At 46.7% G+C, this 285,340-nt stretch overlaps 2 protein-coding genes across 3 annotated transcripts; both read left to right on the plus strand.

The window, feature by feature from the left end:
• Nucleotides 1-479: 479 nt before the first annotated feature.
• GPC3 (glypican 3) lies at nt 480-142,628 on the plus strand. 2 transcript variants are annotated; one of them, XM_071442299.1, is made up of 8 exons: nt 480-799; nt 9,450-9,611; nt 66,170-66,864; nt 86,745-86,878; nt 89,550-89,675; nt 100,295-100,415; nt 116,566-116,719; nt 141,456-142,628. In XM_071442299.1, the coding sequence occupies exons 1-8, from the start codon at nt 637-639 to the stop codon at nt 141,629-141,631; spliced, it is 1,731 nt and encodes a 576-aa protein (XP_071298400.1). In that variant the 5' UTR covers nt 480-636; the 3' UTR covers nt 141,632-142,628. The 2 variants fall into 2 exon arrangements, with proteins under 2 accessions (XP_071298400.1, XP_071298401.1); XM_071442300.1 differs by lacking the exon at nt 480-799 and adding an exon at nt 6,506-6,651.
• Nucleotides 142,629-157,789: 15,161 nt separating this feature from the next.
• Nucleotides 157,790-225,610, plus strand: GPC4 (glypican 4). The gene is made up of 9 exons (XM_071442301.1): nt 157,790-158,268; nt 188,008-188,166; nt 202,215-202,606; nt 213,198-213,363; nt 219,113-219,243; nt 219,448-219,594; nt 219,994-220,130; nt 222,337-222,512; nt 223,425-225,610. Exons 1-9 carry the CDS (start codon nt 157,908-157,910, stop codon nt 223,634-223,636), a joined length of 1,881 nt encoding a protein of 626 aa, XP_071298402.1. The 5' UTR covers nt 157,790-157,907; the 3' UTR covers nt 223,637-225,610.
• The last annotated feature ends 59,730 nt before the right edge of the window (nt 225,611-285,340 follow it).

A 285,340-nucleotide genomic window follows, 5' to 3' on the forward strand; every position in this document is an offset into this window, starting at 1 on the left:
CTCAAGAGACGCTCAATTCACTCTCGGTGCAGCCCTGTGAACTCACGCCACCCGTGCAAACCGGGCACCGCGCACCCCACCTCCCACGGCAGGTGCACGCGTGGGGCTACGCAGGGTGGGCACCGCACAGGCACCGAGCGAGGGGGCACCGGGAGCGGCGCTGCGAGCGGGGTGAGCCCGCGGCTGTGCCGGTGCTGGGATCAGGGTTCGGTGTCGGGATCAGGGTTCGGTGTCGGGATCAGGGTCAGTGTCGGGATCAGGGTCGGTGTCGGTGCCAGGATCAGGATCGGTGCCGGAATCAAGGTCGGGGTCGGTGCCGGTACCGGTACCGGGCGGGAGGGCGCGCACAGGTGCGGCGCGGGGCGTGGCGGGCGTGGCTCGGGGTGGGCGGGGCAGCCCCGCGGGGCCCAATGAGCGCCGGGGCGGTGCCGCGCGCGGGGCGAGTTTCCCGCGGGCGGGGGGCGGGCGCCAATCAGGGCCGGGGCGGGGCAGCGCGCGGGGCCGGGACCGGCGCCCCGGGAGCGCCGCGCGAGGCGCGGGCCGAGCTCCGCTCGCTGCTCCCGGTCCCGGCGCGTCCCGGCACGGCGGGCATGCCCGCTGGCAGCGCCTAGAGGAGCGCCCCGCTGGCCCGGGAGGATGTCGGGGAGCGGCGGAGTGCTGCTGCCGCTGCTGGCGGCCGCGCTGCTCGGTGCCCCGGGGGCCGCGCAGCCGGCCGGGGAAGCCGCCTGCCGCCCGGTCCGCGCCGCCTTCCAGGCGCTGCAGCCCGGAGCCAAGTGGGTGCCCGAGAGCCCCGTGCCAGGTGAGAGCGCCTTCCCCGTGGTGTCCGGCCGGCCGTCGTTGTCTCACCGGGGCCGTTCGGGTGCGGGGCGAAGCGGCTGCAGCGCCTGGAGCCGGGGCCGCGGGCGGGGGTCGCCGTGCGGCTGCGGGACGCTGCGGAGCCCGGTGCGGGCTGCCCGCTCTCCCGCGGGGAGCTGCCTTCCCCCGGCGGCAGCGGCTGCCGGGTTCGGCGCCTCGGATGTGCGGATAACACGGAGCCGGTGATTACGTCGCGGCAATGGGAGCCCGCTGGAGAACGGGTCTTTATTGCGCTCGGTTTGTTCCGGAGGGTTTTTCACCCCGGGTGGCCGAGGTGAGCTCGGGCTGTCGGGCAGAGCCGCGGCGCTGCCGGAGGGACCAGCCCGCCCCGTCCTCGCTTGCCGCTGTCGGGGTCCGGTGCGCGGTCCCCGGCAGCTCGCGGTGTCCCCGCCGGCCAGCGGAGGCTCCGTGCGCCCGTCACGGCTCTGCAGGTCCCGGTTCCCCAGAGCCGCTTTCCTCTGCCCGAGGTGTGCCGGGGTCCGAGGCAATCCCGCCCTGTAGGGCTGCTCCGACAGCATCCAAACCCTCATCCCTCAACCCGCAGCTGCGGAGGATGGGGCTGGAGGGAGGCAGCGCGGCGCTCCTCGGGCTGTGCGGGAACCGTGCGGGGTGCGAGCCTGACGGGTCTGGGAGCGATGTTACTCTGCTCTGCAGTTCCCGTTACAGGTGGCTGCCGGGTGGTACCGCACCAAACCTCACCACCTACCCCCTGCGAGGCTGCTTTCTCTACATATGCCTCGTTCCTATTTTAAAATGTAAGCGGAATACTTCAATTCTTTGCTTTTTAAAGGTTCTTTGCAGCTTTTTGGGGGCTAAGGAGTGTCGGTGGGCGGCTGTGTGCTGGTAGTGTGTGCACACAGACGGATCGGGTTGATGGCTGCGTTCCGGAGCCGCCTGAGAGCTCGGTGCTGCTGTGTTGGGCTCAACACGCAGCCGAGAACGCCTGCCCTGAAAAGCTTGTGATCAAAGTATGAAAAGGAAGAGATAACAGGCAAACGTGACAGGCAGGGGAGGTGCAATGAGATCATCGCCAGCGGTGCCTGCTTTTAATAACGATGTGTTGAGTTTGGTTTCTTGCATTCGGTGTCGCACAGGGGGTCCTTCAGCCGTGAGCTGCTGCAGCTCTGGAGAGGGAGCGAGGGGGAAATGGGGTGCCCAGAGCTGGCACTGCGAGGTGCTGTGGCTGCTGTAAATCCCAAGTCTTTTGGTCTGTAGGACTGTAGCAATGCCTCAGCTTATCACGAGCTGTGAGAGATATGAGGGGAGTTTAGCTGTAAGTCCTGGTGAGAGTGTACCTTTCCTATCCCTCCCTGTCCTTACATTCTCTTCTCATGTAAATTTCAACACTTAATGCTCCTTTCAGACCAGTGCAGGAGCAACATCTCTTCTCTCTCTGTCCCACACGGCCTCAGTCTCCTGGTTAGTAAGGAAGTGGCACTGGAAATGCTTTCCAGTGAAATGTTTGCATGAGGAGTTGCAGGAAAGAGCTGCTCTTATCACCACTGAATTGACAAATTCTGTTTGTCAGAAGGAAGTTGTTTCTTTGAAAGCCAGTGAGATTCTTGCTTTGATTCCTAAGTAACTTTGCTGAGTGTGTTTTTGCACACTCCAGGGAGATGATGGAGGGGTGGGCAGGTTCCTGGAGAATGGCTCCCATTGTATTGAGGGGCTGCCGTGCTGCAATGGGATCAATCCTTCCCCAGAAAGCAGCAGGATGCCCCAGCCTGGCCTGGCTGTGATTGCAGTGGGTGTTTTTGCCCCGGTATCCTCCCTTCCCAGCAGGGTTCAGGTTGCTGGGGTTCCTCAGGTTCTCCCTGCCCTGTGAGCCCCAGGTGCATCCCTGATAGCCAGGAGGAGTAAGGAGCCCTGTGCTCTCTGCAGAGCCTGTGGGCAGCTGGATCAATACCTCCTAACAGGGCTGGTGTTTCAAGTGAATGCTTCCAGCTTGTTACAATGATAAAGTTCCCACATATCAAATCGAAAGTGGATTTTACATTTGCCTAAGTACATAAACTTGATCATAATTAAAGCAATGACTGCTTGTTTATACCTTGGATCTGGCCCATCTTGCATGACTCTGTGTGGTAATTACACTTCAGAGCACTTGCTTCTCCTAGTAGCAGCTGCATAAATCTCTGTAATAGGGAAACATCACTCAAGGATTTTTTTCCAGGCATCTGTTTATTACTTTTTTTTCCTTTCATACATCTGTCAATTAAAAAAAGTTTTGGAGTTCCCAGCCACAAATCACCATGGAATCAATTCTGAGAACCTTTCCCAATGGATCACACCACCCTGGAGAAACTATAGTTAAACAACTTATTTAAAAAGTGGATTTTCTTTTTTTTGACGTAATTGTTTCTGGAAGTCCCATTTTGCATTATGAGCAGTTGTTGCTGAAGGAGTAAGTAGTGGAAATGCTGCTGAGTTGCAGCACACTCAGGAGAAATGTCCCACGGCTCAGTTTTACTGCATCAGCAGTGCGTGGGCTGAGGGACATGGGCACAGCAAGCTCCGTAGGAGAGCTCTGAAATAGACAGAGACCACACTTCTAATTTAAAAAAAAAATCCAAAAAAAGGCAATTCTGTTAAATGGGAGGGAAGTGTGGTGCTCTTTCGTGAGCAGTGGTGATGTTCTGGGAGTAGCTGTGGGTGTGCACCAGGCACTGAGAAGCTCCTCTGGTCCTGCAGCGTGGGGACCAGGATTGTGTCACTCTGGAGTGTGCTTTGGCCAGCTCAGAGGTGGGGAACAGCAAAGCCTGACTGCTGTCAGCTGTGGCTGGCTGTTCTGAGGAGTGGGAGGGTGTAATTCGTGGCACCACCTTGACTGGACCTGGATCAGAGATCTTGTGCTGGAGAGAGTGAAGGCAGGGTGATGGGAGAGTGCTTGTCCTGGGCTTTGATGAAGATGAGACTGAATGCCAGCTCCTGAGCCAGCCTGTGGTTCTGTGCTGGGGTAGCTTCGTGCTCAGTAATAATTAAATTCTCTTTTTGCTATGTTGCCTGTCTTGGTTTTCTTCCTCCATTTGTCTTTTCTCTGCATAATTTCTCCTATCTGTAAACAGCACCTTGAATTTCCATTTCTGCTGCTCTGTTTTTCTCTCCTCTCTGCCATTTGGGTTTCTCTGTATTGGTGGTGACAGGTAATTGGGCTTGGGGCCTTGGGTAGAGGGGAAGGGGTGAGCTGGTGCCTTGGCAGGATGGGGACAGGGGATGGGCGCCTCTGCTCTGGAACAGTGGAAAACTGAGGAATATTTATCTTGACAGAAATATCTGCTGGCAGGTCTGTTTTCCTTCTCCTGCAGCAAAGTGTTATTTCCAGCTTTTTGTTCATTTTCTTTGATGGAAGTAAATATGGATTCACCCTAAGAAAATAGGAGATTAACCTTTTGGAGTTGAGGTGTAATGCTTTACAAGTGGCTGGCTGAGCATGTCAAGCTTTCTTCTCTTTTTTTTTTTTTGGCAGCTGGTGTGTGCCAATGTGCAGTTTAAAAATTAAAAATCCCAACTCTTCCTGCTGATATCAACGTGCCTTTGCTCATGAGCTGGTTCCCTTTGTACTCCTGCTCTTTTATTCTGTTTTTCCTGAGTGGGACTAATGATGCTCCTCCCTGTGCAGCCTTTCCATTTAGCTTAGCACGGTGGTTTAAAAGCTTAGTTTACTAGATAATTGAGTTTTCTGTTCTTAATTATTTCAGGCCTGCAAGTTGCTCTCTTGATAGTTGAGAGCAGGAGCAGAACCCTAAAATTTAGTAACCTCCCCAGGCAGTGGTTTTATAGTGAGATCATTAATTTTATTTTTTTTTCCCAGGGGTTAACTTTAACAACATCCTGAACAGTGTTCTTCCTGGTCTTTGGAATGGCTGTGGGATGTGTGCATGTGACTGTAACAAATCTGTGTGGGGGGAGTGGGTGCCCAAAGTTAACTCCATTGATGACAGTGTTTGTACATTTGTTAGGAGGAAACTTTTACTCTGTAAAACCTATTTTTCACTGTAATGTCTTCTTTTAAAAGATGTGGTTTTATAGGGGGTTAGATTTGCATGAGAATCATCTGGCCAACATTTTAAGACCAGGGGAGGAATCCAGAGTCAGATGGTCTTGTGAAACACAAGATGGAATAGAAAATAAAGGATAATTAAGCAGTAATAAATATCCCATGTACTATGCATACTGTTCCAACTTAAATCACCTATTGAATGAGTTGGTTTATAATTTATATCTCTTTAATTAGGTTTATAAAGATCAGCATTAAATCTGGGTTCTAAACAGTTGCATTTCCTTTTCCTCCCCCTAGATGCCGAGCATTAAAAGGCACTGACAGATGTACAACCCCCTAATCACGTAATTTAAAAGGTTCTTAATAAAAAAGTATTGAAAAAGCTGGGGGAAAATCCACTATATTTAAATGTTGAGTCACTGCTTTTATCTATTTAAAGCATGACGCTGGTTGTAAAACAATTGGAGGAGGCAAATTGACCCAAACCAGCATATTTCTTGTGGGTAATAGTACCAAACTGGTGAGTGAAGAGGGTGGGAGGAACTCCTCTGACACTTGCAGACTGCAGAAGGCGAAGGTGCCGCTGCATGGAGTAGCAGAGCCCCCTCACGTGGGGAGGAGGCTGCAGGAATGTGGCCTTAAGCAGGGACAGGTTCTTATTTTGGCAATGCCTGGGGTAAGTTTGGGGGGAATGTTAATCTGATTTAAGCTGCCATTGGATCTGGGTGGGAAGGCAGCGTGCACAGCTTGCCTGCCTGTATCTGATGACAGGGCTGAAGCTATCCTGGGATGCTTAAAATCAAAGGAAAATCCTTCAGCCTTGTGAAGGAGTGCACAACTCCCCGTAGATCTTGAGGGTTTTTATTTTTGACATTTAATCCACTGAAATGATTTTCACTTCTGCTGTACTCACCACCTATCTGCGGGAATAATTGTACATCAAAGTCAAATGTAATGGTTTAAATTCGCTGCCACTAAAAATTCCCTGTCGGGAGGAGGAAGAGGCAGGGTGCTACTGAAATTAGTGCTGCTTTGGAGTTTATTTCTGTCAGCTGGGAGCCTATGCAAAATTGCTGGAGCATTTACACTGCTGCTCCCCAAGATGGCATAAATGGCTCGGCTCTGATGGAGCCTGATGCTCCTGCACCCATGGAAGGGGCTGCAGCCAGTGCCTGCTCAGCCGTGGGAGTTGGGTGTCAGAGGGTCAGGCTGCTGTGCTTGGCATCTCATCATCTCACTAATCTTGCCAAGATTGGTATGAGAGCATCCAAATGCAATTTAATAAAACGGTTGCAGTAATTTGAGGGACACTTTCTTTCTGAAAATGAGTTTGTAGTGATTTATAGCAAGGTTGTTTGCAAGGGCTGAGACTGGCATTACAAGGTGTAATGACTTGAAACTTTAAGAAAAAGGGGTTGTGTAGGTTGGGAGATAAAAACGGTCTTAACAGTGAAGGGCCATTAGGCAGTGGAATGGGCTTTGCTATCTCACAAGCCGGAGTAGGCTGGAGGTGTTTGTGTTAGATAAAATGCTCAGAGAGGGTGGATTGGGAGGCTGAGGTAGGATTTGATGACTCACAGGACCTTTTCCCGTGCATTTTTTTGGAGGCAGGAACGTGTGGCACCCTAATTCCTTTGCTGCTGGTGTCTGCTCCGTGGGCTTGCTGAGCGTTCCCAGGCATCCCCGCATCCTTCGCGCGTGGCCTGCGAGCCCCTGGGGCTCCTGGGGGGCTACAGCTGAGTGCAGGAGAGGCTCCTTCGAGCAATGGCATGAGTAAACCCCAAATAGATTTGCAGGTCAAAAGCTTTGTCTCTGTTCCATCTGTGTCTGTGGGGCTGGGGTCGGCGGGGTGGGTTAGCGGCTCCTGGGGGACTGGCATTGAAACCTCCCGTCCCTGCTGCTGCTGGGGGATTTGGGGATGGAGTGTGTGAGCCAGCTCGCCATCTGGGAGAGACATACACAGAAAAGAGCTGGCAGATGGGAGCCAGGCCCCCATTCCCTGTCCCTCTGTAGCAGCACTGTGCCAAGAAGGAGCTTGTCCCTGGTACCTTCCAAGAGCCTGCCCTGCCTGTGTTGTCCTGTTGTGTTTACCATGACGTTTCTTACTGTGTTAGTTGGCTCTCTCTGTAAAACCTTTGGAGCTGAGTTAATTCCCAGGCTTTTTCCTCCTCCTCTGTGATTGCTCTGATACAGCATGTGCCTGTCTTTTTACTGCACAAAAATAAAGATCCATTTAAAGGGAGAAGTTGGCTTAATTGGCTAAAAAGAAGGATGGGATGTGAGTAGATGACCTTGCTGCTTCCTATCCTTGGCTTTAACTTGCAGAGACCTCTTAATTGCCAACTCTCAGATTTTCTATATTGGTATTTCCATTAATCATGGAAGGATTTTTATTTCATAATTTGAAATGTGTCCTAATATAATAAATGTAGGAGGAAATAAGCTTTGTATTAAAAAGAAATTTATGGGCGTACTGTAGTGTTAAAGAGACCATGCTAAGCCTTCTCGTGGTGTAAATTGAGTTGGGTTTGACTTTAAAAAACCTCTTAAACCTCTTTTAACTTGCTGTTATACAACTGCTTCTCTCATTAATGCAGTATCTTGCTGTTACGTGGTTTTATGGTCCCTTTTATTTTTTCAATGCATGAAATACCTGTCGCTGTGCTCCTCTGGAGTGGGTGAGTTCACAAATCACTGAGGCTTGAGCTTGAGATGTTGGTGGTGCTGGTTCTGTGCCAGAGGGCTTGAGGAAGGAACTTGTTGGGCATCCTGCTTTGCAGAAGGGGAAACTGAGGCAGCGGGGAGTGATGGAGCCAGGATGGGGGTGTGGACCCTCTCTCCCTCTTTGCATGAGTTTTTTTTTTGCAGCAGCAGGGTCTGCACTGGTTAAATCTCCTTCCCCCACATGCAATGCATGTTGTAGATGAAGTGTTTCATGTTCCTTTTCCCATGCTGTGCCAGGGAAGGGATGGGGCTGGAGGGAGGAGGATTTCTGCAGTCGCTGCTCCTGAGCCCTGACTGGTTTTCCCTTGGCACTGTGCATGGCTCTTCTTCAGGAGGCACATGATTGAACTGACATTAATATTAATCCTGTTCTTCTAGACTACACTTGCAAAAGTGACTTTTGACACTTTCTAGTAATTAGGGAGGGAGTGGATGTGGTAAAAGACTCTTGTGAAGGAGAAAAGACAGGAACCTGAAAGGAAGCATAATCCTTCCAGAGCAAAGATGTAAATTACCAAAGTAGCTTTTACTGAGGAAAAACCCTCTATAACCAGCAGGAAGGCAGAGTGAGAGGTGTGAGGAGCCTTCACTCTCTCAGGGCTGTTGGTCACTGGCCTGGGACTGCTTCCCAGTCCAGGTTCCTGGCAGAGCTGAACCTAGCAGGGAACTGCTTTTTTTGGGCATGATGCAGTTTGGGTGGCAGACAGAAAAATGTGGGTGCAGGCTCTTCTCTGACCCTGGATAGCCATTTTTAATGGCTGGTTTTTGCTGTTTGAGTTTCTAAGAGCAGCATCAGATTAGATGTGTTTTGCATAAGGAGAGCTGTTTGCTTTGATACGAGCTTGTTGCTCTGCTTGTGTGTTTGGGGCCTTTTTGCTCTTAAAAGTTGATGGAAGATGGGGCCTTTTATTGCTGCTACTTCCAGCTCTTCTGTTTCATCTTCTCTTGTCTGAGCCTAGAAAGATTTCTATTTTCTTCCCCAGGTTTTATTTTTTTTTTAGCTAACAACACTTCTCTTGAAGTTGTCTACTTTCCCTATGAATAAATGCTTTGGGAATGTCAAAAAAAGAAGTTGAGTATCACTGAGCAGTGCTGGAGATGCCAGAGCAAGTGGTGTCCCTCTGGCCTTTGTCCCTTGGCTATTGTCCCATCCTGCTGAATGAGTGAAGGTGCTGCTGAAGAGGCTCTTGCCTTGTGCAGTGCTCAGAGCATCCCTCAGGATCTGTCCCTCTGCACTGGGACAGCCACCAGTGAAGCAATTTGTGCTTTGCCTGTTGCAATGGAGGAAGGATGGCATGGGAACATTGGTTGAACAATTTAAAAGTAAGCTAAAAAGCCAAGTAAATCATTATAGTTGTGTCCTTCTGCTATTACTGTTGTTGCTGGGGATACAATAGGGTAGAAATTGCAGGCAAATAGCACAGTTACTTCCAAATTACTTCAAGTCTTTATGCAAATCACAAGCCTATCCTCCTTGATGTACTCCATCCATTGCTCTATTCACTGTAAATCCACAGCCTCAAATCCTGTCTCTGTTTTACAGCTCCCACTCCACCTTTCCTGCCCTCACTGACTCCTCCCTGCAGTGGGCAGACAGGGGACAGCAGGGTGAGGCTGGGATCGCCCTGCTTGGCACTGGCACATCAGTGCTTGGGGTGTGTGGGAGCTGGAGCAGGCACAGCTCTCAGGAGCCACTGCTCAGCAGTCTGGGCTCTGCCTTACCCACCCTTCCCTTTGGCCAAGCTGCTTGCTCAGGACAAATGCCAGAAGTGCCATCAATTTGCCCGAGCAGTAATTGCTGGCCACGGTGATGCTTGGAGTCGGTTTCCTCTCCTAATGTGAATTGTCTGTTTCTCCTGTGCCTCTGCAGGGACTGATCTGCAGGTCTGTGTCCCCAAGGGCTCCACGTGCTGCACGAGGAAGATGGAGGAGAAGTACCAGGCAGCTGCACGGCTGAACATGGAGCAGCTGCTGCAGTCTGCCAGCATGGAGCTGAAATTCCTGGTCATCCAGAATGCTGCTGTCTTCCAAGGTGAGCTCTGGTATTTTTGGGGTCCCCAGGACAAAGCAGGAATTGATGGATCTGACTCCATGTTCTTAGAAGGCTAATTTATTATTATACATTACTATATTATATTAAAAAATGCTGTACTAAAACTATACTGAAGAATGGAGAAAGGATGCAGCAGAAGGCTTAACAAGATACTAATAAAAAACTGGTGACCAACTTCTGAGTCTGACACCTGATGGTGATTGGTCATTAAGTAAAAGCAATTCACATGAAGCCAATCAAACGTGCACCTGTTGGTAAACAATCTCCAGACCACATTCCAAAGCAGCAAAACACAGGAGGAGCAAATCAGATAATTATTGTTTTCATTTTTCTCTGAGGCCTCTCAGCTTCCCAGGAGAAGAAATCCTGGTGAAGGGGTTTTTCAGAAAATATGACAGTGAGCATTGGGGGTGCTCCAGTCCCCTGCAGGAGGAGGCAGCATTTCTGCTCCTCTTCCTCAGCACTGGGCAATTGGAAGTGCAAGTGGCTGGGAGCTTTCTGTTTGCTTGTTTTCATGTGTTTGTAGATATTGTATATGCTTGTTTATGATTAGGAATATACCTGGTTTGCTGTATGTTGCTCTGCAGGGCTTGTCTTAAATATTCCTGCAGCTTTAAGAATGAATGGAAATTTAAAGGCTAAACTTCTTGAGGTACAAATTAAAAAAAAAAAAACAAAACAACAAACCCCAAAAATCCCACCTTTCCAAGCATTAAAATTTCTGTGCAAGTATTGAAGTATTGTCTGGTCTGACTCTGTCAGTCCCAAAATATGGGCTGCAGTGAGGTGATCTGGTTGTCAGGTCAGTGTAATGCTTGGTGAGATCTGCCTCAGCTGTGTGTATTTTTCTTGTTATCCACTGCACAACAAAGTTGGTTATTCTGTGGGAAAGGTGGCAGAGGCTGCTGGTTCCCAAATGTGCTCCCTGCTGCCCCATGGGGTATTTGAGTATTGGTGCCCCTGTGCTCTGCTGTCTGGGGCAGCTCTCTTTCTAGTGATAATATGATGGTTTTGTTTGTTTGCTTGGGTTTTTTTTGCAAAATGGATCTTTAGATATTTTTTTTAGTGTTGATACACACTAGTTTGTGCCACTTAAATCTGCAATAATTTTTTTAGGGCCTCATGGTTAATGTGCAGTGAAATGATTGCTTATTTGTTGAGTGCTGTCCTATTGAGGTTCCATCATTCTGTATTAATGGTGTTTTTGCCTGTATTTAAAAAAGAAGTCATGGGCAACCAAGCGTTTTTTCCTTCATGATGATATTTTTGCAGAATAATTGATTTATTTTTGTTTATGCCTCACTAATAGCAAGACCCAAGACCTGCTGAAGCCTGTGAGATCAGGGCAGAGTTCTGTTCTGGGCCACAACGGACTGATGAAGTTTAATATGTTGTTTTTCTCAATGTAAGATCAAATGAATTGCTGAGGAGATAACAGCACATTTTTCCCCCCCAGTAATTCTTAATGCAGTTACCATTAAGATCCAATTCTAATAACCTGAATGGAGTAAAAGTAATGAAAGATTGGTTTCCTAGGCATTGGAGATGTGGACCAGCTTCAGAAATGGTGAATAACCTGGGTGGAATACAGACTAAACTGTGCCTCCTTCCTTCCCATTTGACAGAAACTGCAGCATTAGTTTTTATTAGTTTTTATTGTTATTTTTTAGTTATTTATTTATATTGTTATTTATTAGTTTTTATTGTGTGTGGGAATGACACCCTGTGGAACTGCAGGTTGTGCCCAGCAGTTGGGTGCTCTGGCTCTGAACTTTCTGGAGAGAGTTGAATCCTTTGCTTAGATTTTATTATCCCCCCCCCCTTTTTTTTTTTTTTTTAACTGTTATTTCTACCCTGGCCCAGGGACCTGTGCAGGGGTTTTGAAGCTGAAGTTATTCTGAGAAACCCTGGCATATGGAATTGCCATTCTTGGTGGTGGGGAAGAAAAGCATTTAATTGAACATTTTCTGACCACTTCTGCTTATTAAAAAAGCTCTAAAGTGACTAAAAATAGTTTGCAATCCTGTTGCAGAGGAGGAATTCCTAGCTGGAACCATTGAGGAGCTCACTTTAATTATCTTGTATAAAGTGTTTTGGACTTGGAAGGACGATTCATTAGACTTTGAACACCATTTACTTTTGTTATCTTGAAAATTAGTCTGGAAGTTTGCAGAAGAGCACTTTTTAAAATAGGTTGGTCTTTTGATTGCTGCTTGCTTAAGAGCATTTTGATGGCTGCAATGCCAGAGGCTGTTCCAGCTGTAGGAATTGTGCAGGATGCCCCTGGCAGGGCACCACTGGGGGATGCTGGAGTGAGCAGGGAGGAGGAGCCCCAGTGGCCCCTGAGCATCTCCTGCAGGTCCTGGGGGCAGACTCCCTGTGGCTCTGGGAGAGCTGGAAGCAATGCCAACTCTGAGATGTGCTCTGGCAGGGAAAAGAGCTCCCAATGTGGCTTTGGGTCAGACCCCCAGTCTGGGGACCCAGTGCAGAGGATGGGTAATTGCATCTCTCTCCAGAGAGGGGAAATGTGTTGGTATGGAAACACAGCTCAACCACTCATATTAAAAACACAAATGTGAAATCCTTCAGAGTTAATTTCAATATCTTTACCCTGGCATCTAAAGGGACTGCTAGTCTGACAAGCAGAATCTCACCCAGATGTTATTATTTTGCACCAAATTTAATTTCTTCCTGCTGAAGGTAGAGCAGCATCTCTGGTGATAAAGATCAAGGGAAATTGTCTGGCATTTACAGGAAATCTCATCCAGGCCTATCTGTTACAATGTTCACTTAGGAAAGTTTATTAGATTATTAGTTTTGGACCCTTGGGCTTCTTCTTTATTGCAGTTAAGAAGGAAAAATCCCAACCAAAAAAATCCTCCCTTCACTAAATTTAAATGGTACAATTAGCTCCTGGTCTTATCTCGGAGGCATTTTTTAAAATTATGAAGATGATTTAAGTAGTGATTTAATCTTTTGGAAACTTGCTGTGTTTGACAGTGTTAAAGTGGATTGTGGCTGCCTCGACTGCAGTTAAATCTTACTCCAGGATTTTTTTTTTGTGGGCAGTTTTTTTGCTTTTCCTTGGTGTATCCATGCTGGTACCTCCTGGTTGGGGTTCTCAGCTCTGAAGCTGGGATGAACCCATCACCTCAGAACTGCTCGTGTTTTTGTCATGTGTATTGCTGAATGTTCTCATCCAAACTAACCAGTAGTTTGTGCAACTCAGCTGCTGGAGGGAATGGTGAGAACCTTGCCTTTGATTTGCTTTCCCCCTCTTTTTCTTCTGATGTTTCATCTTTGCTTTTTTCAGTGAGGGAATTTCTGGCCCTGCCACCATCTAGTCTTTTCCTATTGAAACAATGACAACAAAAAAACCACTTCAATGAATTCTTTTGATTTCCTAAACATTAGATTTGAATGGCTCAACTTTGTGAAAAGTAAACTTGAGCAGGAAAATACCAGTGTGGTGGTTCTTCATGTCCCCTTCCTCTCACTGAAGAGCTCTGTTCCCTGGGGCTGGCTTGTGTGTCTGTTTATCAGCCTGATTCCTCCTGCTTCCCAAGATTGGGAATTTGTTTTTGAATGGTCACTTGATTTCTTGCCCTGCATATTGGCCACATTGCTCTGTGGATAACAGAAACTTAAAGCTTTAGCAGCTGCTCACCTGCAGCTTTTGTGGTACATTCCTACCAGTGCTCTGTTCAAGAGAAAAGGTACTTGAAAAAGGGGGAAGATGGTAACACAATTTAGCAGAGAAGGACCTGTGAGAGAAGGGGAACATGTGCACCCATTCTTGGTGTCAGATTTCCTGGTAATCTCCCCTTCCATCGAGTGAGAACAGCAGCAGGAACAGGAGAGGAGCTGACTGTGAGGGGCTGCTTCTGCACAGAGAGCTCCTGGAGAGAGCTGTTCCAGTATTTTAAGTGATTGCTCAAATAAGTGAACAGCAGGATCTGGTGCTGCCTCTCTGCAGCCCCTTCTGCTGGTGCCAGCCCTATCCTGGAGGGATTTTCCACATGGTGCCAACACAGAGCTGCTGGGTATGTCAGTGGCTCTGGGATCCCCCAGCAGTGGTGTAAATCGTGAGACACAAATGTGGCTGTTCCTGACCCTGAACTGGGCTGCCCCAGTGCTTGTGTGGGGGCAGAATTTGCGTCCATCCACTTCCCAAAGAGCTCCTGTGGGGCTGCACTGCTGCTGGAGCTTTGGGAATGTGGTGGATGGGGGGAAGGTTAGGAGTGCAGTAACCCAAAATGGAAAACTTGCCTGGGATGCTGCAGTGGGGGCCCCCTTGGTGGAGACCTGGAGGGGTAAATGAAGATCTGGTCTGTTCCCTCAAAGCCAGGGGCATCTTCCCTTCTGCAGCTGGAAAATAACAAAAGCTGTGTCGGGGGAAACTTGCGGGGGCTACAGAGATTTGAGGGGCTTGTGGGATGTGTGCTTCACAGTGGTTTCTAGGAAGGCCATAATAAATCAACACCAAAAAACCTGCCTGTACATGTTTATTTTCTTATTCTTGGGAGAATCCTGTTCCTTTTCTCCTCTGGATAGGGCCCTTGGTAGTTCTGGCAGAGCAGCTGCTGTGGGGAGGGTGTCAATTCATCTCTCCTTGTGTGCTATGGTAGGATAAAGGCAGAGCTGTAACTCTTAGTCCTACCAGGCAGCTCTGAAGGCTGTAAATCCTCCATTAGGCATAAATGCAGCCATTTTGGTTATTTATAGTTATTTACACTGTCCATTCATATCTGTCAGGAATGAAGGCAGTTCTGACATTGCAAGCTTCTATCAGGTTATCCTTAATCAGTTTAGAGGCACCTAAGCCACAAATATATCAAATAGCCAATCCTAATGTTGGAGTCCTCTAAAGTATGACTGAATTATTTATTTTGTTATGATGAAAATGTCTGGGCTTTATTGGGTTTTCTTTGAAGAACTTGATTCTGCTTGAAGTCTGGAAGATAAAAGATTAGCGATTGTCTCTCCAAGTTTCTTATTCCAAATCCTTCAAGGCTTTTCATTTTTCAAGAGCCTGTGTTACTATGTTAGAGTCAAGGTGAGGGAGCTGAGATTTCTTTTATTCTATTAAAGAGGTTTAAGTATATAAAGAATTTTATCTTTACTAATTATGCCTTGCACAGGTAAATCCAAGGTACACGTAGCAATTAGGTGAGAAGAGATTGGGCTGTGTGATGGGAGCTTTTGCACATTAAGCACCATTGATAACCAGCACTGCCCAGCAGAGCTTGTCTCATCATTTGGAATAGTTTAATACTCCAGGGTCTTTAAGCCAATTAAGTTTTGATAATTCAGGAAGGTCTTTCAGGTGTTGGTAGTAGGGAGAGCCTTGGGTGGACTTCAGCCCTGCATTGTTGCCCGTGGTGTGTTGGGGAGGGAGGAGGTGATATGGGGCAGGTGGGAGAAGTCTCTGCCTTGGAAAGTCAATAACTGTTTGTGAATGTGGAGGTGAGAGGTGCTGGGACTGGGGAGATGTGACCAGCAGGGTACAGCTGTGCTGTGAGGATGGGCTTGGCTGTTTAACCAGTGTGCAGGGCTGCTCAGCTTTCCTAAACAGGAGGAAAGTGATTGAAATTAACTGAATAAATGTATAAAGTGATGCTCAGCATGACTTGAAAGTATCCTGAGTGGGGTGGTTAGTTTAGTAGCTTCAGGTGAAAAGTGCATGTGAAAATGTCAACTCCTGCTTGTGGGCTTGTATAATACTAAGCTGACATTTTAGAGTGGACTCAAAAGAATGAATCCTTTTTTTGGAAGAGAATATTAAAGCTCTTATTAGACTTTACAAGTAAATAAGGTCAGAAAACAGATCTCTGTATCATCTTAGCATTCCTCTTTCTAATGAGTCCTCTGCTAACTGGAGTCTTGCTGGACCCTTCTGTGATGCACCTATCTCCACTGTGGCCCTTCTCTGGAAAAGCTTTTTAATTTGTTGTTGCTTTAATATTATCTTTTTTTAATAACTTGAATTTAAAATAGGAATTGTCTCGCTGGGTTAATTCAGGCTGGTGTTCTGCCTTTGGTGGAGCTTCCTGCCAGATGCTTTGGATGCACAAAGTTTGTAGTGGAAAACTGTGGTGATACATTTACCAGGTCAAAAATGATGCTCTAAACCAATGATTACGGGTAGGTGGAAATAATGTCTGCATAATGAGAGATCTCTGGTTGTCAGAATTGGTCTAGGGAGGTAATGTTTCCTTTCAAATAACCAGAACTTATTGTTCATAAATCACAGTTAATCTGTTTATTACACCAGCACACGAAGCTGGAAGTCTGGAGTGTGCCATAATGCTTAGCTTTAGGAGCAGAGCTGTAATAGTAGCAGCAATTTCAAATGATTTGAAATTGGGGGATCAGCAAAATGCAGGAGTTTGTGGAGGCTCTGGGCATTAAAAATGACTGCTGAGGATTGATGAGTTTCTTTAACAAATTGTAAAATCCATCATGCAGGAGTTAGGGCATGAAACTGCCCTCCTGAGCCACATAAACCATGGCTCTGGAAGAACTGCATGACAGTGCATGCTACCGGGAAGGGATATTTTGAAAGATGTTTGGTTTTGCTTTTGTTTCTTCCTCTCATTGCCTGAAGTTTCACTGCCAGCTCAGCACTGGCATGCAGCATATGGGGCTCTGGGGGTGCTGAATGGGTCCTCCCTCAGAGGAACCTCTCATGATGCCGAGCCTGAGGTGTGGGGCTCCCTCCTGCCTCAGCCCGTACCACAGTGCTCCCATTTCCCACGATTTCCCAAAATCCTGGTGCATCTTGGACAGCCTTGCTCATAGTGGAGAGCTTGGCATGTCTCTGGGGTGTCTCCTTGCAGGAGGGACCTCGTTGGCTTTGGCTGCTGTTTCCCTGCATCCCCCCTGAGCTGTGCAATGCATCCCCTCACCCATGGCCTCCCATGCTCCCACCTGCATTTCCGTGCATCTGTTTGTTGACTGCTGCAGGAAGATTCTGTGTTATGTCCTTTGCAGAGAGTTAGCAGCATGAGTTAGCATGCCCTCTGGCATGTCCACAGAACACCAAATTGTGTGGTAGGAGACACCCCTGGCCCCCCAGCCCTTGCTTTTGGTGCCTTCATGGCTTGAGGGGTGCAGCAGTGGGGAGCTGTGTGTGGTTGAGCTCCCTCCCTGCATCAGCCTCTGTTTCTGCCCTGCAATTAAACCCTGCTGACGTCCTTCCCCTCTTGGGTGAAATGAGGCTTGGAGGTTAATAAGGGGCTTTTTGTAACTGCCTGTGTGCTGCTTCAGCAGTTTTTAAGCATGGCACTTGGTGTCTGGGCCCAGGGCCCCCAGTTCAGGGTGTGTGGGGGAGCTCCTGGATGTTTGTGCCTTCTGCTGCTGGGGGCTGTCCCCTGCCAGCTCTGCTGCTGCTTTTGTGCTGTGGATGGGGCTGGTGCTTTCCTCCTTCTGGGGGGTGAGGGAGGAATTGGCTGTGTGCACCTGGGGCTGCTCCCTGCCATGAACGCTGCAGCCCCACAGGGAACGCAGACCTGGATGGGGAGGGTCTGGCCCTGCAGGAGGAGCTCGGCCTTGCTGGGGTACCCGTGGCACCTCATGCAGCTTCTCCACGTCCGTGTGGTGGTGCTGCCTCTGTCCCATCTCTGAACCATGCTGGCAGAGCACAGTGCTCTGCTGCACTCCCTGCCTGAGCTGTGAGACAGCAGGGAGAGAGGGCTCCCTGTTCCTCCCCATCTCCTGCTTCCACAAGTGGCTGTTTGCTGTAATTACCTTCTAAGCTCCAAGTTATCATCTTTTGATAGTTCAAGTACTAACGTTCTTTAAATGCCTCCCAACGCTATAAAGCAGTCAAAAGACATCTCTTTAGCTTGCAGTAAGGTGATATAAATGTCATGTTACCCTTGAATGTGGTATTTATAGAACTGCTTGGTGCTGTTGAATATTTGTGTTTTATCCTTTGTAGTTCCAGTACAGAAATGGGCACAGCAGCATCTTCCATCACTTGTCCTGCAAGGATATATAGAGGCATTCTCGTCCTGCAAAGTGCTTAAAATGCAAACAAGAGCTCGTTTGTGTTTGCTGGGGAGGAAAGGGGGAAGGAAGCCAGCACCTAGCAATAAAGACAGGGGCTGTCTCTGTAACGAAAACATTTTGCTAGATTGTCATCTGCTTCACTTTTAAAGCAGCAATAAGATACAGTGATAAAATGGCCAATGGTGCATTTCATCTGAGGGAAATGAACTCTTGCTGAGCCAATTAAACTGTCAATACACTGTGGTTTCACGTTCCCCTGAGCAGACTGGGTCACCTCAGGTGTGTTACTCACTCTGACTTCACCACTGATGTGAAATCAATTTTAGCAATTTATAATCTTTCATTCTACTGTGAAAGTATATTAATCTGTGAAAAACACCACTCAGACAGTGAGGACAGATGACAGCTTTCCTCAGGAGTGTGTGTGGCTGGAAATGCCTCTTGGATTATCTGGTGCATGCAAAAGTGTAACTTTTGGACACTCTGGAGGCACTGACAATCCAGTTTTCAAGTGTGGGTTTTATACTTAAAATGTTCAAAAAAATCATAGCAGTGCCTTGGTCAAACTTTCCACTACTCATGTGAAATTGAGTAGTTTGAAATTGGCATTATTCCCTTAGCCCAGAAGAGGCAGAGCTCTCCACATTGCTTTTGGTATCAAAGAGGTGCTTGTGGCAGATTTATTACTGCTCACTAGAAAGTAAAGCAGGTATGTCTGGCATGGATGGTGGAGAGATGCTGAGGGATGTGGGATCTTCTGTGTTTGTTTCTCAAACAGTATATTTGAGTTTAGGTTTTTCTCCTGCGGCTGTGAAGGGGATGCAGGCTGCACTGTGGAAAGCAGAATTACCTGGAGGAGTCCCTTCCATCCAGGCCCACTGGGACATGCAGTACCTGTTGCTGTGTGTACTTGCAGCCCTCAGAGTGCAGCTGTCATAGGAATCATGGAATCATTTAGGTTGGAAAAGACCTTTAAGCTCATTGAATCCAGCCCTTAAGCCAGCACTGCCAGGCCCACCACTAACCCTTGTCCCCAAGTGCCACATCCATGTGGATTTTGAACACTTCCAGAGAGTGCTGGATGGAATCTGTGATTGCTGGGGTGTGCCCAGTGGCTGGGCTTATTTAGGTGTTCTTGATGGGTGCTGGATTGTGTCCTGTGCCACACTGGCTGCTCAGAGAAGCACATCTGGGTTTGTGTGTGGCAGCCAGGGACGCACAGGAGATGAGGGATAGTTCTGATGTGTGAAAGTAAAGCCATTTCCATGAAGTATTGCATTTAGGAATTAATGCATCTTCTATGGCAGATTACATGTGGGAAGCACTGCATGTTTAATCTGCTACTATTTAAAAAAAAAAACCCAAAACTTAATTGGAAAGAAATCATCTGAATGTGTTCTTGGGAGAAAAAATCCCCACAAACCTGTTGGTTAGCAAGTGAAGATTAAAAAAACCAACCCTCTGAGACAAGGCAAAACAAAGAGCAGTGTAGATCAATTGCAAATGAATTCTTTTGCTGATTAGCTCTTCCCAAATTTGTCATCTTCAAGTAAAAAAATCTATGACTGAGTGCCATAAAGAAGCAATTTTAAAAGCAGTAGAGAACCGTAAGGCTGTGTCTCTAGGATTACAGCTCACAGCTTTGGCACTCACTCCTTTTGAAGGAAATTGGTGAGTAACAGATTGCAGTAATGCAGTGTATTTGTATTGGTCAAATTCCTATTATGATCACAGTGAAAAATGATGTTCCTTTTTCTAGGGAAAGGAAATTAAATAGGCCTACTAATCTATGTAAGGAGATTGGTTTACATTAAAAGGAGGAAAGAATGTGAAGACTAATCAGATCAATGCATACTCTCTAATCTATCTCATTAAAAAAATAAAATCAGATTGCTACTGAATTTCTGAGGAATTATATTGAAATGACACACATGCTTTTACTGCCTTTTAATTATGAAATTATTTCAATCTGCTTGAGTCTGCCATGAAAGTGGGCTATCAACTGTTCTTAAATATTGGCTCATAAATTCAAAATAGTTCTTTAAATGGAAGCAAATAGCATCCCTGGTCCTTCAGCTGAGAATGCCAGCCCAGATCATGACAGGGTCAGAGCTCCCATTTGTCCTGTGGAAATCTGTGCTGGTTGATTTAGGTGCACAGCTTCCCTCTGGATGAGGCTTTTAAGGTTGTTTTTTATGCTGTCAGGGGAGTGCTTGCTCTGCAGTGTCCAGCGGCACAGCCACGATCCCCCTCCTTGTGAGACCTGTGGGAATGGTGGGTGCTCACTGAGAGCTGGGTGCTGGCCTTGGGGATTGTCACCTGTGATTGTGTCAGGCATTGTCCCCCCTCAGCGGGGCTGGGGGGGCTCTGCAGCTAAGCCTCCTCTTGTGCAGATAAGACATTAAAAATACCCAAAAAAACAGAGTGTTGTCTAAAGAGAAAAATGACAAGAAGAGTGCTGAATCTCTTGCACAGCATTTCTGCTTCCAGCAAACACTTCAGTCACAGGGAGCTGGCCTCTGTTCAGGTGTCAGTGAGACACATTGAAAACTCGGACTTTGTTTTGGCTGAGGAAACCCAGGAGCCCAGCAGTGGACAGTGGATAGTTGTGCTCAGCTTCTTGTGGAGCAGGGGAGGGCTGGTGACCTTTCTGTCTCTGCAAAGGGCCTGTGGTGGCAGGATGGTGTTGGACTGGTGCAATATGACATGAAATGAACAACACTCACATGCTGAGATGTCCAAGGCAAAAAAGGCACATTTAATTGCTGATATTTACAGAATTCCAAAGGTGACCATGGACTGGAGGATGAAATTGCCACCTCTCCAACCACACTGGTCAAACCAACTGCCCATCAATTCTTTCCCACTGACTGCCCTCAGGGCAGTGTTATCTTTTTATGCTAAAAACTACGTGTACTTTATTTACAATAATTCTCCAATACCTATCATCCATGTTAGACAGTCTGTCTCTATTCCAAACCAATCCAGAAGTGCCACCATCACAGCAGAAGATGGAGGATGAGAAGGAGGAGGACAGAACACGCCCAGATTCCTCCATCTTGCCTCTTGAACCCCCATTCTAAAAACCCCCAAATTCTACTTTTCCACCCTGTTGTAAATTCACTATCATTCTATTCAAACCCTTGTGGCTTGTAACTCGTCACACAAAGTTGGTAATTGTTTCCATGGGTTAGAATGGAAGGCACAGGTGTCTTTGACTCCGTGCCAAGGTCTCTGAGCCCCCTGCCAGGGTCTCGAGTCCTCCAGGGCAGCCAGAGGAATGTCCTGGTTCTTACACTTGGTGAGCTGTGTGCTGGAATTCACCCTCTGTAGAAGTGAGGGACAGCAGGAGGGGGATGTGGGAGTGTTGGGACGGATGGAGATGAGACATCTCTGGAGCCAGGTTGTGGAACTTGGGGTTTATTGCCAAGGGCCTGGGTGCAGGGCCCTGCTGGGAGCTGCCAGCCACAGCTCAGAGCAGGCCTGAGAGAAGTAAAGACAGTGGTATACACAGAGGATGAGAGAGAGAGAGGGTAAGAGAGCAAGGTTCCCATTACAGCACAAAAAATCTTCTGCTGTGCTGAATATTCTAATTCTCACTAACCAATCTAGTACCATCTACAAATCCTATAGCATTTACGTACAGCCTGTAAGAATCATTACATTACCATACTGTGTTACATTTTAAACCCTGAAAACTCCTCTTTGGGCCCCTTCTTCTGAGCTAGTAGGGTCTGCTCTGACCCTTGGAGCTGTCTGCAGGCAGAGGGTATTGTTCCATCAAAAGGGGATCACCTTCAGCTGGCCATACCATTGTTTTCCAGTTTTTAAGGTATCTCAAAGCTTGCTTTCATTTCAATCTCGCTTATAGGTTCTATATTCTCAAAATCTTTTGCCAGGCAATCATATTTCTGTGTTTATGATATAAACATATGCTTATCTTTTGACAGGCAATAATATTTATATGTTTATCATATTTATATGTTTCACCTTGCCCAGCAGGGGGATGGTGGTGTGCTGCTGGGGCATGGCCTGAACTCTGTCAGGCCCTGCAGGAGCCTGCAGGAACAGCCCAGCACCTCCTGGCTTGCTGTGGGCTCACATCTGCCCAGCTGTGCTGGGTTCCTCGGGGGTGGCCCCCAGGATGGGGCTGAGGTGCTGCTGGCACTGCAGGGACCAGGGGGGGACACTGCTGCTGCAGCTCCTGTGAGGCTGCTGGGCTGCAAGGAAGGGGGTGCCTGCATTCAGGGGGGCAGCCTTGAGAAGGGGGAAGGATCTGCCTTGAAAAGCACCGACGGAGCCTTCGTTGTCCTTGGGAATGAGCTTTGTGGTTTCTGAAGGAAGACTAAAGGTGTGTTTCCATACTGAGCAGCTCTTCTGTGTTGGTTGAGAGATGGCACTTGTATGTTGGAATTTGCAGCAGCTTTAAAGCTGGAGGTGATAAGTTACTTTTTCCCCCTTCTTGCTTTGTTCATAGATTGTTTGTTTAGAGAATCATCTGGAAATTATATTGTTAACCTTGTACATCACATTTTGCTACCAGTGAGGAGTAAACAATGTGTTTGACATTTGAAGAAATGGTTCATTTTCTAAGGGATGTGATTCAGAATCTGCTTCTGGAAGTAATGGACAGTATAATGCTATTTTTTTACTAGGTTGCATAGATTTTTACCTTTAAGATGCTCTATAAAGTGCACTGCATTACCAGTGTTAAATAAAAGCAAATGCTTCACATCAAATGAGAAGGCAATGTTTGAACTGGAGAGAGGTTGGAACCTATTTCTTTGTCTAGCTTGTGATGCTTCACTGTGACATAAGCATGAAAAATAATTAGACTCACTAGTAGGTAAATATTTGGTCCTGAAATGCATCTGGAAGATGCAGAGCTGGAAGTAAGTAACCTCTCCAGATGCATGTTGATCCTCCTGGACTCATCTCACACCAACAGCTAGATCACAAAATTGTGTCCAGAAAACTGTATTGGGACATCATTGAGGGTGAAAAATTTATAGAGATTATGAACAAACCGGGCAATCTCTGCAACCTCAATTTGGTTTTTTGTGCACTGGAGTACAGCCTTTAATTATAGCTTCATGTGTTTTCCCATAAGCTTCTTCCCTTGTGTAAAGGCACTGGATGAATGTCCCTTAATGAGTTGTTTTCTTTCTCCTTGTTGTTTGATGTCTATTTTTGAATGCTTTAAAATGACACCTAAAGATAGAATTCTTCAAAATTTTCAGTTGCATGTGAGTCCTTTATTGTTGTGCTGCTTCATATGCTCACCACTGACCAGTAGCACATTTCTTTCACAGGTAGAAAAAATAGAATTCAGAAGGACCCTAATGAAGACCTTTTAAGTTTGTTTTCACTGTAGTGTAACAATGGATATTCAAGTTTTAGGTCTTGGATTCAGCTTCTTTGGCTAAAGCTGCCTTTTACAGCACACGCTTTTGGTCCTCTGAAACTGGCAAGGCAAAGAGCTGGAGGGGCAGTGTCCAGCTTTGAGTCCTTCCACTTGCTCTTCAACTTAATAAAGAGAAGCATTAATGCACCAGGCCCTGGGCTCTCTTTTAAAAAGTGGGAGCTTTCAAGGTTGTTAATAAAAAAAAAAATTCAACTCTTATTCTATCTCCCGCTCTCATGACAAAAATGATTTGCATCTGGGTGTGTTTCTGAAGATACAGCAAAAATGCACCAAACTTGACCACACCCCCAAATTGTGACCAAAAAGTTCATGTGTATACACACTTGAACAAAATCCTGTCAAAAGCTGGGCTCTGTTTCAAAGTCTGGGAAATGTTTTAGCTAATTAAAGAAAAGGTCAGCAGGATTTCTTACTGTAGGCAAAAAAAGGAAAGATAAATCTTTCTTCTCTGCCTTGTTCTTAGAAGCAGTTGAACTGTTTTGGCTGAAATTAAAATTTTCCTGAGGCAGACAAAAGGCACATGAAGTTGCAGTCCAGATGGTTAGGGTTTGGCAAAATTATAGGTAAGTAGGAATAGGGGCTAAAGATCAGAAGCATCAGGCAACTGTAATAAGCAGGGCTACCAGCTCTTCCTGTAATCAGTTATGATATCTAATCTAAATGTCTCTTGCAAGAAAGCTCTTATGCTGCTCTGAAGTGTGAGCATTCATTCAGGGATTTGGAAAGGACTCAAAGCTGCAGTTAAAGTGAGTTTGCTTGTGCAATGTGAGAGGTTTTTTATCCTCTGGATATGTCACTTCCTCTCAGCTGGGTCTGTGTGAGCTGTACCTGCTGTGGCCATGTAGACCTCAGGTGCCTGTGATGTGTTATTCATCCTGTAAGCAGTCTGTGTAAGAGATGAACAAAACAAAACCTTGATGATAAGCAAATCTTTCATAACTTTGAGTTTATTACTTATTTGCTGGTGCATTTGTAAAGAAAAGTTTTGTTCCAATCTTGTAAATAGCTCTGCCTCTTTTTTCATTTGTGTTTGTGATGCTCCAGGAGTCAGTATAAGCAAATTAAGGCATGTGTGGGTATTTTTCCATTCAATGCCATTTTCTAAACCCTTTGGGGACTAACCCAGCAAGGGAACTTAGTTTAAGGGCTGAAAAATAATCACCTGTTCAAGGACTTGACTCTAAACACTATGAATGTGCCAGAAAATGTTTAGAATTCCTTAGTGTGCTCAGAGGAGAGGAGAAATGGAGGAAGAAAAGAAAGAAAAGATGTGATTTTTTTTTCTGTAACAGGAGCTGCAGAGAAGATGCTGCAGTAGCCCAAGTGGAGCCCCATGTCACCCTGTTGTGGAGAAAGCACTGCTCAGTTCTGTCAGTAGTGTTGATGCTTGTGGTTCTTGGAACAATAAAAAGTGTAAGGATCCCCAGCAGGCTGGAGCAAAGCTTCATTTGGAGCAGGTGGCCCAGGGGAGTATTTGAGTCACTATCCCATGAGGGATTTAAAAATCATGTAGGTCTGGTGCTTGGGGACATGGTTTAGTGTGACTTGTCATTGCTGGCTCAGCAGTTGGACCTGATCTTAGGAGGGCTTTTCCAGCCTAAAGGTTCTGTGGTTCTTTGATTTTTAAGCAATACTAAAATGTTGAGTTGCTCTGGGTAAGAGGCAGTCTTGCCCTGTTTATACACATTTTGGTACTTCTGGCCATCAGCTACAACAAATGATGAAATTGGGTGATGACTGAGCCCTTGGATCTTTAGGGCTGTAAAACTCCAGTGGAAATGGGGTTGGTGTCCTGCACCTTCAATGCCCGTTGTGTCCCAGCCCTCCTGGGGAAGCAGAGATATTTTTCCTTTTGTGCCTCTGTAGAGGTCTGAGAGGGCCCATAAGTCACTGTGATGTGTTTGCAGGCTCCAGGCAGGGTGTTTGTGCTCGTGCTGGAGCTGAGGTCGCAGTAAAGCAGCAGCAGCTGAGCTCAGGGGTGGCAGGGGACAGAAATCAGCCCTGCTGTGTGTTTTTTCTGAAGATGACTCCCTGCCTTGTCTTGGGTGGGCACTGAGGGGAGGCTTCAGGGGTCCCTCTGAGACAAGCAGAGTTAACACAGCACTTTCCTTCATCCTCTCTGCAGACAGCTGTAATTTTGGGTTGCCACCTCTGCGTGCAGAAGCGTCAAAGAAGGAACTGAAGGCTGATTGAGCCCTGAGGATCAAGCCTTGCCACTCTGCTCTCCTCTGGGCTTTGCATGCCCTTTCTTCTGAGCAGCATGCAGCTTTTCAGCCTGCTCTCAAGGCAGAGGCATTTGGTTTGGTGCTCCTTGCATTTAATTTGTGTTTGCTTTTCTAACCAGCCAGTGGCTGACACTGCTTGGCTCCCTGGCCCCCTCCCGCTGTCTTCCCCTCCCAGAGTGAGGTGGCTGAGGAGGTCATGCAGTATTAATAGGGAAGCAGATCTCTGATTTTGTTTCTGCTTATGGACTCTGACATTTCTGACGTTTTCTGAAGTGTAAAACGTTTCTGAGAAAACAACAACTTGGCTTTTACTGAAAAATTAATTATGTTGGCACTTTGCCCGTTGTGGTGGGCTCCTGTCAGAAGACGTAAAGGGGCAAGGGTGAGGTGTGGAAGGACAGCAGGAACATCAGGGAGAGGAAATCTGCATTAAGGTAGAAAGATCTAATTAAGCATGGATTATCAGGGAGCAATGGAAACTCCTCAGAAGGCATTACCTTCTGTGCACTTATGGTATAGAGCTAACACACATCCAAGTTTATTTGCTTCATAAATTTGGTTTTTCTCTAATTACAGTTAACAGACTATGACTTTTTCTGCTCTTCTGTGATATTCTGTGTCTCTGTTCCCCTCCATGCAGAGATACACCATGTACAGCTCCTTGTGTGCTGCCCTGAGGAGTGTGTGTGAGTAAAATGGGGAAAACAGCTGGGTTTGGTGCTTGCATGCACTTCTTAAGAGTTAGAGACTCAGTAAAAAGCACAAGAGGAGGCAAAATACCAAAGGGCTGTGCTGTTAATCCTTTGTGACCTTTTCAGTGTTGGTTTTCCTTTTGTCCTTTGAAAGGAAGGGATCATCAGGGAGCTTTGCAGTAGGACTAAGGAAAGGATAATTCGAGTTCTTGCTGAAATCTGGGATTAGGGACAGCTTGTCCACATGAATTGCCATGAGGTAGCATTGGCTTATAAATACACACACAAGTGTTTCTACCCAGCCCCTATCTGGGGCAGTGGTGGTGGTGTCTGGTCATGCTTCTCTCTGGGGTTTGCAGTCCAGGTGTGAAGAGGTGACAGAGTTGAGTATGGACAAAACAGGGGATGCAAAGAAACAGGTGTGTGTTGATGAGCATGCAAAGAACTGTGGTCTCAGCATCACAGCAAAAAACAAAAAAAAATGTGGGAAGGAAGAACCTGAAGGTATAGGCATAAGTATCTTTGCCCATGGTTCTGGTGGCCCTTCAGGTGTAGTGGAGCATGGGAGAAAAAATTCTGAGACAGGATATTTAAATTTCCATTTTATTTCTTCAAGTGGTCTTCAAGAAGAAATGGAGATAAAATATGGGCTGATAACATGAACAGAAAAAAGGAATAGTTATTGTACTCAGAGCTTGCTTAGCCATTAGTATTCTATTAATTTTCCCCCTGCTTCTAATGATATGAGGAACACTGGATACACTTAAAAGGATGCATGTCATCAAAATGGTATCTGACAACAGTCTCTTCACTGCTTATGATGCTTTTGATTGTTAATGTAGCTAAAATGTAAATGATCAGAATATAAAAACTCCCTTTTGTCTTCCTAATGTTTTCATCTGCCTATTAAACAAATTACATGGGAAAGTGAGTAGTCTGTTACTTAGTACAGTGGTGTCACTTTGAAATGCTTTATGGTATAGAATGAAGTGTCCTTGCTTTGTGTATTTTCCTGGTAGTAATGAATGACATTCCAGGCTAAAGTCATACTTGCTCCTTCAAAATGCAGTTGCCTTGTCCATACTAGATAATTCTAGTTTTAATGCATTCTGGTACTGTCTTACAGAGTTTCATGTCAGGATTTTAATAAGAACAAGTGGTGAAGGTGTAGAGCTGAGTTGGGCTCTTTTTGCAGACAGCAGTTCAGAAAGAAAGACCAGAACACTTCACTGGAGAGTGGGATCTCCAAAAAGGGGAGCTTTGGCACCAACACGAGCAGCTGTGAGGCTGGTGCTTGGTCAGGGCTGAGGATGGGGCCGTTCTGGTGTCCCCCAGGGGCTGTTCTGGTGTCCCCCAGGGGCTGTTCTGGTGTCCCCAGGGGCCAGCTGGAAGGGTATTCCCTACCCTGCACAGGTACCTCCAGTGGATGTGGATGGGGAATGGGCTGGAGCTGTTTGCTTCCATGAGCAGTGTGGTAAACCTTGGTCACCCATGTCCTGCAGCTGGCATGCCACTGCATCAGGGCATTTCCTGGGCATTTGTGGCTGCCCTGGGGCCCTGCCAGGCTGGCACTGAGGTGGCTGCAGGTCCCCCAGGACCAGTGGTGAATAGCAGCATAGCCAGTGGTGAGGAGGCACTCCTGAGGTCTCCTTGCACAGAAAAGTGCCAGATGCCTCAAACTTGAAACTACTGACTTGAAAGTCAGCTCCCTGTCTCCCACAAGGTTTGATTTGCCCTTCTTGATGCAGTGATGTTGCACACAGATCCCTAAAGCATGCATGTTTTCTTTAAGGAAAGAGCAATACCATCTGTTGTTGCATCGTAATCAGTCTTGTGCAGATATAACTGGGAGATGGAAGGTCACTTCTTCTGCTTTCATTTGGTTTCTTCTTTCAGGAAAACTGCAGAGGTGTCCCTGGGTGCATGGGCAGCTTTCTGTATTCCCTTTCCATTTCAGTGAGGGTTACATCCAAAGGGAGCAAAGCATTTGCCATCCACCCTCTGCAGACCTCAACATTTCACACTTCCAAGCTGGAGTCTTCCTTGGAGAGCTGTGCTGGCCTAGATAAACAATAACTGTGAGCATTATCTTCCCTCTGAGGTTTGTTTAGGGTGTGTGGAGCCTGTGGGACCCTGCTTTGTGTTGACACAAGGTGCAGATGGTTGGAGCAGAGGTTGGTCTTCAGCTCTAGGGATGGGCTGGATGCTCTATGCAGGGAGGGAAACTTTGGGGTGGCCTCTGCTTATTTGCTTCATAGGTCCCAGCTCTTTGGGGCTCATCAGAAAGCTGAACAAGCATCTCCCCTTGACCAGTCACTGATGAACACACACTGCTGATTGCCATGCTGGAAAAAAGCAATTTTTCATAGTATTCTACACTGTAAGTATTTTTTTTAAGTACTTTTTTTGCTTTCCTGTAAAATGAGGTGAGCAATTGTTCTGTATTGACAGCTGGCTTGTAAATCAGCCACTCACCTGCCAGATGAGAATGTGGAAATGCCTTATAAGCACTTTCATGTTTTGTGATTGTTTTAATTCCAGAATATTTAGAACCTCTTTGCCTTGGTGCAAAGTAAAATAAAACATGGTCTCTGACAGGTGCCAAGACAAGCATGGGAGGAATCTCTCCTCTGAGGGTCTGAGAAAGGGATTTGCAGAGGAACTGCTGCAGCCCCCAGGGAAGGAGCAACATTGGCTTTTGGATGTTAATTTCATTGTTTAAGGTCAGATTATGTTGATCTAAATCATGCATCTCATTCCATCAACAAGCAAGACTATTTACATAGCTGAGGGAATTTAAGTGCTGCTTCTCCTGCATCTCTCCCTGGTTTTGTATTTAGGCTGCACCTGACAAAATAAACTGGTGTCCATGTTAGGAGTGAGTTTATTATGCTTACCTTGTTGGAGAGGTGTTGAGCTGGGTATTTCCCTTATGGCAACTTACTTTTTATTGGTGTTTTTATGGCCCTTGCTGTGGTTGCCATTCATCTTATTTGACTTCAGAGCTGGTTTTCCAGTTGCTCTGTTTCTTTTGCAGTGAAATGAAGCAGCTTCTTCTCCACATACAGAATTGCTTTCTTTTGACTTCTTTCCCCTGCTTGCCAAAGTCCTACCCAGAGTTAATTTTGATGTCTTTGTAAATATTTTCAGTGCATAATGCAGCAACAGTGGCACTGACTATGTAGAGAATTCAGAAAAAAAAAAAAACAAACAAAACAATTTGAGAGCTGGACAGGAAAATGCCTGCTAGCTAAAAACCTTGGTTTCAGAAAATACCCCAAATGTCACAGCTTCCATTTTCCATCAGCCCAAGCTGCTGCCTTTCAGCTACCATGAACCATGGAGGTCTGTGGATGGGTACCTGACTCATGAACAGTTTTCCACAGGATATCCAGTGGAGGGTTTCCATGGGAATGGCTGAGCCTTGTGCACATTTATTGTTTTCCCTTCTTGTTTATTGCAGGGTACCCTCTGGGCGTGGTGTGAAGGGGACAATAACTCCACAGGCAGTGGCAAGGCAGTGGTGCCCTCTGATGGCTCTTGCCTTTGGGGGTCAAAAACAGGTGCCTGGACTCTGGTGTGACTTTTAAGGGGGTTTGTGGCTTTGTACAAGACCAGCAGCATGTCAGAGGTCTGCATGTGGCAAAAATCTGGCAGTCAAAGAGGGGACCTGAAGAGGGATGGGACAGGACTGTGTTCATTTGTTGTGGTGCTGCAGCCAGGGGTCTCTTGGCATGCACAGGGTCAGCAGCTGCCCTGATGCATGAAAATGGACATGTTCACTTTAAAGCATAATGAGCAATTTGAATTTTGAATTTTTTTTTCTCCTCTCAGTTTTTTTAAATCACGCTTTCTTCCCTCTTTGCCTCCATGCAGAGCTCAGCACTGGTCCTGAAAGGGGCTCACTTTTCCCTTCTCTTTTACATTGCTCTCAAACTTGCCCTGTGGCCTGCACACCTCTGACTCTACACAACACAAACATTTCTCTCTCTGCTGCAACTGTTCTGTCTCCTCCTGACATGACTGGGTCCTTTCTACAACCTGGGGAAATATTAAATGAAGAATCTTAGGAGTTCTAAAGTTTGTCTCAAACTCTGTGCTGTGCTAGGAGTAGGGTCCATGACCAGATCTTCCACAGTCCTCAGATAAACTTGCATTGGGAGATGAATGGAGATAACATGATAGGGTCTGATCCTTTAATAAAGTGATGATTACAGTGCAGTAGACTTTTCTATTAGTAGAAATCTTCTTCATCTTCCTTTTTTTCATGTTCTAGTTAGAACAGTCTTCTTTTCTTGGTGCCTGCTTCTGTCTTTCCCTTCCTTTCCCCAAAAAGAAGGGGAAAAACACCCCACAAAATTTTGAAGCAGTAGTTTGGATTAGTTTCTTGTATCAAGGCATTCCCATCCCCTTGCATTTCAAGACTACCAAAGGAAAGCATCACCCTTGAGCAGGAGAGATGTGGCAGGAGACCTGGCTCCAGGAATTGGTTTTCCCATGACAAACTGGTCCCCTGCCCAAACCTGTGTTGCTGGAGCTGTGTGGGATCAGAGAATCACTGCTCTGCTCTGCTCTGTGCAGGGTGATGACATTTTCTTGCCTGTTTGGATTTCCAGATAGATAAGATGTTAAATGGAGCTAAACCAGCATTCTGCTCCTGAGAGCCAGGACTGGGTTTTTGTCTCAGCTGAGGCTGTTTTCTCTGGGATTGTCTTTCTGCTGGAGACCTGCTAAGTGTTTAATAGGTGCCCCAGCTTCTGGGATTACAAGCACTTTACTGGAACCCCTGTTTTGTGTACTGATATTCCCCATGGGAAAGCAATGCTCAAGTGTTAAGAGACTGGATTCTGTTTCACCCACCTCATATTATTGCCACAAATCATATTATTTTAATGGAACAGGGATCCATGTATTAGAGAATCTGTTGTGTTGGCAAAAAAATTAAAGATGCATAGGAATTGTGATCATGTTGCAATAATTGCCTCAGTGGTAACATTAATGCTTTTTCACTTCACTTGCTCCTGTTGATTGAACAACCCTTTTCTGTAGGCTATAAATCTCAATGGCTTTACTAATAAAGAGCTAAATAGTCTAATAATGTTTCTAAATGTAGCATGGCTTCAGTGTTTTAGGTGAGGGCGATCTTTTGTCCAAACCCCGGTCCAGCCTGGGGGGTGTGACTGTGTAGTAGCTTCACAGTGACTTACAGCAATGTCTCTGTTACTGAACTCCTCCTGTGGGAGGCAGGTTCAGAGTTTAAAAAGTGATGTAGTTACCAGTAACAGAGAGCTTTTGGTCATTTGAAATGGGAGATCAAGAACCCCAGTGAATTGCATCTGGTGATGGTGCCCTTCTTGCCATGTGTCCAGTGCAAATAATGAAATGCTGCCACATATTCATGGCTGGTTTGAAACCTGTGGTTTTTCATTATGTCTGAAGTTCTGTTTTGCACACCAACAGAGCAGTTTCACCACTTATTGCTCTGTTTGGGTGCTGCAGGCAGAGGCACTGGTTTGGATGGTGGAAGCTTGGGTAGGGTGGGTTTAGGGCAGGAGAGCCCTGGGCATGCAGGGAACTGAGATTTTGTCAGTCTTGTGCCCTTCTTCAAAGTAGAAAATAGAATATTCTTCTGAGCAGGGATGTCATCTGCCTGAGCCCTTGCTGGAGAGGTGCTTTTGTTCTGGAAATGCTGGTTATTCAAATTGGTGAGAAGAAACATTTAAAGGGTTCTTAACTGCAGTTTAAGATTTTATGAATGGCTTTTCTTGCAGCTATAGCTGAAGTAAAGCCCCAAAGTGTTAGATGGTGCTTTTTAGCTGTCACTTGAAGGGATCAGCAAGTGTTTAGTCATTTGGAATCGCCAAGTTTGTCAGATTGCTAAGGGATAGCTTCCTGGGGAGTCAGAGAAATGAGACACTTGAGCACACAGCTCTGGGTGCCATTTGTTTTCAACTCCAGTTGGCATCATTGCCCAGGAGCACTAAATACAGCCATATTTTTGGATTTCTTTAGGGGGTGGTGTTTGTCTAGAGCTTAAGTGTTTACCAGTCCAGCCACATACTAGAAATGCCTCAGGAGTTCAGCCTCTCAGGAAATGAGCAGGAGCTCACAGTGCTGCTGCTGCTGGGTTGGTGTTAGCAGGGGGATGCTGCTCCACAGCGCTCGTCTGCAGATTCAGCAAGACCTTTCTTTGATGAAGTCACTTTGCTGCCTGTGACTTCAGGCTGCCATAAATTATTGTTGCTGAATCTAGACTGCAGTGACCCTAAATAAAGCCTTTTGTAGAAAACATCCTGGGCTAAAAGACCAGGCAAAAAAAGTGTCCCCTCTATAGCAGGTGCTGCCTCTTCTGAAGTTTTTTTCTGCAGCCCTTCTTGCACATCTGCTGGGCTGGGGGCTGTGGTCTGTGCAAATCCCTCCCTTCCAGAATCAGTGCTGCACCTGCTGTGGAGCAGAAATCCTGGGCAGGTATGCAAAAACCTGTTTTATGCAGGGACTTGGGTAAATGGAATTATTTTCATACATTTTTCCATGTGTGATGAAGAGTCAGTTTGAAGCTGGTAGGGGGATGATTTGGGACCTGCTGGAAGATGGACTGGAAGTGACAGATGCAGAAGAACACTGTCATTGTATCTGATGATGGAATGGTGTTCTCAGATGGCATGGTGTGCTCTCCTTATGGCAGGCAGTGCTGCACTGAGTTAATGCTGCTCCATCCTCCTGGAGAAGGGCCCCAGCTGCGTTTTCCTGAACTCTCCTTAATCTATTGGGCTCCCAGCTCGTTAATGGACTGCAAAGCTCAGCTCCTGAATTCTTCCCAAGCCTGGATGTGACCTTTTGTGGCTTTTGCTGTGTGCCTCTAGGATGTAGCAGCTCTGTGCTGTGGCACACTAGGAGAGAGCCAGTGTTTTTCCAGGAAGGTTATTTGCAGGGTTATTAGCCCTGGAACATGGGCAGCGGGGAGATTCACGACAGGCCGACACCTTTGGTGGGCTTAGGGGGATTTTACACTCCCTGGAACATGTTTGTGCTGCAAAGGCAGAGCTCTGGCAATGGACTTCACCTCCCAAGCACAGAGAAGCAGGGAACAGACCAACTGCTGTAAAAATCTCCCTTTGGAGTGTTTTCTTAGCAACCCAGTAACTGTTCTGGCAATAGATGATAAACGAACGGGGCTTAACTTTTAAGAGATAATGTTAAGCTTCCACAGCTGGGCATTGTGCTGGGAGCAGCTCAGCACAGCGAGCTGTCGTGCCTACATAATAAGGTTTTTGATCTGACAAGTTTTGCTGTAACTTCAGAGCAGGCTGGCAGGAGCAGAGGCATCCAGGGGGAGGCTCGATGAAATCTGTGCCGAGGGGGTGCCAGGAGGCTGCCTGTGAGCAGCAAAGTCCTGCAGGGCACTTACAAAATGAGCAATTTATGCCTCATTCCTTTAGGGTTTTTTTTTTTTTCCATAGCTAGGTAAGCTGTTGCTGCAGTACTCTCAGAGGTCTCTACGTGCCTTTACCTGCTTACAGGTGAGGAGTGTGAGCATGTGAGAGCCACCAAGAGCATCCCCTCGCTCTCCTCCCCAGGCTGCCTGCAGAAGACAATTTGATGCTTTGCAGATGTACCCAACATGCCTGGATTTGAAAATTTTGTGAAAATTCTGTGAAGAAGCTCAGCCCTTGGTCCAGCAAGGGCTATCTGAGCAATGCCAAATGCTGAACCAGCTTTGATAGCTAAATTGCTTTAGCTGGCTTTAATGTTTTTATTGCTTAAAAGAGGCAGAGGATATGCTTTTTGATGTGCTGGTTTTAGAGGGGCTTTTTTGAGGAGGAAGGTGTTGGTTGATAAAGTGCACAGAGAAATAAATTTTTTGTATATATCTGAAAATCCTTATTTTGTCTGCATTCCACTTTCATCTTATGTTTCCTGTCAATTTATGTGCTTTCTGATAAATGCCACCTTTTGGTGTAAAACAGCTTGAATATTTAAAACATGGCATTTTGATTAGCTAAACTATAGATTTGCTTTGACATGTCATTTCTTTTGTTCTAAAATGCCCTGACAATTCATATCTGTGGCAGCCAAACAAGCAAATTTATGTACAAAGCTATTGTTCATTCCTGAAGTGTCACTGCTAAATGAGACGGAGTTTAAGCATTTGATTCCCCCCTCTTTGCATGATGGGAGGTCCATTTCTCAATAATGAAACCAGTTTTCTTGCAAAAATTCAATTAAATGAAATATCAAACATAAATCAGAATGGAGCTTGCTTTGAGTTCCCATATGTGCCTATTGCTGCAGTGATAACACTGGAAAAGGCATTCATTCTTCAAACTGTGCTTTTTGTCTCAGTGTTGTTTTTCTGGAGGAAAAAAAACTCACATAAAACAAAATGAAAAACAGAAGTTTCATGGGCTACAAAGCTGGTCTTGATGTTCTCAAGCTTGGAGGTGTGACAGCTTCTCCCAGAGCACAGTGGGACTCCTGTAAGCAGGAAAAATTTCTGGAAAATGCTGTTTTCCTATCCTCAGGGATGGCTCAGACCACAGTTGTTCTCCATGTGCTGGAGACTCATTGCCATGTCATGTCCATATCTTTCTAGAATCCTTGAAATTGAACTTTTTGTTTTCACACATAATTTCAAGCAGTGTTAATGCCTTTATTTAATCCATTTGTATGAAATAGGAGAGTAAAGCTTTCCCCTGAATTCTGGTTTCTGAAAATCTTTGCTGCCAGGACCAACGTGTTTTTTTTAAAAAGATTTTTGTTTTTAAAGTTTAAAACCTTCTGGTGAGCTCATAGTGTGAAAATACCTTTTTTTTTTCCTGTGTTAGAATAAGATTATATAAAAGGCTAATAGGGAAAGGTAGGTTAAAATACTTCAGATATATCTTGGAAAATCTATTTCAGTTATGTTCTGTGTGCTTTTAGTGGAGATGATAAATCCTAAAGAATTAAGAGAGCCATAAAGATAAGTGTTATAGGAGAGTACGTCTCACATTTCACCTTTGGAAATTAAAATATTTGCTGTGAAATCAGACGTTGTAAGGGTCACTGCTTTGCTTGTGGTCATTAATAGCAGGAGGTGGCTGTTGGAAGAGCTAAGGGAAGCCACTTCCCATAACATGGAAATTAAATGTGCATTTTACTGAGAATTCCCTTCCTTGTGAAATGGCTCTCTAATGCCAGGCTCTGAAGGCAACTTTGCTTTTTATTTCAAATTTGCATTTGGATGGACCATCTAAACTTTTATCTGCCTTGCATGAAATATTGATTATATTGGCATAACATGAGGTCACTTTTCTGTTTGTCCAGCGTAGCTGGGCAGTAAGGAGGACAAGTTGGGTGTTTCCAAGGTGTTAATGTTGTAAAAGTGAGAGCCCAAAGCTGCTCAGATCCCAGGTGCCCCTGGGCTGTACCTGTGTGTGCATCTCCAGGGGTGGCTGCTGCTGGTAATTCCACTCTGCTGCTGCCCAGAGGAAATTTGTATGACAAGTAACAATTACATTGGACAACGACTGGCACTGCACTCAAAACCACCCCCAGAGTTTATTGTAACAACATTTTCCACAGAAAGACAGTAAAACCAATGAGGCAGAGCCTGCCTGGCCTCCTCCTTGTGGCTATGGGAGAGTTGTTGCAATGTCATAAATGGCCTAATATGTCTAAATGTGAGCTGTGTAGCTGAGTTTGGGCTTTTGGCTGTGCCCTTTAGTGCTCATCTGCGTGTTACCATCCTGTGAAACTCTGGGTGCAGCTCTGGGTGCTCCTATGCTGATACTTTATTTTTTAACTCTTCTCTGCTTTTGCAGTGCCTTCATTTGTTCCAGTGCCTGGGCTGGGGTGGGTCGCAGTTCCTGGAGCAGGAGTGGCTCTTGCTCAGGGGTTTGTCAGCCACTCTGCACCAGTATATTGACCAGTATATGGATGAAATTCTCGCAATAACACTCAGCACAAGCTCCAGGGCTGGTGCTGTGGCTCAGATCCCCCAGCAGGGTGGGAGCACCACCATGTTTGGAGAGGCTCTGTAGAGCTCAGCCCCAAAGTGTGGTGGTGGTTGTTGTTTTGCTCTCCCAGGGAGCAACAATCAGCGTGTAAAGACAGAGCAAACATTGAGTTCTCATGGCTCACATGACAGCTTTCTGATAAGTTTTTATTTCTGAGACCCCAAGGAGTTGGCTGTGCTGGGGTGGGTTTTACATCCTGACCTTATTTTGCAAGGGCAGTGATATCCAGGAGCACATCAGGGTGTTCCAGGGGCTTCCCTGCCCTGAGTGAGGTGGTCCCTGGGGCTGCCAGGCAGCAGCTGGGCTGGCAGATGAGCATCTCAGTCCCAGGAGTCCCTCACTACCACTCTGCTCAGCAAACACAGCACTTGGGCATTGTGCTGGCAGTCCCAGGAGATGGAAATCTGTGCTTCAGCCTGCCCCTTGCTATGATCTTCCAGTGAGGAGGGGAATGAAGAGATGCAGGAATCACCTTTTTCACTTAAACCATCTTTTGCCTTTGCGTCTTGTGTGGTGTAAGCTACATACCAGAATTATTTCTTGTGGGTCTGTACTCATGGATGACTTGCTCATAGGCTGGTCTGTGGAAGACATGGCATTTTTTTGACTGGTGGGGTAGTCTGGCCTCAGAAGTGGTATTTGGGAGTTTTAAGGCTCTGGATTCCTCACCCCTTACATTCTTCCCCTCCATAATGACTATTAAAAACAAAGCTGCTCTAGATGAGTTGGTTGGAGAAGTTTGTTTTAGAGATGTGCTGCTGATCTGGGGTAAAGAGGCATCTATTTAACCTTGTTTAGAACTGCATCTCAACGAAAAGCCATGCAAGGGATGGGGTGAACCCTTCAAAGGCTTCAAACTACTTTTACTTTAGTCAAACTGAAATCTAGGATGAGCCCTACAGTTTTCTTCCAACACCAGCCCCTATTATTGTTGCTTTCCTCTGGATTTCTTGTAGTTGTCTTGCATCTTTAACATCTGGCACAGCAGAGTGGATTTGACATCCAGTTAATATTTCACCATTTGATGACACAGAGCAGAATCTCCTGTTTTATATGTGGCACTTGGCATCACACTCCTGCCTTCCTCTTCTTGCCCCTTGAGCAGCCTTGGCTGCTTTTCCTGCTGTGCTCCTGCCCATCCTGGTGTGTTTGTCCATGTGGCTCCTGGTGGAGGACATCTCTGGGCTCTTGGTTGAGCTGATTGAATCATCTCCCCAATTTATCAGAAGGTTTTGAACTGTAGTCTTGTTCCCCAGAAATTTGAGGGTGGTTTTTTGGTTGAATTTTTTAAATTTCCTCTCTAGTGAGGTCCTATTAGAGCTCCCTTTTCCATCAAAGGGCAGCAGGAGAGCTCCCAGCCAGCCTGGGGTGCTGTGCCCCTCCCCTAAGTAGCAGTGTCTCTTAAAACCACACATAGTTTGGGTGTCTGTTATGTATTAAGCAATAAGACCAGAGAGATGATTTGCAAAAAATCCTGGTTTATGCCCAGTTTGCTTTCTTTCTTTCCTTTAATGCTGTTAACTAAGGATGGCCTTTTCAATGTAGAGGGTAGTGACCCTCAGGTTTTGTGCTGTCCCCCCATCCCTGCCAGCCCAGTGGCACTGGGGGATGCTGTGCCAGCCCCGTGTCCTGCACCAGAGCATCTGCAGTGCTCACACCCTGCTTTGGGGTCCCCTCCCATGGGAAGGTGTCAGCCTTGCTGCCTCTTTCCAAGGCTTCCTGTGTGCCTCTGTTCATGTGTCAATAATGGCCAGGCTGCAGAAATGTCCCTGGATTTGTTCTGTCTAAAGCCATTTTAATATGCAGCCCCCATCCTGGGTGTGCTTCTGAAGGAGCTGTGAAACTAAAACCACTGGATTGTCACTTGGCATAAATTTGCTGCCCAGGTGCTGTGTGTGTGTTATTTTTTGGGATTTTTAGTGTGCAGAAACTGGAATGATGTGGGATGCTGGGAAGGGTTGTGCTTGGTCTTAGGGGTGGCCGTGCCCTGGCAGGACCTCTCTTTCATGTTTGCACATACAAATGAAACCTGTGATTCAAAGTGGCCCAACCTGGACTGGGCTTTATGAGTCAGTGGTGGGAGAGGCTGAAACATTCATGTGGTGAATATACAATGTCAAATGTGGGAGACAGTGCAAGAAATTCAGTTTGCTGAATCGCTGGTGGAGTACAGAGTTACTGAGTGCTCTGGGCCTCACTGGGCTTTCAACAGAGCTGTAGGAGGGAAAAAAATCTGCCCATTGGGAACCTGCTGGAGAGGCCTGACCTCTCCAGTCTGTTCCCTGAATAATTTAAGCTGGTAAGGATGTCTGGAGCTCATCTGGGCCGGGGTTGCAGTTTCCAAGTTAGCTCTGCAGCTCGGAGCACTGCCCCAGCCCAGGGGCTGCCATCTCCCAGTGAGCTTTGCCTGCGTTTGGCTCCCTTTCCCTGCTCATGGTCTCTCTGTTTATTAGTCCTGCTGTTTCTCTGCCTTGGTGTGTTGCTGTTTTCAAAGATGCCTTCTCCCTAAATTCTGATTCACACATGAGAGTTGCAGGGTTGATATGAAGAGGTGATTTGCTGTGGATTTACCTGGTGCTGTTCATGGGCATGAATTTTTCTCTTCATCCTGAATTAACTTGGGTCACTGAGTTTACAGGGGGCACCAGTTAAACCAATAGAACCAGCTTGAAATGATTTCCTGATGGCACGTGCAGAATACATGAGTTAACAAAAATGATTTAGGCCTCACGGAGCTCATGGGGTATAGTCATGTCCAACTGCACATAACTGTGAAATATTAAGCTTGGTCCTGGCATCGTTAAATGTGATGAATCTCTGTCTCTGACACCATCCTCCAGTGAGCAGTGCCTCCAACAGGCACGGTTCTAATGCAGAGCTGTTTGGTATTTGAGGTGAGGTATGAACATTTTGAATGTTGTCTGCTTTGTGGAGTGTGTCTCCTACCTCGGGACTGCCTGGAGTTCCCTCAAACACAGCCTCCTTGTGTTTGTTCTCAGCATTGGGATGTTTGTGTTTTCAGTTCCTCCTTCTTCATTAATGATGTACACAAGTGTCAGCAGAGCCTTCCTTTGTGCTTGTTACTCCTTGCAGTCATTGACACAGAGGCATGTGTGATAAAGACTCATCAAAGTCGTCATTACTCTGCACTTATCTGCACTGAACTGTCTGGTTTGTCTGTAAACCTCTCTTTGATCTGTGCCTGTTTCTGGCTCCATGCCTCATTATTTACTTTCCTGTAGCACTCCCTTCTGAAGAGCACACATCTCTTCTGTTTAATTCATGATGAGAATATATTGGTTTTCATATTTGTCTCCCTTTTTAGCCCAGGATACATAACAGTGACAAAACCCACCGAGCCTTCCAGTGCTGCTTCTTGTCTTGATCTCAGATTTGGGCCCCTCCAGCTCCAGTCTGCTCCCAGCCCCAAGGCAGCTGTTGTGGCAGGACTGTGGCTCTGTCTTGGCTTGTCAGGGACTTCAGTGACAGCCAGGAGTAAAACCTGGACTTGTGCTTGCCTCCTGGCATAGCTCTGAATCTGTGTAATGAAATTTATTTCACTGCATGAAATGTTGACAATGAAATTGTTGTGCTTTGCTGGGGAAAACTGACAAAGAAGTCAACACCAACTCCATTTGTCTCTTTCAGTTGTGCTGCAAGAATTATGTTAAAATAGATGTCTCTTTTGTTGGGAGGGAAGTAATAAGCTGGGAGTGAAAGGGGCACTCGTCCCTCTGTACTTAGCACTGGTGAGGCTGCACCTTTACTGCAGGTTCAGTTCTTGGCCCCTCACTACATGGAGGTGCTGCAGCAAGTCCAGAGGAGGGCAATGGAGCTGAAGAGGGTCTGGAGCAAAGTGTGATGGGGAATGGCTGAGGGATCTGGGGTTCTTTCGCCTGGAGGAGGTTCAGGAGTGACGTTACTGCTCTCTACAGCCACCTGACATGAGGCTGAAGGGTGGGTGTCAGGCTCTCCTCCCAGGTAACAAGTGACAGGATGAGAGGAGATGGCCTCAAGTGGCATCAGTGAAAGTTTAGATTGGATATTAGGAAGAATTTCTTCACTGGAAGGGTGGTCAGGCATTGGAACAGGCTGCTGAGGGAAGCAGTGGAACACCATTCCTGGAGGTGTTCAAAAGGCCTGTCAGTGTGGCATTTTGGGGACATGGTTTGGTGATGAATGTGGCAGTGCTGGGTTAGCAGATAAATTCAAATTACACTGTGATTCTGTCCTCTTGCTCAGGCAGATGTCCCACACCTGTCCATGTGTGGCCCCAGCATGGAGCAGCAAAGCTGGCACCCAGCCCTGTGTGATCCCAGGGCATTGTGCCCACAGCCTCCAGTGGGCTGGGGAGGTGACTCCACCCTAAAATATCTCTGAAACCCAATTCTGTGAAACAATTGCTGCTGCTGGGTGGAGGCAGGGGACGCTGCCCAGGGCCCTGGCTCCCAGCTCCCAAAATCTGTGCGTTCAGTGTCTCCATTGCAGCTGCCATCAGCACATCCATCCACGTTCTGAGTGTTGGTGTGGGGAGAGGAGGAGCTGGACAGAATTCCTGGAGGCACAAGAAGGTAACATTGATCATCCCCACCCAGAGATCCAGGCACTGTGTGTTCAGTGGTAGTTTGGCACTCCAGTAAGTTGGTTACACACCATTGTGAGTTTTCATTATTATTTTCTGCAATGAAAAGAAAAGCATTAAGGGATGTAGACCAGTATATGAATGAAATTCTATTAATAATGTAATGCCTGTTCTTGGTGGTCTGAGAGTTTGGTTGCTGGTATTTCTGTCCTCTCCTCTTTTATCTTGGCTTGCAGGTAGATGAAGGTCTGGTTGTTCTTTATACATATTGAAGGATTAAGACCCCAAAAATTTATGTTCTCTAATGTAAAGACTGCAAATAAACACACCAAGCAGTTGGGTGCTGTTGAATGCTGTGGTAATTACAGAGCATTAAATGACATTTGAGATAAAATCCCCTATGAACACACAATGGCTGTCAAGGTCAGGGTTTAACAAAGCTTGTCATTCCCATGCCTTAAAATGCAGATTGCACACCAAGTCCCAAATGGCCTCCTAACAGTGCAGGAGCTCTTTCCAGCCTGCAGTTGCACAGAAGTTTGAGCATTTCTCCTGAAATTAGTGAACCATGCATGAAGTCAGGTGCTGTTGTGAATTTAGCTGTTGAAGAGATTGTTTAATTCCATTTGGACACTTGAGAGTTTATTGGTTAACAGGAGTGATAGCTTTCTTACAGCACTTATTATGCTGTTAAGGGAAAGTTTGCTGCTCCCAGTTTTATACAATTAGCCAAGGAAGAGAGTTTGCTTTTTTTATGTTTTTTTTTCCCCAAACAAAGCTGAGCCTGGTTAACTGCAGGGAGAGGCTTGAAAACCCAGCCTGGTCTTGCCTTAAGAGTCTAAGATGTCAGGAGACAAATGAAATGAATCTGCCTTGTTTTTATTAAATGCCCTCTATTTTTAGCCTAATGACAACTTTTTATTGCTTTGGGTGGGCACAGAGTGAGCACAGGCTTTGGTGAGCACAAACCTTCTGCTGCAGAACAACGTGCCTGTCCCAAACTGGCTCTGCTCTGCTTTTCCTGCTGCTCCATTTGCCTTCATCTTGTCCCTGCTGATGGAGGTTTCAGCCTGCCTGGAGGAGCATCCCCTGTGTGTGCTGCTGGCCAGGGGCTCCAGCAGAGCTGGTGGGGGGCTCTGCTCTGAGGAGAACCCCAGATTCTCCCCTGCCTGTCCCTCACAGCTTCCTGAGCCTGCTGCCAGATTCCCTTGTGTGCATGGGATGTGGTGGCGCCTGGAGAGCGGAGGGATGGCAAGATGTGTGTCACTGTGTGCCCTTCCAAGTGCTGTGGCAGCTCCTGGGGACACTGCAGCTTCTCTTGCTGCCCTCTGGCTCCAGCCTTGCTGTGCAGGAGCTCTGGCTCAGCAGAGCCAGCAGTGCCAGGGAGCCACGTGCTTTGTAACTCGGTTTATCCAGGCTAAAGAGGATTGTGCTGCTTCTGCTGTCACTTTGACAGATGTTTGCACTTCACAGGCTGAATGGACTCGCTGTAGTTACATTTTGATGGAGGTATCACATAAAAAAAAGTAAAAAATAATAGGCAAATCCCACTAGCACAGGCTGCCAGGATTGGTAGGGCTGGTGAGGTGGGGGAAGGAATCAGCAGTTCTGGGCAGCATTTTCTCTCTGGATAGCCATTTCTAATTTTAACAGGGTCTGCAGGCACTCACTTTGCTGCTTCTGCTGTTGAAGTCGTGCTTCCTGAGCAGGCTCCTTAATTACAGTGATTTAGCTCAAGTCTGTTTGAAATTTTTTTTTGACTAGCGGGTATGAAATGGAATTGGATCTCTCTGAAGCATTGAGATTGGTCAGAGCAGAAAGAGTAAGAAGGGAAAGTTACTTTAAAGTGGTATTCTTGGGAATCTTGCATCGAGCTTTGCCTGGTTTTATACCCAAAATACCACTTATGCTGATGTTCATGTGGCTGGTGTAAGACAGCAGAGTGTAGCCTGTAATTTGTGCTGCAGCTATTCACAGGCCAGGCAGCACACTGAACCAGATGAAGCCAGATGCCAGCTAAATCAGCAGCATCCTCTTCCTCCCTTTTTTTTTTTTTTGCATTACAGAATTATATGTATGGGACTTGTTTGAATAATAGCTATTGAGAAGGGAGAACTTGCCCCACTAATCATGAGCTTAAAATAGAATATTTTCTTTCAAAGTTGTTGCTTATACTTTGCTTTGCATCTTCTGTCTTGTGCCCTGTGCTGTTCTGTGGCTTTGGGGCTGTGTTAGTCCAAAATCACAGTTCCCATTTTAAAAAAACCCAAACCCCTTATTTCAGTAAGATAAGATGAAGAAAGATTTAAAGCTTTTCAAACCAGAGAGCACATGTCATCCCTCTTGGGACTGCTGGTAAAAATTGATGCAAGAGACCAAAATTAGAGAGAGGAAATTATAAAATGCCTCTCCCCTGCTTTTTTTTTTTTTTTCTTTCCTGAGTGACTTTAAAATATTCCCTTCCTGCAGATGGCTTGCTGTGCTGGGATGCCCCATATGTGGCATCATGTGTGTGCAATTACACATTTAGTCTTGATAAGTTTGACGTGTTTCTGTGGCCGGCTGTTTGTCAGTCATCAGCTTCAGCCCCCCTCCAAAGAGCCAGGGCTCTTCTTCCTTAATAACATTTTAGATCCTTTTCCTTCTCAGCTGAATGACAGATATTAGCATATTCCTTTGGAAGGTGCTGCTGGGTGTTTGTACCAGTTGATGGGGTATTGGCAATCACAGATATTCTGTTTGTCGTTTAGCTCAGTGAGAAAAAAACGTGTCTGAATCTTTTAAAGGAGAACACAGAAGCAATGCTGGCAGCCAAATGTCTGCTTTAGCCCTAAATCACTTGTTTCCTAAAAGGAAAACAAATCTGAAGTGTGAAAATACCTTGGAGAGGTATTTTCCTGTCCGTGGGAACTCGCAGGTACTGATGAAAACTCAGCACATGGGGTTTATTGGGCTGAATGAGCTTACTGCTGGTTTGTGCATTATTTTTTTGTTTGTGAGTGAAGAAGGCATGCTGTCTCTCTGAATAACTCTTCCCCATGGATATCTATGACAGCTCTTCTGTCTTGCCTTGCTCTCCTGTCAGTGTTAGGGGTGGATCCTGGGGGTCTGTTGAAAGAAGCCTTGTAAAGGACAAGGTAGATTGCTGGGCTGGATTGAAATTCTTGTTGCTCCCAGTGTGGCAGATTCGGGTGACTAACTATCCTACAAACCCATCTGTTTGGGATTTAGAGGAAATACAGAAAAAGCAGGAAAATGCCTGCTCTGTCAGTAGTACAGCATTGGAACACACAGTGGGAACAGTTCTAGTCCATCAGCTGCAAAAATGATCTCCATCAGTAAATACCACTTTGCTGCACACAGGATCTGTTTCAATCTTCATGTGTGTGCCTGAATTAGAAATTATGCTATTAAACTGTGAGCAGAGTGGTGTGTGCAGATAGGAGTGAAGGCTGCTCATGCCTCTTTCTGTAAGGGATGCAAAGGGAGGACATTTCCTTCTCCCCATGCAGGGCCAGGTGACTCATTAGAGCATGTGCCTGTTGCTGTGTTAGGCTTTTGGGCTCAGTTGTCAGTTGGGACTACAAGCCAGAAATTAGTAGCCCTCATATAAAGGTTCCTCTTTAAAAGTACAGCTCTTTCTCAAAGCAGAGGAAACAATTACCAGTTGCAGTCACTGGTCACAGAGTTCTGCTGCTGGTCCTTCCCCTTGCCCTCCTCTGCCCTGTACCCACCCATTGCTGTCTTGCTCTTCTCTTGTCCTCACCTCTTTGATGAAGGCATCTTGGTGGCTCTTGTTCTGGTCCTTTGCTAACCTGAGGGTGTCCCAGGGGACAGCCAGAGGAACAGATGTGCTCTACAGCACAACAGTTCAGAAATAAAAAAAAAAAATTAAAATTGTCCCAGTGTTAGCAAGAACTGGCTAATAATTGCTGGCCTGTGGCTTTACCTTTCTCTGTTCAGCCCCTTGTGGGGGCTCTCTGATGTTGTTCCCTGTTTCTCTTGCTCTTACCAGCTGCAGGATGGAGGGTTTGGGACACAGCCCCTGCAGCTGGGACAGCTGACACATCCCCACGGCAGTTAAGTGCTGGATGTGAGGTGTTGGCTTATCTGCTTGAAGGTCCCTTTTGCAGCCAGAAGGGCATTAAAGACCTCTTGGTACAGCAACACTGAGGATCCCTTTGATCCATGAGCTCCTTGTGGAGAGCTCAGGAAGAGATTCTTACCAAGGCAGGTTTCCAGCATTCCTCTTAGCAGCTCATTAGCCTTGAGCATTCTTGGATAAAATCACCCTGGCATCTCTCCTGCAAGACTGCAAAACATTTATTTTCCAATGCAATAGATCTGCAGTTGCACCTGTAGTGTTGGGTCACTGTCCTGTTCAGGGAGTCCTAACAATAAAGCAGTGAAAGCCAACTGGATGAGTGGTGCCTGAGACCTGTATCAACACATGAGCCAGACTTCTTTTCCTCTTTTTTTTTTTTTTTTTACTAGAGCATAAAAGACACCTTTCTTATTCCTCATGGCAGAGTCTTCTGCATCGCTTCTGAATTGAGCCCTTGAGAGAGGTACAGAAACAGGGATGGGCAGAGAGGTGGGGGTGGTCTTGGGCAGGTGCACTTTGTTTTACCAGCACAGGGGAAGCAGGATGTGGAGAGGATGAGGATGCAACTGGGGCAGCATTGAGGAGATCTTCCTGCATGAGTCAGTGAGGAGGATTGGTGGCCTCTCCTGCCCTGATGCTGGCAGTCACAGGTGCCCTGTGATGGACGTGGTGGCTGCCTGGCTTGGAGCTGAGCTCTGAGTTTCATGGGCTGGCAGAGATATTGAGGATGTGTCTGAGACTTGGCTCAGCCCCAGGCAACTGTCCCAACCTGCACTTTGTGCCTTCCACACCAAGGGATTTTTATATCATCATCAGGCAGCCAGCACTCTTGCAATATGCTGTTAGTAGTTTTAATGCTATTTTATTCGTTAATAAATTCTTTTAGCTGTAACTTTAGTCTGTAATACTTTGGTGTAGGGTGCCTGGGGAGGAAAGCAAGGATCCAGAAATCCTGTGAAAGCTTTTAATAAACCATCATCCCTTCCTGCAGTGCAGTCCTGTGGGAATTAACTGCTCTGTGCACGAGTGAATTCTCTCCCAGCCTTCCATGGGTGGCATCATTTTGCCCTCAGCTGGCACAGCACATGCTTGACTGCTCTCTTGAGTGTAGTAAATGGGGCAGAACTTGTTTTCTTGGTGCTGGGGGACAGCAGTTCTGGAAAATGGACAAATCTTTTAAAAATAATGGGCTCAAGCATGTCACTAAACCCTTCCATGGTGCTGGGCTGGGCTCCTTCCTTGTCCAGGCAGTGATGACAGAGCCCTGCTGAGATGCCTGGTGCTGCTGTTCTTGTGCTGCTCAGCAGAGCTTTAACCACAAGCTGCATTGAGTTTGCAAGCAGTGGAGCCCAAACCAGTGTGCTCTGCATGAAAGGTGCCCCCACAAACCTGGGGCAGGCTCCCTGCAGGCCATTTGATGCAGCTGGCACCGTGGTGGCCCTTGCTCTGTGTCTCCACTGCTGTGTCTGTGGGATGTGTTTTGTCATTTTCCAGGGAAAGCTTTTATTTGAGGTTGAATTTTTTTTTTTTCTCTGATGGGGGAGAAATTAATTGCCTCCCTTGCTCCTCTCCTTACTGCCCTGAAGACCAGAAATAGTCAGGAACTTAATGTCCAAATGGCTTTAAAAACCAGTATCTCTAAATGTCAAGTTAATGTGCTCTGGGAACAATGTGACTCAAGGACCCCGTATGAGCATCAAATTGCATCTGCTGCCACAAGGACTTGTGGGATTCTCTGAGGCAAACACAGTGGGGAGATTGAGAGTTTATTTCAGCTTTTTTCAGTTCTTTCTTCTAAAAGTAAAGTTTTATTTTTCTCATGCCTGTCCTCACCACAAATGCAGCCTGAACCTGTCTGAGATGGCAGATTAAAAATGAAACCCTCATGAATGAGAAATGCAGCCTGCATTTTTTATGATGGCAGAAAAAGTAAACCCATTTTAAAATGTGCATATTTTTAAGAAAGTAAATGACTAAGTAGGTGAGATGTAGGTATCAATAAATATTTATTCCAAAGAAGTAATCTCTCAACAGAATTGGAAATTGTCTCATCCTTTTAGGCAATTAAAGATCAATGTTTGTTTTTCAGAGTGGAAGTAACATTTTTTCGGTTGCTTTTGGAGCGTGGCCACTGTTGAGTGAAAAGTTTCACAGCTACATGACATTTTTTTCAGAATAATTGCACTAAAAGGACAGGCTGATTTATAGGATGGATTGAAATGATCTTGAAATGCAGGGGAGGAAAAAACTCCCGGAGTGAGTGAAAACTCCCAAATGTGAAATTGTTCTCTGAAAAAGAAGTTGGAAATGGGGCTCTGTAGTCTCCAGGTGGGCAGATGGTGAGTGCTGAGGCTGGGTCACATCTACTCAACGTGTGAAATAGCCATGGAGTTTTATAAAATTGAGACAAATAATATATTCAAATAGACCAGATAAACCAATTAAATCTCTGGAAAAGATGTGAATACATATTCATGATCTCAAATACAGTTGGTCACTACATGAGTGGCTTAGGTACACCTGCTGCAAGAGCTTAAGGACCCGATCCTGGGATTTTGGGAAGAATGTTGGTGCCTCCTGAGCCTGTTTCCTGTTTGTCTTTGGAAGCCTTGGTGGTGCAGACAGTGGCATTGAGACAGCACAAGGAGCAGAGCAGTGATCACCGTGCTGAGCTGGGAAATGCTGGCTCTGACCTGCTGTGCTTGGGGGGCTTTGGTGTGGTGGGAACACCAGGTCCTTTGTGCTGAGGGGACTCTGCTGCACGAGTGGCCCTGTCCCCTTGGGCATCCTGGCCATGTCCCCCGGGTGCCCCAGGGCTGGTCCCCTCTGTGGCCAGCAGCTGGTCCTGCCTTCCTGCAGTGGTCACCCGTGCTGTTCACATGCCCCCCGAACAGAGAGAGATTCAGCTCTCTCAGGATTCTCCTGAGAGAAGCAGAGAAAAGAATGAGCAAAACAATTCTTATCTCATTTGCTGCTCCTGTGTTTGTGCCCATGTGGAACGTGTTCTGGAGATTGTTTACCCAAGGTGATTGATTGGATTCTGGTGGTGGTTTGGGTTCTTTGACCAATTGGCTCTACGTGTTTGTGTGTCAGGACTCTTGGGCAGAGTTATGGGTTTTTCTAGTTAGTTAGTGATAGTTCTTGCTAGTGTAATATAGTTATAGTATAATAAAGTAATTAATTAGCCCTCTGGTATCATGGAATTCTGGGCATCATTCTTCCTGCCCATCAGGCATTGTAGCCTGATAGTCAGCCCTGTGTGTGAGGTCACTGTGACCAAAAAATGCAGCACTTGGGTGAGGGTGGTTTCATTTTGTGGGGATAATCAGAGGGAAGAGTTTGATTTCCGCCCACCTACCTTTTACATTTGTGTCACCTCTCAAATTGTGTGCCTGTGCCTTGGCTCAATGGCTTTTTACACTGACTGCTCTAAATGCATTTTAAAGAGCTGAGGAATGCACACACAGCAAGGTCATATAAATTAATAATTATCTAAGTGCTTCTGCCCTTTTCTGCCTCCAGAAAGGAGGTGAGGAGGGGAAGAAACTTTTAACTGCCTTTTTTTTTTTTTTAAATCTCCCAAACTAGTTTCCAGGGCTGATCCTGGGCTCTGCTGTTTCAGCCACAGCCTTGGGCCCATTTGACTTCGTCACTTCACTGTCACATTGCCTGTGTTTGAGCCAGCACATGAATTTTCATTTCCAAACGTGTTTGGGTTTGTAATTCATACAGTGCAAATAGATTAATCATAAGCCATGCAGAACTTGTAATTATTAAAACTTGGAGTACAGAAGAGGTATAAATCATGACAGTGCTGCTTTCCAGCTGCCAATTAAAAATGGGAATTTAAGCTGCCTGAGCGTGGAGGGTTTAGATTGGGAAGTTTCTGTGTCTTGAAGAAGAGTTAATGAAGAAAGTGCTTGCTCATAACTTCTCATTAAGTAACAACTGGATTTATGAAATACTGGCACTAGTAGAATAATTAGGAGCTTTCTATTATTGATGAGTTGGACTCTTAAAGAGGGATGCATTATCTCAAAGAGTGCCAGCCCTGAAGCCTGTGCTGGTGCTCCAGCAGCAGCTGGAAGTGTGCCAGGACCACATGGAGCCTGCCTGGGCTGTGCTGGGTGCTGGCAAGAGGAGCACATCCTCAGCTGGGGTCCTGCTGCTGCCAGGCTGTGACCCAGTTGGGGTGGTGGGATCGGGCTGGCTGGGACAAAGTGTGGGATGGGATCCAATCCTGCTCTCCCTCAGTCACCCAGGAGTGATGCCAGGGGCAGGGCAGCACTTGCTGAGGGGTGGGAAGGTGGCACTGTGGACCATCACTGGGATACCCAGAGGAGAGGGGCCAGGAGGATACACCAGTGCCATTTTCTGCCCTTTTTTGCCCCATTCTTTGGTGATGTGTTAGTGGCACCCAGCACACCAGGGCCCCCATGGCAGCACCCTGGTGCTCTGGGCACTGCCAGAGCTGTGCCCGTGGAGCAGATATCAGGAACCACAACTGCTCCTGACTCTCAGTACCAGAGCAGAGCCCCTCTCCTTGCAGAGCCAGAGCTGGTCTCATTCTCCAGGGAAGCCTCAGCCTTCAGGCTCCACGATGGAGCTGGGCAGCCCAAGGTTCTCCATCATGGTTCCCAGGGACTGTGGGGACTTCAGGCAGCCTTGTAAGGCTGTTGTAATTTTAAAATGTTTTGATAATGTTCCCCTCAGCTTTAATGTTACACATCCCTGCCGATGTTCCTCAGTAATTGAAAGGGATATCGGGCAAATTTGATCTGTCTGCCTTTGACTTATGCTGTCCTTATCTTGGCCTTCGTGTCATTAAGAAAAAAATTGGTATTGATCTGAGACTATACCACTACATTGTGCTGCAATTTTTCTTCCTTGCTAGTAGAATATAAATCGATAAAAGGCAGCTGCTTGCAACGTGGGGCAGATATGATGCTGTCATTTATATATTGTAAATCCAATGATAGCTGATCAAATCAGTGCGTCTGCTGTTCCAAACCTGACATGATTGAATTGTCAATAAAAAGGATTTTACAGTAAAGGAAGTTCTGCTGGCGATGTAAATGCCTGGAAGCCTCACTAAGTTTGATACAAGATGAAGCAATAAGCCAAGCTATCATTATATAATTCCAACAGCCAAAATATTTGGATACTTGTGTTCTCACATGATAGTGGAGCTGGGAGGAAACCTTTTATTGAAACTTGTTTGAAGAGGAATTATTCTGAGACTGAGGAATATGGATGGCTCCTTCTGAAATGAAGGTATGTTGGTGAGGACTAAGAGAAATAGTGTGGGACTTGTTTGAACTGGAGATGTGCGGGTTCAGGTCATTAGCAGGAAGGTTATCAGTGTTTCTGTTTGCTTGGAAACAAATCTTGCAGGAAGGAATGTGATTGATTGGATGGTAAGAAGAGACTGGCTCTGCTCCTGTGTGGAGTCTTTGTGAACATGAAGCCACAATATGGTTCATGGTTTTGCCCTGGACTGCAGAGGAGACTGTTTTATGATAATCTGTTCAGGAGCCTTTTCTTGGGAGTTAGGCTGGAAGATGCTGCAGCCAGTGCAAGGTGGTGCCAAGCCATTTGAGAGCTGATGGAGTTGCTGCTGTAACTGCCCCGAGTTGATTCAATTTCTGCTACCCAAAGACCTCCCTGTACCCTGTCTCAGCCCAGCTGGAGAAGAAGTTCCAGCAGGGACAGAGGCTGCAATCTGCTCCCCTGCATCCCCCAGTGGAGTGTGCTGGAGTGGAGATGGAGGGGAAGAGGACTCAGAGAAACACATGGAAACATGCAGTAAAATCCAAGAAAAAACGTGCCTTGCCACGCTCCAGAAAGACCTTGCACATGAAACTCTTGGACACAGCCTCATGTAGTGTTTTTTTTGTGGCACCATTTGGTGAGATGTAGTGAGGTCGGATGAGGCTGTGAGATGATCCTGTAAAGTCTTGGCTGGATCCTGAGGGTATCCATGTGGATGGTCACCCATGGGAAGGGATCTGCATCCAGCAATGTGCTATTTTAAACTTGTTCATTCTCTTTGGATGCACTTTCCAAAGCTAAGTGGCCAGTAGTAATGTGAGCTTTCATTTCTCCAGATGAGCTTGGACCAGCTGCTGCCTTGTGCCAGGGTTTCCTGTGTTGGAGATGAGAGCTCAGTGTCCCTGCAGTGCTGGCTGCCCTCTGCAGCTCCTTGAGACTTTCCCCACAATCTGCTGCAGGAAACCCCATTCTCTGCCCTGCATTTCTGCTCCACTTTTTCCCTGCTTGGTAGTTACTCCTGGACCTTGCTGATGCCCGTAGCTTTTAAAGGATGTGCTAATTCAATTGCTTGTGATGGACTGTGTTCTTAATCTCTTTATTGTGTTTCACCAATTTAGCTAAATCCTAAATCCATTAGGTACTCTCAGATTGCTTTACAAGTGTCCAGAGGAGGTGTTTGCAATAAATCCAGCCTAATTCTCTCTGCAGACAGGGTTTAAAGACTTCAGACCTGGGCTGGAAGCAGAGTTTAAGACTTTCAGGCCTGGGCTGAAAGGATTGATGCAGGAGTGGTCTTGCATAGGAGCACAAAGGACAAGAAGCAATTCAGCTTCTGCTTCTTTACTTTTCTTTGGGGACTCCCAGTCCCCTTTCACAAAATACAGTGAGGAATCAAAATGTTCTGTTTGTTAAGTGAGGGTAGCAAAGCTCAGAGACAAACCCTCAACATTTCCTTTAAATGCTTTTTCTTTTTTTTTTCCTCTCCTGTGTGAGGGTCGATGTACTGGCATTGCTAAACACAAACCTGCCACTTGCAAACTCTTTTTTTGTTTTCCCCTGTTCAGTTTGTGTTGCTTTCATGCTGCTTAAGCCAACAGAAATGCTTTGTTGTAGGGCAGGAACTGTAGCTAATAATTCGTTCAGGAGCAAAGGAAATCAGCTTTTTCTCCCTACTTTTCCTTTCCCAGCTCTGGAGGCAAACCCTGGAATGTGGCTGGCTCTGGGGGTGCCATCACACCCCAGTGCTGGGGAGGGTGGGAGCCCCAGCCCCTGCAGGGGCCTGGCTCTGGTGCCACTCAGCCTGCGGGGAAAACACGCCTCAATTTCCAGGGCTGCATCTGGGAGGAATCATTTGTGGTTTGTGGCTGTTTGGAATGGCATCTTGTGCTTATATTCTGCTCATTAGGTCTGGGGATAAATGGCATGTCAGCCTGGGAAATGGGGAAGGGTAAGATGCCCATGTTTTAAAACTGGTTGGCTTTGTTAATATATAAAGGCTGGGACTCCAAGTCAGGGTAGGGTTAGACTGATGCTCTGGAAAGAAAAGGAGTAAAAATGCTCAGGGGTTTTATGGCACTGTACCTTAAGCCAGTCAGTCTTTGGGAGATTTGGGTATATTTTTGTTTTAGCAGGGAAGTAAAGATTAGGATGGAACATGAGCATCTTCATAGGAAAGATGAATTTGCAAAATGTTTTGCTGTCTCACTTGAGTGGAAGCATGTGGTTTTCAGTTCCCATAACCTCGAGGCATTACCAAATCATGATTAAAGCCCTAAGAACAATGTGATCGGCATTAAAATTGGTAAGTTTGAAAAATGATACACTGTGAGGTTTTCCTTAATTTACTTTCCTTGTCTGCCAGCACTACAGGTCACAGTTTCAAGCTTTTCCCACAGCAGCAAGGGCTAGATTGTTTTGGTTTTTAATTGTAAACTGAGGTCTTTATTTAATCTGCTCTGTCCAAAGCTGGGGCTGGCAGAAAACAACAGATTGTGCAAGCTCTGAGAGCAATTCCAGTGGTTGGGAATAGATTCAGCCTTTGTCAAAAGTGAAACTTTGCTACAAATGTCACTTATTGAAGTGGGGAGTGTGCCAGTTGAAACCCACGTGGTATTTATATCCCTTAAATGATAAGGTATGAAAATATTCACCTTGCAAAAGGCAGTTGTTCTCATTAAAGGTCGGTTTAATAGCTGTCTCTATTTGGTCATTTTGGGGAGGAAAAATACACTATTGACTGTATACACAAATTGGATGATAATTTAGGTAGTGCTTGATGATGGCAAATCAGGAGCTCAGCAGAGACGTAGATGACACTTGCAGCATTTTATATTGTTACCCTTTTTTTTTTAAGTGGTTGATTCATTCATGTGCAATTAAAAACGCCCATTGCAGACTTTATGGAGACTGCACATAAAATACAGAGGCTTAGTAGGGTATTAGAGATTCATCTGGGTGCCTGGAATACAGAGGATCTTTGCTTAGGCTTGTCTAAGTGGTCTTTGTTTAACTGATAGCTGCTAACTTTGTTTAACTGATAACACATGTTGTGCTGTTACTGGTGTTGACCTTTTCCCAGTTAAACAGGCTTAAAATGAAAGTGTTTATGGGGAGATTCTGCAGCCCTGGCGTCCATGGACTCTTTGTCTGGGCAGAGGGGGGTTGGTGTCTGGGGCAGTTCAGCAGAGAGCTGCATGTTTGCACATTTTAAAGGTTTTTAACACACTCCCTGCACAGCCACCCTGGGCAGGAGCTGCTTTTTCCATTGCCAGTTTGAGCTTTGCCACTGTGGTTTCATTACACTCTGGGTTTCTTGAGCACGTAAAACGCTGTCAAATTGGTAACAGGAGGAGGAGGAGGAGGGAGGTTTGCAGTTCAGCCCCGGGCTCAGCAGTAGCAGGGAAATCAAAGGAGTGTTTCCTGCCCCACTCTGGAGCCTTTAGAAAGGCTGGTCTGTGTCTGCTCTGAGCTGCTGCTCCTGCACGTCAGGAAGAGCTTTTCCAAAATCTATCACAGTGAATGGACTGAATTTCAAGAGAAATGTCAGCAGTGGAGTGAGTCTGTCCCATCTGATCGCTGGCAGCTTCTCACTGAGCCATGGACTGAGCCTCCATGAGCCTGCTGAGAGCCTGTCTCAGCTCTGTTCACCTGCTCTCAGCTGCCTTGGAGTTCCAGGGAATCTGTGAAGTGTTTGTGGTGGAAAAGCACATGGGGAGGGTATCCACGGTGTTGCAACGTGACTGTGCTTAAGGTTTTACCAGGAATGCTTTTTGGGATGCAGGGATGCTGTAGAGAATTGTTCCCTTCTGCTGCCTCCAGCTCCTTCCCAGCCTCCAAAGGTCCCTCTGTTGAGGGCTCAGGGTATTCCTGGATGGAAGGTCAGGGTATTCCTGACTGCCCATCAGCTGTGGCCAAACTGCCCTTGTGCTTTGCTCTTGTTGTCCTGGCTCAGGATAAGGCTGTTCTAGGGGACCTTCCAGGGTCTTTGGTGAAAAGCTGAAAACCTTGGAGAAGAGCAAGAATGTTTATAGAGTGCTGTTTATTTCAAATAGGAAAATGGATTTTGATATAAATGCAGGATACTGTCTGCAAAGAGGATGTTCACCTCTCTTTGCCCATGTTGAGAACTACATTTTTTTTCCTGATGCCAGACACAAGCATACAGGACTCCCTTCTCTCTTCCCAAGGATCTTTTCCATTCCATGGTGCTGCATGGTGCTGGAGCTCAGCTTGTCTTGGGCAAGGGAGGTTTGCACTCAGATCACAGAATCATTAAGGTCTGAAAAGACTTGAGGATCATTGAGCTCAGCTATGAACCCAACACCTCTGTGTCCATCACTAAACCACGTCCCCAGGTGAAATGTCCATGCATCTTTTGAACACTTCAGGGATGATGGCTCCACCACTTCCCACAAGCAGCAAATGCTCAATTCAGAGAGTGGAAAATGGGTTTGCTCTGCTTTTTCGTTTCTAGAGGCTGTTAAAACTCCCACTATTTTGTTATCAAAAGGGATCCATCTCTTATGTGCTTGAGCCGGTCAGTTAAGTGCAAACATCACAGGAAATGAAATTTTTGGTTCTTAACAAGAAGTGAAAGAAAAAATGGTTTTTCAAAGGGAAATGTTCTTCTGGCAGGAGCAGTGGTAGGCTTGGGGTAGGGGGTAGGTGGTTGTCTTTGGATCAGAATTCTCTGTATTTGAACCTGAGCTCTTTTCCCCCTTGGTTTTTCTCCATGAATATTAAAAAAAACCCAGGTGTTGATTCCCAAAGCTACTCAGTAATTATACCTAAATTGTTATAACCTCTCAAATAGGTCAGTGCTTCCACTGGAAGAGAAGGTTATGGATGGGAGGGGAAGCAATGTGAAGGTTTAGAAAAAGGAATAAGCATTTTCTTATTCAGTGGAGGATATCTGTAGAGGGAAGTGTGCAAGCAGTTACTCAAAGGCTCACTAAGACATTAAACACCTGCAGAGGGGCCATTTTGGACAGGCCATGCTGCAGTATGTCTTTGAAATGACCCTCATGGGCTCTGCCCTCCCTGTCCAGCAATAAACTAATTTTCAGGACTAATGGTAAAATTCTGCAAGGCATGAATTCCCAACTTAAATAGATTTACAGTGAGTTCATAGATCTTCCAGCATATCTCTTGCAACCTATTTGTGGTGGCATCATTTTAACACACACGGTAATTGAAAAAATTGTCAGGATTTACAGTCTTTTCTGACCTGTGTTTATCATACCCAGGAAAGACTCCATAATAGACATAACATTTGGGGTATGGACATAGACCTTGTGTGGAAGTGTTCACACAGAAGGTCTCTCTGCGTGGTAACTTCTCCTTGGGAAAAAGGGGATTTTGGAATAATGAGCAGCTAATACTTAACAAATTCCACCATCATGTGCCAAGAGTTGCAGAACAGACAAGTCAGAACAGTGTAATGATGAAGATGAACCTTCAGCTTTGGAGGCAATATATTCTATGTTGGTTTCCACGTGCAGCCTTTGAAACACCTGATCTTTATTTTGAGAGGACTGTGATGAAAGTATCCTTTGGAGAAGCTGTTTGTTCTTTTCCCAGGCATATTTGTCCTTGCTCCTTTTGTTATAATTATTTATAAATCAAAAGTTGTATTGATCTGGAGATTATGTGTTAAACCATGTCTGAGCACTGGTTGCTCTATTACTGAGAAAAGCAGCTGCCATAAAACTTTTGGTAAATTTATCGATCGATACTCTCCATGTTCCTCTGCAGAAAAAGAGCAAGCTGAATTTTAATTTACTGGGAATGCAGCTGAACACGTGGCCCCCGTGGGGCAAGGGATTTAAGCCTGTGAGGAACTTTCCAGAGATGAATAGTGCCATTACTTTGCAGGGGATTATTCATGTTCTTGAAGGAAAGCCTCTCTGGAGCAGGCAGTGGAGCCTCCGATCGATTCCTGGCAGCTGTGGTTGTGAGTCTTGCTCTTGAGAGCCAAATTATCATCTCGTGCTTCTGTTACAATGGTTGCCTTGCTCTCACAGGGGGGAATAAGGAGATGATAAAACATCTTCCTTGTAAAATGAGTGTTAATCAAACCAGGGCTTTGAGCCAGGACTAGCAGGATGCAGGAGCCACGTGGGATGCTGGGTATGGACCAGCCATGGGCTCAGCTGGTGCCACCAGGACATGATGTCCCCTCCTTCTGCTTCCTCCCTGGGCTGGGACCTGCCCATGCACCAACTTAGGAAACAAAATCAAAACCAATCAAACAAAGAGAACCCACAAAAAAACCACCCCAAACTGACAACCCCCTGAGAAAACCAAGCAAACAAGCCCTGCTCAAACAAACAAAGACAACCCACAAAAAACCCAACCCCGAAAATCCATCAAACACACAAAACAGTTTTCATCCAAACAACCTCCCCCCAGCAAAACCACCAGTGATTTGGGGGGCTCCACTCAAGGTACAACAGAGGAAGGAAGAGAAGAAGTGAGTCTGGTGTTTGGAAAGTGCTAAAGCTGGAAACTGGGGCAATCATTAGGTCTTCCTTTTTTTTTTTGGTTTTTTAAAGGATGGAAATAGTGCCTGGGGTTTGTGTGCCTGGCATGCCCTGGGTCCTGTTACAGGGGTGCTGCTGTGGCTGGGGTGTCCCGTGTCAGCCCCTGTGGTGTTTCAGACAGGAGAGAGGGGTGGGTACCCTGCTCCCTCTGGAGCAAGATGCTGCTAAAATATTCTGCATTTCCTCAGTGGTCAGGTGCTGCCAGGGAGCATTGGAGTGGATGGTTGTGCCTGTGCTCCTGAGGTGATCCACGGTCTTAGGACCATGTTGGAAACCTCTGTCTTTCTCTGAGGTGTCTTGAGACAAAACCAGCTTGAAAATCACTGAATTGCTTTTCAGAACTTGAACATTGTTCTGTGTCTTGAAAACTCCTTAGGGGGAAGACATAAACCGATGTTGGTTGCTGTATGTTACTGAGTAAATGGGTTTCCCAAGATCTGCCAGCACAGGTAGGAAACTGATAACAGAAATAAAGGGGCTGGAGTGACTAAAGAATGGTCAACAGGTGCCCTGATAGAAGTGCAAGTCCTATGTGTGACTGTAGGGATCAAGAACTGATCTTCTGCCATTTGCTTTTCATCAGACTGTTGAGATAACTTTAAAGAGAATTTGGCCAGGAGAGATTATTAAGGAAGGAATTTGCTGCTTAAATAAATAGTCTGCTCTCCATTGTTGGAGACTTAACAGGCTGATAAAAGCCCTCTGGAATGAAAGGGAGCCTGGAAAGCCAGTCTCAGATCTGCCTTGCTCTAAAGTTACTGAGACCAATGCACTTCCAAAGAATTTTTTTTACTTTTTGAGTACAAGCTCAGTTTGAGCTGGTGGCTTCCTTTATCTTCATGTATTCTGATGAATAAAGGAATTTGCTAGGTTTGCAATTTTTTTTCAGAAGTTGCTTATAACTTTTAGTTTAAAATAAATAGAAGAATTATGCAAACTAGTGTCCTGGTCTTTAGAAATGCTTGGATTATAAATTTGGGTGGGAGTGCATGAAATCATATGCCCTCTGCTTGATATGTGTGGTTTGTCATTCATCTTTGAAGAGGTATGCTGCTTTTTTGATATCCTGATAACCCCATTAGGTGGATGTTGCAGCCTCCAATTAGTAAAATAAGGCTGTATGGGTGACCAAGTGATGGGGTGTTATTGGTCTTTTTGTGGTTGTTGTTGTTTTGTTTGGTTTGTTTTGTTGGGGTATTTTTGTTTTTTGTTTGGTTTTGTGTGTTTTTATTTTGGTTTTGGGGGGAGGGAATGTGCTTTGTGTTTAAAAACAAAACCAAAACAATCCTAGATGTGCTTTTGCAGTGGTAAAATGCTTGGGTCTGTGATATCTGCTCAGTTACCCAGGGCAGAGAGGTCTTTTCCCCAAGGTTTTTGTAGCTATTCCTGCTGCACTAGGCTGTGCTCCCTGGCTGAGCACCTGCCTTGAAATCAGTGTTGTAGATATGGAGTCTGTTTGTCTCTGCAGCAAACTGGAGAGGTAAGAGAGACTAGGAGCAAAGAAATGAAGTATTTGGGATTAAACAACCAGGGAAGGTGAACTTGAACCCTGAGCCTTATGTGGGTTTCAGCATCAGGATGGAGGCATGGGTGGCATGGAGAGAAGTTTATCTTTCTCTCATCTGGCAGTTACAGCACAACCTTTACCTCCACCACAGAGACCTTTCAGCTGCAGAAGCCTCTTGCATCCTCCCCCTCAAATTTTCCAGCTTGTGCTCCCAGGGCTTGATTTGAGCTTGCTTCTCCTGCTTATTCCTCTTGCCCTTTGATTTTGATAAAGAATCATGTTCACCCACCGCTTGCACCAGCTTTGACTGTTTGCATTTTTAACTTTGTCTGTATTAAATTTTCAGGAATCTGTTAAGCGTTCGCACATCTGTCATGGCATGAAGCGTTATCTTTCTTGATGCTGGGGAAAACAAATTACACAATGGATGTGCAACCAATATTTAATGAAAAACTCCAGCAAACATGATGCCCCAGAAAAGATTTTACTGCAGAGTCATTCTTGTGAGGTGTTTGCTGTGAGATTTTTTTGGGGTGTTTTTTTAGCTTTCACTCAGAATGTGGGTTCCCTGTGTCGACTTGGGTACTCCCAAGGGATCTCTCAAAGCATCCTGGTGCCCCCTCAATAAAATATTATTTGTCTGTTGTCCATTCCAGCACCCTGACCCTGCCTTTTGCTGTCTTGCCTTGTGGATGGCAGTGTGGGGTACAGAGCAGGGTCTGGTCCAGGTGAGGGCTGGCTGGACATGGGGAGCTGTGGGCACCAGCATTTCTTGTTTCCTTGCTTCTGGGCTGGTAGCAGCTTGTGTTGGTGAGCTCTGCAGTTTGCATTAACAAAGTTTTTGTGTGCAGGATATAAATATTAAGTGGGAGAAGCACAGTGTGACTAATTGTGTAACAGTTGGACTGTTACCTGGACTGGAACAGGAGCGTTTTCAGGGCAGTTTGAGAGGGTATAATGAGATGGATTGTGCAGTATTTTTATTAGTAACTTCAGAGAGTCTATTTCAAACTGCCAGGGCACTATGTAAGCTGAACAATTAAACATAAATGGCTTTGGAGCCTAGTGGTTTGATAGAAAGACATAATTAGGAGAAGATGCTTTTCTGATAAAAGCATAAGGATTTAGCATTGGCTGGTGAGCAACACTGGCTTGGAAGCTTTGGCTCCTGTGGTAGTGAAGGCAGTGGGCATGGAGCTGGAAAAAGCCCTGTCTCATTTAAAGATGGGACCTTTGCCCTCTTGGGCTGGTGGTGATGGAGCAAAGGTAGAAAGTGCAAACCTTGATGGCTTAAAATTAAGACAGAATAACGGGATTGTTCTACTTTTTGTTACTAATGCTTTGAAGCTAATCTCATAAGCTTGGGAGCTCAAGACCATAATTTTTATGGTGACAATATTGTAAAAGTAATCAAAAAAGCTGTGTCGTAGTTGGAAAAAAAGCATTTCCTAAGCTTTATACCCAAATGTGCTCAGTGAAACAATCTCTGTAAGAGCAGCAGTGGCACCATCTGATGGGTTCTGTAATGCCATAGACAAAAGTAATTATACTGCTTAGAAGAGCTTTTGTCTCCAGATAATGTTGTTAAAAACTTGCAGTGTGGTGTAAATCATAACAGAACAAATCTGGAGGCTGCTCTTATTGCTGCCAGGGGAAATTCTCTTAGATTTTGTTTCCTTTCTGCTCAATATATTGCAAACCTTTTCCAAGTTGGTAAATAAATATTACCTGCTGTTTGAAAAATGACTTGGGGTTCATCTCACCAGTAGTGCCTGTGGCTGCCAGGCCATTATTGCAAACAGTTGTTCCTCTCTTGGTGAGCTCTGCTGTGTTTTGGGAACACAGGCTGTTGTGATGGGGCTGAAGTTGTCTGATTCATTGGAGATATTAAAGAAGCATTTCCTTTTTTTTAGAGCTCACTCACATGAGGATTCCTCCGGCTTCTTTTGCCACTTCTGAGCAGTGTCACAGCAAGAGCCAAGTCAGAAAATACTTGGTTGAGCTTACAATCACCCAAACTTTTAGCATTTCCTAAATGAACATTTGAATTCCAGTCCGTGAAGGCTGGTAGTGGTTTTAGGGGCTGAGCAGCTTTGGCTTTTAGAGGTAAGGGGTGTTTAGAGGTTTGGGAACCTTGGGCCTGCAGGAAATGCAGTGATTGCATTGGGAACAGATTAATGAACTGATTAATTTTCCAATGTCCTGCTTGGACACCAATGCTTTTGTCTCAGGGTGAAAATGATTCCTTGGGCTGAGAGATTCCAGTGCCAAGCTGGAAGTGTCCTGAGAAGCAAAGGGAGAAGTTTTGCCCTCAGCAGGGAAGTGCCAGAGATCAGGTGGAGCCAAGGCAGGAGAAGCCTGCCCAGACCAGAGGCTCTCTGACCCCTGCAGTCATTGCTGTGCCTTGTGCAGAGTTTGGTGTCAGGCCCTGTGAGCAGGGACCCTGCAGGGACAGGCCTGGGGAGCAAACCCAGGGTCATGAGGAGAGCCTTGAAGCCTAAAAGAGGGACTTCAGCAAATGCTCTGAGCTCCAGGAGCTGGGTCACTTGCTGTAGTTGCATCATGGATGAGGTTCATTGTGGGAGGAGGAGCACATTTGTACCTAAAAGGCATGTAAAGGGCATTTTGTGGAGCTGGTAAGATTTGAAAATGGTCCCATGTGCAGGACAGGGATTCACTGTGTGCCACATTTGCAGCCTGTAGTGCCCCAAGCAACAGCATCCTGGGGAATGTGCAGGAAATCACAAAATGTATCCTCATCTGTGGAGGGAAATTCAGCTGACTGCCAGTGATCCTTGTTGACCTCAAGGGAAGTTTCTGCTGCATGGAAATCAGTTTTCTGTTCATTTTACAGTTTGGAGTAGTGCAGAGGGTTCACCACTCTGCCACAAACTCCTGGAGGAGATGGCTCTGGAGTTTTCCGAGGGCATATGGTGACACCGTGACCTTGTCTAGAATTACCTGCCTGGTTTTCTTCCCTCAAAAAACCCTAAGCCTTGCTTTTACTGGCTCTTGGTAGTGGAATAACAAAGGTTGTAGTTCCTCTACTGTGAAGAGATATCTTGGTGGTCAAGATATGTGTGGGGAGACAAGTTTCTAAGCAAACAGTCCTTTGCAGAAGTGCAAATGGGAGTTGTGAGCTCAGCTCCCCAGACTCAGTGGGAGTAGCCATGGTGGGGGCCTCCCTGCTCAGAGAGAGTTCATGATTGCAGGATTCATGTGTCCAGATGTCAAGGAACAGGAGAATCAGTGTTGTAGGTGCAGTTCTAATGCCTTGGTACTCATGTGCTATGGGGTGCATGGGTCACAGAGTCCTGCACCTCCACCTTTGCTCCCTTCCCAGCTGCCCATGGACGGTGCAGCAGTTTTTGCTGTGCAGCCCCTTCACCTCTGCTGAGCCTTTGCCAAAGAGGACTTGATTGCAGTGCTGTGTGACACCCAGAGGAGGACAGCTGTCCCTGTTGGAAGCTTGTCTTTACAGCAAAACCAGAGCAGCACATTACTGGAGGAGCAGCATGAAGCCTGTGGCATGTCCTGGCGCCCAGCTGCCACAGTGGACCCTGCTGTCCCTCCTCCCAGAGGTCACAGTGCCATGTGGAGGTGGCTCTGCTGCTCTTTGGTGAGCTGGCATGGGAGCCAGAAGGAGGACAGACCTTGTTTCACCTTTCTAAACACCTTCAGCTGCCTGTGAAGCAGCACTTGCTGAGCTTGGAGTTGGAGGTGCATTGCTGTAGCTGCCCTCAGGTTTTGGCTCTCCCCTCTCCAGTGGGATGCTGGATGGGAATGGCTTGCTGGGGTCACCTGTACCGGCTCCTTGTGGCTCAGACAACTGCATCACATAATCTCTTAAATAAACCCATCAAGTGGCAGGCTGGGCTGGAGCTCCTGCAGCCTGGGGCAGCCAGCAGGTTAATCCAGAGCTCCTCCGACCCCGCCGCCGACCCCTTTGAAGTTTGCTGCAGCTTAAGAGCCAACGTGCTTTCTCAGGAAAGCTGGCATTTTTACTAAGCAGCAGACTCTTATTATCTGGGCTGAGAACACAGTGATTTCCTTCTCCTGCCAGTAATCCCCACTCAGGGCACTGTTATGCTCTTTTACAATTTATTTTCTCTAATTGCCGGTTTGCAGCGGCCACGCAGCTCTCCCTGGGCTGTGTTCTGGGGAATTTTTGCACTTTGAAAGGAGCTTAGTCCTTCCCTTCTGGCTGCTGGAATCAGGCAGCAATTCCTCTCCAGGTACTTCAGCAAGAGTCCAGCCTGAAAAATAAGTAATAGCCTGTGCTTTTCAACTAGTGTCTGATATCTGTGGTCTAGAGTAGGTTCTGCTGTTTCAGTCATCCTTTGGGAGTCCTGATAAACTGCCCTTGACCGAGGCAGTCAAGATGTGCAGCACCAGGGCACCAGAGCTGGGCTGGTGATGATGCTCTGGCTCCCATCCTGCAAGTGCTGCCTTGGTTTCTCTTTCCTGGACAGGTGTCTAAGCCACAAGCAGACAGTTTCTCCAAGAGAAATACTGTGGGAGACTGTGCCAAAGTCTTTGCTAAAGTTCAGGTAGACAACATCCCCAGCCTTTCTTTGATCCACCAAGCTGCTCACCTTATCATAGGAGGAGATGAGATTGGTCAAGCAGGACCATGACCCTGTGTGGACTGGGCCTGATGCCCTGGCTGTCTTGTACATGCCATGTGATGGCACTCAAGGTGATCCCACCCCCCCAGGTCCTGTCACATTTGCCAGCCCCAGTCACTTGGGACCTCTCTGGGTAACCAGGACTGCTGATAAATGATGGACAGTGACCTTGTGAGTTCTTCTGCCTGCTCCCTCAATACCCTTGGGTGGATCCCATCCAGCCCTGTTGGTGTGTATCTGAGTGGTGTAGCAGAGGCCTGACCATTTTCTCACAGATCATGGGGACTTTGTTGTACTCCCCATCCCTGTTTTCCAGCTCAGGGTGCTGGGTAGTTGGAGAACTGGATTTACTAAAGACTGAGGCCAAGAAGGTGTTAAGTACATCTGCCTTTTCCTCATCCTTTGTCCCTGTGTTTCTCCCTGCATCCACTAAAGGATGGAAATTATCCTGAGCCTTTCTTTTGTTGCTAATGTGTTTAAAGGAACATGTCTTATACTCTGCTGTGTGTGCATCTGTGTGTGTACTCTACACAGGGATGGAGATTGTAAAATGTGAGCCCTGCTCAGCTGTGCAGTGCTTTTGCCTGCTGAAGTTGGGGGCAAATCTGATGCTTTGCATTGTATTCACACTGCTTCAGCCAGACCTGCAAAACAGCTGCCTTAAATGGCAGCTTTTGAAAATATCCTTGGGAAAAAAAAATTGAAGAGAGAAAAGATTGAAACTCATTGCTGGAAGATAATTCAATAATGCCATGTTATGAGTGGGGCAGATTTTACCAGCAGCAAATCCAGGCTGTGGGTTTTTATGGGGGATCAGACGCCTGTGTCACGTCTATAATGCTCTGTCCCCCTGTGTCCCTGTGAGGTTCCCTCGTGGGAGCACAGGGGACTGACCCTCAAAGTTTCCCCCCCTTTGAAGTGCTCAGAGCCTGGCTGAGGGTCACTGCAGCTGCTGGCAGCTGGGGATTTAGAATTTCTGCAGCCAGCGCTTTCCGAGGAATATTTCAGAATAAGCAACTGCTGTGGGAGTTGGGTGGGAGAGATTTTGGATGTGTAAGACTTCTTTTTTACAAAGTTTTATTATTTCTTGCATCTATTAATAGGGCAGCAGGAGTCTCCATATGCCTTTATAGTCCCTGTTGTGCTTTCTAATGGATATATGCAAAAGCTCCCAGGCGCATAAAACAGACAGTCTCAGCCAGTTATTACGATAAAAATTATGTGCATGTCATGACCTTTAAAGCAGTGGGACTGTGTGTGCATGCTCTTCTGATGCACCACTGTTCTCCATTCCTTTCTGAAGCCCTTCTCGCCCTAGGAGGTTTGCATAGGAGCTTGGAATATTTTTCTAATCAGCGAAGAGTCTTTTGGCTCTGATGATAACTGGCAAAGCACAGAGGAGCGAGAAAATGGAAAAGTGGTGACTTTTTCTAAAGGGAACTAACAGAGAAGAGGGTAAAGGCGAATGGTGAGGCACAGCATGAAAATCCTGGCACCGTCTCCACTGCTGTCAAAAAAACCCCACTGGTCCAAAATGTTCTTTGTGCTTTTTGAGGCAAAAGCTATTTTGGTGTCCTTGAGAATAAAGAGGGGGGGAAAAAGTTTTGTAATCCATATGTCCCCTTTAAAAAGACTTTTTTTGTTGTTTTAAAACTTTTAATAGTAGAACCGGCATTTCATATAGTGCAATAGTGCAAGTGCTCTGCTTGCAGAGCCCAGTCTGTGTCACACTTGCTGCTGTGTTGCCTGGAGAGCTTTGCCATCCTCTGTCTGGGGGTGAGCAGCAGGATGCTGCTGTCATGGCAGGGAGAGAGGGGCTCTGTGTCCCTGCACCACTGCATCCCAAGCCTGTGCCTGTGCTGTGAGGAAGGAAGGATTGCTGTCCCCTGGGAACACAGATCTTGGCTTGCTGGGACAGTCCTGGTGTGAGTGTCTGGAGCTGTGGACAAAATGCTTCAGCACCATGCCTGGGAGCTGTGCAGGCACCACATGGGGTGGAGACACTGTTTGCAGAAGTGTATCAGTAATTTCCACTCTGATCACTGCTTACACCACAGCTTTCTGCATGCTGGGGTGGGTGCAGCACCTTGTCCTTCCAGGCATCCCTGAATAGGCTGCACCCAGGAAGAAAGAGCTGGAAGTCCTGGAGACGTGATGGTCTTGAAAGCTCTTGAGTAAGCCAGAGGTTATGCAGGACAAGCAGCAAGGCCCAGCATTGCTTGTGAGAGTGCTGATACTGAGCCCCTGTGGAGATGTGTCAGGCCATGCTCAGCTGCGTTCCGGCCTTAACAAATGGGGGAGATAACTCTTACGGCTTTAAAAATTAAACATTCCCTTTAATTATTGAACGTGAATAATTTTCATGCAAATTGAGCCAGGATGTGTGTTTCCAGAATGACAGAGTTGAGAGCAGTTACATGGTGGGGTGTCAGTGACCTGTGAACTGAAAGGCTGTTCATTAATTTTAGCATTTTATGAATAGTACCCTGGAGGGTGGGACACAGGCTGGTAGAGCAAAGCTGGCCAAAGGAAAAGACTTTTCTTTGCACTGATGGCCTCTCCTTCTGATGCTTTAAGATGCAAACTGTTGTGTGTGTCTTAGGTATGTTGTCCTTCTATAATGGAGCATGGATATTTGGGAAGCCTCCTGATGAGGAGGGCTATAATTAAAGGAATAACTGTGCAGTGACTGTGGGGGCTTCCCTGCTCACCTTGTGGAGGAGATGTGGGCTGAAAGTCCTAAAGTTTTTTTGAAGGTAGAGATGGGAAAATGTGTTGTGGTTTTTCCTAGCAAAATGACAGTCTCTGTCTAAACCTTGAGTTTTATGGGACAGCCTGATGTGTATGACAGTGTTCCTGGCTGGGCAGCCACAGGTGGACATGGCACCACTGGCTCTCAGCATCCTTTGGACAATGGAGCAGCTCCCATCCAGGGCAGATGAAACATTGGATCTGCAGCTGAAGTGAGCCTGGTGCATTTGGGAAAACTGCAGCACTGTGGGGGCTTTTCCAGTGGCTTTGAGGACACTTGGTGCAGGGTACCTGCTGGGGGGAGAGTCAGGATATTGTCTGTGATTAAACTCCTATAAATATTTTCCTTTTCATAATGGAATGTCAGCATTTACTGTTTCCTAATTTTAAGCACTGTACAGTTTGTCAAACATTTATCTCTGCCTTAAATTAAGTCTGGAGATAGAATTCCTGTTAATTTCAAATCAATATGAAAGGGGGGAGAGAAAGAAATTGCAGTCTAGCCCTTTTCTTGAATCAATATTTTCTTTAAAAGCTGAAATGTTAACTAGATCATAGGGGTTTTTTTTTGCCATTTTGAAATGTAGCTTCTGCTTAAAGAATTTATGCATTTCCCCTGGAAGTTGCTGATGCTGGTGTTTTGCAGCAGGCACGGCTGCCAGCAGGTGTTTGACCCAAGGCAGGCAGGATGGGGCCAGCCCTGGCAGCAGTGATGTGGTGGAACATTATCCTCCCTGTTTCTGGGCTCACCATCTCTTAGTAACATTTTGTTGTTGTTGTTATTGTTCTGTTTTGCAGAAGCCTTCGAAATTGTCGTGCGGCACGCAAGAAACTTCACCAACAGCATGTTCAGGACCTACTACCAGAGCATGGGGCCCAGGGCTCTTAAATTTGTTGGAGAACTTTTTACTGACATCTCGCTGTACATACTGGGCTCTGACATCAGTGTCAATGACATGATAAATGAATTTTTTGACAGTTTGTTCCCTTTGGTTTACTCTCACTTGATTAACCCCGGCTTCCCTGATCCCTCTGAGGAAATGACCGAGTGCCTGCGGGCGGCCAGGAGAGACCTCAAAGTCTTTGGGAACCACCCCAAAACGATGATGACGCAGGTGTCCAAGTCCCTGCAGGCCACACGAGTCTTTCTGCAGGCTCTGAACCTGGGCATCGAGGTGATAAACACCACTGACCACCTCAAGTTCAGCAAGGACTGCGGGCGGGCGCTGCTGAGGATGTGGTACTGCTCCCACTGCCAGGGGCTGCTCCTGGCCAAGCCCTGTGCCGGCTTCTGTGGGCTGGTGATGCAGGGGTGCCTGGCAGGTGTCCTGGAGATCCAGAACCTCTGGAAGGAGTACATCCAGGCTCTGGAGGGGCTGACCAGAGGCATGCATGGCATCTATGACATGGAGCACGTCCTGCTGAGCCTGTTCTCCGTGGTGCGCGACGCCGTCGTCCACGCGCAGAAGAACGAAGGGAAGCTCTCGACAGCTGTGAGTAGCTCTCTGCAGGTCCCCAGGCTCTCTTGTACACAAACTGTGTTGAAACCAAGCTGTTCCTTTCCTCCTGCCAGCAAACCCCAAATGGCTCCAATTACCAACCCCTTCTCATCCCTTTCTGATATTCCAGAAAACTTTTGGTAGCGTTTGAAGCTGGTGTTTGCAGGGCCTGGGTTTGCATTAAGGGCTTTGCCTCTTTTCAGGTTTGTCAGAGCAGAAGGGTCTGGACTTAGCCTAGGGTGTGAGGTTGGGAGCTGAGATGTCCCAGCATCTTCAGTTTTCTCTGAGTGCTGTGCTTGCCCTGGGTAGCTCTGAAAGGCTGGTCCTGCTCTCTAGGTGTCTCCTGCCTCCTTTAACATCACAAAAATGTTCCTCCAAATAGATGCCAGGCAAAGGCATGTGCTGTAGCATCCCCTGATTTACCAAAGAAGAGCTGATTCTCCATCTTTTAGTAACTCATTCCAGTTTTGGGCTGCATTTAATGAGATTACTTCTTATTTTTACTTGACTCTTTAAAAACACATTTCAAGAATTTCTCAGCCTCCTGAGAAGCTGAGGCTGTCTTGCTCTGAAAATCCTGCTGCTCCATTTGAACACCAAGGACAAATGTACTGTGATACTGTGATGCTTGTTCTGCAGAGATTTTTCTTGAGACACAACTGAGCTGCTCTGTGTAGGTGGGAAAGAGTTAGAGATGGGGCAAAGGTGTAGTAGTGTTGTAATAGTTTGCTTAAAACCAAAGATGATTAAAATCTGACACTGTTTCCCTGTTATCTGCTTGTTCCTGCCATTCTTGACTCCTGTTTACAAAAGAGCTGTGTTTATGTAGGTCACTGTACTACTTGCACTGTAAGTAACTCTTATCTTTTTTGGGGGGTACCATGGAAATGGATCAGCTTATGGGCTTTGAGCTGTGTGGCACTAAGCCAGCAGCACTCTGTGCTGGCTTTGCTCTGCCACCCCACTTGTGCAGGCTGTGGAACATCGTGGTGGCACTCGGGTGGGTTCCCAGCCCAGGAAGTTTGGCTCACATGGAGCAAGCTTTCTCCACTGCTTGGAAGGGGTTTAGGGACCAAATTACACTGAGCTGGATTGCTCTTGGCTTGCAGGGACCAGGAGGAGGCTGTGGCTGGGTGTTGGGCAGATGGCCCCAGACAGGACTTGTGGGCAGCATGTTAAGCTCGAGGGCACAGTGCAGGACATTGGTTTTAACCTGCCTTTCTGCAGAAAATCACTGTTTTACAGCAGCCTGGAAGCACTGCTTGTGCAGGGAGGCTCCAGCTGACAGTCAGGAGCAGCAGCTCTGCTGCCACAGAGCCAGGGGAAGATCTCCCATCAGCCAGAACCATCAGTCAACCCTCTCTGGAACAGCAAAGGAGCAGAGATGTAACTGTAGGTTTACCTTGAGTTCAGGTGAGGTGGAGAATTTGTGTTGCAGTTGATAATGAGAGAAAACCCAGCTCAGCTTTGAGCCCAGTTGGCATTTCCAGGGCAGTAAGAAACAAAACTTAATTCTATATGTAGAGTGAGCCTCTCAAAAGATTTATTGACATATTCAGCAGTGAGCAAAAGCATCCAGCATGTTTTCCACCAGTGAGCCCCCATGTGTGTAGGTGCTAAGGCAGAGCAGAAGCATTGTGCATGTGGGCTGTGTGCCAGGTTTTGTGGGCACAGACCTGGGCATTCTGTAGGGTCTGAAAGGATCAGTGTTTGTTCTCCCATGTCTTTCTTTTATTGGCACAACAACAAAAATGCACCTTTTCTTGGAGATGTCCATGAATGCAGTGAACAAACATGACTGTCCCTTATATGACTGAGTACTGACACCTTGATCTGGCTACAGACAATGAATTTGTGACAGGACAAATAGATGGAGCACCACTAAAGTCAACTCAAAGCAGCAGAGCTACAATCTGCCCTTCCTCTGCCAGACCAGATCATAAATTGACTTCCTTTACAATAAAAATTACTGGGCATTACAAAACCATTCAGTGCTTTTGTACTTGGTAAAGCTGTTGGAATTCATTAGTGCCATATGTAGCTAGGTACTTACTTAACCATAACTCCTCTTGATTATTTAATACTTCAGTGATTCGTTTCTTTGCTTTAGAGACATTTTTGCATTACTGGAGTGAAGGAGGAAAAAATCCAAGCCAAACAAGCCAGTTGCCTGGCAATTGTCACCAAAAAAGAATGGCCACTGGGTTTTTGAAGTTTGTTTTTAAATCACTGATGTTGCTCAGCTAAGGGTTTTATGTCAGACCTGAGCCCAGAGCAACTTTTTTTTTTTTTTACAAGTGAGGATATGAGCTGTTCAGTGGAGAAATAAGGCAATAATGGAAGCATACAGGATTGTACAGGGTCTAAGAGCTGAGCTGCATCAGGACCTGGGGTAATCTGGGGTAAATATCTTTGTAAGATATCACTTTGTAAATGATAGAATACAACGTTTTTTATTTAGCTGTGCTATGATGAAAGTTTCTCTGTTAAACTTATCAGCACATATTGAGTTTCAAAGAATATACCTGGAAGCAAACAGTTATATTTACTGTAATTCTGTAAATATGATTGTTTTTAGGCACTGTAGCCATACCAGAGTATGAAATGCCTCAGGGGTTTTCTTTCAAAATGTGGTTTTTACACTCACCCTGGCTTCTCATATTGACCTTTTTTATTACTGACCTTGGCCACCACTGCTTCTGTAGGCAAAGTCCAGTTCACCAGCATGGTATTAAGAATAATGACAGGTTATTTAATTGTCATTAAAATCCTCTGGAATTATGGAAAACTTATCTTCCATACCCATAGTGATTGTACCATGAATAACAACACTACTGCCCTTGCCTGTCCTTTGGGCTTCTTTTATTTTTCCCAGCATTGATGCAATTTCTGCAGCAGTGGTTTTCCCTCCTGGTATTTCAGATCCTTGGGTGTGTTTCCTGACTGAGCATCTTTTCTCCATGTGGTTGTTCCTTTTTCCCCTTTGCCACCCCCAGGCTGGGTGTGGGCATTCACACACAGACCTGGACCCCAAGGACTCGTGAGCTTGAGCTCCAGAGGTGTTGCAGAGTCTCCAGGTGGGTTTGTGAGGAGCTCTGCAGTCCCCAAGAGGAGGAAGTCATGCTGCTGTAAATCTGCTTTTGGAAGCTGTGTCTCCAGGCATGCATTTAAATGGGAGCCTGTGTGTTGTTGCAGGTCTGTAAACAGCAGTGGAGAACAGTGAATTCAGTAATGTGGCAGTAAACAGTTCCCATCCCAAGCCTTGCTTTAGTAGCTAATTTGTCAGCCGTGGTGTGTGTTAGGGCTTTATTATTTCTGCAATTTGTCTGCTTAAAAACTTCACCCCTAAAACCTGCTATTAAAATACTTTATCAAGGAGCCTGACTCTCAGGGCACACTGGGAAAAAATTGCTGTCTAGGCCTATATCTATATTAATTTTCTAATCTCCTACCTTTTCCCTGGTTGAAAATCTGCCTAGTGTGTCCACCTCTTGTAGATATTTTAATCATGAGTGTAGGGAAGAATGATTTTAGTCAGTCTCTTTGTGCTCTTTACCACAAAACCAAGACAACTGGGAGGGATGCAGTACAAATAAGTTTAATAAAATATTCAACCCAGCACCTCCAAAAGTTAATGCTTTCTCTGTTATGGAATGACAAGGGAGACAGTTGGGGGTTCTTGCATAGGTAAAAGTTGATCTCCTCTGAGGTTAGAATGGTGGAATGGTTTAGGTTGGAAGGGACCTTGAAGATCATCAGTCCTGACCCCCCTGCCATGGGCAGGGACACCCTTCCACTATCCCAGGTTGCTCCAAGCCCTGTCCACCCTGGCCTTGGACATTACCAGGGATGAGGCAGCCACAGCTTCTCTGTGCCTGTGCCTCACCACCCTCACAGCCAAGAATTTTTTCCTAACATGCAATCTGAACCTCTGCCAGTGAAAGCCCTTCCTCCTTGTCCTATCCCTCCATGCCCTTGCAGTAAGTCTCACTCCAGCTCTCCTGGAGCCCCATCAGGCCCTGGAAGGTGCAGGGAGGTCTCCTGGCAGCTTTCTCCTCTCCAGGCTGAACAGCCCTGCCTCTCTCAGCCTGTCCCCATAGCAGAGATGCTCCAATCAGCTTTGTCACCCTCACTCCAACAGGTCCATGTCCTTCTTGTCTTGGGGGGCCTTGGAGCTGCAGGAGATGCTCCAGGTGGGTCTCACTAGAGTGGAGTGGAGGGACAGAATCCCCTCCCTCCCCCTGCTGTATTTTTGATGCACCCCAGCTGCCCAGTGCCTGCTGCTCCCCTTGCAGTTGTTTGTGCAGCTCCACCTGCAGAGCATTGCCTAGAAAAGGAACAGCAGGGAGCTCAGCAGTGTCTTTGTTTTTTTTCCACTCAGAACTGATGACTGAGTTTCTAGAAAATCCTAATAAATTGCAAAATTAACCAGAGCTTTGTTCAACAACTTGCACTCGTCAGAAGGAGGGAAGCAGAAAGGTGCCAGTGCTGTATGGGAGCAGCATGCAATTCCCAGTGTGCTTGTCCTGTGGGCAGGTCCCTGCTGCTTTACTTTGCTGCAAACACCTTTAAAAGGCTGTTTAGGTGTGGGTTAACTGGGTTATACAGGTGTGCTGCTGGGGTGCTGTGGAGGTGATGCCATTGTGCAGGCTGGGTTTGATGTTATCCCAAAGCTGAAGTGCTCATCTCACCTGGCTCAGGGGGAGTGCTTGGTGTGAACCCAGCTCTGATGGCCTTGGGAAGCCTCAGAGGCAGGAGAACTGGACCCTTGCTTCCCTAGATTTTTAGGGAATCCTGGCAGGGAGTTCATGAGTATGTTGTAAAGGTAACTAGGTGCTTTGGTTGATTGTAGCACCACAGAAACATTGCTGCAGTGTGTGTTCAAAACAGCAGTTCCAGCAGATACACAGGGCTGAAAATCAAGAATATGCAAATAAAGGGACTTTTGGCACCCAGGAATGAAAATATCACCCATTGCCATACACACATTTAGTACATTTGTCAGCACAGTGATGCCAGGCTGGTTTCCCCCAAATACTGCCCAGGAGCTGCTTTTGGGGCCATCTCACCTGGTGACTTGCTGGAAGCTGCTTTGCTCAGCAGGTTGCACTGGCAGGGAGCTCTGGTGAGTTTTCCCATCTGCTAATGGATTTTTCTGTGTGTACTAGAGCTGGCAAGAGCTTTGTGGGGAAAGCTTTGAAATTACAGCGCTGTTTGCGAAGTCCTTCCCTCTGAGACGCCGAGATCGGTTTCTTTGTACTTTTAATGTGGGTTGCTTTTTGTTGGCATCTCTCCTGGGAGAGTCAGCTGGATGTACAGCCTCTGTATTTTCAAGTTCTTTATTGGCAAAGTTTAATCCTCAGGCTATTCTCTAATACTCTCTGGTAGCTAGCTCCATTTTTCACTTAAGGCTGGAAATACAGGAGAAGTTTTGGTTTTCAGTGATCCCAGACCCCCTCAGAACTATCCCAAGGTGTGTGTACTGTGTATTTTGTTATCCATTTTGTGATAGGCAGTGTAAGGTGCCTGATAAGCGTGTTAAAGCAAGCATCTGTTCCCCCTGCAGGATGAAAATAAAGCTTATTTGGAGGCCAGTATCAGCAGCATTCCCATTCCTGTGAAAACACCTTGGGAGTACTATGATTAGTTGTCTGAAGAGGTTTCAGGTAGTAAAGATTTTTCTGACACTTGGGGTAGCATATGGCAAAGCACTGAATTTCAAGGTGTTGATTTTGAGCTAGAAAGCTCCAGCTTGGTGGTTTGGCTGGTTGGTGCTCAGAGAATAAGGGCAAAAGTTATTAATGCCTGCACTTTTGTAACCCAGTATCAACGATTTTGATCCATCTATTTTGGCACTCTGCTGCAGGACTGGAATCTCTGGTTTAGTATGCAAATATGCAGTGGCAAATTAGGGGCCTCCATCTCATTCTTGGAAGGGACTTTGGCATGAATGCCCTTGACCATCACTTGCCTCTCTAGGGGAGTGAGACTCAGAGGTTATTCTCAGCCTAGTGAAAGTTTTACTTCTTGCCTGGCCTGGAGAGGGAGACCATTGATGTCACAATTAATTAATAATTCGTTCATTGCTAGCAAGAATTTTGCCTGTGAGGATGCAGGGTAGCACGTCTTTGGTCAGAGTTGTCCTTTTCCAGTGTGGGCAGAGTGGCATGCTGGTGTGCCCTCCTGCTTGCCCTGGTGGCATGGCAAGGCTTTGAGTCAATTTGTCACTGAATTGGGTCTGGATGAAGCAGACTGAGTGTGTGGGGCTCTGCAGAGCTGCTGGGTGGAAGCAGTGGCCAGGGGTGCTCAAACCTGTCACTGCAAAGCCAGAGGAGGTGGCACTGAACAGCAGCAAAGGTTTAATTTAAAAATAGCGTTTCATTTTGCTTCTATTTGGAAATTATTATATTATACTCTTCTTTTTGTTCTCCCTTTGTTCTTTTAACTGGATGTGTTCTGGCCTCTGAGATGTGCCATTTCAAGGAATTTGCAGTGAGGGTTTTTTAAAATAAAAAAGTAGAAGGCAGCTGCTGACAGTGCCCCTTCCTCCCTGCACGCACACACAGCAGCACGTGGAGCATCCTGTGACAGTGTTTGATGTCCAACCCAACTTTGCACTGAAGACCACAGGAATCTGTTTGTTGACTTCAGTCCTGAGACAGATCACTTGGCTGATGGCAACTTCATCCCCACTACTCTGCAGCTCAAAAAGAGCTTTTTAAGGCTGCTGCATTTTATGGGTGGGAATATCATAGAGCACCCACTGAGCCTGGCTTCATCTCCCTTCAGATGTGAGATGCACACAGGTCTGTGTGTGATGGGGTGTCTTGCATCTTTTCCAAGCTGAAGTCAGAACAAGCCTAAAGACCTCATGCAGTTTAATTACTGGTTCTGTGTAGCTGTCTGCTTGGACTGTGCCTTGGCGTGTTCCTTGTTTTAGTGGAGGAACTAATTTGTTGTTTTGCAACTGGCTCCTGAGTGTTTAAAAAGATATTTGGTTCTGAGATGCCCTGGCATCAGTACAAAGAGCTCTCAGAGTTAGTGGGGCAGGATACAGTCTTAACAGCTGGAAATGAGGGTGCACAGCTTTGCAATGTTTTGCAGCTTTTTTCACTGCACAGAACAGCTTCTTTTTTTCTCATCTCTTTTCTTTTTCCTGGCTCCCATCACAGCTGGGTTGGAAGCTGGACCTGGGATGCTTTGGGATGTAGGAGAGAGGAGGGAGCTGCTGGTCATGCCATGGAAAGCATTGAGGGAGGGGATATATGGGGTGCCTTCAAGCTTTGAAATTTCAGGCTGTCTGATTTTTAAATAATTTGTAATGGTCAAGGACATAATGGGAGGTCTCGAAATAGATTGGATTTAAGCAGGAAAAAAAAAAGAGTTTCATTCTGAGCCAAAGATCACAGCATCAGAAATTTCCCTCCTTGTGATCTGAGGCTTCGTCTTCATCAAAACTGTGGGAGAGGTTCTGGCCAGGGAGGAGCTGCCCCTCTGAAACGGGATGGCTGGGGCACAGCCCTTTCACTGGGGCTGTGTTTGCAAATGAGCTTTGCACCTGAACTTCCTTCAGTGTTAAACCAGCCTCATGCTCTGGGTCCTTGCTGAGATTTAGATTTGGTTTACCTGAAGGATGCTGTCAGCTGGTGCACGACAGAAGCAGGAGAGTGTTAGTGTGGGCTGATCCCCCTGGCTTCTGAGGGGCCTGCAGAGGAGTGATACCCATGGCATGACCTGCCTTTATTCTTACTTAACTCAGTCCCTCCAGACGTGCCATTGCCCTGGACACTTACTGTGGAATGGTGGAGCTGCCTGTGGAATTCTCTGTTAAAACTGCCCACACATCTTTCTTTTACCAGAGAGATCAAACCCCCCTGAGCATCAGCCCTGCAGACACGGCTCCCTTCTTGCTGCAGCCTCCTGCAACCCCTATTAACATAGATGCTTTATTAGCAAAATCCATTCTGGCCCATTTCCTTTCCTGAAGATTTCTATCCTTGCTTAGACCCGCAGCTTTGCCAGCCCAGAGTTGTGCTCACCAATATCCATCTCGCTGTGCTTTTTACGCTAAACCCTCTTTTGGCCTCATTATCCGTGACTGCCGTTTGCACTCAGGCCTCCGCCCGGGGTCATCCACCGGGCATCCTTCATCTGAACGGCGCTGAGTTTACTTCCAGTGACAGTAACCCCCGTGAGTGCTGCTGCCTTCAAACCAGAGCTATCTCTCCCATTAGCAATGCTGATGAATGAGCCAAGAACAAACCAGAAACTTGAAAGGGACCCTCTGCAAAGCAGGAGTGGTGCCCAGAGCTGCCCGGGCGGAGCAGCGGTGTTTTGTTTTGCGCTGCAGAGAATGAGGGGCTGGGTTGCAATGAGTGGTTTGGTTCATTTTGAATTCTCTGCCTGTGTGCGGTGCTGTGAATTATATCATTTTTGCATCTTATTGTAAAGTGGCTTTGAGGTACCAGGCATGAAAGATGCTAAATACATTTTGCTGGGGAAAAAAAATTTCAGCAAACAATTGAGGCGGATTTTTCATCCATCTGCTGCAGCAGCACACCCCTCATTGCTGGGTCCTCACTGCCCTATCAGGCCACTGCAAAAAGAATTGGTGGCCTTTTCCATCCCTACCTGTTGTCTTACCCCTCTAATGAGCCCCCGAGGGCACGGAGCCTGCTTTCAGTAGGTGAAATTTGCTGCTAACTGCATTATTTTCCAAAGATTTGTTTAAGGAAGAGCAGGCTGGCTGCAGAAAGCTGTGCTGATAGCCTACAGCTACTTGGGCAGAGTTATTTCTGTTTGAAAATAAAAAACAAGGCAGCTATTGGCAAATTTTGCAATTCTTTATGCAGGTGTATCTTTTTAACCTAATCAATTTTCACACCAAATTCTCTTCTGTGCTACTGGCAAAGGTTGAGATGATGCTCTGAGCCAGTGACCTGGAGAGAACCAGCTGGAGAGCTGGGTGGTTACTGAGGAAAACGTGGGGGTGACTGATGTGCTCTAAGTTATGTCTTTCTGATGCTTATTAACTCCTGGATTGCACATATTGGTCTGTATCACTGTAAAATCAACCTTGTGCTGCTGCTCTCCAGAGAGCAGAGTGCAGGTATTTCTGGAGATACCCAAGTGCCTGTGCTGATAGCTCAGTCATCCATCCTCTGTGTGCTCCCTGAGGGATGGCCCAAAAGCCGTGGGGCACAGGGAGGGGATGCTGGGGTGGCTCTGATGGGCAAAATGTCACCATGAGCTCAGTGCAGGTGGGCCCAAAAAGGTTTGCCCAGCAGAGACTAAAAAGCATCCAGGAAGGTCAGCTCTGAGCTTTGCTTCATGCAGTTCCCATTGTTTGCAGCCAGAAGGAAATGGAATAACTCCCTGCCTTTAGATTTTGGTGCAAAATGTTTATCTTCTCCATGAGTTGGGGAAATTCCCAGCTTGCAACTTGCAAGGTGAGTGGAAAGTAATGATGATAAACAAAAATGCATTACAAGTGTTTAGTCAATTTTTTTCCCATCTAATGATTCTCCTACCTAATTTTGGACTTGTTGTATATCAATGTATTGGAATTCACTTCTCATAATCAAATACTAGTCCTCTGTTTGATACTGTTAATAAAGGTGTTGTGATAAAGTTGGATTAATTTAATTTCTGTCTGCAAAAGGCTATTGTTGAATGAGTCTTTTTAATACATTAATCAGCCATACAGCATTGTAACAAGGTTAAAAGTGCACACCGATTTCCATTATAAAGATATTCTCAATCAGGCAGAAACTAATCTAATGTTGTAAGTCATTCTGTAATTCAATTGTTCTAACCACAGTACATGTAAAAACAAGATGTCTTCCAATAAAGTCTCAAAAAAGCCCTGCAGATATTTATCTCTTTATAGAAAGGAATGATTTACATTTTCAATAAGCCTTATTTGTCTTTGGGAAAAAACGTAATTCCTTTATTGAGCAAAAATCTAATGGGAGCCTTTTTACCTTGTTTGCCGTGTTTTGGGTATATTATCTTGGTGGTGACCTGTAATTGGATTAGGTTAGGCCTGACTGTCAGGGAGAAAAAATTGCTATGGATCTGGTAGCTTCAAAACTAAGAAAAAATCAACAGATGAAGTTAAAAAAAGGAAAGAAAAAAACCACAGGGCCCTCTCCTTTTGTTGGCCTTAAATGGATTAATTTTACCAGCAGCTAATCTCTGCTGCATGGAGCTATTTTTACTATTTTCCCTTAATGATAATTATTACGTTTTCTCTTTTAGACTTTCACTGGAGAGGTTCATGGCATGGCCATGGGGAAAGCCTCATGCCCATTGCCAGGAGCTGCATAACGTGTGAGGTTGTTCTGAGCTTTGCTGGAAAACAAATGCCTGTAATTTTTCTGCTGAAGAGATTCAGCAACGTCGCTGTTTAAATTATTTGGAGAGTTTTGGTGGCTCCAGCCTTGTTGTCTTGGCAGAGACTGGTGTTTGGAAAGAGAAAGGTGGATGGAGGGAGAAAAAAGTTGCTGCTGGGGTGATTATTTCTGTCTGAGGTTTAAAATAAGTAGGGTGATGGTAAAGGTGAGTGGAGAGGAATGGGGAGTGCCAAACCCTTTGGGTTAGGAAGGGTTTCCATGCACCATAGGAAGGGAGAAGGGCATTTTATAGCAAAAAGTACTTAGAGGTGTAAAAAACCTTTGGGATGGTTTCAGTACAAGCATTTATGGAAATATAAATCTGAAAAGCTGTGTGTACCTGTGAGCATGGTCTGTGCAGGCTGCAAAACTAGCATTGCCTTTTACCTTCTTGTTTTGATATCACCAGTTACAACAGATTTAGTAGTAAGCCCCGTGTGCTCTATTTTAAATAAATATTACACTTGCTATTGGATTGCTGAAAGAGAGAGAGAACTAATTAAGGAGATGGGATATAATCTGTAAATTTTTCTTCCCTGAGATTTTATGAGCAGTAATTTGAAAAGAGCCATATTAAAGTCATTCAGGAACAAGTTAATGCTGCGTTTCTGAGAATATTGCCCTTCTACTCAAAGATTATATTAAAGAATAAACAGTGTACAGTAGCTAATTGCTAGCTGACACATTATAATGGCTTTATACTTCCAAAATTGAATTGGTCTGGTTTAAGGGGAAAAAAAAAAAAGGGAAAAGTAATGCAGTAACTTTTTAATTATTTAACAAAGTATTTCTCAAAGAATAATTGAATCTGGGCTCATGGCTGCAGGGGGGAAGAGAGGCTGGTAGGTATTGACCACATTTGCAATCCAGCTGACACGGCTGCTGTTAAATACCCTGTTACAGGCTCTGACTCTGGCTTGTGTTCCAGACTGATGGCAGGTATCTGTTTTTCCTCTCTAAATTAGGCTGCTAGGAATTTATTTCTCTGGGATTGTTCCTTTCTGTAGTGCCGTAGGCACAAACACGGTGCAGCATTAAAACCCACAGAAATCTGCCAAGGAAACCGATGAACCCATGGAAGGAAAATAACAAGCATGTGGTGATTGCCTGGAGCTGTCCTGCTTCCTGGCTTTGCCCAGTGAGGGTTTTTTAAGATCTTGGTAAAAACTGGTGATCCCTCAAGCCAATTCCTTGTTTCCCAGCCTGTTGTGATGGGGTAGATTTAATTGCCTGCAATAGGAGCATGTTAGAGCATGCATGGAGTGCAGTTGCATAATTAAACTGTATTTAGCATCCTTAGCAGAAGTGGGCTCTGCTGCCTTGAGTCCTAATTTTCTGTCAGGTTAGATGAGTCAGTGCTAATGTTGAAATCAGCTGCTTGAATTTGGAGCATCTTCAGCTTCCTCGGGGAATCAGTCCCAGGGGCAGAGCAGCAGCCTGGGGTCAGGAGCAGCCGTGTCCCCCCTCTGCTGTGCTGCCTCCTCAGCCATGGAGCACCTTGGGGGCGTGGGGTTCCACCAGGAGATGGACTCTGGGCACTGCCACCTTCTGCTCCTGAGCCTGCCTTTAGCCAGTCTAACGTGTTCTGGGTTTCTCTGGATTTTGCTCCATCTTCCCTTTTGCTCTGCTGTAACCCTCCAGGCAAGGCTGGCTTCTCCTTCCAAGAATAAAGTCTTAGTTTGGTTGTCTAAGAAATATCAGATTGCGCAGATCTAAGTTAAAACCATACTGGTGCATTAGTATGCTGCAGGGCCCTGTTCCAGGAAATGTCTGCACATAGGAAAACTGCTTAAGTGTGTGCCAAAAATTAAGCAAATGCTTTTTTCTTGATTCTCCCAGTTGGTTGGCTGGGTTGGGTCTGAGCCCTGGCTGGGGCTGCAGCTACCCTCCCTGTGGTTTGCTGCTGAGGTCCAACCATCCAAACTGAAATACCAGATTCTGTGTGAAATATGGAATTAACAAAATGCTGGAGAGAAAGACTGACTTGAGAAGTTGTGCCTTAATTATATGTCATGGATTATAAAGACAGAAGGAACAACTGTGATCATTTAGTCTGACTTCCTCTCTACCTATAAATAACAATAAACAGGCTTTTGCTGAAACACAAAGCTGCTTTCTTTGGTGGATTAAACACTCCATGCTGGGGACGCCAGAAAGAAGAAACATCTTGTTTGCATTATTTTATGTAGGTTTGAAAGGGCTCAACTCAAGCTGAGGTCACGGTTCCTTTGAGAGAAAGGGCATCCTGTGCTGGGAGAAGCTGGGGCAGTGCAAGGGATGGGACATGGTGGGGACACTGTGGAGGTTCCTTGTGTGCTGCAGCACTTGTGTGTTGCATTGGCCATCACATCCTCCTGGGGACAGGGTGGTGTGTCCCACAAGGAGCTGCAGGGTTGTCTCTTTCCAATTTAAAGCATGTGAACCCTGACACAGCACAGGGATGTGCAGGTGGAAATCCTGCAGCTTCAGCAATTGGCACCAAGGATTGAAACCCATAAAAAGTCTCTTGTGCTTCCCACTGCTCTGCTGAGCTGGTGCACCCGCACTCTTGTGCAGTCTCTGGGGCAGAGTGATGGTGTAACCACGCCGTGTGTCAGACCTGCCAGCTGCTGTGTCACCTCTGTCACAATAACACAGGTGGCTGTGTGTGGAGCCCATCGTGCTCCCTGCCCTGAGAACCAGTCCCACCAGTTCCCTAGGGCCCCGTGTTTCTGCTGTGACAATGACCTTCTGCAGAGTATTTTGTGATCCTCTGTATGAAGGATGCCAGTCAGGATTTAGAACTAGATGATCTTTAAGGTCCCTTCCAACCCAAACCATTCTAGGAAAAACTAAGTTCTATTTGCTTTGAAAAATGCCTCTGTGGTTCTGTAGCAGTTTGAAGGAGCTGGTCTTCAAGCCAGGTGGTGATGGCCTTCAGCACAACCTGGTCTGGGGGCTGCAGGGGTCCCTGGGTGTTTGTAGCCCATGTCTGCAGCATGTGTTGGGTGTCACCGCAGGCACAGGTGTGACAGGCACTCTGTTATTTTAAGCATTAGTGTTTGTGTGCATTTTACACATTATAGCGTTGCATTATTTAAGGCTGATGCATTATTAAACGCTCTCCTCAGCACGGAGAGTGGGTCACTTCCTCTGATTCCTGTCTCTGCATGAGTGAGTTAGGATGCTGCCTCTTATGTAATCCTTGCAGTCTGAATAATGGAGATCGTGATACTACAGAGCTGATTAATAACATTTAGTACTCCATTAATGAGGAATTTTGTTGGAGTGTTCATTGAAGACATCTGTGTTACCATACTCAGTTTGTTCTTTCTGCTTGAGTGCCTGGAACCAGAAGAACAATCATTACTTAGTTAATAATGATGTGCTTCCTAAGATAAAGGCTTGTAAATTCATTTTTATGCCCATAATCACATTTTTCTGCTGTGAGAAGAGTGGGTGAGCTGGGAATTGTTTCTTTCCCATCTTCCTGACAAAATGTATCTAATGATTAGAAGCATATAATAAGAGTGTTTGTCCTAGCCAAATGTTTCTGCACTCCTGTTAATCAGCGTTGGTTTGAGAGCGCGGTGCCGTTTGTGGAAGGCGATGCAATCACTGGGGCAGTGTGGCAGATTTAAATCAGTAATAAAAGCCCTGGGGAAATTAACAAGACAAAACATTAACCACAGACTAAACATTAACATATATTAGCATTTTTATTACACCTGTAGAAATGGTAAATGTGCTTGGTTACTACTATTAAAAAGTTTATGTTCTATCCCACATCATCGCAATGTATATTTTTGGTTTAAGCCCTTTAGAATTTAATTAAGCGGAATTCTGTAGCAGCACTTGAGTAATAGACTTCAGGTTCACTTTTATGGTGACTTTGAAGATAAACAGGGCACAAATGCGATCTTTATAATGCTAATAAGACTTGTGATGTGTAGTGGAGCAGGTTGTTAAAAAGAATTGGGGAAGAGGCACCAATTCAAGCTGCTGCCTTACTGAGGCTTTCAGCCTCACTGGTCAAACTGGGATCCATCACTGAAGGATGCTTGGGGTTTAGTGGGCATCACTTGGTTCCTCCAAAGACAGCAAATCTGTGATCTCTTGATGTTCTGTGCATTCTGTAGCAAATTGCCCTTTCAGAAGCTGTGTTCAAATCAATTATAATAGTTAATCTCTTTTCAGTTTGATGTGTGGCTTCTCCCAAAGGAAACCCACGAATAAGTATAGAATGACTTCTGTGAACTCCAGAGAGCAAAAGAGATTGTGGGAGGAAATCTTCAAAAATGAGGCCATCCCCTTGAGGGGAAAAAAAATACTGCGTCTTCCTGGAGAATGAATCTATAAGCAGAAGAATTCATAGAAAAGACAAATGGAAACTCCATGTAAAGTTTAAGCAAAGGTCAAATAGAGCAAACTCTCCTTTAGAGCAGAGTGGAGCTCCTGGGCTGAATGAGAAGTGGCAGCAGCAGGTATCCAGCAGTGTCTAATGCAATCCCTTCTTCTCCAAGGAGAAGCTGATTAGCTCCTTTTTTGTGTCTTTTTTTTTTTTCTTCTTCTAAATCATCTAAAAAATTACCTTTAAAATGTTCTTACTCTTAAAAGCAAAGCTTAGATTGGCACTGAGGATCCCAGTGTGCTGCTTTCCAATCCTTTCACCCCTGGATTTCCTTGCTGATAAGGAAGATAAGATGTTTTTGCCCCATGTGGCCACGCTGCCTCGTGCCTTGGCAGCAGAGTCTTGGGTTCTGAGTTGCTGGAATGGCTCCCGAGGTATTAAAAAGTCTTTTTTCCCAGCCCCACGATCGAAGAAGAAGATGGGATTCCTTGGCTCTGGTTCTCAAGGTTGTTTATTTGCTCTTATCCAATACATTGTCTTTCTGACCCGCTGAGGTCTGTCTGGCAGGTCAGGTTGAGGCACACTGACTGCCCTCAGGGCGGTGTTATCTTTTTATACTAAAAACTCTATATACTTTTATACTTATATACTATATACTTTTATACTTTTATACTTTTTATACTAAAAACTATACTAAAAACTAAAATTATTTACAATAATTCTCCAATACCTATCACCTATGTTAGACAGTCTGTCTCTACTCTAAACCAATCCAGAAGTGCCAACATCACAGCAGAAGATGGAGGACAAGAAGGAGAAGGACAGAACACGCCCAGATTCCTCCATCTTGCCTCTTGAACCCCCATTCTAAAAACCCCCAAATTCTACTTTTCCACCCTGTGGTAAATTCACTACCATTCTATTCAAACCCTTGTGGCTTGTAACTCTTCACACAAAGTTGGTAATTGTTTCCATGGGCTAAAATGGAAGGCACAGGTGTCTGACTCAGTGCCAAGGTCTCTGAGCCCCCTGCCAGGGTCTCAGGGGAATATCCTGGGCTCTGACAGCAGAGCAGGTTCATCAGGAGCCTCAGTGGTGTCAGCAATGCCATCCTGCCATAGCCAGGCTGGAGGTGCCCTCCATCAGCTGCACGGGGGCTGTGATGCACAGAACCTGCTACTGTGGTCACTCTTTCTTTGGTAATTAACCCCAGTAATCCCAGTTTCCATGGGCTGGCAGGTACCCACGGGGATCAGTGCTGTGCTTTACACCCATCCATCAGCTCAGCTGTAGCAAATCTGATCCCTGCAGTCCTCAGGCATCTCTAATCTTAAATTAATGGGGAAGCCTTACAGTGTGCTGCTGGTGCTGCCCCATTAGCCTTGCTCCTCTCAGGTCAGGGTTCCCCCTGAAGCTGAGCCAGCACAGCGTGCAGCCCCCGGGCACTGCCCAGCCCGGCTCTGGTGCCTCCTGGGGCTGCAGTCAAGAACTGGAGCAGGGGGTTGTGGTCTCCTCAGAAGGCAAAGTGTTCCCCTCGTGGCCTGGGTCACACTCCTCATGGAGGAGGCTAATTAAATCGGGTAATTAGTGAGTTTGTTAATGAGCTGGGGCAGGGTAGTTTCGCTTGGGCTGTTAAAGTGTTGGTGGCTTTGGGGGTTTGTAAAAGCTCAGGGCTTTGGGAAGGTTTTTCTTGCCTGGTGTCCCCTTGCAGCAGTTTTTCAGTGGCCTGGCAGATAAAGTCCAACTCTTGTTGCCTAAAGAACACTCTGCATTTGATTTACTTAGTAATTTTTTTGTGGCTTAATATGTCAAACTTCAGCCTATTCTGCATTAAGGCAGAGCTCTTGCACTGACTGTACTTTAGATAAGGGCTGGTGTATATTTACCATCCCCCTGGTAGCATGGGGAGGAGAAGAGCCAGAGGTTCTGTTCTGTCAATTTGCTTTGAATTTCACATAACTGTGTGTTGGAAGGAAACCACTTGTTAAACACTATTGCTTGATACAAGTTTGGCAACTGGATTAGAGATGCTCCCTTCCTTTTGCTCTCCCTCTTGCAGACTCTCCACGGTGCTGGGGAGCTGACTGTCCTTGCTCCTGCCAGAGCAAGCAATACCTGGAGAGCTGAATCATCACACTTGTTTCTCCTCAAGGTCTGAGCTTGTATCTGTCCCTTCTCTGACTGCCCTATAGTGGCATTTTTCTTTTGTTTCTGGAGCCTGCTTTAAAATGGCAATGGTTAGGAAGAGACTGGGAAGCTGTGTTCATGTGTTCCTTAGCCTGCAGTGTGGACACAAAAACAGGGTAAGATTGAAACAGGATTTCTGAGCTGTTGTCCTAGGACTGCTTGTGGTCCAGCAGACTTTGGCAGATGGTTTGTGAAATCCTTCCCTCCCCCAAAAAGCATACATGATGCTGCCCCTGCAAATGAGCAGGCAATCTGTTACTTCTACTTTCGCTCACTTCATTTTAAAGTTCAAATCTCAGCCAGGTTTTTGTTTGACTAAAGGGTGACAACTATTTCACTGTGACTTCACAAGATGGGCTCCAGAGTTGGGCTTTTTTCCTGAGAAGGTTAGTCAGTGCTTGAATAAATAAATAAGTAAAAACTTGGTGGAAAGTTTGAGCTGTACACCCTTCTATCTGCAAAGATTTCATCTGCTGTCCAGTGTCACAGTTAACACAATCCTGTTTGTGGTTTCATCCCACACAAGAGGGATGGCTGGACTGGGTGATCAGTGATTTGGCTTGATGATCAACCATTGAACTCAATGATTGTAGAAGTCTTTTCCAGCCTTATTCATTCGATGAATGTTGGAGCCTTGGTACCCAGGTGCTGTGTGGGGCTGTGAGGATGCAGCTGAGCCACAGCTCCTGAGCAGGACTTGGGAGCAGAGGGGCTGAGCTCCCTCCAGTGCTGGGTGGCAGATGAAGCATCCCCACTTTGCTGGGTCCCCTTGCTGTTTGAAGCAGGCTCCTGGGTGCTGCCATTGTTCACGCTGTCACTCCGACCCTCCCCTCCCATTCAGTGCCTCTCTGCATCATTGGGAAAAAGCCTTGATCCTGGACTTGCTCTTCTCTCAGGGTTTGATAGGTTTTGCCAGCTGAAAACTGGGCTTTGGAAAGGGATTGGGGGGATTTTCACAGAGCTGGGGAGAATCAAAGGGAGTCATCACAAACAGCAGCTTCAAGTGTCCAACCTTTTCCCACTTCTCCACTCTACGTGTCCATTCAGAGCCTGGGTGCAGTGATGCTGCTTCCTGGCACTGCTTCCTCTGTACCCACTGTCCTGGAGCTTTTGTGTATCTTGTGTTTCCCTGGAGGAGGTTTCATGGCAGGTCTCATCTCTGACTTGGGCAGAGGAAAAGCCCACAGAGACCCCTGAGCATCCTGACACTGTCCTGCTGCTCTGCCCTTTGCAGGGACATGGCACCAGCCAGTATAGAGAGGGCCTGGGACATCCCCCATTCCACAGTGAGGGGGTCTCAGATCCCAAATGCCCTTCTCCAGGTCTCCTGCTGTCCTGTGATTTCCTCCTATTCCTGTCTGCTTGCATCAGGGCACTCCCTGTAAATGTTACGAGAGGGATGAATGCTAACAGAAAGCCCAAAAGGCAAAGAAAATAACCCAAAATGTGATCCATTTTCTGAATCCCTTCCTCCCTCTGTTTATGAAGCCTGCCAAGTGATTTAGACAGGGCAGTAGGGCTGATACATTCTTATGCAAAACTTGGTTTTGGCAATGCAGAGAGGAGGCACAGCCAAGGGAGGGCAGAAGAGGAGAAACCAGGTAAGATGCTGCAGAAACTGCTCCCCTGGCAGCTGCAGGAGCAACTGCTTTGGCAGAGGAAACTGCAGGTGCAGAGGGACTGGTGGCAGCATCTCTTCTCACCATGATGTGAACAGAAACTGCAGTGCCCAGCTCCCAGGAGGTTTCTGTTTTACTCTTTGTTGTACGGCAGCCTGAGCAAACAAACTGTGCTGCTCTTGATAATGAAAGAGGTGACATTACTAATTTATTTGCCCACCCAAATATAGGATGTAATAGAACAGAATTAATCTCCTCTCTTTACACATCAGATGCTTGTAGCTTTGGGTGGCAGGCATGCTTTTAACCTCTGGTGTGCAGCTCCCTGGGATTGCCTTGATTCCACGTGGTGTGGAGATAAATGAGGTGCTGCAAGGAATGGGCATTTCATGGGTGGGTGGTTGGTCCCAAGCCTGATGTGGGTGGTGGGATGAGGCTCAGAGGAAGTGAGGGTGGTGTTGGCTGTGGTGCCTTCATGGTCCCAGCAATCAGCCAAGCTCCCTTCACAGGCCAGCGTGGGTGAGTCCTGCAAGAGCAGCACGGGGTGGATCAAAAGGAGACTTAGACAGTGGCAGTGGTGCCACAGGGGGACAGATGTGCCTTGGCAGTGTCCCAGAGAAGGAAATGGTGGCAAACCCACCCACAGCAGGGACTGCATAGTGGCCACTGCTGGGTGAGTCTTGGGACAGTGGCCATGCAAGAGAGCTTGAATGAAGTGCTTTGGATTCCTTCCCTCGATGCTGCAGGCAGTTCCCAAATAATCTGTATGCTAATGAGCTAATTTGTGCCATTAGCAGAGCCCTGTTAATCAGGGCCTCCCACAACATGACTGGGCTGTGGCCCCAGTGCTTGCTGTATTTTGGGCCCTGGGTTTTTTAATTAGTAGTGATGTGTATGATGCCCATCCCTGGGCATCTGCAGTGCAGTCTGCAGATGCTGGGCTACCTCAAGGAGCAGAACCAGGGATTATCCTTCAGAGGTGAGGTGTTTCCTAAAGTCTGACTAGAGAGCTAGAGTGCAGAAGGAGCAGGGAACATCTCAGGCCCCCTCCTGCCAGCCTAAGTTTAACTTGACACAGGAAGATCACACCTGTAGCTCAGGGGTTTTGATAGCCAAAGGGGCACTTCAGTGTCCCAACATTTTGCCTGAACCTTCCTGCATTCCTGCATTTATACAAAAGCCAGGTTGTAACCTTAGGACAGAATTTTGCTTTCAGGTGCTTGCTGAGCTATGAGCAAGATGGGGATGACAGGAGGGCAGCAGCTCATGTGCAGGTGCCAGTGTGCATCTCAGCTGATGCCTGCAGCCCCAGCACTCCTCTCACTGCTGTGTTTGTGTTTCCAGATCAGCAGGATGTGTGGCCACGCTCAGCAGAGGCAGACTCGATCAGCTCATTATCCAGAAGACCTTTTCATTGACAGGAAAGTCCTGAAAGTGACTCACGTGGAGCAAGAGGAAACTTTGTCGAGCAGGAGGAGGTGAGAAAGCTCAGGCTGAGTGTGGTGCCTGCTAGATGGGCTGCAGGAGCAGCCACCAGATGGAATGGCCCTGTGGAAGCAGATGGAAAAGCTCCTTATTTCTCTTACTCATAAATCTGGCTCTGAGCATCAGAGCTGCTCTGTGGCGGGCTCTGAAGTGCAATGAGGTGTCCACGTGGGTTTTCTCACCTAGTGCACCCAGGTTAATACACCAAATGCCTTGTCTGGGTCTCTTGGGCTCTGTTATAGTGTCTGAAATACTCACAGGTGTAGTTATAGATAGAAATGGTCACTCCAGCCTGAATTGTTATGTGTTACACCATGTGTAGGTAAGAGGAATGCATTTCATGCTTTTTGTGTAGTGTTTTGTGGTAGTTCAGAGATGTTAACAGCCTTTCACTGAACATTTTCAAAGGAAGCAGGTGCCTCCACTGCTGGCACTGCACCCTGTGCTTCCTTCCCTGTGTAAGTAAAAGCTGTAATTAAGTGGGCTCACAGGGATGTGTCAGGGAGCAGCATCTCCCCTCTAGATCTGAAAACACACCCAGGGATACAGAGTGCCTTTCCTTCTCTCTTGAATAAAAGAAAAATCCCTGTGGAAGTGAAACAAGCAAGCTGGGCAATTTTTGAAGCGGGCAGTAGACTAAGTTGGGTGGATTTCTCTCTGAAGACTAACAGGGCCACATTCTTGACACTGTTCCCATGAGATACAGCACCAGGGCTTGCATTCCTCCCTTGTCTCAACACGTCGAGGTTACACAGCCCAGGCTCTGACAGAGATGTCCTTTGAAGACTCTGAAGGCTCATGAAATCTGCTGAGATGAATTACATGGGTTCATAGCTGCAGATATGGAGGGGTTCCTCCCTGCCCTGCAGGGAGCTCTGCTCCCCAGGAGCGTTTCCTTCTGCCTGCTCTCCCAGCTCTGCTGGGCTTTGTGGCACAGGGCAGTGCCTAGGGGCTGAGGAGCTGAGTGCCATGGGCAGTGAGGCTTCTGCTTGGGGTTTGCCATAACTGATGATCCAGGTCCCACCTCATTTTGGCTTTCCAGGTGGTGTAGGTTGGACCTCTGCCCGCTGTTAGTGCAGATGGAGGTAGGAGGTGGCTCACACAAGGGGTGACTGCCTGAAGCATCCCTTGGATTGTGCAGGGGCTGTAGGCTGAATTCCCACCCTTTGGAGGGGCTTTGGCTCATCACACAGACCCGTTCATTAGCCTGGGAAGTGACAGATGGGTGGGTGCATGGGATGGTGGGTGGACAGCAGCAGGGACCCCCTTGCTGCCCGGCTGTCCCTGCGGGCTGTGCCGGCCCCGCCGCAGCAGGAACGGGCTCCGAGGCAGCGAAAGGCAGCGCAGAGCACAGCCCAGAGCACGGCCCTGAGCCTTCCTTCTGCTGGTGTCGCCTGCCCCCAGCTGGCTGTCGCGGGCTCTGCCTGGAGAGGGAACCCACGGCATCCAAAGCATCCACACCCCCTGCCCACCAAACCGCCTTGGGCTGCAGGGCAGCTCCCCAGAGCTGGCAGGGCATGGATAAGCCCCTGTGCAGCACCCGGGGGATGTACAGAGTGCTCCCTGCCCCAGGTGCTAATTCCTCATCATTCCTCCCAGGGAGCAAGGAGGTGAGCAATACCCCCTTGCCAAAGGGGGAAATGTGCTGAAACCAAACAAGACAACTGCGAGGTCAAGCCTTACTGCCTCCAGTCCCTGATATTCATGTCATCTTTCTTTTGGTGCTATTTACCTAATTATATCTGCTACTATTCCCTGGTGACAGCTGCTGAGTGTCCCTGAGGGATCAGACCTGGGCTGGGGGGATGTCACATCCCACTCCAGAGCCTCTGTCACCTCTCTGGAAACATCAGGGATCCCATGGTCAGCCTGTATTCTTCCCTCTGGACCCCTGCAGGTGACCAGCTGGAGATCCTTCTTGCTGGGAAGGGAGAGCACAGGCTTGGGATGCAGCCTGATTCACATTCCCTCTGTTGGTGCAAGCACTGCTCCTGCAGCTCCTCCTGCCTTCCTGCAGCAGAGCCATTTTGATGGTGTCCCCTGCCCCTTTGAATGCAGACTGTGACCCCATGGCCAGCCCAGTGCATCCCTTGAAATCGTGTCCTTTTGATGGTGCAGCATGAAATGCAGCCTTAGCCATGTGTCTAGGTCTGTGCTGAGAATGTCAGCTCTGCTCTGCCACCAAGAATGCCACCTGCCCCTGCAGCAATGCTGGATGGCCAGTGTCAGCCAGAAGAAGCCCCTGAAGGGCCTCTGTTGCCTTCTGCACAGCAGAGGGGACACTGAGCCCTTGCTGCTCAGATGTACCCCGTGGATGTGTGGCCTGAGCCAGTGGCACCTTTCCTTGGGTGCTGTGAGAGTGCAGAGACTGTGCCTGACTTTTGCCTGGTGCAAAGTTGGGCTGAGCTTCTGCTGCCCCCACATCCCTCCCCATCACCAGCAGTTTTGCCCTGGGAAACATGGGCTCAGCCTTTGACTGAATAACATCAAAGAAAAATAGAAAAAGCTGCTTTGGTTCAGAAATAAAACTGCTGCTTCGTGGTTTGTCTGCACCTAGCTGCTTTAATGTTGTGTTTGTGTGGCTGCATTCACTGGTTAAAATGCACCAACCTCATCTTCTCTTCTTCTTTTAACTGAGCACCCTTTTCTGTCCCTTTCTTCCAGGGAACTGATTGCAAAGCTGAAGTCCCACAGCAGTTTTTACAGCAGCTTGCCAGAGTACATCTGCAGGCACAGCTCTGCTGTTCAGAATGACACCCTTTGCTGGAATGGACAAGAAGTCGTGCAGAGGTGAATCACATCTCCCTTGCCCTCCCTCTCCTCCTTCGCCCTCCTTCTCCTCCATCCTGCTCATCTTCTGCTAACCAGGCACAGGAGCAGTCTGAACAGGGCATGATTTGCTCCCTCAGGGTCTGAGTCCAGCTGTGCTGCAGCTCAGAGGGATGTTCAGGTCTGCACAGACACAGTGCAGTGGTTGTGTGCTGCCCTCCACTGAAATTTCTGCATAGTGAGAACTCTGCATCCATGGTGGGGTTTGGTCAGGGTGAGCCAGGAGAGCAGCAGCAGCTGGACCCTGCTCCCATGGGAGAGTGCCCCACACTCCTCTGGAGCAGCAGCAAGGGCATTGTCCCCGTGCACTACAGGGGCTCCAGCCAGGCTTGGTGCCCTGATAGCAGGACAGCATCCCCTGCCCCACCCAGGCAGGGTCAAGGAAGGCTCCCTTGTTGGATTTCTCCTTGCTGTGGCTCTCAGCTGGAGGAGGTGAGAACCACTGAACTCTGATGGTGCCACTGCTGCCCTCTGACCGAGTCCTGGCTGTCCTCTCTGCATGGAGCCATTCCCACCAAGGTCCAGCTTGTGCTGTGGCTGCTCTGCCCTGCCCCACTCACCATTTCAGAGGATATACTGGTGATAATTGAGGTTAACAGGGGCAGGCAATGCAGGATTCATACCATAAAGAGGAAGGAAGTGTTAATAGAAATGGAGATTTTTCTTGTAAAAAATGCCCCTTGGGAATGTGGAAATAGAACTTGGAAATGTTTTTTTATAATTATACATAAATCTCCTCTAATCAGTCTACTTTGCAAAGCATTCTTTGCTATTAAGTAGTTTGCATAAGGGAAGAAATAGAAATAAGATCAGGAAGTGGTGAAATGTTGAGATATTAATTATGACTTCTTGATCAGTAACTTCAGGTGGTAATTAGCCTGTACTTGCAATACTGACCTGAAACACTGAATAGACCAAAATAGCATCAAACTCTCTTTTGAAAAAAAAAAGACTCAACATCTAAGATCACAGGCTTAGTAAAATGTACTTAGGTTGCCTAAGGAGAAATGTGTCCTTTGTTGGTACTTATTTCTGGAAAATCTTGTGTTTCCATGCCTGAGACATTCAATTAGAAAGAAAAAGATTATTTCAGTATTATCTCACGGATTGTTAATTAAAACTTCTAAAGCAGGGCTATAAACACTGCAGCCCTGGAGAGGGGGAGCTGGGGTGAGGTCTTGGCTTACAACAATTCACTGGGGTCAGAGCCAGTGGCCTTGGTCTGGATCCTGTGCTCTGGATCCTGCTGATGTCACAGCTGGGGGAGGTGGTGGCAGTGGAAGGGTGTTGAGTCCAGATCCTCCTGCAAATGTAAGTTCAGAGCTATTTGCAGATCCAGCATGAGTTCAGGTGATAGATGGCCTTCAGCTTTCTGCTAAGAACACCAGGGGATCACTGTGGGCACAGTATGGCACATCCTGGAGGTGCCATGGCATGCAGGGGGCAAGGCAGGGAGAGGGTAAAGTCTGTGTGCATGAAGGGGGCACCAAGATTTCAGCCCCTGGCTGCTGAGTTAAGGAATAAATCCTCTACTGTGCCTTTCCACTCCTCTCCTTGCCCCCTCTGATCTGTTGCACAGATGTCACCACCTCTGCCAGCTCCTATGAAATATTAGAAACAGTTTCCTTACAGATATTAGAGATTTTTGCTGTGAGCAGGGAGACCTCAGCTAAATAAAGCTGAGCTGAGATAATGGTCAAGGGTGCTCTTCTCCCAGGACCCACTTGCAGAATGTTTCAAATAGAAAGATGTAGGTAAAATGCAGTTAAAATGATCTCTACTGGCTGCTTTGTGTGCTTTGATTTCCCAGCTTGGCATCTCTCTCAGAGTGTCTGGGAGGATTCCTGAAAATCAGGAGCATGTGAGGTAACAGTGCTGGAGTACCCCAAGCTGCCAGTTCCTTTATTTCAGTGTTTTCCCCAAGAGGGAGCCAAGCATCTGTTCGTGGTGTAGCTGCTCTTACTGGAGCTATTCTGAGAATGTGTGTTATGTGCTGGAGGAATTCTCTTCTCCTGCTGGACTGGTGTGTGTCTGTTGGTGATCACACTCCATCTTGCCACTTTTTGCAAGAAATTTGGTGTGGTTTGAATACCTGGTATTAATCTCAGGGTGCTGTCCTGGTGCTTGTCCCATATATGTGGTGGCTGCCAGGAAGAAGGATGGAGGAGACATGGAGGGGTGGTTCCTGTGGCTGGAGTGTTGGCATGGAAGGGCACAGGCTCTGTGAAAAGACAAGCAGGGCAGCCAAGGGTGGGGTGTCTGTGTCCAGCTGGAGTGCCTGGAGTCCTGCCTGGGGACGGATGAGGAGCTGACCAAGGGCTTTGGGGTCAGGGTTAAAGGGAGGGCAGAGACAGGTGATGTTATAGTCTTGCTCTGCTTCAGGCCACCCCACCTGGAAGACTGGGTGGATGAGACCCTTTATAGACAGACAGGAGCAGCCTCACAGCCACAAGCCCTGGTCCTCATGAGAGACTTCAGCCCTGGTCTCTGTTGCAGGGACAGCACAGCAGGGCATGAGCAATCCCTGGGTTCCTGGATAAACTAGAAAGCTCCTGCTGAATCTGCTGGTCAGATGAAAACCAGGGCAGATCAGTGGTTGGCTGGATTCTATGCTTCCATGTGTTTCCATGTCTGGTGCTGTGTGGGCAGTGGGTAAAGCTGTTTGACCATTGTTGGGTCTGTAAGTTCAGTGTGAGCATCTGTATGAGCATGTCCAGAATATTTGATTTGTTCTTGAAGGGATTGTGGCTACTTGCTTCTTGGATTTCTAATGTAGTACCTGAGTGTTCATGAAGTTAAAGTAGAGCCCCACTGATTTATCCATTTCCAGACCTCCCTGTCATGACAGAATTTGTTAGTTATTCTAAGCCCTTTTCCTATAACATGTTAAATCAAGCCTGGAATAGCAACTTCATAGCCCTTGCCAGTGCACCCAAGGACTGGATAATACCAGCAATGTGTGTCCTGTTATTTGATGGAGCCAGTCCCTTCTGCACTCTGCAGTTGTTTTCCTCCTGTGGTTTTTCTGGCTTCCTATTTACTCTGTCCTGTTTATCCCAGTGCTTTTTTACCCACAGGCAATGGGAGTTTCTCTCCTCCCCATGGACTGGATGTGCTCGCTGTCTTTCTACTGGGTCTCACTTCCCAGTTTGAGCCTTGAACCATCCTCTGTTTCCTCCTTGCTCTTAAGCCCCTCTCAGTTTGGGGCTCCAGTGCAAAGCAGCAGGCTGGAGTATTTTATCTTGCTTTTAATCTCTCAGGTTTTTTTAACTGAATCTTTCTTTGTGATGCTTTGTGATCATTTGGTTCTCCGCTGTTGGACCATCTAATGGCAAGAATTCCTCACCAAGGTTTGATCTGTGGGTTAATAGTTTGATTGCCATCCCTATTGTGGATTTAGGGACATGGTGCCTTGAAATGACTGCTTGCAAACCGTGGTAACCACACAGGAAAGGTTGATTTTTCTGTAATGCAGAGCAGTGCCTTGTGCCTTTTGCTGTGCTTTTGCATGGTTGAAGAACATAAGCCAAAGTGGGAAGAAAAAATAAAAGGCAACACATTCCTGCTTTTCACACTTTTCAGAGTGTGTAAAAACACACTGTGCTTTTATGGGACACCACAAAGGTTTATAGCAAAAGCCACAAGTGGCATATTTCACCACTTGCAAAGAGCTTGTTGAGGGTCACAGTGCTTGGTGTTTGTGGTAGCTGGAGACCAGACCTGCTGGATCTGTCTCTGTGCATCCCTGTGCACCTCTTTGCAGCTTTCCTGGGCTCAGTTCCAGGCATTTCCTGAGACAGACATGTAGGCATGGTGGGTTTGCAATAGCTTAAACCTGTGATTCTCTTCCTTTCCTCTGTCTTCATGCCCCATCCTCTCACAGACCTCCTGCTGGTGCAGTTAGGTGGTGAAATGTTGTCCCACCTCTCCTATCCTTATCTCCATCCCAAGCAGGAAAAAAACCAGAGGTTGATTCTTATCACCAAGTCCTGACTGGGTAATTAGCTCATTTAAAGCCTTCAGCTTAAGTCAAGTAGGTGTTGAGATACCAAACTCACCTCAGTTTCTATGGGAGCTCAGCGCTGGAATCTGAAAGGTGATTTGAACTTTATATATAGTATCAGGGTTTTGCAGCATTTAATACTGAAAGCCTATTAAATCTAGATTCTCAGAGTTTAGTAATCTGCTTACATGAGTATATTCTTTTGAAGCTGTTCTGAATAGACTGACAGCAACATCTGCCCACTGCAAAACTTGTAAGCACATTAAGCCTTACTGTTAGATACTGCCATTTCCAAATTTCTCAAGACAAATGTGTACATTAATCTAAATCACCAGCATAACTCTTGTTTTCTTTGTACCAATTCAAAATTAATATATTTTTAGCACCTTGCCAGATTCTCTTCTTCAAACTAGAAGTCTCATGTTTCCCTGCTGTTGCCAGCGTACTGTGGTTTGTTTTAATCATACAAATCATAAACAATGAAAGCACAATTGGAAGCAAGGCAGAAAAATGAGATTCTGTAATTGGAACAAAGGAAATTCCATGCCAGCAATAACCCTTTAGTTCGTGAAGGGTTTGGTTATTTCTGGCAATGCTGCAAAATATCTGATCCAATGGAATCCCCAAAGAGGGGGCTGTATAACTTTTCAAGCCTATAAAACACAGCTTTGTAGCAAGTATAAGCTACAATGAAAGGATAGTAGGCAAATTCAGCGGGTTATTGAGTGGCTCTGATCATTTCCAGAGTATTTCAGAAAAGAAGATAATGAGTCTTCCTCTATCCTGCTGCTTGGTCTCAGGTTTAGCCCATTTTTCCATAATCTATTTGTCTTGAACTGAAATAAGAAGAGAGGGAGACTTCAGGCTATCAACTCCATTGTTTTGTTATGAATATTACAGTTTTTGCTGTTCCTTCTGAAGTCCCATCTCCAGGGCCAGGTGATTACCTGAGACCTCAGGTGTGTGACCAAGGCATCATTTGCAGCACCCTCAGTGCTGTGGAGCTTTGTGGGGGCAGTTGGGAAGGAGCAGAACTTCTCTTGGCAGGGAACTGACACAGCAGGATCTGAGGGGGCTCTCGGAGGCTTCCAGGTGTTGATATTTGGAAATCCAGCAGAAAATGGTTCCTTTTTAGTTAGGTGAGAACACTCCCCACTGAGAGTGTTGGATCCTCCTGGCTGCTTTTGAAGCAGCTTGTTTGGAGTTGCTGCTGGTGTAAATTGGCTGCGGCATCACGAGCTCTGCAAGGACTGCAAGGACTCTCTGCAAGCAAGCAAACAAAGCCAGGAAGGCACCTGAGAGCCATACACCCCACCTCTCCCCTGCTTCTTGCACTCCCATGAAACAGATGCCTGCTTATGGCCATGGGATAGTGGGGGCACACACCCCATATGGAAGAGAGGAGCTGGGGAGGAGCTGCACCCCACACCAGCCGTGTCTGGGATGGGGTGGGACTGACCAGATGTCTCTGGACCATCTGTCTTCAGAGAGGAAACTGTCAGGGAAAGAATTGTCACCTCTTCTTGGAGGCTTGTGGGCACATCCAGGAGTCACACCCTGACTGCAGGGCAGGATGAGTGGGTTGGAAACAGATTTTCAAATCTTTCAGCCCCCACTGCTGATGGGACACTGAGGTTGTCTCACTAAACCAGAAGCTAGCAGGGTCAGAGAGTAAAATGTTCAGTGGCTTCACCACTGTACCCCCTTTACTGACCCATGAGAACCAGCGGGAGGGAAGGGCTGGGTTCATGTAAAGGGGGGTGGCAGAACTTTTCTTCCCTTTCTCCCCTTTTTCATTTCTTTTGCCTCCTCTGTGGTAAGGACTCGATGTCAGCAGTCCACGTGATCTGTAGTAAGTCACATCTTGAAATGCAGAGCAGCTTTGGGGGTCTGGGGGAATGTTGCTCTCTCAAACTCAGTTACCAGCTCTTGTGCAGTGAAACCTCTGTGTTGTGTTGTGTCTGTGTTGTGTTTGTCCCCCACCCACTCTCTCTGACAGGTGTAATTCAGTGAACACAGATAGCAGAGGGAGAGCCTGTGAGGGATACTGTGCTATTTAAACTGGAGATACATTTGAATAAATAATTTGCAGCTGGGAAGCAGGCATGAATTAATTGTTATTTGAATGACATACTTACCTTTTTCTAAAAGTGTAATTCTTTATGTTTGACTTTAAGGATTACTTTCTTTAAATCACTTGTCAGGCATTGCAGTAACTCACCTCAAAGCCTAGCAGAGCTGAGTAGGATGAACACACATCTCACACTCATTGCCATGTATTTAAATAACATTTGTCATCTTGGCTTCTTTGCTCTGAAATGAAAGCTTGGAATGAGCTGCATTTGGGCTGGAAAGACCAAACATTCACAGGAGACATTTGTAGATGGTGGAGAGGAAAGGAGAGGGAAATCCCTCAATTTGACAGCATACTGGGGCATGTATGTCTGGTGGGTGAGAAGAAGCAGGAAGGGTCTGCATTTGTACTCTCCCCACAGAAAACTTCCGATTATTGGTGTTTTCATAAGCTGGTTGTCTTTAAAGTCATTTTTAATGGGGGCTGTTTATCAGCACATTTAACAATGTGACATTTGTGTTTGGAAAATACCACATCCCAAGCAAGAGCCCATACCCAGGGAGCCCAGGCAAGGAGATGCTGCTGACTGACGTTGAGACACGTCAAGGAGAAAAGTATTTTGGGCTTTGCCTATGAAGTGTGAGCCAGAGCATGCTCATGTTTCAACACTGATACCCCTTCAGCACAGGGACCCCAGGGACCGGGCTGGGGGCTTTATCCCCTGTGCATATTTGCTGTTCCATGCTGGTATCCATCCCCGTGGCAGAGGCACGAGAGGGTTTCATGGAGTGGCACAAGTGTCCCTGCAGAAGGGGCTGGTTTATTGGCATAGGCTGGAAACAGCTCGAGATGGCTCAGAGATTTCTCTTTTTTCTGCACTGATTGGAGAATATGGGAGGAAGGGGGTGCTTTGGCTTTTTTGCCTGTGAGCCCGCCAGCCCTTCAGTTTGGGGGGGATGCAGAGGGGCCTGTGAGGGTGCTGTCCTGGGACCCCCAGCTTGCTGGGGTCTGCAAAGGCATCTCTCTGCCATATTAAGGCCAGGCTGCTTGGCCTGGGCTGCAGGGAGGGGTGCCAGCTGCCTTTTCCAGCTTCTCTGGCATTTCAGGAATGCAGGTCGCTCACTGAAGCTACATTTCAAAGCTTTTAACCCTTTGGTTGCCTGCATCCCACTGAATGTGGCCACTCCAGGCTGGTGCTGGGCAGAGAGTGACACAGCTGGGGGGATCTGGTGTCCCCCTTGTGCCTGAGCACATCAGCTGGGAGGAAGTGTCCCCCAAAGCACCCCAGTCACACAGGACCATGGCTCTGCCTGGTGGGATGTAGCAGGTCCCCATGCATCTCCTTTTTTGCAGTTCATGCTCAAAAATATGCAGCTCTGGGCCCATTGCCTTGCTGCTTCAAATGGCTTGTGTAAGGGTGCAAATGGTTCATTTTGGGTTGGGTACATTCCCTTGGATCTGGCCAGGTGGGAAGCACCAGGAGGTGACACTCCATTTCTCCAGCATCACTCTGCTAATGCTTTCAGGTTTGCTTCCTTCTCTAGCAGACTTTTTCCCCTGAGAAGGCTGATCTGAGGTCCTCACAAGCCCAGCAGAACCTTCTGGAGAGCAGTTTCAGACTCTGGACATGGAGTTATAGTATAGTATTGCTGTAGTACTGTGTTCCTCCCTCCTGTACTACTTTGTGTAGGCTACAGAAATCCTCTCTGGCAGCTGCTGCCTGGATTTCATAAGGGATTTCGCCCACTCAAACCCAAGCTATTGTGTTTGTTTGTATAAAACTGTTTAGGAGAGAGATTGTATTAATTTAGGGATGCACCAAGTGGGCTTGGTTCTGCTCTTGCTAAAACCTGTGTGAGTTTCCTGATTAAATCTCTGAAACCACAGGAGACCTTTCAGCAATGTACTTCTGAGTTCCACCAGTGTTTTGAATTAAATTTACACTGACACCAAAGATTGGAATTTCTTTGTCATCTTTAAACTCAGGCGTGCTGTGGATGTTTCCCATGCAGTCTCCAGATGTGTTTGCCAGGTCGGCACGGTGGCATGAAGTGGCTGTGTGACAAATGAGCAGCAGGGTTAATGGAGAAAAGCTCAGCCCGAGTTTCAGCACCGGGCAGGGCTGTGCCTGCGGCAGCAGCCTCTCCCCACGAGATGGTGCTGGGAGCCTGCAGGGCTGTGCCAGAGGGGCAGCTGCAGCCTGGCCCCAGCCTGGCCCCCTCCTCCCCATCACTCACCCTGCACCCACCCTCCAGCTGCACCTGAGAGGGCTTTTCTGACCTGGGAGCCATTGTTTCTCAGGTATAGCCGTGTTTTGTGCTTCCCAGGATAAGGTAACTATTTAAAAAAAGGTGTTTTGCAAAATGCTGAGGCCCTAAGGACAGGGTGTGAGGTCAAAGCTGGAGCTGTGCTGGTGCTGAAGTGCAGGGGTGGGATGGCTCTGCAGGCAGCTGGGGCTTGGGAGAGCCAGGCTGATGAATCTGTGATGCCTGTACCTGGAAATGCTGCTGTTGCCTGGAAAAGGAATTTACACAGGCGTGTGTTCCTGTGCTGTAGGCACAAACACCTCCTTTCTCCTGTCCTTGTTCCTGTGTCATCTCTTCAGTGCAGCAGCTGGCAGGGTTGCCAGCCATTAATGGGGATGCATGTGGGGAATGCCTTGTGTTGGGGACCAGCTGGAGGTGCAGAGAGCTCCTGTACATGGAACTCCTGTTCTGAGTTGGCCTTGGAGTGGAAATCTGCCTCTGTTCTGTAACTGCACTATGTATTTCAGGTCAGGGCAGATTGCTACTGCAACAGTACAGATCTGGGGTTGCCTTTGCATCCTCATGTGTCTGAGTAGATCTCATCCTCTGGAGTTTAAGCAGAGTTTAATCCAAGCCCCTGAGTATCCCCAAGCCCCTCAGTGTGCCCTGATATAGCTCTTGTGGCCAAATGTCCACATGCCTCTTGCTTTCCACCCTAGCAAAGCATCCTCCCTGAGCTGGCCCCACCGTCCCTCCTGTCTCCCTCCCCTTCTTTAAAAGCCTGCTAAAGTCCCAGTTTCTCCCCAAAACCCTTCTGCAATGGGCTGACTGTGATTGCCTGAGCTTGCCTGGCAGCTGAGGATGGAAGATGAGCTGGGCAGGGGAGCAGGGAGCTGACAGACAGGGAGGCAGCCACTAGGACTGGTGCTGGGAGCTGGGTGAAAACATGATGTACAGGAGATGAATGCAGGAAGGAAAATTCATGGTGTTTACCCATGGCACTGGAAAAGCAGAGGTACAGTAAAGCAGACTGGTGCTGGTGTTATCTCAGTGATCTCACTTTCAGAGGCTGTGCCTGGTTGGGTAGTGCCTGTTCTGGCTGCCAGCTCTGGTAGATGAGGACTTGTTCAGTGCTTGCAGAGCAGCACAGCCCATCACTGGGCTCTGATGAATGGCAGCAGAGCTGCAGAAGGCCCTGGTGTGCTCTGTGCCACTGCTGGGGCTGCCAGCAGGCAGTGGTGGCAGCCAATGGCTCTGGCCCAAACCCGACTTTGAGTTTGGTCCTTGTCTTGTGCTGGAGCATCATCAGCTGTCACCCAGGTCCTGAGTGCAGGGATGTGTTCCTCCAAAGGCAAGTGTGCAGCAGTTCTGTCCCTCATCCCCTCCCTTTAATCATTCTGGTAAACTTTGTCATTCCATAAATCTTGCAGCAAGTGGATGCATATTTCTTTCCTAAGTGCTGATGAAAAAGCTGAGTGCAGCTTGGCTGCCCTCCTCTGCAGAGCTGCCCTGGCAGTTTAATCTGGTCTGTGGGGGCTCTCATGGTACCTGTGTAAATCAGGATAGCCTGTGGTGCAGAGCCCAGCTCTGTACCCAAGTCAGGGTACGTTCTGTCTGAGCAGTTACTTTGATCCCCAAGGCTGGATCTCATCAAAGACTGAAATCAGGATTGTTTGACAACACCTATTTTCCATTAGCAATGTTGACAGCATTAATTATATTCTGATGCTTTAATTCTTTATTACTGAAATCACACATCAGTGATAGTCATTATTTTGCAAGGGGGTTGATGTTATGCTAATCAGCTTGCAGTTAACTGGGTCATCCCACTCATTTTTTTGGCTGTGGGCACAACACTACTGCTCTTGTACTGGAGTCTCTGTGGTCTGCCAAGATTTATTTTAAACAAACATGAGCAAGCCAGAATTTCTGAGCCAGCTTTTTTAGGACTCTTGGGTGCAAGTTATGTGAAAATATTTATCTCTATTGTATACTGTTTAACATCTTCCTTGGTTACTAATGGACTGGAAAGGACTTCATTGTCCTCAAGTGATACAGCTACATCATCTTGCAAAGTCAGAGCAAAAATGTTCATGGGAATCTTCTGTCCTTTCTTTGTCATTATTAACTGTCCTGTGCTCTCTGTTTTGGAAAGGGCTGGTGCCTGTCTTGGGATTTCTTACTCTGTACTGAGCTTTAAAGATCTCCTCTCTATTAGCCCATCACATCGTGGTCTTCTGTGTTCTCATTCCCACAGGTACAGTCCCCAGACCACAAGGAATGGAGCAAAAGCCCAGGCTGGCAACCATGAGGTGAAGGTGAAAGGTCTGGAGCCAGTGATCAGCCAGATTATTGACAAGCTGAAACACATCAACCAGGTTTGTGGCAGACGAGCCAGCAGGGCTGTCTCAGTGGGCGGTTTCCAAATCAGCTCAGCCTCCCCTGCACCCTCAAACAGAGATCCTGGGTGTCTCCATCTGCAGCAGCCCTGGGCTCAAAGAGCCATCCTGGGTGTCTCCATCTGCAGCAGCCCTGTGTGCAGAGCCAGTGCCACCCCAGCCCTGCACAGCTCCAGGCCCTCAGGGCACTCGTGGCCAGTCCTGTTGGATGCCTGCTGCTGTGGTTGTGCATGGTGCAGCTCCCAGGCCTCAGCCTCATGTCTGGATGCAAGGCTGCAGTACAAGAATGCTTCTGCTGGGCATCCATGCCCTTGGCAGTGGAGGTCCAGGAAAATGGAGCTGATGGAGTGCCCTTGAGCATGATGTGCTGGCAGGGGGTCATATGGCACATACCTGATGTCCCCTCTGGTTGGAGGAGTTCCTTTTGGCATTGCTCATGGCTGGCAGGAAGGGTCACTTTGCTGTGTCTCCTTGGCTGTTCTCTCCCAGTCAGTAATGGGGCAAGTTACTGTGGAGTGGGGAAATGGCAGAGCTGGATGAGATCCTTTCTGCTGGGGAGGAAGCTTCCTTGCCACTGCCTCAGACCTGGCATCCTTCCTGGGACAAGCAGTGTCTTGTCTCTGCCCATTATGGCACGTCAGGTTAGGCCTGTGAACCAGCCCTGCTGCTGCCAGGGCATTGATGGCAGCTCTGCCAGGGCATTAGGTGGCAGCAGGGTTAGGTGGCAGCTCTGCCAGGGCATTGGTGGCAGCAGGATTAGGTGGCAGCAGGATTAGGTGGCATTGTGCAGAGCGTTCAGCTTGTAGCTGAGCCTCCCCAGCAGTGCCTTAGGCCAGCAGGGCTGGGGTCTGGCTCTGTGTGGCACTGAGTGTGGATGGCACAGGAGCTCAGATGTGTTCCTCACAGGCTGACAGGGACAGGCTGGCCTTGCTGCTCTGCCAGGACGCAGCACTGGGACCTCACAGGGCAAATCCTCAGGTGCCAATGCTGTTAACACAGCTGAGCTGCCCCAGCTCTCCTGAGGGAGCCCTTCCCAGGGGGACCCTGCCCACGAAGCTCTGGGCAGGGCTGGGTTCCTGGGGTTAAGCCCAGCTTTGCTGCCCAGCCGGGTGGGCTGTGAGGGCGGCTCTCTTTGGAGCTGCTGGCTTAGCAACTTTTCTGCTAACCTCTGCTTTCCTGCCAGGGGACTGCCAGGGACTGTTTTCACAGCCATTCCTGTTTAACCTCCGAGGCAGGCATGCCTCATTAGGTGCTGTCTGGGAGCAGGATGCAGCAGGGGATTTGGGGTCCCCAGGAGCACCCCACAAAGCAGGAGCTGCCATGGCAGTGGCCCTACAGCCTGCTCTGCCTTCCCACACGCTCCCTGTGCCATCTGCCAACAGCCCATAATTATTAGAAGGGGAAAAGTGGGGGGAATAGCATAATCAGCTCCCTATTAAATGGGGTAGAGGGCAGGCTTCAACCTGCAGGTGATAATGATATTTTGCCATTCACAGTGAGAAAGTTGCAGTGAACAAAACATGGTTATTATGTACTTGAAACTGCTGACATAAAGTGGTTGTGAAATGCTGGCTGCCAGACTGGGTCAAGTTAGGTCTTTGCTGAACAGCTTGGGCTTCTGAGGAGTGGAGGTCTGTGGAGTGGGAGACCCTGGGCAAACACTGCTCTGCTCAGCTCAGCTGTCTGCAGCAGCAGAGTGGCTCTGTCAGCTGCTGCCCAGAGAAGAATTGTGGTGAGAGGGGTGAATATGGTGAATGTGGTGAGCTCAGTCACATCTCTTACAGTGCCTCCCCCCCAGCTTGCAGTGTCAGGTTGGAATGTGTTACAGGGGGCAAGTAAGCTGTTTTGGTTTGAGCAGCATAAATGTAAGAGCCTGAAAAATGTCAAACCTTCTTGTAAAGCTGCGTTTGAGAAAGAGGAGGAACTGAGAATAAAATCAGGAGAAAATGGGAAGTGATTTGTGCAAATTAGTTATGAAGTTTGCCCAGAGAAGCTGCATCTGCCCCGTTCCTGCAAGTGCTCATGGCCAGGCTGGATGGGGCTTGGAGGGAACTGGTCTAAGGAAGGTGTCCCTGCCCATGGCAGGGGATTGGAACTACATGGTCTGTGAGATCCCTTCCCACCCAAACCAGTCTGCAATTCTATGATGTGATTCTATTCCTGTGGAGGGTCTGTAGTCAATGGTCAGTAGCTCATACACTAGGAAAGCAACTGTGGAGGTTACTTAAATTTGGGATTTGTGGTGTCAGAGCTTACCATCACACTTATTTTCTTGGCTGAAAGAAGTTTTGAGCTCTCTTTCACATCTGGAATGCATCTTGATTGCCAAAGAGTATTAAATGTGGAAGGAGCAGCAGCTCTGGATGAATTACAGTTCTGTCTCTCAGGTGTTGGCTTCAGATTTGGGAAGCAGTGGGAACTCCTGAGCTGGAGAGGGTTGAAAATCTCCTTATCCACCAAGCTCAAGCCAACAGTGGCTTTTAAGAATTTTCAGACATCCAGGATCTTTTAGAGAAAAGACCATCTTTGTGGTGCTCAGAGCTGTAAACTGGATTCCCATGTGACTACCTTTAAATTTCAAATCTTGTACAATGTTGTGGCTTCCTCCCAGTGTGTTGTGTTGGAGATACAGCCTGAATTTTGTGAGTGTGGGCAGATTCAGGAACCATGCTGTTTGGTTCAGTTTTCATAGAGGTTCACAGCTTTTATTTTTACTTTGAGATTTTTTGCTAAATAACTGTAATTTGCTAATGACTTCACCTTTATTCCAGGATGCTCCTGCTGCTGGAAGTGTCTGATCTTTCAGTGTTGTGTGGACAAATTGTGCTTACTCTTCAGTTCATGTCTTCTCAAACCTAATTTGGGCAAATGTACACACATTCACATGAGAAATTCTCATGAAACATTTGCAGTTTGAAATGAAAATGAGGTTTGTGCATTAGAGTTAAACCCATGGGGATTGAAAGAAGTAGAGAAAACTTAACCCAGAGAAAAGGGGAAGGGGAAGTGCCCCAGACTGCATTTTTGTGCTTTGAGCACCTTTGAGCATTTATTTATTTATAAATAAATAAATGAATTAAACACAGTGCCTGAGCTGTGTGCTGTCTCAAGGCAGCCCTTTCTGGATGAGTCCCCCTCAGTGCTATTCATCACATCTCAGACCATTTTTGTTTCACCCAAATGTGTGATTGTGGCTGATGCTATTTTTTGTGCATTGGTGGGTGAGATGCTTTATTATTGCCATATTGGAATTTTTTTCCCCCCAGTTCTGTTAGATGTCTACCGAGTTTTGATTTGAGTTATTTTTGTTGTGTGCCCAGAGGCATGAACAGCCCATCCATAAATATTAGCATTGTTATCTCAGCTGGGAGGCTAAGGGTCACCTTCAGGAAAATGAGTTGGAATTAGTTCCTAACTTTTATTTCCCAGAGTGGATGGGGTCTGTTTCTAGTTGGAAGGGTTTCACTCACCCCTTGAGTGAAACTATATAGAAACTGAAAGGTTATTCAGTGTCAGCACAGGGTCTGGCTCAGATTTTCTGTGGCTTGGTGACATCCCCAGGCAGACAGTTGTGTGCAGGGTGAGCCATTTCCTCTGGTCACTCCATTTTCCTCCACGTTTGAGTGGCTGACAGATGGGGGTGAGCTCCAGGTTCTAAAGCCTGCATGGAGATGGGAGCTGTGGTGTCACCTGTCCCACGTCCTGGGAGCCCTGGTGACTCCTCTTGGTCCCCCTCCTCCATGAAGGCTCTGGAGAGAGGCCCTGAGTGATGCTGTGTAAGGATGCAGCAGGGATCTGTGGTACCAAATGGCTGATGTGACACTCCTGGTCCTCCCTCCTGTCCCTGTCTGTCCTGAAGTGACTTTTATATCTTTTGCAGTGCTGTGGGGCTCTGATAGCGTTGCAGCAGATGCTTTACCTCATCCTTAATGCCATTACCTCTTTAAGGTTGTGCCCAGTTGCAGTCTCTTTTTTATGCTTAGGTAAATCCTGGTGTTTATCATAGTACTGTCTCAAGGAGGAAGAGCATAATTTTTTAAGGAAAGGAGGGGAAAAAACACACCAAAAATTAATAGTGAAATCCATAAAAGGAAACTTAGCTGGGGAAGATGTGTCTTTACAAAATTGAATGGCCTGGAAACATATTGTACATTTCCAGACACTCGAGTTAAGGGCTCATTTAGAATATTTCAGATGTACTGGAGTTTGACAGTTCTTTGGTTTCCACATCAAACAATCTGTAATTTATTGCCCCATATAGGGACTGTGTTTTTATCATATTGCATATTTTCTAGCCAGAAATCTAACTACCATATAAGCTCTTAAAAAAATAAACCCTTTGGGGATGGGAATCCAGGCAATATGCTTTCACAGACCCTGAGAAACTCCCTTTGATTTATTTCCTTGCAAATAAGGGGAAGACACAATTTCTTGGAGCATTACAGCTGTTCTCCCAAGCAGGGTCTTGCTGCCTTTCTTCATGTGCTCAGTGCAAAGCCCCAGTCCTGCAGTGAGCCCCATGTGGAAGAGCCTCACGTTGCTCCTGGAGGGGTTTGCAGGAGGATGAGAACAAAATTCAGAAGTTTTACGAGGCAGTAAAACACACAGCTATACTTGGAAGGGGGGCAAAAAAAAAAAAAGCCTGGAGGCCCAGAGGTGTGAATGACCAAAGACAAAATAGAGCTGAAGTTCACAAAAAAAGCACGTCCTGGCATTTCCAGGGCCGTGTTTGAAGCCGGTTTGATCAACCAATATGTCCCATATTTGTTTGTAGGTTTAATGGGCTGTTTCCAGGCCTGGCTGCTGGGAGAGGGCATGGTGGAGGTCACCCAGAAGTTAATTTGGAAGGAGGCCAAAAGGCCACAACTTGATTGAATCAAATGTAAACAAAATAGGCCTGGGAACGGTGTGATGCCCTTGTGCCTGAGTCCCCTGCAACCTCTTGGCTCCAAATACAGAGTGCGGAGCACTGGGACCAGCGAGGAGGGTCTGACCCCACCCAGCTCAGGGTGGCAAAGGGACCCTGCTCAGGGCACACAGGGAAATACAAAGTTTATTATGATGGGAGAGCTTTGGGAGCTGGGCACTTTGCAGGAATATATCTCCCCTTCAGGAAAATCCATTACTTTTGATGGATTTGCTGAAAGTTTCCCTGTGCCTGCTAGGCTCTCTGAGGTTTATTATTCCCACTGTATTTTAATTCCCCAATCAGATGAAGCTGCATAATAATTAGAAAAATGTGCAAACTGCCAGATTGTTAAATAATGCAAGGCACAACAGTAATCACTTGAAAATACAATATTTAAATTGCACCAAAGCAAGTCACTTTTGACTCATTTTCCACCTTTAATAAGTTAGCAGTAGAGTGTCTGAAGTGCTGTATATATGCAATATAATCTATCAAGTCCTCAGAAGAAATGTTAATAAATACAATAATTACTTGGACACGCCTTTTGTTCATCATTATTAAACAGTTTGTAACAATTAAAATATTAAAACCACATGTTGTTGAAAAGCAACCAGACATTGCAATTATTTCTTACTAAGGCTATTAAATAAAATCACAGAAGATTTTTATTTTAATAATAAATGCATTTTAGAATGGATCAGTTAATTCTTCTTTAGTACACAAAATAATCTATAGCTCCACCGAGTCTAGGCCTGGTATTTAAGTACTAATTCCATTGTCCTTTTAGCTGTGCCTTGGCTCCCACTAATGCTGGGTAAATGCTCTCCCACTCTGTATGGGAGTGGTACTGACAGGAGTTTGCCAGAGCAGTTAAATCAGGGGAAGTGTGACCCTCGGTGATGAGAATGTAATTAAATCTGAAGGTACCTGACTGTCAGCTGACTTTTCAAACCCAAACCCCTTTTTCCCTCTTCAGGAGGAGCAGCACCTGCCTGGACCCTCTGGCAAACCTCCAGGTGTATTGGGATTGTTGAGGGGATGCTGTACCCACAGGTCACCCACACTGAGTCTTTTTACACAGCCACAGGTTGTTTGTACCTGCTGTTTGTTGCCTGTTTTCAAACAGAGGTGCATCCTGGGGTGTCTTATATGCATGTAGGGTTTAAACTTTGTAGCTTCAGCTCCAGCAGGGACACTTCAGGTGCTTCAGGTGTGTCCTGCAGGGACCATCCTCCAACAGTGCTGTGGTAATCAGCTCTGGAAAAAAAACAGACCCACACCTTTAAAGGAGATTAATTTGCTTTTGTGTCCAGAACATGCAGCTGATGCCCAGTGGTGCCTTAAAACAAACACCAGATATCCTGTACCAGAGCTGAAGTTTATCCTGTTGGGGAGGAAACAAACCTGAAGGAATCCTTGTACAGCAAAGTGGAGCTCTTGATAGCAGATTTAACAGTTAATTACAGTTATTCTAGACCTGGTTAATTGTATCAGGTGTCACCCTGTGCTGTGACTCAGGCTGTAATTTAATCAGTGGAGGTGTCCTCCCTGATGGGCCCAGTAACAAAGGACACAGCTCTCTGGTGTTAGTGGGATGTTAGGTAGTTTTCTCATGTTTTTCTCCAAAATTTGACTTAACATCAAGGTTTTTAAAATGTGGTCCAGACTGAGAGGGGACTGGGATTCAAAGAGCTTCATTGTTCAGAAGGTTACCCCTGGTCTTCTTGGCTGCAGAAGAAATCCAATTGCTTTTGTTCCTGAGAAAAAGCCTTGATAACAATTATGTTACTTTTGATTTGGTCTAAGTCTGCCTAGTGATGATGTTCTCAGGGGCAGGAGGAAAAGGCAGCACTGTCAGGCCTGCTGTGGGCACAGAGGGCCAGCTCTGTGAAATTCTGACAGGAATTTCCTTCCCCAGCCCTGGGCTGTGCTGTGGGAATGATGCCCAGCTGTGGCACGGTGTGCAGGCAGTGTGGCACAAATGCCTGTGAGATTCCCACTCCTGCCTGAGCTGCTTTTTGTGCTGGGCAGGTTGGAGATGGGAATTTGTGCCACTTCCCCAAGCCCTGTGTCTGCAGGGGAACAGGGCACACTGGTGGCAGATGTTTCCCCTGTGCTGGCAAACCCCATTACCAGGCAATGGACCCTGTGGATCTGATGCATTGGGGCAGGTGTAAATGCCCCTCATGGCTCAGGAAACTCTTGGTTAAAGTTGTTCCTTATTAAACTTCTTAACTTGATTTTGACCTGTGACTGGCTGCAGAGACTGGGTTGTGTTTCCATGCTTGTGCTGCCAGACCCATGCAATGAGAGATGGCCCTTGCAGCCCTTCAAACTGTGAGCAAAGAGAGAAGTTTGGGTTGCAGTAAGATTTGTTGTTGCCTGTTGCTCAGCTGTATTGCCAGGAGTGATATTTAAGAGAAGGAAATGTGCTTGGTTGGCTGGGGACGTGTAAGGAGATGCTGCTGATGCAGCAGGGTCAGTGAGGAAGTGGCAGCAGGTGGGAGTTTGAGGCATCAACAAACACCCTGATGGGCAGGAAGTTACCTTTTATTTTTGGCAGGACCCCTTGAATGCCTCCTGCCTATGGGTGGGAAAGGAGTTTAGTGACCTTTTCCTGCAGCACATAATCTAAAAGCTGAGGGTGAGACTCACTGAGGTGCATTTCAGGGCTTCCTTTGTGAGTGTTGTGTCACACTGAGGGAGGGTATAAAGTCACCAGCTTTGAACTTAATTTAAATCCTGAGTTGCTTCAGCTGTTCAGTTGGTGTCTATGCATCTGTGTGTGGGAGAGCCACACCAGGCAGGGCTCCTCCTGCCTGCAGCTCCAGAGGCCTGAGCCTTGCTCTTGGGAACATTCAGCATCAGTGATGAGTTGCGCCCAGTGTGTCTCCCATGCTGGAGCCTGGATGGTTGTTCCCTTATCCTGTTGGTAGACCCATCCTAGGTGCCAGTATTGACACTGGATAAGTTGAGTTCCTGGAGGTTTTTCTGATTTTTGCAAGCAGCATCCGTGCTCTGAACACAGAGGAGAGCTGAGACCTCACCCAGGAGCCAGTGCAGCCATCAGCTGTTAATTAGAGAGCAGCTGCCTGATCCTGCCTAGGTAATGGGTTTGGGGGTGTTTGCCATGGAGACCTCATCCCCCTGCCTGATTTAAGTCTCTGCTGAAATCAACAGCTTGATAATTAACCCCACGTTGGGGTTGTCTTGTCTAATGGGAGATAACTGGCTTAGAAGGCAGCTGTTCAGTTCCCTGGGAAGCTCTGTGGACCAGGGCACATCTATCAGAACTGCTTGTAGTTGCTTTTTGGGCTTCCAAAGCCTTGAAGGGAAGTGAATGCAAAAGTGAAACTTGGAAAGAGCTGCCCAGGAGGGCAGGATGCAGCCAGGGTGACTCAAGCTGGTGTTCTGGCAGAAACCTCTGTGCAGCACAACACTGTGCACAAAAATACACCATTTGAGGAGTGCCTCTCCACTGGGAGCTTTTAGGGGAAAAGGAAGGCAGCTGGGGCAGGGGTTTGTGTTACAGAAGAAGAGGAATAAAAAAACCCTTCTAGCCCAGCTCTTAGTTGCTGTTTCCTACCTGGTGCCAAGGGTGAGATGTTTGTCTCGCAGGCAGCCCTGCGGACATTGCTGACAGCCAGAGCCTGAGCCAAGAGCAACCTCCCAGCTGCTCCAGCAGGCTGGGCTGGGCAGGAGGAGGCTGTGGGAAGCCCTGGCTGCTGCACCCCCTGCCTGGGTCACCTCTACAGACCCCGATCCCCTCTGCAGGACCATGGGGCAGTTACAGCAAATGGCTCGAGGTGGTGTGAGGACCTGCACGTCCTTCCGGGTGCTCTTGCATCCAGGGCACCTTCCATCCAGGCCATCCCTGCTCAGATGTCTGAAGGAGGTGGTTGATGGTTCCACCTCTGCCTATTTTGTCTTGTTTCTTGTGCTCCTGCTTTGCTTGTTGTCTCATGTTTCATCTTCTGGTGACGTGCACTTTGGGCCTTCCTGAGTGGTGTTTGGAACGAACAGCGGGGTTCTGCTCCAACAAAACTAAACAAAATATGGAAAATATGGATAATAGCAGTGATGGGTCCTGGCCCATGTAGGCTCCCACACCCCTCCTTCACTCAGCTGCCAATGCCCTGGGGGTGGCTGCTTGAGAGGTGGAGAAATTGCTCATTTCTAGTGATGCAGGTGTAGGAAGGGATTCTGAAGGGCCAGCAATAGTTAAGGCTTGGAAGGGCAAAACAGGAGAAGGGGCTGTAGTAGCCCAAAGAGGAAAGCAGCATTTCTCCAGCATTGGCACTGATGTAGGGCTCAGGGGATGAGGCAGAAGCAGACAGGGACTGCCCAGGACCCCATCAGGCTGGGCTGGACCCCTCTGCCCTGCTCAGCACCCACATTGTCCTGTTCCTTCCTCCAGCTGCACAAAAACAAGCTGTAAATATCTGGGGTGGAAGGGGAAGGAACTGGATATAAGGTGAGTAAGCTGATTGTAAAGCCTGAGTAATCTCTTTTTCACATGTGCCCGGTGATGAATGAGCATTTGTTCAGGCCAGGGAAGTGACACCTCCCCTGCCTGGGGGACTGCAGACAGGAGCTGGTCCCTGTGCCTGCCATGGTGCCACTGGGGATTTAACCTCCACAGGAGCATCCAGTCCTGGGTATCAGCCTGCCCTCACCAAACCAGAGCAATCCATAATGCCTTGGAAGCCCTTCTGCTTCCAAAAGGGATTTACTGTCCAGTGCAGACTCGTGTTAATTACTGCCAGCACTTAGGAGTCTTTATCTGTCTTCCTTTCCCCAAAGGGATGTTGTCAGTTTGGATGGCTAATCTGGAATTAAGCTGATGATCCATAAAGTAGGGCCACCCTTTGGTCAATAATTCACTTCTGTCACCAGCTTCTTTGTGCTATCAGGAGACTGACCAGGAAAACTGATTTACTGGCAGCCAAGAGCATCTCCTTTGGAGCTGTGAAGACAGTGAAGTGGGTCCTGCTGTGCTGGTAAACCCTGAGTGATGCATGGTAGGGATTTTTCCTCTTCCAGGTATTTTGAGTGCTAGAATTAAAGACTAAAACATTTTTATGGCTAAGGAGCCACAATATAAACTCAGAGCTCACAACTTTAGTCAGCCACCACCATGGACTGGTGCAGAGCCACACAGCAGGAGTGACTCAAGATCAGTGTGTGGGGAGGGGATTCAGGGCCATCCCTGGCTCATCCTGCTCAGAGCAGGCAGGAGGTGCTGTCTGGGGCTTGTTCTGCTGAGTTCAGCTCCAGTAGCACAAAGCCTGTGATGTCTCAAAGGAGGCAGCACAGGGAAATGCAGGATTGGACTTTAGAGCAGCTGAGAAAATGGCCATGCCCAACTCATCATTTTTCCAAGCACTGAAAATTACTTTTCCATCTCCAAACTCTGCTTTCACTTTATTAACTTTTGGTTAGTAATCATTCTTTGTTCTGCTGAGCTTGAAGTAGGAGTTGAATGAGGAACAGGTTTCTTCTCTGCCATGTCTGTGCTGCCAAGGTGCAGCCAACTGGAAGGATCATAAGGAAACTGCAATTCAGATGTTCTCCTCCCAAAATGGGTTCTTCTGTCCATAGGCCAGCACTGTGATCAGAAGACCAGTGGTGCCTGCTGGTATGCACACACTCATGTATTCACTCTTGCTAGACAGAAGTATGGATCCTGGTTTTGCAGGTATTTTTAAAATTTTAAATATCCTTATTTTCAAATAGAGTTTGCTGCTTGGTACCAGGGAACACTGAGTTTTTCTGTAATATGTGTTGCATTTTGCTGCTGCCCAAGAGGGGGGGAGGCTCTCTGGAGCTTGGAAAGAAGCAATGAAAAGAATGATGCTGTTGATGTTGCACTGAGTTTGTGTTGGTGCACGCTCCTGTGCCACCAAGGCGCCTCTCCACAGAGTGGATAAACCTAAGGGAGCTGGGAAATAGAAATGTGGTGTGGAGGGCACCAGCAATCTCAGGAGGGTTGGTTAAATAATAAAGCATTTGCTAATAAAAGAACATTTTTTCCATGGTATTTCCAGGGCTAATAAGCAGAGGAAGTGGAGAGAATAGATTCTGCTGTTGCATGCTTGTGCACGATCAGGCCACCAAATTCAAAACACATGAGTTTTGAAAAAGTCCACAACTTCAGCCTTATAAAATGGGTTCCTTTCCCTGATTCTTGCCTGTGATCAGATAATGACCTTCGTAAGCAAAACAACCCCAGCTGTATTTCATAATGGGAATATACTTCTGTACATTGTAATGAGCTGTTAACAGGGAACAGTATCGTGTGAAAATCTGCACGTTTCCCATGATGCTGCCTTGATTCAAAAGCCACACATAAATTACTTGGTATTGCAGATTTCAAGGTCAGGATTGGCCACATAAGATCTAGTTTTTCACCCCCAAGACCCAATGTTTTTAGCAGGCTGGAATTTAAAATAGAAAAAGCTGATCTGTTGGGAATCTCAGGAGTTGTGAGAAGTACCTTGGTACCTGTGTCAGGTGCTTGAAAGTGTGTGGCTGGAGAGGGAGTGATGAAAGGGACAATAACACCTTTGCTCCTCCAGAACTCCTCCTTAGGAGGCTCCTGAAGGAAGGCATCCTGAGCTTTGCAAGCAGTTGTGAGCTGGTGAAATTCACTGAGTTTTGGGAGGTTTCTAGCAGAGCCAGGAGCTGGTTTTCCCTGCTAGGATGAGTTCCCAGGGTTCCCTTCCTGATGCCAAGCAGCACACAGACACATGGCTGGGGCTTCAGAGTAATTTCTGCACTGAGGCACTTTTTCTGCTGGACGTGAATACTTGATTATTAAGCATATATTACAATTCTGAATATTATTTTAGCTGTAAGTTTAGTCTCCATCCTCTCCAGCTTTTTAGGTTTGATCATATTCCAGAGGCTTACTAAAAACATGCAAAGAATTTCAGCAAAACTCTCTGGAACACTTTTTGTTAAATTCTTTCAGTCATGCAAGCTAAATTAAATGACAGCTCTGTCCACCAAAAGATTACAAATATCAATCAGACTTCTCCCCTAAACTCATGAAGGAATTAAATGTTTTTCTAAAAGTCTTCTATTCCCCTTAATAATCTCTTTGGCTGTTCTCTTTACTTTACATGTTTTTGAAGTGTGTTGAAAGGGATGATTTCTGCCCTAAAGGAGCACAGTGCTTGTAGCTTGCTGACAGTATTTAATCTGAATTTGTGGGCACAATTTTGGGTATTGCTCAAATTGATATTTGCAATACTGCGGGCTTATTTCCAAAAGGAGAAAATAGCTATTAAACTGCAGTCCAAGAAACATGATGCTGAGCTCTTTTCAGAGATGGGAGATTAATGATAAAAAAGTATGTTGCAGCTCCAACTGTTTATGTTAAAATTGGAAAAATAGGACCAGGTGGGCTCAGTGGGCTGGTGGGATGGGGAGCTCTGAGTAAAGTGGTTGTAAAGAATGAGGAGTTAAAAAGATTTCAGCATACAGTGGCCTGTCCAAGACAAGCTGAGTCATTACCCCACATCACTGCATCTGTTTTTGTCTGGTCACTGTGCAGTTATGAATAATTGTGTAAATCACGTGGGATGCCCTGGGGAGCTTTCTTAGCAGGCAGGCTCAGCACACCGTTCCCATCTGCCTCGTGTTTTAAGCTGCAGGGAGACCACAAGACCAGCCAGAGAGCCAAGATGGCCATGGAAACCAGATGGGACTGCCCCGTGTCCCTTGGAGTCCCTCCTGCCCACTCCCTGCCACTGCCCACCCTGCCCACCCAGAGGGTCATGGTTTGAGACTGTGTCCAGTTCTGGCCCCTCAGTCTGGGGAGGACGTTGAGATGCTTGAGCAGGTCCAGAGGAGGCAATGAGGCTGGAGAGGGGCTGGGAGCACAAACCCTCTGAGGAACAGCTGAGGGAGCTGGGGTTGTTCAGTCTGGAGAAAAGGAGTCTCAGAGGTGACCTTATCTCTCTACAGGGTGACCTTATCTCTCTACAGCTCCTGAAAGGTGCCTGTGCTCAGGTGGGGCTGGGCTCTTTCTCCAGGCAGCACTGACAGAACCAGAGGTCACCATCTCAAGCTGCACCAAGGGAAATACAGGTTGGATATTAGGAAAAGGTTTTGCACTCAAAGGGTGATAAAGTTCTGGAATGTTCTGCCTGGGGAGGTGGTGGAGTCCCCATCCCTGGGGGTGTTTAACAAGGCCTGGATGTGGCACTGGGTGCCAGGGTTTAGTTGAGGGGTTGGGGCTGGGTTGGACTCTTTGTTCTTGAAGGTCTCTTCCAACCTGGTCATTCTGTGATTCTGTGAAAGGGATGAGGTTGGAAATAAAACTGGTGGACACCTGATCCATTAGAAGTTGTAGTGGGGAGCAGGGTGAGTTTGTTGCCATGGTGGTTGAGTGGATGGGGGAGGAAAGGCCCTTGGAGGTGTGGGGATGTTTGTGCCTGGCCTCCCACAAAGAGTGCTCCCCTTTCCATCAGCTACCTTACAGTGTATTTTTGCCATCATGGTTTAACAGAGAAGAGCAGATATGACAGTAAACTCTTACAGCTGGGTGAGTTGTGATTAAGTTAAAGCTATCTCACTGTTACATACCACTTCAGTGATCACCAGACTGTATTTTCCTGCCTCTTACCATGGGCTTTAAACCACAGGACATGAATAAACTGTAATGTTAGGGTGCAGTCAGCTCTGCTTGCTATTTAAGGATGGGGAATCCATGTTCAGTACACCAAATATAATTTCATAAAGCATGCAAACCATCAGGGAGCTTGTGGAGTGGTTAATGAGTGGGACTAGGGCTGCTGCTCTGGATGAAGATGAGACATCCAAGAGCATTCCTGGGTCTGCATGTACCATTGGAGTGGAGTGGGATTTCCACCCCATGCCTGGTCTCCTGCTAACTCTTCCAGTAGGTTTTGTGTCATGGGCTCTCTTTCTCCCACAGGCAGCAGCAAAATTTAATTGAACCTCTCTGTAGTTATCAGCAGTTGGGGAGGGTGTGCCTGAGGATGGAGCTTTCCTCCTGGCAAAGGAAGGAGCAGTGTGGCAAAGGGATGTCACGTTCACTTGATCCAAAGTTGGGGCCCACGTGAGGTTTCTCAGAAAGTTCCTGTTTTATTGTGGCTACAAAGGCATAGAAATTGAGCTGCTAATTTATGGCATGCCAAGGAAAAAAGTAGTACTACAAGAAATGCTCAGTTATTTTCATGTTTGAAAACACACAATTGAAAAATCCTGATTTTTTTTCCCTTGCCCCCCACTGAGCTTATTAAATTTGAAAATATTCCAAAGCTTAATTCTCTCTGCCAGAAAGTTCCTCTGCTCTTTTGGGTAAGTCGTGAAAGTTGGGCTGCTTAGTGGGGTTCTGTCTGGCTTGTTCTGTTCCTGGGATGTAGAGGAGTGAGGATCCCACAGGGGAATGAGGGTCCCAGAGGGGGAGTGAGGATCCCACAGGGGAATGAGGATCCTGCTGCTGAGCAGTCATGGCCCCTTCCAGCACGATGGGCTTGGGTTTTGGCAGTGGTGCACTGGGTTTGAACTGGTGTGTGTGCTAATTAATTAGCTGCTGTGCATGGCAGACCCTCATTCCAGCTCAGCTGAGGACTGCTGTTACTGGGAGCTTTGTTTGGAGGAGCAAAGTGCAAGTGATGGTGTCAAGGCTTGGCTGGTTGGCATGTTTGGTGCCAGGGTGAGATCCTTCCTGTGCTACCCCCTGCACTGCACTTGCCTTTTTGTTTGGTTTTTTTTTTTTATTCTGGGAGAAGCTTGTAAATGTCTAAACAAAGTCAAATTCCTGAAAAGTGAACTTAACCAGCCTGAGCCAAAGCCTGTTGGAGGCCATGGAAGCACTGAATCCCCTGAGTTTTGAGGGGATGAGCTGCTGCCTGCCATGGATGCAGCCACCATGGGTCTCACACCAGGCAGAGTCTGGCACGTGCCAGGGAGAGCCTTGCCCCAGCTGGGGAACCCAAAGGGGTCTCACATGGAGCCATTTGTTTTTCATTACGTTATGCTCCTCTAATATAAACACTGAGGTATGTGGACATTGCTGTGGACAGGGCGAGCCAGATGCCAAAGGCATTCCTCCAAGGCTGTATAAACTTCAGGAGATAAATATTTTAGAAACTGTTTTCTGAAGCTAGCATAATAGTTTAAAAATATAACCTAGATTCCAGATATTAAAAAATGCCTTGCAAGGCATGCATATTGCTGCAAGAGATGGAACTAACCAAACCCCTGAAGCATGTGGAAAGCTCCCATTTTGCAATATCTTCTCTGTTACTTTATCCTTTTCATTTTTTTTTTCCTTAGCGCTGAGATTAAATTCAAGAAGCTTTTAACAGCAGAGTGGCAGTGATAGAAATTTTCAGCATATATTAACTAGCTGACTCACACTTTTTCAAAGGGGATCTGGGTTTATGATGGAGTAGCTGGCTGCTTTCAGCAACAGCAAAATCAGGAAAGTCAGTGAAGAGAGGAAGCTGATAGTTTATAATGTGTCTAATCCCTCTGTGTGCTGTGATGGGAGTGTGGGGAGCTCCCACCCATGTTTGGAAAATGGTCCTGACCCTGTGCTCAGGGGAGGCATTCAAGTCCTGTCTCAGGGATCTGCAAACTCTCACTGTTCCTTAGGACCCAGCCTTAAAACATCCTTTAAAAGATGCTTTCATTGTGTCACTTGGCTACCCCAAAAACTTTCACTAGCATCCTCTGTGTTTTAAGAGTGAGAAATGAGATTTTTAGGTTATGTTTGTGGGTTCCATACAGACCTGAGAGATCTGCCATTTCCTTTCATGTGTTACATCTAAAATGGGAGAGAGAGAGAGTCCCTGAAAGCAGTGAGATTCCCTGAACAGAGGCTCCTCTTGCTGCTGTGTTTTCCCCTGTCTGGCCTAACTTTGGACACGTGTTTTGTAGCTGACCCCAGAGCTTTGGTGACATTGGGGTCTGGCAGGGCTCATGTGATTCTCACTGGGCAGAAGCCCAGAATGTGGTTTTGCCTCCTCCTTTTGTTTCTTGCACTGAAGTTTTTTGTGCAGCTTTGTCCATGAATGAGCCTGAGCTCCTCAGTGCTTTGGCACAGGGAGTGCTGGGGTCCTGTCCCACTGTCCTGGCTCCACTGAATCCTGTCCCCCTGTGTCCCCTGCTCCCCCAGCGAGTGAGGATGAGGCAGGAGGGTGGGGGGAAGCAGTGACTGACTGTGCCCCTCTTGTCTTCCAGCTGCTCAGAGGGATGACTTTGCCCCGTCGAAAAGCTCCAGGAAAAGCCACAGAGGAGGAGGAGGAGAGTGGGGACTGCGATGATGAAGATGAGTGCGGCAGAGGCTCTGGGGATGGAGAGCTGAGAGTGAGGAACCAGCTCCGCTTCCTAGCAGGTGATGGGGATGTGGCACTGCCCCTCTGTGGGGTGCAGGTGATGGGGCTGTGGCACTGCCCCTCTGTGGGGTGCAGGTGATGGGGCTGTGGCACTGCCCCTCTGAGGGGTGATGGGGCTGTGGCACTGCCCCTCTGTGGGGTGCAGGTGATGGGGATGTGGCACTGCCCCTCTGAGGGGTGATGGGGATGTGGCACTGCCCCTCTGTGGGGTGCAGGTGATGGGGATGTGGCACTGCCCCTCTGAGGGGTGATGGGGCTGTGGCACTGCCCCTCTGAGGGGTGATGGGGCTGTGGCACTGCCCCTCTGTGGGGTGCAGGTGATGGGGATGTGGCACTGCCCCTCTGTGGGGTGCAGGTGATGGGGATGTGGCACTGCCCCTCTGTGGGGTGCAGGTGATGGGGATGTGGCACTGCCCCTCTGTGGGGTGCAGGTGATGGGGATGTGGCACTGCCCCTCTGTGGGGTGCAGGATTTGGAGATGGTGTGGGGAGCTGCTCCTGGGGCCTGCTCAGGTGCACTCACTGCAGGCACCCCCAGTGCCCTGGCCCAGAGCTGCAGACACCCCAAATTGTCCTGGCTGGCCGTGGTGCCAGTCCAGGCAGCAGCTGGAGAAGAAATACCTCTGCTTTTGCAGGCTGGTTCTGTAGGGGTGTATTGAGTGCAGCCCACTGGAGAGGATTTGAGGCAAGGTGAAAATCTGATGTAGGTCCCAGGTCACCCTCTTCTCTCCTTCCCAGTGCTGCCTGCAATCCTGAGATTGGAGATGAGCTTCTCATCTTCCTGGAGGGCACCAGAGAGTCAGGAAGGCTTGTTTGACTGCAGGAAATGATGGTTATTTATGATGTAGGGTTTAGAAACCCCCAATGACTTTTTGCACATACCTCAGGCTCCTTTTGCAGAAGTGATTTAGGTACTTGGAAGCCTAAAAATTGCTTTGCTCGCCAGTGTGAGTCATGTCCTTGGTTCCTGTGAAAGCAGCCCTGAGGCACTGCTGCTGTTGTTAATGAGGCAGCCCTGGTCACCCATTGGGAGGAGAAGGCAAAGGACCAGTGGTGACCTGGGCACTCACTCGTGCTGCTGGTGTGAGCCTTCTCCTCGGCCCTCTGAGCTCTGTGGAGCTCAGCAGCATCTCCTGGTCTGTTTTTGTGAGAAGCCCAGGCTGTTGGAGGCTGTGTCCAGCAGGGATGAGCAGTGCTGGGTGCTGCTCTGTGGGCTGGAGGCTTGGCCCACTTGGTGCTGGTTCCAGTGCTACATGGTGCTCTTTGAGAGACCAGACAACTGAACCTGGATAAAATCAGCTTTGCAGCTTTGAAGTTTAAAAGGCAAATTTGGGCTCCTAAATGAAGCACAGATGTTTATAAATTCCCTCCCATTGGTCTGGGATAATTAAAATATCCTAATGAAGTGAGAGCTGAAATATTAAATGCCAGTCTCATATCAAAGATTATTGGCATATTATGTAAAATGCATAAAATACATATATTCAGATATTAAGTAAATGAAAGAAAAGACTTTTCAAGTCCTCCACTCCAAGTCTGAAAGAGAAACACAGAATTTTGAGAGGGCTAAAACACACTTAATTTCACCCAAGAACTAAATAACAAAGTTTGTGTTAAAGAAACACAGGTGATTCACAGTGTCCTGTGCTGAGAGCAGAGATACGTGTTTCATTTTCCATGATCTTTGTGTCACACCTTGATGTTATTTTTAATGTGGTTCTAATTTCCTTTTAAAGCCTTCCCCACACTATCAGCAGTGATCTCTGAAGTTGGATATGTGATCCTTTCTGCCTCTCTGGTTTAATCACTGCACTGATCTCCCTGGTAACTTGCCCCTCTTGTCACTGTGGTACAGAACATGCAGCAGGAGAGGAGGACTTGTCCTGTTTACTGCTGCCTTTGCTGTGGGATGGGCAAACATTAACTTTAGAGCACTTGTGTCTCTCTGGGGCATGGGGTTCCTGGCAGGTAAAATCTTTCAGGTTGCTGAGAGTGTGGAGTTTGTCCAGCAGGGCTTTGAGGCCCTGACTGAGCTCAGAGAGCGTGAGCCGTGCTGTCAGGGAGGCTCTCTTCCTTGCTTGCCCATGCCATGTGCTCTTTTTTTGTGTTTTGCTTTAGAGCAGAGAGGTGAAGCTCATGTGACAGTGACAGAATCCTATTTGCTTGGTATTGGATATAAACTGTGACTCTGTTCAAGTTTTATGTTGGAAACCAGCCCAGGAAAAGTTGCTGATGGTGTGGAAATACTAATTTTCAACATTTTTGAGAATGATATTTCTTTTTACTTTGAAAGGGTATTTTTCAATTAATTTTTTTTTCCATCATATCACATGTACATAGCAAGAAATAAAAGGGACCAGAAACCATTCCACATTCCCCTCCCCCCCTAAACTTCCACAAATTCTAAATTTTAGGGTAGCATGCCCATTTGAAACGATGCCAGGCTTTGAAATCTGGAAATAGTTTACAAAATGAACTTTTACGTTTAATGTGGCTTTATCTCTCTCCTTCCCAAGGTGGTTACCCTGTAATAGAGGCAGAGGGGATGGGAGTGGCTGGGGTTGTGTTGCTGAGCAGGGGTTCCATCAGGATGTTCTGCAGTGTTGGGGCAGGAACATGGATGGCAGGCTGTGCTGCAGTGCAGTGCTCAAACCCAAAGCCCCACCTGAGCATGTTTGAGTCCCCCTGCTGACCCTCGAGGGCTGGGGGCACAGTTTGGGGCTTTCCCCTCCTTTTCTCAGGTGCTTTGTTCAGCTTGAGCAGGTTGGCAGTGGAGAACTCCTCCCTCCAAAGGGTTTCCCAAGCCTTGCAGGGGGACTTGGTGATGCCTTGAGGAGGAGGAGAGATGAGTGTCCTGGGCTGGCACCGATTTTGGCTGTTGGTTGAGTGAAAACATGGGCAGATTTTGCCACCTCCGAGGTCCTTGCATCTCCAGTGGGATTTTCTCCTGCTCCCCAGTGTGGGTCCTGCCAGCTAACTGCAAACATCTGCTGGGCACTGGCCTCACCAAGATGTCCCCTCAGAAAGTCTTGAAAATAAGGAGATAAAAAAAGAGCAAAAGAGGGGGGGGGGGGGGGAAAGTCAGTCTAAAATACAGACTAGTTTTGATTTATCGCCTGTTGTATAAAATGTAACCTTTGTTTCCTATTTATAATGAGCCTGTAGTAACTGGACAGTCAACCTAAACTTTAATGATTTAAACATACTTGTAAACTGTCAAGTCAGAAGTTTGTGAGTGACTATAAACATATGTTGGTGAGCCCTATATGCTAATAAATTCATTATTATGTTGCCCCAGTGGGAAACACAGAGATGGCAGGCTTTTTTTCATGATAGGTCTTTTATTGTTTGTCACATCTGCAACACATTAAGGGTTTTGAAGGCAGATGATGTTTACAATAAGGGGGAGGGCTGAAAACCTCCCAGCTCAGAGAAAGAGTGCATCCTGTTTGTCAATGGAGTACCCATGGAGCCGGCACCCTGGCCATGCAGCTCTAAAAATAGAGCTCTGTACTTATATTTATGCCACTCCAATGGCAAAGCATGTCTGCCAATGAATTATAGCATTTCCCCCCAAATTATGAGTCAGTGCAAATGTCTTCCAGGCTGTGTGATGCAGACATGTGCTCTCAGCCTGCTGGGATCAGCCATCCTGCACCAACAGGCACCCAAAGGAAAGGAGCCCAGGGTGGTTGGTGCTTTGCTGATGCTCCAGCCAGCCACTAATGAGCTCACCTGGGGTGTGCTCACTCCAGATGCCACTTGGAACCAAAGAGGTTGTTCCCAGTGAGCCTGAAATTAAAATATGGATGCTGGACAGGCTCCTGTGCCAGATGTGGGCTTTATTAAATGCTGGTGGAGAGGAGGTGCAGGCGTTCCAGGGGCTTTGCAAAGGTGGTTTGGTCCAGCTCAGCTGTGCCCCTGGGCTTCTCACAAGCTTTGCTGGGAGGAAAATTCCTGTTTTAGTAGCTGAAGCACCCAGAGAACATTCTGAACAATCCAGCAACTTGGGGAAGGGGTTGGGAGTTTGAGGGGAAGATTTACTCTTCCAAAATATCTGTGTTAGGCAGCAACAAAAGTTGTCTTGGGAACAGATGGATTTGGCAGAATTAAGTAGAAATAGTTTGTCCTGGGAAGGGAAGTTGGCCTCATCCCATGAGATATGTAAGGATAGATGTGTGCAATAAAAATATATAAAGATGGCTCTGCAAGTCTGTGTGTGTAAAACAGCTCCCCTGCCTGGCTGCTCCTGCTGCAATAACCTGCAGTGAGTTTTGCTCTCAGCTGTCCCTTGGCTATTTCTAAGCCCCCAAGGAAGCCCCGAGTTCTCCTGTGCCCTGCCCATTTGCTGCCAGACCCTTTGTGGGTTTCCTGCACTTCATGCCATACCTAGGTGCTTTTTGAAGAATCAGCACAGTCTCCCCCTTCACCTACCCAGATCTGTAACTCTTTAGTGACTTCTAGTTTACTTTGCCACTGATTTATCCTCTTGGCAGGGTTTTTTTCTGAGTACTACTCTCATCATCAAATTGCAGGCTTGAATATTGCCTCTGAGCTGGCCAGGTGGGGTGTTTTCCCAGGTGGAAAGGCTGTTTGTTGGCAGCCCCTTTTTCCATGTTACAAACGTGGAGTTGCTTCCAAATGGGAATTTGGGGTGCACATCACAGGCAGGGGAGGTCTGTGTGTGTGTGTGGTGGCTGTGCCCTGTGTGGCACAGGGTGGGACCCCTGTGTTTCTGTCTTGCACCACGTTTTTGGAGCTGTTCTGAAACCCTGTGAGTTGCAGCTTCCATCCTGTTCTGCTCTCAAACAGCTCCCAGTGCTCAGAAAAGCATTCCATGTCTTAGAGCTCTCAGTGCTGAAATGTTCCTACAGCTCAGCCTTTGGTGACCTTCCTCCCTTCCCCCTGGCCTCTCCAGGCTTTATTTCAGGAGGGTGCCATCAATCCAAGCTCCTTCCCTCAGGCTGCTCATTTTGGGATCACACATGCACCAGGGGGTTTCCCTGTCCAGGTGGAGGCTGTGAATGGCAGAGGGGGAGGCCAGACAAGGTCACTTTGGCTGCTGCCCTCCTGGTTTCTGCTGCTCATTTCTGTGGGAAAAGTTCCTTAGGAATGAGCATTTGTGCTGGAACAGGGGATGCTCCCAACCTGGGAATAGCAATCAGAGTCTGCCCAGGCTCACTCCATGTGTGTGCTGGGAGACAGATGAGCACCAGTTAAAATATTTACAAGATGATGCATTCCCATCCTTTATGGGAATAAAGAGCAGTGATCCCTGCTCTGGCAGTGCCTCCAGGGTGCCCCTATCCCAGCACCTGTGGCTGCTGCTCTGCTCCATGGACTGTTCATCCCTCTGCTGAGCCAGGCATTCTCAAACCCCCAAATGCCTTCTAAAACACTCCTGCCACAGGTGGGAGACATCCCCATCTGTGTGGGTGCTGCTGACAGTGCAGGGCCACATGGCTCTTGTCCCATCCTGATGAACAGCCTGCAGCCTTGGATGGCCCTAGTGACAAATATCCTGTGTGCAGTACCAATATTTACTGTGCGTGCCTCAGCAGGGCCGGCCTGAGATGGGTTGGATTGACACAGCATCCTTCCCATGGGCATTTCTGTCTGCTAAAAGCTTTAGGGCTTCTAACTACCATTTTAGTAGCAGAAAATTACTTTTTTTTTTTCTCTCCAAAGAGAGTGAATGCTTGACTGAAGCAAGGATAGCAGAAACATGCTGTTTTACAAGGCATTCATCCTGTCCCAGGGTGAAAAAATGACAAGGCCAAATGTCAGCTAGATTATCCTGATGGAAGAGCTGGAATTGTACAGACTGAAACAGTGCAATAGTCTGATTATTGCTGTTCTATTTCAAATGTTTGTGTTTATTGAGCTTTTCTTTTAATGAAGGTCTGGTTGAAAGTCAAGAATTCATCATCATTGTCTAAATAAAACCTAAAAGATGGAGAGGGAGTCACATGTAGCAGTTGACTGACCCTCTAATTGAGTGGCAAGTTCATTAATTTACTTCTGACGTCAGCAAAAAATGATTTTTTTTTTATTGACAGACTGAGAAAATTATTGGTGGTGTTTGGAGGAGGACTTGTTCATAGCATCCTTCAGCTGGCTGTGCTGCTGTGACTCTTGCAGGCCTCACACTGTACACAGTGTGCACATTTGGAAGGGTTCTTGTGACCTCTGTGCCCTGAGTTCCTCCAAAGAAACACTAATTCCATAACTGAAGAAGTAGAAAGTCATCATCAGAATTTGTGCTTTGAGAAAAGCTACATATATGCAAAAACCATCTATGGAATCAGCAAGTAAATCCACTGGGCATATTATCCCATGGTTCTAGCTTTTTTGTTTGTTTCAATTTCACTTCAATTTTTAATTGGTTTTTTTAACTTTTTTCAGTGTTGTGCTTACAGACCCAAGTCCATCTGAGCAATTTGTATCTGGTATTTTTTTAGGACTTCCTCTGTCTTGGTCCATTCTGACCCAAAGCACAGAATGATGCACCATATTTTAAAGAGCTGAATCAGAGGAGGGAATATTCATAAATCACATGATACATCACATTCCCAGTGTGAGCTGGTCTGAATCCTTCTTTGGGAAGGTCTGGCTGGTCTGTGGGCTCAGTGTGGGGTGACTGGTGAGGCTGAAGGGCTGGAAATTCACTAAAGGTCAGATGAGACGGTGCCTCTGCTCTAACACAAAAATGTGCCAAGGTCTTTGGGAGTCTGGGACTGCTCATCACTCCCAGATGTTTATAATGCCAGGCTGCTGGCAAAGGGCTCACCCTCTAGTTAGGCTGCAAGTTTGAATAACAGCTTGTACTGTGCCAGGGTGTCTGAGGAGATACTTTTCAACAGTGTAATTTGGGAGCTAATGTTTCTTTAAATTGTTACTGAGTGCAGCATCTTACATGACTGAACACCTCAAAACAATTTCAAGTATGCAAAAATGTGCCCAGTTGCAGTAGTGATGGCCATATTTATCCTTAAAGGGTGATGAATCTGTTTTTTGTGGCTGAAAAGACATGAATTCTGATGAAGTTGGGAAACACAATTCCTGACTTGGATGCAGCCTTGCTTTTTGGTTTGGTGGTTTTTGGGTTTTTTTTCCTTTTTGCTGTTTTTCCTTGTGGAGAGGCAAAATAATTTAGCTGGTTTTCTTTTTAAGGGACAACAATAAAGGTATATTTCAGACAGAAGCAGATCAGGTGCTACTTGCTAAAGGCTCAACAAGATAACCTTACACTGATAGTCAGGGCACTGTATCTGCACATTTTGTTGTACAAAGAGAGGTTTGTCTGCGAGCCTGATAACAATATAACATGTTGATTGACTTTTCACATAGGAGAGGGTGTCCCTTTCATGAGCGGCTTGGCTTTTGCTAATGCCTCACTGCAGGTAAGCTGATAAGAGAGATTATGGGATGTAATAAATGAGGCTGCTGGGCACAGCCCTGCTGAGTGTTGTGGGAGAGGGCTCTGGCCCTGGAGTGGGCCCCAGCTGTCCTGGCTGATGTGTGTGCCCAGCACTTGTGTCAGAGTGCCAGCACTCAGCCTTCAGACACCACAGGATGCCCTGTGGGCACGGGGCTGGGCCCTCCCTCTCCCAGAAAATGTCCTCAAGGCCAGCTTGGATGGAGTCTGAGCAGCCTGCTGCAGTGGAAGGTCCCTGCTCATGGCAGGTGTGGTGGAACTAGATCACCCTAAAGGTCCCTTTCAATGACAAAAGAAGACAAGAACCAAGGACTATAAAACACATCTGCCCAAGAAGTGTCCTGGGGAGATGCAGCTGTGTCCATGAGTGTTGGGCCAGGTGTCCCTGTCTCATTGAAAGTGCTTAGGAGGAGGGCCTGGTGTCTCAGCTGTGGCTGCTGCTCTGCTGTCCATCCTCTTGCCCTGAAGATGTCCAGGAGGGCAGATGCTGTGTCAGGTGGATCATGGAAACCCTCACTGGAAACATTTTGGGTACAACTTTCAGAGCACTTTTTGAGCCCTATGTGGAACAAGATGGGGAATGCTCAAATTCTCCAGGCTGCCTTAAAAAGCCTGACCTCTTGGTTCCCCTCCTCAAATTTGAACAAATGTGTTTGTTTTTGTGCAGGTGGTTATTGTGGCCATGACCTGGCAGTGTGAGTTGCAGCATCACATTGTGGTGTGAGCAGCCAGGAGCTCTGGGGAGCTGGAGTTGGCTTAGATGTGGTTGAGTGAGAGTCTGCATGGCAGCATCTCCCTGCCTGCATCCAACAGGTCCCTACATGCTGCAGACAGCAGCACTGCACTCTGAAAATTAGTTTTTACATCTTTCCATAAATATAAATGTACATGTCTATGAAATAATCAAGCCTGATTAAATGTAGCTCTGAGCTGAATATCTGGAAGATGTTGGGATCTGGATGTAACCTGGATGGAGGAAGAGGCATTACTTGAGATGAGGTTTTTAAAATTAAATCAGTGGACAGCCCATGCTGGACTTGTGCACAGGCCTGGCCACAGAGCCTGTTGCTGGTTGCTGTTGGTCCCCAGAAGAAAGAAACACAGACCTGCTCAGAAGGCAGCCTCCTTTTTAGTCCTTGCCAAAAAGGTATTGGAAAGGGGAATAAGGATGCTTCTCTAGAGAAACCTCCTAGGATCCTGGTCTTTTAATCCTCATTTCTGTCTCTCTTCTCACCCCTTGCTTTGCAAGTGAAAATAGTCTGAGTTTGGGTCTGGCCTGCAAATCACTCATCAGTGGGTGCATTACCAGGACAGGATCGATTACTGAGTCAACACTGCTCGGTGTGCTCCAGGAGCAGGGGATCCATCATGTGTCAGGCAGGAGCTCTCCTCGGCTGGTGTGCATTATCCTGAGCTGTGCACGCACATCTGCTGGGGCTGACACCAGCAGTAACATGAACTGAACCAGGTGTGTTTGCCTGAGCAGGGCTCCCCTGATTCCCAGGTGTATCTGCAGCAGATCCTGACCCGCGGTGCTGGGATGGATGAGCTGTGAGCTGGAGGAGGGGTGTCCCCCTTCCCACGGACCTGCCACCTCCTGTGCTCTGCCTTCCCCTGCATTCCTGCCCTGGGGGCAGGGCCCAGATGGGTTTCTGCCCCTGCAGCAAATTTCAGGCAACCAAGTGGTTCTGGAGTCTGCTGGCTTTGCCAGCTTTTCTGGGGCATCTTCCTGGGGGCAAAAGTGCCCTGGCTTCAAAATTGAATCTCCCCTCATGTTGCTTTTAGGGCAAGCCAGAAACTTTCTGATGGGAGACTTTGTGTTGCAAATTGCCTCTGCTGGAACTGGGAGGCAGTGAAGCTTGCTGGAGCTTTGGATGGGATTTTCTTGTTTTGGAATGAACTGAAACATCTTTCTGTGCCCTTGCAGCAGGGAAGTGAAGCAGCAGCAGCCTGAAGCACAAGGTAATGCTGTCTGCTTTCACTCCTCAGCAGCTTCTTGTCTCAAAGTCTGCTTGAAATTACAGTTTTAATTATATCAGAGGGGAAAAAAACACCAAACCCAAATGAATTGATTGACTTTGTTGGAATGGTATGTCAGTTTGCCTTTTTTAAATTTTGTAAATTTAAACAACAAAAAATTTGGACACGTTTTGCTTTTGTTCTGCTTTGGAGCAGTAGCACATTCCCCCTCTTTTATGGGAATGGAAATCTGGCATGTTGACCAGCTTCTGTTGTTTCAGAAAGTGTCTTCAATGGTATTTGGGGCTCTCAATGACATCTTGCTGTCTGTTCCTGCTTTTCATTTGCTCTTTGCTTCCCGTGGTCCCTGGGACGATGCTCTGCCCTCCCCTCCTGCAGGAGGCTGGGGCTGTGCCCAGAGCTGGAATGCAAACCCAGCAGCACCTTCCCTTCCCCACACCTTCCTTCTTGGAAGGTGTATCCCTGTTTCTGTGTTTCCCATCTCCAGGCAGGTGGGAGCTGCTGCCTTGGGCTGGCTCCATGCTGGGTGCAGAGGGACCCTGTGCAGCACTGAGTGCTCATGGTGCATCCCTTGGTGGTTCTGTGATGTGTAGGGATGGGTGGTTTGCAGTGGCAGGTACTGCTGGCTGCTGAGCATCAGGTTTGGCAGCTGGACAGATTGCCAGGGCATCTGTCACTGCCTCAGTCCAGTGCAGGAGTCCCAGCAGGATTTCTAAAATGTAAATTACAACTGCAATGTGAGACACATCTTTTTGCTTTGCTGTTTTTTTTCCTCCCTCCTTCCTGTTTGAATTCAGTATCTCGAGTCTAAAAAATTGCTGGACTCTAAGCTATTTTGCTTGTGTTTCATGGATACTGGAGACACTTCCTGCACAGGGAGGCAGACATCTGCTCCAGCCTGTTTTTGGAGTTTTTTGTGTTAGACAGCCTGCAGTTGGCAGGTGGGAGCCACTGGTTTTTATCAGAATCTGAGTAATATCCTCTGTCTCCTTGATATCTCTCTGCCGGCTGCTCTGCAGCGTTGGTATGTTTGCTTGTCCTCTTCTGGTTCTCTGTAGATCATTCCAGTAAAAAGTAAATAAAAAAAAAGGCTGTGTGCTCCCCAAAGTCATCACAGAACACAGCCTGCAGTATCTCTTCTCTTGTCCACATAAATCACTGCTGAGGCATGTGCAGGGAATGTGAAGGAATGCATTTATACCCAAAACGCTCCCCTCTCCCCTTCCCTGTGGAAGCAAACTCCCCCTTGTGCTCCAGTGCCTGTTCTCAGGGAGCATCTGATGCACCATCACCTCCTGTGTCCCTTCCTGACTCCTCTAGCTTTATTTGGGCTTTGGTGCCAGTCAGGAAGCTTTGCCCTGCACATTTGGAGTCTGGCAGCTCTTGTGGGGATGCTGGTTTGGATTTGCCCTTCCCACCCCTCATTGGCTTTATTTACCCCAGAATCATCAGGGATGCTCCCTAGCCACTGCAGTACCAGAGCTGAATGGTTTCCCTGGGCCTCAGACCAGTCCCCCAGCTCTGCTGACCTTCTTGTTTGCAGTGGATAAATACCAGCTGGTGGGTCAGGTTTTGATCTTGGAGGTTCAGCTGACGTCTTTCCCTCTCTTTGGCTTCTCTTGGTGTTTTTTGAGGCAGCCCTGAGCAGCTGCAGGCAGCAGAGATGGTGCAGCACCATGGGCAGAGTGGGTCTGGTGCAGCCTGGGGTTCCCAGCTATAAATGGTTCCTCTGAACTTGGCCCTCAGGTGCCTCTGGGCTTCAGCACAGCCTCAGTCTCTTGTTGATACTCTCTGGTCTGCTGGGCCAGACACCTAATATTGTTAGCAGATACTAAATAGGTCTCTCTTATTTAGTGGCCCTAATTTATTAAATCAGGCAGAAGAGCTCTGGGAAGAGGAGAGCTGGAAAAGGGAGCAGAGCAAGCTGTGAGTTTGTAATTGTCTGGATCAGGCCCCTGGAGATCCATGTGATCTGTGCACTAGAGGCAGTGCTATTGCAGTGACTCATAAACAGATGTGCCCAATTTACATTGCAGCTTAATACCTTTGTTTAAAAAAAAAATTGCCCTTTTTAAAAAGACAAATGTGTTAAAGCAGATGTTTCCAGTAAAACAAATACTTGTGTGATTTACAAACAACTTCCTACCGCCAGAACTCATTAGAAAATGTGGAAAAAAGAAAAATAGTTCTGTGTACCCAAAAAAATCCCAAAATAAGGACATAGCAAGGCAGTATTGCTACACACTGAACAAAAATTACTGCTGTGCTTGGGTTGGAAAGCAAGAGGTTAGAGCCTGATTTTGGTTGCTAATAACTAAGATTCACCCTGACCAGTTGCTTACATTCAGGAGCAGAAACCTGTCTGTAAAAATACTTAACCAGCTTCTGTTATGTAGGATAGAGGGTAACTGGGACCACTATATGGGATTGCCTGGAGGCTCCTAAATCCCCTGCATCCCATTGAAACCTGCACTGGGGGACTGGATGGCTGCAGGATGGCACTAACCCTACAGCAGAGCTGACAGGCCCAGCCCCTGGGGCAAGCCCTGCTCTGAGGAATCCCTCCCTGGGCATCTCCCCACAGCAGGAGGGGATGCACAGGGGGCTTCTGTGCCTCTGCTTCACTGCAGCTCAGGTGTGCCTGCTCCCCTGCTGCTCCCAGCTTTTGGGAGGGCCAAGGCAGGCATGCCCTGAGAAACTCCTGCTGTTCCAGGTCTCTCTGAATTTGCCTCCTGCCCTGCAAGCCCAGCACTCCTGTTTCACTTTGACACCCCATGCTGCCTTAATGGATTTCCCAGGCTGCAGCTCCAGCACAGCCACCACTCTTTGTCAGCTGCAGGGGCTGGCAATCCCCCTTTGCCTTCCAGCTCTCTGCAGCACAGGTATCATATTTTTTTAATGCACTTGTCACCTATTTCATCCAGGCATTTGTTGCAAAAGAAACAGGGACAGCAGATGTTTGTGGGTTGGCAGGCTACTCCTCTGCATCCATTGTGAGTGCTCTGGGCAAGTGGCTGGTCCAGCTTCTGAGAGGACACAAAGTCATCCAGGCAGATGGAAAGATGGGGAGGCATCCAGCAAGCCTGAATGGAGCAGAACAGGGGAATCAGGAGCAGGGTTAGGGTTTTGTTTCTTTCTTAGAGCACTGCAGGAGAGTGACCAAGGCTGTGTCACATTGTGTGGGTTTGTTCCAGTGGAGGATACCAGCTCAGCAAACGCTTCAGTGAGGGTGGTTGCTGCAGCATCTTGGGGTGCCTGCATGTTGGGGTGCCTGCCCATTGATCTGCTTCCCATGGGACTGCTGGGGGTGCTTCTTGCAGCTGGAGAAGCTGGAGGATGGGCTGGAGGATGTCTCACCCAGGAATGGTCACACAGCAGCCCAGCAGCCAGGGGCACTCAAGGAAACCACCAGGATGGTGTGAGCAGCTCCTGTTACTTCTTGTGGGTGTCTCATCAGAGCTGTCCAGTTTGTTATTAAGAAAAATGACTGCTAATGTCAGGGACTCTTGAGGAGAAGCAGGGGCTGGGTGGATGCCCTGGACTGCTCCTCGTCCTCCCTGGTGTGTCAGCTTTCCCTGCCTTGCCATGAGGAGCGATCCACAGCCAAACCTGGAGTGGCTGCCTGCCTTCCCAGGGGGACCTGCTGGGACGTGTCCAGAGGAATTGAAAGTGTCCTGGGGGGAGGATTCTGCTGCTTCAGGGCACTCAGAGGTGCTTTTCTCAGCTCTCCTGTCAGTGTTCCCGAAACCTCGCCACAACCCGGCTCAGTTTTAGCCATTAGTGAATGGAGGCTTGTGCTTGGCTCTCAGGGACCAGAAGGTTTCAGTGCTTAATTAATTTCTTCAAAGTGGAGGGTGTAATTAATGCCTGGGGTGTGCTTTGAAACCCTTGAGCCTCCTGGGCAGTGTGAAATCTGGTTTGGTCTATGAAAATCATCTCTGGCCAGCCCCACACGCCAGGCACGGGCATCTCAGCGTGGCCACTCATCCTGTCACAGGCTTTGGGGGTCTCCTGGTCTCTGCTGGTGCTGTCTTGTGGAGGGCCATGGGCAGATGTAGCCCAAAATGTCTTGTTTCCCCTCTGTGCTGACAGTCCTCAGCCAGTGCAAATTGTCCTGTGGAGCCGAATGGAAAAAAAAAAGTCCCCTAATTCCTTAAATAGGGGGCATCTCTGCTCCTTCCCTGCTATGCCACACAGACCTTGGTGATTTGTTCCTGAATTCCCTTTGTTTTTCAGCAGCTTCTTCAAAGAGGGAAAATTGTCACTAGTTGCTTTGTGCTGGCTTTAGAGTTAACCATCTTTCAAAGTCTAGGGTTAAAAATTGATATATTTTGGCAGCTTAGGAGAGCTTAGGCAAATTTCCTTCCTGATATCTATAAAGCTTTTTTTTTCTTACTGTCAGCATTGTTTTTGTGGGTGTTAAACATGAACATAAAGGAGAATGCAACAGATTGCAGGTACGTCGAGTTCCAGCACAATCAACTGCCATTATTTAAAGAAGATGCTTTTAACCAAGTCTTTAAAATTCCCTCCTCATCTATCAGTTTTCAGGTGTATAAGTGCACAGAATTGCTCCCTGTGCCACCCCCTTGTGACACCATCCCTCACACTCTGGGTGATCCACAGACATTTTACACCACCAAGCATTAACAGAAATAAATTAACACTTTAAAAGCACAAGTGTTGTATTTCATAGGAGTCAGGCAGGATATTTGGAAGGGAAAGAAATGTAAATGGAATGAAATTCTTAAGCAAGATTATTGATATGACAGGACTAAAGAGCTTGGGATTCTGTGAAAAGTGCCTCTTTTCATCCCTCTAATAAGTCCATTACTTGCACTCGGGAATATTTTAAGGTCCTTTTCATGCTGACTCTGGAGTTGAGCATGCTTTGCATTTCAAGCTTTGTCTATGAATCAGTAGAAGCCAAAGTTATTTCTGCTTTAAAATAACAGGAGCAGGGAACAGCTAATCTCTTTTCATTCTGAGTCCTTACATTATTTTACTGGACAGAGTTTGTGTTGGCTACAAAACAGGGCATTCACAAAATCTATGAGAAGGAATTTAGTCTAAGAATGAAGCCTAGATTGCAGTATGCATAAAGACTCCTTTTCCTAAGGCCATTAAGAAATTCCAAATCTGAGCTATTTTGAACAGTGACATTAAATTAGCCTTGCTAATTCCAGTAATTCAAGCCGATAGCTGAGTTTACAAATCTACTAGATGAGGCCTTCCCATAATTACAATCTCAATGTGCTTTTCAGCTAAGGTGAGTTGGCACAAAAAAAAAAGATAAATAAATAAAAGGGGGGAAAATGCTCTTTCTGTTCTGGCTTTTGAGATGAATATCTCTAAAGAACAGTTAAGCAGCTGTATTGCACCAATAAGACATCCCCTGTCCTGGACTGGTAAGTTCATTTTGCCTCTAATGTGCAAGTGAAATGCAGGGGAGAGACTGGATTTTCCCCTGCTTTGTTTTATCTCTTGTCTCTTTACAAAGGAGAATTCGTGCTGCTGGTGCTTGTAGTTCAGTTTTTAGTTGTTTATTTACAGGTGGTAATTCTTCCTGGGAAAATAGAGTGTGACTGGTTACCCTCTTTTGTGGCAGAAAAAAAAACCCCAACCTTTGGTGGATAAATCCAGGTTGGAGCAGGTGGAACAATGATACAAAGGTGCAACTCTTGTTATTCCTCTGTACAAAGATGTTGATTTGCAGATCCCAGCACAGCTAAACATTCCCAGTGCGATGGAAAGGTTTTGAGAATGTGTTTTCAAAGCCATAAGGCACAAAAACATGAAACAAATAAAATTGAGTGCATTATTTAAAAGGGTGTTAATTTTATTAGAACCGAGCTGAGGTAATATAAGGGCAAACCTAAGTATTCACATCAGCACTTAACTCAGGCTGCAATGTTCATAAAATGTCCTTTTGATCAAGCTGTGAGTGTTTTGATCCTTATTCTGTGAGCATCATTCAAAGTGACCTAACTGTAGCTCCAAACAGGCATCTGCAGCTGCAGAAGTCCTTGAGCAATAACAGGTCAGGAACTTGAATGTGTGCTCTGCCAGGAATGCTAATATTGCAATCCCTTCTTGTTGTTGTTCCAAATAAGAAGGAAAGGACAAAAACTCTCACGAAATAAAAATTCCCAAAAGAAAATTGTCCTATCAGCATCGACTGTGGATACTTGAGTCAAAAATATTAAACAAAGTGATGGTTTTAATCTATCAGAATAATAATGGCATGGCTGCTAAATAATTTTGTATCATCCCCACATGGGTGTTTGACCTTTCTCTTCTTGGTAGCATTGTCACCACTGGCACATTGGTGATTTTCCTGATTTAAGAGGATGTTTTTCTGCTGGGCACCCCCAGGACTGGGTGCAAGTCCTGCAGCTCACAAACCACGGGAGCACATTGCACAACCACGTGGAGCCTGTTTGGAGTAGGGATGGATGCTTACAGAACCTGGCAGTCATCCCATGTTGTCCACAGGCTCAGGGATATGCAGCAGATTGTGCCCCAAAATGCTGCTTATGGCAAAGTCAGGTAGAAACAGCTCTGCTGTTTTTAGGGGCTTGAGGGAGCTGCTTTTGCTCCCCAAGGCTGGGATGATGGCTGGGAAGGAGTGAGGTGGGGTGGGGGGCACAAGCAAGGCTCTTTTTTTCTGACGCAGTGAAGAGATGGGGGAGGCAGAAATGCAATTCTTGATTTCCAGGAAACTCTTATCTCTAATCTCAGTAATCCATTTTAGAGAGGATTTTGTGATTTTGAAGGGATTTACAAACTGGATTACATAGCCTTTTTATTTTGATTTTCCACTTTGATTGTGACATTCCTGAGAGAGAGCCGCGATTGCTTCAGATAGGATGGAGAAGGAGGCATTTGTGGGCTTGGGCCTTGGAGCCCTATGGAGTTGTCACCTCCTTGTTGGGTCAATGGAGGTGTCCTCAGAACAATTTGGATTCTCTCACAGGAGCAGTGTGCCCTTGTCCCTGGCACCTTCTTGTGGCTGTACCAGCTGTCCTGGGGAGATGCCAGCAGGAGCCCAGGGCCAATCCCCTCCATCCCTTGCTCCCTCCCTCTGCAGTGGGAGCAATCCAGGTGATCTCCTTGAGCTCCAGCATGGTCCCAAGCATGACAGGGAGGCCCTTGGACCCCAGGACAGTGTGTGATGGCAGAGCTCCAGCACAGCCCAGGCACTGCAGCCACAGTGTCCTGGTGCTCAGCAGGGATGACGCTGGGATTCCCATTGGAACTGCCACCACCATTCAATCCAGCTTTTAGCACCCTCATTCCACCAGTGCTTTGGGGTCAGGGTTTGCTCCAGCCTGGGAGGGAGGCAGGGAGCAGAAATCAGCCAGGATTTGTGTCAGAGGTTACAGGCACCCAGTGAGCAGCTGGGCTTAATTTGGGTCTTTCTTCACTGCCATGCAGTGCAAAGCCAGGTCCTGGTGTCAGACCACAGAGGCTGTTCCTGGGGCTGCTTCCAATGCAGGGAAGAAGTCCTGAAGCTGTTAAAAAGTTCCAGCCCATGAACCCAAACCTCCTTCTATATAAAGTGGAAAAGTTGGGTGTGGTGATGTTTCCCAGGACTTCTGCATTACCCCATTTTTACAGTCACTTTAATGTTGTTTTAATGCAGGTCCAGGATTTTTTTAATTTGTTTATTTATGCAGGTTAACACAATGAGAAAAGCCAGTTGATGCTGTTGCCACTTGGCTCCCTTCCCTTGGCAGCTCTCTCACCTCAGCTCCTGCTCCATGCAAACATTCCCCTGGCATGGACAGGAGGAGCTGGCTGTCCCTCCATCCTGGTGACCCTGGACAGTGCCAGAGCACAAAACCTCAGGAAGTTTCTCCAGGAGCAGAGGCAGGCTGAGCAGAGGAGCATGGAGCATCACCATGCCTCATCCTACCTGCCAGCTCTCCTGTGGGCTGAGCTGGGGTGTCCATGCACAGCCCAAACTCCTGGGTTTTGACCTGAAATCTCACTCGAGATATTTCCCTTGGCATCATGAGTTGTAGCCTGGTGGATGTCCAGGGATTTTTCACTGAGTGTAGGCATTGCACAAAGTCCTTGTCCTTTCTGATTGAAGAGGCACATTCCTGGTTGCCTACTTGAAGCAGGAATGCACAAACCCCTGGTGTCTGTGGCCTGGGCACTTTCAGGGCTGGTTTCCACACACAGTGAGTCACAAAGGAAGGTGTCAGATGTTCCTGGGTGCCATAACACCACCATGAGCTTTCCAATCAAGCATTGAGAAATATCCTTCTGCCTTGAGGGCTGCTTTTAGTGGCTAACATCTGGAAGGCATCGACCATTGCATTCCCCTTAGGAATGCATTTTGTCAGGTCCTGCTAATACCTGAATGTCCTGAGCTTAGAGTGTTGAAGGCCTGCACGTAGCAAGAAAGAGCTTCCTCTCCTGGTCATATCCAGGAGCTTTTGGGGAAGAAAACATGAAGGAGAAAATTTCAGTTAGATGGGAGTATGTTGTTTTTAGTCATTAGAGGGAATATGAAGCATTTAATTTTGCTCTGCTATCACTGGGAACCTTACTTCCCAAAATCAAGAATGTACAGAGATATCTCAGGTGACAGCAGAGTGATCAGAGGGGGTCTCTTTGTGATTTAGATCTTGAAGGTCTCCAAGCAGGAAGAAATGACATCTGGGTGGGCTGAGATACTGAAGGATCTGCAGGATCATTGCTTGACCCAGTCCTGTATTGCTGCCACTTGAATAATTTCACTTCTATTCATACTCTTCTGTTTACAGCTATTCCTCTTTTTATTTCTCGACTCCTGTCTTTGCAGATGTTTTTGGCTGTACGTGTTTAGCTCCTATTTTTCAGTGCTTTTCTTCTAAACTTTTTTAGGTAGCAGCTCTTGTTCTGGACTGTACATCTGGATATCAGACCAGGGTAATGCTGCTTCATCAGCAAAGTACAAGGACTCCAGCCCTTCCAATTAATAATGCTAATGAGATTTGTTAATTTTTAATAGATTACACGAGTGCATTTTGCTAAACACGTTTCTGTGGCTCCGCTCCGCGAGTGCAGTTCAGAAACTCTTTCACGCTCTGCCAAGGGGAAAACGAGGAATGCAATTGCAGATGCCAGATTCTCTTCAGGGTAGATCTAGAACAAACCAAGGAGCAAAGAATGTAACGAGTACATTTTCAAAGTAAACATAGGCCCAGGTCATAAATGATGGCCCTTCCTTGCCACCAGCCTCTGGCCAGGGTGGGGGGAAGGAGCAATTGCTGGAATTAGGGTCATGGTGCAGCCCCTCTGCCTGTGCACTGTGTTGGGTTTTGAGGGGGTTTTGTCCCTTCAAAAGCTTGTGGACGTGTGTGGAGAGACTTTTGTGGTAGTACTGGAGGTTGGAGAGCCAGGGTGGGCACATTGGCTGCCTCAGTGCCTCATGTACCCCAAACAGCACCTGGTTACAGCCCTGGCTGGGGCTGAGGTGGACCTTCCTCACATCTGGGTCCCCCCAAATCAATTTACTGCTGCCTTCCAGAGAGCATTGATCCTAGGGAGCTTCCTCCCCCGTTGGGTTTGTGGTGGTACCTGTGGTACCTGTGGTGTCTGGGTTGACGGTGAACATGTGCTGCAGGCCACGGGCCATCGGTGGCACCCCAGCACTCAGAGGTGGCAAACAGGCAGGCGGGGGAAAAGTCTTGGTTTGCAAATCAGCAATCCCAAACCTGATTCCTTTGGGTTTCTGCCCAGGAAGTTGGTTTCACCCGTTGCTGCTGAGCCATGCCAGGCTCTCTTGGCGGTGTTGCCGATGGCAGCAGGGTGATGTTGAGCTGGATTTTTTTCTTCTTTTTTTTTCCAAATCCATATTGCCAAGAGCCGCACCTCCTAAATTGCTGTGGAGGAGGTGGAAAAGCAGAGGCACAAGACCATGCACATGCTGCACATCCATCTCAGTGATCTGTGCCAACACAAGCACCACAGCCAGCCCTGGCTCATGCTTTAATTACACACTGGCGCGGCCGCACCTACGGCTGGGCTGTTGCAGCTCGTTGTGCAAGAAGACAACTGGCAAACCTGTTGGTGCTCCAGGATTTTAATGGTAATAAGCCAGAGGGCAAAACCTCCCTGATGAGATGAAACCATGCTTGGCTAGGTGTTTGGAAGAGTTTAAGGTGTTTTGGAGAAGCAGCATGTTGGGAATCTTGGCTGTATCTGTGCAGTTGTGGCTGTTTGTGCCATGTAACCCCATGGATGGTTTCAGGTGTTGCCTTTGGGGAGGCAGAGGTGTGTTTGTGATAGGAACTGTTTGCATGAAAAATCAGATAACTGCAGGCTGAGGCCAGCAGAGCTTTTGGTGTTCCAGGAAGTGTTTGGGATGAAATTGGACTGTTCTTCTACGTTTCAGGTGCAAACACCTGTGAGAGTGAAATGGTTGGTAGTGTAGAGAAGGAGAGATTTGGGAGCCAAGGTGAGGCAGACTGGTGTGTGGAATCACAGGCTCTTATGCTTCACCTTTTAATGAGTCAACAGTTTGGGCTTGACTCAAACATCTCTCCCTTTAAGAAATCCGGTCCTGTTTTGGAGACAGCCAGTCTGCTGCATCTGTTGGCATCTTCTTCCCCACACTGGAGATGCTCACTGCTTAAAAAAATTACACAAAGCAACACACTCTGGAGATTATCATTTTCAGTGGCAATGGTAGCATATGCTTTCCTAGGAAAAATCAGTCCTGAAGGAAAGGTGCAGGCAGATGCTTGCAGATGCCACAGCTTGCCAAGCTGCCCTTCCTGTCTGTGACATTTCTACTTGATGTGTTTTGCATTCACTGGAAGCATGATCCATTCCCTTCACACTGCAGTGTTTCCATCATGTGCAAAGCAGGGCCATCAGCACAGCAGCCCTGTTGGCTGAACATGCTGTGTTAGGCTTCATGGCTTCACCTGTGTCGGGATCCCCTCACGCCCGTCACGGCTGCACGAGGCACTGGCAGAGCTATCAAGTGACAGGGGGAGGCAGTTTTCATGCCTGGCCATCCATTATGGCTTTGTTACTATATTGGGTCCATGGCTGGAACCATCTGCTGGGGCAGGCTTGGCAGGCAGGCGGCCCAGATGCCTGGCTGGGAGATGACATTCCCTGGCTCTGGCTCTGGGCAGCAGCCGAGCCAGCCTGCAGCAGCAGGGCTCTTGGAGGGCATTTGCCAGGCATTTGCTAGCAGCTCTTTGCTCAAGGCCATGTTGTCCATTTTGGGGGTGAAAAGGGGGTGTTTTGGTAGCCAGCATTGCATTTGGCAGAGCAAAGCCTATGTGCCAGTACTCTTCCTCCTCGTTCCTGCTGTGCCAGCTGCCATGGGACATTCCATCCCAGCTCAAACCCAACTTCCTCCCAGTTCAGCCCTATTTTATAGCCACCTCCAAAGCTGGTGTGGTTCAGCAAGAAGAGCTTTCTAGTGATCCCTGCCCAATAACTTGTGCAGAGTCAGTATGGCAGAGTCAGGAGGCATTTTCCCTAATCCATGGGAAAATGCCTGTGCTTTATGTCGTGGCTGCGGAGAGCGCGGGTTGCGGGGCTGGCGCCGGGTTTTGTCCTCCACGCTGCGAGGCCATTGAAGCTGTGGCTGTCCTGGGAGCACAGCACAGCAGCTTTGTGTTAGAGGGGCTTTGGTGACAAAAGATGCTTCCGGAGGGACCGGCTTGTGTGCGGCTGGAGACCTTTCAGCAGCTGTGGGAGGGTGCCGGGAAAGCGCCCGCACGCTCGGCTCGCGTGAGGAGGGGCAGGGAAAAGCACAGCTAATGATGGACTATTATTTTAAAGGGATTATCTAATCTGCAGCCCAGAGGACAAGAGGGACCAGAATGAGTGAAGATTGAATTTGTAATTAGTGCAGATTGTTGGTAATACCCCCTGGACTCTGATTATAAACAGAAACAGATTTTTCTGGTTTCCTGCCCTCCCCCAAAAGGCTTTGCAGGGCAAAGGGCCACTTTGTACTGAGAAGCTGATGCCAGTGAATTGGGTGATCAGAGCTGGAGTGGTGGAGATGTTTAATGCAGAAGGTGGCTGGGTAGAGGGGAGGCAGAGAAGTACCTTCTTTTAGGTTATTTTGCAGCATAAAGGCAAAGTTTTGGGTGGATGTGCCCAAAATGGAGTATGTGGAATGTTAGTTTCAGTTACCCCACCAGCCATCCTGCAGCTCTATCCCTGATGCTGAGGCTCTTTCACTCCTGGAAGCTGTGAGGGCAGGAGGTGCACGGATGTGGGGGTGACCAGGTCTAACCAGGGATCCTAAAAAAAGCTGGAAATTATAATGGAGCCCTCTCAAGAACTACCTGGTTAGGAACATTTGCCAATTTGGGTTCTTGGATTTGAAATATGTTTATTATCGATAATATAAGCAGTAAGATCAGAGGCAGTGGGCAGAAACTGATGCACAGGAAGCTCCATCTGAATATGAGGAAGAACTTTTTTACTGTGCAGTGACTGAGAACTGGAGGTTGCCCAGAAAGGGTGTGGAGTGTCCCTCACTGGAGATAGACTCAATCCTGTGCTTTGGGCTTGAGAGGGAGCTTGGACCAGATAAGTGACTGTGATCCCTTCCAACCTTACCAATTCTGTGATTCTGTGATGTGTATTTTTAATGCTGTTATTGCCTGGATTGGCTGCCTGAGGTCTGTTAGAGGCTCATACCTTTTATTTTCCTTTCCTCTGATGTAGCAAAGGTCATTAGGAGTTAAGTGAAAGGGATTTGCAAGGGCTACAGATCCATGATTAATACAAAATAAAAGATGCTTGGCTAAATCCATCACGCCTAAAAATACAGTTGGGCACAAATGAGGAGTAGGATACAATGGAAGAAACAGTGAAAACAAATGGCACACCCAAGCACTGAACTTCTGAAGCAGTTAAGGGGAGGAAAATAGCATTCTAATCTCTGATGACAAGAGGGTTTCTCTTCCCTTCTCTTTAATTTGGCCAGAAGGAAATAGCGAGAGCATCACCATCCCCATTTGGGTGAAATGCTGGGATTTAAAAACTTACTCTTACTCAAGTTGAGGTGAAATCCCAGAATTGGACAATTTCCCACGCAGAGAATATGTTTGGAACACTCATTTTGGTACTGGCTGAACATTTCCAACGGGATTCAGCTGCTGCATTGAGACCCGTGCAGGAACTCGAATCTCATAAATTACATCCCAGAACAAGACTGTAAATGGGGCCGTCAAAACCCTTTGTGCTGTTAAGGACCTTGCTGAAACACTCTTTTGTTTCAAGTTTCTTTTCTAAAGGGAAGGCAAGAGTAGTTACTCAGTTCCTGGAGAGTTTTTTAGGTTTGCTAGGATGTCCAGTAAGAGAATATTCTGCCCCAAAAGCTCTCATGGTCACTGGTCTGGGAGCCTGTGGGTGCCTGACAGTGCTGTGGCCCCATGGAGCCTCTTTTAGGTTTCAGAAGCCTTTTTAATGTGTGGAAATACCTTCCAAAACACACTAGGGCAGGTTGTGATCCAACACTGTGCCAGCTGAGGAGTCTTGTGTCAAACAACCAACTGTGAAATAATCTGCTGTGATTTTATTAACTCCAAATCCCTCCACTTATTTTCCAGAATGAGCTTGGGAAAAGAAGGTGGTGCAGGCAGGCTGCTCCCAAACTTCCCTGGAGCCTGAGCCTGCCTCGTGCCAGAGGGACTGGTTCTCTCTGTGCTTGGAAAGTCTCCCAGCACATCCCTTTCGAGGTGGCACCTTTCTCCCCCTGTTCTTCCCGTGCAGTGCCAGAGGACAGCACCATATCTGTACTGCTCAGAAGAAAAGTAGGAAAGCTGTGGAAAAGAGGAGTTGCAGTGTTTGTGGGGATCTACGATAGAATTCAGTTTACCAGGGGGGTTCACCTGGCCCTCTCTGTGCTTGGATAACTGCTCCCTTTGAGCCATTTCTGACGTCCTTTGATGGCCTGGGCTGACTCACTTGTAATGCTAACATCGTTCTGCTTTTGTTTTGCAATGTTTGGGTAGTTTTTGATTAAGAAATACTGCCTGTTTGCCTTGGCAGTGGTGTTCATTGGATTGATGTGGCATTTTTTAGATAGAGGGCTTATTCAGTTTCTTGGATTCTTTCTCAGGGGTGGGGTGGGATGATCCAAACCTTTCCAACATGCTAGTGATCCAGGAGAAAGCTTGGAAAAGTCTTGAGCCAGGGTCTCTTCTGATGGAAACCACCAGTTTCCTCCAACTCCAAAGGCCAGGCTCTGAGGATAGGACAAACCAGGCTTACCTGATTCCCATTTGGGTGAGAAACCTGGACCCCAGAAGGAGATGGCAGCAGCACAAGCAGGGGAGCAAGGGCCCCACTGCCCTGAGAACAAGCACGAGTGCACCCACTCAGTCCAGCAGACTGACAGGTTCAGATGCCCCAGGTGGATCTGGCTAATGGCATCTTAAAACACCTTTTACTCTTTCTTCTTGGCCCTGAGATTTGCTGGTGTCTTGTCTTTCCACATTGTCTATTTGGAATTCTTTATTCTTCCCTGACCCAGCAAGAGAAGGGCAGCTATGAGTTACTGCTCAGCAGGCCCCTTGCAGCCAGTGATGGTTGCCACAAGCTTTCCCCTCTGTTAATGTCATGTTCCTCAGCCAGTGCTATCAGAACTTTTATACTGAATGCTTTCTTGGATTGGAACCCACATGTGCTTCATCTCAAAGTCTCCGTGTTGCAACACCAGCATGCCCAGAGTGCATGATCCACTCACATTCCTTCCTTTGATGAGGTGGATCAGGGATGGGATGTGTTCTCAGTGCTGCAAGGAGCATATTTTGCACACTCTTACGTAAGATTGCAGGAATGCAGAGCTCCTTGGGTCCTACAGGAGCCAGGAGGCTTTGGTGAGCAAGGCCTTCTGCTGACTCTGGGTTTGGGGAGGTGTTGGTGCAGGATTTCCTCACTCCTGCACGCAGCCTTGTTGTGCCTGGGGAGCAGACACAATTTGCATTGCTAAGCACCCCCTCCAAAGCTCAGCTGGTTTTCTTTGGGAGTAGCTCTCCAGTAAGGCACATCCCTTATCTCTTTTGTTTTCTTACTGGAGCACCTCACAGTTGGGATTTTTTGGTCTCCCTACGAATAAGATTTGGTGTAGGGTACTGAGACTGGTGGGTGCAGGACTGACAAGATGTTTGCTAAGCTCTTCTGGCCCATTTGTGATGCCTTTGGCTGCACCCAGCCCCAGCTGCCCTCAGCTGTGGCAGGGCTGCCCCCAGAGCCGCAGTTTTTGTGGGGTCTGTGTGTGCTGTGTGTCAGAATAACACACACCACGTGTTACTGACACTTCTCTCCTTCTGCTTTCAGAGCTGGCCTACGACCTGGACATGGATGACATCTCTGCAAATAAGCAGCTTCTGAATCAGCAAAGCAAGGATGGTGCTGCAGTCCCCAGCAGCGACCCTGGCAGTGCAGCCACCCACCCCAGTCCTGCTGCTGGCATTGCCCTGCTCCTCCTGCTGCTGCTGGCCCACCAGCCATGAGCAGTGCTGGTGGCATCACTCCGTGTCTCTCCATGCCTTTCTTTGATGAGGAAGATATTTGGAACCTCTTCTGAAATATATGCACATTTCCAAAAACAGGACAAATGCCCTGAGTCAGTTTTTCAAGACTCTTCACGGAAAAAAACCTCAGATTTAAAAAAGTGTTGGTTCATGGCAAACTAGTAAATATCTAACAGTGCTTTTTAAAGATAATCCTGTTAAATATAAGCAGGTTCATATTAAATTGTGTTCTTCACAGTTTTTGAACACTGAGGTCTCCCTTGCTATTAAGGTGGAGACCATATTTCATTTTGAGTTGTTCAAACATGCATGGGGTACAGAACACCTATGGCTTATGAAATACTCTCAGCAAATATCATACCCCTGATTCCTAAGTTGACTTAATACAGATTTTTTTTCTGTAGTTTAGCCGGTTTTTGTACTTACTCCAAATTCAAGTCTCACCGCTGGGAATCTGGTCAGGACATAACAGAGCATGTGAAGACAGGGGAGAGAGAAGATCAGACACTTGGCAGGAGGAAAGATGCTGTGGAAGAGGAGCTGTCCTGCCCTGGGACTGTGGTGAAGATCTGCTCCCCTGGGCACAGAGCCCATCTGCACCATGGCAAGTTGCAGGTGATTTTTCTGCTCATCCCCCAGCCAGGTCCTGAAGCCCTTCAGTGCAGCTGGCTGATCCCCACCAGCATCCTTGTGGCACATGCAACAACCTGGCTTCATTCTTCAGGAGTGAAGCACCTCCTTTCCCACGGGAAACCTGCAAGCACAGCCCCAGCCAAAGGAGCGACGGCAGGGATGTACACACTGTGCTCTGCAGGGTGAACAATGACTGGCCAAGCTGCTGTGCTCTGAAAGGGGAAAAGAAAAGGATTTACAGCCTTTTACAGGAGCCTGAGGCAGATGAGACTCTTACTCATGTGTTTCTTTGCATGTTCCTTTACGTAAGCTATCTCTAAAATAAAGATTGGTTGCTCTCTAAGTGGTGCCCTGGCAGTAGCCTCCCATGTGTGTGAGACAGCAGCCTGTGTTGTGCTGGAGTGGGCAGCCTGGGAACACCAACTGTGCCCAGCTCAGGGACACCAGGACTTGGCTTGGTCTGATTCAGTGAATGGGCTGGGCTTTGTTTAGTTTCTGGCCAAGATGGTTGCATATTTCTGTTTAAGATCTGCCTTTACTGGAGTGTTTCTATCTGCAGTATCTTAAGCTGCAGCATGTGCACGTACGTGTGCATACACCCCCTCACACACACATGCATGCTTCAAATATTTGTGTGCATCAGGCCTCTTTTACAGCAGCTTTCTGTTTAGGAGAAAGTAGATAATTCTAAACCATGCAGTCAGATGGTTTGGAGAGTGGAAACTTTACCCAGTCTAAGTGATGGGGCTGACCTGTCTGACTCTGATTTGAAGCCTTGGGATTGTGTGAAGTGCTTTGGGTTTGTGGCAGAAGGAGAGATGATTGTTGCTCCACTCCTCTGCATGGAGATGTTAACTCACTGTTCACCACTCCTGATGCAAAGGAGCAGATCTGGGCTAACCCATGGCATGACCTGCTGGTTAATTGTTGGAGAGCTGTCCCCAGGGTTTCAGAATCTCATGTCCCATCCACACCAGGGTGAGTGCTGGGGTTTTTGGCAGTGCTGACATGTGGTATTCCTGTAAGGGCTGATTTTTTGCATCCATGCACTGTGATGTGGTTTTGTATTTTACATGTTTTTGTATTTTATATTTTACATGTTCACCAAACTGTAATCCTCTCTGTCTCTTGGGACCGTGCTTTGCCCCTGGTCAGAGGGGTCCTGGTGCATGGGGCTGTGCAAGGGAGAGCCAGTGGTGGTGCTGGCAGAGGCATTTCTTCACCTTCCTGCTGCTCAGCTCTTGTTCTGGCCCAGCTCTCTGTGCTGCAGCTGGCTGAGCCCCTGAGCCTCTGCTCCACCAAAGGGAATATTTTATTAGCGCCACTTGAATTTGAATCGCTTCTTCCCTTCTGATCATTTTCCTTTCATCCCCTGGGAGTGCTGGGGGTGGAAGTGGGCTGCTGGGTTTGTTCAGAGATGATGTGCTGCCTCTGCCTCACCAGGTACCACTGCTACCAGCGCAGGGACATCATCTCCTCTAATATTATGGCAGAAATATTCTGTGTGCTGCTGCTTCCTTAGATAAGCAGCAGGATGGGAGGGGGGCAGCAGTTTTTCAGTACAATTTCCCTCTGAGGAGCAGGCGTGGGCTGTGCCTTGCTGAGTCTCACAAAGCCTGGTGGGTTCTCCCACGTGCATCACCGCAGTGTGATGCTGGTGCTTCTCACTGAAGACCCCTCTGAGGCATGCTGAGCCTGCTTTCCCTTTGCTGTTTAGCAAAGCTGTGCTTGCTGGAGACTTTGTTATGATCAGAGATCACAAAAAACAGCCTTTGAGCCCACTACCTGCCAAGTTTATAAAATAACAGATTATAGCCTGAAAAAGCAGCTGTTGAGTTTTCCCCTGCCCTGGGTTTGTGCACATGTTTTAACAGGGGTTTGCAAGGAATGCCCTGGCCACCGAGGTGGAATAGAGCTGGTGTTCAATTTTGGGCTGTGTTTCATTCCCATCATGAGAAATAAGGAACAGATTTTCCCTGTTTGTTTCTCTACACCATTTCTGTGTACTGTGACCTGCCTTGCCATGGGATGGGGCCCCTCCATCAGGAGATGGGCACTGTCACCTCCCCTCTGCATTGTGTACCTGGAGCTCCAAACCTTGTCCCAAGGCAGGCAGGTTTAACTGCTAATACACAGTCGAGATTATTTCCATTTTTATCATTATTGATATTATTATATATTATTAATGAGTGTACATATCTCATATTTATCACATGTTTATTTGTGTCAAGGCAGAGGAGGGCTTGAGCTGCTGGCAGGTGCCAGGGCTGGAGCTCAGCTGTGCACACAGCACCATGATAACACAGGGATGTGAATTCAGCACCGGTGGTGGCCCCTTCAGACCTGCAAAGTGTCACCAGAGTAAACACCTGGGGTTTTAGCTGAATAGAGGAGTTCATGGCATGGAGGTGCTTCTGGAGAAAAAAACCCCAAACAATGGAAAAACTCCTTTTCAGTTAATTTTTAGCTTTGTGATCTGCCTTGTGGGCTTGGGACCTTGTGCAGGCACCAGATAAAGGCCTGGCAACCTTGGGAATGTTTCCTGTCTCAGGTGGTTGAGCCCTCACTCCTGCCAGTTAACCTTAGTGCTTCCTGGCCACTTCTGCAGCTCCTTTCAGCTCCACTCACAGCACTGGGGTGGCAGGAGCCTGCTGGCCCCATCCCATGTGAGCAGCATCACCCCTTGTGCATTCTGCAAAATAAAAAACTGCATTAAAGCTAAAACTGCATCCCCGGAGGGCTTTGCAAGCAGCCTTAAAAAGGTGATGAAGCCAACACCTTTCCCTGTGTCTGAGGGTGGTGATGAGATGCAAACATGTGCTTAGCATGTGGAATGTATTTCTGCACTAACCACGCATCAAATTATAATTTAAAATCAAAATATTTTTGTTGGATGGGAAGTTCCAGTTCATTAATCAATTGACTAATAGTTTAGTGCTGGAATGGTAAAATCTAACACACTGAACAGCTGCTGGAAACAGCTGGTGCTCACTGCTCCTGATGGTTGGGAAAGTGAAATCTAAAGTGTCTCAGTTTAGTTTTTCAGGGAGATTTTCAGAATTCCTCATTTGTCTCCATGAGCAAAGCCCTCAAGCCCTGTGGAGCATGGGCAGGATCCAGGGCTGGATTCACTGGAGCTTCCAAGTGAAACAAAATGCCCCTTGCACACATGGAGGATGCAGAGAGCACCATTGGAGACCTGGCAGCTGGACATGTTCCTGTGGGTCTGCAGAGGGGGGACATGTGCAGTCCTGTGCTCTCAGGTATTTGATTTGCTTTTCAGTCCAAACTGGTGCATGCTGAGCTATGGGCACAGCAAGGGAGATGCCACCAACCAGAAGGGCACGTGCAGCCTTGGAGGGTGCAGGGCACAGCTCAGGGTCCTGCTGGGGTGGCAGCCTGGGGTCTGCTGTGCTGGCAGGGAGGAGGGCTCTGTCGTGCCTGGCCCCTGCTCTGCCTTGTTGGCAGCTGCTGGTCCATGGTGAGATGGGCAGGAGGTGGTGGTGGTGGGCAAGAGGCACCAAGGGAGCAGGGAGACGAGCAGGCTGCAGCAGGGACCACACAGGGGGTGATGGTGCATAAATCTCTAAAGTAAAATATATGAAACCACTCAAACACTCAGAATGCTCCAAAGAGCCAGGTGTGCTGCTGGGACATCTCCTTCCAGTGCTGGAGCACACAGCTCAGGGTGGCACTGGCCAAGCCCACCAGACCAGTCCTGCCCTGCAGGCTCTCCAGCACAGCATCCCTAGGGTAAAGCAGCCCAGGAACATCCTTTGGTTCCCAAACACTCGGGTGCCTTGGTGGGAATTTCCTTGACCTTTCCAGCAGCTCTGCAGCTTAATGATTGACAAGTGCTGCTAAAGCTTTACCAGATCACACACCACACCCCCTAGAAGCAGGTGGCCATTCCCAGAAACCCAGAGATTTCTAAGTTTGAGCTTCACAGCTGGGAGTGACTCAGCTGGGCACCAGGAAAATCACAAATTCTCCCAGTATGTTATAAGAAGTTAGGTTTGCAGGTACTGGAGGAATGAAATCAGCGGCCAGAAGGGAATGGGATGAAAAACTACAACATTGGAGGATGCTTGCTGGTCCTTAGTGTTGGAATTTGGGTTTTTTATTAGGGATGTGGTGAAGGTACCTATATGAAGAAAAAAAGGTGGATTTTGTTCAGCTCCAGCCTGTGGCTTGCTCATGGGAACCTCCCTAAGAAGTAAAAGTGGGGGTGAAAAAGCAACCCAAATCCACAAACAACCCCCTAAATAGGCTTGTCAAAATGTTACTAAGGGCATTCCCTGGAGATGAGATAACTGAAATTTTGGCATAGGAAGATGAAGCACTGTGGCATGTTTATACAGTCAGCAAATTTACTGCCTTCAAAAAGAAACCCCAGAAAAAGCAGTGGGTGTTAATCAAATATCATTTATTTTGTCAAACTTTGTATCCTTTTGAAAATAAACATCTTGGTGCTGTTTTGCTGAGCGCGTGCAGGATCTGAAGCGCACAGCCATGCTTGGGGCTGCAGAGTGATGCACCCCACAGTCCCTCCTGACAGACAAAGCCATTCCCTGCAAAGCCCTCATGTCCAGCTCCTGAACCATGAACCATGTGCCAGCACTGCAGCCCAGAAGGTTTGGAGAGGCTTATATATTATATTATATCCTTCTTGCTGGTGTGGGGTTTTTCATCCTGGGCACCGTGTGGTGTGGTGGGTACCCGAGAGCACTTTGTGGGCAAGGAAGGGCTCCCACTAGAGATTATCCAGCATTGTTTCAAATGCTCCTTGGTGGCCACAGGGAGAAGGAAGGCTTCTCCCAAGTGATCCAGCCCATTACCAGTGTTGAAAAACAGATTTTTCATAGCAGAAGTACAGATTTAGCCTCAACCTCCCAGTTTACTTGCTGTCTTCTCCCTTGTAGGAGCCCAGCAGAGACCTCAGCAACTTCTTGCAACGAGTCAACACATTTAGGGATCTCAGCCATTTGTTTTTGTTTGCTTTCACTGCCTTCTCTGCTGTTATTATTTCAATGTGCAAAGATGCTGCACATCCAGAAAGGAAATCACTGCTGGATCCAAGCAGCACAACCATCAGCTCCAGCTCTCTGCAGGCTAATCACTAGAAAGAAGTGGAAAGCCTGCCTGTAGCAGCCTGTGTCCCTTCAGTGTCATATTATATTACCATCCACCATGTTAGCAAATGGGAAAATAAACATGAGCTGGATAGCAAAGCAAGAGGCTGTTTAATTACAGATGTGAAGAAGAATGACGTTTGTGTACATTCCACCCAGAAGTGGATTAGAGTGGTGACCTTTCCTGTGGTGTGAAACGGGTTTGTTGTGGAGTGCAGGCATCTCGTGTCACTTCAAGATCTGCCAGACGTTTTGTTGCCCCTGTTGTTTATGGTTAGCATTGGATGATGTCTCTTGAATCTGAATCTCAGCAGCTGACAGCATTTTCTGAGAACTTGTCATCTGGACTCCATCTAGCAAAATTCCGGGTATTGGGTGTATTTGTTCCCATTTGATGGAAAAACAAAGTTTTATGGAAAAAAAAAAAAACAAACAAACTAAAGGGAGAATGGTGGCATTTGTGACTCATGATGTTGAGCTGAAACTTGTGGAACAATCCAGGATTTGGCCCAGGGTCTCAGACCCGTGGTGTAAGTTCCTGCTATTGCCTGACACTGTGTGTGGGATAAACATCTCCTGAATGTGGTAACCAGCACGGACACTTGGCCATGGCAGTGCCACAGAGCCATCAGGGATGGCTTTGCTGTGCTCAGCCTCCTGTGACCACATCAGAGGAGGGGAATGCTATTTCCAGCCCACCAAAGTACCAATATCTTGCTTTCTTGAATCATTCTAGCAGGGCCCTTGCTCCAGATTCTTCAGCCTGTTCTGCTCGTGACAAGGATGGCAGAGCAGGAGGGCAAGGAAGGGGATTTTTTCCCCTGGTGTCACCAGCCCTGGTGGTGTGGAACCCCCTGCAAAGGATCTGCTCATCACCTTGCTGATTCTGCAGCCAGGCTGGGCTCTGCCACCTGAGTGGCCGTGGGAGCCCCTGCCCGTGCTGCCAGCAAAGGCAGGGGGCTCAGAGGGCCAGGCTGGGCAGCCTGGGCAGGGAGATGCTGTCCTGTGGAGGAGTAAAGGCACTAATTGGCCTGGTTAATTGCAGGGCGGGTCAGATCAGGCTCATCCTGCACACTCACTCAAACCTCCGTGCAGTTTCCGTGCTTCTTGCCTGAAATCTGTTTTTACAGCCTTTGAAGAGTGATCATTTTAAGCATGATATAGACAGATCATTTAATTATTTTTAAGGAGACTGATTGATCCCACTGCCTGATGGGCTGCCAGACTCCATCCCTGGTGACTGTCTGGCAGAAGCTCCCGGTTATTGTGGTCTTGACCTGCTAATCCAATCTCTAAAGGAGTAACTCAAGATCCTGATGTTCCTGTCTGCTGACTGGGATAAATGGATTCCCCTTTTACCACCTCTTTTACACAGCCTCACATGGCATTTTGGTTAAGGTTCTGCTCTTGATCTTGTTGCTGACAGCGTGGGATGGGCGTGTGGATGGTTTGCAGGGCTGTGGGAGTGCCTGGATGGGCTCTGTGCTGCTGCACAGGGATTTCCCTGAGCCCCTGGTTTGTTCTGTTACCACTGTGAAGCCCAGGGGGAGAGCAGGGCAGTGAAATCTCTGCTGCCGGAGGTGCAGGGGAAGGTCAGAGCAAGCCATGGCCAGAGGCTTTTCCAGAGGGTGTCTGGAGCACGCAGGAGGGATGAGGGAATGCTCTGCATTGTCAGCCCAGCCAAAGCTGCTCTGCCTCTTTTAAGGGGTCTCCACCGATGTTACCTGTCCCTGGGTAGTGTTTGGCCAAGGGATTTGTGCAGTTTGTGGTGCTCCATCCCAAAACAGTCATGGTTAGACAAAGTGTTAAAACATCATTGGCTCAGTGTTGCTGAGTGTGATTAGCCCTGAGATGCTCACAAAATGGGAAGGTGCTGATGCTTCACCTCCTGTCGTGTTCCCATGCTGGTTTTCCCCTCAGCCTCCTCTCTTCCATGGGGTCCTGGGCAGGTACATACCAATGGTGATGTCCAGGTTAATTAAACCCTTTGTTTTTATATTTTTTTCCACTTGAAAGTGTCCCTCAGAGAGGGGCCAGATGCTCCTGCTTTTGAAGCATACTTCTGGGGGCTGAGACCATCCCCTATGCCAGCACTGCTGTCACAGGGGCACAGCTTTCTGCACAACTCACCTCTGGCAAGACACAGACTGAGGCTGCACCATGTCCCAGCAAAGGAGGAGCCCATTCTGCATCAGGTCCTGCAGTTGAGATGTGGCTTAGGTGATTTAGGAGCATATCTGTGTCTCTGGGACATGTGTTCCAGCTAACAGGCTCTGGGAAAAAAAACACCCATAGGAGCTGGTGTCATTGTAAATGTCACAGTATTGTTATCCCAGCAGTGGCAGGGCTGGCTGGCAGAGCCTTAGAAACAAAGTTAAATTTTGAAGAATTTTTAAATTAAGAAATTAATTAATTAGGATGTCCATTCCTGCCATCTGTTTTTTTGCATGATTTGGGTGTGAGTTTTCAGCTTTCCACTGCAGCTGTGAGGCTTGGGGAAAGAAAAAACTTCTTTAAAGAGCTGAGACAACAATTTCAAGTGCTGGGCACTTACATGAAGCATTGTGAAACCTAAATTGCAGGATCTCAGCACTGCTCATGGTTACTTTCAGGCAGAAAGACCCATGTCACAGGAGAAGAGCAGGCACACAGCTACCTGATGCTTTGCCTTCTCAACCCAAACAGAGATGTGAGTCACAAGGAAATTTTCCACAGGGAACATTTTTTTGCCCATTAATAGCAAAAAGTGCTGAGTAGTTTTTTTCCCTCTTGTACAGGAATCTGTGGTGAGCATCTGCACCACGGGATCCATGAGAGCTGGTTGTTTTTGAGGGGGGCAGGCAGGGGAGGGTGCTGCAAGCAGGAGAGATGGTGATTTTGCACAGAGGCAGTTTTGGAAGTGAGGCCTGAACATGGCACAGAGGGGACATCCCTGGAGCTGCTCTTTCAGACCAAGATGGAACCAAGAGTGCAAATTGTGGACATAACAGCCAGCAGGATGCCAGGTCCTGCAGTGACAGGCTCTGCAGAGGGTGTTTTGCAAAGCCTCCACCTCCTCCACACCACCTTTTTCCAGAGGAAGGAGATGTGGGGCTGTGCCCAGCCCTGCACTGGTCATCCTGGGAGGTTCCCAGCCTGTGCACCTGGAGATGCTGAGCATTGCTCCCACACAGGCTGTGAGAAGTCAAATAAGGTATCAAGAAAAGTCCTTTCTTCTATTTTTTTTTCTATTTTTTTGCTTTCTCCCTCTATAATTCTTCACCCGCCTGGCCCTGGGTGTATCTGCAGGCCATGGGTGCTCCCAACCTGCCTGCTGGAGTTCCAGGGGAAGGCAGGGATGGGCAGCCTTGGACAGACACATCAGGGGACAGTGGCGCTCCTGCTGTCCCCATGCCATGCGGGACCACCCACACGGCCCCGCACATCAATCAGCCCTGGCTCAATCTCGCCACTGGCCACCTCCCTGACCCCACCATCTCCCTCCTGCTCCCTGGGGATTCAAGTGCAAATGCCCTGGGCCTGGGCTGTCCTGCACCGGCCTCAGCCCTCGATGTGTGCCCGGGCTGATGCGGGATCTCCCTGCAGCTGCGAGACCACCGTGTCCTGGCTGATTTACAGCAGGAAACATCGACCTGCAGGCTAACCAATGGCTGGGGTTTTTTGGGGTTTTTTTTCATCTTTTTTTTCCCTTTCTTCTCTCCTGATCAGCTGTTGAAATAAAATGACTTTCATTTTTCCCTCCCTCCTTTCTCCCCAGTCTATGCCCAAACCGCAATATCGGTTAAAAATATCATCTGTGAGAGGAAAAGGCAAATAAATGAGTACATCAAAGCCAGCAGCCTGGGGCTGTTGGGTTGGGAGAAGAAATAGGGCTAGGCCTTGGGCCCATTATCTTGCTGATATCTAATGCCACCACTTCAGAGTGTGAGAATGGAGCCTTTTTTTTTCCTCAGCTGAGCGTGCTGGCCCTGCTGGTGTTTGGGAGCACAAAGGCCGCCATCCACCCCAGCTCTCAAGACAGACCGTTGACATGTTGCTCTCAGATTTCATTCCTGAAAATCTGGAACTGTATGCTGAACAAATAACATGATCTTTTTCCTTCATCTGGAAAGGATAAAAACAATTGCTGGCATTCTGAGCCGATCACTCTTCCTTTCCCTCTCTCCTCCCTCCCACTTTCCTTGCAAGCCCCGACTCACTACCCGCAAGTCACAACTTGCATATTTTCATTTGAAAACTTTAAACCATGGGGGGTGAGGGGCAAGAATGGAGGAGAATGAAAAAAGAAGATTAAAAAAAAAAAAAAAAAAAGGATTTCAGGCAGCAATGATATAACCATGAATGTCCAGCAGCAGCCAGTGTGCTGCCCCAGCCCTGCTGGACAAGGGGGATGGAGCTAAAGGCAAGGGATGAACATCCCTGCTGTGGTATGGATGGTGCTTAATCCATTTAGGGGCTGGGCTGGTGAGGAGGGTTGCACCCTCTGGGACCTGCATTATACCCTCTGATGGGCATTGAACCTGGGAGAGGGACAGGAGCTGTGATCACTTTGGTCCAAGGCAAAGTCTGGTGACTCCTCTCAAGCAGCAGGACTTAAGCCAACACTCATCCTGCATCCCATTCTCCCAGCTTGCTCCTTCATGGGTTGCTTCCAGCAGTGCACTGTTGGGAAGAGGAGCCCCATCAGCCTGTCCAGCCAGGTGATGCAGAGGGTGAGCAGTGTGTGCTGCCAGGACCTTCTGCCTGCAGCAGGGGGTGTTTTAAGCGGGTTTTGTTTACTTCCACCTGTGTAGCACAAACATTTTCCACTCTGTGTTTACAAATTCTTTTGAAATAGCCTATAAACAGAACTAAAAGAGTGCCTGAGGGTAAAACAAAAAGTTTCGTCTTCTTTTTTTTTATATATCATTATTTTATTGATCCTGAAGCCTGGTACAGAACAGGACTGGGTCATTCCTGCTCAGAGCTGGTGCTCCCTCTGCTCTCCTTTGACCTGTTTTGCCTTCTGCATCTCAGGTGATGTTAAAGGAGTTGGCCACTTCTGCTCCCCTCTGCTGACAGAAACCTCAAAGGCAGTGACGCGCATCCCTGCTGGGACGAGGCAGATGTCTACAAACCCAACGTTTGCTGGACTGGTGCCCAGGTGGAAGTGCTTTGAGGGGAATGAAAGGCCCCAGATGAAGTGCTGGTTGCAGTAATTAAGACCTCTGGAGCTCCCCCTGGCAAGCTCACACTGATCTTTCCCAAGCTGTCAAAAACCAACCCTGGCCTCTCTGCTGCCCATCACAGTGCAGCTCCATGGGCTGGAGCATGGAAAGCAGCACTGCTGTGGGAACCAGCTGCCTCAACTGCCATGAGAGGTGATGCCCAGCATCAGAGGGGACTGGGACAGCCTTGCTGACAACTGTGGGGCAACAGGCTCCCTCTTCTCCTGGCTCTGCTCCACAGTGTTTTAGCTGGCACCAGGGAGTTCAGGTGTTATGTAGCTATTACTCATTTTTAATAGTGCCAGCTGGCTGGGTTATCTGCTGCTCTGAACATGCCTCTCCCTCTCTCTCTCTCTCCTTTCCATGTTGAAGAGTATTTCTTGCTGCTCTGAATAGTGCTTGGGGTTGTTCCCTCTGCCCCAGGTCTGCAGGGGCCAAGTCCCAGAGCTGGTGGGACCACCAGCAGCAACAGGGGCCATCTCCAGCCATGCTGTGCTGTGCCAGCCACATGTGCCAAGAGCTTTGGGCTCTGCTGATAGCAGGGTATGTTTTCTTCATGTACAGGAGATAGGAGGAAAAAGATAGCCAGCTTGAATTGTGGCCAGGGAGGTTTAGGTTAGCCATTAAGAAATGCTTTTGTGCAACGAAATACCGAGTCGGTAGCTGGGACAGACTGCACAGTCTTGACTGAGGAAGGATTTTGAGAGCAGACAGGGAGAGGACAGCTTGAGGTCGCTTTTTCTGGGCCAGGGAGGAAGGCATCAGGTGTCTGATGCTTTTTCCAGTCCTAATCTCTGCAGCTCCAGAGTTTTGTGACCCCTCCAGATGGGTGATGAGCTTATCTGCGGACCAGGAGGCTGCACATTCTGGAGTGTGTGGGCTGGCCATGCCACTGCTCACAGCACCCACAAACCTCACTCTGCCCCTGCCCTGCCAGTGCCTGTCCCAGACTGGCACCAGCATTGAACCAACACTTAGGAGTGCAATAAAAGCAAAATAAATCAGCCCAGGCAGCAATACCTGCTGTAAATATAGCTCAGAATGTCCGAGGGAGGGCTGAGCAGGGCGTTGCTGCTGGGAAGGGATGGAAATGCAAGAATGAGCTGGGGGCTTGTTTCCTCTGTCATCCTTGAATCGTGCCACCCATCTTCTTCTCTGCCCTGCAACCACTGGTTCCTCTCAATCCTCCTGCCTCAAGAAGTCCCCATTCCAGCCCCACTTCCTGGCCATAGGAAGATTAGGTGAGTGTGGATGGAGAATGGAAGCCATGGCCAGCTCTGGAGCAATGGTGACTGACGTTCACTTGCCAGGAATCTGTTGGGGAATATTTTTATCCTCTGGGTGTGAGTGTGCTACACGTCAGAGCCATCTGCCACACAGTCACTTTTGGGAGAGCTAGGGAGTGCAGGCATGAGAATCTGTGAAAGTGAGTGCATTCCTGTGCCCTTCAAAGCTGTGTGTCCCCAGGTCTCCTCCCTGTGGTGCCTGGGGACAGAGCTGGGATGACTTCTCGTCCTTCTGGGGAAAGAGACAAACTCTTGCATTCCCTAAAATGGAGATGGTCTTGAGCTCTGCAGAGGAAGCCCAGTGCACTGCAAGCTGTTTCAGACATGGGAAGCTGAGTGACACTAACAGCAGCCTCACTGCACAGCCAGCCTGATCCCCCTGTCCTTTCAGCATCTTTCTGTCTTTCTTCAGCGTGCACAGCCCCTCACACCCAGCTGGCATCAGCCCCCCTACAGAAGGCAACAAGGAGCTCACCCACCAACCCACCCCTTGCCCCCGAGTGGAGCAGTTACTGCAGGAGGTTTCTGTTCTTCTCTATGGGATGAAGTAGCCCTTGGATAAAAATAAGTGATACAAATTAAATAGAGACATCAGCCCATGACAAAACACTAGATCTGCTTGCCCTAAAATATCAGGCTGTTGACACTCAGAAACCAGATTCAGACCATCATTTTGCAACTAGCAGGATCCCCCATCCTCATGACAGATGCCCTGGATTAAAGACCCCTAAATTTGTGGTATTTGGGGTTTTATCAAAGGAGACTCTTTCCACTTGAGCATCCCTCATTCCAGCCTGGCTGCTGTGCTGCAGGAGCTTGCCTGGTTTGGGTTTACCCCGAGCCATCTCCTGCTGATGAGCTGGAGCTGGGAAGACATGTTTGTCCAGTTCCCTTTCAACACTTTCTGACCTCCTTGTGGCCCAGACTTTCCTACCAGAGTGTAGGATTTAATCATCCTTAATGATAGCCAGGCCAAGGATAGCATTCAGCCAGGTTTTCCTAAACAGCTACATCTGAAATCTTTATCCCAGTACAACCTCCCAGTAAATTTCCTGACAAATGACTGGAAACACTACAGGGTTGTGGCAGACCTATGGCCAGGACCAGAATTAAATCAGACCAAAAGCTTAAGCCCTCATATAAATCCAGAGGGATTTTTGAATGTAATTGGTGCTGCAGCCAGACTTGGTGTTCCTCTCTGCTGCCAAGATTTGCCAGTGCTAGAGAACTGCTCCACTCCTTTTAACTTGAAGTTACAACTGATCCTGAGAATCCTGTGCAGTTGGCAATTATTTGTACCAATTTTTAGTGTAAGCCAGTGGGCTCAGCTGATACCAATAAGATTTATCATGATTTAACCACACCCCCACAGAGGGTTTGTGCTGATTCCTTTAGAGTGGATTCAAAGTGACTTTATTAAACCAACATAACTCTGCTGTGTGGATGAAGGCTTGGGCAGGAGCAGTGTGGCTGGAGGTCTGAGCTGGGCAGGAGAGGCAGTACATGGGAGGAAGGTAAAAAGAAACTGTGGAGAAACATATCTTCTCTGGCTTCTCCTTCCCTGCCCTTCTTTCTCTATGAAAAGCTGGCAGGGCTGCAATTTTTTGGGATCCCCCCAGATAAGAGAGGAGACTCACAGCTGAGTGTGAGCAGGTAGAGATGAAACAGCTTTGGAAGTTTAGCAGGCAGCACTCTCTGCCAGGTAGGGGAGATGGGGACGTGAACCCAGGATCATCCTGTGTGATGTGGAGCATCCTTTGCCACCACAGCAGGCCCTGAGATAGGGCTGGAAAAGAAACACAGAGTCTGGGGACAGGAATCCTAATGGAGAGAAAAGAGTTTTGGGGCCATGCAAAGTCAGGAGTTTTCAGTCTTTTTAAAACTAAACCATGAGTTTTTTTCCTCTGCTTTTCTCCATCTTTTTTCTCCTGGGAAAGGGAAATTGTGCGAGCAATTTGGGGTGAGGGGGCTGGGGAGGGTCTGCCAGATGTGCAAAAATGCTGGAGAAAGCAAAAAACTCAGAGAAAAAAATTCTCTTTTGAGAGAGGCTACTTTTCCATTCCTTAAAAAAGAAAAAAAAAAGAAAAAGAGTTTTTCATGAAAATTTTCAGGCAGTTCCATTGTTTTGCTTCAGCCTTTGATTTAACTACTTGAGCAAGTATTTGACAAAACCCTCCATGTTTTTCAGGAGGTTTCTTAAATCCCACCGAGGTATGGGATTATGAGAAACAACAAATGGCAAGCTGTCTCTAACCCCACAGACTTTCTCACTCTCGTTTTCTCTCTCACTTTGGAATAAAAAATGCAGTGCTCCCTGCTGAGTTCTCTTTAAAATTCACATTGTCTCTTCAAATAAAGGCTGGGAGGGTGAGGTAGTGCTTTGAAAACCAGAACTCAGTCATACATTGCAGGGCCAGATCCTAGAGGATTATTCTCTCTCAGGACACTTTATAACTTCATGAGAACTTCTGGCCTGGCTTGTCTCACCAGCTTAGTGAGAGTGGCCCCAGTGGATGGCAGGATGACTGAGATCCCTACACCCCCTTCCATCAGGATGGCTGGTGGAGACTTTTTAAACCATGATAAAGCAAATTCCTTTTTTTTAATTTGCCCTGGGGACGGTGGGGCCCATTTTCTGTGCAGCCAGGGGATGCTCCCTGCACCCAGAGGCAGAAGGAAGCCCTGCTGCAGCACGAGGCTCTCCATTGTGGCTGATGCAGACTGGGCTGTGGTAATGTGGTTTTCCCCTGCTTTTGGTGTGATTTGTGACTGCAGCAGCCTGTGCTGCCCCAAGGCTGTGCTGAGCTGCCAGCGTCGCCGCTGGAAAGCTCAGAGCTGGATGAGCATCCCATTCCTAGGAGAAGTGCCTGGCAGGACAGCGTGGCTGTGCTTTGCTCACACAGGGGAAATAAAGAGAGGAACTTTTCCTCCCGACCCACCCGGACTTTTGGTAGCAAAAGCTTGGGAGCAAGGGGGTGAAGCTGGCAACTTTCTTTGTGTTGTTTCAGCCTTTCCTTCCCCACTGTGGCAATGAGAGAAACGAAGCTCACAGAGGAGCACTGTATTGTAAATGCTGCACTTTTATTTTTCTTAAATGATGCTATCACCAGGCCATTACACTGTCCTGGGGCAAACGGATCTGTGCTGAGACACGGCACTGAGCACAGACACTGCAGCAGGACAGAGCTCCCCATGCAGCACCCACACCCAGGGGACAAGGACATGGAGACCTCACCATGACAGACAGGGAGCAAGGGTTGAGCAGACCCTTTAAGTGACATTGCAGCTTCAGGAAATTATGACCGGTCCTGTCATTCTTGCAATACTGTGTCTGTGATTTTTCAGTAAACTGAAGCAAGAAGCAACTGTTGGACTCTGGTCCAAGGGTTCGTTCAGCAGGGCTTTACATCTCTGCCTGTGTCTGTGTGCTGGGCTGGGGTATGAAGGAGAGTGACTGGAGCACCTTGATGTCAGTGTTCCTGAGGCCTTTGCCCTGCTAAACTCTTGGAAACAGAAGATTGGTGGAAAAATGTCGGTTTTGACAAGTCTTTCATGCACATAGTTCAGACCTGTCACAGCGATGTCAAAATTCATCAGCGTAGTGAACCTATTAAACCTGGGGCAGAGCTGAACCATCTACAGCTCCAGTTCAGGAGGCAGAGCACAGCACACAGGGAATCCCTCTGCTTCCCTCGCGGGGCACTTCGGAGCTGGCCTGGGTGGGAGCGCGGGTGCCAGGCGGGAGCTCCTGGGGCCGGGCGCTGCCAGCGCGGCTGCGGGCTCGGGCTCCCGTGCGGGGCAGCGCCGGGGCTCTCCGCGGGAGGGAGCGCCCGCGCGGGGCCGGGCAGCCCCGGGCTCCGCTCCGCCTCGCTGGGCGGGCGGATCCCAGCTCCTGATTTTCCCGGGGGCTGCAGAGGCTTGTCCCGGCCCTGCGCGATCCTGCTTGGCTGCCGCCCTCCCCGCCTCCCTCCACCTCCTCCTCCTCCACCACCACCCCATGTGCTTCCTGCCGGGCCAAGTTCGCGGAGCGCCGCCGCACGCCGGGCCAGCGGAGCGGAGCCGCAGCGGAGTGGGGCGCAGGGCAGCGGGCGCGGCTGCTGCGGGGCGCGGCGGGGCAGGCTCGGCGGAGCGCCGGCTCCAGCCTCGGGGCGCGCTCGCCCGGCCGCGGCGGCCCCTGCCCGCCCGCACCATGCCGCGGCGGCGCGGCTGCCTGCCGCCCCTCCTGTGCGCGCTGGCCGCCCTCAGCCTGCCGCTGCTGCTGGCCGCCGAGCCCCGCGCCAAAAGTTGCTCCGAAGTGCGGAGGCTCTACGCCGCCAAGGGCTTCAGCCAGAGCGAGGCGCCCAGCCACGAGATCAGCGGTGAGTCGCGATCCTCGCCGCCGCCTTTGTGCGCGCTCGGCCCGGCCCCGCGGAGCGCGAGGTGCGCGCCCGGCTCCCCCCGGCGCGGGGCCCGGAGCCCGGCTCGGGGCGCGCTGCCCGGCTCGGCGCGGCTCGGGTCGGCTCCGCGGAGCTCGGCGCCCATCCCGCGCGGAGGGTCCCGGCGCGGTCCCGGCTGCCCGCCCCCCGTGCCAGGCCGTGCCGGGCGGGACCGCGCCTGTTGCCGGCCCCGCTCCCGGCTCGGCGGCGGCGGCGCGGGCGCTCCTGCCCTTGGGTCGCCGCTCGCCCCGGCGGGGAGCGGGCCCGTCCCGCCCCGGTGCCCGGCGGCTGCTAGCGGAGGGACTGAGCCATGGCTCCTTTTTTTTTTTTTTTTCCTTTTTTTTTTTTTTTTTTTCTTTCCCCCTTCCTTTTTCTTTCTTTCTTCCCTCAACCTTCGTCCCGAGGTACTTGCGCATCCCGGGGACAGGAGTGCTCGCAGCCGGCAGCAGTAGGAAATGGTAGCTAATGTGCTCACACCCAAAACATTTTATTCTTTTTGTTTCATCCTTCATCTCCCTCCCAGGGCCGCTGCTTTTATTTCCCCTTCTGAATGACCTACTGGACCGCATTCTCCGCGGAACAAAGGAAGTGCCTTTTTAGCTGGAATCCTCGGAGACCACCAAGGACTCCAGCTCATGCACTGCAATTTCGCACTACTTTCAACAATAACAAAAATGCATGACTGAATGGCTCAAAAATGTGGAGTGTTGGAGGCATTCATTTCGGTCTGGGACACTGTCACAACACAGACAGACCCCAAGTAAATACCTTTAGACGGCTCAGATAGAAGCTGGGGGTAATCTTTACCATTGGTGTGCCCTCCAGATATGCATACATTATCCTTTTCACTGACAAAATTAAAATCATTTCAGTCGCTTGTGCTTTTGTGTTGTCAGACTAATGATATGCATTTAGCCTACATCTGTTTGAATAAAATTGCAGGCCCGTTTACTTCTCCAAGAAATATTTTAATGAGAAACGTCTGACTGGTTGCAGTTAAAATACTCTCGCCCCTTCACTCTGCCTGCTTTGTAAAATGGTCTCTAATAAATAGTCTTGCATTTGAGTCCAGCCCTCATCAGTGTAGGATCAGAACGTGAGCAGACTTCCCCTTAAGTCCAGTATTGGGAAGGTTTGACCTAGTCCTTATTTTATATATTATTGTTTAAGATGACTTGGTGAGCTTTGGAGAATGTCAGGAGTAGATCATGCTGACAGGGCTTCCATTTGAAGCTCTAAAGCTGTTGTGTGTTTGAGAAAAGTGATGAGCAAGGTAAGATTATTTGACAAAAGAAGGGCTTTCTGCAGTGACATGCTGAAAGTATCGCCTGGGTTATGTTGCTGTTCCAGGGGCACAGGGAGTCTGTGTCTGGCCTTGCTTGGAAAGCAACAGGTCCTGCAAAGTTGTGTTTTAAATGTAATCCTGCTGTGCAGGGTATTTCAGGTGGTGGAAGTCTTTAAAAGGAGGCGTGCTGTGTACAGCTTTAAAGTGTGGTGTACCTCAAGTGTGGCTGAATTTAAAATTAAACCTGGAGTGGGGTGCTACACCTGCTGCAGTTTCACGTTCCCCCTGTGAATTCATGTGGTTTTGGCGTGGGTTGTGTTTAGAGGCTCCGGATCTCCCCCCTCGCTGCTCAGCTGGTGCAGGCAGGTCTAACCACCAGTCCCTGGTGTTGAGCTCTCTCAGAGTGGAGAACTTCACCTGTGGCATCAGCACAGGGCACTGCAGTCCCATGGGCCGGGTGATAAAGCTGCAGGCTGAGGTCTGGCACCGGGGTGAGAGGTCTGTGGTGTGTATTGTGTCTAGAACAGGGCCACTTGCCAAAGCTTTGATTTCAGATGGTGTTTCAGGTGATAAGTGGCGTGTTTTCCATCAGGAGAGTGAGTGGTTTGGACAGGCCGTTACCTGGGCGCCTGGCTATCGGTGGGAACACGATAAATGTGTGTGAGGGAATGAGCCATGTGCTTGGCCAAGGATCCCACTGGGATGATGGTGGAAACTGGTGATTTCTGCTTGGTGCCACCTCTCTGCTCACTAAAGTGGTGGAGGACAGCTTGGGGAGGCTTCAGTGGGCTGAATGGCATCACGTGTGGACACATCAGTGCTGATGGAATGATGTGTGGACACATGGTTGTTCATGTCTGAAGTGCATCGGCTTCTTTGTTAGATTTTTGTACTGATTTGATGGATTATGTCTTATTCTCACATTCTCTTAGCAAGTTGCTTTAGATCACAGTGCAGACAGAAACTTTCTAGCATCTTTGTGAAAAGGTGTCCTAAGAGCTGTGGCAGATTTGTTTCTGTAAGTGTAGTGATTTCTTTGCTGTTGGGGATTACTGATCCTACAGAATGTTGGCCTTGGATTGTAAAGTGAAGCAGCTGTGTGGTGCAGGCAAATGTGTCCCTGCACTGAGCTATGTGACATAAAGTGAAACTCATCCTCACTGGAAGGCCATGGGAGTCATTTGGGGTTTTATAGCATCTCACATGGATTTTTTGGCCACATTATTTTCTTCTGGAGCAGCAGATATGTAAACTTTTTTCTTTCAAGGAAATGCCCATTCCAGCAGGCGTTTTATCTGTATCATTGCTATTTCAGTGGCATTAAAAGGCTGCTCCTTCACCATAATTACCCAGGAGTTCACTTTAATACCTATTTAGAAGATGTTTAGGACCTAATTAGAGTATGCATAAATAGCAGGTTATATCTTGCTGAAGTACCTAGGCATTTCTTAAAGAAGTGCACAGCTGGCCAACTCACTGCTTGCTTGATAAGAGGTGTAAAATGGGTTATTTGTGGTGTGGGACACAGAGAACTTGTTTCCTTTTATGTCGCTTTGGTGTTAGAGGTATAAACACAGACTACTGCTATAAATCTGTGTGGAAGCTTTTCATAATCTGTGGCCCTTTGGTGCTGCTTTGTACCTGAGTGTTCCTCAGTGGCTGCTGCTCCTCCAGCCCTGTGATGTGTGTGTGGCAAAGCTCCTGGCAGTGCTGAGATGCAATCTTGCTGTTGCTGGAGAGGTCAGTGCTTTCATAGACCTGATGTCTACATAGCTGGTTTGTGAAACCTGACTCTTGATAGCCTGTAGATAGTAGGTGGTGTGGGCAGAGCACCAGCTTCTGACTGCTTTTAAGATGACTTTGACAGTTTCCCAAGGACGGGTCACATCTTGGGAAGTTCTAGGTCCTGGAGCCACTGACTTTGTTCAAACTCTACCCAGAATATTCCTTATGGATTCCAGGTGTCTCTGAGCTGTCCTGATAGGGCTGAACTCCCTGGAGTGACCATCTGAAGGGGCTGCTTACCCTGGTTGGTCTGGTGGGGCTGCAGAATGAAATGCAAAGTGAGCTGGTGGTGGCATCTGGAGACCCACAGTAGGTGGCTGTGATTTAAAAAACAAAAAACCCCCCACCCAACCTTTCTTTCAAAAGGCTGCTTCTTGCCCCCGGGTGTTAAACAGACGGAAATTCCTTCGCTTTTCCTGCTAATTGGAAGAACTAGATGTTTCTTTTCCTGGATTGAAAAGGAGAAAAAAACCCCAAAACCATCTTGCCTGTTGGTGGAAAATGTAGCCAGTTAAGTGGCAAAATTCCTTCAGCAGTGTCATCCCTGCTTTCACTGGCACTGCCCTCCTGGCAGTGGTGGAGAGCACAGAGCAAACCTGGAGCCTGTCTTTGCAGGGAGCTGGGTGCAAGCAGCACTCTGTTCAGTCTAGTGAAGTGTTCAGTGTAATTCATCTCTATTTAAACCAAATTAATTGAATAGCTGCATTTATTTGTGAGAGCAGTTCTTTCTCCATGGCAGAGGAAATCGGTTGACCCTTGATTTTTGGACTTTGGGACTTTGCCCAAGGCAACTGTGGGTGGGTGTGCATTGATGTCCTGCTGCTCACTTGTCCCCAGTGTATTTATGGCTGTCAGTAGGTGCTCTGTCCTTGTGTCCTGCCCTTGGTCAGTCAGGATTTGTTTGCATTGCTGTTTGTTGGGGTTTAACCCCAGCCAGCAACCAAGCCTCACACAGGCACTCGTTCACTTCCCTACCTAAAGGATTAGGGAGAGGACCAAGAGGGTAAATGGTAGGAAACTTGTGGGTTGAGAAGAATCCAATTCAACAGGGAAAGCAAAAGCTGAGCATGCAAGCAAAGCCAGGAATTCAGTGTTTCCTTGGGCAGGCAGGTGTTCAGCCATCCCAGGAAAGCAGGGCCCCATCACATGTAACAGTGACTTGGGAAGACAAACACCATCATTCCAAATGTCCTCCCCTTTCTCCTTCTTTCCCTCACTTTATATATGACCATGATGTCATATGGTCTGGAATCTCTCTTTGGTCACTTGGGGTCACCTGTCCCAGCTGTGTCTCTTCCTTCAACTTCCTTGCCAGCATATCAGTACAAGAAGCAGAAAATACTTTGGCTGTGTGTAATCCCAGCTCAGCAATAACAAAAACTTTTCCGTATTATCAACCCTATGCTCAGCACAAATCCAGAACACAGTCCCATACTAACCACTGTGAAGAAAATTAACTCTACTCCAGCCAAAACCAGCCCATTGTTTTACATGTCAAGTTCAGCAAATGCTTCTTTAGTTTTTCACATGCTTCTCTTCCATGTGGCCTCTTCCAACTGAGAAAGGCTTTCTGGATCCCCTCCAGGCCAGTGTTCCTCGGCTGTCTGGCACTGTTGCAGTCGGGTTGCAGAGGCAGCTCTGGACTTGCTGTGCTATGAGAAATACCAGATAACACCTGGTCATCCTCGAGGTCTGTTTGAAGGTGTGGAGTGACCTGGCCACCGGCTGTACCTACTTGCCGCGATTCCTGTCCGATGAAGGCAGTGGTCCTTGGCGGGCAGGGGGGTTTTCTCCTGATTACCTGGCCAGCCGTGGGTGGGGAAGTGACCATTGGAGAGAACATCCCCTCGGCCTTCACAAGTTGGCTGGCATGGAAAACTAAACGAGAGAACAGCTTGAAGTATTTTTAGCCTCTTCTAATGTCATTTAGCAACTGGAAGCGGCGGGAGGGGGGAGCTGGCAGCGTGCGAGTTGCCCGCAGGCCACCGAGGAGCGCTGGCGGCGCGGCCGGGCTGGAGGGGGCTGGCGGCGGCTCCCGGCTGAGTCACGGCTCCGAGCCCGGCTCCGGCCGCCGCTCGCCGGGACGCGGCTTTCTCTGCCTCTCCCTCTTTCCCTCTCTCTCTCTGCGAATGTGCAGCTCGGGGTTTTGTTCGGCTGCAGCGGCGCTCCGTGTCCTAGCAGCCGGCAGCGTGAAGCATGTGGTTAGCAGCAACTGCTCGCAGTGGTCCGGGCTGAGTGGGAGTATCGTTTTCCTTGGCAGGCACTTCATAGAAAGTTCTGTTTTTTCTGCCAGAATAAGCAGTCATTACATTCCATACAATTCATAGTCAAATTATTATCTATTGTTAAAATTGCCTTAATTATCAGATGTTTCCTTAGACATGTAGCTGTTTTTTAAGAGGCTGAATAGGCGTGTGTACATTGTGCAGAAGGCCTGAGCTGCACAATGTTTTCAGTACTGTTTTGTAGTTTCAGGGAGATTTTCTGTGGCTTTCGTATGTCAACAGGCTTTTTATTCATACTGAAACGGCAGCAGAGCAAGGCCAACACGACAGCATGGCGGTGTTTTGGGTCTCTGCATCTCCCCTCTGCTATGGTATTTCCTTGGTACCTGTGGAGCCAAGAAAGTTCAGGATGGAGCATCACTGCTGTGTGTGTGCGATGGCTCTGATGGGAGAAGGTTCCAGATGAGCTTCTTCTGTCTTGGAGGTGCAGGCAGCATCTGCCCAATAGGACTGGGACCTCTGTCAAGAGGCTGGAAAGGTCCCAGTTCCTTGAGGTGATGAGGTCTGTGATGCCTTAGCCTGCTCTTGGTGTTGGATGGTGGCGCGTGCAGACCCCACTGTCCTGGTTCTGTGCAGTGGGTTGCCAGCCCTGGAAGCTGCATGGCTGGGAAGGACTGCCAGTCCTCAAGAGGTGTCAGATGTATGGTTCTCATCTCCTGTCCCCTTCACACATGGCCATTCCCATGGACTAACCAGGGACTTCTGTGGATATGCATGTGTGTTGAGTTGCACAGGCTCAGTCCTTGACATCTCCCGCAGGTGTGGGCAGCATCAGGATAGGGCATCAGGATTATTCAGTCTGCTGCAAGATTCTTTACTACTTGCTTTTGTTCTGCCTTTTTTTTTTTTTTTTTTTGGTGGGGGGATGGACATTCTTGCTAGCCAGAGAGGTCAGGATGTGTCTCCTCGCCGGCGGCCAGGCTGAGAGTGAGCTGCCAGTCCCAGTCTCCCGGGCAATAACCTCCTTGCATTCCTCACATTCCTCCTGCTTTCTCTTTCTTTTGAGATTATGAAGATAACTTCCTTCTCCCATTGCTAAGCAATGTGAGGACCCAGTAAGCTTCCCTCTTGTTCCCTAAATTACCTTGTGTGCTCCAGGATGCCCCATGGAAAACCCCTCTGGTGCCCTGAAAGGTGCAGTTTGTGCTCTTCACTGGGGTTTGTGCATCTCAGGAAGAAAGCTGCTGTGTGTATTCTTTCTTTTAATTGCCAAGTTTTTTAATTAAAAGAGATTACTACTTTGTTGTAGCCCGTCTTACATGCTTCCTGGTTTGTTAAAGAAGTGTTTCATGAAACTATTTTGCTTTTCTAGGAGAGATTTTTTTTGTGTTTTTCTTTGCCCATGCAGTCTGCAGAGGCTGTGGCCGAAGCACCATGTTTGTGCCAGAGAATTTTCTTCTTGTTTACATCTTTCTGGTCCGGGAAAGGTGCTCAGATAAAAATAGCATGTTGGGAAGAGGGAACCTGGTGAGAAAGTGTTGGAGGCTTTATGTGTGCAGAGCAGCCGTGTGGGCTGTTGGCAGGCTTTGCCCCGTGAGGATGTAGCTGTGGTAGTTTTCTTAGGCTGGTGTTTTCTGTTTGAAAATGACCATGGTTGGCACAATCACCTTCCCTGCTAGTTTGTGCCTTGCTGTCTGTCACCTCTCATGTCTCTGTGGGTCCTGGGAGAGGAGGGAGGTGGGATGTGGTGCTTTTCCTCAAGGGCAGCAGTGCATCACCTCAGTGGCAAAGTGCTTGAAAGGATGGAGATGGTGCTTAAGATGTGTGCATAGGGATACCAGCTGTTGGGATCAATTTCAATTAAGGGCTACTCAGTGTTGATTTTAATGTGAAATTAGAACTATAGTAACCTCTTTCCCAATGTAAAGCATTGCCAGATTCCCCACCTCCCAGAAAACATTCTTAGAAATACTTTTTTTGTTGTCCATCTTCTAAGCAGAGAAATAAAATCTGTTATTTTCCTGTCTTTCTACTCATATTTTCTGTGGCTTACACAGCCAGTGGCTGATGGCCTTGGATTTGTGGGAGTTCCCTGTGAGGCACTTCTCTCACTGCAAGCTTTGGTGTTGGAAAGGTACATGGATGGTGGAGAGGGGCTACCCTGAGCAAAGGATTTTGAAGGAGTATTTCTCTTAATGTTTCCAATTTAGAAGCTGAGAATTGTCTGGATTTTAAGCAAATTCAGATGGGAGCAAACAATGATGAAATGTTTAAAATATGTTTGAACATTTTTGTGGGAATAGGAGCAGTTCTTACACAGGCGAGGCTGCAGCTTTCAGGAGGTGAAAATATGTGGCCCTTACACATTGTCAGCATTGTTGCTGCCTTTTTTTTTTTCTCCTTCTTTTTCCTTTTTTAAAAATGCTCATAGGAAATTGGCTTTGGTAATTGAGTTTCTACAGAACCACAACATCCAATAGCTGTTCCTTTCCAGGGGTCACCCTTAGGTTAGTTTAAGTAATGTGCAGTCAGTTTAACCTCTTGTGGTTTGTAGTGCTATTCTAGAAATTACTGGTGATTTGGGGTGTGTTAGAGTAACAACTTCACAGGAAAACCCCAAATGTCAGGGTGTCTGGTTTTCAGAGAGCTCTGACCGCTTGCCTTGTGAAAACCAGGCACCTCAAGGTCCGTCCCTTCTTGCGTTGGAAAATGCAGTTAAAGCCTTTATGGCCCGTTGACTTTCCCTTTGAAAGAAGCTGAAATAGCCCTGGGTAATTTGTTTACCTACACTGACTTATAACATCCTCCTGCTCGGAAGCACAGTGCAGAACCTGTGCTGGATGCTCTGGGTTGGGTCACATCGCTCTGCATGGCACTGATGGAGGAGCAGCAGTGCTCTCGACCCCCAAATCCCAGGGTTTAGGGGATTTGCTGGCAGCAGAGGACCAGCTTTAAGAAATTATGAGCTGGGGCTTTAGCTTTGTAGCATTGACAGTTTGGTATAAAAAGCTCTGTCATCAGGCTGTGATGACAGGGGGTGATAAATCACTCTTGGCTGGTACTACAGGTTCTAATAATGGTGTTTAAAAAAGATTACATGGGTTTTAATACAAACTTTTTGCTTCTTTGTACTCTCTTCTTTTTAAAGAGTTGAGCCTGTTTTGATTCAGCATTCTTGGAACATAAAGATGGAGACAGGATTTTTACTGGACTGAAATGCAGTTTTTTGCTTCTCCTACAAACATGAGGATCTCATTTGAGTGTCTTTATAGCCAACTGGCTGGCAGTGTCCTCTGTATAAGGGAGTTGGCTTGTTTGTTTGTTTTAAAGGTAACTTTGCCCCATGGAAGATTAAAGAGCAAGCAGCTTCACCCAGTTGTGGTGAGTGCTGCTATTGGAAAGAAATTAGTGATAGGGAGAGCCATGCAGTAAGGGGGATAAATAACCTCCTGTACCTTCCTTGACTTTCCTTGGCCCATTCCCATGGGAGGGACAGAGCATTTAGTGATCAAAGAAACGGGCACAGTTACAAGCCTGATGGAAAATCAATCCCTTGCCAGCTATGTATGGGCACCCAGGCAGGCTTTGCCTTTGCTCTGAATAGTGCGGGCTGGATTTTTTTTGTGTACCTGCCAACCTTAGGGTTTGTGAAGTGTGGTGGCCAGCAGTCCTGGGGGAGCACAGGATGCCTGGTGAGCCAAGGCTGTGAGGCAGCAGTGCCCCTTTGCCTGGGCAGAGGCACTGGGAGCAGCTGGCAAACACCCGGCGTACAGATCAGGGGTCAGAGTGGTGCTGCTGGTTTAGTTTGGACTGGAGGAAAACAAACAGGCTTCCTCCTGAGTTTTGGCTCCGTGTAGAGACAGAACTGAGGGTGCCATAGGGCAATATGCTTTTCTTCTCGGTGGGGGGAAAAATGGCTTTAATGCGTCTGCTAATGATTCAGCACTGTTTACATAATAATTGTGGTTCGCTTTCATTAGCTCTCATAATGAGATTGCTTTCTTCCAGTGCAATGCTCGCTGGTTTGGTTTTACACGCTCCTGCCTCCCTGCTCCTGAGCATGGCAGTGGGATGAGGAGGGAGTGCAAGGGCTCTGTGCCTGCCTGGCCTCCCTTCCCCGGCTCCTGGCATGGAAGAAAGCTCACAACTGCTCACTGGAAAGGAGAGGAGGTGAAGAGGTTTTGTACTGCTGGGACCCAGGTGGTGGTTTGGAGCATCATCACAGTGGTTTGGAGCATCCTGGCATCTTAGCTGGGTTGGGTTTAAATCCATTTTGCGTGAGGTTCTCTCAGCTTCGTACTGAAAACTCTTGGGCTTACCTGCTTGCGAGGGAGGGAATCCAGTGACCTGCGTCCCCCCAGAGGAAGAAGCCAGGTCCTTTTGTCTCCCAGTTCCACCATATCAGAAGCACTGATCTGTGACAGTGGATGTGCATCATGGATGTTGTTGGTGTGTCACTGCTGCAGCCTAACCTTGTTAGCATTCCATGTCTGAGTAACTGTGAACGGTGGCAATGCTCCCAGGTTCCTGCCTCCTGCAGCACCCAGCTGGGAAATGGGTGCTCCAGCCCAGCTGCTGTGCCCAGGAGCTGCACCCACTGCTGAGCTCTTCTGAATTAATAATATCACTTGGAGGAAAACACAATAGCGTGAGTGCTGCCTTTGAAAAGGTAAGGCTGGCTGTTGTTTGGTTGGGTGGGTTTTTTCCCTTTGCAGTGTAGTAGTGGGTACAGGAGGGTCTCAGAGCTGGAGGACGTGGCTGAGCATGGCACAGCACTGGGCTGGAGCAGAATGGGTCCCCATGGAGCAGTGGGTGCTCACCCAGGGGTGCCATGGGGAGTGTGGGGTCTGTGTGTGTGACTTTGCAAATATCCTGGGGGATCTGTGCCCTCTCCCCTTTGGCTGAAAGTGACTGTTTCTTTAGATATATGTCTCAGTTTGTTGCCACTGGTAGATTAAGGTCTGGACTGCTGGAGGGTCCTGAGCAGAGGATGAGTTGACCTTCTTCTTTCCAAAACAAAACACTTTTATGGGGGCTGGGAAAGGTGTGACTGCTTTTGGCCATGTGGCTTCTGCTAATCAACATGAGTTAATTGGGGCTGGTTGAAGAGCTGTGGCTTGGTGGGTAGAGGAGGCTGGAAGAGATGGGGCTCAGGGCTGCTCAGTCCCGTTGAATCCAGCCCACCAAGGGGATCCTGGTGCAGGCGCCTCGCTAGTGAAAACGCCACATAACTCAGCCCTCTGCGTTACTAAAGGCTCCTTTATACCTCTTCCTGCTGTAACTCCTGTGAGAACAGCTGCTCTTTTCAGCAGCCTTCCTTATGGGGAAAGTGCTGTGAGGGGAGCAGCCTGGCTGGCACGGGGCTGCTCCAAACCAGCCCTGAAGCTGCTGTTGAGGCAGTCTGGGAGTGGGCAAGGATGCCAGGCGAGCCTGGTGCTCCTGTCCAGCCTGGCCAAAACAAGGGCTGTGGGTCCGCTGCTTGCTGCCCAGCTGGCTCAGTAGGATCCTGGAAAATAGTTGTGGAAAGTAGGGGTTAATTTCTAGGTATCAAAATATGCACAAAAGGTTAAATGAGACTTCCTCCTTGTCAATGAATTACGGCTTGAAAATATTTGCATTCTTTCCTGAAAGATTTAGGAATAATTATACAGCACTCAGGGGCAAGGCATTCCCAGATAAACTTAACAACTCTATAATTTGTACTCGAGGCAGGGTTTCCTGTAAATGATAGCTTTGTTTAATTTTACAATACTGCTTCCAAGTGTTTGCTTACTATGAATTGCCAGCTAAACTGGACTTGTGAATCTGGAAGAGTCTTTATTTGTTTGTTATTGCAGACAGTAAGAGCTGCTGTGTTAGGCTAAAACTTGGCATCTCCTCTACAAGCTGTAGGCATCTCTCCCTAGGCAGGTTTGGTGCAGTGGGCAGCTGATGTAGGGTGTGAACAGCTTTCCAACTTCTCTGTACAAAATTCCTGAGCTTCTCTAGGATCTCCTCCTGCTCTGCCTTTCTTTTTCTGGGGTTGGGAAAGGAACGCTGCAGTTGCAATGCACATACTTTATTTCCATTACTCAAAGCTGGAGTCATGCATAGTTACAGCCAAAGACACTTCAGCAGCTCTGGGGATAACAAGATAGCTGACAGACTGGAATGCGGATTTATCAGGGGTAAAAACTGGCAAAATTCCTTATTTCTGGTTCTTCTTTTTAAATAGGCCCTTCATGCTCCTGCTGCAAGAGCCCACCACATATTTAACTCCTTGTGTTCTCCCAGCTGGGTCCAGGGATGAGCACTGGTACTGCCCATGTTTCTTTTGGGATTAAATTGCTCAGTCCCACATAGTTCCTAGGTGTTGTTTTTAAACTGCAAAACTCTTTAAGAAGGGCTTTCAATGGGTTTTTATTTTAAAGTGCAAGCGTTTGCACCAGATGTCTGTCTGAGTGACCACAGAATGTAAATTTTACTGTGTGTTGCCTTTGGACTGGCAGTTTGGGAGACTACTGGGCAGTTAACATAGGCAGATTGTGCCATGAAATCCGCTGCCTTGGATTTGATTCATATTAATTTCTTTCAAAGCAAATCTCTTTATTGGCTTCAGTCTCATTTTGCTGTAGAGCTACTTTTACTGTGCCTCTGCTAGGACCTGGAAATACTTATATTGCTATGAGAAATAGGTCATATTCAGCTCCATGGATTTTCAGTTATATATATATATATTAATATTGCAAGACATTAAGCAATTTCTTTTTGGAGAAACAAGTTATGGCAGAAGGAGCACACTTGGAAGTTAAATAGATTAAGTGAAATCCCTCAATTACAGGAGGGAAGTTCACAAGACAAGTCAGGCAGTTTGGGGAAGGAGTTCCAAGTTAAAATTTAACCTCTCCCAGTATTCTGTGAGCAGTGGTGCAGCAAGACCTGCCTGGAGCCAGTGCAGTGCAGGAGCCTGGGCTGAGGTTCTGACATGGCCATCTGCAGGGCTGGATGGATTTGGAGCTGGTGACAGTGCCTGTGGTTGAGATTCTCAACTGGCTGAGAATGAAGAGAATTTCACTTTTTATTGGAAAAGGAAAGAATTGCTCAAGGATTGCAAAACACTTTGTTTTGGAAGAGATGTCATTGTTTGAAAATAGCACAGGAACAGGAGGGGAGCTGTCCCTAAGCCTGTGGCAGTCTTGGAAATCTTCTTACAGGGGGCTTACAGTGAAACTTCAAGGCTTAAGTGTTAGCTTGGACTTGTGTCCAAGGGTGTCCAGGCTGGAGGGCTACACTTTTCCCATTCCTGCCTCTTCCTTTGGTGGTGTAAGGATGGGGAGCTTTATTTTTATTGGTTTTTTTATTTTCTATTTTAAGCAGGAGGAGTAGTATTTAGAAAGAAAGAAAGTCTTGGCTTTTGGACAGAAACACTGACAGGGTGGTGGCCAGCACTTGGTCTCTCATGGGATAGTTTCTGGCTCCTGGTTTTCTGCCCTCTGTGTCCTTTGTGCTCCCTGCATTTATCTCCTTGGCTGAGCCCCAGCACATGGCTTTGAACCAGCATGGCCAGCAGAGCTTTGCTGCAGGCCCTTGTCTGGTGCTGCTTGGCCTGTTTGGTCTGGCTCCATCCCCAGGACAGGTCCATCCCCCAGCAGGAAGCTGCTCTGGTCACAGCACAGTGTCACCCACTGGAGACACCCAGCCCACGTGGATTTGCCACAGATTTGCCACCAACCCTCCTTCCAAAGCCTTGTCTCAGCCCTGCCAGGATCTCCCCATGTAGCTGGCGGGTTGCTCAGAGCCTCCCCCTTGCAGGGGCTGCCCATGGCTCCTCCAGGCTTGTTTTAGCTGCAAACCTGATTTCATAGAGTATTTCTGCTGATGGAGGGAGCCAGGGCACAGCAGTGGCTGTGGGGAGGGAGGGGAGCTCCTCTTCCTGCTTCAGAAAGACTAAAGACTAACACAACTGGTAAATCCATCCCATCCTTCTAATCAGCCATCCCCTCCCTGGGGCTCCCAGTGCCAGGGCTGTTTACCTTCCTGCTGGTGGATGTCAATGGTCCCACCTGGGAGGTGGATGGCAAAGGTCCTGTTTGCACTCCCTGCTCCCCCCAGCTTGCTCAGGGCTGTGCTTAAGGAGACAAAACAAACCCCTTCACTGCCTGCCAGCAAAACCTCAGTGCAATTGTCCCCTGGTGCAATTGGGTGCTGTCAGCCCAGTGTGTTGTTTTCCCATCCCACCAAAGCTGTTTGCACAAGCCCAGCTGCTGTTCAGGAGAGGAGATCAAAGTTGGGGTCTGCAGGTGGACAGTCTGTGCAACACCAGGGCTGTGGTGTCCCCCAAACTTGATTCTTCCAAAATACCTAAGAAAACGTGATCCTGTGCCATGGTCCATGCGGGAGCAGCAATGAGAAGGCACATGCTTACACTGTGAAATGTGTTTGGGAGGAGGGTAGGGAACTCAAAAAGCTTTAATTTTCAAAGGTTGAAGTGGCCTCCTGCGATGCTGCTGTCCCTCCTGGGAGGGATTTGCTCAAACAAAGGTGGCAGCACAGAAATTGGCTTGGGAATTGTTGCAGGGATGTTGGGATTTCTGTGTGCTGTGGCCAGGAGGAGGAGTGCCCGTGTGAAGCTGATGGCTGATAAGGCTGGTGTTCACAGCTGCCCCAAGGAGAGCGGGCGAGATAGGGCATTCTGGAGAGGGGGAGAAGGAGGAATTCCTAATTTTGTGATATCCTTATCTTAATCCTTTCTCCCCTCTCTTCCTCCCCCCTTGTCGCCTCGCCCGGGGTAGGTTAAACTGCTGAGCCTCGCCTTTTCCACAAACACTGGCAGGCTGCTGCTGCCAGGCCCGGGAACACATTGGGAGTCTGTTTCAGCAGCGGGATGGGTTTTTGGACGTAGGTCGTGTTGTGCTAGCAGAACACAGTGCAGTGCTTGTGTGAGCTGGGTGGCTTCTGCAACGGATACCTGGCTGTTGGAAAAGTAACACTTGGTGGGAGCAGCAGTCAAGGGCTTAAAAGCACGTTTTGCAGGTCAGAAAATCTTATTTACAAACTCGGCTGTGGTCTTAGCTCTGAGGTGTTTTGTCCAAGGGGAGATAAAATAGGGAGGTGGGAGATGTAGGAGATTGGGATCTCTGGGCAAATGTCCTGCCCTGTGCTTGGGTTGGTGCCTCTTGCCTCTCCAGGCACCATCCCTTTTCTTTTTCTTTCAGGGGGATTGAATCTGGAGCTGTGCCTCTAGCTGGAGGAAGGATTTTCGCTGACACCCTCCCTCTGTATGGTGGCCCAGTTTTAGGGAGTTTCAAAGGTCCTGGGCAAGTTGCACCTTGGTTTTTTGGCACTGGATGTCCCTTGCCTCCTGTTGTGCTGCTTATTTGCCTTTCTCCATGTGTTGCTTCAGCCTTGACCATGTGCATTTCTGGAGGTTTGTCTTATTTACATGAACAGTTCTCAGAAAGTTCAGCTGAAAAGCAGCTTTTTTTTCCCTGGGAACAGCCAGGAACCACTGGTGTGTGATCTTTGTGTATAAAGTTGCCTTTCTCTGATTATAAACAGTGGCCCTAGGATGGATGTGTGGTGGGCCTGTTTAGATTTAAACCTGACCCACCTCCTCGTTTTCAGTGCTGGCATCCCCTTTGAGCTACGTGCTCTTTCCTGCCTTCTGCAGTAACATGTGGTGTGAGGTTTTTAACCTTTAAATTGGAAAGTCCTATTAAATTGTGGTGTCCTGCTCTAGGCAGCAGTGTATGATTTTTTAAATTATTTTTTTGGCCAATGCAATATCAGATTCACAGATTGCTCATTAATTTCCCATGCCTTTCTTCTGATAGCCTGGAATGCCAAGATAGCCTGATAGCCACAGAGAGCCTATTGCATGTCCCAGTTAGCCCCTGGGAGCTCTGACCGAGGGAAGGGATGAGCTGGGAAGCACAGATCTGTGCCTTGGTCCTGCATCTGCAGTGGAAGAGCTGCTGCAAGATCAAGTTCTGCTGGCTATCCCTCCCAGAGCCCTTCATCTGAGCTTGTTTCCCCAACCCTGCTTTGCATCAGATTGATGTGAGCTAATTATTTCTGAAACCCCTTTAATTGGGGGCTCTTTCTGGTCCAGCTGTTCGTACAGTCATGAGCAGCAGAGTGAAGACCTGGGGCAGGGCAGCATCACCTTTCTTCCCAGGAAGGCAGGCTGCATCAAGGGGTTGACAGCAATCCCTGGGGTCACTGATGAAGCAAGAAAGGCCTTTGTGTGGCTTTGTGGGCAAGGCTGGAAAATGCAGCATTCCAGAAGCTTGCTGCTTTACTTGGTGTGCATAGTGTGCAGCCATGTACTGAGATGTAGCAAGGGTTCCTCGAAATTGAGTTGTGGCTGCGATGCTCTGGAGAGGCATTTCTGGGGTGATGGCAGTGGTTATTCCAGACTCCTGGAAAGCTGCTCTGCAGTGGAGCTGCTCAGCTGGAATATTTGGCCCAAACTGCTCATTGTGGAAGGGACATTGCCCATGTCTGGGCTGAGAAGGTCATCCTGTGCTGAGCTAAACTGGGGAGAAAACCAGGGAGCTGGAATTGTGGAGCAGCTCTGCCTTCCCTCTGGTGCCAAAACAGTCTCCGTGTTGCTATGAAAATGTCTTGTGGAAAACTTTCCACTTAGAACTGAAGTCTCATTTATGTCTGCCCAGGACCTGCTCTTGGACTGAGTTTTATTTTCTAAGCAAATGAGACTTTCTGGTCCTTGAGGCGGTGGAAATAACTGCTTCACCAACTTGCAGCCCACCCGGCCTCGGGGGCATGGGAGCCAGGGGGGGTTTTGGCAGAGGACATGGTTTGTTCAGCAGGAGCAGTGCAGGGCCTGAGTGGGGCAGTAGGCAGCACAGCTCTCTCAAACTTACTTTGTGAGCCTAAAACTTGGTTTTCAGGGGACCACAGCTCCCCATATTGCAGCCTTCAGAGTCCTGCTGTGCTCCCACAGACCCCCCAGTCGCCCCCAGACTGCAGACTACAAACTGAATATGAAATACTTAATAGGAGCCAAACTGCCTTGAAAAATGTGTGGATGCAAAATTAATTCGAAAAATCTGGCCTTTTGTGTATTTTCTTTCTGGAGTCTCTTAACCTGCTCTAAGTTCTTATATTATTTGCACTGTTACTCTGCTTGGCATGCTCTGCAGGCAGGAGGAGGGCTTATTAATGTGGGTTTTTACATAGATAAATGTGGTTGTGAAGTACTATTGACACATGGAAATGTTGGTGGATGTGTGGAGAAGGATCAGCTGCTTTGTGATAGCTCTGTGCCAGTTCCCTCGTTCGAATATAGTTACAAAACCCAGTTGTAGCAAAGCATGTTGTAAAAAAAAAAAAAAGGCATATTTCTGTGGCTTAAAAAGAAGAAAAATCAAACCCAAAACCACACAGACCCCTCCTTAGTAAAAGTTTTGCGCACATAGGAAACAAAGGCATCGGCATTTGCTTGTCAGAGCTAATAAAGTTTGCTTGGATCTTAATTTTTCTGCTTGATTTCACAAAGTAATTGAAACTTCCTTTTTGCTGCAAGCCCTTTTTCCCCCTTCTTTTCCCTCTTTTTTGAAAATATTCTTAAAAGAACATCTTTTGGTCAGTGAGTTGATGGAATTTTGCTCAGGAGGCAGGCGCAGTTTGAGCGTACTTTGCAACTGGTCAGTCAAAGCTTATAGGACAAATTACTTGTGTCTGCAAGTCATTCCCCCAAGTTGAAAACCACCTAGACCAAATAAACCTTGAACTACAGGTTTTATAGGAGCTTTTGAGCGTGTAAGTGAGGCTTTTCTAATCGCAGTGATCTGATAAAACCTTAAAAACCAGGGTTCCCATAAAGAAAATAGTTCCACTTGAGGTGATAAAAGCCACATCTGGTAAGCTTTGCTTGCTACCTCCTGATGACCTGTGAAACAGCAAATACTGCAGAGGAACTAGTTGCCAAACTCCTGGTGCCGTATCTTTGTGTGGAGGGGATGCACCAAAAAAAAGCTGATTTGAGAGCAAAACCACCAGCCTTTGAAGAAGGAGCCTCTTCTGGCTCATCCTCTAGCTCGCATTTGATATTCCAGGATTTGATATTCCACGGTGCCTTGCTGCCTGCCTCCCGGCTGGCACGGCACAGGGAGATTCAGAGGTTAGGATAAGGAGGGGCCTGTGTAATTGAAAGCAAACAAACAGCTAAGACAAAGAAAGAAACATGAAACAGCAAACCCAAAGCCACAAATAGAAAACAGACTTTGCAGATTGATTAGTTCAAATTTGTTTATTTGAAGTCCCCAAAGTTCGCGTTGTCACTCTTTTGAGGTGTCTCTCCAATTTGGCAGTATGTTGACCATGTGTTTGCAGATCAGTTTTTCACAAGAAAGACCCTGGTTTTCTTTGGTGTGTTGGTTTTGCCTTAAACTTTGAATTGAAAGGAGGGTTGCAGGCTCCAAAGACTGATTTGTAATTGTGATATTCAGGTGCTGCTTTTGAGGTAATTACATTCTCTTAAACTTTTGCTTCATGGAGAATTTTGCTTGGGCATGTATTTAGTGCTAAGATGTGCTGCTGATTTCCCATGTTTGGGAAGACTGATGCACTTACTGGCTTTGGAAATCAGTGGAGACCTGAAAAACTCTGGGTTTAGTTTTGTTTTTCAGAGTGTTTTGGACAGAGAGGTGCTTCCTATCTTCAGTAACAGATCAACAGTGTAGCTGTAATATATATATATATATTTTATGGATTTGGCTTAAACACCCCCAAGTCCCCAGCAGAGGAATTACAGCTCCAGCCTATTAACTGTTGGCCATTAATGAGTCTGGTCTAAATGCCTTGATTGTGCCTGAGATTTCTAAGCTGAATCTTTGCATAACATTAGCATGGCAGGAATGCCTCCCAAGGACAAATAAGAACTTCCCTGGCCTTCCCATGCCTCTCCAGGAAGGAATAAGTACATTTTGGGTTGTACTGATACCATCTCGTGCCTTGGTGCTATCAAAGGGGGTGGAAGCTCCCCGCTGCTCTGGTAGCCTGGCTCTGATGTTCTTCCACGTCCAGGCACATTGCTTATCTTTAACCAAGGCTTGGATAAACTTCCAAAATAAATGACTGTAGTAGTCCAACTCGGTCTGCTTTGGCATAGGTTTTCTGGAGCGACTCAAATGTTTTAAATATGAAAGTAGCTCGACTTCAAACGCCGCTTTTGGACCGGGTTTTCAGAGCTGCCTCCTAAAGCAGCAAAGGGGAACCTTTCCCTGAAGAAAATCTTTGTTTTTTCTCCTATTTAAACCCCCTCCATGCCCGCTTCTCTTTTCATCCGCACCCTTTGTTCACGTCTGCCTTCCTGATTAGGAACTAATCAGCGAAGATAGATTAGTCCGGAGCGGAGCGGCCCTCGGGAGCCGCCGAGCCCCGGCGGGTCAGGAGCCGGGAGGCACCGCGGGGTCACCGGCACCGCCGCGGAGGAGGCCGGGGGAGGCCGCCCGGGCCGCGCTCCAGTGCACGGAGGAATGCGGTAACAGGATTTAAAGGAAACGTACAGAACTAACGAGGATTAAGGCTAATTGTCCTACGAGGGGCGGCAGGATGTGGCCGTGCGGGGAGCGGCTCTGTTCTGTGAGGGGGGAAGGCTGGGAGTTAGGAGGGCTCAGGTAGGGTTTTGGTTGGTTTAGTTGCTGCCTGGAGAAATTGGAAAATAAAAAAGTTGAGCTCTCCCTTAAAGACTTAAAGGCTGTTGGAGCAAGTATTTCTGCAGTTGGTGGGAAGCATCCTCGCTGTTTTTGCTGGCTTTGCTCAGCTCTTGCTCTGTGCACGGAGCTGATGTCCCCTGAGTGTCCCCCTGGGGCTGGCAGGAGGCTCCTGCGTGCTACCAGTTTGTTTTGAATGCTGTTGGAGGTGTTCAGAGGATCCTGCCTCCCCTCCTAGGTCAGGCTGGTTATCAGGTCTTGCAGAAAGGCCACAGGTATCTCCGAGCTTGAATAAGGGGGAATTTAAGAAGCAAAAGCCCTCAGGCTTGGTCCTTAGCAAGCCACAGTATGTGAAATGCTGGCTGGAGCCAACCATCCATCATCAAGTGGTACTAGAGGGCAGCCAGACCAAAAAGAGTAATTCACATTGTATTTCTGTGCTTTGGGGAAGATCTGTCCCTGCCCAGAAGAAAGTGAAGTTTGCACGTGTCCCAGCCAGAGGATGGAGAGATGGTGCCCTTCAGGGCTGCAGGACCCTCTGGGCAAACCCCTGTTTATTTGCCTTGGGCCAAGGGAGGGAATCAGAGTGGGGGCACCAGGGGCCTGTGATTCTCAGCAGGTGTGGTTGGACAAGTTGCCCAAGCAAACTCGTTCTTCCTGGGTTTTAGCTGTTCCTTACTGAAGCAGTCCAAAGCTCAGTTTTCTGTCCCGTACAAAGGTGCCTTTGGTGACACTGGGGGTGGGCAGAGACAGGGGAGGTGTCTGATTTCCCAACTGTTAGATTACAGCTGGACTTTGCCACACCTGAACCCTTAAACCTTGTCATCTTTTTGTTTATACTTCCTGTTACCACAAGTCCTGAGTCCTGACTCCAAAAGCCCCAAGCAAGCAATACTCTTGCAAATGGAGAAAACAGGTTTCCCCTCCAAAGGGAGGAAAAAATATCCGTCTCTGGGGTACACTGCCACCCTCAAAGCAGCCCTGTCACCTCCTCCTTGGCTGTCACACACACACGCTGCTTCAAGATACGCTTTCTTCCTGGCAGAAGCAGCAAACTTGAATTTTTAGTTGATGCCTCTTATCAAAGCTCTCCTTTTTCACTGGGTGGTCAGTGTTCTCTGCTTGCTTTAAAGCTGTGCTGCTGTTGGCCTTGTGTTTATTTTACTGGGGAGAATACTCCTGTGGAGATGGTCGCGTGCCAGGAAGGAAGGGATGTAAAACAGCATTGAGGTCCTGCTAACAGCGGTGACACATCCACCAAGGGCAGCAGAGTTAGAATCCTATGCTCACATCCTGAAAAAGGTGCAGAGCTGCTGGCTCCCTCTGATCAGAGCAGGGCAAACCAGGCTGGCACATCTGGGGCTGTATTCCCCCAGTGCTCTGTGTGCATGGTGTTAGAACCATCCCAAAACCTTAATTCAACTACACACTTCCAGGAGAAGCTCTCTGTGCGTCAGCCTCCCTACATTTATCACCAGACACAAAATAACATACCCCATTTTCCAACGTGAATTATTTCCCATTCCCGTTCTGAAGGCTCATGCAACCAGAGTCAGCTTTCCTTTCTTCCCTCCTCAGAGCATTGGTAACTCTGCTGGATCTCACACCTAAAAAGCACCAAAAGAGTGAGCATGCCCCATGTTCCCTAACTCAGGTCCTCACCATGAAGGTCAACAGCCAGCACCACTCTCCATCCAGGCATGGGGCTCCAGCCCTGTCAGAGTCACACAGGATCTTGGTCCTGGATTCCACCATCATGGATTCTCATCCCCACCTGAACCTTTTTTTCCAACCACACAGGATTTTTTAAGCAAGGAGACATCTTCACCATGTAGTCAGCTCCCTAAGCTGACTGGTAGGACTATGGAAGTACCACAGTTTAGCACCATGTGCCAGCATGCACCATATTTAACATCCCACCCAATTATCAACTGTTTTATATCAATGGTTTATTTGCCTTATTAATGTTAAAGCCACTTGTTTCCCCCGCACTTCCACTTAGGTTATTAATCAATGTGCATTTCAGTTTTTTGCTGATTACTCTAATGGCACAAAAAAATTCCCCAGACTCACAGAGAAAGCTTATAATAGTGAAATGATTTTATTTTTTTTTGCAAACTTGTCAAGCAGTCAAAATACACTCTTTGATACCCAAACCAAAGCCCTTTCACCTACGCTTAACAACAGTGAACTATTTTCAGTTGAGCTTTACTGCATCTGTTAACTCAGCTGCTAATCCATCTTGCAGGCACAGGAATGGCAGTGCACACAATACCTCAGTGACATACCTCCCTTCAACACAACAAATAATCCTAATTATTTCCATAGCGCGTACCTACAGTTACTTAAAATATCGTGTACAACCGAGGTCTGTCTGGCTTCTATTTTTCCATTTTGCTTTGTTGACAGCTTTGGGTTCCCAAATTTACTGCCAAGAGGGTCAGGGAGTGCAGAGAACAAGAGAGATTTATATCCATGTGTGTACATTAAGCCAAATGCACATTAAGAAACTTAATTTTCTACTGGAAAGAGCAACTTAGGACACAAAGAGGGCTCTTGCATCCACCCACCCAGGTCCAAATAACCACTGCAAAGCTCATCCTGGACCTGATGACAGAGGCAGTCCCTGAAGGACCAAGTCTGGGTAAATGCTGTCTGCTGAGGTCAACCAGAGTGATTTTGGAACATCCCTCCTGGGCAGGGATAGACCAGGAAAGCCGTTCCCACACTCCTGACCCAGCTCTTCAGCCCCAGACAAAGGACAAAGATCTGTCTCTGCTCTCCACAGCAGCCCAGAGAAGCATCATTGGTCAACTGAGATCCCCTCCTGCCCAGCTCTCAAATCAAGGCTGGGGCAGTGGGAGCGGTTCAGGTGGAAGACCCCAAGGACCAAACCCAAACACTCCACAGCACATCTGGGCTGGGGACTCTGCCCTTTGCAGGTGATGTCTAAGCAAGGAGGATGCTGGATCTTGCCTTCAGTGAGGTTTAAAGAGTTCATCAGAAGCTAAAACCCAGCTCACCTGAGGAAAAATACCATCACTGCTTCATTTCCACAGCACAGCCAACAATTTCCTACCTGACAGGGTGGCCCAATACTGCAAGGTTTTACACCCTGGAAAAATAATGCCATGATAGAGCCTGCTTTCATTCCAACAAACAGGATATTGAGTCAATTAGTGGCATACCAAACACTAACCAGACAGATGAAGATAATACATTTCTGCAAACATCAAAAGAGAGAGAAACCACAAAAAGACCTGAATATACAAATAAGGCGAGGGGGAAAAAAGAATATTAAAATATTACATAATTAAACTTATTATTTAAGCAAATCTGAAAAGGAAATAACTCTGGCTAACTAGAGGATTCTCCCTGGCTCTAGCTAAAACAGAAACCTTCAATGGAAACCAAGAGTTGTTACTTAATTAAAAAAACAAAACCAAAAAACCCTCCATGGTATCTCTGAATGAGAACTTAGGAAATGCAAATTCTCTTTATTATCACTAAATTCTTTAGGCATGAAATAGTTCTCATAACATGTCTGCCTACACACACTAAGTGAGTGGTGTTATACGGGGGACAAGGTATGCTGAAAATTACTGTTCTTTTTTTCTCACTTCTGTGGTGGGGAGGTTGGATACAGATAATAGATCAACCCACCTCCAGGATGACTGAGCCCCTCTACCATTCACCAAAGAACATGTAAAAAGCCCAATACCTGCAGTCAGTAACTCTTTACCTTTACCTAAGGGTAAAAGTCACAGGAAAAAGAGGTTGCATACAGCCAGCAGACTTCAAAATTCAACAGAGATTGGTCAGCAGATTATACTGGGATAATCCAAAAAACTTCACCAAGTATAATTTCATGCAATTAAAGGAGGGGAAAAGGGGTGGAGGAGAAGAGAATCCATTTGGAACAGCAAATACACAGAATTACTGAAGTCTCAGGCACAAGGAACAGCAAATAGAAGAGATCTGGTTGGGAGACAGTCACTTTGGTTGTGAGAATTTTCATTTTTTTTTCCTCAAATCCCCCACCAAGAAGGCAAAACAAAGCCAAAAAACCTGCTTGTTTGTATTTATTTTTGCCCTAAAGCTTTCAGCTATTTGCAAAAAAAAAAAAAAAAAAAGCAGCCTCTGACCAAAACGGATTCCATCACAACCAATGTCATTTAAATTGGAATATTTTTCCTTCTAAACATTTTCTCCCTCTACTTTTGGGCCCTCTCCCTCTGCATGCCGCAGACCCTCCACCAAGCACCTCCAGGGATGCTCACACCAATGCTGGGTGGCACCACACGTGGGTAGGCAGGGGAAAGCAGGAATATGCCACTGGCAACCACTTTTCCAGTAATTTTTTCCTTTTCAAACACAGCTGATTCCAGTGTCAATGCACAAAACCACGTTTCAGAGCCACACAGTAGGCTCTTGTGAGATGCACCCAGGCTCACCTATTTGTGCCAGCAGACTGGTCATCCACTGGCAAGTCCCGGATCTGGCAGTGGATGACCCTGGTGATTCTGAGGATCATCCTTTATGTGGGAAAGTACCCCTAAAAATTACAAAAGCAACTCAGGAGGATGTAAGGCATCCATGGTTTTGCGGAGGCACTCAGTGAGGCAGATCTCAGCCAAGAGCTGCACTACCATGGGAAGCCACTGTTCTCCCAGCTGGTGGCACATTTCAAGGCAAGCAGCACTGTCCCAAGGCACTGGGACTGTGGCTGTGTGGCTGAACATCCATCCACATTCCCCTTTCCAATGTTATCAGCTATGCAGGGGCTCAACAGAAGTGAAGCTTTCCTGCTTGCACAGGCAAAACCACGACACAAAGCAGAGCTACCATTTCCATGAGTTCCACAGCAGTAAGAGCACTAAAGGCATGTGAACTGGCAGCTGTGACCCAAGCAAAAGTTTTTTGAAAACCCCAAAACCTAAAGATGTTTTTAATTCCTCAAATAAGAAACAAAGCTCGTGGAATTCAGCCACAATTTCCTGTTTTCGACTTAAAATAAAATTTAAAAAAATATCCCAGGCTTTAAACAAACAATAACATAATCTATAAATTGGAACACAAGAGACATGTTAATTAACTTCCAGAGAGATTAATTCCCTATTGCAGGACCCAAAAATAGGCACTGCAGAACCTGCTGCAATTCTGAGCCCAACACAGAAGAGAAGGGGAAAAAAATAAACAAGAAAGAAACAAACAAACCCAAACAAAAATACAAGACCAACTGCAAACAACTATATTAAAGGGCAGTGTATGAATAAATACACAAATATCTGGGAAGCAGCAGAGCGATGTTTTCCACTTGTAAGGACACGCTCCTTCACCCTGCCTTGAGTAGTTTTGGGCAGGGAGAAGAGTAAGCTGGATGCAGGGGCTCAGCAGAGAGCCAGGACCAGCCAGGGCCACCCAAAAGTCTAAAGTGGCATGGACAGGAGGACTGCTTTTACTCCCCATGCTTTGGTTACTCTTTCCAGAGTCTCGACACAGCTTGGCCCCGATTGGCCAAAGAATCAAAACATCTCACACCAGAATCCAATGAAACAATCACCTGTGGGTAAACAATCTCCAAACACATTCCACATGAGCAAAACAGAGGAGAAGTAAATGAGATAAGATTTGTTTTCCTTTTCTCCGAGGCTTCTCAGCTTCCCAGGAGAAAAATCCTGGGCGAAGGAATTTTTTCAGAGAATGTGAATGCCACAGGGCACCAAGGAGAAGCGCACAGCTGAGTGTAATTTCACCTGGAAATATTTAGATGCCAAGACTCTGCTTTTGGTAGTGCTCTTCATTATTAGGTATCTACCAACAGTGTGAGCAGTGATTATGCTGTGGCTGTGCTGATATCCTCTAGGGATTACAGCAGCGCCAGTGAAGATGGACAGGAGCTCATGGTCCATTCCCAGTGGTGCTGAGCATCCCCAGATCATTTTGTAGCCAGGAAAGCTGGGCATTTTTGGTATTTTGGGTAAGTTGAAGGTGATTGGATTGAGTGGACAGTTCAGTAGCTGTGTCTGTCTCGATGACTCTGCCAGAGTCAATCACAAGCTCATGCTTTTCTTTCTTCTTCTTGCCCCTTGCTAATGTGGGGCTGGAGCAGTGGAGCTGTGCTCAGGGGTGATGCTAGTGTTTCTTGTCATCTTTGCTGGGGGTTTTGTAAAGCCTCAGTAGCATGTCAATTATATATGATGGGTGGAAGCCTAATATTCTGTGATAATTAGAAGGCAAGTCTAGTGTGAAATTGGATTAGGGTCCGGCATTACAGTCCGGGATTCCTTTGGTAGTTGGTTCAGAGGAAGTCATAAAACTCCTTTACAGATGACACCGGCCCGTGTGTGCTAGAGGGGTGGGGCAGAGCACAAGGCTGAAATGCTGGCCCAGTTCTCAGGTCCTCAGCAGTGTTTGCCTCCTGCTCCTGCACCACCCAACCTTACCCTAGCCTGATTTCTCACATGGGAGCAAAGTCCGGCAGTAATGCTCAGACCATAAGCCACTTCTGGCTTGTTTGCTGAGCTCCAGTGAGGGGCTGGGCTGTGTGGGGAGCCTTTTAAAGAAATATCCACTCCTCACCTCCCAGTAAGCTGCTCCTGAAGCTTTAGCTAGTTTTGCCGTTAGTTTAAGTATGAACTTGTTTGAGGTGAGGAGAAGCAGGCTGGGAAAGCATGCTAGACACCCAGAAACAGCATTTTGAAAAGGTCTTGGAAAATTGTTTGGTAAAGAGAACTGCTTTTAAATATCATGTAGCCCCTGAGTTTGCACTACTCACTTACTCATTTGATAAAAAACTTGTTTTTCAACACATTGCAAAATAGTTACTTGATTTGGAAGAAACTCTGTGTGCCTGGAGTCTGCTAAATGCAGTGTTTCTGTAATGGTTTGTATCATAAGTTTGCAAGATTACATTTCTGAGTGCATTTGCTTGGATGTACAGATGGTAATGTCATGTACCATCACATTTGTCTTTAAACAACAACCTCCATTCCCCAGAGGTGTGCTGTTAACCAGCCAAGGAGCAAGTATCATCCACAATTTTTGGTCCCTCATTTCTCTCTCTGTGCTCATATGTATCATAAGGAAAATAAGGAGAAGTCTTGCTGCAACAGGCCATGAGAAAGATCTGCTGCAAATCCATGTCAAGCTGTGGTGATGGTGTGCATATGCAGTGGATATTTGGAGTCAGTCTCTGCTACTTGAGCTCTTTTTGCCATGCAGCCCCTGATGTGATGATTGCACACCCTGCCAAACAATTCAATAAAAAAGCTAACTTGAAAGGAGGCTGTGGCAGAGTTATGTCTTTGCTGTGCTCACATGGTGATAAATTACAAAAGCTGCCGAGGTTTTCACACTCAACAGTAGATGAAGAGTTGCCTTGTATGGGCATTATTTGATGAGTTTTAACTTGGGAAATAATTATTGCTGAATGTGTCCTTGACAGTGAGTGCACACCATGGGCGTTCTCTACATAATATACATAAACATTAGATCTATGCTAAGTATGCCTAAATACACATATTTTTCACTCATTTTCCTTAGAGGAGTTCACTGCCAGATTGACAAAGGGTGTTGGCTTTGACCTTGGCTCCAGGTCGGTGTTTGTGTGTTCATAACTGATCTGTGCTCACATGGAGCTCTCCAGCCTTCCTCCCTTCCGTTCCCCTGGCTGTAGCACCGTGGTGTTTGAAAGCTGTTTGGTGATGTCTTGCATCAGGGTCTGTCTGCATGGGATGAGTCCCATGGATGGATCCTGAATGGATCAGCTCTGCTAGCAGATTTAAAAGACCAGACATGAGATTTCTCACACACCGTGCCAGTGTTGTTTGGATGTGTTCTTAGGGATGCAGTTGTGCTAAGGACAAACCTCTGTGTGGGAAAAATGGGGCCCCCAGTGACTTTCCAGTGGCATCTCCCACTGTGGCATAAGAAAACTGCAAGAAAAGCAGCCCACAGACCTATACTTTCTGTTTTTTAAATGCTGGGTAGCAGAGTGCATCCTCCTATGATTAGCACTGAGTAGCCAGAGCTCTTCAGCTCCAGACAGAGCTAATTCTTGATCATGAGCCAAGACCACATAGTGCTGACATGACTGAGAAATATCTTCCATAATTAGATTGCTTGGTCATTCATTTTTGAATGTCTGAGTTACATTTTGGAGCATTATTTCTTAATGATCAACCAAATGGGATCTGTGCAAGCTTGATTTACTGTCAGTAGTGCTCTTGCTTGGCTTTGCACGTGTGTCCTGGGGAGACGCTGTCAAATCTGGGACAAAGGGGATTAGAGGAAATGATTTTGCTCTGTAACATTAGGTTGGATGATAACTGTACTCCAATAATGTTAATAGATTTGAAATGGATACCTGTATTTGTGAAATACTAGGCCTTTTTTAATAATAAGTAAATTGGAGAAGTTGTTAAAACCACTGTATTAGGGATCACAGGGCATCTGTGGATAACTTCAGAAGTGTCTGTGAAGTGTGACTAGGAAAAGAAATCCTGCTATCAGTAGGTTTGAATTAGCTTTGCTGCTATTCATGGTTTGTGTTGTGTCAGAGTCTTAGTCCTGTACTGGAATTGGAGCAGAGATTCAAAGTGAAATAAAGCAGTGATGCTTGGGCACTTTCTTATTTTGATGCTTGCTGGTAAGGTGGGCTCAGAGAGGAGTACCCAGGCGTGTTCTAGAATGGATTTAGTGGGCAGGATCTGAAAATCTGGGTGCACCCCTTCCTCTTTTTTAAATTACTTATGAAGCTACCTGGAGCTGCCTCTCTTGGAGCTGCTGGAGGTACTCCTCTGAGACAGAAAAAATGGTCTGGGGAAAAAAGATAGATCTGTAAGGAGTCAGTGACATTTTTCTGTGTTTTCCGAAAGCTGTGCTTAAGCAGTGCTGCTTCCCATAGCAGACTTTGAGCTTTCCGTAATTGAAGAGGAGTGGATGGTCTTGTGCAATAAATTAGCTGTGTCAGAATTATCTGCTGGTCAAGGTCTCTCTGAAATGCCACAGAAAACAAACAAACCCTGTAGCGCAACAGGGGAATAGATTTTAGGAGGAGAGGTTCTTAGGAACTGTATATATAGAGAGAGAGATAAAAATATTTGTGTCGCTTTTTAAGATGGCCCTGAAGTGTCTGTAAGGAGAGACACTGACCTTTCTGGCTGGGAAGTCATGCACAGTGATACAAAGGTTCACTTCCTGGGCAAAAGACATTGTTGAGAAATCTTGCACAAGGCAAGCAGAGCATCAGCCTGTTGTGTTAACCATGGGCAGGCTTTGAACTGTCCAAAACCTGCTTTTGTTTCTGTAAACCCAATTTTGATGCTCTAGCAGGTAGGATGGATGGCTCTTCCTTAAATGTGTGATGCACTGCCTGTCAGGAAGATGTTATTTTCTGCATGAGGGCTGACAAGTCCTTTGCAGCTCTGACAGTGAGTTTCTGAACTTCCATGGTGGTTGGAGGTCCTTAGTGACTTCCACGGTGGGAGCAGGCAGGGAAGAGTTTTCCCTTCTCCATCTGTTTCTTCAGAATGAAAGATAAGGTCTGGCAGCAGGGTGTGAAATGGGAGAGAAGGCAGCAGCTTACATGTTGGCTGTGTCTTTTAAAATACCATCTTACTTGGAAACATGAGTTTCTCATCCTGACTGCTTGTTTTGATCCTATCTTCTGTGTTGACAAAGATTTGCACAATTTGCCCAAGTTTGAACCATTTCAGCATCAGCCCACCTGCTTTGTGTTGGTGCTGTGTTGTGGGGCCTGTCAGAGGGCTGGAGCTGAGGACTGCTGTGCCAAGGGTTTATCTTGGCCCACAAAAGTTGACAGTGGCATTTTACAGGTGGTGCTGGAAGGGGACAGCTTCATCCCACACTGCTGCAAGGCATCAAAAAGCAAATTATATGGGTCCAGATCCTACGTCCAGATTGTCTGAGAGATTTTGAAATGGAGCTGTTGCAGATACTGAAACACTTGGTGATGATCCCTCTGACCAAGTCAGCCAGATGAGTGATGACCAGATGACTCTTAGGAAAGAATTATCTTAAGGAAAAAAAATCTGTTTGAAGTCTCCAAAAACAAACCCCCTATTTCCTCCAGGATGATGACAGAAAACTGCAGAATTAGGAGCCAGGAAATATGAAGCGTTTTCATGAGCCATTGCATAAAGCAAGTATAATTTAGTGTCAGTGACAACTGTGCTTCTGAGGGAGACTACTTCTCCTCTGATAATTGGACTGGGGAGGGGTGAAGAAAAAAGCACTTATCTGGACAAAAAGGGCCATTGCCACTGATACTGTATATTAACTGAATGAACTGGAAGTATTTAAAATACTCAGCAAAAACTTCATGCAAGTTGCCATAAACAATATATCTATATACAGGTAAATTTTCTGGTTCTTCAAATTATACTGTACAGAATGAATGTTTCTTTATTCTTTTTATTAACTGAATAATGTTCAGTTAATAAAAAGAACTTTTTTAGTTAATAACTAAAAAGTTAATAACTGAACTTTTTAATGTTCTCTCAGAAAGACAAGTTTTTTACAAGTGTTGCTATAAAGTTTCTCTAAGTAATCAGGTTTTGATGTGCTTGGCCCAGCACTCACAGCGGGGGAATCTCCTATGAAGTAAATGGTGCTGCAAATCTTCACACACCCTGCCTCATGAGACCTCTTTCCTCTGGCACAGAGAGTCCTTTTAACTTGGGATATTTTCTTCTCTGCTTTTCAGGTGACCACTTGAAAGTCTGCTCGCAAGGCTACACATGCTGCTCCCAAGAAATGGAGGAGAAGTACAGTCAGCAGAGTAAACACGACTTCAGAAATGCCGTCGTAGAGCTTAGCAATCACCTACAAAACATGTTTAGTTCCCGATACAAGAAGTTTGATGGTAAGTGCAGAGACCTTGAATTTGCTCTCCTTGGGATAAAAATGTGAAAAATCTCCATCCTGTTGTTTCTGTGCAGTTTTTCTGCTCTGTGTCCCCCTTTGCTGGGAAAGTTCATGACTCGGCTCAGAGGGCAGAGCATGCCTTGTTTTGCAATCCTGTGAGAGAGAAGTATTTGCTGATTATGGCTGCTTGTTTCCCAAAGAGAGAGATCTTTCTTTCTGATTAATCTTTTGAAAAGCCATTTTGCTCTAATGTAAGATTGCAGTTGGTTTTGTTGGTACATCCCCACAGCACACTTAATTGTAACATGCACATCTTGCAGCCCCGATCCACAACAATGCTGCTCTTTCCCAGCACGTTGTGAGCCCACAGGATTTGTATCCATCTCACTTTTAGCCTTTGGGGCTAAGCAGAGCAGCAGATAAACACAGTGGTTTTGTGTGGAGGCCGAGGGTTCAAGTGTGATGCAGGGTCAGAACCATAATGAACAAGTCTCGGCTCAGTTCCCATCGCTGGAGTGATGCTAACTGCTGACAGATAAACAAATGACTGGTCTTGATATTGCCCTTGGGTCCACATGTGTCCTGTCAGACTGGCTCTCCAAAGGGCATGTCTGGCTCATGGGAGCTGCAGGAAGAAGCTCCCTTTGGAGGTAGCTGGCACACAGCCAGCACTGCCCACCTTGTAGCCAGGTGCTTTTCCTTTGAGAGCACCTCTGCAAACAGCCAAAGTCGATGCCTGGACACTGGGCAAAGCACCTGGTTAAGGTCCCAGGGCATTTCTTGGTTTGCTTTGCCCCCTGTTGCCTGGGCATCTGGGGAGGGGGAGCAGGATGTCAGGCTGCTGCTTGGGGTCTCCTTGTTGGCTGGGGGATGAGGTGACAGCCAGCTGCATATGGAAGTATCTGACAACTCAAGTGGACTGGGTTGCTCACAGTTCTGCTTGTACATCACCATCACAGTGTGTGGTGAAGGACAGTGCCCCTATGCAGCTCCTCTGGACATTTGTTCCCTTGTTTGGTCATTGCTTCAATGTGAGTTTTTTATGAATATCCCAAAGTCTGTGCCTTGAACCTCATAGCAACCTCCTTTGTACTACTACAGCAGGTAGCAGCCTCTTGCTTTCAAAAGGGGTTGGCACTAGGGTGAGAGAAAAAATCCCTGGGTATGAAATTGCAGTGAGTCAAAGTAGAATTATGCAATCATCTTGATAGCATCTAAATCTGCTGGCTAAATATTTCCCTCTTAACCTCTGTTGTCTCTACCTGCTGGTACACCAAAGGGGTGATAGAGGGAGAACCAAAGTGTCTAGACTTGCAAGCTTATTAAATGCAGAACAAGACACTTAATGAAATCCAGCCCATAGATAAGCCTGTTCAAAGAGACCAGAGGAGCAGCATCTGCTTCACCTTAAATGAACGACGAGGCTTTTTGAAATGCTGCATTGGGAACAAAGAGCATGCACAGGTCACTGCATTAGCATCCCTGACAGGAGCAGACATCCTGAGAGGTGCATCTGCCCCTCTGTGGGGAAAGGGATGGCTGCAGGGCCTGTGTGAGGGCAGGGGGACATGAAGCCAAGCTGAGATGGATGCCTGTCAGAGCACAAGGCTTCAAAATGGTTGAGCTTTGGAAGGAAGCCTGCACAAGCTTTTCTGTCTGTGCGCTGTGGTTCTCCTGTCAGCCACTCAGAGCGTATTCTGTGCTGGTCTCACTCTCACTTGCCTTCACTGGCAAGTGTGGAAGGGGATGGTGTTGTTCAGCTGTTCCTGAAAGCTGGGTTTAGTGTGCCTGGCCTGTCCCTCAAGGGTGTGTCTCTGCCTCATCTGAAACTAATGAAGGAGAATTGGCAACCTCCTCAGCCTGTCCCAAAGCCTAATGACTCTGTCTTTGAGTGCTAATATCAGAACTAAATCTTCATTTGCTGCAGACAAAGCTGATTTAGGGATTTTTTTAATCTTACCTGGGGTGGAAGTAGAGATGAACTGATTACCACCCTCCATCATTTACCTCTTGGGAGGCTTTTAATCATGACTGCCTCTCTCCCTCCAGCCCAGTCACCTGGAGGCTGAAGGCACACCTTCCTCCTGGTTGCTGGAGCAGGTTGAGGAGTCCCCTCACTGAGGTCCTCAGGCTCTTCTGTAAAAGTGTTGGAGTTCCATGCTCTAGATTGGTGTGTTTTGTTTGTTTAAGAGCCTGCTGTTGAATGTTTGGCTGCCTGTGGGATGGCATTTCCTTTCTTTGGTGTTGGTGCTTGGTCATCAGATCAGCTGTGGTCAGTTGTGTCTTGCACATTTGAGTTCCTCTTGCCCAGCAATTTTTGATCCAATGTACCCAAACTACAGGAAGGAGAGGAAATCAAGACCTGTATATTTGTCCTGATCCTTAGGGATGAGACTGGAAAAGGACACAGTCCCTTCCAGAGCTGCTCTTCTGCAATGGACCCAAGCTCTGATTTTACTATTTGCAGCTCTTCAGGGCTTCTTTATCACTTGTAGGGAAATCCATTCAAATGGAAATAAAACTGGCAAAAATGAGCTGTACACCTTCCTTAGTTTAACATGGAATCCTCTGTGCTACAGCTGTGCAGTGTGACTGAGCAGGCAGGATGAGTTATTAGAGACCAAATTCACTTCAAGTGGAGTGGACACTTCTCTTGAGGGGTGACACATCCCCAGGCTGCGATCGGCCGCTCCAGGGTGCAGCCCAGACAGCAAACCCTGTCCTCCAGCCCTTTGGAAATCTTTGTGGGTTCTCTGGCTGCTGATCCCCCAGCCTTGACATTGAGGTCTGGGAGGAGAGGCAAACCTGTCCTGCCTCCGTTATGTGCTTGACCTTTGCAGCAGTTGCTGCTGCAGAAGGACAGTCCAAGTGGCGGCACATCCTTTGGATGGAGGCTGGGATGCCCTGTGGCTTCTGGAGTGTTTGCTTCAGCTGTTGCTGGAGCCCTGTGTGCTGTTGGAACTGTTGCCAGAATTGCTCTGATCTGACACCAAAGCCGTTCAGAAATGGATTATCTCCTCTTTAATCAGGAGCATGGAACAATCTGCTGATTATCCACCCCCAAAGGGCTGATCAGGAGTCATTTCAGCTCCCAGTGCATAAAGTGACAGCGTCAGATCTTCCTGTGTGTATTTGGTTTGCAGGCACTGGGAGAACTTGTGAGCTCAGGAGTCCCATATCTTACATATCCTGTCTAAATATTTGCTTACAGTACAGGTATGTATGCCCCTGGAGGTCTCTCCTGTTGTAATTTAAGCCACTAGCCTGATGCCAGCATTGCAGTAAGAGATGTATTTTCAGCAGCAGGGGAAATGCTTTTTTGTTAAAATAAAAAAGTTTGTGAGTTGTTGAATTCACCATTGCTAAATGATTTTAGAGGTGAAGATTTGCTCGTTGATCTCAGATATGTTTATGGGCTTCACTGAGAAATTGGGGGGTAAAATTTTCTGGTCATGTTAGTGTCTCCCTCTGTGACAGTGGCATTCATGGGAAAGCTGTAACTGACTGTGGGGACATCTCATGCCCTAGAAGCAGCTATAGCAGTCAGGGATTTAAACACCCCCTCCCTTTTTTAAAATAAAATCTCTTGTGCCTTGTCTTATCTTCACAGCTTAGTGCCCTCCCCTTCACTCTCTTGGGGATTAATAACATTATTAGAATTAATGGTGACATTAAGACTGCAAAAATGCTCAGTTCCATGTATTAAATTTGAACTTTCACCTCTTTTGCCCTTTGAGGCTGAAGTTTTCCACGCCAGGGTCTGTGCTAGCCAGCATTGCTTTGGGGAAGCTGCTCAGCTGTTTTGAGGAATTGGAGCCAGGACAGGACATAGCCCATAACTCTTCTGCAGTGTTTCCGCTGTTCCGTTGCTTCCTAGATAAGATGTTCTTACTTTTCACTTTTTAAAGACATGTCCTGAATCTCTTGGAAGATGAAACTGTTGTGCTAAGCCCTTTTCTGGGGGCAAAAAATAGAGGGGCTGCTGAGTCCCACCAGCTCCTTGTTTCTCCTGCCTCTGTATTTCACAAGCGCTTTCGGTGTTGCACTTAAACCAAGTTGTGTCTCTCTATTTTGTGGACTCCAGACTTAGGCAAGGCAGCAAACTTCTGCAGCCCTCATTGTACAGGAGGGAAGTGTGTGAGGGGTCTGTCTCTGGCAGTAGGTTTGGAGTTCCCAATGCCCAGATGACAGAAGGAGTTGTATCAAATGGTACAGCCCACGCCAGCATCTGGGAAGTGATTAAATGCCAAGAGTTCAATTTCTGATCCAATCTCTCTGGATTTTCCATTAGCATTTAAGATAAAACAAATACAGAAGTGTAAAAGGAAACCCTTTGGGGACAATAAGTGGAAAGAAACCAAATCCAAAAGGAAGAGCTGGCCAGGGGTCCCCAAGTCCATGGTGCACACAACCCCTCTGCTGTACAGGGAGCAGGCAGAGGGGCTGGAGAGAGATTCCTGTTTGTGGGCTCCTGTTTGTATTGGGCAGGGTAGCTACAGGTACAAAGTGTGATCATGATGAGTATCTTTGAAGCATCCCAGGGTGCCCTTGACCAAAGTGTGAGCCCTGTGTTACTCCTGAGTACATGAATTTCTTCCAAAAACTGGCATGTGGCTGAATCCAAGAGTCTGGTCAGAAGAACATTGGTCAAATAGCTTCCAAGCTCTGCTGAAACTGGAGGGAAAAGCCTGTAATTAATTTCAGAATTTTGTTTTTGTTGTTCAGATAACCCTTTGCTTCCAGCTGCTATCTCCAGGTACCAGTTTTATCAGGGAGGTGTGCTGGTGCAGTGGGATGCATAGCTGGGATGTATTAATAACTTGGAAGGACATAGAGGGGACAAGAGAAAGCTTTTGGTTGTCTTCTTTCTGCTGCTTCAGGCAGTGTGGAGGCAAACAGTGAAAGATGAGCCCCACAGGTGCCCAGCCTGCTGCTCCTATAGTTAGAATTTGGCAGCCCATCGTGGTGCTCTGCCTCACCAAAATAACTGCCCTTTGGGGACCTTCATCTCACATTAACTCTTTTACTGGAAACTGCCTGTGAGAGCAGAGACCTGGGCCCTCATCCTGCTCCTTTGGCAGGGTCCCCCCATGTCTGTGGCACCCAGGCCCATGGGGTCAGTACTGGCTGCAGCACGTTCATGTCTGCAGGAGGCAGCTCCAGGTGTGTTGGCACAGATGGAGCATGGAGTGCTGGACCTCTGCTGTGCCAGAGCTGCATGGAGTTTGAGCTTCTGAACAAACCTGTGTGGTGGGAGAGCTCTCCCAGGGCCACCCACCTTCAGGTGAGTGCACTGATGACCATGGCATCGTTAGGGCACAAACAAGAGGGTGGTTTAGTCTTTGCACTCCCTCACATTGAGGTGAAGGTGCAGCCTTGTTCTGCCCTCCCCAGAAATGGATGGCACCAAACCTCACACCAACCAGGGCAGAAAATGCTGGGAAGATTTACCTCAAAGAAGCTGTTGTGGAGAGGCAATCCTTTGGACTTGGTTTCAGATTGCTGCTTCCCAAGGACAGAGGGGGAGTCACTGAGGAGAAGCTGGAGGGAGCAACCACCAACACACTTCCTTTAGAAAATCCCACTTGTGGGCTTTTTGTTTGTGCTTTCCCACTCAGTGCAACAGCAATGAAACAAATTGTCTGCTGTCTGTGCCTTGGGTGGAAGTTTGTTTATTCTTTGTTTTTGTTCAACTGGCTCCTCTCCATCTGGAGGTTTTTAAGGAGGTACATACACCACTATGATTTTTAGTCTTGTTCATTGAGAAGGGTGGTGCTTGCCTGACAGTGGTGAGAACCAGACCTCTCTTTTGGGAGGCTTGGAAAGATCCTGAGGTCAAGTTCAAGTTACCACAGATGTAGGATATCTCATGGGGTGAGGTGAAGGGGGTTCCTGCCTTGTTGGTTAGGAGAGGAAAATAATATCCTAGATCTTGTAACTAAGCAAAAATTTCAGCAAGGGGCAAAAGGACATAGTATATGAGGTTGGGGGGGAATCAAACACTCTTATATGATCTCAGGTTAAAGCAGTTCTGCTCTTAAGGTCACAAGCAAACTGCTCTTATCCTTTTGGCTTTTTTCCCAAAGCAAAGATGCAGGCAGCTGGCTTTGTACATGGCTACAGGAAACGTGCCTGGTGTTCTCTGGTTACTAATTGCTGTCAACCAGTCAATAAGCTATTGTTTATCTGTTTAAAATTAACTCTCTCTTCCTCCTTCCTGCACAAAGGAGCCACCAAGCCTATGTGCATAGCCCTGGTAGCTGCTGCCCTGGATGCCCATTTTGGTGGTGGTGGTGGTTTGGCTTGGGGGTGTGATAACCCACTGGTGCAGGGCTGGAGCTGTTTTATTAGTGTTTAATGTACTGTAATGTCTTAGTGTCCAGCCACTCAGATGCTGGCTGAACAAATAAGAGGCAGCCCCAGCTGGAAGAGCTCTCTGTGCAAGTGTAATGAGATGAGGGTAACTGAGGTAATGGGAACAAGAAAGACATCCCCAGTGTTCAGTAGTGCAGGCCCTCCTCACACTCTGACAGCAGTAGGAAGGGAGGCTTGGGAAAGCCTGTACCTGTGAAATACCTTAGTGAGTGTCCCAGAAAGTTCCTTTGCGTTGGGAGCGTGTGGGAGGCAGCCTGAAGGAGCTCACTTGCCGGTGAAGTTTGGGCTGGGAACTTGGTGTATTGGTACCAAATGGATGTGGGGCAAAGGCTGAAGCACCTGAGACATCACAGGTGTGGCTGAAGAGATTGAGGAATGGGTGCAGTGAAAATTAGGCATGGGGGGAGTAGAGGGAAGAGCAAACAATGGAGAAAGAAGAAACAGCTGCAGGGCGGTGCATTGAGGAAAAGTTGTTGAAAGGAGGGGGATACAAGTGCTGGGAATGATGGACCTGCTGCCTGGGTAGGAGGCAACATGGAAGCAGGGGGAGAAAACTCAGCATAGCTGAGCAAAACTGGGGTGTATAACCAGTGACAGTCCCTGAAACCAGGAATGGAGAGGCTATGAAGTCTGGGCTCATCCTGCATGGATGTGGCAGAGCAGGATGGACTAAGAAAGGACCCAAGGGCATTTCTCACTGTTTGCCTAGTTCATGGGATGTCAGGTATGTACAGCAGGATGCAATGTGCTGCTCTTTGTTTCTTGGATCACAGACAGCCATCTCCACATTGTCCTCCTCCTTCATTGCTCCTTAATCTCTAATAAGCTCAGTGTCAGTGTGATGCTGCTACCCAGTGCTTTGTGTTGTCTTCTGCTCTGCTCTTCTGGGCTCCATTAGCCCCACAGTGCTCCAGAAACCAGAACTTCTAGATATTTTGGTTTTTGGTGGTTTTGGGTTTTTTTAACCTATGAGACTGTGACCTAGTTGTTTATGTTGTCTTGACTTTCACTAATCAAGCAAAGTTCAGGGAGATGTTGTTCCTCCCAGCTCTGCAGCATTCACATATTGTGGCTGTTGCTGTGGCACTGGTAAGATTTAAGCCTGTACTTTTTCAAGCCCTGTGAAAGAGTTCTTCCCATGTCAATAAGTGCTAACACATGTTTGAAAACAGGACAGATAAACAGCTTGTGGATCTGCCCTGCCCTTCTGAGTTCATATTCAATAAATGTGTTAACACTATGTGTTCATCGGTTTCTCAACGCTTCCGGAAAAAGGTTGTTAAGTTAGGATTTGTTTTTCCCTGGTGGAAATTACAAATCCTGTATATGCAATGAAGGAAGTGAAAGCATATTAAAAATAATGAAGCACATTCAGAAAAAAATAATTGCTTTTCTCCCTTTGGACTAGGTGGCATGGCTGTGGACGGCTTCAGCCTCCAGGTGAAGAGAGCTGAGAAACATTTGTCTCTTTTCTCCCAAATTCCATTTATCTGTCTGGCTTGACTTTTGCTTTAGATAGTAGGAGCAGCTGCAGGGTGGAGTTTGCATCTGCACCTCTGGAAAACCCAGGGACAGAGCCAGCCTGTCCACAGCACAGCCCGTGGGGCCATGGCTTGGGCAGGAGCATTTGTCTGGGAATCTATCTTGCTGTTGTGGACATTTTATGAGTAAACCTTTTAAGGAGAAAAGATAATTAATCTCTTTGTGGCAGTGTTCTCTTCTACACACTAGAAAGCATAATTGTCTATACAGACAAGCAAATTAAAGGTTTTGCTAAGATAGAAGGTCCTTAATTAATCATAATCCGGACAATATATTAAGAGTATGCTCAAAATGCTGGGTGGCAAATTATCTGAAACTAATTAATTGTGCCCATAAAAATTCAGCATGTTCCACATGCGTGCTTGAACCTGGTTTTATTTGTTTTTTAAGGTGGTTGAGTAATTGCACGTCTACCTGGGATCTGTTTGTGTAGTTGATTTGCAAACCTCAAACAGAATAAGGCCAATTGAAAACCCAGCCCTTAACTAAGGGAAACTGTTGGATGGGAAATGCAGGATGTCTGGTGGCTTTTGGGAGCAGAAAGGCAGCCCTGGTGTCCTTTGGAAGGGCCCCAGCACACCTGAACATGGCCAACAGATGGGTGTCTGTAGCAAGCACGTGTGCTCAGCAGCCTTGCTGGACTCTTGGATAAGACTTGACCTTTTTTTGCACTGCAGTTAAGGTTTCCTTTGTTCTGTAAAACATGGGGGTTTTAGGTGCTGAGCCCTGGGTCACTGATGATTTCACTCTTTGCAGTGGCTACAAGAGCAGTGAGTGTGATGCTGTGGAGCACTGTGCCTCTCTGTGTGAAAGAATTCCCTGAACTAAATGTGTTTTGCTCCTGAAGATAAAGAAATTGAAAGCACAGCTTTGCACTCCTGCCGTGGTCAGCTCTGGATTCAGCCCTGAGGACACCAGGGCTGGGGACCTGACACAGGGCAGGTGGTGGCAGGAGGCAGCTCAGACCAGGCAGTTTTTTCTGCTGTTTCCTTTGTTGCCAGCGCATGTAGGGAAGTGCCAAACCTGTCTGTGGGTGAAGGGGAATGTGCCCTTTTGATGTGTTCATCTCATTTCCAGGAGCTGCCTTTGATTTAGGTAGGACTGTGCCCTGCAGCACTGGACTCTCCTCAGCAAAGGCACTCTTGTATGAAAATCCCACTCTTGTAATATCTTAAAATGTTAGCACAGGGAATAGGAAAACACTGCATCCCTTGTTACTTTTAAAAAAACCAAAACGAACAAAAAAATATTTTCAGGTGACACCTATGAATTCAAGATCAAAAATATATTGGTTCTGAAAGTCAAAAGAAGTAGATGTGTTGTCTGGAGGTGGGACTTAGTCTGTCTCACAATGGGTGGAGTGTGTTTCTTCAATTAGCTCATGTATCTGCAATTTGGAAGAAAGATTGTTTTGAATTATTCTGGCAGTGGAATCTGATGTCATGTGGAAGCACCTTGGGGAGATGCAGTGCTCTCCTGCACTGGGTTACTGGCAGGGCTGGTCTGCCCTCAAGCTGCAAAGAGGTAATGCATCTTATTATCTGCAAAAAAGGAAATTGCCGAGTAACTATGGTTATGTTTCTCAATGTGCTCTTTTAAAGAAGGATTTGTTCAAAAGCAGAGACTTTTTCCCCAGGATTTTCATTGCAGAGATGGCACATATGTCACATCCTGACTTTCTTACCATTTCTTGACATCTCTAGGCTTTCCCCAAGTAGTGGGCATTGAAATTCTACTCTGAAATTAAAAAATGTTAAAAGAATAAACAGAACCCAGAGTTATAGATTGCCTGAGTGCAGATTACTGCCTCTTCTGCCTCCTAAAGTTAATTGCATTGGAAATGTCATCTTCCTTTGAGCATCAAAGCCTGTAGCATGCACAGGATTCATTCCTCAATACAGACAAATTTTTAAATTGTTTCTTGACATTAAGAAAGGTTTTGTGGCTTTGGTCCCACAGTGCTGGTTCCCTCAGCCTGGAGCTCGTCCTCCTGAGCATCACCTTGAGTGAGAAGGTGACTTTGCATCAGCAGGACTTGGCTGAGGTGTGTTGAAACCTTGCTCATGACCTTGCTCCTTGGTCAGGTTGGACCAGAGCTGGCTGTGCCACGTTATCCCAAAGGCCTTGTCTGTGGTTCATCCTCTGTGTGCAAGCCAGCCCTCTCTGCAGGCTCTGCTCTCAGTCAGGAGAGCCAGGGGGACCTTGGAGCCACGTGCTGCTCTGGCAGGTCGGTTTGTGAAACCCTTCCCAACAGTGTGTGTGCCTGTTTGTGGACAAGAGGGGCCAGCCCTTGTCCAGGGAGTTTAAACAAGATAACTGGAGGGAAGAGAGAGCCTGCCATCCCTGCAGATAGCAGTGGCTGAGGGAGCACTGGCAAAGTATGATTTGTCGTCTGTGAAAAATGTTTGCATTTGACAGCTTTTCACAGGAAGCCTGTCAGAGTGATAATTTAATGAGTACAGATTGCTTGCAACACAGCTGTAAAACGTGCTTTTACAGTGCTGTAAAATAAGCAACCGAGGCCTTTGTGTGTTTGCTTTGTTTGAGAACAAGTCAACTTCTAATACAAATGAAAGGTGGTCATTTATTTTACCCAGCAAACAGTCAAGACGTAAGAGAGGAACCTGCCATTTTTCTTCTTGTGCTGGCAAGGTTAATGCTGGGTTATGTTGGTGTTTGCTAATCAGCTCATTTCTGTGAAGGGGAGAATTAGTATCTAATTAGATATAGCGAGTTACTAGTCAGATTAGCATTTAACTCATAAAAAGGACTTTCAGGCTTTTTTCTTTTCCTTGCAGGCATCTATGCCCATAGTTTGCACACAGAAAAGATTAATGTTCCTTGTGGCGCCCAAGCTGATTTCTTGATGTGGAGATAGAAACTGAGGATGCAGACTTCCACTGTGCCAATAGCTACACTAAAATGCATCTATAGATATAATTTAATTGCTGCTGCTGACCAGTTTAGGAGTGCTGTGCATTGCATGGAGGAAGATGCCATGCACATCCCACTGCTGGATCCATCCCTGCTTGCTGGTGTTGAGTGTCTCTTCATCCCCAGTGCCATGCTTGACATCACCCCTGCCCTCCCTCCAACCCCACCTCCACCCCAGGAGCCTGGAGGTGCCAGCAGTGGCACCCAGTGGCCATGCCACAGGCACCAGGGCATCCTGTCTGGCATGTCCAGGGATACAGGCATGTGCTGGCAAGGGTGGGTGCTGACTCCAGTCTGCAGACACAGTCTCCTCTGCCCGCCTTCCCTTCTTCCTTCCCTTCTTCTCTGGGAAGTGGCACTTGAGAAGGGGAGTTTTCCATCCATGAAAATGGTGGTTGAAGCTTGAGCCAGAGCTGTGCATGCATGCTGCCTCCTTCAGCAGTGCTGCATTGGGCTTTTGGAAGTGCCTGGTTGTGGTAGGAAGTTTTAATTTCCTTTATTTACCTTCCTTTTGGGCAAGGAAAAGCTGCTGGCTGGAAGGCTGCAGGTGTGCAGGTATTTGCTTCTAATTAGATTGCAGGATTTTCTTCATGATAATTAATGAACATAGCTGGTTCTAGCCCACATGAAAAATTGCTAAGAGATGAAGAGCTCTAAAGCCTGGATACAGTTTATTCAACTTCCACTTTGGAGTGTAACCAGTAAAATGAGTTTAGTCAGGAGAATAAATTGGTTATGGTAATATGGATGCATTACTTAAGATAACTTTCTTGGCTTAAAACATTGCTTTGGGTTCTTTAGACTGATGGTTGGAGCTATCTAGTAGATTTGCCATCAATATAATTTTAAAAATCTAATTATTTTTGAAGAGTTTGCTGATGCATCTATCAGGTTTTGTGCCTGGTACAGAAGTATATTTAAATAAACAACTTATTTGGTGTTACTAAAAGGTCTGAGCAAAGGAAGGAAGTGAGCCTTCAAAATGATTAAGTGAATTAGAAATTAATATACACCAAGCTAATCTCTATAGTATAAACTCAACAGAAAAAAATCTTCCTGGAGAGGAAATGCCAGTCATGGGAACGAAAGTGGAGGTTCCTGCTGATATTGGACAGAGGACGTGTTGGGTGTTTGAAATCAATCTCCTCTTCCCTGGATCATTTCTCTTGTGCTCCTAAGAGGCTGCATTATATACAGCCATGTCAGGCATTGAACCCCATGACTTTGTTCATCAGGAACTCATGGAATGTTTCAGTTTTTCCAGAAAATGTTTTCTGTGTTAGGCTTTGTTTGTACTGGAGCACTTTGAAGACGAAAATCTGAACTTCAGCATACTTTTAATGTCTTTTAACAAGGTTTAAATTCACACTGGGCCAAAATATTCCCCCCCCCTCCCCCTTATAACAACTTCTAGCTCTAAGCATTGCTCCTTTGAGGATTTAGAAAACCACAGAGGCATGTTTTATTAAAAAATATTTATTGAATATGAGTCACAGAAAAGCAGAGGTCAGAATCCTCAATTGCTGGTGGCATGCATAAAATAATCTGCTTCCTTACCCTGCTGCTCCTGCTCCCCAGGGTGCTGGTGCTCCCTGTGGGGCTGGAGCAAACAGGCATGGGAGACTTTGTCCCTGTGGCACCTGCCTTGCTCTCCTTAGCTGCCCCCAAGGCCATAGAGCAGGGAGTTTTCTTCCAAAATGGCCCAAATGCTTTTGGCCTGCTGGACGCCTCCCCTATATTTTATTTTATTTTTTAAATTAAAAATTTTATTTTATTTTAATTTTTAATTTTTTCATTTTATTTTTATTTTATTTTTTAATTCAAAAATATTTTTTTTAAATTTTAAAATTTATTTTATTTTATTTATTTTAATCTCATCTATGCCAAATCTCCAAGGCAAAGGCTTTGTGGCAGGGTAGTTTGTGCTTAGGCCCACGTGTCAAGGTTGTGGTGATGAATTCTCGGAGGATGTGTTCTTTAAACTGCTTCTGCAGTGGTATCAGCATTGGGTCAACCTGTTATCAGTGTTGGGGACACATGTGGCACTGCCAGGACATGGCAGCAGCCACTCTGGGCTGTCCAGTGCTTCCAGAGAGTGAACCAAAGTGGGGATTTGCTTTTAGAAAATGATAAAGATCACAAACCCTATCTGTCCTTCATATTTTGAAAAATCTCTTGGTATTGTAGCAAATGTTTAGCCCTCAGATTTTAAGCAAATTCTGGTATATTTGTGGGGGTTTTCTCACTGCCACAAATATCCGAAGACCCTTCTGTGATCAGGACCAACTGGGTAAGTGGTCAGGCCTTGCCCTGAGAGATGATGAACTTGCAGGATGGGAGAAAGAACCTGCAGGTAGATTTTTAAAACTTGTTTATAAATATATTAAAGTTTTTTTCATTTTTGATTCTGGTTTATGATAATCTTGGAAAACGAATTGTCAAGAACTAGAAAGAAGGACTCATTTGTGCAAAACATCTGTTTCACAAAAACACCTTTATTCTTTCCAATATGTTGTTCTTTGAAATTACATCTTTTAAGATGCCTAAATGGAAACATCAGAAACTTTTGCACTTTTTTGTCTTTTTTGCTGACTCTTAATCATGATATTCATATTTGTGTCAGGAGATACTTCACTTGTAAAAGTCTTCCAGTCTATAGAGTTTTGGGGATTGGCTTATGAAGAGTAATAAAAAATTTTGATATATAGACATGGTTTTGAGGTGTAGACACGGCAAATTTCTGGGGGAGTCCTTGAATTTTCCATTTCACTTTGATGATGGTCTCATTGTGCTAATCCGCCAGGTAACCAGCAGTTGTAGGAGTGTGTGAACACACAACAGGTGTAGGTCCTTGGACACCTTGATACCCACCTAATAGAGGTGACTCTTAAGGTAGACTAATGTGCTGCTGGTTGAGCATGGGTGTGTGGAGCTCTGTGTGTGACACGTGGGGTCACTCTTAGGGGATCACAAAACCTTTCAGGCTCAGGGATGCTGTCGTGGTGGGAGGGAGGGAGGGGTGGTGGCAGATGAAGTGTGATGTCTCTGTGCCAGGCCACTGGCCAAGCCTGCTGACTCTTGGTTGGGCTTTCAGATTTGGTGGCCCTTGTTTTGTGGCTGTGTGGCAGCTCTTGTGGTCATGGCATGGGGTTTTCACTGCCTGTGTTTACCATATCCCCTCTCCCTCTTTCCTAGAGTTCTTCAAAGAGCTCCTGGAGAACGCAGAGAAGTCTTTGAACGACATGTTTGTGCGGACGTACGGCCGGCTGTACATGCAGAACTCGGAGCTCTTCAAGGACCTCTTCGTGGAGCTCAAGCGCTACTACGTGGGCGGCAACGTCAACCTGGAGGAGATGCTCAACGAGTTCTGGGCGCGGCTGCTGGAGCGCATGTTCCGCCTGGTGAACCCCCAGTACCACTTCACGGATGAGTACCTGGAGTGTGTCAGCAAGTACACGGAGCAGCTGAAGCCCTTTGGGGACGTGCCCAGGAAGCTCAAGCTGCAGGTGACGCGCGCCTTCGTGGCCGCCCGCACCTTCGCGCAGGGCCTGGCCGTCGCCAGGGACGTCATCAGCAAAGTGTCTGTGGTGAGCTCTGTGCCCTGAGTGTTTGTCCCCGTGTGTGGTGTTACATTTTAGTTAGATGCTATGCTCTGTCTCACCCCTCGAGTTTATTCCAAGCCTGTGATCCTCCCCTGAAGTATCATGGATCTGTAATCCCATTGGCCCAAGTCTTATTCTGCGCCCACTTTCGATCTCCCTGTTAAGCTGTGGGGGGACACCACAGAGGCTCTCTTGGCCCTTTTTCTCCCTAGGCTCTCCCTCTCTCCCCCTCCCTCCCCCTTTCCCCCTTCTCCCTCAGAAACCATGCTGCTCCTGGGGGTGGGACCCCCAATAAAACCCTCATCTAATTAATACCCTCAGAAGCCGAGTGGAATCTCCTTGCCTGCCTGCTGCTACCAGGGAACACACAGCTTAGGGGGCCCCCCTGGAGACCCCCTCTAAACGAGCTGCTACACCCATGTCCCTTGGAGCCATGATGGGCAGCATCTCTCCCTGTTGTCCTGTACCTAAAGGTGGTGGTGGTAGCTGAGCATGGGTGGGACCCAGCCCCATCTCTGTTGAGTGGTAGAGTCACATTCTGAGGGCACCACAGCCCAGTTCCCCAGGTGGAGGCTTTCCTCCTGTCTAGGGAACAACAACAGCAGGAAATTAAATGCCTTCTGCAGTGGAAATAACCATGTTTGCTTGTGTAATGGTCATGTCTTCTTAATATTGCCTTTAAATTACAGTGAGTCAGAGATGCTACAGGCATTTATTATGGAGCAGCTGATGATTTTCTCCTCGCTCCAGGGCATGGGGAGAGGCAGTTGACATGAGCAAACAGCACTTTTGTGACAACAGTAAACTTGAGCCATCTGCACAAGGCAGAAGCCACTTGTACTTGCTGCCACACATGCAGAACAAGTTAGACTTCAGAGTTTTTCTGTAAAGTCACACTTTTTGGGGGAATAAAAGAGCTGTGATGTATTGGTTACTTAAATGTTTACCTCCCTCTTCATATAAATCACTTTGGAGTTGTTTAAGTGGGGTGACTGCTTTTTTGACATGAGATTTGTCTTTAATTTTAGTCTGGATTGTATCATATAGGGAACAGTCAATAATCCCCTTGAAGTGATTATGTAAGATAACAAATATTAGTGATTTCCTTTTAACAAACTCAGCTCATTTCCTGTGGGCTGTGGAAGATTTATTGTAATCATTTAATTGGGCAGAGAGACGTTTACTTTCTCTCACCTGGTTATGGAGTAATAAAATGTGAGGCTGAAAGAGCAGGCAGGAGTTTGAATCACCCCAAGTGCCAGGAAAAAAAAAAGAATAGCTGTTCAGATACTATTAGAAGCAGAATGCAGTTCTGTAGGCAGCACAAACAGCATCCTTAAATGAGATAATAATTCAAATTTCTTTGACTTATGGGAATAATATTAAAATACTGGCTCTGAGGATAGGGGAAAAAAGAAGTTGGCTTCTGTGTTAATTTTTCTTGAAGAGAAATGAGGCAAACAGCTGGCAATAGGCCAGAACATGTATGGAAGGGCAGAGAATATTAGCAAGGAAGGAGTTGCTTAACTAAAATACCTGGACTCCAGGAGTGAGTTGCAAGTTAGCAGTGACAGGTACAGGTCCTTGGACCCCTTGATACCCACCTGATAGAGGTGACTCTTAAGGTAGACTAAAGTGCTGCTGGTTGAGCATGGGTGTGTGGAGCTCTGTGTGTGACACGTGGGGTCACTCTTAGGGGATCACAAAACCTTTCAGGCTCAGGGATGCTGTCGTGGTGGGAGGGAGGGAGGGGTGGTGGCAGATGACGTTGATGTCTCTGTGCCAGGCCACTGGCCAGGCCTGCTGACTCTTGGTTGGGGTTTCAGATTTGGTGGCCCTTGTTTTGTGGCTGTGTGGCAGCTCTTGTGGTCAGGGCATGGGGTTTTCACTGCTGTAGAGTGTGGATGAAATATTTGGGTGGGAGGTCTGGCCATTAAGCCCCTGTACAGTGCAATTACTTGATGGGCAGTAAACGTGCATGGGTGAGGGATTGTGTTTATGCTCCATCTGCTCAGAATTCATCAAAATGTCTCCAGACTTGACACGGAACCACAAGGGCTGCCGTCCCTGCATCTGTTACGAATCAGTCGTGAACCCGAGGTGGCATTGTGATTTCTCTTTGCCTTTTGAAGATCCTTGAGTGTAGAGTTGCCTTCAACCCTAGAATTAATTGCTTGAGTGTGGAAAGCTACCCAGAGTCCCACGCAGCTGCAGACATAGCTCACGTGCCGTGGACAGTCACAGTTGCTCTACTTTCCAGTTCAGTTTCACAAGTTGCACTGGAAATCCTGCCACAGTTTGACTTTTCCAAGCAGTAACAAAAGTCTCTGCAGTTAAATACCTAAGCTTTATCTGCAGCGGTAGAAGGAATAATAATCTTTCCTGTAGTGTTTTAATCTCATTCAGTGGGAATCTAGCATGGTGTTTCTGCAAGACACAATGGGAAATCCTAGATGTGAGTTTAAAAGCTGATGTTTTTATGCCTGCTGCTCTGTGGTTGTGTTTTGGGGCTTCCCACATTACATATAGATTAGCCTGGCTTTGCTGAGCTCTATGTAATGACTCCATTGACTTTTCTTCCTTATTATTTTTACTCAGGAGTTGTAGTGGAATGACTGCTTATACCAGGGATTAACTTGGGGGATAAATCTTCATTCTTCTTTATGAAAAAATGTCCAAAGGAATGCAAATTAGTTTTACTTGTAATGTGCTTTGTGACAAGTAGGTTAAAAATGTTTAATTGAAAATCTTCAGGAGGAGAAATACAAACTACTGCAAGGCCCAGCTGTGTACTTTCCTGGGATTCTATCAGGAGAGCAAAGAGCCCTGTACAGTGCATTGGCCTTGATGGCTTTTTAATGATCCCAGATATTTTTACATCTTCACTAGGGAGCTACATTTAGAAGGATATTGTTCTTGTGTGAGTTTGGGAATAAAGGGGTAAAAGAAGAGAGAATATTGAAAAGCTGCAAGTATGCTTGATTTCTGAGTCAGAATGCTAGAAAATAACTTTAAATTCAGCCTTGAATGGATCTAAACCTGTACCACTGTACTGAAATACACAAGAGAGAGAAAGCACAGACTTTTTTCAAACTGTCTAAACCCTGCAGTTTTGCTGCTCAAGTCTTCACCTCTCAAATTCCCTTCTTTGGACCCAAAAAGTACAATATTTTCTAGATCTGTTCTGAACAGCAGATCTGTACAGGATGCTGTTTCTGCCTGTTAGAGATGTGCCCTGCCTCTGAGGTTGGCTGCAAGGGGCTGGGGGCCTCCAGTGCTTCTGTCTGTCCTGTGCTGGTGCTGGGTGATTTCTCCCTGACCTCCCCGCCCCTGCCTTCAGGAGATGGAATTCTGCCTGTCCCCTCATCACTCTCCTGCTACTTAGCCCTGGACAAGCACTGAAGTCAGCCAGGTTAAATTGCTGCCAGAAGTGACATTTCCTGCCCTGGCCAGGGCTGGAGAAAAGGAGCATATACAAGGCAGAGCCATGAATGACTGAAAAAGGATGAGAGCTTACAACTAGGCAGTTCTCAGGCTGCTGAGATGTTCCCATAATTGCATGCCATTAAACCCACAGCCTGGTTGAGGGTCATGACACCTTTGAGGGCAAAGTGCACTGAGGCTTGTAGGGTACAGGTCAGCTACAGGTATGGGGTGCAGGTCCTTGTTTGGAGGGAAGAAGTGGAATCAAGGGCTAGGCTCCCTGAGAGCATTTTCTAGGGTCAGGAGGAGCTGGGAGGGGAGGTCTGCCTGGAGCCCCCCAGGAAATTTATCCTGATAAACTGTTGTTTTGGCATTCTTTTACCACCTTTCCCTCTTGTGTACTATAATTTGAGGCAGAACTCCTCCTCCTCCACAAATCACCTCCTCAACAAGCATTTGTGTGCTGAAAGCCACATGAGATAAAGCATCTGGGCTGCTGCAAAGGGTATTCCAGCCTATCCTTGGGAGCCCTGGGAAAGGCAGCAGCTTGAAAGTTGTATGCAAGAAATGGTGTTTAGTTTGGAAGCACAGTTAGGAGCTGTATGAAATAATGCAGTTTCATGTGAGGGTTCCTCCTCTGGTGACATTAGCAACCAGGAGATGTCACAGTGGGTGGAGGAGGTCAGCTTCCTTTATTGGCATTTCTGCCCTAATGAGGTGTCATGGTAGCAGCCAAGGAGGGAATTTTCTTCAAACTTTTAATGAAGAGGATTGCAGAGGGGGACAGGTGATTGCCTTCCCACAGGTGCTCCAAAGCTGGAGTGTGAGCCCAGTGGCTTTTTATCCTTATCTTGAATGAGGCACCTGTGGAACACAAGTTGAGCTGTTGGCTGACCTGCTGGTCTGCATGAGCAAACTGAGCTGTGGTTTGTGTCATTTTTGGCACGGGTGGTGAATGTGGACCAGCCATTGGCTTAGGAGAAGCAGTGATGAAAATAATAAAACAATGAATGGATAAGAATTAAGGCCTGTGTCATCACAAATAGTAGGGCACCAAGATCTGGTTTTGGCGAAAGTTGTACCCCTAGTCATTACCATTTGAGGATCTAAAAGTTTAGTCAGAGATCTGACCTCCCTCTGTGCAGTTTTGCCCTTGGTTTGACTTTAGGGGAATGTGGCTGTAATCCTCTTTCAGAAGGAATTTCATGTTCCTATATCCAAAGGCTGCAATATCTTGCTCAGGCAAGAGCCAGCCTTGCCAGGGAAGTGACAGAAATGGAATATGCTGCTTGCATGCATTGGGAAGGGACAGGAGGGCAGCACTTCTGCTATGTGGGTAACTAAGAAACAGCCAGAGGAGCTAAGGAGCCCTTTTAGTGTGTAGCAGAGGGACCTCCAAAGGGACAGTGCTCTCCAGGCAGCAGGTTGCAGGCTCTGAGGCCAGACCAAGGGGCTGCCATGCACAAGGACATTTCCTTCCACATACCAGGGGCAAACATCAATGCAGAAAACAATACCAAGCACTTCTCCACATCAAAGATGACCCTGAGAAGACCCGCCAAGAATGTGACTGCATCTGCCTCAGTTCCAGCCATCTGAGGGCCTGTGCTAGGCCTTCAAAGCACGCTGGAGCAGCAGTCAGCTCAGATTTAGGGCTGGGAGTGCCTGGGTAGGACTCTGGATTTGGAATAGATGGTGTCATGCAGGAGTACTCCAGTCCACTGGCATGGTTTTGGCTTTTTCTTTCTCTGCCCTGCACTGTGGTTCTGCTGCTATTTTTGAAAACAATGTGAAGGATAATTAAGGATGGTTTTGGTTGTAAATGCCCAGATAAATATCCCTGCTGCTTTCCTCATTAAAGCAAGCGGAACGCTCCTCATAATCCGTGGTGTCTGAGGCAGGGAGAGGCTTGTTCCTACAAGCCTCTACAAGAGAGCAAGCTTGAGATGATGCCCTTTTGTCCCAAGGCCACCATTGGCAGGAGATGCAGAGCCTGGCATTGCTGTGTAAGTGTTCAGAGGGGGAGGCATTCACCTGGCTGGCACCCTGAGGTCCCCCATGCCCCTTGTGGGTGGGGGTTGCTGCTGGGGAAGACAAGCATGTGAATGTTAAGACAGCAGCTCGAGTGCCTGGTGCTGTGGCTCTCAGGAGCTCTGCTTTTCCTCTTGGCACTGTCACTTCTGGAGTGGGGGGAGCACACTGTAAGCAGGGAACTGAGCAGAAATGTACTCTTGAACTTTTCCTCGCACGAGATAAGGCCGCAGCAGACACTGCCGTGGGTAGCAAGTGTTGAGACTCAGAGTCATGCAGTTCCCAAGATCACTCCTAAATGTATTCCCTTATGCAAGACCTCAGGGGCCTTAATCTGTGGTTGAACCAGATGCTGTCTAAATTATTAATGTTCTAGCACCAGGCCAGCAAAATTGGCTAAATGTGTAGTTAATTCCAAAACACTTTCATTGGAATATTTGGGGTGGGGAAGCAAACCAGGAGCCTCCCAAGTGATGTTCTGCTTCACAGTGAGCTGAACGTCAGGACCAGCATGTGCCAAGATGATGTTCTTGTGGGTTCTTGCACAACACTGAGAGAAGGAAAAAATGATGCAAGTAGGGTTGTGTTGGTCCCAAAATCGATGACAACTCACTTGATGACTGGTCACCTTAGAGCATCTCACAGGCAGCTTCAGAGTATGTTTTTGAAATCATCATTCCATGTCACTGGGAACTGACTTTTCAGTCTTCTAGCCAGTATTGCTGTCATTCTTCTTTCTTTTTCTTTTTTTCTTTTGGCAAATAAAACACAGTATAAAACAAAAGTAATTTCATCACCTTTATTTTCAAATTTTTGGATTTTTGTTTTCTGGCAGCTGTGCTGCTGGCATGGCAACTGTTGTTGTGTAAGCGTAGAAAATAAGAAAGCCTGAGTTATCAGTGTTATTATAAATAGTTATTAAAGCTGACAGGATTTTAAATGTTATTATTAACATTCTTAATGTTAACTTCAGGGTAGAATGGGAGAATGTAATGTAGCCCTGGCTGTCTGAGCTGTGGGAGCTCCCTGCAGGACTGTCCATGGCTGGAGCTCTGTCGTCCTTCTTCAGCTATTCTTTGCCTTGGGAAGGAGTTGAAAAAGAATCTGGTTGCTTCCCTGAACTTTATCTGCTTGCACAGATCAGTTTATCTTGAGTTTTGGTGGTTTTGTGGTAGCCTGTAAATAAGGCATTGCACTCCATAGGTGTGTACTTTAGTGGTGATGTTTCTACCAAAGGAATGCATCCAGCTGCAATTACCAGCAAGTTGGAAAAGGCTAAGGGTGTAACAGTTTCCCTCATGTGAAACTCTGAGATGGGACAGGTATGACAAGGTACCAAGAAAAAACAGATTTTATTATGCCAGGAGCATGTCATTTTTACAGGAACATGATTTTACCTTTACCAGTCAATGTAAGTTGGGACGTTACCCCAACAAATGTGATATGAAATGTTTGCATTAAGCTCTGAGTTGTTTGCTTTTCACTTAATTTTTGTGAATTGTGTGCAAATCTGTATTTTTAAGGAGCAAGTTTGGTAGGAAGATTGGTGCCAAAACACATCTGTTAGCAGCTTTTAATCTTCACGTTTGACAAAGCGTATAGATATGGACAAATTGTAATTTACATGATGAAACCACAGGGTGATGGATTGCTGCACTGGTGTGCAACGCCATGGAAAGGAAATAAATTTTACAAGATAAAAGGGAAGGGACTGGAGTGCATTTACTTCTATCAGAAGCTTTTACAGGGTATGTGCACTGCACCTACTACTACCTGGGCTCAAATCTACCAGAGTAAATCCCCTCCAGCAAATAAAGCTTTCTTTGGTACTCTGCTTTATTAGAAAGGAGATTACTTGGTTTTGAGGGTCATTCTAGAGTACAGTTTGAATGAACTTGAATTGCTTTCCAAGATAAACATAACCCCAGAACAAAGCATATCTGGGTTTACTGTTACATACAATGGCGTTTTAAGAGCTTGCACCTGGCGTGGCAGGGCCAACATAAAAGCTTGTGAAGAATTGCCAATGCAACATATGGCACACCCCACTGACAGAGCCAGAGCTGGTCTGCACTGGGTACAGGCCCTGTGCCAGGGGTTAAGGTTCTCTTGCAGTGATACTCAAGCAGTTAAGCATTTATCACTGTTGTAACGAGGTGTAATTGCTCATAGCCTTCCCCACAACTCTGTCTTAGAGTGATCTCTGATTGTGCCTTCCTGTTGCTTTTTGACACGATGAAATGCCAATTCTAGACTGATGAATTTGCCCATTGTCTTCCTCTTTACCTGCAACTGTATTGCACACTAACAGCTTCCCTGTGGGTTACATCCATCACTAGCAGGGCTCAGTTTGGCAGTCACTGCAGGCTGGGGTTTGTCTTCTCCATCACCCCTTTGTGATCACCTTCTGCTCAGCTCTGTGCAGGACTCAAACCTATGTGGGGAAGGAAGCAAAACCTCGCTTGCTTTAAAATCATCCTGTATCTTTGCTCAAAGGACCTGATCCAAGTGACCATTGCATATTGCCTGCTGTGGAATGCAGGAAAGCAGCTTCAGTTTCCCCTGCATCTGCTGGGATTCATAAAGATCTACCCCTATGGAATATCAAAGCGGGGGATGCTGCGGGGCTGCAGCCGCTCGGCGCTCATGGAACGAGGTGGGAACCTAAGATGGGAAGGGGCCTCCTGGGTCATGGATCTGCAGGGGGCTTTTTGCAGCATGCTGCCATGCAATCCCTTTCAGAAAGCTGCAGCTTTCCACAATGGGGTTGGGGAATCCTCCTGCTCCTCATTCCACTTCAAGCTGCTCTAGCACCTGGCTCGTGCTGTCAACATTTTCCTAATTTTTCTTCCTGAGGAGGATGCAGAGCACTCCTTTGAGGGCTAGCAGTGCTAGAATGGCCAGCAACTGATAAGCCTCTGGACTTAGCATGGAGGTCCTGTCACCTACTGCTAAGTGACACAGAAAGGGATTTTTATCAGAGAAACAACTAAACAACTAAACTTGAGCGTCCTTCAGAGCTCATGTCTCTGGGTGCGAGATGTTATTTAGTTCCTCCTGCCACTTTTTTGTTGTGCAAGGACTGCACCATCTGGATAGCAGATGATACCTTTACATTTGTCTGTTTCCAGTTTTCCAACTATAAATCATCTGATTTAGTTGGTTTCTGTTGCTTAAGCTCTTAGTATTTGATCCAGCTCTCCTTTAAAGCCATGCTGTCCCAATAGGGAGCCTTCTGCTGGGGCTCCTGCTCCCACTGTGCCTTCCAAATATATAAATATAAATATAGATATCTATATTTTATATATATATATATAAAATATAGAATGTGTATATGCTCTGGAGCATCTGAATCAGATTCCACAGCCACCACAAACAGCTTTCTACATAGGTTCTCCTTTTCCTCAGCCATACAGGCTCTTTGTGGACAAAAGAAGGGTAAAGTGCTGTCTGATGAACATTGCTGGCCAGCCAAAATCCAGTGCTGAGCTGCATCAGCTGCAGAAGACTGTCCTTCTGTCTCTCTAACCAGTTCACTTGCCTGCTGAAGAGAAACCATGGGTTTGAGTTGTCAGAAGCACAGCAGATCTTTATCTGTAATCTCTTTCCATAAGAAAAGAGGGTTTAAATTTTTGCTGATGTTACTAACAAAGCCAGCTTGATTATATGATGCTTTTTCTTTTCTGGTTTGTTTTTGTTAAAATCTGTTGCCTCCTAGTTTTGTTAACAAGGTTTTGCTCCAGAAGATTAGGCTTAGTTTCTTCATAGTCCTCACACTAAGATGGGCAGTAGTAAGGTCCTCAGCATGTGTGGTACCAGATCCTCCTTGTGTACATTCATCTCCACTTAGTCCTATTGTCCTCTGCTGTGAAGTCAGTTCCCAGACCTCCAGCATGTGAAGGCCATCCACATCTCCAGCTGTTTGTGTTGAGGTTCTTTGCTCTTTCTCAGGGATGTTGTGTGTCTCCTCCAGCACAGTCTTGGATCACAGCCTCTTTACACCACTTCCCTAAATGCCTTACCAGGAGTCTCAGGTGCATTGTTTAAAACACCAGACACCATTTCTGTTTTGTCAGGGAATCTCTGATTGCATCTTAATTTTCTATTTTCATATGTGGCTAATTAACACTTAAACTTGCTCTTGAGGGAGCTTCTCTGTTGAACACTTCAGATGGACCCACCATGTGGTTGGGATGGAGCTAATGCTCCTTGCACTGCCTGGATGGAGATGGTTTCAATGAATGTTTTGAAGCTGGGCCAGAGGGTGAATCAAACATGAATGATCATGAGTCACTTTGGAAAACAGCCCTGTTGAGGGCTCAGGGGTGACGTGCCTGCTGCAGACAGCTCCACTCGCACGCCCAGCGGCTGCACCGTGGCTTTGAGGGTCCTCCCGGCTTGTCTTCAGCTGCAGGGTTGTAGCTGCCACTTCCTTGAGGTGTGGGGAATGGTGTTACTGAGTGTGATGAGTGCTGAGTGTAAATGAACCCGGGTATCTGTCATGTAAATGCTGTGTTGAGGGACTTGAATGTGATATAAAGGAGCTGGTCTCTGTGCTGGAGGGCCCTGCTGGGCGATTGTCCAGGAAGAGCCACAGCCCCACTGAGGAGGAGGGCATGAAGGGATCATGTCAGACATCCCATCTTGATGTCCCACTTTTTCCTGAAATATCCCAGCATCATCATCTTCAGCATGTGTTTGCAGCAGGGCTCAGAGAGTGCAGCTTTGTGTGACATCTTTTGACTTGGGTGCATTTTACTGCCTTCCCTGAGCTTCCTGAGTGCTGCCTGTCCCCTTGGAGTGCCTGTCCTTGGAGCCCTGGGAGGGGTCCCACATCCTACAGGGTGTCCTACATGGTACAAATAATGTTTTGCAGAGATGGGGGCTGTCTGTGTCCCCTGGAGTGACAGATACCCCCGAGGAGGTGAGCCAGACCCAGACCCCTTCATCTGTTCCCCACATCTCTGGAGCACATAAGCAGGGACCAGCCACAATGTGTGACCCCACTGCATCTCTTCTGCACAGCTCTATCCCATGCACCTTGGGGTAAATGTGTGAGGTTTTTTTGCTTTAGTGACTGAGGGCTAATTTTCTTGTTCTTTTTTCTTTTTCTCTGGTAAAGGTGAACCCCACGCCGCAGGGAACGCGGGCACTGCTGAAAATGATGTACTGCCCACACTGCCGGGGGCTGGTGTCAGTGAAGCCCTGCTACAACTACTGCTTCAATGTCATGAGAGGCTGCTTGGCCAACCAAGGGGACTTGGATGCCGAGTGGAATATCTTTATGGGTAAGGCAATATGAGTTAAAACTGCCTGTAAGTCTGCCCTGGTCATGTGTCCCTCACCTGAATAGCATTGTGAGTGGCTGTGCTGAGCTGTAGCAGGTTTTTCATGTATCTGTGATGAGTATCTTTTCCTTACACACCTCTGAGTACAGCACGCCTTTTGCTATTCACATTAACCTTCAAATAAATGAGAATGTTGTGCCAGTGACTTTTGTTGCAGCAAGTTTTAGGAGGATGGAAGTGGCGTGGGCTTGTAGGCTCAGAATGTTTCTTCTTGCTGGATCAAGCATGTGTGCAAGCTGGTTTTTCTATGCTACTTACACCTTGTTGTCACCATACAGCTGTTCTTCCTGAAGTCAGTTTTCTCCTTCAGCAGCCTGGGAGTCTCCTTGCCAGCCATGAAGAGCTTTGGGAAAAGCTGTAGGCCTGAATTTTACACTAAAAAATTGAATGGGACATGTCTGAATATGTTTTTAAACAGCTCATTTGGTGCTTGGCCACCATCCTTTTGCAGTGTCAGCAGGTCTTGTATGAAACTGTGCTAGTGCTTTTGCCATCCTCTTCATCCTGTTTGTTATTTCTCTTCTGTGCTTATACACAGTATCATTCAATACATAAAATTTAGACTGCAATGTTAAATTCTACCTTGGGTCAAGGCTCTTCAGAATTGGCAGTGCATCACATTTTGGGGCACAGGCAATAGATAATGTTAAATGTTTTCATTTGTGCTGCTTTTCTAGGAGGTTTGATTTATCTGTGATCAAGCATCCTTTGGGAGCAGTCGCTTCCCTCTAGTTAATGTGTGATGAAGTGCACATGTAAAGTATCTGCTGCTACTGAGAAGGCTGTGGTGCTCTTCCATTCCATTCATGAAAAAAAAAAAAGATTGTTAGAAATAAAATATTTCACTAAGTTGCAAGATTTAAAAAAAAGGAAATTGCTGCTAGCTGACATTTCAGGCTTCATTTATGTCTTAGAACTTGTTTTCCTCTGTTTGGTGCGCTGGATTTTCACTTTGCTGCTCATGCCAACTGAATGTGTGCAGGGTGTTATTTTCAGAGGGCATTTTTTTGTGTGTGTATTCCATATAGGGAGCTAAATGTGACACTAAGTTGGGTTTCCAAGTCATTCTCTGGGAGGCTGACACCCCAGCCCCCCAGTCCTCAGAGCCGTCTTTCTCATGAGAATATTAAGTATTTCAACTACAATTGTTGCTGAAATAGCTCAAAGCCAGGAGACTTGCAAACATCTAGTCCAAGTAGAAAAGAAGAATCCCATGAAAGGGAAGGGCATAATGCCAGAAAACAGACAAAAGCACAAGCAGCTAATTGCTGTAGGTGGTATGCAGCTAAAAACGAACCTCGGGGGAAGCCGGCGAGCCCTGTCACACGAGACTGATCAGGGACTGCATACAATAATTAAGATTATTAAACAAGACAAAATAAATACATGTGATTCCAGGTTGGAAGCAAAGCTTTCTTCTTGCAGTGCTTCCTCCCCGAAGGGCTTCTTGCCCACTCATTACTTAAGTGTGGTATTAAGCTTTGTTACATTTGTTGGCAGTATTTGCTTGGTTCCTGCACTCTCGGTTGATAGCTGCAGTGGAGCACAGATACAGAAAACTTAAGCTGTGCTTTCTTTAGACAATTTAATAAGTGAACAGGTGCTGGTTGTGTTCCAGACTTTGGTTTCTCTCTCAGTTTGCTACTTGAGACAAATTAAATTAAATATATCTGGTGTTTAGGGCAGGGCATATGCCACAAATATCTTGTGTGTGTGGTTAAAGGTTTAAATAATTGAAGAAATAACACCCAAAAAAATTTCCCCAAAACCACCTCACAAAATCCCAAAATCCCACTTCCATGGTCCCAATGAGATTTTGCATTGTGGGTTTAAGTGCCAAGTTATGGCAATGATTTATTATGAGTCAAAAGCAGATTTTGAACCTATCAAATCAATTTAAAAATAGTTAAATCAGAGAACTTGTAGCAAGTGCTGCAAGTCTATATGAATGTGAAATACACGTTTGTGTGTGCTAGTGGGTCTATAAGTAAGTCAATTATGTAAAGCTGGGATGTAAAGTTTGTAGGTTTTTTGAGACAAGAAGACTTTGTAATTCCTTATTTCTCCAAAGTACCGTTTAAAGCTGAGGAGTATGAAATAATGACCGAATTGTACTCTTTTCTCCCCTTTAACTATCTAAATTATTTCTCCCTCTATTCCTGACACAATTGTACACCAATTAGACAGGGGTATACTTTGTTTCAAACAGGCTGTTGGGGGGTTGGAACCTTCCTGAATGAACAGTGTTAATCTCCAGTGCCTTTTCATGATTTTTTTTTCTCCACAAAGGTTTACTCTGCTCAAAGATGTCGAATTCAGGCTCCATATACATATCTGGAGTACTACTTTGTGTGCAAAGAATTTTTTCCCCCACCCCACTAAAAAAAAAAAAAAAAAGATTGTTGTTAATGAATGGTCAAGGTCTTCCCCCTCCTTCCTTCCCCTTTTAAATCAGATCTTGGGGTTAAGACTGAAAACTGCCTTTTGTTCTTCAAGTCAGACAGTGAGGCTGAAGATGTGGGTTTCTGATTATTGGTGGCACAATGAGAAAGAATTGCTTTCCTTCATGAGAGCGAGGTGCTTTGTTGCCAAGGATTGTCTCAATGCCAGTAGCAAGGACAAATGTATGCAAGAGGAAAAGGGTCTTTAAGGGATGGTGCTAGATGGTGTGTCTTGGTTGGTTTTTTTTTTTCACCTAAAACCACTTCTATCTCCCCATCACAGGGAAGAGAGACAGTCTTTGTCATGCTGTGTGTTTGTAATACATGGCTGGGATACATTTTTCACTCTGCCAGAGTTGGGGATTTTGGTGAAGCAAAGCTGAGCCATCTCCCTGCAGCTTATAAATATCATTTACTTTGCATGAGAGCTGGGGCAAATAATTGTTATTTGTAATCAATCTGCTCCCCATAACGGAGAATCTTTTTCTGGGAGCTGAGTTGCTCAGAAGGTTGGCTCCTGGAGCTGGGGCAGGAGCCTCCCCTCTCGCGGGCAGCGGTGCTGGCGGCGCCCTGAACCCCAGCCAGCCTTGGCAGCGTCAGTCGGGGCTGCCAGAGGGAACCACTGCTGGCCACCACTGCTCTGGGGACACCAGCCAGCTCCTGCTGGGAGGTAAAAGTTTCCAGGATGCCTCCAAAATCAAAACTGTGGATGAGGCAGAGCCCCCCCACCCTCAGCCCTTGCTCCTCCCCACCCCTTTCTAATGAAAGTTTATTTCGTTTAGTGTTCCTTGCCAGTATCAATCCCAACTCCAATTACTCCTTTCCTTATCTTTTCTCGCCAGCTTTGGCAGCTCTGCTGGAGGCCGAATGCATTTTCTCTATGGGCAGTCAAAGCAGAGGCTGCATTCCTGGGCTGTGATACATGGAACGCCATGGCACCCCTGCTAACAAAGGGCCCAATTCGCTCTACATTCCCATGGTCTTGTGGATGGCCTGCCCGGCTCAAAGTTTACAAAGATGCCAAACAGCCAGAAGAATTGGGGTTTATGTTTCCTTTCAGTCTTTCACAAACACTTTATTGATCTGTGGCCTTTCCTGGCCACTCAGAGAATTAAGAAGTTACAAAATGGAATGATTTTTTTTTTTTTAAAAACCCTGTGCATTTTGTGGGTTTTATTATCTGTCTACTCATAATATTTTTATTTGAAATGAGTGGCTTCCTGCACACTGCACCGGGATGTTCTTTATGCGCGTGAAAAACCCCAAAAGCTTTGACAATGATGAACACATTTAAGTTGTGCTCCACTTGTTTACAAAAGTCTCCATTTGGTAGCACATCAAAAGCATTTTTCTCTCCTCCGGCACAATGGTATATTCATGCTAGCAGTCATTACTCAGAGATTTGAAGCATCACTTTATTGGAGCCCACCACAATACAGTCTAAGACTCTTTGTTTCATTTGTTATTACCGTCTCCTTCTTTTTTCCTTTTTTTTTTCTTTTTATTTTCTTTTTTTTTTTTCTTTTTTTTTTAATGCATTTAGTTCAGACCTGTTTGTAGTCCCTGATGGTGAAATTCCAGCCATGCCTTGCCAGAGCTCTGTCACTGATGCTGGTGGTGTGTGCCTGCAGAGTGAGGGTCTTTCCTGGGGCCACCAGCTCCTCTGGAGCTCACTCCCTAAACACTCACACCTTGGTGGAGCTGACTGAGTGAGAAGGGGTTAATTGAATGACAGTCCTTTAACTAACACCCAGCAAATCTTTGGAATATTGAGTTTTCTTTTAAAAGTGGATTTACAAGCTAGGAAGGCATTTGCAATTCATGTTGTGGGTTATGGTGTTGGATTATTATTATTATAATTTGTTGTGTTGTGTTGTTGTTTTTAATAATAATGATAATAACTTTACATACTCAAATATCTTTGTTTTATATTTTTCATCATTTGTGGTTTTTTTAACGTAGTTTATTAGCATGACTTGGGCACTCAGGCAGAGCTATTACTAAATTGTTCAGTATGTAGAGTTTCTTTATAGGGATTTAACAGATAGCCAGAGCCTACAGAAGTTTTCTGTTTGTGCAAAGTACCTTCTGCACTTAGGAGGAGGATGAATGTCATGAGAAAGATGAATAGACTGAGTGTGAAACGCCCATTTCTCATTAATGGAAGGAACCAGGCATATCTTAGGAGCAGGGAGGAGCTCCTTGGGGCCAGAGGGGCTGTTCTGTCCTTGTCACTCAGGCTAGGAAAAATTGAGGAATTACATGCAACTGGAAAAAGATGAGTTTGTGGCAGAGCATCATGAAGTGATGCAGGAGAAGAGACCAGCAAATGTTTTGGGGTTGGGGGACTGCAGTGAAACTAACAGTAAATTAAGGTTGTGATGGGTGAGAAGAGACAAGAGCTCAGTGCCAGGTGTATTCCTGGAGGCACCTTTTAGGGGAGAACCAGAGAGAGGGCTTAAATTCAGTGCAGGGGGAAAGCCTTAATGCCTGTAATAATTTCCCAGAGGAAGTAGTGGAGGGTCCAGTAGCTGCTGTGTTCAGTGATGCATTTGATGAGGACGCGCATGTCGGCACAGGAGGAGTGACCTGGTGTTGGCTCAGAGACTTTCCACCTCCCCTTGCTTAGAGACATGCCAAATACATCATGAGCGCACAGCATTCACCCTGCTCTCACACAGACTCCCTCCCTTGTGCAAATTGTCCATGTGGTGCTAGGAGTTGCAATCCCTTGGCTTCCCAGGCAGGAAAAAGCCTGTAGCTCTCCATAAGGGAAAGATGGTATCAAGGATTGTCTTGGACCCTTGCATGTTGGTGCCTTGTACTCAAGACCAGCATGAGGAAGCTGATGGCTTTGAAAGCAGTCTTGGAAAACAAATGACACAAGGCAACCTTTAATAAACGAGCATGGAAAGGAGAGTGTTAGTAATGCTTGTTCTGATGGGAGGAGCTGATTACAGGCTGCTGTTGGCAGGCTGTGATGGCTTTTGATGTGCATGAGCCTGTGGTTTGGTGCTGGCAGCCTCTAAGAGCCTGGTGAAGGTGTAGGCTCTGGGAACTGAACAAAATGTTTCCTGGAGATGTGTGCTGGTCAGAGGTGACACTGCAGTGGTCAATGTCCATGTACTCAAACTGGTATCCTTCTTAACTCTTATTCCTGAAGCTCCTCCATGAAAAACCTTTGTTTTTCTGTCTGTGTGGTAGATTCTCCTCCATTACAAACCTTTGGTTTTCTCTCTCTGTGTTAGATTCAATGCTGCTGGTAGCAGAGAGGCTGGAGGGACCCTTCAACATTGAGTCTGTCATGGACCCCATTGATGTGAAAATTTCAGATGCGATCATGAACATGCAGGAGAACAGCATGCAGGTGTCTCAGAAGGTAAGTAGGCCAAGAGGACACTTGGGATTTTTTTTATTTAAGGTGTTTTATTTCCCTATTCTTGTCAATATGTATTTTCTTGAATGCCCTTTCAAGTATATATAAAGCTAATGTGTTATTTTGGGCGGGGGCTGCATTGGAGCATGGGAAAGGGAGGCTCTTATGACCTCTTACTTCATAAAATCCTTTCCTTCTCTCACACAGGTTTTCCAGGGATGTGGCCAGCCAAAAACACTTGCCCAAGGCCGGACTGCTCGCTCTGTGTCTGAAGGTGGTTTCACTGCTCGTTTCAGACCCTACAACCCAGAGGAGCGACCCACCACAGCTGCTGGCACGAGCCTGGACCGACTGGTGAGTGCCTGGTCCTGCTGGTGCCACACAGGTGCTCCATACTCGGGTACCACAGTGTATAATTCACCATTTTTAATTGATAGGCTTTCTTAATATTCCTTGGCTGTCTTAAAACTCTTTAAGGGGTGTAATCTGCCCATAGCTCTAGACATTAATTACCTCAGCGCTTCTATGTCAGAGAAGTGCCTGTGTTAAAAGCTTGGCTTATGAATAATACGTGTTTGAGGAGCAGTGTTTAATTTTGTATTAAAAAAGTAAATCAACCATCAAAACTCACAGCCTGAAGATCTGGCCTGTACATGTCTGTTGTGATGAAAAAAACCTTCTCAACTTCACTTTTACTGAGCGTTTGGTATTCTGGATTATGTCTTGTGTTCCTTTTTTTATTTTATTTAATAGGTTACTGATGTGAAAGAGAAGCTGAAACAAGCCAAAAAATTTTGGTCATCTCTCCCTGGCAACATTTGCGATGATGAAAAGATGTCTGTAGGCACTGTCAATGAGAATGAGTGCTGGAATGGAAGCGCCAAGAGCAGGTTTGGTGATGCTGCCACCCCTGGTTAACCCTTTCCCTTTCACCCCAGAATTTCCCTGTATCCTGATCCCACTCCCTGAGCCCTTTTTTCCTACAGGAGTGATCCCAGCTTGCCCAAGACAGGCTGCTGCCATTACCCCTTTAGTTTTTGTAGATGGGAGAGCTGGAATGTAGCACCAAAGTGTTGTCCAAGCTCTACATGAGGGGGGTTTCTTTTAGAGGAGGGATTAGAGTGTGGATACCCAAACAGGTCATCTCTCCTTGGACTTCAGCCCCTTACTAGTTGTTCATGGAACTAGGGAGATCTGTACAAAATCCTGTATCCCAGCCACAGAGCAGAGGTGCTTGTGTTGTCTGACTGTGCTGTTGCCCCAGTGCCCCCAGTTGGTGTTTCCACCAGGAACTGGTTTCTTTCTTGAGCAAGGGCAGGGGGTGATGGAGGGTGGAGACCTTCTCCAGTGCTGAGGTCAGTGGCACAAGGGGGGCAGTGGTTTCATTCACACTTTCTATGGAAAAAAGAGTTACAGAATCTTTTTTTTTGCTTGTAAGGAAGAAATTGCCAACACATGAGTAAGCCAGAGTTTTTCTGTCATATGGTTTATGTAACTGTTTAACTTTTATTTTGGAAATAAAAGTTTCTCTTTTTTTTCCTGTTTGCTTACTGAGGAAATAAGCACAATCCAAGATGTTCCATTTAAAAAAAAGGCAAAAACGCAGTTGTCTGGGGTTTTCCAGCAGTTTTTCTAAGTAAAAGCAGGTTCTGCCCTTGATAGTTTTGGGACACAGCACTAAGCCAGACCTCATAACTTTTGCACTGTTTTGTGTGTGCCTAAAACTCTGCCATACTTTGCTAGGGCAGTGTTTTGGGTGTATGTGACAAGAAGTGGCCCTGCCTCCTGAAATCTTGTTTTGGGTGTATGTGACAAGAAGTGGCCCTGCCTCCTGAAATCTTGTTTATCAGCAGCCTCTATGGGCTTTTCATAGCAGATACCCCCAGTGTGTGCAGGGGCACCAGTATCGAGGGGAGATGGAGACTTGGCAGCACTTGGCAAGGAGACAGGGTAGGCTGGATATCCTGTGTGGGTTGAGCAAGATAATTTGCTTTACTATTTTCTCCATGACTCCAATAAGGTAGAAGTTTGGTAGTCTTCCACACTTTGGTCTCAGACTTCTTTGAAACATATAATATTGATGACAAATAATAACAAAACTGTCACCACCAGTTATCATTGTCATTGTCACTCCCATATATAGGACAGGGTTTGAGCAAGCTTTTCAGAGTATGATAACATCCTGGTGTCCAGGATCAGTAGACTGTGCTAAAGGCTTTTCTCTCTCTTGTGATACTGATGTTGGCATCCTAACTAAGAAAAGTAATGTTTTCTTCAGTTAAAATGATCTTTCTAGCAAGGTAGTTGGAGGAAAGGGGAATGTCCTATCCCTGCTGTATAAGATGATACTCCAAATACCTGTGTCAGGAAATGTATTCTGTTGGGTTTTGTTGCTCAGCCTCTCTTTTAAACCAGGAGGCTGTACAAGTGTTCAGACCTGAGCATGTACACCTTCTGGAGCTGAGCATCTTGGCTCTCCCCTTCTCTGATATATGGAGCTGCAGGATCTCATCTTCAGCATCACAGATGTTTCTCCTGCTGGGGTTATTAGGGAAATTGCATCTCATGTCTGCATGGTGAGAAGCACACATTTAATATCCCGGCTTGATGGTTAAGATCCATTACTTAAAGTCAGAATGACACACTCTTACCTCCAACAGTTACTATAGGTTTCTGTGGGATAACCATGGTCTCAAAGGTTGTGTTCCCAAAAGTGTCATCTAACTGGCATCAAGGCATCTCAGCACCTTGTATTGCTCTGCAGCCTGCAGCGAGCTGATTTATGCTGTTGAAAGCCATTATTAATATAAACCCCAGATCTTCCTTTCCTTTTCAAGTTGGGGAGAAAATTTTCATTCCCCTGCCCATGTGGCACAGTGTAAATGAAAACAGTACTTCATTCCACATGCTGCAGAGAGTGCAGGGAAGGGAGATGGGGTAAGAAGGGCTGTGTGAGGTGTAGCATGTGGAAAGATGCTGTTGGGCTCAGAATGTCACCCCAGCTGAAAGCAGGGATGGCACTGCAGAGTTCCCATGGTGTCATCAGGACCCTGCTGAGCTGCACCTCTGGTACCAGCAGGAATGGTTTCTTTTCAGGTACGACTTTGCAGTGACTGGAAATGGTTTAGCAAGTCAAGTGAATAACCCAGAGGTTGAAGTGGACATTACCAAGCCAGACATGGTGATTCGCCGGCAGATCATGGCTCTGCGGGTGATGACCAACAAGCTGAAGAATGCCTACAGCGGCAACGATGTCGACTTCATTGACATAAGTATGTTTGCTGTTGTTTGCCTTTTGCTTTTTCTTCTTTCCCTTTTAATTGGATTTCATGCTAACATGGGTAGCTGGTTAAGCTTCAGCTGTGGGTAAGCGTGTTAGTGAGGAGGGGGGGAACCGGCCTCTCCGACAGGCTGTGTGAAGAGGGCTGTTCCCACAAAGCCATGGAGTGGTTTGGGTTAGAAGGGACCTTTAAAGGTCACCATTGCATCACCCTGCAATGAGCTGGGACATCATCTACTACATCAGGCTGCTCAGAGCCTCATCCAACCAGCCTGACCTTGAGTCTTTCCAGAGATGGGGAACCTACCACCTCTCTGAGCAGCCTGTGCCACAGTGTTTCACCACCCTCATCATAAAACCATTTCTTCCTTATATCTAATCTAAATCTACTTTCTTTTAGTTTAAAACCATTACCCCTTGTCTTAATGCAACAATCCCAGCTCTCTCAGTCTGTCCTCATAGAAAAGGTGTTCCAGCCTCTGAGTATTTCTGTGTCCTCCTCTGGACTCCCTCCAGCAGACCCTTCCTGTCCTGGGGGCCCCAGAGCTGGATGCAGAACTCCATGTGGAGTCTCATGAGTGGAGTAAAGGGGGTGAATCTCCTCCCTTGACCTGCTGCTCACAGTGCTCTGGGTGCAGCCCAGGATGTGATTGACTTTCTGGGCTGCACCTATCGCCCAGACATAATGACTGCACACGGAAATCACATTAACCAGGGGACCCACGCTTACCTCTCATGAACACCAGAACAGCCACACTTTCCTTTTGCCCCCGCTGCCTTGTGCAGGCAGCAGAGGAGCACAGCAGGCGTGTTTGTTTCCCCAGAACAGCCACACTCCTTCCTTTTGCCCCTGCTGCCTTGTGCAGGCAGCAGAGGAGCACAGCAGGCGTGTTTGTTTCCCCAGGTGAGGAGAGCAGCGGGGAGGAGAGCGGCAGCGGCTGTGAGCTCCAGCAGTGCTCCCCAGAGTTTGAGTTCAACGCCACCGAGGTCACCGGCAGCTCCAACAAGAGCGACAAGACCGTGAACACTTCTTCTGCTGCCACCAGAAGTGGTCTATCACAAGCAGCCTTGCTCCTTAGCATTTTGTTTTTGGCCATGCAAAGACAATGGAGATAATTGTGCAGCATAGGGGGAGGGGAAAAGACTTTTATTATCAAAGGTAGAAGGCACCTGCTTTCACTTTTATACCATCTAGAGACTTTGCTTTTTAAGTTAATGGACAACAGTGTACAGTTTTTACTATGTTGCCACTGGTTTTAAGATACTGATTTTTTTTTTCCCTTGCTATCCTGGGAATAACAGGAATGGGAAGTATCAGTCTATCCTGTTCACCAAGAGTCCATGTTAGAGGTGGATAACAAAAATGTATATACAAGCCTGTAGTTAGCTCTGCATTTGTGTCTTTATCACTTCTTTTTTTTTTTTTTTCTTTTACTGTATTTCTTACGAAAACAAAAACCCCAGGGTCTTCTCTTGGCCTGTAACAAGTATGTGTTTCTGAAATGAGAAATATCTGTACAGAAGCAGGTTTTATTTATCATGTTATCTTATGAGGAAAAAATAATTGCCCAACAAGCAGAAAATGTTTCATGTAGTTAACTTCCCATTTATCCACATTATGTTAGTTGCCTTATCTGGAGAGAAGTGGAAGTCATTTGTCTTTATTATGTGCTAAAACAGAAGGTGAAGGCAGAACTGGTCATCGTGCCAAGGGCCCCGTTTGCTTAGGGCATCCGTGCCAGGAGCAGGTTGTGCTTGCTTTACAGGAGGTTTGGTTAAATTGGAAGGGACTACAGAGAATTCCCATTCTGCAGACACTGAGAAGAGCTGTCCATTGCTCCCCAGGATCCTTGCAATCAGCTGTAACTCCTGTGGGTCAGTTCCCAATGTGCATCCCCCGTGGGAATGAGGCATTAAACTTGTTCAGTTGGAAACAACTTGTGGTCTCACAGCTCCAAATGCCAACTTGTGTCTTGTCTGCACGTTTGTTAGCTGAATGCTGGATTGATTTTTTAATGCTCTCAGTTCTGGTTCTAAAGGAATCCTGTGTGGGAGGGCAGGTGGGGAGGGTATGGGTTTGTTTTTGCAAGAGTTTTGTTTCCTCTCTGATGGGGGCAAAAGAGAAGGAGCAGGCACTGTTGCAGGTACATGGAAGCAAGAGCTGGCAGGGCTGAAGATGCCTCACTCTGGGTGTGTTTGGTCTCCTGGAATCTGATGCCCAGCACCTCTGGCTTTTCGGCACTACCTGAGACACCTTCCTCTCTCTCCTTCTGCTGTTGGAGTTGGAACAATGTTGTGGTGAACAACAACTCACAAATAAAAGAAATGTATATTTTTAAGAAAAGAGATGAAATAATTTTTAAAAGAGTTTAGCAAAAGCAACGTCTTTGGAAAGACTCAAAATTATTCTGCACGTCTCTTCCTGCTTTGGATAGCCTTTAGGTCTGGCTGGATGCCTGGATCTGGGCAGGAAAGCAATTCTGAAAGAAAAGGTTTGCTCTATTCCACCTTTGTGTCATAAAGGATAATTTTCTATTTTTATATTGAAGCATTAATTACTTGTTAGCTCAGGGTCAGCATTATACTCAACTTTATTTTCACACCAAATTTCTGCAAAGCTATAAAGACAAAGTATTCTTGGCTGGTATAAATAATCCTGGAGGCTTAATTTTACTAGAAGTAGCCAGTTATTTATTAAAACATGATGTTAGTAGAGTTAGGGATATTCTGGTTAGATTATTTTTCTTTAGAAAATAAATCATGGAACCATAAAATTGAAAAAATTATAAATTTATGTGTGGGAAAAAATGGATTGTAAATAGCTAAGTTGCCTTGCGAGGAATTGGAAAATGTGCTGATACTTAGAAACTACCTCAGTTCTGAGGAATTTCCTTTCTAGCTTTGAGTGCTATTGCTTTTACTTGGTAGAAGTGAATCTGGTCTCCAATATGTAGCTGAAAGAGTTATCCCTATAGACCTTGTTAGATTGTTTTTAATTTAGAGGGTTGAACTACATCCAGCTGTTTTCTTTCAGCAAAGTTCCCTAACAAAGAGAATTTCTGAATTAAATATTGCTGATGGTTTCCATGACTTTTCCTGATTTGTTTGATTTCATGGCATTTTCTGATTGCCCTTTAATTATTTAAATGGTTCTAGCCATTTGAATTTTAATCCCGAAATAAACAAACCTTAGATGCACTACCATTGTAAATATATCGCAGTAGGGTCTGACTGGATAACCTTTCTGGCTCATACCCAGCTGGCAGGCCAGCAGAGTTAACTGAAGAAAAAAAAAAATAAAATAAAACTTCTTCAGAGCTCTGAGATTGGTGGAACAAAAGCCCTTATGTTCGGAGCTGCTGCCTGCTCCAGCATCTCCCTTCTTGGCATAAGTGTTCATATGTAAGAAAGCTGCTTGTAAATTCTCCTGGTTCTGAGCATTTCTGCTCAGAAAACAAAAACACTTCTGAATTTATATTTATCATTTTACAACTAATTGCTCACTAATTATTATTCCTTAGTTTGGTACAGGCCACCAATGCAGAGACCTCCCGTCAGTTTTAAGCATGTCCAGTTGATTTTGTTAATAGCATAAGCGACTTCCAGTATATAAAGGACAGATTTGTCACCTGGGGCTGCAGGAAACAAGAGTAAACATCAATGTAGGATGATCAAAAGTTGTGTTCCTGCTTTTATTTTGTTTTGTGTGTGAAGTTGGCTCTCTGACGTGAGCTTGTAAACTAAACCATACGGGTAGGGATGAGACATGCTGCTCACTTCAGGGAAGGCATGTGCTCCCCTCTTCCAGATTTTTTTTTTTCATATATAACCAGTGCCATTATGAGCATGATTTAAAGAAAAATTTCCATGTATAGAATTAATTATTAAAGTTAATGGAGCTGGTAAGTGCACTTCAAATGCAAAATGAAGCAGAAAGGTGGTGTCCTTGGCAGCATGGGAGGTGCTGTCTCCCAAAGCACTGGAATGAAAAGATCCAGCTCTTAATAGGACCTGTTTGAACAGCTCAGTGCCTGTCCTGAAATGGCTTCACAGGTGACACGTGGAGGGGGGAAAAGGAGAGCATGTAATGGGACTGTGATTGGAATCTCTCATTTTGTGTTGTGTTGGTGCCCCCCCAAGTCAGGACAAATGGCCTGAGCAACAAGAGGAGTCTCACACTCCAGGGCAGGGCAGGCTCTTCTCCTGCTGACCCCGCCTGGGCTTGTCCTCACAGGCAAGGTGATGTATTAATCCTGGAGAGTGCAACCTCTCAGAACAGTGGTCATTTCTTAGACAGATGGTGCTATTGTTCCCATCACCATCCTGTAATTGCTTTGATGCCTGGCTGGACCAGGCAAGCCCTCCTTCCTCATCATAGCATCTGGTGTTGGGAACCTCAGAGCATGGCACATAAAAATCCCTTCTATCTATTTGAATGCTTTTACTTACCATGTGTCCTACAGTAGTTGCCAGCCCTGTTTGTCACCTTTCTCACAATGTCACCCTCTTCCCTCCTATGTGCAGCCCACCTAACCAGATCAGCAGCTCCTGCTTGTGCCCTTCACTTGCCAGCACAAAACTACAGCATTTTCTCTTGTCCCTGGGGGAGCCCATGGCACATCCCCACAGCCTGGAGTGGCAGACACACAGGTCTTGCCAGTGCAGACAAGCCTGGAGCATCCTGGGGACCCTGAGAACCAAAGACTGGGGGGATGTGTGTAAGCTGGTGGGCATTGCTGCTGCAGGAAATCAGAGCCTGGAGAAATCCATCTATTTATTGGAGTTAAACTACTTGTGCTTTTTTTTTTTTTAATGCTGATGGCTTTCTTTTTCCATGTAAGCTCAACTGGGATGACTGCAGTGTCTCTACCAGATGTGATGGCCAGGGGGGACACCTGCCTGCAATGGTTCATAAACCAGCACTGCAGTTCTGGCCAGGCTGGCAGAAGGATTGCCTGACCTCTGCTGCTTCTCTTCCTCAGAATGTCCTCTAGGACTGGTGGTAATTTAAAAATAAATGTAGAAGGGGGTGAAAATTGATGCAGAAACACTGCAATCCTGATCCCAAATGGTGAAGTGTTCTGTGCTTCTTGGCATCTCTCAGATTGCTGGGATTTAATGGTTTAAGATATTTGGAAGACACAAGTTGGTTAGAGATGATGCAAAAGTGGTGGTTTAGGACCACCTGAGTGTGAACTAACCCTAGTAATAGTTTTAATTTCTTGATAATGCTGTTTCAGGAATCAGGTTTTCTGGGTTTGGTTTGCTTTTCTTGTTGCTTAATCCTCTGCTGTGGTTTGTTTGATTGCTTGTAGCAGTGTAAATTGCCTGGGAAGACACAGCTTTTTATGGGCTTGCTGTAATGCTAGGTTAAGTGTGCTGAAATTGCTGTAATTTGTATCTAATGGATTACATGGATTGAGAGCCCTTTTATAACTGTTGGAGCAAGGAGGGGCTGCCAGCCCTGAGGAAGGGAAGGCATCATGGGCACTGCCAGCCCCTTTGTCCCTGTGCTCTGGGAGAACTGTCCTTTTCCTGATCCAGGGGCTGGACAGCCTGGCACGGCTGAGGACCCAGCTGGGTGCAGGAGGAGCAGGCAGCTGTGGCAAAGAGGCTTTTGCTGAACCCAGGAGGTTTTGGGGGATGCTGATGGGAAGTCCTGGTGTGGTGGTGCCTTCCTCTGGTTACTATCCCTGTACTGTTGGGTGGGTAACTGCTGGGGATGTTTTTCCTCCCTGGACCTGCTCTGCCTTGACCAAAAGGAGACCCTTTTGTCTTTTAGCCTGCTCACTGCAATTTGGCCCTGTGGTTCCTTGCTGCCCTTTGCTCTTTGTGGTGATTCCTTTTGTGCATTCCCTGTATCCCAGCTGGAGCAGAGTGGGAATGCATCTCACCCATGGACCTTGGTGGTCCCCTTGCAAGCCATCTCCACCCATCACCAGCCAGAGATTGCTGCAACTGCTAAAACAAAAGTTTTGATTTTAAAACCAGCTCTTACTTGCATCAACAAATCTGCTGCACTTGTTGATATAGTTTAGTGGTGGACCTGGCATTCCTAGGTTAAGGGTTGGATTTAATATTCTTAGAGGTCTTTCCCAGTCTTAACGAGTCTGTGATTAATTTCAACAGCCAGGTAATGTCTGTCTCCCTGATGGTTTCACAGGAGCTGAGTGGGAGCAGCTTCATCCCTATCACAAAATCTGGGGTGCCTGTGCCCCTCATTCATGTACTGCAGCAATACAATTCCCTACAGAGCTGCTCATCTCCCCAGCTGTCCTGCCACACTGTCTCCCTCTATGGGCACCATTAATTTGTGTAATCCCATGCAAATCAATATGCTAAACCCCTCATTAATTGCGTTACTGATTTATACTAATGAGACTTAAAATCTTGGAGAAGTTTGAAGGTATTTGTTTCTCCTCTGACAAGCTATTGTCAGCCCCACAATGGCTGGCCCTTGGCTGGGCTGGTAATTGCCTCGTGACTGGATTTGCATCAACATAATGGCAAGGATGTTAGCAGGAGCTAAGACATCTTTTAGTCTGAACAGGAAAATTCAGGATTAGCAAGGTGGAATGCTGTGTGCCAGCAGTTCCTGGCAGCCCTGTTGTGCAGGGTGGCTTCTCTTCACCTATAACTCGGCTCTGTGGTTGTTTCCATTATTAACCTGCTTTTCTTCAGAGCTTAATAAGCTCGGCCATAAAAATCAGGCCTGCCTGAAAACTTGGCACAGTAGGAATTGGCCAGACTTTTATTTTTTCTGGTGGGAAGAACTGATGATTATTTTTAGAAGAAATTGTTTCGTCTGTGAAGTTTAATGGGTTGAAATGCTGTTTTGGCATTCACAAGCCTTCAGACCAGCTTTGTTGAAAACCCCATTTAGCATCACCAATAACACAGTAATGCTGAGGATCCCCAGGGACAGGCAACTGAAACAATAGCCGGAATGGTACATTTTTAAAGCTAATTGTTGTACATGTTCAGCCATTTCTCCCATGCCACTGCCACACACCGCTTGCTGTCTTGTGCAAGATGCAGATCTGAGGACAGTTAAGTCCTCAAGAGGCATTTCACTGACGTTTACAGGAGGTGCATCTGCATTTCCAGGGACTCTTTAATGAAACAAGGTCACAGAGCCACTGGATTCCTGCAGCAGAAAGACAATTCTAATTTAACCAAGACTTTTTTTTTTTTTATGGCTGCCTTTTTTTGTGTCTTCATAACAGAGTGTGTTTGTATTGGAGCTGGTATGTGCAATCCTAAATATATAATTTCCTGTGTAGCAGGGCTCTGGAGGCAGCTCTCAAGTAATGTGTCTTCAGACCACCCCTCTCATTTTGGGTGAGCAGCCACCCTGCCTTACTTGCAGGTGAGGAGCTGGGCACCCTTATAAATGGATGGTGGAGTAAGAGAGTAAGTGGCTCTCACTTGAAGAGTCCTAAGTACTTTGTTGTTTGCTCTGAATTTCCTGTGTACTAACATAGGCTATGGTGTGTTCCAGGAGGGTTCTTCAGGTAAAATGCCTCCACAGAATGAGACAAGGTGATGACTTCTGAGTGGCTCCAGGGCCTTTCATGTTTTGGGGCAAGTGGAGACTTTGGCTGGTGTGTCACAACCCTCTTTGTTGTAGAAAAAAAAAACCAATACAAATTTGGGTGAAAAAACCCAAAACCATGATCACTCTTTATTCATTGTTAAATTCTTTGGATGGTTGTGCATTCAAAACCACTTGAGTATTGAACAGGAATTTGTGCTACAAAACAGTGGTGGGATTTTCAGTTTTGAGCAGGAAGAGTTGGGGGTCAGTTTTTAGTGGGTGAGTGAGGGCTCTCAGCAAGCCAGGGGCCAAGAGAGTCAGTGGTACAAAGAAGCTGTTGTCCTTGCCAGGGGGCTTCTGGAGCCTGGCTGTCTGAAAATAATTAGCCAAATAAATTAGGTGTGCTCCATGCTAAGTAATTCTGACATTTGGCTTCCTAGGGGAAGGGATAATGTACATGCAGAGATACCTCAGCTTGTCCTTTGTCCCTGGGAGGGGGCACCATGGAGAAGATGGGGCTGTTCTTTGCACAGATGGGAACAGGCAGGAGAAGCTCTCAAAGCCCTGTGCTGACCAGAAGGATGGAGATGAATCCCCCAGTGGATGGGGGTGAGCAGAGCTGCCCTCCTTCCCCATGCAAGAATGTCCTGCCACTGAGGGCAGGTTTAACTGCAGACTGGTGATTAAAAATTCCCCTCCATGAAGGTGTGCTCCATCATGCTGGTGCAGGCAGCACCAGCTGGGGCTCATCCAGGAACTCCCAGAGTTGTGGGACTGGCCTGAGAGGTGCTGGTTAGAAATGAGAGGGAGACAGGAGTGCCTTGGGCAGCACCTGAGCTGTTTCACTGCCATGTCCTCGTTTCCTGTCCTTTCTTTCACTCTGTTGTTATTTAAAGTGCATTACATGCATCTCCTGGTGTTGTATGAGGTGCTCCTCTCCTGAGAGGGGCTGCCAGTACCATCTTTAGGGTCACATTCCTGTGCTGGTTTTCTCTATCAAAAGGTGGGGGGGTTCAGCTTTTTGACCACTTTTATAATCCAGCATTGCAGAGGTGCTTGCTGGTCACCCTCCCAACAGAGCCTTGCCCACCCCATAGGGCTTTCACAAAGTGTTTTAATCCTGCTGCAGGGTGGGAGCAGAGCAGGGGTTTTGGAGCCTGGATGGGAGAGAGATGCAGGTGGCACCGAGCCAGAGGAGCCAGGTTTGTATGTGGTTTTTGCACTGCATCCTCCAAGCATTCACAGGAATCAGAAATGAATTTGAAGCCTCTGGAAGGGAGAAACCTCCCCCATTATAATTTTGGCCCCATCGCACTGCATAGGGTGGTTTGCTCCCTTCCTCAGTGTCCTGCCCTTGCTGCTCACACATGGAGCACTAAAGAAGCAGGAATCCCAGATGTGAGGAGTTGTTTAACCCATACAGTTGTGAGGTGCATGGAAAACGTGAGTAAAACCATGACCAAACCTATATATTCATCCTGTCTCAATGAATGGTGGAAGCAATGGGTTCCACCCTTGGCTTTCAAAAACATTAAAGGGAGAAAAAAGCCCACCAACACCCAAAACCCCTCCAGCCCACAGGGATGAAGGTTGTGTTTGGGCTGCAGATCCCCAGGAGCAGACAGGACCATGGCTCGGAGCTGAGCACAGGAACAGTCCTGGCTGTGATGAACCCAGACTCCCGTGAAAGTGAGCAGTGGAATGATGTCTCCACCATGAGAGTGAGAACCCAGGCTCTGTGCAAGGTCCCTTTCCTGCAGGAAGAAGGGGATTTCCAGGGTCTGTGTGAGGAGCCCCGGGGCTGTGGTGGTACAGGGCCTGCAGCACTGGCAGTGCCTCAGCTCATCCCTGCTCAGGGAATTCATGGCTCTCCTCTGCTGGGCCCTGCACTGAGACAGCAGAGTGGTTTTAATGAGAGCACAAAAGTTAAAACTGAGGTTTTTCTACTTTTAAAAATTAGTGGCAGACTGTGGCTGTTCAGGTCGCTATTTTAACTGCTCCAGATGTCAAGCATGGCTCAGCCAAGATCAATGCGTAATCCGAAGGAAATACTATTAATTTCAAAGGAATGTGGTCGATATTTAAATATTTTGGATCTTTTTAATATGTAGCCAGTGGTAGTGGTCTAACTGGGCTTATTAACTTTGCTTTTGGAGCAGTGATTCTATTAGCATGAATTAATGCCTATTAACATTATTGATTTCCATTTATTTTAACATGTGGGCCCGTAACGACACTGGTTATTTTAGATATTCTCCGAGGCTGTAGTGAGTCGGGAGCTGTTGGTTTAAGGCCTGATCCCACAAGCTTTTATCCTTCCAGTTCCTATTTAAGCTCTGACTTAGCTCCAAGGCTGCAGAGTGGCTCCTGCTGCCTCCAGCAGCAGTTGGATTGAGCCTGCTCGGGTCCTGCTCCATCCAGCCCCAGCAGCTTCAGCTCCAGCTGCACAGAGGCTCCAGATGTCCCTGCATGGCCAGGGTGGATTTAACCCCTGGAGCACACCAATAGACACTGAAATATCCCCTCTGCTTTGCCTCCACATCACTGTGGGAGCCACTCTTGGCTCTTAGACCCAGCAGCAATGAGTGGGTTGGACCTGGTCGATACATTAAATTCTATTTCTAAATTAAGCCCAGGTAGACCCATTTCCCTCCCACACCCTCCTCTGACTTTTTATGCCTATTAAATGTATAAAGCACTTAGAAGGCAAAGGGTTTGTAATGAGGAACAGAGTCTTCCTGAATGTTTTGTTAAAGGTATGGAAAATACAGAAAGCTTTGAGAAAAAAATTCTTTCCTTTAAATTGGATTGAAGAACAACTTAAAATAACAGTTGGAGAATGAGCTGTATCTTACAGAGCTAGAAATGGACCCATTTTTTAACAAAACACAAAGTCCATAACTCATCATTTTCTTAACAAAATATCTGTTTTCAATAGCTGTTGAAATATTTTCCTTGTAGAGGTCACACATTTTTAGTGAAAGATGAATCGGTTTTTGGTTAAAAATATTTTTAAAAGCCAAATTATTCCCCCTTAAAAAACAGTTTTAAATCACTGGTGAAATTACAGAAAAGTTGCACAAGAAGAAGATTATGATCAACCCTGATATAATTTTTTTAAAAGTAGGCACTCAGGAACAAAAAAAAAAAAACAAAAAACAAACCAGAATGCCACAGATTTCGGTCTGCGTCAGAGAATGCTCTCATTAAAAGGAAACCTTCATCTCCTTTGTCTGAAGAAACCTCACCCTTTGTTCATGTTTGAGAGAAATGGTTCTAGTTACTGAGAGAGCGTTTGCCTTGCTCAAAAAAAAAATGTTTGTGTGGGAGATGTTTTACATTTGAGTGACGCCAGAGAGCCAAAATGTGAAGCTGTATTGGCAGTAATGACCACAGGCTCGTGTAGCTGGAAAAATTCAGCTGAAAGCCTTTGGGGAAAGGGGAGGATTTCCCCTCCCTCTCCAGGCAAGTGGGATATCTGGACAAGGCCGAGCTCTTTCTGGGGCAGGCAGTGTGCAGGGCTGGGGTGCCCTGGGCACATCTGGCTGCACATCTGGGCCGTGCACACCTGCCCACCTGTGGCTCTGTGCTGTTTCTGCCTGCATGCACTAGATGGCATTGCCAACTTGGCTACAGGGACTCTGGCTCCCACTGGGGGATCCGTTGTGATTTTTTACTTCTGAGGTTCTGTGCAGCAGGGAGAGCAGGGCAGAGCTGTGTGCCTGGGCAGAGCTGCTGCCACAGCAGGTGTGGCTGAAGCCCACGCCAGGGTGCCTGTCCTGGGCACCCAAGGTCCAGCCTGGGACCCTGCTTTGGGGCAGAGCACACAGCAAAATATGGACTTTGCTGCTGCCAGCAACTGCTACAAATGAGGTGCACAAGTATGAGAAAGGCCAGGTCAGTGGGATCTGAAGGAGAAACCTGAACACCAGGGACATCAGGGGTTCAGCAGTGCCTCTTGATTCCCCATTCAGGCTGTTTATTCCCTTTTGTGGTCTCCAGTGAGAGCCTTGCCCCTGTCCTCCCTGTCCCAGTTTCTCCCCTGGTTGTGCATGCTGGGCTGGGATCAGTAACACTGAACCTGAACAGAGAGCTGTGCACCTGAGGGGTTGTGACCTGGCTCCTTGTCTACAGCAGCTGGCACTGAATGCCTGAAAAACATGAAAGCATGCCGAAAATGGAAGAATTGTAATCCAGAGAGCCTTCCTAAACTGTCACTTGCTCCTTGAACTCTGAGCTGCTTTCTAAAGGCCAAAGGTATGTTGCTGCCTTTTTATAGCCATTTGCAGAGAGCAAACCAAGTCAATAAAATCAAGAAAGAGTGCCTGTGTTGGATCTGCAGCAGAGTCATATCCCTGAAAGCAGGAAACCCACCCCAGGGCAGCTTCTCCAGGGCATCTGTGGAGCTCTGGAATGCTGAACAGTGTGGGAACAAGCAGCCAGGGCTGCTCGGTGCCCCTCTTGTGCTCCAGGATTGTGAGCACCTCCTGCCCTGCCAGTGTCAGCCCCAAGGCTGCACTGGGACAAATGTGTCATTGTTTGCTATCCTGCCTTGCAGTTTCTCTTGAAAGCTGAATCCTGAGCAGCATTCAAGTAAAACAGAGTTCCTGCTTTCCCAGATGGCAGCCAGCAAGGAACACGCTCCCCTAGAAACGTCTGCCATCTCCATCTTGTGTCCTCAGGCATGCTGACAGCTTGTTTTTCATTTAGAGTTCCCCTCCGTTGCCTGGGGTGTCCTTCAGGGCACTGGTGTGTGGCTGCCAACAGATCTAATGATCAGCAGGAGTGTTATTTGTGTTGTGTTAGCATCTCAAAGTATCCCTGTGACTTTCCGTGCTGCTCAGCCACGTCATCAGTGATGGCACTGCAGAAACACCCGTGAAAAATGTTCAGGGTAAATCTGCCCCTGGTTCCTCCTGGAGCCTTCTAAAAACGAGTGATGTGGGAGACTCCATGATGCAACACTTCCCTTCCAGAATACTTCTCTCTGCATGTAACTCAGAGCTTGTTTGTGGGGAGAGCTGCTCACACCGCTTTGGGCATTCAAGTTTCCATGGAGCGGGACCTGGCTGCCTTTCCTGCCTGGGAGATGCAAGGCTTGGAGTGGAGCTGCTCTGAGGAAATGAAGCATTTGTGCTCAGCTGAGCCTCCCGGAAGGAGGACTTGGCCTGAGTGTGTTGTTTGGGCCATCACAGGACTGTCACTCAGCAGTTCTTGCTTTCATGCCTTGCTTTGTATGAGATATTTTGTAGGAGCTTTGGCAAGTCTCTTCTCTATCTTTTACCCCCTCAGAGGTACAGACATCAAGCAGAGAGAACCAAGCCAGCTGTGAGCTGGAGGTGCTGCTGCAGGGCTCCCATTAACCCCCTGATTTACTGCCCTGCACCAAGGGCCCCACCAGTGCCATGTGCTGACATTTCTGATGGATTATGGCCATTCTCTTGTCAACATGAGCCACCCTCGTGTGCCAGATCTTGTGCTTGGGATGCTGAGCAAAAACTTGGTGGTTCATATTATAAAACTGAGCTGAATTTAAGCTTTGTTTCTCTTTTAGGCAAACATTGCCAAAAATTCTGCCATCATAACATATATAACTTTATTGTTGTCAACCTTTTTGACTAACCTGAAATGCAACTCACTTTTTGGTATTCCTGCAGACCTGTGTGATGGAACATATTGAGAGAACATCTGTACCAGTGACTGTGAGGTGGACAGGAAATGTGTGTTTTTACTGCTCACATAGGAAAGAAATCTCATTAGATTTATGTGACCTCAAACCAGTTATGTTCCCTGTGCAAAACCCAGGCCTCCAGCAGTGCAGCCTGTATCTTTAACACAATGAAAATAAACCAGCAGCATCTGTAATGTCCTTCTTAGGGGGATGAATTAGGAGGAATGTGCATGGACACAATCCTAGAGACTGTTCCAAGCATAAGTTATGGGAGAAGGAGGGTAGGAGAGAGTGTCATTCTTCAGCTTTATTAAAGAAGCTGGTTGTGCACAGGTATGACTGGGAATGCCAGTCTCCAAATTCTGATTACTGCAGACCCTCCAAGTAGTGTTCATCTGCCAGGTAAATAACAAGAGAGATACTCATGTTTGCAGTTGAAATTGCCTGAGTGTTCAGCTGGCCCTCACTCTGCCAGGTTGGACTCTCATTGCACTTTACTCATCGTCAGTGGCTTGAGAAAATCTCTGGCCAAGAGTTGCCTTGGAGCTGGCAGGACCACACGTGACTTCATTTGGAAAAGCAGGTTAGGAACTCTTCCCAAAGGTCTGACCCTGAGCTTCCTGTGCAACTCAGGCAATTCCCAGTAAGGTCTTTCCCAGTCAGAACCACTGTTCTAGTAGCACAGGCTTATTTGTGCTGATTTTTAGTGCTCCATTGAATTTCTGCTGTTCTGAAAGGGTATAAAACTGCATCATTCTCAGAAGATAAAAACCACTTCACTGCTTTGCTATGGATATGGTTTTGTACTGAGGGGTAGTGTCCATTTGCTACTAAACAATGTCCCCCTCCATTGCTCCCATCCTTATGGGCAGGGTTTTGAATGGGATCTGAGCAGATCTGTGCCCTTCTGGCACTAGAATTAGAGAAAAGAGGTCTGATCACAAACGATTCATTTCTAAAAGCAATCTCCAGAAATGAAGTAATAATGCCTAAATGATCCCAGTGATGAGCAAACCTGCAAGTCCAGCTTGCAGACTGGCAGTCAGAGGTTCCTGATGCCATATGCTGCAGAAGGTATTCCTTTTTTGTGGTTTTATTTCACCTGTATCAGTGTGATTAACTCTGTTGTAAGTGAGAGCCAGCTCTATCTGAATTTGGGGGTCGATGTTAGTGCTTTCATAACAGACTTAATGCCTAAAAGTATGTTTCAGAATATGCTGAAGACATGATCTTTCAGTATGTGAGCTCTATCTTAGAATTACAGCTAAACCTCTGCAGTTCAGAATCTCGGTGAAGGTTTGATTATCTAGGAAGAAAAAAGAAAACCAAACAAAAACTTAAGTATATGGTACTGAACAGTTTTATCTCAAAGGATTTTGTTCATAACCTTCTTGTGGAACTTAACATAAAATTAGATCTCTGCCACCAAATTCTTAAAGGCATTAGAAAACACTATGGTGTAGACCTTACCTTCCATCAAATTCCACTCCAGTGACTTTTAAAGAATGCAGCTGTTTCACTCATTTGGAGTTCTTGCAGACTTTTCCATAGGGGATATTTCTAGTTTTGCAGCTTCCCATCAACTCAGCGAGAAGGGGAAAAAAAAACAGAAGAAAGGCATTTTGTCTTGAGGAAAATCTTGTGTGCTCAGCTGGAGCCTTTCCTGTGAGGCTGCTCTCCCAAGGCCCAGGGAGCTGCTGGAAGTTCCCATGGCTGTTCCTGTGCTCTGTGCACTCCAGGCTCAAAGATGCTCTCCTGGGTGCAGATAATGTGGTTGTGTTGTGCCACATGTGCAGGAGCAATGAGGGTGGATTCCCAAGGACCTTGGCCAGCAAACCTTCCCCAAGATCACCACAAAAAAGACAGAAAAAAAATAGTATTGCAAGGAATATGTTCAGTACTTACTTTGTCTGGTGGTGTCTTTCCAGCCAAGAAAACCCTTTTTGGCTAGATTTTGCCACAGTCCTTGCTGTGGGTGATGAATAGATGTCCCTTCTCCCTCTGTGACCACCTGGCATGGGTGCTTTGCTTTGAGAAGCTGGCCCTTGGGGCTGAAATTTTGCCATATTTAGTTCTAACCCAAAATGTTGTAGTCCAAATCCAGCCAAAAGTGTTGGATGAGGGAGAAATACTAATGCATTGGAAAATTTGCAGCTGCGACCATCCAGGATCTTGCTGAGCTTGGGCCCTGGTCCCTGGCCTGAAAGCCCAGACTGGGACCTTGGCTGTGATGTTTTGCCATACCCAGGTCCTTTTTTGGCTGCACCAAAGGATTGTGACACCTTGTGTGACTCTGACAGCTCATGGTGTTCAGCTGGGGCGAGGTGAAAGTGGGGTCCAGTGGCAGCAGTATGAGGAACAGGGTATTTCCTTGTGCTTTTCCAAAATAGCTCTGTGTGATGCTGACTGTTAAGTTAAAATGAAAGATATCTTGTGCTGTAAGTTTCCCCTCCCTTCTTTAAATAGATCCATAGATATGGAGGAAGGAGTGAGAGAGAAGAAGAGAAGGAGGAACTTTTGGCCGGTGGCTTTGGGCAAACAGAAGATTGACCCCGCAGTGCTGCTGGCAGGGCAGGGAAGCTAAATGGAAACAGAATCAAATTATTAAAACAAAAATTGGAGTGGAGGAGAATCATGTTTCCAGCAGGGTTTTGCCTCTCCTGGGTGTGGTGGTCTCTCCTGGCGGGGCGTCAGGCTGAGCTCAGCGCTGGGCGGTCACCGCGCGCCCGCTTTGCTCTCGGGGTGGGGCCGTTTATTTAACCAGAAAACTCAGAGCCCCCGAGGACTCCAGGGCTGCTGTTTATCCTTCAGAGTGTCAGTGTCAGTGCAGTGCTTCTCTCTTTCATCTGGGATATTTTTATTTAGTCACTGCTAACCAGAAGTACACGCTTTCCAGCTTCCCTCTCGCAAATACCGCAGGGTTGGGTATTGGGCAGGCAGGCAGGATAAGGGGCAAAGTGAAGCTTGGGGGAGTGCTGGGCTCTCACCTGCAATGCCCTGGTGCAGGGTTTAACCCTCTGAGCTGGGGACCAGATTCTTGGAACACAGGATGTTGGAAAAAGCAGCTCTGATATTGCCAAGCTCCTTGAGCTTTTGTCGTGTAATTTCTCCTCAGCAATTCTCATGCTGCCCCAGCTGTGCTCTGGGTTTAATTCCAGTGGGAGTGCTCAGAGCTTAGGCCTGAAAAAATGGGCATTAAATGCAATGCTGCATTTTATTAACATTAAATATAACTGGGCTTTGATGTGAGCAGTGACTCACAGGTCTGGAAAGGTGTGGGTGTCCCCCAAAGCCCCCAGTTCCCAATGAGGGCCAAACACCTGCATGGTGCCCAGCTCCTGCTGCCCTTCACTGCAGCAAGGACAGACTTCTGCACTCTACCAATGGTAGGTACAGCAGCTCTGCAGGCACACAGGATCCAGAGATCAGCCATAACTCCATGAAGGTACAGTGTGATGCTTCCTCATGTGTCCAAGGAAGGGACTTGGTGCTTTCATTTGTTTTCATAAAAAAGCAGTGTTTGGATAAAAAAGGGAACACTTTTAGCTCAATTGCCTGATTCCAGCCCTGTTTGACATGTGGGTTGTTATCCCAAAGAGATCAAGCTTTTCTAAATTTTATAAAAATAAGCAGCAGAATGGTGGAGAAGGGCTCAAGTGGACCCTTGGTGGAGAAGGCTGTAGCATGAGTCTACAGTTGTTTTCCGAAAACCCACAGGGGAAAGCTGCAGAAAACTGGATTTCCTAAGTTTAACTGTTCACAGGTCTCCTTGTTTTTCTTGTATGGGTGCCTGCAAACAGACCTACATCTATCTTTCCCTCTTTCCATTTCACACATTTTCACCTTGTCTTGAAAATGGGATGTGTTGCAGGCAAAGCCCCTGCCTTGCAAAGGGACTGACTTGAGGGTAAATAAATGAGAGCAGGAGAAGCTGGAGATAGCTGGAGGAAAACCTCAGGTCAAGTCTATCATCATGGATGTGCTGTACATTCCCAGACAGGGACAGGGTGGCGTTGAGGCATATTTGGGATTCAGTTGTCTCTGAGCTATTTAGTACCTTGTGAGATGGCACAGAAAGACTGTTAACAATGAATCTGCTGCCATTCAGGGCCGGCCTTGAGTCATTGTGGTTAAAAAAATAAATTATCATATAAATAGCTGCTTAGGAATCTCAGCCTGAAGACCACAAAATCTCACCAGTGCATAGCTCTTCTGGCTTACGTAGCACCATGTGTACTTGTGGAATATTTTGGCTGTATGTTGTAAAACCACTTCCTATTTTTAAAAGAGTATTATAGGAAAAGAATAAAGTCTATTGTCAGTGACAACTGCTGGTGGTTTCCTAGTGCCTCTCATTCCAGGAGGCTGAGCATATCATGACTGGATTTTTCCTGTCTTCGCTGAAGCCACCCCAAGATGCCTTTGGAGAGCAGTGTCCCCTGCCCTGGCTACCCAGAGGTGAGCAGGAGCATTCCAGGGCTGGCTTAAGACACTTTGTGGGTAGTTTTTGTGACAGATTGGTGGGTTTTGAAAAGCCAGAGGAGAGTGTGGTGGTGAACAAGCTGACAGTCATGCTCCTGCAGTTGCAAATACCGCTGGGTTTTTGGGTATTGGAATTCCCACCTCCTCCTGCTGACTGGCATCCTGCTCTGCTGTCCCTAAGCAAGGCTGAGTGTGACCCATTCGAATTTTGTGACTTTATAAAGTGAAAGAGAGCCAAGGCTTTTGATGTAGGCATCTCACGCTCTTGCAGTGCTGTGGGTTGTTAATAACTACATCTCCACTGACTTGTTTGGAGCAGGATCAGATACCAAGAGCAAAAATCCTCCTAAGAAAATTGTTCTGAGTGAACTCCAGCCAGTCAGCTCAAACAGAATCCATCCTTGGGTTTTCCCACTACACTGGTTCTGGCTAATAAACTGCCTATTCGTTTTAGCTCTATTTTGTTTTGTTTGCTTTCTTTGCTTATTTGTGACTTCCCTTTGGGGAGAAGAAAGAACAGGCTGGGAAGTACAGCAGTGCCACCGGAGGCTGTGGGATGGTGCACGTGGTAATGCTCCTTTCAACAGGTTTTTTTTTTTCTCAGACATTCAGCAAAAGTTTGCAGTCCCAGCACAAAATGTGAGAATGATGACTGTATCACAAAGACATTTTCCCAGCGTGGCTGAGCTGTGATATGAAACAAGCTGATTTTCTCATGAGAGGGGAGTAAATCCTTGGAAGTGTTATTTTTCTAAAGTTTTATTTGAAAAGTACTAGCATGACCTTTTCTTGATGTTGCTTTTTCTTTCTCTTTTTTCTTTGTAAAAATCCTTGTAGGATTGTGATTAGCAAGATAATGAATACCATCTGCTTTTAATCAATTCCTTCCTTTTCTCCCAAACCCTCCTAGCTTCTAATATTAATGGAAACAGATTTGAATACTGGAATAGACTGCTCTGGAGAGTGCTTGGGTATTTACTAGGTGAAAAGTGAAATTGCACAGGTTTATTTCATGGGGCAGGGCATTTGACAGGTGCAATTTTTCTTCTAGATGTGTTGCATGCCTGTTTTATAAACCAAAATTCATACTGACACATGAGATTATAATTCTGTATCGGAGGGAAATTTCAAGAAGAGGAAGGTTTGAGCCCAAACTGGAGCTGCTGCCCAAGCTCTTTCAAAGAGATGATGCTTATTTACTGCCACAGTGACACACTGAGGGATAAATGAGGTTGACTGGGAAAGCTGGGAAGCAAAGGATGCTTCCTAGGAGGAAAGCAAAGCCCATGGCATTTTGAGTGTAACCCCTCTGTTAGTTTTGCAAAATACCTAAATGGGACTCACTAACACAGCTTTCCTCAGTGCCTATGCATTCAGATTGCCTTTATATTATTTTATCTTGGAAGCCAAAAAAATTTGAATTCATTTGCTGTCAAGCCTTACCTCAAATCAAACCTTTTTTTTCCCCCTGGATAGGAATCAGTTTGATTTGTACTTTTCTCTTAGGTTGGAATCAATCATCCTGCTCTGATTTGAATGACCATTTTACCCCTCCAAAGGTTCACATTAACAGGCATTCCTGGGATGTTTTCTTGATTGGGTTCAAGGCATTGAACAGTGTGTTCCCATCTGTCCTGCCTGATTACAAACCAGCTCTGCCAGCTAATTGTTGGCTGGGAAACCTTTCCTTTCCTGCATTGCTCCAAACTGGGTCCTGAGGAGAGAAATTGCTGTTTCCAGCACAGGCATTTGTGACAAGGTGATCCTGGCTGGAAGTGCTGGTGTTCTGCTGTGCCCTCTCATGGGATGGATGCATGTCACATTCACATTCTCTGGAAAAATCCCTTCGCCCAGGATTTTTCTCCTGGGAAGCTGAGATTAAAATTAATCAGCAAAAAATTAAAACAATTCTCATCTCATTTGCTTCTCCTCTGTTTTGCTCACATGGAATGTGTTTGGAGATTGTTTACCCACAGGTGACTGTTTCATTGGATTCTGGTGTGAGTTGTTTTCACTCAATGGCCAATCAGGGCCAGGCTGTGTCGGGACTCTGGAGAGAGTCACAAGTTTTCATTATCATCTTTTTAGCATTGCGTAAGTATCCTTTCTGTATTCTTTAGTATAGTGTAGTTTAGTGTTCTTTAATATATTATAGTATCATAAAATAATGAATTAGCCTTCTGAGAACATGGAGTCAGATTCATCATTCCTTCCTTCATGGGGCACCCCACAAATACAACAGAGGCACAGAGCAGAGAGTGCCAGGAGTGCTCTGTCCCAGAGACCTCTGAAGAGACAGGGCAAGAGGTGCTGAGAAAGAGCTGAATGAGGATCCTCAAGGGCTTGGGATCTGCAAATGTGAGCAGTGAAGACTCTGGGCCAGCACAGGTGCTGTGTGGATGTGACAGCCTGGTCAGAGAGCGAGAAAGTAGATAAGTTTTCCCAGAATCAGCTTGTGAGAATTTAGGGAGTTGAAGATAAACAATGATAGCTTATTATTATAAACAACCTGCAGGTGTTGTTCTCCTACTCTGTGTTTTCCTGTTTTTCTCAAAGATTGTTTATAAGAAAGGCGTTTAGTTCATTAGCCAGTCAGGTGAAATGTATTGACTAATTGACCAATCTGGTCTGTCTGTATCAGAGCAGTGTATAAAAAGGGAAAATCCAAAGTAAAGCAGAAATGCTGTGCAAACCAGGCTCCTGGTGAGTCTCTTGTTTCTTACTCAACAGCAGCAGTCTTGGGCTGCTTGGGTTATCTGCCCATACAGTTCCTACAGGGAAGTTGGATCACCATGATGTAAGTGGCTTTTGTGGCTATTTTCTTCCCTTTTTTGTAAATTTTATTTACCTTTCTACTGAAACCCTGAGTATTCATTCTGCTTCATACAATACTTGGATTTTGGGGGGCATGGGACAGTGCATGCCTTTGAGCCTAGATGGGAACAGGCCCTCCAGTGCCCTCCATCAGGACCATGGCCCCTGGATATTTCGAGGGGAATGGGCTTGTTTCCATCGCACAAGGTGTTCTGAGTGGTGTTGCTGCTGCTGAGGGATCCTGCATACCTGTGCAAGAGTCTGAATTAAAGCAGGACTTTTACCATGAGGGAACACGATGTGTACAGCTGCTTTGTCCTCAGTCTGGCAGGGGTTCAGCTGGGGTGCCACATTTCTGCCAGCTGCTTTCATCTTTGCAGGGCTGTTTGGTGAGAGCAGGGCAGCAGCGTATCCTGAGCACCCACAGTCTTGGGCTTATGAGGTAAAGCACAAACAATGCAACCTCTTTTCAAAAGCAGGCTGTAAACATCTTGAAACAACTTTCCAGTGAAGAGTTTTTGACTTCCCCAGCCTCTCCCCTAATCCCTTGTTACTGGAGCTTTTGGGGTGAGACATCTGAAGTCGCACAAGGACACGCATGTAATGCCTCTGATTAACTCACACAATTGCAGGAGTTAAAGCCTGGTGCTACCAAACAAGGCACCCTTGTTTCCTTTCTCTCTTTACAGGGCCTTGCTGGCGTAACATCTTACATTTCCCCAGGATGTGGAGCCTGGAGGGAGCGCGTGGGCTGGGATGGAGCCAGGGAGTGTCTGGGGCAGGGATGCAGATACTGCTGGAGGGCTCCTACAGGTGCCTGGGTGTTCTTCTCCAAAGGGGGGATGCTTTGCTGTGTGCTTTGCCATGTCTTGGGGGGCTGAATGAGCCAAACCTTCCTCCTGGAGCTGTCACTGGGAGTCCAAGGTGGATGGAATAGCAGGGAACAATATGGAATCAGTAACAGTTGATCCTGTTTGCCCCCAAGAACATGCATGTGCTCTGTCTGTTCCTTGGGACTTCTGAGAGGCTCTGGCTATGGTTTGGAGAGGGCACTTTTGGGATGCCTCAGGAAAATGCCTTCCCCTGCCTTGGTGCTGAAAACATGAATATGGAAGCACTGCATGGTGAAGGGAGGATCAGGAGTGGCAAAAGCTCCACATCTGATCCCTGCATGGCGGATCCTCCCTGCTCTTCCCATTGGCACCCACCTACTGCCAGCCCTGCAGCCATGGGAAGGCCAGGCAGGAATAACAGCTCTTTTTGCAAAGCTGACTTAATGAAAGCAAAGGGTAGGGGGTAGAAGAGAAATAAAATAAAATAAAATTTTGGTTTGCCAAAATCCCCACGTCTGGCACCTACAGATTGCTGACAGGGGCAGGCAGAGGCAGCAGTGGCTGAGGAAGAGACCCCTTACTCTTAGCAGCTGTTTCACATGCACAGACTTTAAAAAGCCTTCCTTGCTGCCCCACTCTGCTGCAGCAGGGTGGGTGTGGAGCTTGGAGATCGTTCAAATTCTGGTTTCTGGCCCGGAGAGGCTGCTCTGGCTGAGGGCGATGTCACCGCGTGGGAATGCGCTTCCCCTGCGCTGGGACGGCTCTGGCCAACACCAGATACCCTTCCTTCCTGCCTGCTCCCATGGTGGGGATTATTGCTTTTGGCTTCTCCTGGCTTTGAAAGGCATCCAAAGAGCTCAGCTCTTGCAAGCTGAGAGCAGAGACAGAAAGCCTCTCCCTGCCTCACCTGTTTGTGGTTATTCAGCTCCCTCCCTTCACGCTTTGGCACAATAATGGCCTGAAAGTAAAACAAGAGGCAAGTTCTCCCCCCGGCTCAGAGCACTGAATGAAACCCAGCCAGCAGGGCCTATTGAGACAGCATCGAGACAAATGTCAACTTTAACACAAAGAGGCTTAAATGACTGACACAGAAAGGAATAATCTCGGATCTGTTTTCCAGGCTGCTCCCCAGCATAGTTGTGCTGCAGACGGAGACAATTTTCAGTTCCCCAGGGAGATTGTATAGCCAAAAAAAGATACTTGGTGGTGATATGCTATAAGACTAGGTCATGAGAATGGATGTTTGGAATAATGACAGAATTCATTATAGACAAACTAAATTAACAGAGTGTCTTGAGAAACATATGGGGAGGAAATTGCCACTGAAGCCCTGCAAAGTGCAGCTTTACTTCTCATTGTGCTGGGTTCTCCCAAGGCCTCCATGAAACAGGACAGGGGGTTATAGAAGTCATTTTGTGGCAACTCTCTGAATCTGTTGCCTTTTTGTTTGCAAGATGGCTTTTTGCCTTTGAATCTTATGAAAAAGTAAAAGTAATTAAAGCTCATGAATAATGGCATTGAAATGAACATACAGCCACCTGTCCCCAGAAGTAAGGAGAAAATAATGTCCTAGTTGGTGTCTTGTTGACCTTGCTCAGACCTCATGAAGCATGGGGGCTGCACTCAGCCATGCCAGGCACCCAGAGCACCCTTCCTGCCCATGCCCTGCATTTGCCTTATCAGGCAGAAGAAATTTAGGGAGTTTTGCATTTTATATTTATATTTATCCATACACATGTATGTAACACCTGTATGTACGTGCCTGAGAAGTAATGAGAGGATGTCACAAACCCAGAGCAGTGTGGCACAGGAGAGACAGGAGGATGCTCTGCAAGCCAGCACTGGTTAGCCTGGCATATGACCTGTGCTAAGCAATGGCAAATGTGACCCCAGATTGAATTAGAAAAGAATTAAATGATTGAATTTAATTAATGTGGAGCATTATGGAAATAGTCTTTTATTCAAAAGAAACCTCCTTTTATTCTTTGTCTCCCCAGGATCTGTAAGTCAAGCTGACAGTGAGGCATGACACGTTTTGAAAGATGTTTAGCTTAATATTTCAGGAGGTTCCAGTGGTAGAACATGGCAAAGAGCTTAGGAAAAAGGTAAAGGAGTAACCTCAAACAGGAGCTTAACAAACATCTACTGCAATAGCCTCCCTGGGTCTGGAAGAGAAGAATTGAAGTTAAAAAAAGTACTGTTTGCTGTTGGTTAGTTTGGGGCTTTTTGGTAGGGGTGGTGGGCGGGTGTTGTTTGGTTATTTTTGGTTTTGTTTGTTTTTTGTTTTAATTTTTCCTTGAAAACCCTCTCAGATTTGGAAGGTTTTGGGGCTTAGTTCACTGGGAATTAAAAGATAAAGATAGATATTTAGATATGTGTGTGTGTGTATATATATATATATATATATGTGTGTATATATATATATATATATAGATATATATTTACACAGATATAAATATATCTATGTGTATATATATATATAATATATATATATATATTTATCCTTTTTTTTTGTGAATTGTTGGCACTTAACTGCCCCTGAGCCCCAGCCCTTTGGGGAGGGCTTTGCCTTCTCCTGGGTGGTTTGAGGAGTGGGGCTGGGGGAATGAGACAATGCACTAACCCCAGGTTTTCTGCCTGTGCTTAAAAGGATTTGCCCTCGCGGCTCGCTCTGATACGGTGTGGAAAAGGAAAGGGACAGGGAAGCTCAGAGGAGCTGACAGGGGCGGAAAAAGGGTGTGAAATTCAGCCTATCTGGTGTGTCTCCTTTGATGTGTCACGCAGAGATTGTGCCGGCGCTCAGACGGGAAGGGGTTAATGCGTTTCTCAGTAACCATTGAAATGGGGGCTGTTATGGTCTATTTAGGCAATGATCTGTTACAATATCAATGGCATTTTCGATGGCAGTGTCTCCTATTCTTCTATTGAAATCACAATAGCTTTGGAAGTTCACGGCCATGGCAGTCTCAGGGACAGATTTCTGTTCATTTTTCTTTGTTGTGAAGATTTTTCTTTTTTTTAAGAAGTAAATTAACTCGCACAAATGCGAAAGAAGCTTCAAGTGTGTGACCTTTGGACAAAAGCTTCAGATTTGTCATTCTCTCTCCTTAACTTATGCTGTGCTCTCAGCAATGCCTGGATACAATATCTAGCCCAGCTTGGGCTACCTGGCCACAAATAGCTGGGCAAGGCTGGAGTGACAACGTGAAATCTCCATTTCTATGCTGTTGTCAGCTTCTAACACTGAGGGAAAAACGTCAAAGTTGGGGAGAGGTTTTAGCTGCCTGCCTCCCATGCATTTAGATATAAAGGGAGCCTCCTGGCTTGGCCCCTCTCTGCTTCTTTAGAAACCAGGGGCTAATGCAGCCCCCAGGACTGTCTGGAGAGGTTACTCGCCCAGCCTTCACTTTGATGATTGATGACAGTGGAGAAACTAATGATATTTTATTCACCTGTCAAAAAAATTCCTTGCCCTGGGCAAGGCGAGGCTAGCATGGCAGAATTTTAATGCTTCTCTTTTGACAAAACGCAGTTATCCCATTTTCCCTCATATATTATCTCAAAGGAAAAAGTGCTGTCCTGCTGAGCCTGTTGCTCTGGGGTGCTGGCCAGGGGAATCTCTCCAACCTACAAAGTGCCTTGAACTTTGAACAGGCATTGGGAGCATGAAACAGGCATTGCAAGTGCATTCCCAGTGGTTCTGCCCCTCAGTGCCCAGGCAAGGAAAAATCCCCAGGGCCAGGGGGTGTTTTGAAATATCTTCCCAAAAAAGGCAAAGTATCTTTAGATCAAGAGCACCTCCTTCCCAATAAGTTCTGTCTTAAATGCAGTGAGCCCCATCAGACAATTTTCTGGTGTTTTGCCTCATTTAGGTGATTTGGTTTTACTCTGTGCTTCGATTTCTTGATTCCATGTTATTACTCTCTTTCTTGCTAAGGAGCAAACTCAATATTACCTGTTCCTGCAGCTGCCTGTCAGAGGGCTCTTCCTAGGCCAAGTAAACTCCATGTAATTGTCAGAAAAACTGTTATTTTCCCTGCTTCCTCGTAGGTATAGCTGGCTGTGAAGCTGTCTCCAGCTGCACCAGGCAAGACTCCCCGAGCTTCAAAGAGAGTAAAAGATGTTGGAAATTGGTCCAGCAAAGTCATGGAAGCTGTGAAGAGGCAGGGTTGTTTTTGTGCATTGTTTATCAGCAGATTGCCCTGCTAGGTGTTGGTCTGTGCTATATCACAAGGCAGAAGGAAATGGACTCCAGGGCCAGCTTTTGCTGCAGGCATGGCTGGGAGCTGGCCAGCAGCGAGTGCCAGATGAAATGGGGCTGCTCAAGATGTGCTCTGGGCAAGATGCTGCCTCCTGGGCAGGGACAAGGGGGCCTGGCCATGGCAGAGCAGGAGCAGAGCTGCTCCCATGGCTGAGCATCTCCCTGCACCCTCGGTGCCATTTCCCTCAGACAGAAGTGACAACAGCCTGCTCAGGGTCCCATTGTATTTGCCCATGGCCGTGCACTCCTGGCTGTCTCTTGGCACTTACTCCTGAGCCTTTAGTCATCCACAACTTTGGCAAAACGTTTCCTCAAGGAGCCAATTGATAAAGTGGATGAAAAGGGATCTAAGTGCCTAGGCAGGCTCAGGCTCTGAAAAGCTGGATTCCTGCAGCACAGCCTAAAGTGCAGAGGTATGAAAAGTAAACATGTCCTGGTAATGCCAGGGCAGCTAGAGCTGCTCAGATGGGATGCCAACTGCTGCACTAATCTGAAGTGCCATTAAAATGCATAACAAAGAAACCCACTGCACAAAAAAATATCTTCCTCAAACCTATTTCTGACTTTGCTGCAGGGTGTTGCTGTGGTCCTGTGGGCAAGATGAGGAGCCCCTCATCACGCAGAGAGCAAGACCTAAAGGTTCAGAACAACTCTGCATGGGCAGGGGGGTTTCTCCTCCTCTCCCCAGGATGGCATTTTAAGCTATGCAAGGCAAAGCAGAGCTGCAGCCTGGTCCTGGCGTGACCAGGGATCCAAGGGAGTTCAGGTACTGCAAGGAGATGGAGCTGAGGTCTCCTTTGTCTGCTGGATGTGAGAGGGAAAGGCAGGAGGCACTGGCAGCCCATCCTGCTGCCAGGGCTGTGCTGTGTGCTGGGTTACTGCACAGGAGATGCTTCCAGCTGCAGGAGAGTCCTTCAGGTGACTTTGCAATATGTACCTCTGCAGCAATTGTGATTAGAGTGAGAGGTGAAATTGAGGGCTTAGGTGAGGTTTGAATATTACCTTTTTTTTTTCTTTTAACTTGGCTTTTTTTCTTTTTTTTTTTCTTTTAATTAGAAAACGTGACTGTCACTTTGAGTTCAGGGTCTGGTTACAAGGACTTACCTCTATTTCATAGCAAGAAATTTGTCTTGACAGTAATCAATGCAGGTTATAAAAGAGAAGAAAAAAAGAGAAACTTCAAGCATTTGCAATGTGAAGGCTCCAATACACCGTAATTTCAGCTCCTTCTCTTTCACCTCCATGGAGAATACAAAAAAAAAAAATAGTTCTTTTTGATATCTCCAGTGCAATTATGGAGAGAGAAATGAAACTTCTGGAAATGAAAGTTGGTGTGTCTTAGGGATGCCAGACTTTGAGCACAGAGCCTCCACAGAAAACATGCAAGTTTCCTCTTTTGAAAGTCTCACTTGGCTTTTTAAGATTCTGCCCTGGGGTGATAATTGCTGTTGCTGTTATTGCCCCCTGTAAAGTCACAATGCCATGATTTATTTTCACCGTTTCCATAGGAAATGTTGACATTTCAGCAGAAACTGGAAAATGCAGCTGTTTTGCTTCAGAGGAGCAGCCACAAACACTGCAGGCAAGAAGGAGCTTGGACATGTCCTCACCTCTAGCAGGGGATCCCCATGAGCTCAGTGCTGGGGTTTATGAAAGAGCTCCCTTTGCTTTGCACAAGTCCAGTTTTCCAGCAGGAAACTCCATTTTATTTCCCCCAGAGGACAGATCCTTCTCAGGGGTACCCACCTGCAGAGCTGGGTCTGCCTCACTGGGGCTGGAGGCCATGTGAGCATCTCCAGCCTGACCTGGTCCTGCTGGACACCACCCACCTTCTTTTATGAATGAAAAGCACTGCGAGGTGGATGCTGCCTTTGTGGTGGCTGTGGTGTTTTTAATGCTTTTTCCAACGGGATGGGATTTTGGCACATTACTCATAACCTGTGGAAAGGGTGTTGGGTGAAAAGTGAATGACTGAGCAAGCAATTCCCACAGCCCTGGGAAGAGTCATGGAATTCCAGATGGATTTGCAGGCTGTGGGTTTGCCCGAGCTATGACTTTGCGTTGCCACTAAGTGGCAGCCGAGTAAAAAACATGGTAAAATGAAACTTTCCTGGATTAATGTCAATGCGAGGTGCAGGAGCAGAAAGGAAAATTTCTAAGCTGGCGTTCCTCAGCTCGGCAGTGCCCCGCTGTTTATCCTAGGAAATTAAACCTTGGGAGGGGAGAGAGTGATACAGATGCTGCAGGGATGCACAGAGGGAAGCTGAGTGTGCAGGAGACCCTGACTGTGCAGATGGATGCATTGGGGAGCAGATGAACAGTTCAGCCCACTTCTACCTCCTGATTTGGCCAGTGTGATGCTGAACATTTACAGGAAACATCCAGAGAAGGGTTGGGACATCAGTAAGTGGTGTAAAGTGTGCAGGGTGGGGGTAAAAGCAGGGAATTGGGCTGGTGGTGCTCCCTACCCCCACGGACGATGCCATCCACAGGCAGAACTGAGCTCCCCACGTAGCCAGCCCCTGGGTAACGTTTGGCTCTGATGCATTATTAACCATTTTAATGTTTAAGTGGTTTGAAAGATGCTCAGGTAAAGCCTCCTGAAAGCAAGGCAGAACTAGGTCAGGCACAGAGTGCGTTGGCTTTAATTAGCACCCGTGCAGGTTTTTTAACCTTTTGTGAAATTTGGGACCTCTGGTACCTCCACTGCTCTGCTCTGGAGCCAAAGCAGAGATGACCTCTTCAGGGAGAAACAGTAATTGGAAGTGTCAGTTATCTGAAACTTTTATCTGAAAAGACAGGATCCTGGGCACTGTGCCAAGGTTCTTACACTTCGAATATTTTACAATATTTGAAGAAAGTAGCATGCATGGCATAAATTTTAATGTTCAAAGGACTCCTGAGATAACTTTTTTTTTCCAAGCGTAAAGCAAATAGTAGAAAGGGAAGATAACTATCACAAAGTCATCTAAAAATGCCAGGGGGCTTCTGTCTCAGACACCAACAAAATCTGATGCTGTTGATCTGCTGAATTTCAACCAAGGCCAGCCCAAAGCCAGGGCTGCAAGTGCTGGTTCTGCATATGGTTTTTGTGCTCCACACTTAATTTGTGCTTAGGTCATGCAACATCAATCTTGAATGCCTCTCTTGGGAGGCAGCTCCCAATCTTCCCCAGTGTGAGGGCCCTGGAGATGCTGCACTGCAGGATGATGGTCTGGGATACAGCAATGCTGTCCCTGCAAGGCCCAGGGTGAGCCACAGCAGTGACCCCAAATAGGTGTGGGGTGGGTCAGGGTCTCCCCTTGCACAGGATTTCCTGAGCTTTCCCTCACCTGATGTGCTTTTCCTCCTTCCCAGAGCACCTTTTTGTTGGGAGTCCCCTGGGGAGGTGATGGCACCAACCCTGCCTCATTCTGTCCTGTGCTAACCTAGGGCCTTTCTGAGGCTTGTTTTTCCTCTTTTATTCCCTTCACAGGGCTGAGCTCACTCCCTTGCATGTCCTACCACCTGCAGATGCTGGTACACAGATGCTGGTACCCTTTTAGCAGGAGGTAAGCCCCTGCTTTGTGCTTGCTGGTGGATCTGAAAGACTCTGTGGGGTCAGTACCTATGCAGTGGCCTCTGTCACCCCTTCCCTTCTCCCCACCACTGCAGCTTGTTTCCCTGGGTAAGTTACACAGGGGGTGACATTCTGGCAGGGCATTGCCCCAGTATGACCTAATTACTACAAGCAGCCCCAAAGGGAACAGGATTTTCAAATTCTACCCAGGCTGCTATTTTTTTTTTTTTTTTTTTCCCAAAGGTCACACCAAGTGAACATGTTTTCACCTTTGAGCTCACCCATCTTTGTAAGGGAATGGGGGGAAAAAATTAACCTTGCTCCAAAAGTGATGTTTTTGGAAAAAAGCAAGAAATACCAGACAAAAGCCTGGCTGAATGTGCAAGATGTGTGAGCCAGGCTTCCCCAGAAAGGATAAGGAGCTGTTTGGGAGAGATTTGGAATGCTACTTTCTCCAGGAGCTGAACGTTCCCAGCACAAACCTGTGCTGCTTCCAGCCTGCCCTGGGGCTGCACAGTGCCTGTGGGGCAGCCTTGGGATGGGATGGGATGGGCTGGGCTGCAGCACATCCAGGTACCTGGGAGGTGCCTGCTCCCAAGGGGATGGATGGGATGGTGCTGCCACCCAGGGCTGGCTCCATGGAGGTCCCTGAAGTGCTTTGTTCAGCCACAAGGCTGGGGTTCAAAGTGCTGGCAGTGCTCTGTGGAGCTTTATCTGTGCTGTGCAGATGCTGCAGCCTGGCCAGAGCCAAGCACTGGATGAGGGCAGCGTGGGGCTGGCAGGGGACTGCTCACAATGTGCTGCTGGACAGCCTGTCCCATCCTGCCAAAATACCTCCCTCTGGAGCTGCTTTTCTCAAAACCTGGCATGTTTTCTTTACAGAGCACTAGGGCCCATTCCAGGTGATGATCCTGAGCTCCTCTGCTTCCCTTAGGGCTTTCCCCCTCACCTGCAGTCTAAGTTTGCAGCAGCTTTTCCTCTTTTTGAACAGAAACACTGTAGACCTGACTAATTATTTATTTCTGCTCACTTCTTTTCATGTGCTGATTCAGACATCAGGCTCCTCTCCAGTTTATCTCGGGCTCCTGTCTGGGTTCAGTCAGATGCTGGGTCCTGCTCCCCTCAGTGAACTGGCAGTGGTTGCTCTGCTCAAACAACCTGAAGGCATCCAGGTAAGCACAGAGCTGGAGTTGTTTGGAATGTGCTTTTGGAGTGGATGGCACCTCATTTCTGACCAGCTGTGCACCCAGGATTTAGAGAGGAGAGTGGAGCTGTCCCAGGGTAGATTGTCTCCAGCCTGTGGTGTCTCCTTAATCTCCATTTCTCTCATGAGCACACCCCAGAAGCAATGTGCTGCCCTCAGGCTCTTCTCCTGCACTCTCAGGTTCCCCTTTATTTGCTGAATGTGTTCATTTCCTTGGAAATCAAATGCTTGGCAAGTAACAATTTAGCCCATGTTTGGATTTCTTCTGTCACAGGTTGCACAATCAGATTATCAAATGCTTTCTCCTTAACCAACATCTCAGTAGAAATTAGTTACATACGAGGGGAAAGAGGCTCTATTCCAAGGGTGGCACAATAAATTTTAACCTTGTCAGTGGAGTACCAAATGGATTGGCTGTTGGAAAGCCTATGGCACTATTCTCTGCTGCTGAGCACAGAAGGGGAAATTGCCTTCCACTCTTAAATCTGCAACTTCTGCCTTTTGTATGATGGCAGACAGAAATATTGCCAGATCATCTTTAAACTCAGAGGCACTAAGGACTGTTTTTCCCAAGAGAGGAAGAGATGTTTAACTTTAGATGTGTGATTGCCCCATTATCTTCAAAGGCAAGGAGCTGTAGCTGGAAGTTGGGCATATCCTGAGGTGCCTCTCTGAAACAGAGCCTGACAACAGAAGGAATGTGAGGAGCTCAAATTTGCTGTTACCAGTGCTGAGACTTCCCTGTAGGCAGCTGGGGAAGTGGGTGCACACAGGGGCTGGTGCTGTGTCCCTTTCCAGACACAAACTCAGGGGCATTTGCCATGAGCAGAGGGCAAATACACAGGCTCAGATTCTACAACAGAAAATTTTGAAGTGTTCTGCAGACCAAGTCTGCCCTTGAAGGCTTCCAGGAAAGAACAACCTACTGATTTCATTTTTTTTTTTAATTGTTGAGGTATCAGTTTGGTTTTGCACCATAATATTGATTTTCAGTGCATGCCTCCCAGCTAAATGGCGCTAAATGTTGGGCTGTTACTTCGTGCAGTTGGTTTGATTTATTTGGGGTTGCAGTGGTCTCATTAAAAGTAAGGTTTGTCTCCTCTGTTAATGCTCAGGGTTAATTTTTGTGCACATGTGTGTAGGAGATAATAAGGGCAATGTTGATAGGGAAGAATGACTTCTATAAACACAAACACCAGAGAACTCTGAGATCTCATCAGCTGGCAGCAGTAGCTGATCAATCCCATCAGGCAGAGGTTCCCCTGCTGAGGAAGGTCTGTGCTGCCCCAGAGACACAACTCCTTTTGCCACACACGTGCTCACAGTTTGCTGGTGCCCTGAGATGTGACAAGGTTGGAGAATGGTGAATATTCCTCTGGGTCTAATGGTGCAACAGCACAAGGCAGGGCTTGCTGTCCAGCAGGAGACATCCAAGCATGAATGCCATAATGGATGCCTGATCTTCAGCTGGTCTCCTACTCCCTCAAGTGCACATGAACATGAATGGTTTGGTACCCCCGGGGTCCAAGGCAGCTCTAATCCCCCTGGCCTCTCACCTTGCTCAGGTATCCCCATGTTGCAGGATGGGCAGTGGGGAGAGGAATGCACGAAGATATGTGCCATTTTGGGGAGCTATGGAAAATATTTAGTGCAGGGAGTTACTTTGTAATTCATGGCTTTAGAATCAGTTCAATTAACAGAAGTTTACTTCTGGATGCTTTCAAAGTGAAGGGTGCAGATGCACTGCTTGTGCTGCTCCCACATGGCTTTATTTTTACTTTTGCAAGTTGGATTTAGAGATTTCCTTTCTCATTAAAAGTGGTGGCAATATTAAGCCTGGGAATCCTTGATGGATTTCAGATTGAATGTTGTAAGTCTTGTATTAATGCAGACTAGCTGCAAATAAATGAGGAAACCCATTAAGCATGTGGTGTGCCTCATAAATATTCCATAACACAAAAGTGTTAATGTAATGATGAGAAAGGAAAAATAAAGGTGTAGGAGTCAGGAAATGCCAGGCACTGAAAGACCACTGTGATCATCTCTAGGTTCTGCATTAACAGCCCTTCAGATGATGGGGGCCTTACTGGACCCCTCATGGATCAGTGCACATTTATTTTTTATTTTCTTTTTTCTAGTAAAATTTTGGAATCTCATGCAGTTTTTTTTTTTTTAGTAATAGGCCAAGTTTGAGTGAGACAGTGAATCAAATGTAGCACTGCAAAACAAATGGTTGCAATGTAAACAGGGATGGCTTTAGTGAAGCTGTGCTCATTTTCTGATCCTGGGCTTGTCTTTTGATGCACAGCTGGGTAATTGAAGCTCAAATATTGAGCCAGCATGAAGTACCATGCTCTGCAACCACAAAAAATACACAGGAGCTGTGGTGTGACACCACAGGGTCTGTGCCTTGTGTTTGCATGGAGACCATTCCAAAGTGTAGGTGATTATGAGAGTTATGTTGGAAATCAACCCAATGCATCTGCCTTGGAGTCTGAAACACTGAACTGAGCATGGGCAGAGCTCAGGACAAACACAGAAGTGCAGTGTGTCACTGAGGTGTGGATCCTCTGCCAGCCACAGAGACAAATGTTCTGGCTGGGCTTTAATCGGAGCATCCATTACTTGTGCAGCGGTGCAGGCTGAGCAAAGGCAGCCCAGCAGTGCCCAGGCTCTCCTGTCTGGCCCAGCCTGCAAAGCTCCCCATGGCCAGCATTGCACTCCCTGCTCCCTGCATGGCCTGGCAGGAGCCTTGCTCTGCTCTCCACCCTCTGCACCAGAGGTTTTTCCTCTGGATAATGCCTATGAGCAATTTTCCAGGTGTTCTCCTGCAGTGGGTTGTTCTAGGGAGGAGCTTGGCTCCTGGTGCTCACCCCCTCCCTCCTGTACACTTTTGTGACCTGCAGTGTCACCTTGCAGCCCCTCAGTACAGCACTCACTGTTAGCAAGGCAAGGAGGCATTTGTGGTTACTCCCAAAATCTGCACTGATGGAGGTGGGTGAGGAGGTGCAGCCAGACCTTGGCAAGCAGCTCCTGCCTGTTGGGATGTTTCTCAAGCTGGCAAGCACCACACAGAGGAGAATTTGGGCAGGCAGAGGGGCTGGTGGGACAGAGGGAGTGTCTGGCTGTGAGACACACAGTTTTTATCAGGTTTCTTCTGCTCCTGGGTCTGAGCAGCACGAGAGGTGGGCTCTGGGCTGGGCAGGTGTCACTTGAAGCATTCCCCAGTGCCCCAGCAGGAATGCTGCTTAGTCCCAGGGAGAGGTCACAGAATTCTGGAATCAGAGAATGGGTTTGGGCTGGAAAGGGCCTTAAACCTCCCTGCCATGGGCAAGGGACACCTGTCTGAACAGCTGGGCAGGGTGCTGTGGATTTTTGCAGGCAGCAATTGGACTTTTGGACAGGAGTAGGGCTCTCTGCTGCTTGCTCCAGGAATATTTTCATTTTGGTTTCTGGTCCAAGCTGATGACTGTGTGTCTCTTTAGAGCCAGGTGTTTGGAGTGCCATCTTACTTGGCTGAATGAACTTCTGACATCAGGTTGGTAGGAGGGAGGCTATGAAAGATCATGTCATGGCTTGCTATAGATGATCTGAGACCCACAATCATCTAGAAGATGGGCAGCAAGCCCATGATACCTTAATGCATTGGATCAGCTCGATTTTTGGGTCCAGTGGTGTGGTTTTCTGCCAAATGGGAGTTGTTTATCAAACTCCAGTGGGATGGGATCTTCTTTTGGAGCTTTTGTCGGGGATAAAGCTGTAAGAGGAAAAGTCCCTGGCATGGGGGCAGGTGGAGATGCCTGTGCCTTAAAGCACCTCTTCAGACACCACAGTGGGAGAGGAGAGCCCATTCTCAGTGCATGGAACTGCAGCACAGTTTTATCTGAGTGTCAGGCTTGCAGAGGCAGCCAAAATACTCAGGAGTTTGCAAACCTCATCATGTTTTGTAAAATTCAGCTGTCAGATGAGGAGAATTCTGTCTCTCTGAGTCAACAAGGCTCAGTTCTGAATATCCAGGGAAAATCCCAAGGAAGGAAGGTATTTACTCCTGCTCTCTATATGTTAAACATGCCTTGTGGCTCTGTAGGTGCCTGTGCTGAGATGTGCTGGCTGTCTTGGCCCCTCTCAGCATTCCTGGGCACCCCAGTGGAGTTGTGGGGATGTTTGCTGAGGGTTTGATGTGCTCAGCATCAGGATCTGTTGAAACATGAATCTGATTAGAGGGGGAGCAAGGGGCTGTGAGTGAGGTGTCCATTTGTGGTCTGGCTCTGCCTGGACAGGCTGCCCACACACAACCACAGGCAGAGTTTGATGGATGCTGGCTCACGTGTATGTGGCAGGCATGTGACATTTGCCCTGACCTCGCAGGACAGAGACCCTGTGCAGAAGATGTCATTGAATTAGGGCAGAAGCAGGTGGCCTTTCAGTCCCTTACACAGCAGAGATGCCACCTCTCTCCTGTAGCTTTTTTCTCCAACAAATATTTATTTCTGTCCACAAAGCAAGCAAAACCAGGTTTCCCCTGCTTTTCCCTTTGTTGCTGCCCCTCTGTGGCTTTTGAAAGTGCTCTTGCTTGCTGGATTTGGGACATTCTGGTTTTCAAATGTCTCCAGGCCACTGAGCACTACGGGATGAAAGATGACCTTTCCCTTGGGGATGCTCATCCCAGAGCACCACGTCCTTTGCTCCAAGTGCTGTCTCTGTTTTGTGCTGGAATTGTGTGAGGGGCAGGAGGGCAGGTGCTGCCCTGGCCACAGCAGTGGCAGAGCAGCAGGAGCTGCTTTGTGAGACTCTTTGAGCCCTGCCTGTGACTCCAGCTGGTTTCTGCTCATTTCCAAAGTGTCTTCATAGAGTGCAAAGAAATTCTGTACAGAGAGATAAAAATGGTCAGATGTCCTGCACTCTTGACTGAAACATAGCTTCAGCACAGAGCTAAGGAAAAGCTGTGCAGTGTGATGGATAGCTATGGTACATGAAATGTGACAGGTTTCTTTGGCAATAACATTAGAAATCCTTGGTTTATTGGTATGAAACAAAAGAAAATAATATAAATCCATCTATTGCAGAGTTTTCCAACAAAAAAAGTCAGTAGAGCTTTTGCCATATGTGCTATTTCTACATAACTGACACTTCCTTTCCCAGAAGTTTTTGTGTCTTGGTCTTCATTCTGTGCCCAGAATGTGTGGAAACCTCATCAGATGTTGCATCAAAGTTACTCAGTAGTAGAGGAACAGCAAAGTTAAAACAGGGGAAAGTAACAGTGGTTTGATAACTTTGCAGAGTGGAAGCTGCTAATTTGTGGTAAATCAATTATCAAAGCATCAGGAGTGGGGATGCTTCAGTCCAGTTTGCTAAAAGCCAGCCAGGGCCCAGGCTCATCGTGTTTGTCTCTCTCTGAGCATTTGGATTCCTTCTCTTAAGGGACGTTTTTCCAAATGACACTGTTTAACTAATGCAGAATTCCTGTGTCTGAAGGACAGTCTGTGATCCAGTCCATTGACTCCTGATTTCATTTAAACTGCAATTCATTATTTTGTTCCTGGGCTCATTCAAGAACCCATTGTTCATTACTCTTTCATCACTCTATGATTGGAACAATTTGTATCTGTCGTTCTTACATTGGCCAGATAATGAAATAATAATTTGTGCATCTACACTGTGTTTTACATTTATTTTTCACAGTGTAATTCACTTTGTAGGGTCATTTTATCATTCTGGAACTAACTGTGATTTTGTTTAAGCATTTGCTAGTTGGTAACAGTCTGCAACTGCCAACATCAGGAAGTATGTTGGGACACTGCTGTCTGCAGACAACAGTGGTAAAATTATTGCTGATCCTGCAGCTAACAAAACCAGCCCACCTTCTAGGAGGAAGGATTCTGATGTCCAAAGTACACTGGTTTTACTGAGCTGAGTCCTGCACTCTTTCCCAGGGTTTGGGTCACCCTTTCAGACAGAGATAATAATAAGGGGTAAGATTACCTTAATAAAATTGGAACTAGATGATAATGCACCCAGAATACAATTATGGTGCTATTCAAATGAGCTCCCATACTCAAGGAGGTCAGAAAGGTTATGATTTCTAGAGGGGTCAAGAGATTACGAGAATAAACTAATTATTCTGACATCAAATAGATAGAAAGGTGATTGCTGATTGGTTAATTCATTTTTCTTCTCTGAATCTATTTCTGTTCAATTAATTAAAATGACACATATGTTATACTCTCCAAATATCACCCACATTATTATGTAAAGGTTGAGTTAGTCATTACATTGGAAAAGGTCAGGGCTTGAATTTAATGCTGGAGGGAGATACTTTCTTCCATTTACTCATCATCATTACCATCCACTTCTTGCTTGGCTGTGGTTTTCAATGAACTTCTTTATCCTAGGAATGACTCCCATTTCAAGTTTCTTGGAAAGGTGATGGTCTTGGTGCTTCTGCTTAATGGGTGTATGGGGCTGGGTCTTCAAGGGACTCTTCTGTCTTCATGGGCTCTTCCTGCAGGGAAAACCAGATCTCCTACAGCTGGAGAAGGTCAGATGGATATTTACAGGCCTTGTAAAACAGCCACAGAATATTCCAGGTTACTATCACATAAATAGTTTAAACATTTGTTTATGCTGTTTGCAACTGGAGTGACTGAGGGGACATGTGGCCATGGGATTTGCCAGAGTCTATAAACATAAATCTGTGGTTGCATTTATAATTTTAATGCCTTATGTGATACATTTGACTCTAATTTTAATGGTCTAGAATTTTTTTTTGTAAATATATTAATTCTTCTTAGTTATGCTCCATTAACTGGTGTTTAGTTAACATGTGTGCAGACTGTATCAGCCCTTCTCATAGAAGAAGATGGGGAAGAAATGCTCTAAGACACAAGCTGGCATCAGATTCATCTGGAGAGACAAAATATCAGCAGAAACAAACTGTGGCAGGATGTTAAAAAAATCACCTGCTTCTTAGGGGAGATGCAACTGGGTAACGATCCATGGAAACACGAACATTTTGGATTCTGTGTCTTCCATTCAAATTTATGAGCAGCTGTCAGGGCGCCGGTGCCGCTCGCTCCACGAGGGGGATTGCTCTTTGCCAAACCATAATGAGCAGATTATGGGTGGTAGAAAAAGTATGGGACTCTGTGAGAAATTGCAGTGCATCATATTAACTTCTCTCTGATGTTAGCAATTCCCCATCATATTGTATTACCAATCACTGTCACTAATATACCATGAAATTCAGATGTATAATGTAGTGTACAACTCAACCTCTCATTTCAAACGTTTGTTACCCATAATCCTGCATGAGTCATTAGCAATGTCACTGAACAGAGGAAAACTCATTCACTTTTTGCAGGGCTTCCCCTGCTGGCAAATAACTGACATATTACACATGGGCACAATGCTTGATTCTCCAGAGAGTTTTGATTGTGGCTTGGTGGAATGTGGCCTCTTTAATGGGCAATCAGGCCTCCACCATCCCCAGTCTACAGGCCCTGCTGGATGGCTGAGCAGCTGGGTACTCCTATTTGCTTTTCTTTAAATTATTTATCAGTTGGAATGTTGTTTATGGTATTTTAAAGGCACTATCACGCTAAAAGGTAAAAACATACACTCACCAAAAATGAAAGAACTGAAGGGTAGGGTTAAAATTTGGGATGGAACTTTGTTTTTTAGTAGGCTCGGTCTCACTTGCAAAAGGTTTGTGGCCCAAGTTTGGGGATGAGGGTAAGCATCCAGGTCCCTCAGGAACCAGCAGCACAGGGCCAGGAGTGAGGCACAGCATCATCCATCCAGAAATGAGGCACAGATGAAACCCAGCTGCCACTGGAAGAGCTCTCAGTTTTAATTGCAGGGACCATCTCTCAAGGCAGGCTCAGCAGAAGGTTTCACAGGGAAAGGAACAGCCTCATCTTCCAGGGAGAAAAGGGATGACTCTAAGGAGCCTCAACCTACTTGTTGGGTTGTGATGTTCCACAGGTTTTTGTTGACCTTCACCATGGGGATGTTGGTGAGTTTTTCTATCTGGGAGGGTCATCTTGAGCTGTGATGCTGTTACCCTGAGTGAGGAGCCCCTTTCAGCCATGCCTTTGCAGTTTTGACAGCAAACCATGGGATACAGGACAGGGCTGTGGTTGACACTGAGCTGCAGGTAATAATTTTGAGAGTGTATTTTTGTGGTAAATTTTCACTTAGCTTCCATTTCCTCATTTTGCTCCTGTGAAAGTTAAATGGGATGGTGTCAAAAGCCTTCTTGAGCCAAGATGTATCACATCTACCTCTCCCCTTTGCCTCTGTGCTAATTATCTTGACAAATTGGTTTGCTGTGATTTACTTGGAAATTCTGCTGGTTGCTTCCCACCCTCTTATTGTCAGACTGCACATGCAATGCTTGGTTGTTTTACCTGGTCTTTTTGCAGCCAATGGTTTGTCCAGAGGGTCTGTGCCTCCTGCAGTCATGGGGCACCATCCTCCACAGAAATTCAGAGAAGGGTGGAATGGGTGAGCTTCAGAGCCTGCTCCTGTCCCAGCAGAGAAGGTGGGGTGTCAGGTTAGAGCTGACAGTGGAGGAGAGTGTGCCCTGGATCTGCAGCCTGTGTCCGCTGAGTGCCAAGGTTGTGCTTCCTTCTGCTTCACCTTGTACCACAGCCCAGACAAAATGTCTGGAAATGTCACTCCCTTCCTGACCTCTAGATCAGAAACACATTAGTAGGTTGCCTATTTGTTCTGTTTCTTGTTTAAATTAAGTAATTACTTTTACACATTTTATTTTTAGTAACACATAACCTTTCTCTTGTATGCTTTTCTTTTTCACCATTTTCGCATCAAGACCAAGGTCAGGCCAAGAGCTTTCTGGCTGGGAGGTCATTCTGTTCAAGAAGGCACTCTGACACATTGATGCTGCAGCATTTGAGGCTTTTAGAGAGAAAACACACATTTAAATGGCAGGTGAAATACACTGCAGGCTGAGTGGCAGCAGGGGCTGTAGGATGACCCATCAAGGCATGGCTGAAGTTTGTTAATTTTGCCTGAGCTGGGTGATGTGGAGGTGAGGCTGCAGCTCTGATTCCAGCTCTCACAGCTATCAAGGTGCTTTGTGGGCTCTCCCAGCAATGGTGTGACAGGCCCAGTGGTTCCTGTGTTGTCAGTTCAAGTCCTTACTCTGCCATTCCCAATTTATTTCATGTATTCTCTGCAATCTCCACGTTTTCTAATGTCACAATGGTGATGAATCTATTTCTGTTCCTGAAAGGATGCAAAAGAGGGACATTAGAGCCAGCACAGCTCTGTTAAATACCTTGTTGTCAGGACATATCAGAACTCCAGTCTGGTTTTTAAACACAACTTGCTAAAAAATCTGTTTAAGGGAGTACACAATTATTAGGAGTGATGCTTGTGACAGTAACACACATGACATTTTAGATGTTTCCCTAAATGACCTGGCTGAGTGGTGGTTTATAACCTGATTTGCACACCAATAGTTTTGCCTGTACAATGACCAGGCAGCCAGACTCAAAGTGCAATTAAAAATGGGGTCCAAGCTGTTACCAGTTTAAATCAGTGTAAAGACATACCAACCTGGGAATGATAAACCATCAGAGACACTATCAGTAACCCACAGTAAATTAACTTTTGCAGCTTGGCCTGGGCTGAGTGTCACAGAGCAGGAATGTTTTATCTGGCAGAGGCTGTGAATGCACGTCTGGATGCTGTGTGACATGGAGGGAGAGCCAGAAACTTTCAGCAAAACAATTTCTCATCAGAAAATATTAGTTTATCTGGCCCACAACTTTTGGCAGGGAATTTGAGCTCCAGCAAAGGTTAAGGCATTCACCAGCCATGTTTGTTATCTAAACCTGATTTTCTGAAGCTCTGTGTGCGTGCTCAGATTTCTGAGACCCAGGCTACACTGGCTGACTCTCTCTCAATCCCCTATTTTTCAAAATTCAATTTTGACACTTTTGAAGTTTTGGATCTATTTCTGGCCACCTCTGCCAGTGTATCCCTGCTTGGTGTTTAAATGGCAGGTGAAATAGCAGAGAAGCCTTCCCTTCAAATCCCAGTTCAGCTCAGCACTTCTGTATATTTGAGAATTTGCATAAAAACATCAAGTCTCTCCTGCAGTTTCTAAATTGGGCTTTAGGAGAAAATGATTTTAAAGAACCTGAGAGTGGAATGGAGTGATGTCTACAAGCCTACATACATCTCACATCTACATGCCTGGGTTTTTTTTGCTAACATTTTTAAACCCAAAAGCCCAAAGTGCCTCAGATGTTCAGGTAAGCCAGATGTTTTGTCCACATGCAGCAGCTGTGGAGTCCAGGAGAAAGTAGAACATGAACCATGCCTAATTTTTAGTCATTAATGTTAATACAAGTCAAGCTGGGGTTCTGGTTGTGTTCTTCCATTTAACAAATCTTTCTGCCCTGAAGTTGTGCTGGGTCTGGTAAATACATGAGAGGCCACAAGGCTGGGCTTCCTTTGGAGCTTGAGGACCAGCAAGGCAAGGGGTGCTTTGGCTGAGTGCACAGGGGTGATGCAGGAGAGAGTGAACTCAGCTGCAGCTGGGAGCTCAGCAGCACAAACCAGTGAGCTGTTCCTTCTCCCATCAGGTTGTTCCACTGTGGCACTCATTACTCTGGGAGACTGAGGTGGCAAATGGTGCTTGAATGGTGCAAGAAACAATTAGAGGAGTTCATGGCAGAGAGATGCAGAAGGGCTGTTACACATCAGGAGACTGCAGAAAGTCTCCAAGCTCAGATCATTGGGGCCCATCAAAGCACCCCAGGCAATTACTGTGAGTTTGTCCTGCTCCTGAGCTTTTCTGCAGACATCCACAACTATTTGGTCTTAAGAGATGGTGCTGGGCTAGAGGGACTAGTGATCAGAGCCAGCCTGACTATTCTGATAAAGCAGAAGGAGATGGCTTTGGACAACTCTTGAAGATGTGATGTCTGTGGGCTCTCTTGGGTAAGTGATGTGAGCTCTCAGTGTGTCTGAGAGCTGTTTCTGCTATAAAGAACCTCAGCTCTGTGTTAGGAGACAGCTCTGAGGAGGCTGGCAGTGATTCCTGTGTCCTGCTGGAGAGAGTTGTGTCTGTGCTGGGCTCTGTACTGGCTCACTTTAATAAGGAGAAGAGGGTAGGAAGATATAAAAAAAGCAGCAGAGGATTATTTGGCAATTCCAGTGTCACCAGGATCTGATCCCAGCAGTTCAACATAATCACTGAAAGAGGAGAAAATTGAGGAGATTTCACTGGAACTGAGCAAGAGCTTGACAGCTGGCAAATGCTAATGTAAGTAGGCAACTGGGAGTGCGGGGTGGAGGGAGGGTGGTGTCGTTTAGCATCACTTACAGAAGTGCCGTTTAAGTCTGAAGAGATCCTGTAGAAAATGTGTTCCTTTCTGCTCAGCTCCCTGCCCAGTCTCATGTGTCTGCCTGCCCAGTCCTGCTGTGCCCTGGGCTGTTTGGTGCTTGTGGAGTTCATCTCATGCAAAGCATCTCCAAAGCAGCCTTGGTTCACCCAGGCCAAGGGAACCTGCCCCCTCCATGGCTGGAGTGACAGCACAGGGGCTTAACCTGAGTGAGAACATCATCCTGCTCTTGCTGATCCCCTGGTTTCTGTCCCAGGGATGGGGATGTGGAGGAGAACCTGTGGCTGATGCAGGCAAAGCTGGGTGTGCAGCCTTAACACACCAGCATGTTTTTCTCCTGTTAATTGCTGCTCAAATAGCCAATTTCTTCCTGGGGACTAAAGGCTGGTAACATCTCTGTCTGGCTCTTGTGCTTTTTCTACTGGTAAAGTTCCCTGGTTCTAACCAGTCATTGGCTTCTCTGGGCACTCACCATCCAATTTCACTCCTGTTTACTGCCCCTCTGGACTTCTGGCAGGACATGGTCACCAAATGAAGCCAAATCTCTTTTTGGATAGTGGCAAATGTGGCCATTTTTGTTGTACTAGAGGTATAATTCTCACATGAACATCAAACCCAAAGCAGTGTTCTTGCAGCAGCAAGTCAAGCATCCTTGCTGGTGTGGGTGAGGTCTCCCTCAGCTCAGTCCATGAGTGCATCAGGGTGGAGTGCACAGCACCCATCCTGCAAAATCCTCTTTGCACCTAGGAGTATTTCTCTGGCTATTCTTCCTCCCTGTACAATTAACTATTTAGCACTTTACTGCTCAGAAAAGTTTGATTGTACTCCAGCAATGGTCTATGAGCACCTTCCACAAGCTGATTTTCCAAAATTGCTCCCTGGCCTCTATTTCCACCAGTATTCTCCAGAAACAATTGGGCCATGTTTCACTGTAATGTCAAAATTGCACTTTTCTGCATCTAAATAATAATTTTGTTGTCTAAGGATAAGGTTTTTTTGGATTTAGAGCTGCTGTTTTGGTATTTTCTCTCATGTTAAATATCCATGCTAGATACTGCTTTCCTAGAGGAATAGAAAAAATAGTCAAGGTTGCAACTGCAAACCACATTCCTTTCTGATTTCCTGAATGGCATTGGGCTGTTCAGAGTCTGGGGTATCACAGGTAGAGGTCCTATCACAGACCATATGTGCCATGGGATACACTCCAGTAATTCAGGCTTAATACTGAACAGATAAAAGTAATGTTAAATAATCATATTGACAGGAAACAGTTTTGCTTTGTTGACTGTGCTAATAATAAAGTTCTGCAGGGAGAGAACATCTGGGTTTCTGTAATCCAGCCTGCTTTTGTTCAGGTTACTTTTGGTTTCCTGGGAAATGTTCAGTCTTAAAGGTCTTGATGATGACTTGTATTTGGATGTTTCTGCAGTTGTCCCTGAAGTGACACCCTACAATGACAGGCTTCAGGAGCTCATGGGTGTGTTAATTTGAATTAATTATAGCAGCTTTGACTTGCCTTTGCTATAAAATTGACTTGCTTAATTCACCCACTAGATATTGTCATATTAAATCCAGAAGGTTTATGAGGATAAAGGTCCTGGGATTCTGGTGACTCTCCTAAACACTTAATCAGAGTAGAGCTGAAATCAGTCAAATGTGATGTCCCATGCCTGCATTTGGGGTTGATGGCCATCCATAAATTCAGGGGCATGCAAATCTCAAATGTTTTTATTTGAATATTCTTCTAATTTGAAAGGTGGGGGAGTCTCTGCTCCTCTGTGGAACTGCATTAATGATGGATTTTCACTCTCTGTGTTCCCAAAACCAGCAATAAGTGGTCCTGGCAGGGAAAAGAGAGATGTATGTGATAGTTGTCACTTCACTAAGTGAGAGCCACGCTGGGCACAACTTCATCAATGAGCAGGATGGCTCCAGGGGCCTGGCAGACCCTCAGGGCAAGCAGTTACCCCATGGCAAAGGACCAGCTCCAGCTGCTCTGCTAAATTAAGATGTAGCAGCACTTTCCACAAGACTTCTCAGCTCTTGGGATATCCCAGTTTTGGGCATGGGGAGCAATCTTGTGCTGGGCTTGGAGGCACTGGAACACCCTGGGCTGGGAATGCTGGTGTGCAGCTACAGAGCTCTTCCTATGGTCTGACAAGGAAAAAACTTAATCAAAGGCAACACATTTCTAAGGGCTCTTTTTTACCTTGTGTGCTGATGTTTCCCTAAGGAAAATGTTGTGTTGAAATAACAGTGCTGAGCTAGCAGTCTCTGTTTGTGCCTTTTAAATCTAAAATCCAGAGGGGATGGCAGTCAGTGTTCATGTGAGGAGCACATCAAGGGGGGTGCAGTGACAGAAAGAAAAGCAATTAAAATATTACCATAAGGAAATATAATTTTAAAAGGAGAGAGACACCAGGAGCCCTGTGGTCCTGTGTGCTTTCCCTGGGCTATGCTGGCAGGAGTGTGCCCCTGCAGACCCACTCTCCTTTGTGCTGGAATAATCACCCAGCTCTTGTGCATCACTGGGAAAGGTCTCCATTCAACTCTTCCACCCATTTGTGGTTTTTTTCCTACCTGAAGAATAAGTAGAGCAGGAAAGAGAGATGAAATTCTGTCAGCAATTCCTGGATGAGCTGTAATGTGAGGCTTTTTACCTTTCAGTGAGAGTCAGAGAATTATAAACTGTCCTGTCGAGCCAGACTCCAATATCCTGCCCACACGGGTGCATGGATAATTTCTCTTTTTATATTCTTAACATTAAGACACTTCACCCCAAGGTTAAGACTGCTGGTAAGTCAGCTTCACTGGTGCCTGGAACACTGCACTATGTAAGCTGAATTTTTGTACCTGTAATATGTGGATATTTTTGTAATATGTGGAAGAATTTTTTTGTCTTTTCACATGTCCTTCTCTGGGGCTTTGTCTTCAATATCCTCTGAGTATGTCTGGGATGGTAAAAAGTTCTGCTCCTCTGTCCTGAGCACAGCCAGAAGAGTTTCACACAGGCCATGCTGCAGTTTTGCAAAGAGCTGATTTCTTCTTCAGAATTAAATGCTTGATTAATAAAATGTGTTAATTTAAATCTAGTTGGAAATTAAATAACAGCTCTGGGAGGCACAAAGTGCCAGTTGAAAATATGTAAGAGCAGTTTTGGGGACTTTCTACTGTATAGAAGGCACAGGGGTTTGCAAATGTGATGTGTTGCTCCAGAAGCTCTCACAGGTCACTGGTGCAGCCATCACATCCTCACAATGATCAAATGATCTGTGTGGCAGGGACTGTGCATAGAAGAGATGGGCACAATCTGAACTGAACAAAAACTGGAAGCAGTTCATTGAATCCCCAGGCTATTTTGCATGTGGTAAGGATACTAAGGTAAGAGCAAGATAACCTCTAAAAGGGTCAATTAGAATAACTTAAGCACAAGCTGTGTTTTCCATAATAATATGTGGTGTTCAGTCAATGTAGAGTTGAAGAGTTTGGCTACATCTGTTCTTAAACAATCATTGTGGATCAGCTTGGAATTTAAGGACAAATAAACTATGGGGAAATAGAATCAAGAAAAAAATTTCAATTAAGTTCACTGAAATTGAATTGACTGGGAATAGCATGGAATGGTGGAATTCAGGATGGATGAGATGTGATAAATAGGAAGAGCAGCCTGAGAGACCTCACTAAGCTCCTGCTCCTCTGTGGCAGGGAGGGTGCAGACCTGAAAGTATATCCAGGGATAACTTTGCAGGAAGCTGTTCCAATGATAGCTTTCCTTGAATCTTGCTGTATCAATTAGTAATGATTTGTGGTTAGAGTAATTCCATATTTCATTTGTTGTGTTTATTGCATAGGGCATTAACATACTGAGTAATGAACCTGGAGCAGCTGAATGATTCAGCTGAGGGTTTGCTCACGTGATGGAGCTGGTTGGTGATCAATTATGTTTTTGTTGTTCAGGAAAATGCTAGTTTTTATGAGCATTCTTATGTCTGTGTGTAGTTACAGTGGAAAGCACTATGCTTTAAATTGATTGTATCCTAAGTAGTCCTAGAAGTCCCAGTATCGAAAAAATGAAGCCTAAAAGTTATGTTTCTTATGGGGTTTTGCATTCATTTTAATAATAGTATTCTTCCTTTTAAGGAACATCGCTGTGGTGGTCAAAAACTACAGAAATTGATATCATCTCCTCTGACTGCAAGTTTACATGGGAAGTCATTAGATACAGAATTTGCCTGTTTCTTTATGAGATTTAACACCTGACTTTGTCTTGGCCTTAAGAACATTTTCCACGACTCTGCACATAGACACAATCCATTCCCTGCTCTGCTCATCCTTCAAACCTGTTAGAAATGCACATACAAATCAGGTGTCAGATCTCTCAAGATCAAATCAAATAACCCCACAACCACATGAATGCAATTAAGATAAACGTGTTCACAAACCCCCAGCAGATTCCAGTCAGCCCAGCCAATATCTTGGATGATAATTAACATTAAAGGTGGGTATTTGGCTGTAGTCTGTGTGTTTTATATAAAATTACTGAGGTTTTTAGTTTATGGGTTTTTTCTTCCAAATCTCTTTTAGGTGTTTGCTGTGCATCAACTAGTTTTTTCTTGTCTGAGGAGTTTTGTAATTTTGCATGTGTTTTTGGCTGTCTGTCCATGAGCTCCTGGGCAGGCACACATCCATTCCTGATGAAGATCTTGTTTTCTTTAGGCTCCCCCAGCAGCTCTACCTTTGGCTTAAGGAGATTGTGTTAATTAACCACCCTGCTGGCTGTAAGAGAAAACCCCCTGCAAATCCAGGCTGATAATCCACATGAAGAAAAACAATGTGAAAAAAGCTTACAGATACAATGAAGGAAAATGCAACTAAAATTTGGTTCACAGGAATGAAGCAGTGGTTTAGTTAATGACTAATTGCCAAAGGAGCTACACATATACACGTAGATGAGAAAAATCAATATAGTTGATGAATCCCCATTCTATTTTACAGTCAGAGATAATTCATTTCTAATGACCCTCAGTATTTATGTGTGTGAGAATCAAATAAGAGAAAGGACACTAACTGTTCCAAAAATCTGGTTTGTGCAGAAGATCAGAACACCTATTTCTTATTGTTAGGGCTTCCTGAACTCTCGGAAGTGTAAGACAATGTAAGAGAAAAATTGAATTTAATACACAGTTGAATTGCAAAAAGAAAGACTATTTTATGTATTAAAAAGTGTTTCTAATGACATCTATTTTCATAATAGTGTTTTGTGGAATGAATGGCTTGGACAAAAGCACTGGTAAATCGCCTGAAACAAAACTGCCTGACACTCAGATAGCTGCTAATGGTAGGTAGCTCCTTGACTCCTTGTTGTATTTCTTTCTTGCATTTAATCCTTCTCAGATCATTATGCAGAAGGACACTGCTTTGCTTAAAGGGTTATCAATGTCACCAGGCACTGGAAAAGATATGGGGACACTTTAGCCACCTTTTTGCAGATGGGATTCACATGTCCTTTTGACAGTAAACAGAGTCTCACCGAGGTTGGAAACCTGCAGAGAGGATCCCTGGAAAGGCTTTTCCACTACTTCATGGTGGTGAATCTCCCTGATCAGCAGTGACCCCATCACTAACCATGCAGGAAATTTTCCATTTTAACTCCTAGTTTTGCAACTTTTCCAGGGAAATTGTATTTACAGAGCGGGAGTTAAAATCTCCCTTAATCTTAACAGTATCTTTTGGCTCTGCTGCCCCAATCTCTCCTTGTCTCCATTGGGTGTTTCTATAGCAACTCCCCAGGGAGTTTTCCCGTTATCTGGGTGAAGTTAACTGGAAACAAGTAAATATACTTGAGATGAAGTGGTGTTGGGGAAGACTGATGAGGCCTTCAGAGCATGATCTGAAAAAAAAGCTGAACAATTTGCAGAACCTTCCTTGCTGTAAGAAGCTTGAAGCTGCTGCAGTCAAAGATTTTGCCTGAAGTACACTTGTCCTCTGTTGTGCCAGCACAGTCCCAGGTACAGGAAAATTTTTCTGCATTAGTAATAAAGCATATGGAGCTCAAACTGGCCAAGCCTAGAGGTGCCTTGCTGGGGAATGGGATTTTCACAGGCAGTTTGAGAAGATCGATTGTCCCTGTTCCAACCAAATTATAATAAACCTGGTGTCATGTCTCATTAGCAGGCATTTCTGTGTGGTTTCATACTCTGTGGGTGAGATCCATCTGCCAGCTCATCCAGGGTGAAGCAGCACCTTCACCACCATCCATCAGCAGCATGGGGGGCCAGACCCAGCCGTGCTGGTCAGAGGAGGAGGAGGATGGGCCTGGCTAAAGGGATGCTCTCCAGGGAAGGAGATCCTCTCTGCAGCTTTCTGGAGGGAGCTTGGTAGCTGCTGTGGCAGCTTTTCTCTGAATGAAGAACCCAGGTTATACTGAGTCAGAAGGTTTGTGTCCCAGCTGAAAGCCCACTCCCTTCACTCCACCTCCTGCTTCCAGGCTCTGGACCAGACTTTTCCAGGCTGGTGTTGTAGCTGACTTTAATGGGCTTTTCCTTTGCATTTTAGACAACCACAGACCAAGCTGTTGGCAGGCCAGCAGTTATTTGAGAGCTGCCAGACCTTTGCTAGATGGTGAGCATCTCTCTTTGAGCTTGATGAGTGTTTCCTGTGGGCAGCTGTGACCTCCTGCTGTCACCCCAGGGAATGGAGAACCTGCCTCCTGCACAGCCTGAGCTGCAGACACCAGCCAGCTCCTTCCCCTGCTTTAATTTTTTGGATGCCAGCCTTGTGTTGCTTATCATTGGTTCTGATCCCTAAAGCCAAGGTGCTGATTCTTATCTGCAGCTTCAGCTGGGCTTAAATCTTTATCTTCACTCAGTGAGTCTGAGCGCTGAGTGTGCAGAGACATTATTAGATTATTAAATCAATGACACTCAGGTTATTAGTCACACTCATCCGCATTACCTGACACTGTAATGACGTTCTATTTTTACTTTCAGCCTGCTAATGTCCCAGAGGTACTGAAATTATGACCAGAAAATTAATTTCTATACATTTGAACAAGGAATAGAAGTATTGGAAATAATCCCACATCAACAGGATAAATCCTAATGGAATTGTTCAGAAAAGCAGCAGGGAAAGGGAGAGGGTGGAGAATGGTGTCTGACATGAAGCTTTCCCTCTGTGCTGCCATGCCAAACTGTTATGGGTATGATGGTTGCTGGTAACTGGGCCAGACTATTTTAGCTTGTAATTCATTTGGGGCAATTAGGACTTCTGAGCTGGCAGCAGTGATTTTCCTCACTCAGCCAACACTTTCTTGCAGAATCCCTCCACCAGGATGATGCAATAGGCCTGTTTTTCAGGTGTGAAATCAAACCCTGTGAACAGAAAAAGGCCAGCACATGGCAAGATGTTTATGTTTTCAAGGACTCCTGAATCTCAGGCAAATCACCATCCCAGTCCCCAGGCTGAGCTAAGAAGTGAGGTCCAATCTGATGACTCTTGCAGATTGAATTGGGTGTTATTTCTGCTTTGCATGACTAACCATCTGCAAGCTGGGAGGAATCTGTCACGGTGGAAAAACACCACGGGAAGCGCGCAAAGTTCAGCCATGCCCTGGTACAGCAGAGCAGTGCTGGCCTCTTCTCGGCCCTGCAGCCAGAGAGATGCAGAACTGTGGCTCTGAGGGCTCTGCCCCTCACCCTGAAGCCCTGAGTGGGAGCTGCTGGGGCTGTGGGGTGCTGCCAGCGTGGCTGGGCAGGATGCTGGCATGGGGACAGATGCCCAAGGCAGGGGGTGGCTGGAAGAGGCAAGCGCTGCGGGGGTACCACAGCACGCAGGCAGCTCTCAGCCAGCAGGGACAGCTCCTGTGGGGATACAGAGGGGAGCAGATGGTGAAACACCCCACAGGGAGAGCCTTTCACACCCCTTCCCCATGCCGCCCACAGCCCCAGAAACTTCCAAGCTCCCCGAGCTTATTGATTACCAGGGACAAATCTTCATATTGCTTAATTATAACTTGGTTTTAATGCACGTCTTCACGCTGTATTTATTTCATGCTGGCAATTAATTCCAAAGTGCTCGCTGTGCCAGAAATGGTGAGCACTTTCTGAGATCTTCTGCTGAGGAATTGCCACTTAAAAATGGAGAAATACATGCAAGTATGGGTGTGGGAGTAAGTACTGGTGGTACCTGCTAAATGCATGTTGCAGGATGCTCTTGAGAGCAATGTTTGTAGTGGAATTTAATGAGCTGAGTTGTTTAGGTGTAATTAAAAGATGGGAGTGAGAAGTTGCATGGAAATCCTTTTCTCTAAGCTTTGGGAAGCCTGATAATAAGATATAAACATTTAGCAGCTCAGCTGGAGTATGGTGTGCTCTTTGGTTAAACATTAAAGGGGCATTGTTGAGTGGTTTTAATTAATTAGCTATGTTTTAAATTAAATCAAATCAATTTGGAGGAGTTAGGCTCAAAATTAATGTTGTTTTCACCTGGTAGGGAATGTCCTTTAAATTATGAACATCTTAAAGACAATGAAAATTAAAAATGCCTTTAAGAAATCCCATCCACATGGTTCCCTTTTCTCAGAGAGTGGCCAGTATTCTGATGATCTGGCATTGCTGTCATTCCTAGAACAGTAAAATTAGAGCCTTTTAGGCTCTGTCTGCTACAACCAACATTTACACATCTTCTAGATGTGCAACACCTGTGTCAAACCTGCATGTATGATCTTGAATATACCGCTTTCCCTTTTTTTTTAAGACTTATTGTGGTGCAACACAGCACTTGCAGGTAAGGAAGGTGGGCAAGAAAGTTGGTTTAATATGTGTGCTGAACACAAGTGGGATGTGAGTGTTGTACACTCAGCCTCCAGCACCTGTGAGATTCCTGCCCAGTTTTAGCCACTTTGGGTAGTGGGACAAAGGTCTCAAGGTTTGTAAGAATTCCTACAGGTGGTGTGAAAATTCACAGATGGGACAGGGAAGGTGAAAAGAGTGCCTGCACTGAAGGGAGATGGAGCACAGTGAGATCCAAGGGAGAGGTGATGGAGGCAATCCAGTTCTCTGCTTTGTGGGGGAAAGGGGTTTCTATTCTCCTTATTGCTGCTTAGATGCCTTGGGTTAGATATAGGTGGGGGGAATCAACACAAACTCCCCATGACACAATAGGCTGGAACTGCTGGAAGCTGTTATGTGCTATTATGTGAAGCCTTTACAGTCTATTGAGTAAATAATCTACAGATTAAAGCTTTCTAAGTACACAGTGACTTGATAGGTAACCAAAGAAGCCATTACAATATGTCATGTCAATAAGAGGAGGATTAAGGTCCCTCACACTTGCTGCAGTGACAGAGTCTATCTGCTGCCAACCTCTGTGAAACAAAAGCCATCCCCTTTTAAACACCCTGCAGTGCAGGTGTGCTCTGGGGCTGGGGAGCAGCGATTTGGACTGGGGCAGCTGCTTCTGCCCTCACTTATTGCTACCCAGGGATGCCTGAGCAAGTCAGTGGTGGTGTTGTGTCCCCAGCCTCCCAGGCTCACCTGCTCCTGTGCCACGGGTGGCTGGAGCCAGGGCCATCTGCCATGGAGAGAGGAGCAAACCAGTGGGCTGGGAGTAGCTCCCAGTTCTCTTTATGTAAGTAAAGCAGGATGTTTTCCTTCTGAAATCCGGGAGCAGTGTGTGTGCAGAGAGCTGGGCTGTGAGGCAGCAGGACAGGAGGATGTAAAGCCCTGTCAGCCCATGCAGGGGGAGGAATCAGGGTGCTGGGAGGGAAGCCAAGGGTTTTCTTAAGGCCAGAGAGATTTCTGCCTTTCTCCCTTGGACATCCATCCACCCACTGGCCACCCTGACCACCCAAACCTCCTCTCTCCTTCACTGCTCAGAGCTTCCCCATTCCCAAGGGCACCCCAGTTCCTTGGGGACCCTTCCTGAACCTCCTCCTTCTGCAGGACCCTCCTGGCTAAGGCACATCCAGCATCCTGCCTCCCCCCACAGCATTAATTACTCCAGGTTTCCAGTCACTCTGGTGAGTTTAATATGAGCTATGTAAATTCCTCCCAAGAATGATAGGATTTTGACAGCCTGATTTGCCTCACAGGCATCCTCAAACCAGCTCATTTTCTCTTCTCTGGAATTTTTGAGTGGTCGGGTGGCATTTGATTATCATTGGCTGGCATATCTGAGCTCTGGGGTTGAGCATAAAGATATTTTAAATTTAATAGGTTTAAGATGTCATTATTTCCATGCTGATGAATTTATACTTGTAACCAGAGAAACTTAGAGCATTTAATGAACTTATTTAGATATCATGGTGCAAGCTTTAAACCCAATCCCCAGTATAAAATTAAATCACGTTGGATAAAAACTAACACCCAGAAGCAGAAACTGAACTGGGTAAATGGACGAATTTCAAAAGACAGAATAAATACAGATATAAGGCACCTAGGGGACAGATTTACTAAGAGTTTTTGCACTATTTTCAATGGAGCTTGTAATAGCATAAAAGTATTAAATCTGATTTACTAGAAAGGATTTGTATAGTATTTCACTGCCTGTTTCCCAGTGCCATAGCCCCTTTCCATCTGTCCCAGGTCTCTAACAGGAGCTCTGGACACAGCCAAACACTCAGTGGAGTGGGATCCAGCTTTGCTGAGGAGCTTGCAAGCAACCAGAGAAGAAAATCATGCAGCCACTCAGTGATCCAACAGGATTAACAACGTGATTCTATGGAAATCAATTCTCATTCCAAACAGGTCAATAGAGGGCAGCCCTGTCAGGCTGGTTGGGAGTGGATGGTGAACACTCACCTGGGACAGTCCTGCCCACCTGCCCAGTGTCATGGGGCTTGGCTTTGCCAAGGTGAGTGTGAGATCTCCTTCCCAGCCTCCTCATGCCAAGGCTTTTATCAGGATCTTTTAAATCCTACAGACTTTCAGAATCTGTGTGAAGGAAATGTTCCGCCCTGAAAGGGAGACTTCAGTTTTCACCATGGTTGGTCATGGCATGTCACTCACAGACCACATTTGGAAGTACCATAAATATCCTCTTTTTCTTTTTTAGGGGGGCAGACATCAATTAGAGAGCCCAGGTGAGGAGGATCAGCTCTTGATTTATTCCTGAGGACCTTATTTGAGATGTAAGTACTGATGAGCTGCTCTAGTACTGTCTGTTATCAAATTCAGCATCCCTATGGAAAAACCATCCTACCACAGATACATTTCATTTTAAATGAAGAAACTAGAGGAGAACGAGGAAACAGATTTAGATGAAATGGAAAGGGATTAAATTAAAAAGTTTAAAATAAACCAAGACAAGTGACCTTTACTGCACTACCTACAAGCAGAGATTGTCTATTTAATGCTTCCAAAAGCAGGCAAATGCACCAGAAAGCAGCCAGCAGGTCTAAAGCACAGAAGAGAATCACTGAAAGGGCTTAATGGGACTAGATTTTCACAAGATTAATCTTCTATGGACTGATTACACGTAGGAAACAAGGGCTAGGAAAAATGTCCTATATCAATTTTAACAGTGTGTGGAAATTAGAATAGCAATCCTGCAGGTGCCTGTGCTGGACACTGTCAGCATATTCCAAAATGACCTGGAACAAAGAGACAAGTAGTGAGATGGTGAAGTTTGCAGCTGGCACACATTTGTCCAGAGTAGCCAGACCTAAAGCAGAGGTTTGCAGAAGGATCTTACAGAAATAAGTATCAGGGTGATATGAACTGGCAGGTGAAATTCAGTACTGATAAGTGCAAATGAATGCCCTTGCTAAAACAGGTCTGCCCACATACCCAGAATGATGGGCTTTGAATTAGCACTTGCCCTTAAGCAGGAAAATGTGCTGGAGCCTCTGCAGCTGCTCCTCTCCAGAAGCTGGCACCATCCTCATGGCCATGGAGAGGACAGAGGAGAGCTCCAAGAAAGGGGAGCACCACTGTGGCAAGGCTAAATCCCTGCACACCACACCTCTGGTCCTGCCTGGAGGTCTGGGGACCCTTTGCAGAAAGACTGCAGGAGAACAGGAGGAGGAAAAGGGAAGGCAAGAACTTTTGGACATAGGAACCAGCCTCTGTGACCCAAAAAGCTCCTATGGTCAGGGCTCTTTCTTGGAAAGGGCCTGACCAAAGGGGACAGGGGAAAGTCCTGCACCATCCTGAGTGGTATGAAGGTGGATAGGGGTGATCATTGCTTGTAATTAATTAAGAGAAAGACAAAGGCCTGTTTGGGGAGGAGAGAGCTTGTTTATTTATTTCTTATTTTATCTGGAAGTGCAGCACTCAGCTCAGAGTGTGTCCAGGGGAGGGAAACCAGGATGGTGAAAGGCTTTGAGGAGCATCTGAGGTCACTTGGTTTGTTCAGCCTGGAGAGGAGCAGGCTAAGGGGAACCTCACCACAGTCTGCAGCTTCCCCAGTGGAGGGAGAGCTGCAGTTGTAGGTCAGGAGGAAATGTGAGGAAGCTCTGTCAGGGGAAGTTCAGGAAGGGAAAGGCTTCTTCACTAGGGGGGCAGCCAGAGCCTGGGACAGGCTCTCACAGCACCAGGCCTGTCAGAGTTCAGGGAGCATTTGGAGCATGCTCTGAGTCCTATGATTCAGTGTTAGGTGGTCCTGCAAGGAGCAGGGGTTGGACTCAATGACCCTTATGAGTCCCTCCTGGTATTAATCTATGGAATTATTCTACAATCAGCAGCCAGTGAAGCATGTCAACAGTTTTCCATCAGAATAGTTTCCCCAGCTACTTTCTGTTGGAAACACTGATTCAATGGCATCAAGATGCTCTGTGGGAACACATCAGTGCCATCAAAGCCAACAGCAGAAGCCAGACATCTGCCTGGCCTCCTTGCCTGCTGCCCAGCTGGCTGCCTCTCTGGGACAGCTGGGCCCCTGCACTGCAGCCAGCAGCCCATTTGATTTTTCTTTACTTCATCGTTGTTCTATTTATATTGCATTTTCCCCCTACATTTCCATCTTTATATTTTATATCCAGTGTAGTTACAGCATTAAAAAATCCCCTGTTGCCCATCAGAACATCAGGTGTCAAATCAAAGTGCAAGTCACTCAATGAGAATAATTCCTATTATAATTTAAATGAGTTTTAAACACTCATTTTGTGGGATAAAAAGATACAAAAAATAAAGAACACATGCAGGAAAGAGTTGGGTTTGGGTTTATTTGTATATCATACCATATCATATATTAACATGAAGTCATAATTTCTGATGTACAAAGGTTGAGCCCATGAAACCAAAATGATACTTTATATTTAAATCTCTTTCTAATTCACTGGGCTAAATGGAAATGGCATTTTTGCAGTATGCAGTTTCAGAATTTCCCTCCCTGTGCAATTTCAACATTTTGCAGTGCTCGGTTGCTTCGTTTCACAGATGTTTCCATAAAGAAGAGGAAAGGCAGAATGGATGCTCTCCCTGTTTCAATGAAATACCTGTTCTCAGCTGAATCAAGGGTAATGTATTGCACAAAATGATGAGCCAGATTTTAGAGAGGTGGAAAATCCCATATCTGGGGTAAAATGAGCAAGGAAAGCCCTTTTCCTAGTCAGCTCATCACTAGTGCAGCAGTGGGAGAAACTATGTAGAATACCCATCATTGTAACCCATGGGGGGAAGAAATCAGCAGAAATAGGTCACTTTGTGACCTGGAATGATTTCCAAAATTTTTTTTGTTTTGCCTGTGACAGCTAACACATACAGCAGAAACCTTTCCTAGGTGAATTTTGACCATACTATGGATTGCCTCTGGCTGCTGGTGGTACAAGCTCCCCCATGAGACAGCCAGCTTTTGCTCATAACCAGATAATCCATTCCTTTTTGAAAGGCTCTGCATGCTCATTTTGATTGGAAGGGCCCAAGTTTGGCCCTACAATCATGTGAATGATTTGAAATGTTGATTTAGAGGTTGTTTTTCTGGAGAGCTGGAGCAAGCTGGTGCAACTCCTGTGTGCAGTGAGCTGCAGGAGGGCCTCTGTCTGCTGTCCTCCATAAGCTTATGAGACTCCCCTGCCCTCAGGTGTTGGTGGTGATGGAGATGGTGTTTCAGGTCATATATGATAAACCACCACACTGTTGTCCCCAGAGCCGATGGGCACCACCAATATTTTTCTCTTTCTGGGGCAATTATTTTCAATAAACTTGAACAATAGGCTGAGATAACTTCAGCCCAGGGAGCTGCTGCTCCACAGGCCACCATTAGCAATTAAAATTAGATGAGCAATTAGCCTGTGAACTTGGCACTTGGATGACTGCTGCCTGGAGAGCTGCAGGTACAGCCCAGTGCTCATGGGGTCAGAGCAGTGCTGGTGGGATGGGATGCAGTGGGATGCCCAGAGGAGGTGCCAGCATCAGTGAGGGGACTCCAGGATATATAATGTTATTTATTATGCCTTCAGTTGATTTTTCTTCTCCCCTTCTTCATCAGGGCAGTGGAAGGAACAGGAACATGATATCTAATTTCCTAATTTTCCTGTCAGCTTTCTGGTTTTCAAAATGATTGCAGCAGAAATCTATAAAATGAGGATGAGGGAAGCAACCTTAATACCATTGTAAATCTCCAAAATGGATGCAGAAACACAGTACTCAAATAGGAGTAAATAAAAGCAAGGAGAGATTCATTCCAGTTTTCTCCTCTGTAAACCTACTGGCAGCTTGGAATTATTCAGAAAACAACATTTAACTGAGGAAAAAAAGGAACCCTGTAAAATAGTAAAGATTGTACCGTAAAGCTAAGCACCCTCCATAAATCATGGCTGGGAACATTGCTAAGTTATAGGAACCTGCAGATGGCTGTCATTAAAGGGAAAGAGCCTCTCCCAGCTTGGCAGGCCCTGCTGTGTCCTGTGTACAGTTACAAATCGAGCTGCCTTCATGGGGGAGCTGCAAAAGTGGTTTTAAAATAGGAATTTCAAGCAGAAGCTGGATGAGCTGTTCAGCAAGACTCAGGCTTATTGCAAATCCACAGTGGTAATTTCAGGCCTGATTTACAGGGGATTCTAATAAACCTCCCCTATTTAAAATGATACAGCAATAGTTTATCACTAGTGCCTGTCTGAGGCAAGAGGAGAGGGTGTGGGGCACGGTGCCTCCAGTTCCAAGCCTGGCATTATCTGCACCATAAACCAGGACAACCTGGCCAAAGACAGGGACCAGGCTAAGCTGCTGTGGGTCCTGTCTCCAGCTGGTGTTTGGGAGTGAGTCAGGACAGACCAGTGGGCTCTGAACACATTCCTGTGTGCTCACCTGGGGCACCGCTGTTTTCCCTTTGGGATGAACTCGTCTGGGGCTTCAACTCAAGAAACAGCAGGAGAGATGATCAAAACAAGCCTGCAAGGCTGAAAATAGCACACACCGGCTGCTGCTGCTGCTGCTTTCAAGATAAAGATGTCACCAGGTGAGCTCTTTTAGGATTATGTATAAAGCCACGCCATGACGTAGCATGAGGACGCTCCAGAGCCCCAAGCTGAGCATGGCAGGTGTGCAGGGATGTCTGTGCCAGTGCTGGGGGTCCTGGGGGAGCTGGGGCTGGGCTGGCTCCCCAGGAAAGGCTTAGCTCTGCTCCCCAGAGGGAAGATCACACTATCTGCTCTCTTGCCAGAGCCTCTATGGAGTCTTAATCCTAAACACTACTCTGAGGCACAAGCACTCCCTGCCATGGTCCTGCATGGGGGGATTCAGCTGTAGGTCTGGCAATTAACATATCCAGCATGTAGCAAGGCATCCAGGAACCTACCTTCTTTAGAGCTTGGAAGTGTTTTGTCCCAGTCAGCCACACTTACCAGGGTTCATGGTGTTTCAAGGTCACCATCTCTAACAAGGACAGCGGCCTTTTCCTGATCCAAAATGCCACAACAGCTGATGGCACTGATTTTAGATATCCCCCTTCTCCAACCCTCCCATTTCTGTTGTATCATTCTGATTTTCTCAGCATTTCTGCAGGGCCATACCTGCAGGTGCTGGGCTCACTGCCCACCAGGCCAAGGGCTTTCCCAGGTGCTAGTGAGACTCCCTGCAAAAGCTGTAGTCAATGATTTCCAAAATTGAGGCCAGGAGAAACTGGATCCCACAGTATTATTTTTCTTTTCTGTCTCTGGGTGAATTGAAGAACTGCTCACTGCATCTTTAACAACTGTGTTTAGCTCCTTGTCACGACCTCCTTTGTACATCAGTAGAAAAGGCATCACCAGCAGATGCAATTTCTTTCAGTGCTGGAATTGTATTTATTTTACTGGAATTGTACTCCATTTGTCTGGTGGCAAAGGGACTGAGCAATTTATACTGGCAGCACTGAATGTACTGAGATTGGCAGTGCTTGGGCACTCATGGCTTGTTACCCAAGGAAATTTCAGAGCATACTAATTCATCCCACCACAGAGCAGCAGTACAGGAACTGTACAGATGGTATCAATCAGTCTTACATTAGTAACACTCTAAACATTTTTTAAGATTGTAAAAGATCCAATATATCTGCTTTATTCTGTTTCATTGTGAGGTCCAGTTCTTCCTTTCCATCATACAAACAACTTCCAGGGTAATGGAAGGGATATTGCATTCTCTATTCACAAATCACAGTTTGACCTATTATTTGTAATTTTCAGTGCCTGCCTTCTTATGCAGTGCTCATAAAATGAGATTAGAGTGATTTACAATAGTGAGAAATGGAACAAGACTAAGAGGAGATGTGACTCATTAGACATAATCCTGAGGCTGTTGGAAGGAGCCTGCTTCACTCAGGAAGATGCACTGCAATTTTCCAAACCAGTCTAGGGGACTTAGATGTACCTTTGAGGGCTTTCAGCACTGAAAACATGACCCAACAAAACCCACCAGTCCTAATTTTATCTTTTATAGAATCAACGAAGAAATTCAGATTGAAAGCTCCCAAAAGTCCCCTCTGACACTCTGGTCTTCATGATATTGTTGTAAAAGAGTGTCCTTTAAATACTGTGTCACTTTTCAAAATGAAAAAGATATTTTTATGTGCATTCAAAATGAGGAAACTATACTTCAGGTGTAATTTACGGTGCTTCAAAATTATCAATATTAGTTATGGCTTGAATACTTAGCTGCTGTGTCTGGACTTAGAAAGTGCTTACTTTCCTAATCCAAACCAAAAATCATCTGTCCTGTTAACAGGTATGAATTCAGCTTCACCAAGAAAAATGAAGAAGAAATAGGGAGAACATCCAAGGGTTTGTTTTAATGAGCAAGGAAGTGAACTCCAGCAGAAGCCAGTCCATCTCCTGGAGTCATGGATGGTGTTGGGAACAGGTGGCTGGGCTCCTGTTGGGCCATTTGCAGAGTGCTAATAGCCCCTCTGGTTTAGTATCTCCTACTGCTCAGTTTTCTCCTCTTGAGCACCCACATATTTCTGCCAAGTTGTTTAGTGCATCTCCCTAAAAAAAATGAAAATTGCTTGTCAAGAAGCAGTGCTTGCTTCTGCTCTCTTGGAGCAGACAGGATCTGTAACAAATGACTCACATGCAATAATTACAGTCTATTTCTCCCTATCTTGCATTGATTATTCAGATGTGGAAAGAATAGCTCTCTCTTGAATTAAAAAAGCTCTGAAGACCCAAACACTGGATCACTGATTTTATATTTTTTCTGGTTTTCCCCCATTACTTTGTTTTTCAAGTAATGTTTACAGACATGGAATACTGAAGAGATGAAACATTTATAAACAAAGCCTCCTGTCAGAGTACTTGTAGTTTATGTTTGCTTAAAGGACAATTTTGTGTCACCTCTTTGTATTTTAATAGTCAAAATAAATTTTGCATAATAATTCAGCTCCTCTCTGCTGCCTGTAATGACTATCTGCATTTTTCTGATGGATGTTTGTATTTGTTTCCTATGATTTACATGACCTGACATCTCATATAATGAGCTTCCCAGCGCAAATGCCATTTGTGATACTCCATGCAGCACTAATCTATCATTTGATGACCTTACAAGTGCTGGGGTCATGGATTCAATCAGTAAAATGTTTCAGGGTGTAATTAATTAATTTCCCCCTCCCCACTCTACAACTGTTCACTTAAAATTTGATGAAAGGGATGTTTTTCTGTAACACTTCTCCAATACATACGGTTTGTTTGTGCAATCAATCACACTAAGTTGGGGAGTTCTTAGTATTCATGGCTTTGTCTTGCTCAAAACTTCCAAATGTTTATTTTCCAGCATAATTTAATAGTTTAATTAACCAAAAAAACTAGCTACTGTACTTTCTTAAGTATACTCAGGTTGTGATTTAATGGCATGGTTTTGTCTTTTCTAAAGCAGGGCTGGATTGCTCCGCACAGGCTGTGGAGCTGGTCGGACTGTGAGTGACACTGCTGAGCTGGCTGTGTCCCATGTCAGCCTTCCAGGACACTGAGCTGTGCTGTGGCAAACCCTGATGGAGCTGCTGGCTCTCTGCTTTAGGCTTCTCATTAAACAAAAAGGGAATTTTATGGTCTTGGTGTTCAGCATCCTTTGCCTGCGCTCGTGTTGCTTAAGAGCTCACGTGGACATCAGGAGGGAGGGCTGTGGGTGATGGGATTTTTCAGGCCACCCTCTGGAGGTGTATGGCTCTTTTCTAGGAGTCTGTGTGAAACAGCTAGCAAAAGGTAAGCTTAAATTCCCTATCCTGGAATCAGCATCTTAGAATCATAGCATCATTTATGTTGGACAAGACCTCTAAGATCATCGAGTGCAGTCATTAACCTAATGCTGTTAGGTCCACCATTAAACCATGTCCCTAAGCAGCACATCTGCAGGGTTTTGAACACTTCCAGGGACAGTGGGCAGCCTGCTCCAATGCCTGATTGTCCTTTCAGTGAAGAACTTTTCCTAACATCCAATCTATAAGTCCCTTGGTGTAACCTGAGGCCACTTCCTCTTGTCCTATCACTTGTTATCTGCAACCTCTTTGTATGCTGTGCTTTGCAGAGTTTTTCTAGTAACAAGAGCAGGTGTATTTTTGTGCATATGCAGTCATCTTTTCACCTAATAATGAGAATTTCTAATGTACAAGTGGCCCTGGAACAAAGTCCTCCAGGACCCTGTTGGGAGAATGAGATTCGATCTTTGCCATCAGCACTCAGGGTTAAGGCTCTGAGGCAGCTTGGAAGGAGCAGAAAGCCCTTGGTGGCTTTGAAATTAAATCCCTGAGATGTTCTTATTATGTTAACAAGTTTTCTTTTATCCTGGCAAGGTCTTAAGGAACCTTTCTATTGACCATTAAGGCAAAGCAAGACAAAATATGCTGAAATTGAGAAGTGGATGCTTACAGACAGAAATCCTATAACATTTTGATTCAATTTCTTTTCAGATAAATATGATTGTTTCTGCAATCCTGCTGCTTGGCTTACTGGAGCCCAGGAAAGAACTTGGAGGGAAAGAAGACACAGACGTGAAGAAAAACATAAAAACTGGGACAATATTACAAATCCACCTGACAAATTTGGTTGGGAAGAGGCACAGGTATTTCTTTAAGGAACAGCAGCCTTTTAGTGAAACGCAGCAGAGTTTGGAAATAATGCTCATGGCATCTCCCTGAGTTTGGTGGCTGCTGTAAAGGGTTACACACACATGGTGGGTGAGATTAGGCTCTAGCCCAGCTCCTGGTGCTGCCTGTTTGCTGGACCAGGTGGAGGTGCCCCCCCAAAGGCCTGGCCTGTGATGGAGGAGGCTTTGGGAAGAAGGGATCACGGGGACAGCCTGGGAGGTGATTCCCTGACATGGCTTCAGTCACTGCTTCCACAACTTTCTAGAATGATCTTTCTCACAAAATGGTGTTTTCTTTCCATTGTTTTGAACACAGTGTGGGTGGTAAATCACAGTGCTGCTTGGTTGGAATAATGGACTGAAGTGGTGTGGCAATGTGTTTTGCTCACAGTCTGCAGCCATTCCTTTGATGGAAAACAGGGAATGCAATGCTCCAATGTGCTCTGGGCTAGCAGGTTAGACCCATGCAGCTCCCCAGTGTGGCTCAGGTCTATATACACACATGCTGGCATTTGCAGAATTAAGGCTTAATGTGATGTGTTACTGGGAATTGGCTGCATCCAGCATGAGGCATGGTCAGTATTGAGAATAACACATGCATGCAGCTCTGCTGGATAGGCTAAAGCCATGGCTACAGTGCAAGAATTGCTGCTGCACAGACTGACTGCAGTGGTGTCTGGGCAATGTTGGCTATGGAATGTTAGAGGACAGCAAGGACCAGTCCCAGCAAAGAACTAATTGCCTGGAGCAAAATTTCTTTATAGTGAGAGAGTATAGAAGTAGTATCTGAAACTACAAGAAAGTTACTGTGCTTTTTGCTATATCAGCAGACTTTAATGAAATTTTAAGGGGAAAAAAATTGCTTCTTGGCTTAAAGCATGAGCTGTGTTACTAATCTCTGCAAAGGAGTTTTATAATTGAAATGCTGATGGAACAGCAGCTCTACTGACTCAAACGATGACCTAACAGTGTCTAACATAGGCATACATGGAGCTGCATAATTCTGTCAGGATCATAAGAGTCCTGGATAATGCAGGCAGGTTGGAAACTGGGGGTTATACTCCTGCCTAAATTCAGTTTCTTTTACATTGTTTTTCATGATCATTATGGCATCTGGTTTCTGTGTGACGCCATAAGGACTCAGACTATCTTACAAGGACACCTGCTGCAGGCTTGTCTTTGGGAGGCACCTGGCATGGCTTTGTTGTTTATTGGGACAGCATTATCCTGGGCTGTCATTTTATGAAAAAAAAGGACTTTTGAAAAGTGATTTTAGTACTTATATGGACAATGTCTGAGGTTTCAGGGGAGTAGCTGGCCTTTAGGAAAGACAGGAGTGCTCTTCACACTGCTCTGCTCAACCTCTCAGCCAAACTGTGTGTTTGAAAGAGAGTTTCTCAGTCAAGTTAGCTTGAGAGCCTCTGAGCCAAGCCAGGAGCTCAGCTTTTCCCAACTTATCCCTGTCTGCATATTTTATTTTGGGGTTTTGTTCTAGTTTGCTGGTTTTGCTCAGGTTTGCACAGCCCTGAGGAAACCAGGACCTTGCAGGGCTGGCACCCTTGGGGAGACCTGTTCAGATCTGTTCTCTGAA

The sequence above is a fragment of the Agelaius tricolor genome, unplaced genomic scaffold (genome assembly GCF_023055355.1).
Source record: "Agelaius tricolor isolate 1412-34295 unplaced genomic scaffold, bAgeTri1.0.p SCAF_17, whole genome shotgun sequence".
Classification (NCBI taxonomy): Eukaryota; Metazoa; Chordata; class Aves; order Passeriformes; family Icteridae; genus Agelaius; species Agelaius tricolor.

Bases quoted from the DNA above. Each gene is read 5' to 3' on its own strand.
- GPC3 (XM_071442299.1), top strand. From the start codon at position 637: ATGTCGGGGAGCGGCGGAGTGCTGCTGCCGCTGCTGGCGGCCGCGCTG. The intron at 66,865-86,744 runs GTGAGTAGCTCT...TTGTGTTTCCAG, and splicing joins AAGGGAAGCTCTCGACAGCT to ATCAGCAGGATGTGTGGCCA. The intron at 86,879-89,549 runs GTGAGAAAGCTC...CCTTTCTTCCAG, and splicing joins ACTTTGTCGAGCAGGAGGAG to GGAACTGATTGCAAAGCTGA.
- GPC4 (XM_071442301.1), top strand. From the start codon at position 157,908: ATGTGCTTCCTGCCGGGCCAAGTTCGCGGAGCGCCGCCGCACGCCGGG. The intron at 158,269-188,007 runs GTGAGTCGCGAT...TCTGCTTTTCAG, and splicing joins GCCCAGCCACGAGATCAGCG to GTGACCACTTGAAAGTCTGC. The intron at 202,607-213,197 runs GTGAGCTCTGTG...TCTCTGGTAAAG, and splicing joins TCATCAGCAAAGTGTCTGTG to GTGAACCCCACGCCGCAGGG.